Source organism: Silurus meridionalis, chromosome 5 (assembly GCF_014805685.1).
Source record: "Silurus meridionalis isolate SWU-2019-XX chromosome 5, ASM1480568v1, whole genome shotgun sequence".
NCBI classification, from domain to species: Eukaryota; Metazoa; Chordata; class Actinopteri; order Siluriformes; family Siluridae; genus Silurus; species Silurus meridionalis.
In genome coordinates, this window is record NC_060888.1 from 9,016,757 (window position 1) to 9,305,114 (window position 288,358).

Consider the following 288,358-nt stretch of genomic DNA (forward strand, 5'->3'; position numbering starts at 1 on the left):
GGTAAAGTGATTGTCTGACTGCTCTGAAGATCTGATTAAGAGCTAATAGGTGTTGAATTAAAGCTTGGACGCGTCTGCGTGTCGCTGTGGCTGAGCTCCCGTGGGTCTGCTCATGATGGGATAATCATGTTCATCCCCACTAAAATTACAGCTGATTGTTTTACCCATTATTTTGCCTAACTTTTAATTTCTTCCTCCCAAAGGATCATTGCACCCGATAATTGCAAAGAACTGACCTTGTATGTGTCACCCACTCGACCTAGAAATCTAATTTTGCTAAACTTTGCATGGGAATTTGACCATATTAAGCTGTAGTCTTTGTAGATTTGTGACTTAACAGTTAATGAGAAATTTGCAGGAAGACTTTTTTTTTATAATCAGTGGCGAGTTTAGTGACCATAGTCTTTAGTCTAATTCTGTGAATTATTTATTAGCTGCTGATTAGTTTGTAGGGATAAAAATTGCTTTATGTTAAAAGCGCTCAATGATGAAATGTAAAGTGTAAATATTTAATTGCAGTTTGCAGCAAATTTAAATTTTTGCCTACATTTTTGTTTATTATTCTTGATTCAAATTAATGTATTTGAGTGGAAAGCATTAGCCTTTAAAACTAGGCTTCTATTCTCAAAAAAAGAAATCGTGGAACAATCATTATCCTAACCCCAATCCCGACCGAGAGGAGAGGAGAGGAGAGGGAGGAAGGAAGGGGAAGGGAAAAATAAGCCTATTTAGTGACTTTCCAGTCCGATGGTCTTAACGTTGAAAGTGAGCTGACAGCTGCGTATATCAACGGCCCACATCATCGCTCACACGCCGCTCGCCGCCGCCGCTTCTCCCGGCCGCAGACGGAGATAATAGGCTATTAGAGGAGCGGGATTAATTTGTAGCCAATTACGGGCTCACGGAAGAATATGAATACATAAATAAGGCGTAGCGCCTGGGTTGTGCGTGGGTTTCGGCTGGGTGAGAGAAGGATAGGGGAGGGTTGAGAGAGCAAACGGGCGCACAGGCGGGACGTAAACGTGGGGGGTGGGTGCACTCAGGAGGGGTGGTGGTGGTGGTTAAAACACCCCCCTCAAAAAAGAAAAAGGAGCAAGAGAGATCAACATCCAGCGGGGCATCTGTCCACTCCGACCCCCAGTGTTGCTGAACAGGATACAGATAGCGCGCTGCATGCAGAACTGAGAGGGTGATGAATCTAACGCTCTGAGCATCTTTCTAACCGCTATGCTTTAAGCCGAACACGATTCTAGTGGGACAAAAACTATGAATAGGGATAAAGTGCAGGTGGGCGACATTTCCATCGAACCGCCTGCGACTGGCATCGCTGCTCAAACGCCAGTGATCGTGGTCGCGTCTCCGGAAAGCGAGGACATGGAGGCGCACGGGGAGAAGCGCATCGCTTCCGGGGAGATGCCTGTGTTTTCCTGCTCCGCGGCCAGAGACGTGCTGCAGGTGGAGAGCCGAGAAAACTCCGGGCGCCAGGATGCACCTGCGCTTCCGCCAGCCAGCGCTCCACGCACCACCTCCTTCTCCGTGCTGGACATTTTGGACCCGAATAAGTTCACAAGCAAAAAACAGCCACTCAACCGGACAGGCTGTGAGTCCGGCTGTGGGTTCGGGACAGAAAACAGAGGCGAAGATTCAAACCATGCAGCGGATCAGAAAGTATATCCTGAAGAGTACGAGTGCAAGAAATCATCTGGAATGCTCAGTAAGTGATAAATAAATAGTAATTTATTGGGATGCGAGTTATGCTACATGGCAAAACTTTAGTCGTAAAATTAACTATAACTTCTTAGTCTAAGTGCTTATAATATATGTGCGTAAAAGTGCACTAGTTATTTATTCTTACCTGAAAATAAATAAAAACTTTGTAGTGCTTCTCTGAAGTGATCACAACCTCTCCCATCTTAATCATTTAACCACTGATTGGGAAAAGGACATTATTTCTTTTTAATTTCAAATCAATTATTTTGTCGACATTTGCTGAGCCAATCATTTCAAAGAAACTTGTCAATTTAAACGCACAATAAGTTTGGCCTGTAAACCGAATGCGTGGTGTATTTAGAGTCAAGTCAAGTCAAGAAGCATTTATTGTCATTTCAACCATATATTACTGATGCAGTACACCGTGAAATGAAACAACGTTCCTCCTGAAACATGATGCTACATACAACAACAATCACAGAAAACAGAAAACACAGGGCTGAGGACTAGTAAGTGTCCTCGCCACATAAAGTGCATGTGTGCAACCTGGTGCAAACAGTGCAAATACAACACAAGACAGTGCAAAGACAACACAAGAGAGTGGAAAGACAACACAAGAGAGTGCAAAGACAGCACAAGAGAGTGCAGGACAACACAGGACAGTGCAAAGACAACACAAGAGAGTGCAGGACAACACAGGACAGTGCAAAGACAACACGAGACAGTTCAAGACAACACAAGACAGTGCAGGACAAAACACTAAATAGCTCCGCCAGTAAACCTGTTATAACAAGACAAAGTAAACAAAATTTAACAGTAGCCAAAATGTAAACAAAATGTTGTGCAAAAGAGCAATAAAGCAACAGTTCAGGAAAGATGTGCAAAAACAGCATGTAAACAGTTTGTAGTACTGAAGTCATGAGTGTGTGAAAGAGGTTAAGGTTGTTCCTCTATCTTGTGCATCTTTTTTTTTTTTGTTTTTAGAGCGTTGTGATCGATATCTGTTTTAATAAGTATAAAAGGTTTAAATCGCGTAATTATCCGAAATTTGACCCTATAATTTAGACGTCGAGGAGGAGTTTGCAAGCTGCCTGAAAGAGATATACTCGATTCGATAATAGGATATCGACCTGTCCGTTGCACATGCCACTCTGGGGCGATCTTCCCCATTATCCCCCGTCCTTAACGCGCCAATCAGCGCCGAATTAAGTGATCGAAGGAGTTTAATTGTTTTTTTTTTTATGTTTTGTTTCTTTTGCTGTTGCACAGCTTTGTCTCGAGCCTGAATAGTAAAAATATGCGACAATCAAACGCTGAATGGACACGTGCTGATCTTTTGAATAGGATTATATTTACGACAGTTTCTGCAAATAAACTTGGAGACATGTTCAAAACATCAGACCAGACTGTATAAAGGGTTTGTACTTGATTTCCAATAATAAAATAATAACCTAGCAGACTAAAAACACGATTTACACGCAGATATTTACCGCGTCGAGCATGCAAATAGAGGCTCTAATTTATTTTCTTAAAAAATTTAAAATAAACATTTGAGTTCATTTTATTTATAGACTAATAAGATTACTTTTAAAATGAAAATGGCATATCTAATAATGGCTGTGCAGTAATAAATAATACACATTTTAAAATGTATTAAAAAAAGTTTCAGGCGTAAATACATTTTATTTTTTAAGAATAAAATGGAACCTTGTGCTTAGTTTTACCAAATAAAATAAAAAAGTTCATAATCAGTTTAATTCATGTACAATATTTCTGTTTGTAATTATTGTATCAGTCAAGCAAACTCCGATGCGTCATATTACACGATTGAGTTATGACATAATTACTTAATTTTTATGACGTTATTTAACACAAATTAATATCGATTTATTTGTGCAAAAAAAAAAGATTAATGCATAACTGTACATTGTTTTTCAGCAGAAGATGGTTTCGTGTTTAGATCTTCTTCCGAGTGTGAGAATGATTTCACGCGTGGGAATCACACGGACAGCGAGATGCAGGATGACCTGTGCAGCGAGGAGAGCAGCGGCGCGCTCACCGGAAACGCCGACGGAGAGGATGAGGATCCGGTCATGAAAAGTCCGAGTGGCGGCGGCCAGCAAAGCCAGCAGTCCCCATCCAACGGACAGAACCAAGCAGGCAAGCCGAAAAGAAAACGTACCGGCTCGGATTCGAAGTCCGGGAAGCCGAGAAGAGCTCGGACTGCGTTCACGTACGAGCAGCTCGTGGCGCTGGAGAACAAGTTTAAGTCGACGCGTTACCTTTCCGTGTGCGAGCGCCTGAACCTGGCGCTGTCACTGAGCTTAACGGAGACGCAGGTGAAAATCTGGTTCCAGAACCGCCGGACAAAGTGGAAGAAGCAGAACCCGGGAGCGGACACTAGCGCTCCGACAGGGGGTGGCGGTGGAGGACCAAACGGACCGAACGGCGGCTTGGGGGGCCTCAGCCCCCTCAGTCCGTCTCCACCCATGAGCGGTCATCTATCAATGCACACCAGCTACCCGAGTCACACACCTGGAGGACTAGTGTGCACCACTCAATTACCCTTCCTTCCAAGTCATGCAGTTCTTTCTCCGTTCATGCTCAGCTCACAGACTTACGGAGCGCCCGCTTTTTACACACCGCACTTGTAGAAACACTATTCTGTAAATACACCGAATTACAAAGACGCACTTTTCATATTGCAATGCTCAAAACACGGAGGGAGGAATGCATATCATCCGAGGCACTTTCTCTAACTTCTCTAATGCATCCGATGTGTGAGAGAAGAAATGCAACAATGCTGAAATAATTGCTGATGGCGTGTTGGACACCCAAGAGACTTCTCCAATGATTCTTCTGTTCAAGTAGTTTATTCCAGATGTTGTTATTTCGTTACATTTACTCTGGTTTTGAAACGTGAGCATTTTTTTTTCTGGCTCAGACTGTAAATATGATCATGAATATATGTTAGGCACTCATTTTGAATGCAAATGCGAAAATATTAAGAAATCAGCAATTATTAATAATAATAATAAAAAAAAAAGGATATGTATCTAAACCACAAACGAATCTGTCTAATTGTGAATATTATTCGTGAAAGGTTTATCTAAAACTTTTTAAATGTTTAGGGTTATTTATTTCGAAATTTACATGCTATTTAATTGTTTGGTTTGAAGAATTTAAATAAAACACCGTGTTTTTTTAAGACCCGGCATTCAGAAGCACTTCCTCTGTGTTCATAAATACCACATTAATTAATACATTCATGTAAAATATAATTTGAGAACATTATATATTATTGTAACGCAATATAAATAATATAAATTAATATTTTATACATTATTATGCGCGTATAGCACTATGTATGAATGTTCACATTATTTAAACTTTGATTACGGATTATTTATAAAGGTTAAGTTTTCTTTTCTTTTCTTCTCACTTTCACAAACTTGAGTAATGAAACCCCGTGCAGATATTTGCAAGTTATTGTTGTTTTGTTGTGTATTTTAAATCGATTTTATAGCAGCTTTACCCACGTGATCCTGTCGATCCTGAAACGTCCTCATATGAAGCGGTTTAGCCGTTCACATGCAGCGTTGTTTATAATAAGAATTAAAAATAAAACATATTTGGGATTTCTTTAAAAAAAAAAAACAGAATGTCCCATCGGGTGTCAAAACTTTATTTGAACGTCTTTGCAACTGCGGATTTGCGGATTTATTCATTTGAATTTAATACACCATTTTAGTTACAGTTTGAGCAAAAATAAACTCTAATTACCGCATGGATTTTTGATTCCTTAGTTCGATTGCATCCATCATAATAATAATAATAATAATAATAATAATAATAATAATAATCATTATTTTATTTAGTTATTACTTATATTACTAACTTTAATGTATATAATACACACTAAAATGTAAGTTAAGGGATTTTTGATCATTCTGTGCTTTGTAACTTCGTTTTTCTTAAATTAAAAATACCAAAATATCTAAAAATATTTAATAATCTTTGTCGTGTATAGGCTAGAGGTCATCCCTGCTTTAACTCAATAAAACTACTATCAAAGTACACCAGCTCAAAAGTTTTCATATAAAAAAATTAAGTTTGGAAACATTTTAAATAATATTTACATATTTAAAGCATTGTAATTGTTCCATCCAAAAAATACTTTAACTTATAATAGTAATTATACAGATAAGCTATTGGTTGGAGCAGGATACAGTGTCTAAATGCAAAAGAATAAATATTGTCGGATCAGTTCAATACTTCCTGTTTTTTTTGTTTGGGTTTTTCGTTTGTTTTTTTCAGGATTTAATGGATACAAATCGCGGATGGAGCACAAATACAACCCAGATTGTATCTAATGCGCTACTGAAACTGTGACTGTTCTGAAGAATGCAGTTTATTTTCACAATAAACAGAATCGCGTTTCTTACAGCAACCGGAAGAAAACGCCAGTTTAGAGTTTATAAAAACTTACTACAAACGAAAAAAAGGAAATTATCTTTAAACTGTAGAAGATATAACTAATACATATAGATATTAAATTGGCAACTGTTTTTTTTTTGTTTGTTTGTTTGTTTTTACTTATTGAAAAAGTTACAAGTATACCTACATAAAAACAAGCATGCTAAAAAAATTAATAAATAAATAATAATAATATTAAAAAAAAAAAAAGGAGGGGGGGCATTTATCAACAGCACCGAATTACAGTAAAATATTTTTTCAAAAATATCTACAAACTCAAAACGTACATTATTACAGTACAATAAAAAGAAATGTAATAAATTATTTAATTAGACATCGTTATACAATAGAACCATTGAAATTAGCTCATTTTTTGCACTTCAGTTGAGCTGAGCTCACAGTTTTGCAGACAGCAGAACATCCTTAATCTTATTTTAATGCATAGTTAAACTGATTTGCAAATTTTTCATGCTTCCTTGTGTCCATCTTGTTCATGACCTCCGCTACTCGTCTCATGGAGCTCCTGCAAAGATACAAGTTTAGCATTTGAATATGGTTATCACTATTTAAATAAACCACAGCCAATATAATTTACATCAGGTTCATAAATTGATTTTACATGAAAGCCTTTATTGGACAAAAATATATATAAAAAAGGCTAAAGAATAAAAACTATAAGTATAAAGAATAAAGTAGATAAGAGAAGTTGGACAGTTGCTTACTTATTAAAGACTTTCTTTTCTAGTCTTGAGCGAGAAGTATTGGCAGTTTGCTTCAGGTCTGTGAGATTGGGATATTTCCTTTTTTTTCCCTTCCCTTTCCCACCCTTTTTACCCTTTCCATATGTTTTAGAAGAGCCCAGATCCTCGCCCGTAGCTGCTTCAATCTCCCTCATGAGCTCTGGATCTCGCCAGTCTAAGCAAGAGCGAGACATGTGTTAGTAATATAATATATTAATATCAACCAAAAACACAAGCACTTTTATTGAAGTTAATTAACTTCACATTGGAGCAATACACAATTTTCTGGTTACAGACATTTGCCTGTTTGTTTCCATTTTAGAGATGTAAAACCATCCTTTATAAATGTGATGAAGCTTGGGTCTGTTAAAACTCATATCGACAAAGCTCGATATAGACCTTCAATTCAATAAAAAAATTGTCTTTCATTAATTCTAATGTTGTTGCTGTAAGGGATTTCCAGGTCTACGTAGGTGGAAACTCTACTACCCCAATGTTGTAAAGATGAGAGGTCACTTATTAAGTTACGCTGAAGAATGAAGTGCAGGAGGGCCGACGGCTCTGTCAACAGTTCATGTCTTCTTCAGCTGTGTTAGGAAGCCGGGGGCCCCCCACACACACATGCATTTACACACATGAGCATTAAACAGGTGACAGCTGCAGTCATTTCATCCCAAGTGCTGGTTCAATCACACCACAATAACTGCACGGCATTGCACATCGTAATCTAATTGTCTTCAGTGAGTGAAAATGACATTTGTACAGCATGTAATTTTGTGAGAGGAAAAATGTCAGCATTTATACCAGATCAATAACCAAACAGTGTATTCATCAATTGCCAATAAATACACCATGGGCAGTATCCAGGAAAAGGCACAATAATATTTAAAAAATATTATTCATAATTATTAATATTTTCTAAGTGTGTGTATATTATATATATAAAAATGAACAATTAAAGGGTTTTAAGTGCAAGACATTTCTTCTGAAAAAAGAGATCATTCTTGTTCGTATTCGGCATGTACTCTGACCTGTAAGCCAAACATGAGAAACTTTGAACCAAACAAATGCTTAATCAACACACAATCCATCTCCTCTTCCTCATAAAATAATGGATATGTTACATCTTCCTCACACACAAGTACATGCAACTTTTATATTACCAAATATAGTGCTGAAATATTAAATATAAAATGTTGAAATATAAAATATAAAATGTTGAAAAAAGAAAATAGAAAAAAGGATGCAAGATTTCTACCTTTACATTTTAAACAAAAACAACTGAAAATGTTCAGTGACTAAATTGAATTGTTTCATAATTTTTCTTGGGAAAAAAAAAAACAAAAAAAACATTCACTATGAATAAAAATGTAGTATACACCCATCTTAAGGCTCCCATTTTAAAGTGCTGAAACAAAAATCAATGGCCCAGCAGGGAAGCTGTTGGTCAGTAGGAAACTAATGGAACTCCGCTGGTGCCACAAGCTCACTGGGATCACACGAGAACGGGTGGGGGTGCCTCTGTGGTTACCGTAACGTCTGGTGTGTAGCTGGGCATTGGGCATGATGGAGTTGGGGTAGGGGATCGATAGTGTACTTAGTTACAAAAGATGCTATTTCACAAGCCAGTGGTCAGCCAGCATCAGAAGTCAGCTGTCTCAAATACCTGTTTGTTAACAAGTCAGTGCGGTCAAAGAAAAGCACATCCGACGCTCCACTGACAGCACGACGCCGACGCTTAATTGGCTTTTAGCGCCCAAGTCGGCCGAAGAGAAATAGAGTGTGTGTCTGCCGGGGAGAAAGAGGGGCAGAGCGAGATGCGGCCTATCCTATTATCAGGGTATTGATGATTACTGGGATTTCATCAGTTCATCTTTTCCAGGAGTGGCCCTCCCCTTCAATGCCCTGTGATTTGTCTTTTATTTACTCAATGCGTGCCATGAGGAAAGGGTAGAGGTAATAGGTGTTTAGGATTTGGCCTGGTTATAGGAGGATTTGAAGACACCGGAACAGTGGCCTACTCCAAACTCAATTGCTTTTACAGAGTTGAAAATGACATCAGTTCTCTTAGACTAAGTCAATAAAGCATTCTTTTGAGCAAAAGTAAACATGGCAAAAATGTTTTTTTTTTTTAAAGGCTCCTCATGCTTATTTGCTTACAATGGTCAGTTTGTTCAGAGCAAGAACTATTAGAACTAGTGGTCATCTCAGGACTGACAGAAACATATGCTTCAAATTCTCGAAGTCGATTTAAAACATAAGTCTTACCTGGCTGCTCCTCTCTGCGCTTATACTCTTCCCTCTCCAGACGAGCTGCGTCTTCTGGATTAATAGGCCTCCCGATTTCATCCCGAGGAATTATCAAGCCATGGAATGGACACTTAAAATCAATACGCCACAACCTGCTTTAATTGCTGCATAGATCCCATTTGCTATGTAACTGTATTAGATGTAGAATGTAACCTGTCTCATCCTTACCTTGACTCTGTCCTGGCGTTCACACAATGAGCCGTTGGGATTCGGTGCTTTGCATTTGTGCTCTACAGGTTGAAAACATCCAGCAAAGTTTATACACCTGGACTTCATCTGTGCAGACAGCTCTTTGTTCTCAAACTCTTCCTCCACTTCATGAGGCACCCAAAACTGATGCTGAGATGTGTTCCTGGGAACCAGAAACAAAACAATGATTTAGCTCTCACACAGAGTATAAAGTATATCAAAGTTCTAAAGGAGCCATTCGCTGTCTAATTTTTCCACTTTTTTTAATACCGTGTTTACCATTTTTTACACCTAGCGCAATTAGTAAAAATGCACATGGTTTTGAATGAGCTTGAACAGACAACACTGCTCTCTAGTGGCCACTAGAACTGACATAAACCTGAATCACTGCAATTTTTCAAAAAAAAAATATTTCCAAACAGTTCAAGAAACATAATTTAATTGTTATTCAGTAAATGTAGGAATGAATAAGGAAAATATTTTTTCTCGTTTCTTCCTAAATCCCTGTATAATGATTAAATAAAATAGTAGCTCTGTTGTACAGTAGGTGAGTGTAAGAACTAGTTGCTGCTGTACTTGATGATCTTGCCAGCTGTAGGTTGCTCCTCTCCCCAGTAGTAGAGGTCCATACCAAACGGAACGACAGGAGCTTTCTCTTCCCCCCCCCCCTGTTCAGTGCAGCTGGTGGTGGGTTTAACAGAGCCTCCAAATATACTTAAAAAAAATTAAAAAGAGAGATAAAGTATGAAGGAGCTTCACAAAACACTATTGCATGCGTATTATTTAATGCTATATGTTCAATTTCATATGGAGTCTAATCTGCAAATAAAGGTATTTCTATTTACTGATATGAGTCTCATTTCCTTAATTACCTTGCAGATGTGGCCACTTTTTCTTTTAGGACACGTAGTGTAGCAGCTGCACATGTAGGGTCCTGCTCTTCTTCATTTAGCCTGTTCTTAATCCGACTGAAAGTTGAGGGCATGGGTGGAGCTGCAGGTTGCTCAGCTGGCTTTGATGGCTTTAGTTCAGACACCGAGGTAGATGGTGAAGATATCGAATCAAGACCTGTAAGAATATAATTAGAAATCCTCCAGTGAGCTCTAAATATGTGCATCGGATTTTACTGACAGTGTCATTTTTTTTAAAAACATCACATGAAAGATTTGTCAATGTACACCCTATTAAAACATAAGAAACTGAACTGTTATGGACATATTTTGAACGCTTTCATTCTGTCTCCAGACGAACAGCAGCAACCTTTAACCTGGTGTTCAAATCACTGCATGCACTTATCTCTCCTGGGTGGGCAGGAGGTCTAACAGGGCATGCAGGGGATTAAGTCGAGCTTAAGAGTGACATCGAGATCCAAGACTGACTCCAAACCTGCACACTTCCACAAGTCTTAGAAGTAAGGCCAAATTAGAACTTTAAAGGGAGGTGGAAATCTCTTAAGGGTCTGATTAGGGAACACCTGACCACTCTGTCTGTGGATCATAAACCACGCAAAATTTACGACAAAGCATGCAGTTCATGCCATCAGATGCACCATGGTGTATCCAGAACCTTCTGCGTATTACACACTACACTTCTAAAAGTGTCCAATGTGCTCACTGAAATGATGAGTGGAGCTACACATACGTATTTCTTATGTGTAGAGCACACACTGTGGTCAAGGGTCAAAACAAAATGTTTAGCAAAGGTTTTCACTTTTCCTGAGCCTGTTCCCTGGGGCATACAGTTAATCCGGGGCTTATTGACTCTCTACGACTTATGGCATCATAGAAAGCCTCTGGTCCACGCAATCATGAAATACGACTAAATCCGTTCTTTTTCTGTTCAAATTGACCAAAATGGTAGCTATTTGTCTGAAGCAATAAAGTTGCAGGTGTTAAAGAGATAAATCAATAAGAGGAAATAGAGAGGCCCAGCAGTAGACACAGAGTGGTGCTGCCAATGGTGGCATTATTGATTTTCCTGAGTTCAGCAGGCCTTGTAATTAAAATGTAAATTTGAGAAAGAGATAACGTCCTGACAGAAAAGCTGGGATAAAGGGGATAGATAAAAGATCAGCAGTGAAAGGAGCAGAGAGAGAATGGAGCAGATTTAGGGACAAAAAAATGCTCTCCCCTAAAAACAATATTACTCTGTCGGAGAAGCGCAGGCAGCTTTTGAGCAGAGTTAAAGAAATTGATTGCCAGGAAATGAACTCATCTTATTGTTTAATATTCCCCAACATAAAATCCAATTATTAATACATACTGTTCTATACCTGTAGCACACTGATTCCTGTAGGCTGAGAAAACAGAGCATTTCATTCACGTTCTTGGAGCAGAATAAACCTACCTCAGCCGTGTGAATGTGTGCGTGTGTTCGTGTGCAGGAATAGATGCTCCCAGAGGTTCAGCCCCCCCTCTGCAGTAAAGGCAGGTGGCTGTTGTAAATTACAACACTGAGCTAATGGGAGCTCATTAACACCACTGCATTGTTAATTTGGCATGGCCGACACACTGATCATTACATACTTTACTAATCAAAGCAGCTTGGCTCCATGGAAATTACAGCCTAATGAGTCTTTAGTTAATACTGCCGGAGAGACAGTGGCCCTGTTATGTAACGAATAATAGAATTATATCTCGCTATGCACGATTGCTGCAGGGCTCATCATATTTAATCACCATGAAGGCTTATGAACAAATATTATTGACAACAATCAGAACGTTAAATATACCACCTTTACAAGCTCTCTGCACATTACACAGTGTGTTCTTTAACATAGTTTCATGCCAAACAGAGTTTTCTATTAGCTCGGGAAGGCCATAAATTTCACCTTGTACAAGATTTAATGTCAAATATTGTCTTTGGTGTTTAGGTTATGTGCTTGACCCCTGGCTTTTTTGTGTGCAGCTTCATGTCAATATGGTTGTCCTTGCACAGATGGAGTCATTTGCTTGTACAAATAGTCAGCTGTCAAAACAGATTTATACAGCATGCCCCAGGTGATTTCTAGGATTTAATTGATTTAAACCAGATGGAAACAAATTCATTATATTCTCTACTGTCTATTCTATACTTATCCTTAAATACACTGAAGTTTATTATAGGTATTTGTGATCACAGTGGATGTCAGTTTAAATAGTCATTTGCAAAATGCAAAAACAAACCATTAATATTTATTTTAGTTTGCCTTCAAAACAACCACAGACACACATCAAACTTAAAGCATCTTATATTTGACCAAATATTAAATATTAATAAATGTGACCAGTTTGTTCAAAACCTACTAAGGATTTTTCGTTTGCATAATTATAATAAATATTCATGGAGCCTACAAGGATTTTTTTTAAGATCTCTCTGGATAAGGGGGTCTGCTAAATGCTGTAAATGCAAATCTAAAAATAAATTTAGGTTTAGGTAAAAATAGGAGAAAAGGGGTTTTATATCTCACCCTAAAATTCACCGTTCTCAATAATTAGTCTTGAGGCTGCTGTGACATCCTATTAGAGATTATTGGGCTTTGTGTGTGCGCTGTGGGATCTGCACCTGAACAAACTCACCATATTCAGCCCGCAGATGCTCGGGAATATGAGGCTCATAACCCTCCTTCTCAGGCACCTCTTCAAAATCATCGTCATCCTCGTCATCCTCAGCCTTTAGCTGGTGTGGAAGGACAATAAAACGCTGATTAATAAGTCTTATTATCGACCAACCGAAGAAAACAGAGTAAAGTTTAAAGGATATACAAATTTACCTTCGGTGCAACATAACACCATATAGACAAAGTTGTTTAAATACAATTAAGAAATAACTCAGAACCGGAACACCCCCCTCCCTGGTTAACGCTCAAGCAGGATTGACTATGGCTTCAGGGTATTCCAGAAATTTATAGCACCTTGAATGGTAAACTACGCAGTAACATCAGACCTCTTTACATTTAAATTCCAGCACATAATAGAATTTCCAGTTGACCACATCCAATCTTTTTTCCTAGTCGTAGACCATCTGACCTTGTTCCGTCTAATTATGGTTACATAATACAGTGCTCACGTTAAGCAAATTTCACTCCATTCCTCAGAATGTGGAGGAAATAAACAGCTCAAAAAGCCTACAAACCTTTAAGCACATTGCAAAATAATCTTCCAGATAAACCCGCTACTTCACACCCACTAGCTCCAGATGTACCTAAACATTTTTTGTAGAAATAATTGCACTTTACTTGGTATACTCATAATAAGTCACATGGTTTCAGCCCTCTGTATAGTAACTGATGATTTGCATGTAAAGTTTATTTCCATTTTTATTGTAAATTCTATTTTTATTTTATTGCAATTATAATTGATTATGCTATACATTCTATGTTTAAAGTCTTGTTTTATTGTTGTTCTTCCAAATGAAATTTTCAGCTTGTACAGTTCATGGTTGTGCATGTGACAAGAAAATTTTTTACAATTGAGAATCACGGGTCAGAAAATACCCACTTGGAACATGCAGCTGAAGACAAGAGCTACACAAATCTCTACTCAAAATCCAAACTGTGTGTTAAGGCAGCATGAGTACGAAGGGGGGGAAAAGAAATTGAACAAAGAGATTGACAGATATGCAGGTAATATTGGGTTATCTTAGCAAGCCCAGGTGGAGGTGCACCTGATAACAGCTCTGTGTAGGCTACTGAGAAAGAAAAGAGCTCACTGGGTGATATGAGAGTTCTCACCTCTCAGTCGGAGCTCTGTGTTAGAATCATGCAATCACTTTAAGGAGCTCAACCCCAACACCAGGCACCTGATAAGGCCATCTAAGAGCTGCTCTGAAGCAGATCCGGGTTGTTAGGCTCTGACTGCTGTAAGCCTTTGTCAGAAACGGGGTTAAGGCTTCTGGGAAGTTGGCAACTCCTCAAATGCCATTGTTCTTTATACCAAAGGGGTTTTGAGATATTTAAACAGATTAAATAACTGACAAACCCCAAGCTTATTTCAACATAAAAAAAAAAAATATAGGGACAAATGCTTTACTCCTGACCAGCTTGAGTGCGATGGAAGCCATTTGTAATAATTTGTCACATTTTCCTGACAAAGCAAATACAGTTCCAAAAGTAATGTATTATGCAGGACAGTTGAGATCATGTAAACTGCTTGAATTGGTGTGAAATTTAAATCTAAATACATCAATGTGCTCAATGAATCATGTCCAAAGGAAGGACAAAAAAAAAAGTGCAGCAAAATTGTGCCCAAAATGGTATGCACAACAATACAGGAAACTCTGAATAACATACAACAAAGTAACATTAAAAATTAAACTAATTCTCTATTTACATTTTTTCTATAATTTTTTTTTTGGTTATGAGGTTATACACAAGGAAATACCTCATCATCATGACTAAATGAAAACAGGTATGTTAATTTAAAATTGCCAAGAGGATATGTAAATAATCATTATATATATATATATATATATATATATATATATATATATATATATATATATATATATATATATATATTAGCACAGAGGTTTTAATGGGAACTTAAAAATCCATGTTTTTAAATATTATATTAGATTATTTGAAGAGGTCTAGAATTGAACCATGTGTGAAATATGAAAAATATTTCTTGCATTTATTGTGTAAATAATTCTAGGGATGACAAAATATGCAGTAAATTGCCCTGCATATAGAATCCTTATGTGTAGTTTACATTCAGCTGTACACCTTTGTGTTTCTGGTGGAAATATTAGCAGATTTTAGTACTTTTTGCCCTTTTTCATGATTTCCAATAATTCTGCAACTGACTGTATCTTCTAAACTGTAATTCATTTGCTTGGCTAAGACAAATGGTGTCTTGCTGCTGCTTTAAGGTGGCAGGTGAGCTTCTGTGTCTTTACCTCGCACGCCTGAAGCTTGCACGTGCTCATCCATCACGCCGCCTGTAAGTTTTGTTATCACTCGAACACTAATCAAAAGAGAAAACTGTCACCGCAGCTGACCTGTGGAACCTCCCAATTATGCTCTTCAGGAATGACAGGAGCGCTTAACTTCCCCAGCTGGATAAATGACCGCCATCAATCTACACAGAATAACAATGAGCTGCCAACCTGCAAATTATTATTTTTTTAGCTATAGAAAATCCCTAGGCTGGAATTTATGAAAGGTGAAAAGCAACCCAAGGCTCTCTTATCCCCCCTTCCTTTCTTCTCCTCCGCTCCGCTCAGCACAACAGACCAATGAGCTCGGGGAGGGCAGTGCGTCGGCGCTAAACAGAATTTATGCCTTTTAATTTACTCAAAAGGTACCTAACCGTTTCCTGCGCTACAATGCATAACAGAATGCCAGTTTTTAAATATGGGGGTCGTTTTCATAAAACAGTATACATAATGTGTGTGCCCTTCCCTTTTGAGGGCATTGCATGAGATGCGGTTCCCAAGCACGCTTTTTCCCTATTTATTCTGCTTAATTGCCTCCATGATTACCTCCATATCAGGCACTAAAGGGTGATCAGAGTGCGCTTTGCCTATTCCTTTTTTATTTCTCTGCTTTCTTTTTATTTTGTTTTTCATTACTGCAGGCGGCCGGTGTTGACAATTGCAGATTAAGGTATAAACTGTCTTTGAATGAGGTCTCAATTACTTGTGGTGGTGGTGCTGGGTGAGTGAGACAACGCAGTACACACTGATAGCTGGTCTTTTATTGGAGATGTGCAAAAAAAACGCTTCCGTGCCTGAGCACCCGGCTATACATATTCAGTTTGCCTGTTTAATGTTTCTTATTTATTAAGTTTTATTATGCTTCTGTACTGAAGGGCCAAAGAACAAGAGGCAGAGTTTTTTAATTCCTGACCTTGTGATTACCTAAAGAGTTTTGTCAGTTTAATTTGGTTGAGCAAATAAAAAAATATTATGATAATAGTGATCATTTTCTGAAAGTGCTTAGAACCTGTAGATTTTCTTTTTAATTAATTCACAAAAAAAATCAATAAAAATAATAACAAAAAATAAAATAAGCAAAAGTGGGAAAATTTTCAAACTTTATCTGTTTTTAGACAGATGTTTTTAGTAGTTGCATAAATAAACCTTAAACTATACTGAACACAAATATTAGTGCTCTCCAGAATTCAGGAACATTCTCTAGTGATGTACCAACAACACAATCACAATCTTGCACAATAAAACTACTACTAAAAATAAATAACAATTCTAAAAACTAAGAAGAAACCATTAATTCACACTGTAGTAGTGGTTCTGATTTCTGCTTCCTCTCAGCCAACAGAAAAGAAGATTACAGTTTTGTTTATAAGTGTGTTTTTCTTTAATCCACAGCACTTTTTTTTCCATCTTGATGGATTAAAAAGTTGTGGTACAAGATCACCAGCACAGTTGAAACTCTTAGCCAGCCGATAATATTTTATTTTTAATTCACTTTAATTTTGCCCTGATAACATCTGCAGTGCCAGCTCACGATGGCAGCACTGTAAGTCTTCCACAGCAGACCCGGGTGCTGCAGCGAATCGCTCTCCTTACGGTGGCTTTTTGCTGACAAAGACCTGGCTAACATATGGAGTCCACCTTTTAGTGTCCCCATTGCATTTAAAACACACAATCTGTTTGGGTGCCTCTATAACTTATATGGAATAAACACTTCTTTTCCGTTCTCTTCCACTAGTTTTTTGCACCACTATAACTAAACTATAAACTATATTGATGTGCAACTTAATGTATTTATGTGACGAATAAAATATATTAAATAAAAAAAAAAAAAAAAATAAGAAGCAACAAAAACAATCCAATAAAATACGATCCAATCTGCTTATAAATTTGTATGCAGAAGCAACTGTGTAAGCATTCAATTATTTAGTTAAGAAAAGGCTCAAATAATTTTTAAAAGAACATCGGGTGTTTTGTTATTGAATTTTCATTTAATTTCATTTTTGTGTTATTTTATTTTAGGTGCCTAAAAAACATTTTGAAATATTGTTATCTCTGGTAAATCTACTATAATCTCCTTTTATATAATTTTTCAGTGGGCAGTTGTACTGATTTAGCAATATATTGTTCAGCTCCCCCCCCACACACACACGTTTATAAGAAGCCCCTGAAAGTTTAAAAGCATTTTTAAGAAATCAATTTAAAAAATATTTAATCGAAAAAGTGAGATGTTATCTCAAAGCAATTCAGTAGCCTTTCAAGCAGTCACTGAATGGCCATATTATAATAAAAGTGAATATTAAACAGTACAGGTGCTGTAAATAGACCGTTTAAAGACATTTGCAGTGAACTCTATTGATTGTGCGGTGGCTGTGTCAACCTCCATCTCCTTGGCAGGAAGAAGTGCAGATAATGAGGTTCCGGTTAAATATCCGCCACTTATGAGGAAAAACACATTCCAGCAGGGCTAAAGCACTCTCTGTGCCCTCCAATATATTTTGTATGGTCTAATTAACCCTGTAAGCAATCTCAATTACTACAAGCCCAGGGAAGCAGCGGCTGTGCGCACTCCTTTAAGCAAGTCTGTTATCCTTTTAGAAAAAGATCCAAGGAGGCAGCCTCGAACAACTGAACTCTCGACTTCATTTGTCTTTGGCCAAGTTTGATGGCTGTGCATTTAAAAACCCATTCAATCTTATAAACCAAAAATTAAATGTACTCAGCTGTGATGGTCCTCCGTGCATCTGCTATTTATATGCTAATTTCCTCTCTTACCGGGAAGGTCTTGCAAATTATTACAGCAAACCAATAACTCAGGTGTATGGACTGGCAGACTCGCCCAGCTACTGAATGGAATGAAATGCTCTGAGGCTCACAAAAGCAAACCGGGCCGCCCCAAAACAGAAAAAGCTTGTGAAGCCATCTAGTATTGTCTCTAGAGATAATTCAACGTTCCTTTGCCACAAAGGGGCTCTTCAAGACAGCACTCACTTTAAGAGCACACAACTTTGCATACATTATACAAGTAAAAATGCAAAAGCCCATTTTGAGATGCATGTTTTCGTTGGTGAGGAGTGTCTGCCTTTAATCGAAATAACCTTAGTGCAGCACCTCAGGACTACAAAAAGTAAAGAAATAAAAAAATAAATAAATCAAAGATACACAAATGTATGAAAAGTATTCTTGCAGTTAAATGATATAAAATGCTAAACAGAAAGACTGCTTTTTACTGTCAAATGAAGGGTAAATAGTGATTAAAAGTAAGCAAAAGTGACGGTTGTGTGACGGTTGCTGAAAATGTGTGTGATGTAGATAAACAGTAGTTGATGGATGGAGGTCTCTTAATTTACCACAATTTAATGGGCCCTCTCAGAGCCTCCTGCCACCCGGGGATTGCAGTAAATGAGACCTCAAAGCCCCTCGAACCCTAACAGTTTTCCCCTGGGGTTATACTCAGGCAAGCTATGCGCAAGGAAATGTACCAAAACTGAGGCATTTACTGCCATCAAATTATTAAAGATACCTTTAACAAGACAATAAAATCAAAAGAAATTTTTGTTTGAGATTTTCAAAAAGCTTACAGCAGAGTTCTATAAAATAACCCAGTGTGGATTTAAAATGTAATCGTGTACTTTATAGCCAATCGCTTTACTTACATCCAACTTAATAAGGTATTACCTTTCTCCAAGTACCGCAGAACATATTGTAAAGAATCCCTGATAGGTCTGGAATGAAGAAAGAAACCCAGATAGACATGGTTTATCTTACGTTTGCCAATTGGAAGAGGGGGGAAAAAAACATACTGAGACCCATCAATTATTGCTCCTCCGCACCATCCTGATAAGATTCCTTATCGGTGTAAACAATGCAGTATTTCCCCTGGCCGAATGGTAAATGTGCATCTCTTTTGGGAAGTTGAAAAGGTGGCTGCTCTACAAATTCAGGGTGCTTAACACAAAACCCCCCATGACTAATAATGAAAAAGAGGGTGTGCGATCACAGCACAGCATTGCAGAACGTCCCTGCCTGAAATGTCAATTGCTACATTTATCTGATGCGCATTGTGGGAAAACTGAATGACAAATCAGCAACAATATATATAATATATATTATATATGAATGTGTGTGTGTGTGTGTGTGTGTGTGTGTGTGTGTGTGTGTGTGTGTGTGTGTGTGTGTAATAAATTACGATTATAGATTTATAATTTTATTACCCACAACATTTACAATGCTTCTGATTAAAAACATAAGTACATTAAACAAAGCAATTAATTTTGCAGAATAATACATTTCATTTAGCAGCATTACCACGTCACCACTCAGCAAGAGTTTACCAGGCTAAAAAAAAGTAAAATCCTATCCCATGTAGGGGCCACAATAAAGAGAATAAAGTAATCGAATGCTTTTAAGGGTAAAAAAGAAAAACTAATTATGATAAAGGACTTTTAAGTTGTTGCTTTATCACAAAGCTTTGGCTTTTTGCATTGGAAATGGCCGCTGACAGTGATAAACCGTTACAGGGTGTAGTAAGGCGCTTTGTCACTGTCACTCGCCTGCGTTCACTCTCACTAGCTTGCTCCTTTTGCTCAGTTAAAGGCTGATATCATGTGTCATAATGATGTGTCTCCTAGCGGCTAGGTGTGTCCCATTCGGCCCCGCAGCGCGCCGATCTCCATTAACACCCCAGCCTCCTGCCTCACTCGCTGAGCTAATCTCAGGTCTGATGCATTGTGCTTCAGCAATATACTCAGCACATTTGCAGATGTTCAATGTTCAATTTGTTCATCGCCATAGAACTATAGAGGTGTGCTTTGAATTATAGTGGTATTTAAATGTGTTCTAGTGAAATGTAATACATCTAGCATCTGAAACATTTGTCAAACAATGCATTTCCAGAACCAATTACCTAAAATGCTACATGATTAGAAAAATTCAGAATCCTCTTTTGTGAGAACTGTGAATGTATTTTAAAATCAAGATATAAAAATAGAAATACATTAGATAATTGTAAAATCTCTTGTTATCTTTTCGATGCATAACGCCACAAAACATCAGTCTCATGTGTTGTGAAATGGCGCCCTCTCTTGGCGAAGTCACTGAAAACCTGTCTTCCTGAGAAAAGAGCACTTATCAGCTTGCACACAGAAAAGAAAATTGTAAATAGACTCACCACTCGTCTCTGCCTTGTTTTGTAGTCTATATGAAGCTCATCGTGTTTCCTTAAAACTTTCTCAAGGGACTTTTTGAGGTCAGTGGCTTGTCTCATCAGCTGCTCCTCCACACCAACTTTTGTAAAAACCTGGAAATCATTCCCAATTAAAATTATATAAAGAATTAGTATGTGTGTAACATTTGAAACACTAGTTTATAAAGATGAAAACTATGACATATATGGTTGCAAATGTTTGGACACCCCTCAGCAAAACTCCTGCAGCAAGTTACTTTAAAAAATCTGTTTATGTTTTAGAATATCTGTGTTGCATGCATGGCATGTTTAATAACTCCAGATAACTACAGATTTTCAATGAAGTTTAAGTCAGAGAACAGTGATGTGGACTGGGTCATTCCAAAATCATAACAGTGATTGGAGTTTTGAAATTGGACCTCTTTGAGTGTTTAAAGGCTGTGGCTTGGAGAAGCTGGTGTTGGATCTGTGATGATAGCAAATGTTGAGATATTTTATAAGTTGCTCAGTAGCTCCTGGTTTTATAACCACAAATGACTGTAAAAGACTGTAGAAAGATCATTATTTATAATCTTACACTCCAGTGCTCATGTTAGTTCTCATTTTCCAGTGTTCCGTATTGTTTAAAGACTATAATCACACTCTTTATGTCACCCAAATGAGGATGGGTTCTCCTTTTAAGTCTAGTTCCTCTCAGGGTTTCTTCCTCATAACATCTAAGGGAGTTTTTTACTTGCCACAGTCGCCATGGCTGCTCATCAGAATTAATGCACACTATTCACCTTAACTCTTAAAATTCTGTAAAGCTGCTTTGAGACAGTGTCTGTTGTGAAAAGCGCTATAGAAATAAACTTGACATGACTTGACTTGATTTGGATAACTTGGAGTTTGCTGACATTTTATTAAAATACATTCTTTCCTTATCCTGTCTTCCCCTGACTGTCACAAAACCAGAAAACTTGAAAGAAACATCTACATGCTTAATATGCTTAGCAAGGCGTTCAGCAAATGTTTCTCCATTTTTACCTCCAAAATTACCTTGATTAATTGTAGTCAAAATGCCCCTCGGTATCTAGAAATGATGTCTCAGTTACCCACATTGTTAACATCTAGTCAGAAGTCCAGTTTTGTTTACTGTGAGCATTAGATTTAAAAAGATTGAGAATGAATTGTGTCCTGGAATTGTTATTTCTAGTGACTATTTTGGTCCTGAATACAACTCCCAAATTCTTAAGGTGTTTTGTCTAAATATTTAACTTGAAGGGTCTGCAAATGCGACATATATTATATTTATTAAACCATGTCATTTTTCCATGTTAATTTGTCACAGAATGCTTGGAAGGTCAGCCTAGGAGATATATAGCCAGAAGTATATTGGGCAAATAAGTCCAACACACATTAACATTAAGTGGTTGTTGAGGTAGATTAGCTAAAGTTGTGTCGTATCATGTAAGTAGTTTTTTTTTATTTTATTCTGATATTCTGAAACTAATAATTATGTTACATGAAGGATTGTAAGGATGTACTGAGGAATGACTGAAATTTGTAGATACATACTGGTCCTATGTATCTTAACCATTGTGTTTGTACATGAATACATCTTTTGCGTTTCAAAAGAACGGTGCAACAAATTACAGTGTTGTTTAGACCCTACATGAATGACTGCCTTACCATTGACACTTATGTGATAAAGGCTGTGCAGTCAATAGCGATTCAGCAAAACTAAGCTTGGCTGGTCTTGCTAAAAAATAGTTTGATGGAGAGGTTGCATTTCCTATTTTTCCCACTTCAATATAAATATGTGGTATGGCACCGACCTCGGCGTACAACTAAACACAAAATGTTCCTGTAAACCAAAAGTTTCATGCATTTTATAAATATTCAATTACTGGTTGTATCCTGTATCCTGTACCACTCATGCAAGATCATGCTTCTACCATTTTAGTGTCACTGATGTGCTGATAATGCTCCCTTCTTTAATTAATATCTGCTTAGCAGTGGTCTATCTTGTACAGTGTCTATAGATAGATAAAGTTAAGGGGTGGCGAACTACAGAACAGAATTCATACCTAAACAAAATGCTGCTATATGGTAACTCTGTTAAATAAAATTAATTAATAACGAGTTGAGTAACTGCTAACTTGGACATTCTATTGGAAAATGCATTTAAATCAGACAAATGTTACTCCTATGGACTTTATATGTATTAAGGTTGTATAGATTTACCTGTATCCAGGACTGGATGACAGGGAGGTATCTAGTAGTGATGAGTCGGTGCTGATCTCTCATAGTGTTCACTAATGCTTCATTCTCATCATTCTCTTTCACGTTCAGATCTGTAAATAAGAATGTGTTTTTATTAAGACCATTTCTGAGAGATGAGACAATGAAAACCATATATGAATAATATTCACTAGAATACAGACTTTTGACTAACCTGAGGACACACTCAGATTGAGCCGGTAAGTGTGGGACATCAGCCCAGAGCTGCGAATAAACACATCCTCATCCACACCCTCCTCCGTGTCGCTGTCTCCATTATTGTCCTCTTTTTCTTCTTCTCTTTGAGATGTCTCTGCCATTTTTCCATCCTCTTTGTTAAGGTCTTTGCTGCAGCACGGCTTTTCATCCCAGACATCTGTGCCCTTCTGGCGATCAGAGCTCCCTTCAGAAGTCTTCTCATTGAGTGATGTGCTAAAAAAATTAAAAGTGTCTGGCATGATCAAGGTCATGCAGTTGTTCATCTCAGTCAGAGATTCCTCAATCTCAGAAGCCATTTCTGAGAGGAAAAATGATATAGAAATAGTGTTAAAAAATTTTTAAATACAGCCAAACCGTCACAAAAACACTTGTTAATATCAGATGTGATTAAGAGGGTTCATTTAATAATTAAAAGTTACTTTTGATTTGAGAACAGCTTGGATACAAAACTGTAAAAAGTGTTTAACCTTCCATTTCCTGTTTGGCCTTTTCCAGCTTTTCCTTATAAATTCTCTCCAGTCTTTGTTGCTTCTCCTCATGTCTCCGTCGCTCAGACAGTGTTCTTGCTTCAACATCCTGAAAGTCGACCTAAAGAAAGTGAGGAGAAACACAGGAAATAACAATAACCTGTGAAAATTGAATATGTACAATAAATTTGCCACTGCATAACAAAGAAAAAATATATATCTGTAATGGGTTAAAAAAAAATTATTATTTTATATATATATATATATATATATATATATATATATATATATATATATATATATATATATATATATATATATATATATATATATATATATATACACACACACACATACACATACACATATATATACAGTACAGACCAAAAGTTTGGACACACCTTCTCATTCAAAGAGTTTTCTTTATTTTCATGACTACGAAAATTGTAGAGTCACACTGAAGGCATCAAGGGCTATTTGACCAAGAATGAGAGTGATAGGGTGCTGCGCCAGATGACCTGGCCTCCACAGTCACCGGACCTGAACCCAATCGAGATGGTTTAGGGGTGAGCTGGACCGCAGAGTGAAGACAAAAGGGCCAACAAGTGCCAAGCATCTCTCGGGGAACTCCTTCAAGACTGTTGGAAGACCATTTCAGGTGACTACCTCTTGAAGCTCATCAAGAGAATGCCAAGAGTGTGCAAAGCAGTAATCAAAGCAAAAGGTGGCTACTTTGAAGAACCTAGAATATGACATTTTTCAGTTGTTTCACACTTTTTTGTTATGTATATAATTCCATATATAATTCCACATGTGTTAATTCATAGTTTTGATGCCTTCATTGTGAATCTACAATTTTCATAGTCATGAAAATAAAGAAAACTCTTTGAATGAGAAGGTGTGTCCAAACTTTTGGTCTGTACTGTATATATACACTGTAATATATATATATATATATATATATATATATATATAATTTATTTATTTATTTATTTTTAAGCAAGATTAGACTTGATTGGACTTGCTCATGTTATGGATAGTCCTGCAAGTATACCCAAGTCTCACCCTTGCTTCAGGGTACAATCTCACCTGTATAGTTACTTAGAGACAATTCTGGGCTTGACTCTTATTCACAAAATACACTATATTTCCAAAGGGTTTGCGGACACCTAAACATGGGTACGGTACATGCTTATTGAGCAGCCTATTTCGGCTTTCCCAATTTGCTCTTATAATTCCCTCCAGTCTTCTGTGAAGATGATTCACTAAATTTTAGTGTGCTTGTGGACATTTGTGTTAATCAGCCCCAAGTGTGTTAGTAAAGTCAAGTACTGATGTTGGGTGAGGTGGCCTGGGGTGCACAGTGTTCACATTCATCCCGAAGTTGATCAATAAGGTTGAGATTAGAGCTCTTTAGCAGGCCATTCCAAATCTTACTTTCCAAACCATGTAAAGCATATCTTTAGGGAGCTCGCTTTGTGCACAGAGGCAATGCCATGCTGGAACAGGTTTGGGTTTCCAAGTTCAAATGAAAGCAAAATATTTTTATAGGGCATCCAAAGACATCATTTTACAATTGTGCGCCTCCAGCTTTGTGATAGTTTGGAGAAGAACCACATATGGCAGGAAAAATCAGATGTCCCAGTACTTTTGTTCATATAGTGTACTGAACATCCATCGCTTATACTAACACACTTAGCATCCTTATCCTTTGCTTTTTTTAATGATTTCTTATTCTTTTACTATTAATTGGTGCCATATAAAACTAACTTTCCGATTCTTCATTTCATACCTCAACAAAAAGTGGGAAAAATAAGAAACCTTTCAACACTAAAGAAGAAAGACTTCACAGAACCAACAAGACAGTATATCAGATCAAAATTAACACAATTGCATTTATGGTATAATATACTTTAAAATCTTGCTATTGCATTTACCTTTTTAACTTGCTTCAGGAAGTGATAACCCAAAGCCAGCTTCTTATAGGCCTCCCCATATGTGGTGTGCCAGGCCTGTACAGTCTGGATAGCTTGGGTCTTCAGCTTTCTGGCCACCTCTTTCGGCGGCGGCAACGGCTGCTCAGCATCCGTCTCTACAGTTAGCTCCAGGAACTCCTGCAGGTTAGCTACCAAGACAACTCTGAAATGATGAGAACGGCTGAAAAGCTCGGTTGCCATCTGAAAGGCAGAAAAGCGAACCTCGGCGTGGTCCTGATTGAGCTGGGTCATGATGAGGTGATAAAAGTGATCAATGTAGTCATTGGAAATCCTGAGTAGAGGAAGAATTTAATACAGTGTTTAGGAAATGGCATCACATTAGCAGCTGGCATTAGATAAACTTGTTATGAAAAGAGGCTCTGTTCCCTTTTTCAATAAACCCTTCAGAGCACTGTGTGCAAAAACCTTCATACTTGCAAATCTTCTTCACTTCCTTCATCTTGGCTTGGTTTAGTTGTGGTTCCCCAGACGTTGTCAACTCCTCCACCAATTCAGACAACTTATCCCGCGTTTCTTGATCCATCCTGTTCTACCAAGTCGAAAGAACTCCAGGCTCACTGGTAGAACAGCAAAGACTCTTTCATACAGCAACCTTAAAGCATAATATTTCAATAAAGGCAGGGATGGTTAAACATAATTTTCAGATCGATATTATACAATTTTCAGCTGCTCTACCTTTAAATCTGTGAAACATGTCGAAAAGTTTCGAACCTGTGACATCCTGGGACTTCCACAAATGCAGAAGGTACACAGAAATGCGACACCCCTTCATACAGAAAACTCCGCAAAGACCCCAGAAGCAGAACCTGCAACAGACAATATATTGAGTGGGCTGATTTTGGTGCTTGGTATTACAGCTGCCATGACTCTCAACTGCAATGACAAAAACCTTTCATATCACATGACAATTGATGCAGGCGTCTTCTGAACAATGCAAACGACTGAAATGGTCTGTACTAGAAAATCACGTACGCATGACAGAGTGCACTTCTTCTGAGCACACGAATCATGGGATTTGTTCGACATTTCATTTATTTATTGTCCTCACGTGTAAGCAAATGATAAACATGATTTCATTGGTAAACTAGGTACAGTAAAACAGTATTTATATGAACTGAACCATGTCACAGAGAGCCTGAGCCACCAGGCAAGAAGTCACATACCCTGTCTGTAGAAGTAAAAAAGCTGTTGAGGTTAACAAGAGTTTGGCAGCAAGCACGTTACCAGATTTAGTCCCATCCAACACTAATAGGTCAGGAGGAAAACATCTCAACTCTAAAACCTATCAATGTTTGGTCAGACATTAGTAACTCTATTAGAGGGTTAGACTGTTTCATATCATACAAATGTAAATCTACTCCTGATCAAAATAAATTCGCAAATTAAAAACTAATATAAGCATCAGGACCAACATATAATTGAATTGTCAGGATATTAAGAAATTGTCAGGACACTGATCAGCACTGATCTCTACAGTTTACAGTTCAACACTGACAGAAGGATCAGTGTTTCAGGATCTGCATCTGTTTATTAAAATAAAAAAAATAAAAAATTTGTAGTCATTTGACTTCTTGCTTACCGTGTAGAACAGACAGATCTCTCACATGCTCAGGAAATCAGACACCAAAACCCCAATAAAGGATCAGAGGAAATAATGCTTTCACAGTGGATATGGTATTGTTTCCGGAACCGTGAAGCCAGCGACTGTGAGAAAATATAAACAGTCTTTTAAAATAAGAGTAAAGTCCCGCAACTAAAAAAAAAAACACGGCAAATCAAAATAAAAGTCACTCCGCCAAAATAAATAAATAAATAAATAAACTGCTAGAAAATCCCTGTCTGTCTCTCTGTATGTCTCTTTACCGCTTTTTCTCTCTCTCTCTCTCTCTCTCTCTCTCTCTCTCTCTCAGCCCCCTGCCCTCCCTCAATCTGTCTCTCCTCTCTCCCCTCCCTCCCCTCCCTCCATCTCTCTCTCTCTCTCTCTCTCTCTCTCTCTCTCTCTCTCTGTCTGTCAAGCATTTTTCCCCTTATTGTTTCTTTTTGGGTAGAATGGCATATTCTTTATGGCACATTATGGGGTTTTTTGTATGGTTTTGAAATTTTTTTTAATTTGTCACATTTGTTTTGCCACATTTACACCATTTGTAAGACGCCTCCTCTGCTTTTAAGACTTTCAGTTTGTATAACTAAAATACAGTCTTTATTTTAAACTGTAACAAAGCTTTGACACTGGAGACTTCTTTCACAAAAAGATAAACATCTCCTTACCGAATGCTTTGTCATATTAGTCATTATACGTGTTTTTCAACCTGTTTATGTGGAGCTTTCACAATACAGTACAATACAGTTATACGCAAGGTTTAGGCATCCTGACCAAATGACATCATTTGTGTATTTTTCCTAAGTGAAATTAATTTAACACAATGTCTATAGTAAAATATCGTTCATTTATGTAATAGAAAAAAATGTGTTAAAACTAATGTACGATTGCTTTATAGTATATAGAGTTTAAAGTTTAAAGTGTATGATTTTTGTCCAAATAATGTGCTGCAGATAATGGCTTCTAAAATTAATAACATATGTATGTTGGTTCTATAATGATTATGGTACATATTCCCACAGAAGAGACATCCTGAAACCCTTTAATTTAGCTTCAGCGATTTGCATATACACAATAACTAACACAATGTTAGTTGTTAATATCCCATCTCAGAAGTTTAGTTATTCTACCAGGAGCAACTCACCTAACTAGTTTGTGTGACTTCTTCCTATTATCTTCGCCAACATATTAATCATGTTGCAACTGTTAAATATTTACGATAAAAGCTTACGCATGTACCAAGAACAGTACTAGAACAGTACGGCCTTCAACAATGTTTTTGTGGACATACTCACACGCATATGTAACACCATGGTTTCATAGTCTTCACGGAGGTCTATATATGCACTGTCTCTGTCAATACATGCACATCTTGGTGTCTGCGTAATTGATGTCCCCAGGCCTGCTGTGGAAAGACTGAACAAGAACGAGTAAGATTAAACTTCAAACTATTGCTAGTATTGAATCAGAAAAGAAACTAACAGGAAGTTATCCAAATGATCTAACACATGTAGAATTGGAAACAGTATCTTGATTAAAAAAAAATCAGTTTTAATATCCTTTAACAAAACCACACACTGAAAACATGTTTCATAAACTGTATATAGGCACAACTTTTGGATATTGCACTACAAATTCTATCCGTTTCAAGTGATCGCTGATATGATGAGGTATTATATAGGAAGGCGCTTCAAAGTTTTATAAAAGGAGTCGCCAGTTCCAGAACTCTGATACTGTTTAAAGTAAAGGCTGTATTTAAGTTATTAAGTCCTAAAACTGGGGGCTGTATGTTTTTTGTAACATAAATCAGCATTTTGTTTTTGAAAAACTTTAAAGAGAAAGTTGGAGGGAAAAAAAGTCAACTAAACTTGACAGTTTCTTTATGCTTGTACACATCTGACAAATTTAAATGGAATTTTATGAAAGTACATGAACCTCACATATTTTATGAAAATTTGATATTTTTGACAGATTGCTATAGTGTTATAGGTGTCATGTACTTTCTCTCATTGGCATTTGCACCCTGTCCTGCATTGTTAAATGTTCTTCCTGATTAACACCTTCACATCAGCTCAGGAGGAGTTTGTTAATCAGTTGATTAGTGGGATCAGGTGTGTTGGGATGAGGGCAAACGCTCAAATGTGTAGAACAGGGAATAGTTCAGAGGAGGTAGTCTGTTATATGAAAGTCCAAGGAACGTAAAGGTTTTTTTTTTTGCGTTATAGAAACAGAAAATCATCTCATCTGACATAAAACAAGTGGTGTGATAAGTGGGTGTGCTGGTGGATATGACTCTCACCTCAACCAACATGTTTGTGTGTATCATTCTTTTCTCTGTGATTGGTGAGTATATTAGTTATTTTATTTATCAAAGCTCTTTGTATGATTGGTGATTAAAAAAAAAAGCCATTATCATTTTATTTTGTTTATTTATATGGTAACAAATCTGTATTTTGGCTTACTGGTTATATTATTTAATCAATGATGCATAAATAACACTTGTTTAAATATGACTCCAGTAAAAGTTACTCATTTGTGTATTTAATGCTCAATCACCTTGTGCACCTTATGGAAAAATTGTTTACAAGTTTGCTTAGTGAGGTTTCTTTTACACTACCAAACTCTCGCGAGAAACCGCGAGGTTACGGCTGTGCTCTCGCAACAGGTTTTCATTGGACAATACATATCTCAGAAGTAGCTTTGAACGGTGTGATTTTACCTAAAATGTTATGGTGAAATTGCGCATTCAAAAGAAGGGGGGAAAAATCCGAAATTGAAAGTACTTTATTATTCAAATAAATATAATGCGGAGGAAAATAACGAGTGCTGACACTTCTGAGTTTTTAACATTGTACTTAAATAGTGCAACGAAGATGGGTATTACATAGATAATCTATTGAAATATCATTATGCGTCAAAAGAACACTGTATTGACGCTCGCCAACGCACCTGCAATACACGCATCATGCATGGTCGAATGAACGCGTTTTATCTGCTTGTTTTCCTCCAGCTTCAACCATCGCAGCTGCTGTTCCAACTAATGCACAGACAGTGGAGGTGGGTAAATTAGTGTATTTCCTATTCATGCTGTTTTGATGTGGTGCTTTGTTGCATTGTGAAATCACTTTGTCTGAACAGCCTGCATGTGAAGACTATGTCCTGCCAATGTGCACGCGCGAGTATCAGCCTGTGTGTGGGTCCGACGGAAAAACGCATTCAAACGAGTGCATGCTCTGCTTTGACAACATGTGAGTTCACACCATTGCAGCGTCAATTTTTTTTAGGTCTTTACGCAATAACTTGATCTGCTCTAACTCTAAAGACCTGAGATGATCAGCTGATTCAGTTGTAACTTCACAAGACGAGGGAGCTGATCAGCAGAAGCATGATCTGATTGGCAATCATTCAGAATTGTTTGATTTATTTAGTTTATTTTGATGGATGTATTCTTTTTAGTTTTAAGGGACATGCATGGACATTTTGCATGATTGCACTGAATCGGATTTAATTGCAGCACTTTCTTTTTTTTTTTTTTTTTTTACAGGCTAAGTCATCTCAACACTTACATAGTCAAAAAAGGGACCTGTTGAAACACCACCACTTCAGCTGTGTTAATGTACAAGTGTGAAAGATGGTGTCATTACGCATGATCTAATTATAATCTGTGAAAAGAGACTCCTTAATATGGAATGTGTCTTTCTCTAGATTTTTTTCCTGTGCATTTTATGGTTTTTAATCTTTTAATTTTTTTTTTATTAAAGGACTGAATCTGCCAGATCAGGCATGTATAATTGTCTCTATTGACTAATTGTTATCCAGGTTCATTGTGCAGCATCTTCATGGATGTCTAGTTCAAGATGAATTTTCTCACACTTTGCCTTAAACATGCTCCCAATCATTTCATATGCCCTGTTAAGACTGGTTAGGGAGGCTCCTATTTAATTTCACTGTATTTTGTTGCTCCTAAGTACACTGGGCAGGCGATCTTGTTTAAAAGACAAAACTGAACAAAGAATCAAAGTAATCTCCACAGAACACATTTTAATATGGACAAGAATGTATTTCTTTGTATTTTACTCCATGCACATCACTTGCTTGTTTTTCTTTAACAGTCAAGTTCAGGATTTTCAAAGAACACTTCAAGAAGTTTATCTTAATATTTAATAAATTAAGTAAAAATTAAATACAAATGTATTTTTAAAACATGCTACACTTTTACCTGTCCAGTTTGTGGAATCACCCCCCCCCCCCCCCCCCTTCCTTTTTCTAGTTGAGACAGGAAAAAAACTCTTCCTTCCATTTTAATACTTTCTCTTTGGTTAACTTGGCTCACCAATAAACTATTAAGGGCTGTGAAGACTTCTATAAATGGGGAACAAATGTCTCCTTGAAAAAAATATTCAGATCAATCACATAATTTTGGGCCTTGTCAAGTCATCTTTTCTTGTCCTGCCAACCATTGTACATGTAAAGTACACAATGAAACGAGACATTTCCCCCAAGATTCATAAGACAGCATAAAATAACAAAAAAAAAAAAACACAACACGGGGCTACACAAAAATAAATAGGACATGTGCGTGACATTTGTGCAAAAACAGCATAACATGGGAGACACGGTGACCCTACAACACCAGCCAGTACAGAAGATTGTGCAAAAATGAATCGTCTATACAATAAATACATGTAAACTGTTCCAGCTGTTCATAAGTCTGGTCTGTAAAATTAATTTTCAGTAAAACTTCAATGGTTTGTCATTAATTACAAGTGGATCCTGTAATGTTGTCTGGGGGGGATTAATATTTACTTTTATTCTAATGTAATCTTACACTCAATGCAACTGATCTCAACATTTATCTGGTAATTATGCACGTCTGTGTTTGCGTATATATGTATGTGTATTGTCTGACTCATTTGTGTTAGGCAGCATGGAACTCGTAACAGGTCTGACTGTTATTTGCAATACAGTGCTTTGGTTGGGTAAATGGCTATTAGGAATAACACAGTATTGCAGAAATATTAATCCTGGATTGCTTAATGTATTTCTCAACCAAAGTAGCAATTACTGTATTATATTACTTTTAATTTAACAACTTGACTGTGAAGACTTCTTTTGAATCATGTGTAAGCGGTCAAATCTCGAGCTCCACCTATTGGCAGAGTTGATAAATAGGCGCACACCAAACCTGCCTCTCATTCCAGGCTTCTGGTTCACTTCATGATGTGTGTCCGAGTCTTCCTCTTCATCCTCTTTGTGACTGGTAAGAACAGTGATGTTTTTGTGTCCTTTTCTTTTAATATTTTAATTCCAATAATAAATCTACCATTGTATGTTGTCATGTGATTTACAGGTAAAAGCAGTCTGTACCTGTAGCCTATGATTTATTTTGCATGCTTTTAAGGATAAACTGAGTTTAACTACATATACTTGAATTGAAAGTTTAGACATTTCTAGAAGGATTTCATAAGAATAAAAAAATGGGTTAAAAAAAACCTCATTGTGCATGAAATGATGGAATTAAAAATGTTCCTTCAGCTTTGACTGAAGCAGCTGCTGTTCCAGTCTACAGTAAATCAGCAGAGGTGGGTGGATCAGCAATAAGCCTTTTAGGTGCAGGGTTCAGTGTTGTGTAATGACTGTTTCTTGTGTTTTGACAGGCTTCTTGTTTAAGATATGTCCGGCGAACATGCACACGCGATTATAACCCTGTGTGCACGTCTGATGGGACAACATATGGAAACGAGTGCATGTTCTGCTTTGACAAAAAGTAAGTTTCTACTGCACAGGATCACAGCCCCGGTCTGTACACTTAAGCATATTGTTTTCCCTGCTGTAACACACACCTCAATTGAAGCTCTTCAGCAGCTGATTAGATTCTATCAGGTTTGCTGGGAACAAGGAAAACACTCATGTGCAGTACTGAGATTACTCCAGGACCAGGAATAAGAAGCTGTGCCGCACTGTTTACAATTTTATTCCCCAAAATCACTTCTTGGATTCTTTAACTTAGACCAGTTCTTTCTTAAACCGTTCTCAAATCCAGCTGGGTACCACCAGCTAGACCTGTTTTTTTTTTTTTTTTTTTTTTTTTTTTTGTTTCGTCCCAGTTCCTGATACATTTGAACTGAGTAATCAAGAGCTTTACATGTCTCAGTTACCAGGCCATAGTGTTTTGGGAGTGGAACAAAAACCTGGTCAGGCTAGAAGTCCCTGAAGGGGTTGTTTTTTCAACCCCTAACCCTAGTGTGAAGGAGTATCCTTTCTATAAACAAAGAACAGGGCAAAAAGGGCACGTAAAAGCATTTTTCATGATAAGCAAGTAAGCAGCAGTCCTAGCACTCACTGTTTTCTTTCTTTCTTCTTTTTTAACAGGCAAAAACAACTCAACACATACATAGTCCAAAAAGGAAAATGTTGAAACACTATTCCAACTGTGATGAGCTGTTCAATGTATGTGCATGTTTTATTTGTGATATACTTTTAAATTATACTTAATATACTTAAATATATATTTCCAAAAGGCACCTCATAAGTATGTTATGGGCTTTTTGAGAATCGCATTCCACATTTATTCTAATTTGCTCTTAGTCCCCTCCATTCTTCTGGGAAGATGATCTAATAGATTTTAACGTGTGCTTGTGGACGTTTGTGTTAATCAGCCACAAGGGTGTTAGCAAGGTCTGGTACTGATGTAGGGTAAGGAAGGCCTGGAGCGTTCCAATTCCCCCAAAGGTGTTGAGTAGGGATGAGATCAGAGTTCTAATTTAGCAGGCCACTCAAGATCTTCCTCTCCAAACCATGTAAACCATATCTTCATGAAACTCACTCTGTACACAGGGACATTGCCATGCTGGAACAGGTTTGGGTTTCCAAGTTCAAGTGAATGCAACATTGTTATACCACATCCAAAGACGTCCTATACAATTGTGTGCCTGCAGCTTTGTGATTTGGCGAACCACCACATATGGCAGGAAAGGTCAGGTATCCCAATACTTTTGTCCATATAGTGTGTGTAAGACATGCAATTTTTATTTTTATTTTTTTTAAAGATTTGTCTTTCACCATGTGTTCACATTCTACATTCCATATTGAAGATATGAAGCTTCCTGTCAGATCGTGTGCTTAGATTTCTGACTTGTCTGAAATAATGACATTGACCATCATACTCATTAAGCAGCTTTTTTTATGTATGTAATTTCATATTTTCAAATTTAGTATTTTCTGTGCAAGGGTATAAAGATCACAAGCAAAAAAAAAATATTTATTTGCTACTGATTTGCCAGGTACAGGGGGATTTAGAGTTATGTAAAAAAAATTACACTTTCTCCAAACACATAGTGTAAATGGTTACATTTAAGCAGTGCCCATGTCAACACTTTCCTGAGATCAAATTTGAGTGTTTATTTAATAGTGATAGTTGAATCCATTTCTAGTCTAGTTCAAACCCTAATTTAACAAAACCTGATACGCTGTATCAGAAGTAACAAATTAGGGGAAACTTTAGAGGCAGTTATCTCCAGGAGCAAGGTGAGACACTCCTGTATTTGATTGTCAAAATACAAAAAAAAAATAAAAATACATTTTGTAATCTGGTGACAATCACACTTACAATAAGCATATGTTCAGCAAATGCACAAATGTGGTATGTAATACTGTCCAAATGCAGGAGATAAGATTAAAACAAAGGTAACATATGTTCATGACAAGCCTGTATGCTTAAATATATAACCCCACAACTGAGTGAACCCTTAAAAAAAAAAAAAAACTAATTTATCCAGCAAACTCACAACCCTATTTTTCCCTTCAAAGAATGTAGTTGACCAAGTGTATTAGTCTCTAAAGGAGTTAATAATACTCATATTTTGACGACTACTGAAAATACTGAAATGAAAATAATTGGCCTATAGTAAACACTCTTCTAGTGTTGTGTGCGCTCTGGTTGAAATTTATTTAACTGAGAATTAACTCATTAAAAGAATGTGTTTACCAGCTATATACCATTTCACATAATCATACAGTTATAATAATGAAATTAAACTTTTACAAAAAATATTTTCATGTATATTCTTAAAACACTTTGTACATAAATGCCTTCAGAAATTCTGTCTATTTGCAGATTACTCAGTTAAGTGCAATAAATGTCCTCATCTTTCACTATACATATGAATAGATTTCTTTTATTCTTAATTTTACACAACACAAATATATTTACTTTTAAAATATCAAACCAAAATAACTGTCTGTTTACGAGCCTCTCTGTGCCCCTCTGATATATTCTGTATATCCAAATTTATCAAATATGATTGTCAGGTTGGGAGGTGATGCTTTTGAGACAAACATCAAAGGCACTAAAATGTCTGAGCAAGCATCAGACTAACCTCATGTTCTCAAATTTATATATATATAATATCCCACTGGGCAGGTCTGAGGTTTGGGATTGGGGATAAAGAGTGAGGTTACGCTACAGGAGTCTAAGCTACAGAACAGTCCTGAATTGCAAACCAAGCTCGGTATAGAAAGCTGCTTCTCAGATGCTTGGTGAGTTCTGAGTCGTCTGCTCATGGCCTGTAAGTTTTGATCACATCCTTGATGGGTCTCCGGCAGATTGGGCAGCAGGCGTTAATCTGTTTCTTTAGCTTGAGTCCACACTCATGACAGAGACACATGTGTCCGCACGTGTAAATGACAGTGTCCACCTCCTGATCAAAGCACACGGTGCATTCACCACCCTTACTGCTTAGTGGCATCTCTGGGAAAGAGAGGCTGGGCGAGACAGGGGGACTGAGAGGCGAGCTGGGAGCTGTCACTGCAGAAAATGAGAACATATCAAATAATTATAATTGTGCTGTAATGCTAATAAATTCAGGATTAAAAAAACAGTGACAGTTGAGTGGTGCATAATTAGAATTATTGCTCTATAATCTTTTTTTCTTTAATTATACTTTTTTCACTTTGTTACTTTTAGCCCCAATTGACCAGATTCTCTGCTATCTAAAATATTTTTGGATATTTAAATATTTTTTTAATCCGTCTGCCAGAACAATAAAAGGGTAAAGACTTAACTGCAAAGGTAAGATGTAACAGTTAAATCATACTGAATTAAACCCTAAGAGCTTTGCAAATTCACTGACCCAGTGAGGACTCTGAAGCAGATGAGGATCTGTTGACACTAAAAGTCAGGTCAGAGTCACTGTCATCGGATGCTGTGCCATGTGATACAGAGGGGGATGTGGAGGGACTTGCCTGCAGTGTTCCTGGAAAGTAAAGAGTGAGAAAAAGAGAAATTTACTTCACAGAAAAAAGGCTGATGATCAGTATATACTTATGCTCATATGGCAAGGGCGCTAATTGGGCACAAATTCTCAAAAGTTCAAATTATGGTTTAAGGTGGTTTCTGGGGATGGAGTGGCTCTATTTCTCGATTTTCTTTTGGATGCAATGGACCTCTTTCAAATAGGGCTGCAACAATTGATTATTTTAGTAATCGAGTATTCTACCAATTGTTCTATCGATTAATTGATTTTTATTAAGGAAATTAAGTAATTTGTTTTTCTTTTAGGGAAAATGTTTATTTTTATTGTGCCAAATCGAAGATGCGGATCATGAATACGGATGATCCGCTGTGGCAACCCCTAATGGGAGAAGCCGAAAGAAAGTTTATTGCTGAAATTTTATACAAGAATATCTAAAAACTAAACCAATTTAGTGCATTTAATTTCCATATTACCTTAAAATGCTAATAAAATATGTAATAAAAATAAATAAATAATATAAATTAAATAAATTACTCTTAAAAAAGGGAAACACTGTTTTCTTTGTTTTAGTTTGAAATTATCCCAAACTCTAGAACCTTTCTGTCTGATGTACATCACAATAGTTTGGATTTTAGAAGTGTGCACATAAAACCGAATGTGTGCATCTGCATATACCTACAACCTCTTCACTACCACAATACTGATATCAAATCCACTTTATTGCAGAAATATAAACTAACCTTGTGTCTGCCAGCTGCACATGATTTAAGTTATAAATAAATAATTGGAAATTACTACAGTAAATATGGTCCCTATAAAATTAGGTATACCTCTTTTGTATACTTTATATTACAATTAGGGTGAAACAATTCCTCGAGTAACAATCAATAAAATTGCATATCAAACTAAGCCTCTGATCCCTGAAGAGAACTCTGTCTGACAATCAGCTCTGGAGGAGACAGAACAAGACAGATGAAGCAGAGGAGCCTCATTTATACACCAACAGCTTCACACTTCAGGTCGACAGCATGTGATGCACCAGAAATTTTGAATGTTTTATGAGAAATAAAGTTGCAATTAAAAATGTTTATGTTGCAGAAATGAGCTTCCATAGATTCAGGCTAAATAAGTAGAGTGGGATAATTTCAACCTAAAACACAAACACTGTACAGTACGTTTACTTTTTTAAAGATGATTTTTTTATTTATGATTTTTGATTTATAAATTAGTATTTTGATGGTTTCGCAGATAATCTTGTATGCAATTTCAGCAATAATATAGTATTTTTTCTAAAAAGGAAACAAACTACCTGTTCATTTTAAGAGACCGGTCTTACTTTCTATTGTATGTTTAGTATTGCTTTTTAATAAAGAAAAAGTACTTCTTATCCGATTACTCGATTCATTGATGGATTAATCGGTAGAATACTCAATAACTAAAATAATCGATAGCCACAGCCCTAATTACAATATACTTTGCATTGCCAGAAAACCGATCATGTGGCATCAGTGTTTACGTTTTAAATGTGTGTTGTCTTTAGGGCTGCGACAACTAATCAATAAAATGTATAATAATTGAAAATGAAATTAGTTGGGATGCTCAAGTTCCTTGCTTGCTAAATGGAAGAGAGTACAGAGTCAACCGGCAGTATAATTTATGCATATATAATTAAATTATACCAAATTAAATTAATTATATATTCTAGATGCTTATATATTCACAACTGAACAAAATGTCTAAGCATGGCTTAAAAACTTTCCATCTGCAATGATCATTAAAACAATACAAATGTTTATTTGCACAAATTGCTTTACCTTGCATACTCAAATGCTGTTTTTTTGTTTTGTTTGTGTTTTATGTGTTTTTTGCATTTTTAAGTACACCTTTTTACATAAATACCCGGAATTAGGGTTTTATATAGTTCTTAATGTTTGTTTTTCTAATTTCATTAATCTGGAAAATAAATGATCCAATTAATTGTTTATCAAAATAATATTTAGTTGCAGCCCTAGTTGTCAGGTTCTGGATCTGAAAGCCAAGAACACATTATATTATGCAGGACTTGCCAATTGTATAATGATTTTTTTTTTTTTTAACAGTATACAGTACACTGTTGACTTTGTATGCTCAAAGCCAGAATACACAGCATACAAAACAAATAATTGTGTTCAGGGTCTTATTTTGGAGAAATAACACAGAACAAAATAGAATCCCATAATAGGCAAACTGAAGGATGTGCTAGGAGCTATTTCTGGGGGCATAAAAAACCTTGGAGAAAACCAGCTTAATGAGGCAGGCTATATTCTATTCTCCAGCGATAAGAGAGCTGGATGACAAGTACAAGCAAAGTCCACACATAGCAGATCTCTATTTTAGACCACTTAATAACCTGTCCAATAACCATCCCCTGTACTGATTATTTTACATTGTACAGTATATAAAAAAAGCCACAAAAAAAACAAAACAAACAAAACATTTTTATATATATATATATATATATATATATATATATATATATATATATATATATATATATACACACACACACATATATAAATATACATTGATGATTACTTCAGCTCACACTGACACTTGCCTAATATCCTGAGTCGATTGATGGCACCACGCAGAGCGAAGAAGGTCCAAAGAGCCTGAGAGGAGTCGACACACAGCAAGCGACCACGAGATACCCCGTTAATCCCATGATGCACTTCTCCGTCAGGCAGAAGCATGAAGCTGAGTACGTCACCAGGTGCAAGTGCGGGGAGACCACGGTGAACCACCCAATACTCCTTACGATCGAGGAGAGCATCAGGCTCAGCCGGCAACTCTGCAGTGTGTAATGTGCCTGGGTCACATGATGTCATGCCAAAAAGGAGCATGCCAAGGCAAGGGGGGCCCACGTGACTCACCTCCACAAACAGAGTCTCACCTAACCTCATAGGCCTGTCACTAAACACCAAAGTCCGAATGCCCTCCAGAGAGTGGACACAGGCCATAGCACGGTCGCTGGACAGGAGCACGTCTGCACCTCGCACCGGGTGAAAGCGCAGGTCGGCATCAAGTGTAGAGGGAAGGCCACGGGATAACCGCGAGACACCGAAAGGGGATGAGGAGGAGGAAGAGGAGGAGCAGCAGGGGCTCAGCTGCATGGAGTTGCTGAGATGCAAGGCAGCCATCTTGGCAGCCTGGTTGCTCTCTAACTGGTTGTTGCTATAGTTTGCCGAGTCGTGGTTGCTAGGAGGCAGATAGGCACTGAGACGAGTCATGCTCATGCAGCTTGTACTGTCTGCAAATGTGCTTTCTGGTAGAAGGGAGAGAATCATTAATTCAGATGCAACAGTTTACATAGAAGTTTACACATTACAGTAGACTATACATACATAAATAGATACAGTAGAGATAGTTACATAGAAATACATTACGAACCTTTAATAAAAACAACACAAATACGGTCTATAGTATATATCATATGTTACAATAGAGTAACTTTGCTATTCTGAATTAATCTGACCAGTTACCAGTAGAAAAAGAGAGATTCTTTCCCTAAAAGGCAACAATTTATAATGCATGCACACTGTATGGTACAGTGTGGCTGTACAAGGTGTATAAACTACTGTACTGTATTGTATTTTTTACAATTGTAATTCATCCTACTGTCAACTGAGGACTCTAAAAATGTTTAAATGTTTCTTTAATTTGCCAGAGAAATAAATCAGACAAGTAGATCAAGGTGCAGGCTTTGACTGACAAGCTAGACACAACATTTGCATGGGTCTGGTTTTGCTCAGTTGGCAGACTTGTGGCCTCCCAGAATATCAGTCCCAGGGAGGCTCTCTCTCCACGGATACACAGCGACTCTTACCAAATATGGCCACGCCAACCAACTGACAGAAGATAAATAATGTAGCATAGTGGAATGAGTTCTGTTTGGCCTCCTACATGGTGTTTGTGTTTTGCTTTGGCGCAGGATATGATCCAGCTCGCTACCACACACACACTAAAACCATCCGTCTGTCAAGGTGTGATAGTGACCATCGGCACCTCTGTCATTATGACGTCTGTTCCTCTGGCATTCTGCCCACTTCAGGGGCCACTTTAAAGCAGTTTAGCCTTAGTGAATAGTTTTATCAGTTCTTAAAAAGGCAGCTACTCAAACTGCTCAAAGGGCAGCTGCTTTTTTTCAACCAGAATTATCATAATATTACAATAATACAGGGGCTCTGACCTTTAATGAATAGCCACTAGGGATGTTTTATTGAATTCAACAGGTACAGAAGTCTGAAATTGGACAGATCATATTAGATTAAAGTCTGTCTTGTTAAACTTGATAAGTAACTGTCGGGATTTTTTTTCTAGATTGCAGAAACTCTCTTACTGATAAGGTAATATTATGCTGTCATAGGTATTAATAAAGATAACAAAATGCTGTAGACACCATGCTATTGACATATCACTTTTTAAATAGCAAATAAGTTACCAATCAGAAGAAAATATTCTACACTCTCCCTTTCCATTATAATTTAATGGTACTATTTTGTAACTGTGGTAAGCAAATGTGAGAATATGTATGATTATTATACTTCTTGTGTGATGAAAACTCACCAAGCAATGTGACTTCCTGTGTGAGCCCATAGATGTCTATGATGGCCCAGAGTGGACGGCCAGCACTCAAGCCACAGTGAAACAGTACAGGCTCACCATCGTTTACTGTGTAAAAGACACGGCCATGCCGGTCGGCCCAAAAAGCCAGCACATTGTCCCTGGCTGCCAGTCTCTCGGGAAGGGCCTTGGCCCAGTAGCCAGGCCTTGCCACCAGGTCTGGGCAGGCGTATTTGGGAATGTCAGATGAAGCAAGCTCGCCTGGGTCTAGACTGGTGAAGCCAAAGCGAAGTGCACCGCTCCAGCCTGAGTGCACCCCTGACAGACGCAAGCGTACCTGCTCATAGAGACGAATTGGCCGCTGGCTGAATGTCAGGCCATGGCAGAAGCTGTTCTTGCGTGTGGCACGTCGCAGCTGCGCATCCAAACGAATGTTCTTGCCCTTTGCCTGCGGGTGAAAGCGCGGAGACTCCAGGCTAGCAGCCAACGCAGATGACCTCCTATCCACTGTGCCATGTGGAAGAATGTAATACTGGCGGCTAGCCACAGGGCGGTGCTGTAGGTTTGCATCTACTGGAGCAAAAAATCAAATTGCACTTATCAATTCAAAAGTCTACAAAGCTTTTCAGTCTGTCATTTTAAAAGTATTACGGTGTTCGGTGATGCTTATAAACTGAGAAAATGTTATTCAAATACTCTCTGATGAATGGCAAAATATTTTAAGTAAGATTTAGATTTTAAGTTCAAGAACTATAATTAATACTACTGGACAATTCATTATCATAAATCATGAGTCTTAACGAGGTGCATTGCCAAATAGCGAAAGGAACTGGCGAAGGGAAATCTATGAGGAGCACCACAGTTCATATGTTAACTCCCTGCTATTAACAGATTAAATGCAACATTTTAATTCAATGCCAGAATCCGAAAGCAAAGCTGAAAGTTTTAATAATGTCATGACATCTGCCATAAAAAAACACAACGGCTGCTCCTCAGAGAAAACATTGTGTTTATGAGTCAGGCATCAATTATTGGAATCTTTTGAGACTCTGACCTCTTAGTTAAAATAGTCTTTACCGTATTTAAAAAGCATTATTTCTGTAGCCCTCTGATGGGGCAGAAGAATGAAAAAATTTTCCCACCATGTCCCATCCCTCCCTCTGACATCCCACACATTTGCTAGAGCTGGCCAGATAAATATACCCTCCCAATCGCACTTTAATGAACAACATAAGGAGAACATTTGGCTTTGGCCATGATCTTGCTTCTTTTACGCCTAGAACAATAGCATACCTTCAGCGACACCAAAGGCCACGAACATGACAGCATAGACAGATCTCCCAGCAGCCAAGGCAAATATAGCCATTTAAAAAAACAGAGCAAGTCGACAGCAGCTAGAATTGGTGACCAACTGGTCTTGAGGAAAACACAGTGCAAGCTATGAAATCCATGCTGGGTGTGTCTATATGAAGAAATGCTCCTCAAGAGAACCACTGAAGCAATACTTTCTAAATCAGCAGTACGAAATCACATCAGTATGCTGAAAGAAATATCCATGCAATAATACAGTTGAGAAAAAATAACCAGAAATATCTTTACAAACATAATCACATTTCTTTGATAGAGCATCCTGTACAAAATGTTCTATAGCAATTTTGTTGGCAATATTCCTTAAACAAGGGGACAATACATTTTACAGACCTCCTCAGTAAGATTCATTTAAAGAACTTTTCCAAATAATCAAATATTAGACTTGATATTTACATGTAAACAATACTGTGTACAATGATGGGTGACCCACAGCCTATGCTTGACTTGCTTCAGTGTTGAATCCTATTCGCACTGCCTCCTATGTTGGTGATGTGTTGATGTGATTCAACATTTTATTGCATTCTGATACGCAAGGCAAAAGTGTCAAAATCTGTACTGTACATAACATTTCACACTGCCCCCTCACTGCAAGTAGCCTAAGTGGTCATACTGATCCAACTGCCTATTTTAAACATGCATTTATAGATAAAGTTCTCATTTATTTAACTTCCAGATATGAAAATATAACTCTCTTTTTGTGGGAATGGAAAAGACAGTGCTCTCAATGCATTTCTCATTCAAAAACTCTGTCTTTTTCAGTCTGAGCTTAATATGAACAAAACACCAAGTAGCATAAGAAATAATTAGTAAGAAAAAGTCCAAGGCTGTGAAATGTTTAATAAGCCCTACTTTTTTTGAGAAAAAAATTCAAAGAAAAGAAACTAATTTGTAATATTATGACAGTCCTTCATGTGCACCCTCCCTTAAATACCCAAACGACTCATTATCTCTTACTCATTGTGTACCTGTGCAAGGTTCACAGTCATTCAGTCATGCTTCATTGGTGCTAACTAACTAAGAACAAAAAAGGACAGATTTCATCTGCATATTTTATATAAAAAAATAAATAAAAAATACAGTACCAGGACATGGGGAGTGATTTGGTTAAACAGGCTAGCTGAAAATTTTAGATGACTGTCTTGTTTAAAAACCTTCGCATACTTTATAAGACTGTATGACAGCTGTATATAACAGCTTTGAATCATATTACACCAGACACTTTCAGCTACAGACCTTTTTTTTCCATGCCGACCCTCTAGTGTGGACTGTGTAAATAAATGTACATAACAATTCATAAATAAGTGCATTGGGATTTATAATTTAGAATTCATTTACTTCGTCTGTTTTTTTTTATTAAATTTCTCCTTTTTTTTGTTTTCCTTAGTGAGCAAGAACACTTGAGAGATGTTGGAGACCAAAGGTTTATTTCATAAATAGATCTGAGGTGCAAGGAAAAAAAAAAAAAACACCAGTCGCCTCCTCACAAGCTGTGTGATTTAGGGCCCTTTTTCTGCCACTCTGTGTACAGGCAAACGCGAAATGAGAGCCTTGAACTCCACTTGTGAAACGCAGCACGGTTTTGCTTGCTTTCCAAATATAGATCTGCTTGATGTGATGGCAAATCGGCATTGTGGCAGACAGCGATGCTGCAGTCCAGTTCTCGAGCCTTGCTCAAATACATCCACTAAAGCCCTTCTGTGAATCTATCACAGACAGAGTTCTACCACAGCAGACACAGCAAGTTTTAACATGCCCTTTTTTAAAACCAGATTTCAAAAGATGAAGTGACAAGAAACCACAACAGACAATGTTATCACATGCTGTAAATCAAATGTGAAAAATAATACACTACTTTCTACATTTACAATGAGTACAGCTGACCGAAATATCTGCAAATACGAAGGTAATCTAATTTCTGCAATAGTCCTAAATATCCAGTACGCAATTTGTAATTTGTATGGAAGAATATGTATCGCATTCTGCGTCCAACTAAAGTAATATATTATAATTACATGACAAGTTCTTGCCAGCTTGACAACTCGTTTTATTGTTGCAGTAAATGTAACTGATTTCATAAATGAAGGAACTGAAAATGGTGATTGCTCCATAGTTCAGATCTGGGAGGAGGTCACAGAAAGATTGTGGATGTGGTGGTGAAGAAAGAGCTTCAGATGAAACTGAAATGACACCGGCTGAATGAAAGAGTCCGTAGAAAGTGCTCATTAAAAAAGATATGCCTTGCAACATATACAAATAGACAGTTTTCCATAGCCAAAATTACAGTTGGAACTAAATGAAGAAATACAGATTTACAGTGAAGATAATAAACGTAATTCTGTTCAAAGTTGACTTGTCATGTCAATCACCTCTGGCCTTTACTGGTTAATAAAATAAATATATTCCTTTACCTATTCAGGTACTTAAAAAATTTGATATGATGCCATAATTTTATACAAAATTTTATATTATATATAGAACATTATTGATAAAATACCTACATGATATGGACAAACATTTTGGGACACCTGAATTTTTAGCCATATGTGGTTCTTCCCCAAACTGTTACAATATTGGAGGCACACAATTGTATTAGATGCCTTTGGATGCAGTAACATTAAATTTTCACTGAACCTGTTTCAGCATGACAATGCCTCTTTGCACAAAGTAGCTCTATAAAGATATGGTTTATATGTGTTTGAGTGGCCTGCTATAGCGCTGTGACCTCAACCATACATAAACACCTTTGAAGATGAATTGGATCACTGACAGCACCCCAGGCCTCCTCATCCTACACTCGCCCTTTACTAACGTACCTGAATGAGCACAAGCCCTTTACAAGCACACTCCAACATCTACTGGAACATCTTCTCAAAAGAATGGTAGTTAATACAACAGCAAATACGGACTAAAGGTGAAATGGTATGTTCAAAAAGCCCATACTAGTTTTATGATCAGGTGTCCACAAACTTTTGCCCATAAGTGTAAAAAAGTGTATTTTATAGATCCCCACTAAGACACACATTTCTGTGTAGATCCTTTTAAAGTATATAATAAAAAACACAAAGCCAAGAAACTTTTAGGTTCTATATTAAAGTTTGAGTATATTACAATATTTTATGACACAGCTTGCTGGATTATTTAGAATGTTTCTTTTCAAAAAGTGGGTTCTCCTCAGTACCTCAGAAATACTGATCTTGAATTGGCCTTCTTGTAACGTCTGGGTTGTTAAAGAAAAATTTTTACCTGGTATTAGCAAAAAATGAATAAAATAATTACATATCCTTATCCTGACACTGTCACACCCACAGTCATATCTACATTATAAAAGATTCTACAGCTAGACTATGCACATGTGAACCATGACATGGTTGAAAGGTGTAGTCCGGCGTTTCCTGTATTTATGGCCTGCGTTGAGTGACTAGTACCTGGTAATTACAGAAAAGGGCACATCACAGAAGACACAGCAGAGAGGGTGAAATCTCATTGAGCACGCTTCAGGAGAATGCCACGTTCATTTCTGTAATAAACTCCCATCTGGCAATTAATGCCCATGATGTAACCTTGTTCATTTCAACATTGTATCACCGCCTAACCCAACAAAATGGGAATAATTATCATTCGATCATAATTTGTGAGTTCATCATAATCATTGCATGAGCCATCAATTTTAATTTAGAACCTATCAAAATGCCACTCAAAACACTATGGAATATCCATAACCAAAAATCAATTACCCATGAGTGATTCCTCCTGTTCGCTCCTTCAAAGCAATTTTTATTGTAATTCCCCAAATGCACATCTGCTTATCACTTCGAATGCAGCTTTGCCAGTTACATACATAGTAAGTGACTTATTAGTCCTTTGTGTGTTGTGGAGTCATCAATCAAAAATCATTGGGCACTATGAAATGCAATTTATGTGTGCACAATTCAGTACTGGAGGGTAGGAACAGAATACAATGAGCCCTAATGGATTCCCTTGAGAGTTCTGCTATATTCATGAACATGAAAACAAAAAATTAAATTAACATTACATTCAGTATAGATCATCCTGCTATGCTGCTGCATGCATAAGCACTGAACCTTGTGGTAGACACATATTTAAGGTTATGAATGCACCACTTGATTTTAAGGGTCACATGCATTAGATAGCCACACTAAACACATTTTCTTTCACCTTTCTGCTTTTTTTTTTATTATTTCATACCCAAATAATCATACCCATGTTTGAAATCAGCCTTCTGTACAGACCACTCAAGTCACTTGACTGTAGCTAAAATGATCCAGACCATTAGCATTAGATTTTCTTTCCTATTATACAGCGTCTACAATATGATCTACACAGTGTTACTAGAGACTATAGAAAACAGGCCTTATATGAGGCTATGTGCCACAAAAAACATGAATCACAGAAGACAGTGATGTATTAGGGTGACAATAGCTGATCTAAAAATACTTCTAAGGGTAATTTAAGTACTGTCAGCGGTACATACTTGTCAATAACATAAATAGATGAATGTACGAGGGCTGTCAGCTGCAAGAAAAAAAAAAGCCCATGAAATAAATTAAATAGTTGCATAATTGTCAATCATGTGTTTGGCTGTGCATGCAGACCCTCCTTTAAGGTTGCATGTAATGTAAATCCTGTCAGTTCTTATTTCTATAGGAATAGACAGTCTCCTGTATTCCCCTCTACAGAACAGTAAATTCCAGATGGCCCACACAAGCCAAATCATGGTACAAAATCATTTCCGAAAGGACGAGAGACGGGTGTGTTAGATGTCCGTCAGTCACCAAGCTGTAGCACAACAGAGCCTGGTTCCAAAATTTTATATTAATTCAGTCTTGTATATAAAAAACCCACCCTTCACTTGCTGTTAACTGTTTATTAACTTTATCTACCAGCGGTTCTGTGCAAATTCTAAGTTATGTGGATCCCTTACAGCAAACACAACTGTCATGTCATTCATGCAGGTGTTTACCTTAGCTGAACACACTGCTGTTGCCACAGCAAGTTCATCATTTAAAACGCTTTCAAACACAGGCTCATAGATCTACCATGAACATAAACATTTTATATGTGGCTAAAAAAAGGAACATCTTGAACATTGCGTGCTGTTCCCTTCAGTCCAAAAGCCAGAGCAAAGAATTGAACATATTCAGAGAATACTGTAGTGTGAAATGAGCTTCTCCAGTGCTGAATGAACACCTATATGATGAACACCTACAGCATTCGACTATTCTGGGGTCTCCAGCACATTCATAATCGGTAAGGCTGAACCTCCAGTGCTGAATGAACATCTATATGATCGCACTCACATCTACAGTGCTAAATGAACATCTATATGATCGCATTGACATCTACAATACCTACAGCTTTAGACTATTCTAGGGTCTATAGCTGGACACATGAACACTGCTGGAGACTGTGCACTGGTTGAACACTCAACACGTTCATAAATACATCAATGAGGCTGAACCGGAGCTCTTTATCTGTACTGAGCCGTGGTCATAAACCATCTCCGTCAGCTCTGATCTTTCTCTTCCCACGCAATTACCTCCTCACGCACACACACGCACATACATGCACATACAGTTCCCAAAGCAATTGAACAAGGAAATGAGGGCGCGCACCTCAAGGCTCGCGCTCGCCGTTTTCACAGTGGTACAGTAAATGCGTGCTTCGGTTTTGAGCTCGTGCCTGTGCGTGTCTTACCTGTAAGCGGTTTGGGTGCACTATTCCCCATTACTTTGTGCGATCGGTTTCCTCTTGTGCCAAGTGGATCCAGACGCTTCCTCGCGCTTCCATCTAGGAGTGAAGGTCACGAGCGGATCGGCGCACCGTTAACGCCGAGCGCGTACTCATGAAGCTGAGGAGCGCCTCCGCTTTCCTTCCCATCTTCATGTGCTAGTGTGGAGAGAGCAGCTCTTCTCTCAGTTCACCCTTATTGGCGCACTGCCTTCTTCTTCTCCTCCTCCTCCTCCCCCGCACCTTCCCTTCAAATCTTTTTAACAACTTTAAAGCAATACGCACTACACACCACCCTCACGCGCTGAGCACCGTGGAGCTGCACCGGTATTTATTTATAATGCATCGGTAATGCATTATAATAAAAAAATATATAATTGGTCTATACAGTATTGGTGACGAACACCCCCGAAATAAATAAATAAATAAATAAATAAATAAATAAATAAATAAATAAATAATACAACACAATGCAAATTGTAAGGCACATACTGTAGATATGTAGATAATGTGCAAGAACGTGAGGTAGTTCCAACGCGACTAATACTACTACTACACAAGATCAGCTACTGATGCTAGGAATACACATAATAATAATAATAATAATAATAATAATAATAATAATAATAATGATGATGATGATGATGATGATGATGATGATAATGATTCCAATGTGCTCTATACCTGATTCGGTCTTGACAATAGGACAAATGCGACAAAAAGGTGACTCATTATACAGTGTTTTATACTATAAATCATTTAAACTATCATTTCTACATATAGATACATATAGTGGCTTCACACTGCACTTATTAATGGCTATTTTAATAAACCAGTACACAGAAATAAATATGTTCAAAAATAATACAAGCTGTTTGAATTATTTTAATAGTTTTAATCACAACCTGGATGCTTTGTTGCACCACGATAATTATCAACCCACACGTGAGCTCGAAGCACAGCTGTAATAAGTAGATTACTCTTTTGCTCTGACAACTAGATTATTTATTCATATTCAGCATTATTTATATAATAGCCAGGTTAAATGTGGTTTTGGAGCCTATCCCAGGAACACTTGGTGCAAGGTGAGAGAATTCACCCTGTATGGAACACTAGACCGTTGCACAGCACAAAGCACAAAAGGAATATACGCTTTTATTAACAACTACAAGGAACTGAGATAAGTTGATGTGCCTGCATTGTGAGGAAAACCGGAGAACATGGAGGCACCCTAAATGAGGCACCCCACATTTATGCATACGTGAAACCATTGTAACGTATTTCATCCAAATCAGTACCAGTATATAAGTATATCAGTATGAGTATATTAGTATACTACTACAGTAAATTAATGCCATTATGTGACAATTTGTGTTACAGCAAGTTTCCAGGAACAAACAGCAAATGTCTAATACTTTGTCTCATACTTAGGTATTGCCATTCGCACTCAAAGCAACCATGTCTAATATATAGTTCTCTGATCAGCTTTTGCTTGATTACAATCAATGCCTGTGCTGCCCAGAAAATTTGGGATTTGGACTTTAATTTAGTTGTTGTGAATTGCCAGGCTGTTACGTATGCCCATGTCACAATTGTAAAAGTAACATCTGTCGTGTCACATTCACCATAACCAGCATGTGTTGGCTTTTTGCTTCTTGCCCTGAAATTGCTAACAGCAGTGACTTTTAATAGTTGGATTTTTGGAATGGAGACAAACCTCTACTAAGATATATAGACCAGCAGCCTTTCAAGGAGGGAGCTCTAAAAGACAATAGCTAACAATAACTTAAAGGGCAGATCATGACTAAGAAAAAATACGTTTGATGTTTTATGCTCTCCAAAAGCTTGTTAAGAATGGTGGACATTTTTGGGAATTACACAAGCCCTTTATAAGGAAATTCCCTGCTCCCCACCCCAGCCCCCATCCCATCCTTCCTTGACTGCTTTTGCAAGCTGTTTCCTGTCTTCTAAGCTGAAACCATCTCTGAGGAGCTCTGTCCAAACAGTCCAGGCCCATCATTGCAGGCCACAGGCCAACGTCTGTCCAAAGTGTCTGCAGGGAGTCTACACTCACCATAAATCCAGCATGTCACCAAGCATGCTTGCATAGATGGTTACGAGAGTAGTGTCTTTTTCATATTCACACAAATGGAATAACACCTAGTGCCTTTAAATTCGGTCCACACCAGTTGATTTAATAGGGAGATTTATGACCTGTCTCAAAACCAAAGCAAAAGAAATCGGTAAGACACAGATTTTATTTCCAAATATTCTTCCTAATTCAAGCCTAGGGAAGTGTTGGCAGTACTGCATACAAATAGGTGGAAGCCATTCTCTTTAGGCTTTCACTGTATATATTGGCAGACCACACTGTTATAAATTAGACAAACATTCCATTAGCAAACATTGTACTTTCTGTGGAGTCTTTCTGTAAATATGGCTTATCAACACTTTCAGCACATCAGCTGCTCCCAATTTCCAAGATGAAGCTGATGCAGTTGGTCTAATGAAAAGATGGCCTAGACAAATTTGCCGACAGTTTTGAGCTTTTCGCATTCAACAGAAAAACATAGTTCGTCCAGGGTTTGCCCAGGAAAACAAACTAGAGCAGTATAAACAAACAAATAAACAAACAAACAAACAAACAAACAAACAAATAAATAAATAAATAAATAAATAAATAAAAAGGGATTTATGGAATTTTTTAGGCATTCTCAAAGGTTCTTAGCTTCCAAAGAGGATTCCACTAGTAACCCTCCAGTGAAGTGAAATTCTTTGACATGTTTGTCATGGTTTGAAAAGAAAGGGCGGCTATATCCATAGGGATTACACAGGAAGCGCACGTCAGGCACCAATTGTGACCACTGTACTGGCCATAATGTAAACAATATAACACAAGCACTGCAGCTGTTCACTGTGGTTCAATGCTGTACCATCAGTGTAACAGGATGTATAATGCTGATAAGCTGCCTTTAAAAATCTACGTTAGAAGTAAGAGGTTTTGGCATCCTGACTCTAAACACAGCAGCGCATCCAAGCATACTCAATAGACACAGTAAAATTACTGGCAATAAATTACCTTCTGCAGAGTTGAGTGGTCTCCTACAGAGTTTTATTTGATGGTTTTCAACTCCACAGGCATTAGTTTAACACAGCGCAAACCCAATCACCACACAATAATGAGAAAATGGTTTCCATTATCTTTGAATGGTACCATATTCCATGCTTGATTGAGACCTGAATTTTAAGCATTTTTTATTCAAGTTCATTATTTATCTGCTCTTCTATCAGAACTGTTACCAGCACCACTAAGCCTTTGATAGACAGGTGTCAAAATCCTTACAATAATAAACAATTTACAATAACAACTTTTTTTGTAAAATAAATAAATAAATAAATAAATAAATTTAACAAAATGGTACCAAAACAATTCATTGCTAATGAAGCACTGTTTTTCTAAGTGATGGAGCTGTCAAAATGTGCTCAAAAGCTTGCTCTATCATATCGTCCTTGGACTTCAAAGTGTTAGATTTGCAGTCTTCTGATTTCTGCTTGGTTTCCAAGGCACTGATGAAATGCTAAGCAGATGGCCGATTGGGAGGATTGCATGTGGTTGTCTGAGTGGTGAGGGAACTTTTGTCCAAAACCCCAACTAGCAGATCTAATGGCAAAGTGAGTCATAAGCACGCTCTGAGAGGACCGTTTTCATTAGACACATGTGCAAAAACCTCTAGTAGAATTTATTTTCTAAATCTAATTAGCAAAAGAAATCCATGCAACATGACTTCATTCTGACTTGCTATCTGAGAAACGAAGTACATTTAGGACATGTTTACAGACTGAGCAAGACCGTGTTTTATAATTTCGTTCATGCTATATTGAGTAGTTATCTATTGTAATACTGTCTATGGAAAAATTCCAAACAGCATATTCGTCTAATTAGAGTTTTGTGCAAGTGAAATGAATGAGGTCCCGATCAGATTTTCTCTCCTTTTTTGATACCAGGTTTGAAATCAGAGCTCTGACTAGAATTGGATTCCCTATAATGAGTTGATTCTGTCATCCAAGAGTTACCAAGGCAAGTATTCTTGGCTTCTGCTGAAACTGGGGTGATGACATTTAAAAAAAAACATTGCAAAAATTCATTTTAAAAAGCTGTGTTTTTGTTTATGTGCTTGATATGTGCTGTATTCGACAATCAAAAATCCATCACTGATTCATATTTTTTTACCTTTTCTAAAATTTATTTAGAATGTGATTGCATAGAATGCGTTTTCTTAGAAGTTGTACTCAAATTATTTGAAAAATAATAACACTCAATGCAACAAGCAATAACTTGTCCAATGTGTGATCTGCTTAGATAAATCAACATGAGATGACATTCTTGGCTCATTGGAGGTAAGTCCTTGCTTGTAACAGTATTTGAATAACTGAAAACAGCCAATAACACTACATAAAGCTTGACATAGTAAAAACAGAAATATGGGAAACAGTTTGCTCTGTGTGGTTACTATTTTTCCCATTCCATGGCTGCTCCTGCCAACAGGTCTCAGAACAGGGGGGCTTTGTCTTTAACAGATGTAGACCACTGGCCTCATTTCCCCCAGCTGTGCTATTGTGCTTGCATTCTCTGGCAAGACAAACGGATGCGCAGCTACCTAAGCGTAAGGAAATGCATGTAACCATGTAAAAAGAGAACAACAAACGTGCTCTTCTTTGTCTGAGGGACCATGTTTTGAGAGGGACACAGAACATTTAGTATTCATATTTCATTAATGATCCTTATGTTTCTGAAAGACACAGAAACATTATGTGGTACAGTGTAGACAGATATTGCATCAAGAATAGGGTCAATATAGAAGCCGTATTAGTATCTACAGTGCATCCAGAAAGTATTCACAGTGCTTTTAAACCACATATTATGTTACAGTCTTAATGGATTGAAATGGATTAAATTAATTAATTACTTCAAATTTTTACAAACAATACACCATAATGACAATGTGAAAGAAGTTTGTTTAAAATCGTTTGCAAATTAAACAATAAAATAAAATAAAAAATCCAGTCACTGCCATGGCACTCAAAATTGAGCTCAGGTGCATCCTGTTTTCACTGATCATCCTTGAGATTTTTCTACAACTTGATTAGAGTCCACTTGTGGTAAATGCAGTTCATTGGACATGTTTTTTGAAAGGCACACACCTGTCTTTATAAGGTCCCACAGTAACACTGCATGCCAAGTGTACAAACCAAGCCATGAAGTCCAAGGAATTGTCTGTTTATATCGAAGCAAAGATACTGCAAAGATTCTGTACCCTTCTGGGGAAGGGTACAGAAATTTCTGCAGCATTAAAGGTCTTAATAAGCACAGTGGCCTCCATCATATGTAAATGGAAGAAGTTGGGAACAACCAGGATTTTTCCTGAAGCAAGCCACCCACCCAGAGTGATCGGGGGAGAAGGGCCTTAGTCAGAGAGGTGACCAAGAACCTGTTGGTCACTCTAAAAAAGCTCCAGTGTTTCTCTGTGGAGAGAGGAGAACCTTCCAGAAGAACAACCATCTCTGCAGCACTCCACCAATCAGGCCTGTATGGTAGAGTGGCCAGATGAAAGCCACTCCTCAGAAAAGCCACATGACAACCCGTCTGGAGTTTGCCTAAAAGCACCTGAAAGACTCTCAAACAATTAGAAACAAAGATTGACCTTTTTCGCCTGAATGCCAAGCGTTATGACTGGAGGAAACCAGGCACCGCTCATCACCTAGCCAATACCATCTATACAGTAAAGCATGGCGGTGGCAGCATCATGCTGTGGGGATGTTTTTCAGCAACAGGAACTGAGAGACTAGTCAGGATTGAGGGGAAGATAGATGCAGCAATGTACAATGACATCCTTGATAAAAGCCTGTTCCAAAGCACTCTAGAGCTCAGACTGGGGCAACAGTTCATCTTCCAACAGGACAACTACCCTAAGCACACAGCCAAGATAACAAAGGAGTGGCTACAATGGCAGTGCACCAACGCTCCACATCCACCCTGATGGAGCTTGAGAGGTCCTGCAAAGAAGAAAGGGAGAAACTGCCCAAAAATAGATGTGCCAAGCTTGTAGCATCGTACTCAAAAGACTTGAGGCTGTAATGGTGCTAAAGGTGCTTCAACAAACTATTGAGCAAAGGCTGTGAATACTTATGTACGTGAATTTCTTTGTAATAAATTTGCAAAGATTTCAAACACACTCACATTGTCATTATGGGGTATTGTTTGTAAACCTTTATTTATATAATCCATTTTGGAATAAGGTTGTAACATAACAAAATGTGGAAAAAATTAAGCGCCATAAATGCTGTGAATACACTGTAAAACCTGGCTAAATAGTTACTTTATAATATAGTTACAAAATGATAAACAGTTACATAATACTTATTGATAGTTAAAAGTCATTCACATGCTTTATTAAAACCCAGAGTATTAAGACTATGATTTATTTTAAGAATGAGGTTATATACTGAAATTTTAAGAAATGTCCAGCATAGGTGAACAATTCTAGCATTGTACAGTATATGTAGAAAATATTAACTAATACTAAATTATAAACTGTCCATAAACCCTCGATTTATTACATTCAAAGACTCTCTGGACCTTTTAATAGAAACTGCTTAATCCTGCAATTATCCAATGATGCAAAAGTGGAAACTGAATCTACAGTATGCAAAAATCATTTAAACTGCACAGTTTGGACAAAGTTGGACAAGCATGGTTTGGTCTTTTCCAATTTTTTAATATCCAAGGGAAGTGAGCCAGTGGCCATTGTAGCTTAAGATTCCTTTTCTCTGATATACAGGTATCCAGGATATAGAAATGTACTGTATGTAAAATGAAATCAAGATTTTTAAAAAGTGTAATACAATAAAAATCTAAATAACAAAAAAAATATAGCTTTAATTAGGTGAATTGTTAAAAACAAAAAAAAATCTTCCATTATGGAGCAATGTTTGCACCATGAATCAAAATCAGAACTGAAACAAGATTAAAAAGGAACTAAAGTAAAACAGGACTCTCCACCAGTAATCTCTAAAAACAACTTGTCACAAAAAGAAAATAATACGTGTGGCTAGGTGAAACCTAGTTTACATATATATATATATATATGTAGACGAAGATCGACCCATAAAAGAAGAAATAACCACTCTCAGAAACTGTCATTTTACATAAATGCATTTCGGAGTTCAAGTGGCAGATATATTTTAACATCCACTGTTCAAAGGAATCTGCATGAGTTGGACCAGAGAGTGAAGGAAAAGCAGCCAACAAGCACTAAACACCTCTGGGAACTCATCAAGATTGTTGGAAAACCATTCCAGGTGTTCAAAGCAAAAGGTAGCATATTCTTTCAAATTTTGTATGTCTTTAGTATTAATGTAGAATGTTGAAAAAAGAAAAGAAAGAAAACACACACACACACACACACACACACACACACACACACACACACACACACACACACACACATTATATAGTATATATTTTTTACACATTTACACATAGGCCTTCAATGGTGTCCTACATGAATCAATCCACCTCTAAAAATGTATATTATAAAGAAATGTAGTATAACAGAGTGCTGCGTCACAGGTATCTCATGCAGTAAGAATGAAAAGCATTACTTAAGCAAGAAACAATGATCACAATTAGAATAAGTCTTATTTCACTGCAGCCACAGCTGTGCCACCTGCATACATTATCTCTAGCAGAAGCATCAATATTAAGTACATCTGTGACCAAATCAATTTGTTCTCCTTTGTCAGCCATTGTGGAAGAAAAAAAAAACAAGTATTAAATCCACATGATTATATTTGAGCTTGTGCAGTACAGATGCAGTTTATGAGTCTCTGACCATCCAATCAAAGGAAGTGAAAATGTAGATGTTATTGTGTGCCTGCTAGATGGGAACTTAAAATCTGATAGATCAAAATAACAGCTTCAAGCAGCATGTACTTTAAGGCTGCAGGTGCCCACACTGCTGATTCTGTACACCTCATGGCAGATTCCTTTGATGTGGGCAACATGTGATGGTATGGCTGAAATTTGATTGGAGAGAAACTCCAACATAACAGACACTCTTATAAGCAGCGCACTCAATAGAAACAGTATAAAATTAGGAGAATAGATTATTCAGAATTAATTTTTATTTTCAGATTATTCAGAATTTGGGCAAAAATATATTAAAACATAAGTCAGTTATTTGGGGTGTGTGGGGGGTATTTAACCGTTTGTTTCTTTCTGTTTCTTTCTCTAGAGTATATGTTTTTTAGCAGTTTGTGTATGGTTATTTTTTATGGTCACCTTTAGTGTAACAGAACTTACCTGTTTGTATTTTTTTTTTAAGTCTTCTATAAACAAATGCAAATGTATTTGATCTCTCAAGAGGCATCTGTTGCCCACAATGGCTATGAAGGCTTAGTTATATATTTGAAAAATGCCATGGGATGCTAAAACCCAGTCAGCAATAAAACAGGAATTAGAAATAGAACAGGGCAGTCATTAAAGTTGGATTGTAAAATAAAAAACCTTGGTTGAAATATCTCAGATATGTACTCACATAAAAGCTGATATAAATATGTCGCTAGTACAAAGATGTGCAGTTACACCATAATAAATCTAAAGTACTGTTGTGATGGGGTGGTTCAGTGGTAAATATAAACTAATGAAACAGTTAAAAAGAAAGCCATAAGACATCATTACTTTTTACAGCACAGTTCAGGAACTGTGCTTTTAAACTATTTGGAGCAGTGTGATCCCACCATCAATGTTCAACTCTTAAAATGGGAATTCAAAATGGTGCCAAGGAGATGTGGTATGGGGTGACAATCCCAAAAGTGTTATTTCAGCGGTTAGGAGCAGGTCTGCAGGATTTCTTGTGGTTAACCATTTGGTGCTACTATTCTCCTTTCCCTCTTCATAAATCCCTTTAACTCTGTAAGTCTGTTTTTCAACAATAAGTGTATTACTGTTTAATCTACCATAGTATTAAGCTGCATTATCTATACTGCAACAGCAGGTTATGACCAGAACACTGTGTAAGGAAGGGGTAGAGCATAGAGGTAAGTTAACTATAACCTGAAAACTCTGAACAGGAAAAACAATACAAAAAAGAATTCTTTGCAATAATGTATTGTACCCTGACTCACACAGAAATAATATTACTTGGAATTTTATTCTCTGTGTATAAAAAATCTATCACATCATGTTTTATTTCTTTATTAATACACATATATGGCCTCCTTTATGTTATGATCATACATCACCACAGGAGTTGCTTAGTATAGCATACACTGGGAACAATAAGATTAGCCAATCATGTTGTTCAACATATTTATCAATTGAACATGGATCAATAAAAACAATATGGTATTTTGCAGCAAAATATTTTTAGCTTCAACCCAAACCCAGGCCAGCAGTGTCTCTCTAGAAGTGAATTAGTGTTCAGGTTAAAAAAAATTGGCTCTAGTAATACACTAGTAATATAGGAGCATCTTTTCTAGCCAAACAAAATTATCAAAAGTTCACTGACAGAATGGCACAGGCCTGTCAAGCCAAATAAACACGTACATGCTAAATCTTTTGCTGATATAAATCGTAGGTACAATAACTAGCTGGTTCTGCATAATCCTAAAATCCTAAGAAAACTGTAATAAACTTACTAAGCATCCCTTTAATATTTCTCATCACATTTCATCAGTAAAGCGATAATGAGTTACACATTTAGACTTTAAGGCTACTATTTAAAAACCTATTTTATCAGCTAAAATTAGGTTAAAACACTTCAAAGGCAATAGAGAATGCATGTAACATGCTGTGTGGAGTTTCTCATGTCATCTGTCTTGTTTTAAGTTCTACCGCCCATGAACAATCACAAAATAGCATTAATGTTTTAGCTGCCTCTCAAAGCCCTTAGGTCAAATGCCGGCAGATTGTAGGCAAAACGAGACTACTACTGCTATTATTAACTATGGCTGCAATTATTATCTAATGGCTCCAAACTATGCATATGATCAAAAACACTTAAACACTGTTAAGCGAAAAAAGAATATTGCAGTGCTGTTTGTTTTTGAAGAATACAAGCACTTTCCTTCTAGCAAGGTTGATGTGATTACATAATGGAATGACTGATGAAAGTTGTCAGTAGCTTAAAAGGACTGCCGGTGCATATATAAGCAGTGAACTGTAACTACAATATGAGGACACAAATGTCTCTCTGGCTTTGTGTTAAGTAAGGATGCACTCATCACACTTTTTTTTAAATATGATATCAATATTAGAGCTTGTGATACTGGCTGATGCAGTCTAGCCAATGCTGTTTAAAATCACACACCCACACATATTCAAAGCATACAATACATCGGCTCATCAGTACAGACCAATGATGCCAAATATGCTGCAATACCAGTCCAGCTTTTCAATCATCCCTCATACTAAGTACAAACTGAGACAAGCCCCAAGCGGTGGTTCATCACACAATGCAGATTTGTTTTTGCAATGCCATATATCTATAATCTGCTTGATAAAGTTATTGTCCATAAGACTGTCAGCTGTGCAACCTGGAGGCCAGTAAGACTTGACCCTTTAAGGTCAAGGGGCAACCAGTTGTATGACCCAACACAAACAACAAGTGGCAGCCAAAAACTTAATGACACAGATTCCAGCACTCCTATTAATGAATTATGTTCTGCTGACTATCATGAGGGGGTGAAAAGGTGGGGGGATTACTATAAAACTGCATGAGGTTCCAAATGTGTGAATGGTGACTGGGTATGTCTGAGGGAACTTTAACACAAAAGTATCAAGAAATGTTATACTGTTGTTTCAGGAACCTCCACTTCTACAAACCAGTGGAATGTAGCCATGTGTTATAAACAAGGCTTACGCATTATAAGATTTAATGAGAGCCATATGAATTTAAGATTAATGAGAGGTGAATTCAATCTTTCAGTAATCCAGTCAGAGGCCAGGCAAACCCTGCTTACCATGTCTGCAACATCTCATCATACTGTGGGCTGTTTTAAAAGTGAGTCAGCCTTTATTGCCTTAAACCTCCATGCCCTGTATGGAGGAAAAGAAGGCAACTTTGCACGGTCACACAAAAATTTGCAGTAGTTTCGGTTAAGATTCTATGAACCGTACACATTTGGTCATTTGGAAGATGACCTAATGTGACTAAACAAACATGGCAGATTTGAAACTATACCTGTAGCTGCTTTTTGCAATTGAGATTTAAATGTGCTATTTAATATTGTTTTGGGTTTTTTTGGAAGTTCTTGCATGTGAACAATATTCCTGTTAATCTATCTACTTCCTGTCTACTATATTAACCTAATTGCAATCAACTAAAGAAATGTCAACATCCTTTATGAAAACTAATGTATAATTTATAATTAATATACCTGATATAATTTCAATATAATAAAGCTTGAGCAAATGGGGATGCTGTACATTTTTATTTTCACATAATACTTTCTTCTAATAAAAAATGCGTCACTGAATTATTATTTTTTTTTTTTGTTACATCTGTGGCATCCCGAACAATTAATAGTTAGTAAAGCCTAAAGTGAACAGAATGGGACCTCAGCAAGTCTATCAAGGCTGAAGCATTTGTTGGACTTTATTTTGCAGACTGACATTTTCAAATCAAACCATAGGTTTTCAATAGGATTCAAATGGGACAATTAAAACATCAATTGCAATGTAATACCCCCCCGAAATGGTAATGATTTGGATATGCAGTAGGATTGGGGTTATTATTTGAAGTTTCTTGAAGCCGATTATTAATTGATCATTAATGTTTCTGCAGATTCTGAACAAAGTCTGTCACATATCGATTGGAGAGTAGTAAATCAAATCCTATTGTATCAGATACAGCACTAATGCCAAATCTGATGTTGTCCCCTCATCTGAAAGCCAGAGGTTAATACCCAGAGCCGTTGTCTTGAAACTTTGCAGAAATTGTTTTCCTAAACTTCTGCAACTTGTTTTTGAAACCAAATACTATTTGCTAAATAAAATAAAGAAATATTCATAATAATTGTCTAAGATGGAAGTGTCTTCAAATACCTGAAAACATGTTATCATTAGCTGTGATGCTTTTTTTTTTATTCATTCTCTTAAAGGGTGACAATAATTCTGGGGTTGACTGCATGAGTCACTGTTGGCCTTTTAGTGAAGGTCAGATTGAAAAAGCTTATGTTAAATACAAGTTTTAAGGGATCCACTAGACTGATGTTACTTGTCACTCACACACACACATACACACACACACACACAGCCATGCCCAGCTGCTCTGTCAAGTGCTATTTTAATACCCGCTTCAAACTAGCCCAGGGAGCCTTGTGGCATCTCCTCTACACAAGGTTAGCAACACCAAAAGAGCTGTTGCCAAAGCAAATGGGCCCCCTGGAGAGAGTGGCTATAGGGCTCTTAGAGGGGTCAAGACATTATAGGCTGCTTTTGGCCTACTGTTCTGGACACTGATTATTTACAGGCTCAGGGAAGGACACGATGAAAGACATTCATCGAGTTTACATGCTGATAAACCTACAAGTGACTTCAATAACCATAAGTGTGATCTAGGGCAGTGTACACATAAAACATGAACTAGAATTTGTATTACAACAGTGACCCCAAAACACCATATGCTGAAGTATGTCACATAAAAAATGTACGATTAGAGGGCCCCACATGACAGTTTATAAAGAACCATGCTTCATGAAGAAGTTCAGCTCCTGCCCTTTCCCCAGAAAAGCTTTATTCAAGTATCATCTGCTATAAACAGCATTTGAGTTAGATAACAATGGTATCTTATTGTAAATCACGTACAAATCACTTACTCGCTAAAAAATTCCAAATTTGCTTTTTTTTAATAAATCTATACATTTATGAATATTCTTCCTCCGTTTTTTTTGTCAAACAGGCCTTACTCTTTGAAAGTTAATGAGTAAAACACACACTTGCAGAAAAGCATGTAAACTTGCCTCTCATTTCACTTGTAAGAAGCGAAAAGACCTATTAGCATTTATATGATCACATCCTGTCCATTCCACTAGTCCATTTCTTCAGACATTATATTCTGTTTTTGTGAAAATGGGAACAGTCATTCGGATGTTCAAACATAGTGGAAAAGTGTACAGCTAATGAATAGAATTTCAGACAATTGCTATAATATTATAAGTTCTCATGCTCCTGACTGATGTCAACATTTTCTTTTTATTTTGCTAAAAGGAGGGAAATGGCAGTGGTAAATACAAATTTTAAGAAGAAGGAGGATCAAGGTGTTGGAAGGGGATGGTGTATATAGACAGCATCGAATAGTGGTCTATAGGATGACTTTGCAGGTAAAAAATAAGAGGAGGAGGGTGAGGCCTGAAAAAAGAATAAGATGGTGGAAACTGAAGGAGGAAGACTGTAGTGTGAGATTCAGGGAAGAGGCCAGACAGGGGTTCAGTGGTGGTGAAGAGGTGCTGGATGATTGGGCAACTACTGCAGAACTGATAAGATAGAAAGGTACTTGGTGTGACATCTGGAAAGAGAAAGGAAGCCAAAGATATGTGGTGATGTAATGAGGAAGTGCAGGAAAGCATAATGAGAAAAAGGTTGGCGAAACAGAATTGGGATCGGCAGAGAGATTAGAAAAGGAGTACAAGGAGATGCGGCAGCAGGTAAAGGGATGTAGCGAAAGCCAATTAAAAGGCTGTATGAGAAGTTGGACAGTAAGAAAGGAGAAAATGATTTGTACCGATTGGCCAGGCAGAGGGACCAAGATGAGAAGGATGTGATGCAAGTTAGAGCAACAAAAGATGCAGATGGAAATGTGTTGACTAGTAAAGAGAGTGTGTTGAAAAGATGGAGGGAGTATTTTGAGCAGCTGATGGATGAGGAAAATGAGAGAGAGAAAGTTGGATGATGTGGAAATGGTGAAGCAGGAAGTGGATAGGATTAGTGAGGAGGAAGTGAGAGCAGCGATTAAGAGGATGAAGAGTGGAAAGTCGGTTGGACCAGATGACATACCGGTAGAAGCATGAAGATTTTTAGAAGAGATGGCAGTGGAGTTTTTAAACAAATTGTTTAACAAAATTTTGGAAGGTGGGAGGATGCCTGAGGAATGGAGAAGGAGTGTGCTGGCACCGGTTTTTAAGAATAAGGGAGACCTGCAGACCTGCAGTAACTACTGGGGAATAAAGCTTTTCAGTCACACCATGAAGTTATGGGAAAGAGTAGTGGAAGCCAGGCTGAGAGAAGAGGTGACCATCTGTAAGAACAGTATGGTTTCATGCTGAGGAAGAGCACCACAGACACATTATTTGCTTTGAGAATGTTGATGGTGAAGGAAGAGGTCAGAAAGGTCAGAAAGAGTTGCATTGTGTGTTTGTGGATTTGGAGAAAGCGTACAACAGGGTGCCGAGAGAGGAGTTGTGGTATTGAATGAGGAAGTCAGGTGTGTCAGAGAAGTATGTGAGGGTGGTGCAGGACATGTATGAGTACAGTGTGACAGCAGTGAAATGTGCAGTAGGAACGACAGACTGGTTTAAGGTGGAGGTTGGACTGCATCAAGGATCGGCTATGAGCCCTTTTCTGTTTGCAGTGGTGATGGACAGGTGAACAAAGAAGGTCAGACAGGAGTCTCAATGGACTATTATGTTTGCGGATGATATTGTGATTTGTGGTGAGAGTAGGAAGCAGGTTGAGAAGAGCCTGGAGAGGTGAAGGTACGCGCTGGAGAAAAGGGGATTGAAAGTCGGTAGGAGAAAGACAGAGTACATGTGTGTGAATGAGATGGAGAGCAGTGGAGTGGTGCAGTTGCAGGGAGAAGAGGTGGTGAAGGTGGAGGAGTTTAAGTACCTGGGGTCAACAGTGCAAAGTAATGGAGAGTGTGTTAGAGAAGTAAAGAAAAGGGTGCAAGCAGGGTGGAGTGGGTGGAGAAGAGTGGCAGGAGTGATTTGTGATAGAAGAGTATCTGCAAGAGTGAAAGGGAAAGTTTATAGGACTGTGGTGAGACCTGCGATGTTGTATGGTTTAGAGACAGTGGCATTGACTAAAAAACAGGAGGTGGAGCTGGAGGTAGCAGAGCTGAAGATGCTGAGATTTTTATTGGGAGTAACAAGGAGAGACTGCGCATGTAGGATGATTTGGGGACAAAGTGAGAGAAGCCCGATTGAGATGGTTTGGACATGTGCAGAAGAGGGAAATGGGGTATATCGGTAGGAGAATGCTGAGGATGGAGCCACCAGGAAAAAGGATAGAGTAAGGCTCTGGTGAAGGAAGACATGCAGGTAGTTGGTTTGAAAGAGGCAGATGTAGAGGACAGAGTGGTATGGAGATGGATGATCAGCTGTGGTGACCACTAATGGGAGCAGCCAAAAGAATAAAAAGACTCTTTATGTCGATACACTTAAAGTCACATCCATCATGGACAATCACCCTGCATCATTAGAGGCCATCCTACCTCATAGTTTAAATGTCCTCCCTGATTTGTTCACTGGTTTCCTGTGCACACCTGTCTGTTTTTCCCAGGATGAAACTCTTTTTAGTTGCTTGACATTTGTATTGTACTGTGTTGTGGTGATAAAATAGTAATCTGCTGTTGTGGTCTATCAGTTAGATTCTTGGACTTCTTGTTCTTTTAACATTGCATTGGCTATTTCTTCAGTGTAAACGGTGTCAAAAATAACATTAATAAAGAGAACCTGCACATGCTTCCACCTACCTGGATCTGTTATAGAATTAAATTTTTTTGCAATATTTTTTTACATAGCCTTGTTTTTAAGGTGCTTCATTTTAAAATGCATAGGTATTAAGCATGCATAATAAACTATAAATTTACCGTTAATAATATGCACTCTGCACTCAGGGGGTGCAAATATTTTCCTATGGTCATACTTTTGAGAGGGTACAACTACAACATGATTTGCCTTTTATACATACTACAGGATATACATAAGATGTACGCATAATAGGATTCTAACAGCATTCTCATTTCGAAGTCTTTTTAGTTGCTATTAATGTGATGAAAGCCCTGTTTGACTGCTCTATATATCATTTGTTACTTTTTTCAGGTTATTGGCTTCTGAGCCAGTACGTGTAACTCCAATACAAAAGGTCAGTTCATACATAGGTCTTCCAAAAATAACGAATCCAAGAGTAGTGAGCACAATTTTCCTAGGACATTAGAAGAAACACAATGCCTATTGTGTAATTCACCAGTATTAGCGATAGTGTGCCATAAATTTTCTAGGGTAAATCCCGCACACCTTGCACACTGGCAGATGCGATCAGAAGCAAGGTCCAGTGCGCCAGTGGAAACCCCAAGGCAGCTCACTTATTTTCTTTTGATTAAATCTGATTATTTTGGCTCTCTCTCCTCCTAAACTCCAATCCAACACAAACAGCATTGTGAAGCCACCTTTTTCAGATTGGATCAAAAAAATGTCAGAGGAAGGCTCCGACATTTTTAGACAAAGCTAAAAGGGATTTTTTTTTTTTTTTGACTGAACTTTAGTTGATAGTCATGTTAATGGCATTAACATGTAGCTCAAGTGAGCTCCTCCTTCTACCATAGTGACAAGTAGAGATAGCAGTTCCACCCATTGTTAGTATATTGTTTATTTTCTCCCTGACAAATCTAACCGGAATGAACGATAGTGTGCCTCGGCTCTGGGTCACAGCGTATCACATAACCGTTTCCCAATGGAGACTGATTTAACGGGAAATGGTTGGCCATTTTGCTTTTCACCTCTAGCCCCTGAGTTTCTGCTGGCTTCCGTCCATCTGTGCCATTCTTTCCTTCTGCTTTCCACCCCTCGTAGTGTGTAGAGACACTTCCCGCGGCCCCTCACTTCTGAAGAGGGCACTGATACAGTACGAGTGCTAGCTGAGGACGCTATTTTGAGAGCTGTAAATATGGCAGCTTCCTCTCTGATAGTGGAACTAATAACCCAAAGGATCCTTTTACATTATTAACAACCAGCAGTGGGCTCAGTAAGCAGGCGCATGCTCCTCGGGCAGTGTCTACTTCAGCTGGACATGTGTCTGATGTAGTTTATACCGAGACTGATGAAAGCTGAACTCAGGCACTATTCACAATGTTTGCATGCTTTTTATGGCACTTAGTAGCTCTGGGTAAAGCATATGTTGTAAAACACACCATGTGTCCTCCCTGCTTAGATAAAAAGAAATAAAAAATAAGAACAGAAACTCTTTTAAACATTAAATCTCTTCGTATTCGATGTAAGTTAAGTTTAAGATAAGAGAAAAGTGTATGGTTTATATACTTTGACACTTCCTTTTGGAACTCACGTGCATTACCATTCTGTTATCCACAACATCCGCATGTGCAACTATGTGCTTCTGCATCACTTTCTACTGATCATAACACCATGTGAACTACTCAGCGCTTGCGTTTCGAGATGCAGATCCAACATAATTGATCATTAACAAAATAACTACTTGATCTGCTTGGCTAACACTCAAAGACTGTTGCAGATGTGAGTCATGTCTAGCTCGTCAAACAGGTCTGTAAGGAAAGCAGAGCCAAATCGTTGGCGCTCCCATATGAAGGCAAACAGAGCCATACTCATCAAACTCACAGGCCCCTTTAAATATTTAAGTGTTGTCAGCAAAGTGGATGTGTTGGCTAAATTTGAACGAGCAACAGCATTTGGGTGTGTAAATATCGTATAATAGCGGTGTGGGTTATTTTAAATATTTTATTACAACACAATGCTGTGAAAAATATGTTTACATCAGCACTCATTAGTTTTGTACACGTGTGGATAATATAAAGATAGATTTTAGACTTATATAATTTATACATGAGTACAAACAGAGCAAGAGTCTGTCTGTCTGTCTGTCTGTCTGTCTGTCTAACTCTTTGGACAATCCTGTTAATATTTGTTTTTTGATTGGAATGGGAATGATTAAGATTTAATAAGTTAATAAGTATAAGATATGCAATAGGACCAGGAGAATTTACCCATTGCATGTATTAGCAGTTGACAGGTAGCTCGATTCCACATGAATATTGAGAATCTGAAAGGAATAGCAAGTCACGCTATAAACATAAAATGACATGAACATAAAAATTAAATGTGCTGACTACATATTAAATCTAGCATTTAAGACATTTGGGACATAATTTCTAATCTTTTATAAGCAATTATATAGATGGTGCTTATTATCATAGTCACCACATTATACAGAATATCCAAGCTATCATAGTGTATCAAGCATCATTATATTTATTATTGCAATAAATAGCTTACATAATACTTTATATATTCCGTTTTATATATATATATATATATAATATGTGTGTGTGTGTGTGTGTGTGTGTGTGTGTGTGTGTGTGTGTGTGTGTGTAGCAAGTGATCAAATTGAGCGCCGTCACTAAATCACAGATGCCATCTAGTGGATATTAGTGACAACACAAGTTGAACAATTTCATGAATACTGCTCAGACCGAAGTGACAAATCTGCTTGGAACTACAAAAATAACTTATAATAACAAAATTGTGTGCACTTCTATAACTTGACACATGAGAAAATAAATAGACACTTATGAGTGATAAGGCTACTTTCCTACTGTCCATATTATTTTTAATTGAGTTAATAAAGTCAATAAAATAGAGTTGAGTGGCATTTAGGGGTCAGATGTCACCCTAGTATGTCATTAAAGTTTCTATTCTAGTGTTCCCACAAACTGAAAAGGTCCTGGGAATGGACATCTCCAGCAACACAGAAGCCAGTGGGTTCAGTATCCTGGGAGTAATACTTCCTGTCCCACTCCAAAAATATCTGGTACAACATGCAGTGTCTGCACAAACATTCCCATGAAAATGTGAACGACCTCATCTGGTTTTGTTCAGAAGAAAATACAGAAGACTTTGTTAAAGACTATAGGACTTATACAGACAGTATATGATGATATGAGGAACGTTTTAATGTTTTAATAATATTTTAAAGTCAATATTTTACATACTATTCAAGTATAGACAATAACAATATAGCAGTTAAGTGTATGAGGATATACTATAATTTCACTCATTAAAAAACTAAACTCTCATTTCCTGTAACAGTTATATAATACACTTAATTTTATTTTCTTTGAACTTGCTGCAGGAGTGAAGGATATTATTTATACAATGTATGGATACAATGTACAACCTGTCTCACACACACACACACACACACACATACATATGTTCTAGTAAATTGAAAATGAAAACACGTGTGTGTGTGTGTGTGTGTGTGTGTGTGTGCGTGCGTGCGTGCGTGTGTGTGTGTGTGTGTGTGTGTTTTAATTTCAACCAACCAGAACATGTTACTGTATATAGTAGTATGAGGTATACATGTCATTACAATGCAACAGACTACAGAAAGTGAAATCGTAGTACAAACCTGCAGTTTCAGTAGAATGTTATCATATAAATCATGTAAACAAAGCGGCTACAGTTTCATAACAAGCTTTCTGGATGATGAAGTGTAGGTTCTTGCATGTAATGCTGTGGGAATTTTGCAAAAGCAAAGCATGTGCTGCTGTTTAATGTATATGACAGCTGTTTAATGTTGACCAGGCTTGCCAATAACAATATACCACAATGAGCATAACCATATGGATTCATATCCTCATAGCACTAATGAAATGCACAAAATGAAACTATATGTTTTCTGTCCTTGGGACTGAAATTTGAAATGCATTAGTGCATGTCATCCTACACAAATAGAATATAGTGTATATGCTGAATACGAGCTACAGGTGTATTTCTTAGACTCATTTATTTGTCAGAGTGGTATTTGTGAGTTAAAAAAACAAAACAAAAACAAAGCAGAACTAACCTTGCCGGATGGAGGTCTGCCACTCAGATCTGTGCACTTCATTTGAGGGGATGAGCTGCTGAGGAAACAGAGATGACTCGTTGTTCCCCATAGTAAAGCCTTCTCTCGCATGCAAATGGTCAGACTACAGAATCGAGTCCTCAGGCTGCTGTTTCAGTGCTGTCACATTCCCGACTCGCACCCAGGGGGAAGCAAAGACTCACGTGACCGAGAGAGCAAACAGAAAAAAGCCCGCCCGCGTGCAGTTTGAAATGGTACAACAGATCCACGTGCGCGAAACGCGCTACATCGCCCAATGACGAGCCAGAGCGCGAGGGGAGCGGCTGGCGGGAAACACGCTTCCGGTTTTCCAGTAGCGCGCGCGCTCGCCACGCACACAAACACACACATACACCGTGGCAGTTACTATTGTTACACCTGATTAAAACGCTGATTAGCTAATGAGTGAACGGACCCTGTACTGTAAAATATATCTAAAATAACCAATTAATAAAAGGAAACTAATACAAGGAATGTATTATTTTTCTTCCGGCTTCTCCCATTAGGGGTCGCTACAGCGGATCACTCGTCTCCACACTACTCTGTGCTCCAAATCTGCCTCTTTTAAACCTGAGACTAATGGACTAAAGGAATTATTATAACCAATTAATTTAAACTAATACAAGGAATTAATATAACTAATTTATTCAAGGAATTAATAAAAGAAGGAAATATAACCAGTTAAACTAAGAAATTAATTTAACCCATTAATATAAGTAATCAATTAATACAAATAATTAATATAGGCTTGCAATCATAATGTTTACCTTCAGCCTAATACAAATGTAAATTACAAAATGTTTAGTGAGCTGCAACAAAATTCCACCAGGGGGCGCAGTTCACTAATATATCATAAGCACTTGCGCATTTCAGCTGTCCCTCTGTCCCTCACTCAGCTTTTCTGTTTCAGTCTTATCACTCTTAAAATTATTCTGCTTCTCTTACTATCTTTTGTGGGTTAGGGTTATTGTTGTTATCATGATAGATAGATAGATAGATAGATAGATAGATAGATAGATAGATAGATAGATAGATAGATAGATAGATAGATAGATAGATAGATAGATAGATAGATAGATAGATAGATAGATACAACTTCATTGTCATTGCAAAGTACAGGTACACAGCAAAGAAATGCAGTTTAACCCTAACCCTAGCAAATGTGCAATTGACAAGTGCAGATAAATATGTAGATCATATCTCATAGATCATGTCTTTGCACTGTTTTTGCCCTACTCCCCCCTCTCTCTCTCTCTCTCTCCAACTTTCTTTCTCTTTGCCTCTATTCTCCTCATAGAAGAAAAAAAATCTAAATTAATTAAATGTTTCTAATAATTAAACAGCATAATTTATTCAGAAATATCCTTGTAACGATGCTACCTATGCTCAAACACTTTGTACGCCACAACCTAGCTTATAATAGGTCTGTGTTCATGTCTTAAGCTTGTTTGAGGCACACACCATTAATGCCTAAAACACTTCTCATAGGATTTATCCAGTTATATTTTACATAAATCTGTCATTGTATGAATATGAATGATGCAATTAGTTATTGCTATGCTAAGTGAGTAAAAGTCAGTTGACAGCAACCATTTTAGGTTTGTAAGGGAAAGGAAAGAGACATGTGATGGAATGAGTCATGTTAACGTGCTATGGAAAGTAGTCACACTTTGAAAGATTCATTAGATATTTTCTTTCGATAAGTTTGCAGTATTATCACTGCCAATAGATTTGTGTTTTAATCCATGAGTCTTTTTTAGTAAACTGAGTTTGCTCGTGAAAGTCAAATGTTTTCCATCAATATTTCATACTAGTTGGTCAAACTTTTGGCAGGTGAAGATACTGAGGATCTTGGGTACAATTTTACAATATAATCAAAATATTTAAACATTAGTGAAATATACATCACTTACAGTTGAGGAATACAACAAGTGATATACGATGAAAATAAACATGAAAATTGCAAGGTTTTTCACTTTTTTTTTGAAGATTGTGATGCATTCGACTGTTTGGATGAAAGAGAACATCCTGTACTATAGTTACCATAGGGTAAGTCGTCACAATCACAATGTTTGGTAGCACGTGTCTAAATTTTGATGAAATTTGTTTTAAGACTTGAGTTGATCATAAGATGTATTATGTGTATACGCAACTAACGTCACCAATAATATCAAGGACCCATTGTTATGTTTGACCTGCTACCATAGACACCAACATTACAGTAATGTAAACCCCACACTGTTCATTTTATATGTGTCACATGTGTAACACGTGTAAAAGAACTACTATATTGTAAACCCGCACCTTGGATTTAATCAGGAAATATAATAATTGCACTGCCTCACTTACATTAGAAAGTCATACACTGCACAAACTGTATATTTAATGGCTTTATTTTTATTTATTACTAATTTCTTAATTTTATTTTTCTAGTTTCTATAGTTTTTCATATTTTTTAGCACCAGCAGACCATGACATAATTCCTTGTACATGTAACCCATGATACTTGGCAATAAAGATGATTCTGATTCTTATTATTAAGTTATTAAGCTTTAAATAATGAATAATTAATAAGTAGATGATGGTAAATTGTAATGTATTAAAATTGTAGTTGTGCCTATAATAAATAAATAAAATATATATTTTTTAATAAAATAAAAAATAAAATAAAATAAAATTTCTGTCCACTCAGCTCATTATATAGATTTATAAGTATTGTAACAAAACTATAAGAACATTGATAGCTTTTAATTATAACCATTTTGTTGAATTACATGTTAATGACGTTAAACTTAACAAAATATATAGATTTGTGCTTTTTTTCTTGATTGTCAGACAATGAGTCATAGTGATCATTGTTTTTATGTATCTGACCTGAAACTGACCTTTTGAATGACTTTTTTTAATGTTTTGCATATGATCACTTGAAAAAAAAAAACTTTTTAGGCCATAAACCGTATTACAAAACCATATTATAAAAGTGCTTTTTTTATGGCTTTTTTATATAAAAGTAATAAAAAGGAATTTAGTGTCGGCATTTACAACACAGTTGAATTCAAATAATGAAAAAATAATTATACATATGACATTATACAGTACATAAAGGAATTATAAACATGACAAAAATCTCTGAAATCTGAAACCTATCCGGTTGTCAACATAAAACCAAAACACCTTCATTATATAACTACATTGCCAAATTAAACGACTCTAAAGGTTGGAAATCTAGTTAGTTGAGTTTGAGGTTACTGACCTCTTCCTTCCTCTCTGTGGGTGTGAACACTGTTGCTTAATGCTGTTGAGTTGAGAAAATACACCACCTATAATTGGTTAACCTTTTACTTTAAGATTTTAAAAAGACCAAATAGTCTGTGTGTGAGTAAGGTTCTAGATGTGTGTAGGATAAGGTCCCCTATATTGAAAATCATACTGAAAAAAGGCGATCTTCCAAATGCCAAATAAGACCTTTGGCCATTTCATTTCGTTTACATTCATGATTGGTGTGTAAACACAAAAACACAAGAATGAGTAAGTCATGGTGTTGTCAATATCTTCACCTTGGGTAGTATTTTAGTAAACACCTTCTTCCTCTGTTGTCCAAGAGTAATGGAGAAGATTACATATATTTTCTTGAATATTTTACATTCGAACATGTACAGTATTTACAATAGTATTGTTATGATATATCTGGTTTTGCATGATTTGACATGTACATATGTAAGCAAAAAAAGTAAAAAAAAATTTAGCACTTACATCAAATCTAACAAGATTGAAAATCCTAATGCATACCTATGTACAACATAGATTTTCAAGACTGGAAAGCAGACAACAAAAATACTCTCAATCCTGCCTCTAAAAACTCTTCATTAAAACTCATAGAGCACAAGATTTATGATTTCACTTATTGTATTTGATAGCTTAAATTGTATATTAGCCGCTAGTGTACATTACAAGTCATCACACTCGAGGGACCTTGCACCTGAAGCTGTGTACTGATGATTTAAAGTAATATCGACCAATGTGAATAAAATGCAAAACAGTGTGTGCATTTAAAGGCAAACAATTTATAAACTAACACCCTGGGTACAAAGAGCAGCTGTGAAAATAGTTGTGGAGATTTTAATGCAATGGCCGAGTGTAGACATTTCCATGCACAGAAGGTTCACTAAGTATGATCAGCTGGCTGCTGTCACTGCCGGCGTTGGGCTAATTTGCAAAAAAAGAATAAATGAGCCTCTGAAGGTGCTCCTCTCTGTCACCCAAAGCAGGCTTTAGAAAAGATGTGTATGGCCAAACACTAAGTGCGCTATAGTTGTCACACTTTTCCCAAACGCCTTGCAGCTGCTCCCATTGTACTCAGAGAAGTGCCTGGCCAAGTGTTCACCCCAGACCCGCTGACAGGGATCAGTGAAGCTCACTGAGACCCTGTGCCTCTGACAATGGAGGACATTGATAATGACTCTACACAGCACAACATTACCACTGTGAAATTCCAATGCACAGTGTCACACAGGGTGGAGTGCCGCTACATATGGCCAGTTTGAATATGAAAGGGTCAGTCTGTTTCCCACATACATTTCACCACTGACAGCAACTTAATGTCTTCTGACCATATCATTGAATTTTCTGACCAGCTAAGACACAAGGTTATAATGGTTGTAGGTTAAAATAACAATTATTATTGTAAAAGATTAGATGCTCAAAACAAGATATTTGTGATATTGTAAATATGATCACTTCGAGATTTACTAGAAGCTTTGAAATTCAATTTAACAAAACATTCACCATGATAAACAATTTGTTTTATTATTATTATTATTATTATTATTATTATTATTTATACCTCTAGTATTCAGATTACCTCAATGTACAATTTCACCTCATAAAATTGTGTTAAAGGCATATGCACTGATTGTATCACACCTGTGCATTATTGGCTTATAACTATTAATTTAACTGCTTATTCACTAATAAAAATAATTTATTTATAAATTTTAATGCAAGTGAGTTCAAAAGAATGAGAATTTTGCCATTTCCTCTAGAAAGAAGGCAAATCAATGTATTAATTGAAGAAATAATGTGGGTAGTATTGTCACATCCTATAGGGTCCTGGGTTTGAACGGGATCTTGAGTTACTGTCTGTGCAGCATTTCCTATGTTCTCCCCGGGTTCTCCTGTTTTTATCCCACTGTATACATCTACAATTTACCATTTCCTCTAGAAAGAAGGCAAATCAATTCTTTATTGAAGATAAAAAATATCAGGAGCATTGCTGTGACACTGCTGCGTGGTCCTAAGTTTAAACCTGAGCTTGGTTTACTGCATGTCTGCATGGGTTTTCTTTGGGTTCTCTCATATCTTCCATTGTCCAGAAACATGCATTTTGGTTCATTGGCCACTCTAAATTGCTTTTAGGTGTGAATGAGGGTACAAATGTATGTGGGTGTGTGAGAACATCACATCTGGGGTGACTTACACCCTATCTGTTTATCAGAATCAGAATCAATATCATAAATAGCTTTATTACCAAGTATGCTTACACACAAGGAATTTGACTTGGCATCAGGAGCTTCCAGTGCAGGAGAAAGTACAGACATAGCATAACAGAATAGTAAACCAGACAATTAAATAATGCAATATATACAGAGTAAAAATATTGTTTAAATGAATGTACAGATGTTATTTACAAGTGTGCAGTTTACAAATGTAGCATTGGATTCTATGTATAAATGTGCCAGTTATGATGGACAATGTATAGTTATGAATATTTTAATTGTTCAAATATAGACTGCGAGAAAAAAAGATTTTGTGCCTGGCTGTTCTGGTGGACGGTGCTCTGTAGCGCTGACCAGAGGGCAACAGTGAAGAGAGAGTGGGCTGGGTGTGAGGGGTCGAACGAGATTTTCTTAGCCCTTTTCCCCCACTGTGGATGAGTGAAGATCTTGGAGATTGAGCAGTTGGACACATATAATCCTCTCAGCAGCCCTGACTGTCCGCTGTAGAATCTTGATGTCTTATTTGGTAGCTGAATCAAACCAGACAGTTATAGGTGTACACAGGACAGACTCTATGATGACCGAGTAGAATTTTTTTCAGCAGCTCCTGTGGCAGGTGGAATTTCCTAATTCCTCAACCTCTGCTGAGCCTTTTTAGCAATGGAGTCAATGTTATTGTTCCACTTCAGGTCCTAAGAGATGGTGGTACCCAGAAACTTGAATGGCTCCACTGTTGTTACAGTGCTGTTTATGATGGTGAGTGGGGGGAGTGCTGGGGGATTTTTCCTGAAGTCCACGATCATCTCCACTGTTTTGAGCGTGTTGAGCTCCAGGTTGTGATGGCTACACCAGACAGCCAGCTCTTCAGTACTTTTTGTGCTCTTTAGTGTTTAGTGCTTGTAATTATTATAACATATTAACATCAATTAGCATTGAGAAAAAAAAACACACACTAACCTTTAGTTGTTATAAAAGTATCCAAATTGTTGTAATTTACAGGCAGTTATTATATTTATTTTGTTTTTTATAAAAGAGTTTGTTTCAGTTTTTAATTTTTACCTTGTTGAGACATTTGTTTATCATTATTGCAGATCTTGTCGGTTCTGGGGTTGAGTCAGCGTGTACCAAGGACTAATCTGATCTCATCTTATACGCAAATCAAAATTACATCAGTGCATACATGCAACAGTTCTAACTAATTCTTTAAAACTCCTTTAACCAAAGCAACAGCAGACATGATTTGTTTATACTATTTAATGACTATTTTAATACTACATAAACTGTTAATTTCCTGTATGTGCTATGCGAAGTTATGGTTATGCTTATAAATCATTCATAATGCCAAACAAGTGTGATGTACAAAACATTTTATTTGTCAGTATCAAAACATATCACAAAGATTGTAAAAAATATACCATATGAAATATATTAATTTAGTAAATAAATATCACATATTGATACAGTCTCCTGGAAGTCACTCCAATTTTATAGGTTGTGGATCTTGCAGGACTGCCAAAATTACACACACATGAGGTATTTCGTGTTTGTTTACAAGACAAAACAAACATCTTGGTAGGCTGGTTAAACGTCTGAAAGGCACAGAGGCCCTTAAAAAGAGCCATGTTTCACTTTCATTGTCCGAAGGCAGAAGGTCTTGCCATAGAAAATAAATACATTCATTATTCACAAAAAAAGAGAAGAAAAGAAAAAAAAGAGGGGACATTCAGTCAGGTTAGCACCTTAAAGTCTGACAACTTGCAGCCACTTCAGATTGTGTGTATGATAAACAAAGATTAAGAGAGTCAAGAAATAAAGATTACTCTTCCTGAGAAAACAGAAGGCCCGATGATTATCAGTTGCAAGGCTCAAATTGTGGTGACTGCAGCAAACAGACAACAAACATTCACACTCTGATGAATGCCCATTCTCTTCAGTTCAATCAACATTGAGTGTTTTCAAAACAAAGGCAGCCCTGGTGAACAATCTGGACCAGCCACCTATTCCTAACCAGAACTGCATGAAGATATAGTTTAGGAGCAAGAGTCCTGCTATAAAAAATACTACAGTAATCAGTGAATCAACAAGACACGAGGCCAGCCCGTGGTTGTAACTCTGATGGTTGTGTTATAATCTTTTAGACAAGCAGAGTCAATGTGACCTCCAATTACAAGACATTTTAAAAATGACCAGGATGTCTCCATCAACAGTATCAGAATAATGAAGTCTATTTAGCAGGTTGGTGAAGGGGTGATGGGACTATGATGGGACAAAAAGGACAATGGACTGGCACCAGCATGGACAGGAATGGAGACAGGAAAGTTGAAAACAGTGCCACTCTTGCTTAGTGCTGGACTGCTCGCCTCCGACGAGCAGGTGGATGTGGCGAGCACCTGTGACTCGAACTGCAGCAGCTGGCCCATGAAGCTGAAGTTGGGTGAGATGATACTGCGGCGCTGTTTGACGAACTCGAAAGCCTCGTCCAACTTGACGCGATTGGTACGCATGAGGTAGGCCAGACAGATGGTGGCTGAGCGCGAGATGCCCGCCTGGCAGTGCACAAAGACACGGCCACCTTTGTTTTTCACAGAGTCTGCACAAAAGCAAGACAAGAGGTCAGTATAAATAAGAACAATTTCAACAAAGTTTGCATTTGCACATATCGTACATGGACATGACCTGGTTGGACATAATTCAACCCTGATCTGAAAATGGCAAACAAGAGCTCTTTCCTAGTCTCAGCTGCCACGTTCCAATTTCAATTGCAAATTTCAGCCTAATGGGGGTAGAGTCATCTTATTACTAAAACAGGAAGAGGAAAAAGGGGCTAAGAGTGGGTGATGGGGTAACACTCCTTCTGTGACGGGTCCGAATACACAATAGGGGTGAACCCCCCCCTGCTTGGGGAATTGATCTTGGAGGAAGGCAAGCTCAGCAGCAGAGAAACCCGCTTTTGTTTGTGCGAAACAAAAGCAGACAGGAATGCTAAGTTGCCCCCTAAAAGGCAGATTAGGCCACGGCCTGCTGCTTTCCATGAAAAGGCAGCACCTCTTTAAATAAGATGAGAGGGGATGATGTAAGCATTGTGACTGTCAAGCGTGGTCTATCCAGCTGGTCGTTTCGGAGGGAACTTTTGAAAATTCGAATTGAGGAAAGGGGGAGGGTTCGTGTTTGCCTGCCAACGTCTGTATACTCTAACATCTGCTCTCCTGACAAAGACTGAGAAATCACAAGGAATAAGGGAAATAGTTAAGGGAAAAGTTCTCACCAATAAATTCAATCGCCACATTAAACCAGGAGCTAATGTCCGCTTTGTGGTTGTCTTCGACTGGAATGCTCTTGTACTGATAATGGTCCTCAAAATGATTCGGGCAGTTGGAGGAGACGTTGATGAGTGCTGTGATGCCCAACATGTCCAGCATATCTTTACGGGAAGCATGGTAAGCGCTTCCAAGGTATAGAAAAGGTAGAATTTCAACTGGGCCACCCTGAAGGATGGAGAAAAACAACTCATTAGAAAAGGAATGAATGTTAGGAATGTTGTTGAAGTATCACGTATGAAGGGAAAACCTTACCTGATCGTAGAGAGGAGTGGTGCAGTTGTTGCAGCCTGATTCTGCACTTCCCGGGGGGCAGTTGGGGCTCAGGGACAGACTCAAGCCTTGTGGTGGTGGAGCTTTGGTACACATTTCAGGGAACTCGGATGAAAACGTCTCGAAGCCACCTAAGAGTGGAACAACACGGGGAATTAGATGTTTGATTACACCGTTTACAAGTACTAACAAGAACCAGCGGCTCTCCTGACACAACACGACAACAGCTGAAGTAAACACACTGGGTGTCAGGAGCGAGTTCCCCATACAAGGACACTGGACCATAAATAACCCCAGAAGCCACACGAACGTTCTGGTTACCTTTCAGGAAAAACACGTCCACTCCGCGGGGGTTGTTACGACTCAAAGCGGTCACGGCCAGCATCAGTGTCCCGTCGTTCTTCACCTGTTTGAAGTCTACACTCCGATCATCGAGCAGAACCACAGTCCGGTACTCTCCGGAGAGCAGTCTGCTCCGCGTGTCCTCATTGGGAACAATGTGTTCTAGCCCGAGTCCTCCGCGCGCTCTGCGCCGCATTATGGCGCTGAAGCGCACGTTTGTCGAGCCGGAAATGTGAGAAGAGCTGAAGGAGAAGAACGAGCGGCAGTCCAGAACAAGACAGCCGGCTCCAGTTCCCTCCAAAAGCGCCCGCAGAGAGCCGCAGTCGATGTTCGTGATCTCCATTATGACCATAGTAGGACGACGCGCAGGACGGGACAAATCTAAATACATAAAGTACGAGCAGGAAATAGATCCGTACACACAAAAAAAATAAGTGTAATTAGATTCTCTAATACGATTCCCGAATGAAGTAGTAAGATCTTCTAAAAAAAAATATCTCGTTGTTTTCCTTTTCTTTTCTTTTCTTTTCTTCAAAGTTCAATTCACGTTTCCGGTACGTTGTTTCTTTCTGCTCTCCAGGCGAAAAGACGCTCTTTTATAGGAGCCTCTACCAAGCCACGCCCACCCCGCCACGCCCCGCACTGTATGACAAATGGCCAGCACGCAACAGAACGTACGTCATGTTCAGAACAACGGGCAGCAACCAAACCCTCCTGACTAAGAGTCTGACAAAGAACAGGAAAGATCATGTCCATCATTATACTTATTTTTCTTCTTCTTCTTCTTCTTCTTCTTCCCTTCTTCTTCTTCTTCGTTTTTTCTTCTTCTTCTCTTGTTCTTCTTCTTCTTCTTTTCTTCTTCTCTTCTTCTTCTTCTTGTTATTACTGTTGTTGTTATTGTGAACAACTTCTTCTTCTCTTCTTCTTCTTCTTCTTATTATTATTATTATTATTGTATTATTATTGTTGTTATTGTGAACAACTTCTTCTTCTTCTTCTACTACTTCTTTTCTTCCTCTTCTTCTTCTTCTTCTTCTTCTTCCTCTTATTATTATTACTATTATTATTATTATTATTATTATTATTATTATTATTATTGTTATTATTGTATTATTATTGTTGTTTTTGTGAACAACTTCTCTTCTTCTTCTTCTTCTTCTACTACTTCTTCTTCTTCTTCTTCTTCTTCTTCTTCTTCCTCTTATTATTATTATTATTATTATTATTATTATTATTATTGTTGTTATTATTGTATTATTATTGTTGTTTTTGTGAACAACTTCTCTTATTCTTCTTCTTCTTCTACTACTTATTTTTCTTCTTCTTCTTCTTCTTTTATTATTGTATTATTGTTACTGTGAACGACAACAACAATAATAATACGTATTTCAAAAAGAAGACAGACAATCTAATCATTGTCTCTCAATACTGCCATAATCAAATCAATAAAGAGACTAGAAGATAATCACAATGATATATTTTGTTACATTTCCATAAACTTATACTTACAATAGTAGTAGTAGTAGTAGTAGTAGTAGTAGTAGTAGTAGTAGTAGTAGTAGTAGTATGAACATCATCAGCAATAATAATAAGTTTAAAATTTAAACCAGGAAACACCAAGCACCTAGTACCTGTACCTAGTACCTTTTTGCACAATTATTATTTACATTCATTTACAATTATTCACTAATACTTGCATTACTTGCACTAGTGGAACTTTAACACTGGTTCTAGCCACTCTAACTCTGGACTGGACTAGCACAGCGTCACTTTATACCATTTCAATTTTATATTTTTATATATGCCAGCACATGGACACTTTATTGACAATAACAATCATACTGTGTCACTTTAATCTGTACTTCAGTCTATATCTGTCATACACACCCATCCATCCTTCCTGTTTAGTTTGTGTATATATATATATATATATATATATATATATATATATATATATATATATATATATATTATATGATGATGATGATGATGATGATTATTATTATTATTATTATTATTATTATTATTATTATCATAAACAACACCAGCAATAATAATACGTATTCCAAAAGCAAACCACACATTTTGATTGTTGTCTCCTCATACTGCTTGATGCTGCTCTATTCATTTGAGGAATTTTCCAAATTTTCCATGATGTTATTGTTTATATTCTCCTCCTTGTTCTGAGGAATAACAAGGTAATTAGGCTAGTGAATACCTGTCACGGCACTCATAAAAGTTTATACTTTGTTTTTATTGTACAGGTCTATGCAGTGTGTAATGTGGCGAGAGCAAAGGCTAACCATAAAAGTTAATCACTGTATAGAAACTGGAGGTCTGGTAAATTTCCACCAGTAGAAAACACCTCGCAGGTTCAGCTGCATGGGATCACAGCACATATTTGCTTCGATACATTTTGGCCTTCAAGGGACTAAAAAAAAATGCTGAAGATAGAAGGCAATCATGTATGGGTACTTCAAGGTGTTGGTAGTTCAATTTGCACAGACAAGTGCAACAAGTGACTTGGCAACTTGACAACTTGACAGACAAGTATTGTCGGTTATGCAATGTTTCTAAAAACAATACTGGCAGATTTGCATTTTGTTTTTGTTGTGTAAAACTATCATGACCTTGTCATGTTGCCATGGCTGTGGTTACAATAGATTGTGTTGATTTTGTTCTCTTTGAGCTATATGTTATTTCTGGATTAGGCAATGATCAAACCTATGTAGTTTTGTTTCAAATTTACTAAATACCATCATCATCCTATTAGCACTCTAAATAATCTATGACTGAACAATATGGTATTTTCTGAACTTAGAAAAGTTCATATACAGGACAATTATAGTATTTTTGCTAAAATAAACATTTATAAAAGTTTCTTTTTTCCGTTCTAACCGGTACGCTGTTATGAAATGTTTATCTTATTTCCTGTTTCAGAGCCTCAGTGCGCATGCTGAAATGAAAGTAGGACATCACAGTACAGTGTCTGACGTCAGCACTGCATTTCTGGTGCCTGAGTCAGGAAGTTGGACCTGTAGGGTGCCGCTTGGAGCACTTTGAGCATTGTGTGACCTTAACAGAGAAAGAAACAAAAAGTAACACAGGGAAAGCTTGCCATGAGTGAGAAATGCACCAACATCTGTCCGCAGTACTGCATTTTACTGTCCATACCACACTGGGATGAGTCAAGAATGAAATGCAAACCATGAGAAGGGAACATTACTCATTGGAATGTGTGAGTGTATAGGGGCAGTGGTGGTATCGAAAACACAATGTACTGTACCTAGATTTACTGTAAGAAAAAAATTTCAGTGAGGAGGAGTGGATGATGAACCAATTTTGTAACATTTCAGGGAAGTTATTCCCTGAATATTTTGGAGAATTTTTACATTAATTTGCAATGTCATTTCAATGGTCAATTTTTTTATTTTATTTTAATTCCATCAATAAAAACCTTTAAAAAGCTTCCCTCACCCTTCATGACTGTGTCCCTGTACTAAATTACTATACTAGGTCCTGCTTGGTGAAGACTATGACAAAAATGATAACACTCTTCTGTGATGAAGAAACCTATGATCTGTAGGTGAAACACTTGGACATACTGTATCTTTAATTATGTGAGTCATCCATCTGGCAGTAATTGCACAAACTCACACTTGTTTTCTGTTTCCCATGGTTTTTGCTCTCAGTATTAAAGGGAACTGAAAGAGTGGTATATGCAATAGGTTTCCTAAATTTAGTATTAGTGCAGACACTTACTGACATGTTTGTCAGGGTTACTGTCATTAGTCTGGGGAAACTACATGGTATATCCTTTATTTCTTTACTAGTTTTTACTGTGTTGACTGTAATACTTTCTGTGAAGTTTTGGTCTAAAACCTGGGCCACTTTGAATGTCCAGTTTGTGCAATATGTTGACCACCTAAAATTATTCCATTAAAATTTAGAAATCTAGACATAGAAGGTCAACAAATTATTCATTATATTAAATAATTAATTGAAAAAACTATGTATGGCGCTCGGAACATAAAAAAGGGCAAATCTTTCATTGTCGTTAGGAATGTTCTGTACTTTTATCTGAAACTCTACCACAGGGATGAAAGAGATTCAAAGTGTCAGAGACCTGTAAATAATCTGGTCCAATGGGTTTCAGTGGATTTAGAAAAGTAGTTTCTCCACAACCTCTCCTAGTAATATTCATTCACCTTGAAATAAACATAAATGTAATTACCGGTATCTTAGACTATTGTACTTAATTATAATTTTCTTAACACAACATATATATTTCATCAATATATTGTAGCTATTTAGATTCAGAAATTGAGTTATTTTTCTTTGTTTCTGTTTGGTTCTTCTCATGTGAATTATAAGAAAATACAGCATAGCACATTAACAGCATCCCTTCTCTGAATAATCTGATCAATTGTGTGAAATTTGATTTAAAACTTCGTATGCTTACTTAACTACTTGGAAATGTCTACCAACTAAAACAGACAATAATTGTAAGTGCTAAATGGCCAGAATTAACAAACACTGTAAGCAAATGCGACTCGAGTAAAGGTAAACATGCCAAAGTGAAATTAACATTGATTCAGAAGCACTGTCATTCATAGATGAAAGTGATACATTGATATTTGATTTGTTTCTTAAACACAACTCATTACAACCATGAAAACAGCAAGCTCATGACAAAAGTATGAATTTGGTTACTGCTTCCCTAACAAGTTATAATTACGATTTATAGTATGCACTCCTCATTTCCCTCAGAATTTAACTAATTTACCTAATGGTTTGATTATAAATAATTAGAAAACAACCCCTTAAGTAAATATAACTTAAAAAAAAAAAAACTCAACAAGACAATTTTTAAATTAACTTCTCTTAGGCAGAACATTTTTAGCAACAGTTTATGGCCTAAAGTTAGTTAACGGCTCCCCAATTACACCCTTATGTGCTTGTTGAACTTCCTATTCCAGACTTATTTGCCCTTTTGTTGTTATGATGATATGATGATTTTAAAGTGTGACTATAAGATTTTTTGTTAATTTAGAAACAAGAGCATTAGTGAGGTCTGACATTGATATAGGCCTGAGGTGCAGTGGGCATTCTAGTTCATTCCAATGGTGTTCAGTGGGGTTGAAGTCACAACTCAGGATACTAATTTTTGGCACACCTACTTTGGCAAACTGTGTTTTTATGGAGATGGCTTTGTGCACAGAGGCCTTGCCATGCTGGAACAGGTCTAATGAAGGTAAACTGTTATGTTACAGCATACAAAGACATTCAATGCAGTTGCAGGTCTCCAACTTTGTGTCAACAGTTTGGGGAAGGTCCAAATTGTTGTGTGATTGTCAGGAGTCTGGAAACCTTTGGTCATTTAAGACTTGTTTACAAGAGTAAGGTAAAATTTTACCTTATTGTAATCTGAGTAATAATGATAAATTGTAATAAATTGTAGCATGTAGTATGAAATGTGTCGGATTCAAAAATACATTAATAACTTTATATAAGTATAGAATATACTAAGTGTTGCTCAGTGACCTGCAGTGAGGTCAAGAGGCAGTGAGGCACTGGACAGACAGAGCCAGATTTATTACACGTAATATTAGAATATTAGGCAAATATATCCTAAACAGATGAAATGATAAAATCCTCAATAACTTGGTTTGATTTTGTAGCGTTATTTGGGAGCTCAGTGACCCTCGCAGTCCATCATTTTTCGGCAGGGGTAATAGCTTCCTCGAATAGTACTTTTTAAATTGCAGTTTTCTGGAAAAAAACAAGCCTAAATATCTTTTTTACAGATATGTGAAATAAGTTGTAGACTATGGAAGGTGATGAGATGCAAATAGCAGGTCTGCAAAGGGTACATTGGTACAGCTGTGATTTTGCTCTTAAAACAATAAGAAGGGTAGAGAAATGACATTTATATGATAGGTTATGGAGAAAAATCTTTGTTTAAAAAAATGATTTCACATTTTTTAGTTTATTGCAATAGAACAGATGAGACACTGCGTCTAATGACTGCTGTCTCTCCTGACTGCATGTATCTGGTGTTGCCTCATGTTTCTTATAAAATGTGTTATTGTATTATATAAACTATTATATACTTTTATATAATGGCTTAGTACAGCAAAAACAGTAAGTCTCAGATTACTAGACATTAAAATTACAGCCCTGGTTTAAATGGTAAAGGAAAGACAGCTGCAGACAAACAGCGCTCTGAAAGGTCGCATTCCAAATGACTCATCATTATTGATGTTGTCACTTTCTAGACTATTGTTGCACGTTCACTGTAGTGCACTATTGTAGGGAGAAAGCAGCCGTTTGAGATACAGCCTCAATCGCGGGCCCCAATCCGCCATTGGGACAGCGGAAACAGAATCATCCCCCACGCTTTACACCTACCAATAGAATTGTGCAAAGCGTCCTTACGGCACGTCATTTCCGCTGAGTTCACCCGCTAAGGGTTGAAGCAAAGGGGGCTCGGAGTTGTAAATCTGTTACACGTTTGAATAATTTCTTTTTTCCCCCGTTTTTTTAATATTAAAACTTGCAGACACCATGACTTTCGATGTGCGGAGGTGAGTAGAATCCTGAGGGTCTCTAAAGCGTTCAGTGAGACGTGTTTGGTTTGTATGCTGTGCAGAAATGAAGCTCGGCCCCCGGGAGCTGTGGCTCGATGCCACTAGTGATTTAAAACAATGAAACGCTTTTAAAGGTCGAGTGGTTACTGTAGACGTGTAAAAAAAAAAAAACTCCTTCTACCTGGATAACACACTCTTATCAACCTTGATCACACACATCCAGTTTATCTTCTAATCCTAAATGAGCTCCCAAAGGGGCTACATATTCTCAAATAGTGGAAGATTTGCGCAATGTATACACACACACACACACACACACACACACACACACACACACACACACACAAAGAGCAGATATTGAAAGCAATAACACACATTCAAGACTGCACATCTTTATTTATTTTTGAATCTGTGATAAACAAAAATAAACATACCCCAGTGCAGACCTGTACAAATAATAACCCTGTAGTTAAATGTTAGACTTTAAAAAGCAGCTCAGGAAAAGGACACTTTATAAATGGATATATGTATAACATGTAGCAATGCGTAATATGCACAGTTGCAGTTTTGTTTCCTACATCGCAAAGTATGAAACACGTGTCAGAGTGCAGTGATGTATCCTGGATAAAGATTGCATTATTCAGGTGACTCTTATGTACTTTGGTTCAGTTACATGGGTCCACTGATTCATTGAAAAGATTACACACACTCATCTGGTAACTCTGGTCAGGGTTAGTTCAGTGTTTACGATGTTGAATTTCTGAGGTAAAGGTTTTTGAGTTTATTTCCCAGCACTACCATGGATTGCTCATGAGCAAGGCCCTTAACCCATAGTCTCTCAGTTTATATAAAAGAGATCATACAAATTCACTCTCTTTAAAAGTGTTTGCAAAATGGCGTATTTGTAAAAGTTGGGATGAATATAAGAATATCCCCATATAGTGTTTTGATGTGATCATAATGATTATATCAGTAGAGTTGTAATAATCTGATGGGTTTTTTTTAGATCAGTTCTGGTTAGTTTTTGGTTAATCTGGCTGATTTCTTATAAAATACACCATTTATTGAGAACCCATAATCACTCTGACAAAACTAACTGTCAACTAAAACGGTACACGGTTAATTAAAACGTGTTTATTGACTCTTAAGATTATCTGATTTCTTTAAAAACAACTGCACTTTCTAAGCATTGTGCAGAAGAAGCGTTGGAATTTGTGTGTAAATAGGAACAATTGTTTTTTGACACTGTTATTAGTGGAGTTTTGTATCTCTGGTACCAGTCTCTAACAAGTAAAAGAATATCAAAGGCATTATGTGTGAATATTTGAGAAATATATGTATTAGTAGATGATATTGCATCCTTACAGACAATTAAGTTTTTTGTTGTATTTTATAAAAAATTAGGTTTTGAGATCAAAGATAAATATGAAGAATTTTTTGGATTTCAGGTTTTATTTCTCTGAATATACATTGTTCATAAAGCATAAAACCTCAAACTTATTTTATCAGGCCATTTAAAATTTTAAAGTGAGCAAAAATATAAGTACAGACATCTTGAAATAAATGAAAGTAAATGTCTCTCACTATGTAGTTGAATATCCCTTGAAAATATTGGCTAATCTTTTAGCATCGGCAGACTTAATTCAGAAGTCTACAAAAAATTACACAGAAATCCATCCAATTCAATGCACTTCGTCATACAGCAAGACAGTGACCTAAAACACACTGGCAACATAACAAGGCACTTCATTAAAGGGAGTCAATTACCAGACTTTAACCCAATTGAGTAGCACTTCACTTCCTGAAGGGGAGACTGAAGTAAGAAACTTCCCAAAACAAGCTAAAAGAAGCTGTGGTACAAGTCTGAAAAAGTCAAGTTTATTTTTATAGCGCTTTTCACAATGGACATTGTCTCAAAGCAGCTTTAGAGAAAAAATCATCACAAAAGAATGCAACTGTTTGGTGATGTCGATGTATCGCTGGCCCTTGATGCTATGGGTGCATTTAATTATGAGTAAATAATTTGCAGCAAATTATTAACTAATTTAAATTAAGATTATTGATTATTTTTGTAACATATGTACTGATGAACATATACTGTAGAGAGCAAGTTAAAATATTGCACCCCAAGGAATGTAAACCTACAGAAGCCAATACACTGGAACTAGTTTATTATGCACAGGACACATAATATATGTTGCATCCTTTACAACTCCTTTACAAATGATACAAATTCAATGCAAGTAAATAATGCAGTGATCTTTTGAAATACTTTAAATCTAGGTAAATGTGAAACACAGAGCATTGAATAATGTACCTACATTATTGTGTATATATATATATATATATATATATATATATATATATATATATAATAATGTACCTGAATAATTTGACCTTGGTTAAAATCTTATAATTATTAGCATAATAAGTCTTAACCTGTGTGGGCGTTTATTAGAACCACAATTTTATATGGCAATGCAGTGCCAACTGCTTTTTTGACAAATTGACAAAAGTTCAATGACATTGTGCTGAGTAAAAGAAAAAAACAACAACAAAAGCATCATGCTTATCATCTTGTTGATATGAATGTCGTTTTGCAGCAAGATGCTTTTAAAGTTTTCATGCTACTAGAGAGATGCTTTGAAATTTTTCATTGAGTAATATTTAGTATTTATTCTTGGTTTTGCCTCATAGTCTCAATCTGATGATGTATCCTCACCATTGTTTTAACATCATTTAACATTAAAAAAATATTTTTTGTAGCTATAAGCTATATCTTTGGCTCCCTGGTGGTCTAGTGGTTAGGATGCGACGCTCTCACCGCTGCAGCCTGGGTTCAATCCACGGTCAGGGAACCAACCCCAGCCACTCTTAGTGCCGGTCCCAAGCCCGGATAAATGGGGTGGGTTGCGTAAGGAAGGGCATCCAGTGTAAAAACATATGCCAAATCAGACATGCGGAGGATCCACTGTGGCGACCCCTAACGGGAGAAGCCGAAAGAAAGTTTATAAGCTATATCTTTGGCAATTTTCTTTAAGACCAGTAGTGACAGTAACTGGAAATTGTTCTGGCTGCAAGCTTTATGGTAATGAACTAACACTATCATGTTACTATTTATAGTCATGATGTACACAAGGACTTGCATGGCACATGCTCTGCAGAGATGCAAAAAAAGGAAAGGATGATATTATGTTGTTGTTTGTAATGAGATGTTAATTCAGCAGTTTTAAAGGAGTCTCTGCAATTTGTTTATACTCTTTCATTAGAAAAAAATCCACTTCAGTAACTGCACTTTACTTTGTGTCAGTGTACAACACACACTCCCTATTATGGATTATTTTTGATTGCAGCAAGACCTGTCATGCTTTATTGTTTACCCATCACCCACAGCTTTAGTTTCACATCAGGTTTTCTACCAGCTGGAGATGTAAACAGAGCGTGGATGTGAAGCAGACCCATATGGAATGTTAGCTTTGTGGCCAAAACGCATAAAGACCCGTTTGCAGAGTCTGGTTGGAGCAGCATTTTTATGTTAATATTAAACGTAAACACTCCGACTTTTTTTGTGTGTGAACCCTAGCACAATGAAGTGTGGTGATCGATGTGGGAGTATTTGTTAGCTGACTGTGTACATACCGATGAATTATAAGTGAACCCGGGTTTAAAAACAAAAGGACATCTATTTTATGGTTTTTCCATGAAATTATGTTTTCATACTGAAATGTTATTTTGTGTAGTCACTGAAAAGTCTGCGCATTACATTTCTGTCATGTTTCTGGAGCCCCCACCCCCTCACCCCAACTTATACTGTGCTGTTGATACATGTTAAGATTTCGCAACTAAACCATTTTTAAGGACATTGTGTAGTCTTCCACTTTCGAGCTGTAACACAGGAAATGAAAAGCAGTCTTCACTTTAAGCAGTATAGGTTAATGTAAACATGCTGTTCGTTTAGAACAGAATGTGCTATTTTACAATGGTCATGGTTTTCTGTTACAGTGTCAACAAGCGAGCTACAGTATGACTCACTAACAATCCGGTTCTGAGGGGGGAAAAAAAAAGTCCTCAGCTGGAATGACTTTCAGGAGCAAACAGAAAGATAGGCTTTAGGAGAAAGAATATGCAGTGCCCAGGATTTAGCCACAAACAAATGTAAATTTCATGAAAAGGCATTTTCCATGATGGAACAAGCGCACAACTCCTTAATGACCTTTGAGCGAATGCAGTCATATATCCTACTGACTCAGGCAAGCTAATTCAAGGAAACTGCCAATTTGCAGCAGTATAAATGGAACAAAGTTAATGGAGGTTGATTAATCAGTGATGTGCTGATGTGTACACCATACACAAGCTGGGATTTGTGTGGAAAATGATTATTAACCTTATAAAATTAGGTGCACGTGTGTTTCGGGTGCTTTTTCTGGAAGAACAGCTCGATGCTAGACTTCGGGTGATGTTACCATAGAAAAACTCTGTTGTTGGTTGGGAAACCCCTTCCCACCCATTTATCTGTCAGTTATGTGTATTTTAGCGAAAGGTTAGAGGCAGTTTGTATGCATTCTTGGATAGAATAATAACATTTCAGTCAAATTTATGCAAACAGGTGTTCCTCAATCAAATAAGTAAATAAGTCATTTGAGCAAGTTGTAAAATCTGTACTTGATTTGGAAAATAATGGGTGTGACAAATTTCATAAAATATCATCAACCTTAAAGGAAGTGAGCTTTAGACATGAGTCTCTTGCTATGAACTGTTTTGTCAAGAATGCACTCTATTCTGTGAGCTCAGGAGGTGGAGTAAGACAAAGGCACGTCACATATTGGACATTTGATACAGCTGGTCACCTTCTCCACTCCCCCTTCGATTGCATCAGATATGATGTTCACATCCAAGCGCTTGGAAGAAATGCACCCAGATGGTTGTGTTTTCGCAGTGATGATGTGAGCAAGGGCCAGGCCAAAAGCTGCGACACAGGGAAACGATTTGAACACCGAAAAAGGCCTGAAATAGTTTGTCTGTGCAGAGGAACGGCTGGAGAGAGCTCCTATAAAAGGCAATGCTCAGGCTGTTTCTACAAGGAGAGGTAGTTTTAACCATATGCTGACAACTGGGATAGAATCTCATGCACATTCATATGAAAAAATGATCTTTTATTCAGTTGTTTAATTGAAATAAAAGCAGGGCAAATATTTTTGTTAGCCCTAAGATACCTCAGTATTTACTGAAAATTATAAAGGTTTAGTATTTCCTAATTGCCATGTGGTTATATATAATCATATAATCTGTTCATCCAGTTTTAAACGGTCACTTCTGAACATCTCGGGTGTTTTTGAATTGTTTTTTTCCTTAGCCTTCTCAAGACAGTGCAGTTTTGGCTTTGCTTGAACACCATACACATTCTTTTTGACAGAACTGTATCTAACAAATAGTGTTTTGTTGAAGCATTTAAACTACTCTGAAAATAAAGATTTTTCAAATACATTTCCTTCATTAAAAATATATATATATTAAATTAAATGTTTAGACTAGCATAAAGTTGAAAAGTAAGCAACTGCTGCTGTTGCAGACAATACAGTTTGCCTGAAAAGGAAATCTGAGGAAGTCTAAAGAACCACATACATACCGCTTATTGTAAAAGGTAATTTTCTTTTTTTTTTTTTTTTGACCGATTAAAAAAAAAATAAAAGTTTTAGAAAGTCGGATTTCAGCTTCATGCACAAACACATGATAATTCAGACAATTTCTGTTTTTAAATGTGTAGAAATGTCAACGTGTAAAACCCAATTTCTTATTGAGATTATAAAAATATTATTTTTTTCCCTCACTTTCATGTTTTCATCAGTTTTTGCAAAGTAGACAGTTACTAATTCATATCTGTTCCAGCAGAACAAATCAACCACCTATCATCTATTTACTGTTTAAGACTTGCCCATAAGTATGTCTGAAATAAGCTTCGTGAGGATTGGTGGGCAGATGTGATTGTTTACTTCCTTTTAGGTGTGACTCAGCCAGGCCTGACAGCATTCCCTTTGACCCTACTCACACTATTATGTGAACATAGCACAGGAAAAATGTACATTTCTGTAATAGGAAATCAAGCCAAAGTCTGGAGCATAGAGGAAGAGGTGTGATGTTAAGGCGCCAAAGGCGATCAGCGTCTGAGGTTTTCTTGGCCTCCTGCCATTGTTAACATTCTTGAGGCTTTTAACTATCTGGGAACAGAATGTGCCTTCCCGTGTGTACTGAGCTTTACACGTTTACCTTTTTTTTTTCTCTACTTTTCCACTTGCTTCCTCTGACTATTCTTCCTTCCTTCTAACTTCTTTCACTTCCTTCCAGGTTTGATATCTACAGGAAGGTGCCCAAAGACCTCACCCAGCCCACATACACTGGAGCCTTCAGTAAGTAGTGTTTACAACGTTCTTATCAGCTAATACACAGCTCTGTCCAGGATTTTGTTCCCCATGGCCCTATTTCACTAATCTCACCACCTTTAGAACTGATTGATCAATTGCGGCACTCTTTTGCCCTAATCTGTATGTTGTCAACATTCGAGTATTTTAACTGCTTCCTCACTGATTGCTCATTGTTTTAGTCCTTATGACACAGCAGCCCCATTGAGTTGCACAAGCATGGGCCTCACCCTTTGACTCAAGTTATATTACCTACTTCAATGGCATTCCCCTTTGCATTCCTTAGGCCTTTGTTATAAATTGTTAGCCTTAAGGTGGATTACCTCATCTTTAGTCATATTAATTATCAGAGTAATAGTACCCGTGTAATCCATTGCCCAGGAAGTATAAATATTTAATTTATCTACCAGTTTTTCAGCCTGAAGGTGTCATGTGCTCATGACGTGATACTACAAACTATTAAAAGTCTTTAAAGGCATTATTCTGCTGGGAGAGCTGACAGACATGTCAAATCCAGAGTGTATCATCTAGTGTCTCAGAGTAAATACTTTTAAGAATTAGATTAAAATCTAGTGATTTGTTAATTACATAAATAACATTTTTAATCCTTTCTAAATAAAGGTAACCATCATATTCTCAGTACTTCAATTCATGGTGTATTTGTCATTGTGACACTCCCTACTGTTTAGCTAAACATTAGCTTGTATAAACTGCAAGGGACCGCAACACCCAAAGAATGACGTGGCTGCCATGAAGTCATGTGACTCTCTGACTCCTTAGTGACTATCTCTATGTAAATAAGGCCCTCAACCTGCTTACTCAAGCTGTTTTTTTTTCTCTCTCTCAATGTTGTTTTTTTTTTATTTGATCACATAGATTCTGACGTTTACAGGAAGTGTGGCAGCCAAACCACATACAGCTTTGCTCGCTTCTAGGGTGATGCAATGACGTAATTTCACAGTTCTATCTCGACTGTGTTTTTACATCAGTTAAATATGGTTGAAAACGTGTTTCATATCGAAAACAAGTTAAGCGTTAAGGGGAAAAAACCCAAGATCTTCCAAAATTTAAATACAGAATGAAATGGGGAAAAGGCTAAAGGGAAACTTGGCTAAAATCATTATATCACCTGCCAAAGGTATCATACATATATATATTTTTTTATTTATTTTTATTTTTATTTTTTTTTGCACTTTATGACATATGGTGAATTATGTCACTATATCACTAATTATTATTTGTATTATTTTTATGGAATCCTATTTTTTTATGTTTTCTCCTTAAAATTTAATAATCTAATCTGGAAATTAAAAAGTACTATGCTTTGGATAAAAGTGTAAAAAAAAATTGGAAATGAAAACCCTTTGGGAACTGAGCTGAGCATCATACATTGGGTTGCTTTATGTTATATTTACAGTAAATCAGTTCCAATTGTTGATTGCAAAACCGAAACCGTGATGCGTAAGTACATGTTCCTAACATTAGTTTTCCTTCCCACAGTCTCGATCTGCTGCTGTGTCTTCATGCTCTTCCTCTTCCTCTCCGAGTTGACTGGTTTCATAGCCACAGAAATGTATGTATTGTCACTGTTTTCTCCAAGCTAACAAGTGACGGTTAAAGCGCTAAGGGACAAGATGTTACCGCTATGTATGAGTCACCCATTTCACCATAACACGAGCCTGATAAACAACCTCTCTAAATATTTACATATCAATTGAAGATGCTAATGCATATATAATGGAATATCAAATTCTCTCTTTCTCTCTCCCTCTCTCTCCCTCTCTCTCTCTCTCTCTCTCTCTCTCTCTCTCTCATATATATTATAATATATTTATATATATATATATATATATATATATATATATATATATGTGTGTGTGTGTGTGTGTGTGTGTGTGTGTGTGTGTGTGTGTGTGTGTGTGTGTGTGTGTGTGTATATATATATATATATATATATATATATATATATATATATAAATATTAATTATTGGGTGTATGCTTACTTTTATTATTAGATATAGATGCACGCGCACACACATACAGAACGAATTTGAGGTTATAGCTTCTCGTGAGTCAGAGTAAGATTTCACACAGGATATGTTGTCTGCCTTTTCTTAACGTTCTTTGCTACGCCTGGGTGTGGGGAAAGAAGGAAATGGGTGCACACTGTTGAGCAGTTGTGTATTGTTTGTGTGCGCGTGCGTGCGTTTATTCTTTTTAAGCTAAATATTTTTTTCATCCGATAACGATTTTACAAAAACAACACAAAAACATTTGTGAAAACAGAAAATTACAAGATAATAAGTGAGGAAAAAATTTTTTTGTAGCTTGTCATGTTACTGCAGGGATATCAAATTGACATTCTACCCCAGTCACATTAGCATTTTTGTCAGACTCTGAAGACAACACCAATAGCTTAGATAAATTACATGACATAAATTACATTAGTAAATTTCTGTGGAAAAGCAGGCCTAACATTAACATGCACTAGGTGAGAACACTTATTATACTGATTAAAGTTAGTTTGATGACAAGTAAAGCTGTGAAGAGAAACAGGATTAACCATTTGTGATCATTTACGTGACCAGATAAATGCACTGAAATACAAATGTGAGAGACTATGAAATGGCTGCCTAATACAGAAGAAAATTAGATCAGGATTTAAAGACTTTGTCATTTCCGCCAATTATTAACGACTTATTTGTAATCTATTTAAAGTGGAACTCATATTTAAGATATTTTATGGCCGCATTTTTAAGACAAGAAAACCTGGGCAGATTGTTTGCTTTTATAGCTGTCTTATATTCACCTCAAATACATGAGAATGTCATGCTCAGCTATTCTTTTTTTTCTTTGTAAATAGGCCATGCGTTTCTGAATCGTTCTAGATGTCAATGCGACTTGCACGAAAGCAGAAACTTTTACATTTTGTCCTGCTTTTCAGCATCATAAGATTTGAAAGATCTGCTCAAGTTCTGGATGCTGTAGAAATGTTAAGTAGATACTATGAGCTATTTAAATATGAATAATTTCTGGTTATGTATTGGTTGAAAAAAATAACAGACATATTTGCCCATGTTCCAGAGAAGTCCTCTGTCTTGAAAACTGGTGCTGTCAGCTTTAATTCTGACACTTAATGCTCTTTGCTTATTGCAAAATAATCTTTTCTTATTGCGAAAGAATTATCTTTAGAAAAGTTAAGTTTAAAGCTTAAAAGCTTCATTATATCAATATATTGATTAAATATGTGGTCTTAAAAGACAAGTGAGATTTGAATACAGTTGCTGCTGTTATCAGTGTGGCTGTCAAAAATTAATGAAGACCTTCTGACAAATCGGATTTGTGAATACAACAGCCTTTTGATGATAATATTAAGATACCGATCTTATTATTGTTAGCGATTATAATAATGTAGCTATGTGACCTGTTTCCTTTTCTACAGTGTAAATGAGCTGTATGTGGATGACCCTGATAAAGACAGTGGAGGGAAGATTGAAGTGAGTTTAAACATCAGTTTGCCAAACTTACACTGTGATTGTGAGTATATACAAAAAGATACAATCATATTCACACATTTTTCCACCTCACTTTTCCTAATCATGAGAGAACATATATATCAACGCAATATTATCTACTGTTTTACTAGTACCAGCGTTTTTAATCTGTATTATCTGTTACTGGTCAAAGAAAGAGTTGTACATATTTGACTAGACCAAGATTTCCTGCACAGCAAGTGATAATTAATTTACCATCATACTGCATGATTTTCCACAATAGTTATCTACTGAACAGCTGAACCCCTTTGTCAGAGGGAGGAAACCTTCCCCATCTCTATGCAAATGTAACGGAAATAGCACTTGCTTTTATGGTAAAGCTATAAAACAGCCATGTTGTCAGTTGCTGATCCTAATGTTATTTGATTATCTGAGGCTGTAGCTTTCTTGATAACAAAAAGATTAGGATTCACTGGTGATTTATGTGTAAAAAGGGACCCTGGATTTAAGAAAAATAGAATCTAAAGTCCTAAAGAATTGAAAAAGGAAAGAAAAAATGTAAAATACTAGCTACTTCATGAAATACCCCTCTTTCAGCGTTTAATTTTAAAATAACTTTTTACAGTTTTTGTATGACTTTTTTCAGTTTGATTTCTATTATTGATCAGTGTTTGGTTCAAATTTACTTTGAGTAACCCTAATATTACTGGTTTGATTTTTGGCATTTTGTATTTTTTATATTTTTAAAGACCCTGTACACCTGCTTTTAGCTCATATTTTTCTGTAAGATGAATATACAATGACTTGTTTGCACTTTACATGCACTTTAAAATACAAAGATTTATTCAGATGGTAAGCTGTAATTAAAAAAAATGTCACACTTTTAAAATGTGACCTGCACATTATGCCAGGATGTTTAATGAAACATCATGGAAATGAACTTTTCCAGTACACACTCACTCACTCATGTTCCTCCAAGTGGTTATAAAAATTAAAAAAAAAAGCTTGTTTGTGCTTAAAGAAGCGAACATGTGATGTCTTTTTGGCCTTTCGGATGAATCATAAGCGCAACAGTCATTTCACAATCCTGACTTTATACACTGTAATGACGTTCTTTCATGCAATGCATTATTCTGACTTAAAGTATTAAATAAAAGGTTGGTTATGTTATATTTTTTTTACAGGTATGAGCTCTAAATTAGGTTTATTTTTTCATGCCTACAGCCTTTTACAAATCACTGGTAGGCTGGATTCATTTTTCTGACATGGTGTCACTTACAGCCCTTGTCTAAGAATTCCAACATCTATTACTTGTAATCGCTTTCAGTAAAGTACATGGAAGATTTTTTAGCAAAGAGTTTATTCCTGTTTTACCTTTAGCTGATTTTTTATTTATTTTTTTCTTCCCTAGAAGTATTCTTTGTAATTCTCCAGATTATTATTATTAATAGATTATTAATACTGAATGTATTTGTTTTGATAAATATCAAAGCATTCATTTGGCTGTTAATCTGTTCGAATAAGCTTTTCCCTCTAGTGACCTTTGCTAATAAGACATCATCTCCAAAAAAAAAAAAGAAAAGGTTTATTTTTGAATGGAAGTGACGTACTGGGTTTTTTCCCCTGCTCATACTTTCTGTACACGATATTGAGCTAGATTTAGTGTTTCGGCACAGATTTGACTGTCCAGTGTTCTGTCAGTCCTGTGAAGAAAGGATAAAAAAAATTGCACCCATGTGGATGTATTATCGAGATGGGTTTAGATTAACATTGGGTGAGGTTTTTTTTTTCCTCTCTCTTCTTGCCTTTAATGAAGTTGATGCAATGGAACCTGCCCTGTTCCACAGAGAGCTTTCATCAAGAGATAGTCAGTCAGTCTTTTCTTAAGTAGCTGCGTGATATTGTATAGGAATCTACCAGTACCAGTGCCAAAGGTCAGCATTACTGTTCCACGTGACCTTCTGACACTTGGTGCAGAGTTAATTGCTAGAGTTGAATAGCAGTTTAACAGATGGGGTCAGTGGTAACTATTTGAAGACGTTGTCTGATGTACTGTTGAGCAGTTAGCTCTCAGTGGGGTCTGTAATTTGATTATTTATGTCATTTGTAAATCACAACCCATTATTACCAAAGTTCTATGTATTTGTGTTTTTGTAGTTATTGCAGATTGATGTAAAGGGTTTAATCTAAAACCCTAATAACAAAGAATAAAATAAAAAATGAATAAAATATAGCTGACCTCCTAAATAATTACTACTTAAACAACAGATGCATTTGTTGAGAAAAAGTTCACGAAGAAGAAATTCTATGTCTGCATCACATTTTCATTATATAATAATGTACACATTTGAATATAAAATAACTGTCCTGAGGAGACATTTTCTTTTTCTTTCAGCTAAACATGTTTGTCTGCCATTTTTTTTTAACCTAAAAAAAGCATTTGAGCTTTTTTAAATTGTCATTTTATGCATTTAATCATTCTAATCTATGTTCCTTTTTCCTCAGTGGTGGGTTTGGACATTCAAGATGAAATGGGAAGACATGAAGTTGGCCACATAGAAAACTCCATGAAGGTGCCACTCAACAATGGTTATGGCTGTCGCTTTGAGGGTGAATTCATTATTAATAAAGTAAGAAACTAACCTGGTTATACTGCATTGTACACCGTTCTACCTCTCAGACTTGCTTTTTTTGCTGTGACCTTAGCAATGTTATGCTTATATTTGTTTTTTAAATGATAATTTAAAAAAAATCCAATAAATTTTTTTTTTTAAAAGAACCCGTCTACTGCATGGCAAATATAAATTTATTAAAAAGGTTTAATTAAAAATTCATAATTCAAAGGGCAAAAACTGGTTACATTTTCTGAAGTGAAACAACTGATTCGAAGGCTGTATCTTACTTTCCTGATAACAAAAACATAATCAGGATTCACTGGTGATTGGTGTAATAGAATAAATCAGATTTTTTATTTTATTTATTTAATAGACTGAACAGCAAAACATGGTATTATCGATGCCAAAATGTGTTTTTGTCCCAGAGGCTTTAATTTACAAACCTATAAAAAGGAAGGAAATAATTGTTTGGATAGCACACTAAATCTTTTATCAGGTTAAGAAAAGCACACAGATCTATTCAGTTTGTAAGTTTGTAAAATATCAGTTTGTCTGCGGGGTTTCTTCACATTCTTTCTTCTCCAGGTCCCCGGAAACTTCCATGTCTCCACACACAGTGCTACGGCACAGCCACCAAACCCCGACATGACTCACATGATTCATAAACTCGCCTTTGGGGACAAGCTGCAGGTCTGTTTTATTTATTTATTTATTTATTTATTTATTTTAAATCTAGTATATAATACAAATTCTTCAGCAGAATCTGACAATTTTATGTGAAATTTGTGTTGCAGGTCCAAAACGTCCAAGGTGCTTTCAATGCACTCGGTGGTGCCAACAGACTGGAGTCTAATGGTATGTTACAAATTTAATGCGAGTGTGTATGGACAGATCTGATTTAATTGCTTACCAAATTAAAACTGCGAGTAGGTTAATGCTATGATTGCAGTTTAGTAATGCTGTAGTGATGTAATAATTCATGTCCCTCCTCATTATTTTTACAAACCACACGGAAATTAAAATGTTTAAAAGGTCAGCAGTGAGAATCATGGAGCATTACGTCAGAGTAATGACAGGGTATGATGAGAACAGACTGCTTAAAAGATTTTTCCATTAATTTTTCCAAAACATCAGGAAGACAGCATGTTAAGACAACTACATTATATGGAATTTAGCTGAATGGAAATAAAGAAACTCCAGAGCAATCGGCATTAACCTGCCTTTTTTTCCACTTTTGTGACATTTTAAGTAGAAACCTAGTGAATGCTTCTAAGTCACTTATGTCACACTAAAAATAGTCATTATTTCTTACATACGTCATTGAAAAATAGTTAAAAATAAGTTGATCTTTCTCTCATATAGTCATCCAAAGTTAATTTTACGGTTTATTATTATTTAAGGCTTTGTGCTAAGGATAAAGTCATTTTCTCTCCTCAGCTCTGGCCTCCCACGATTACATCCTCAAAATTGTTCCCACCGTGTATGAGGACTTGTCAGGAAAGCAGAAGTTCTCCTATCAGTACACCGTGGCCAACAAGGTAAAATAGATATTTTGTCACAGGGTTATATTAATGTCACTGGGTCATATTAATGCAGTGTTCTTGTGCGCTATTATTTCTGAATTACTCACAAAAAAATGAATAATAAACAGATTTAAAAAGTGTTATTTAACATTCTCCAGTTTCAATGCTTTGTAAAATGTATATATTTCCCTATTGTAGTCATCATGAGAGAGAAATGTACAGTACAATTTACATAATTTTTTTTGTCTTGTAAATTTCAGAAGAAAGCAAAAGGTTTATTTTACAGAAGTCTGTTTAATGGATTTAAATTAAATGCAACAATTAATGGATTGTCATTTTGTTTGTCATTACTTAAAAATAAAAATCGCAATCATTGGTGTATTGCTGTGGCATCAGAGAAATAAAACAGGTTGGGGCAGCTTGGAAAATAATCCGCTTTGAGATTGTCAACATTGCATCTACGGGGGGTTTATTATTTTCCTGTAACAGTAAACGCCAACATGTTCGATTTACCTCTTTAATAATGTAATATAAAAAAAGTGATGTAAATCACTTGTAGGCGCAATACTTAAAAAAAAAAAAAATAGGTGCTGGCAGTTTTATGAGTTCTTATAAATGTGGGGAAAGTGTTCGCTCTAGGCCAAATGTTTTGGAAATAAAACAGCTTGAATGTGAAGGTTTAATCACAGGTTTTATTTAGTGTAATCTGTGTGTAATGTCAGAATTTGAAGATCATATCCACTTGCGTACTAAAAAACCCACATCTGTCGGTGTGTGAATGTGTATATATAATTATATAAGAGCAAAAAAAAAACTGAAATCTTTTCTTCGTTCTTTTGTCAGGAATATGTGGCTTACAGTCACACAGGACGCATCATTCCTGCCATTTGGTTCCGTTACGATTTAAGTCCGATCACAGTGAAATACACCGAGAGGAGGCAGCCCCTCTACCGCTTCATCACAACTGTAAGAGATACACACATTTTTCAGTAGTGACACTCTATATATGAGCTCATTCATTCATACATACATACATACATAGAGCTTCTACATTTATTGATCAGTACAGCATTATTTTATTCAATCTCTTAAATGACCGTAATTTTATTTAATCTTGCTGTTTCCTTATCCTCAGATCTGTGCCATCATTGGTGGAACCTTTACAGTAGCTGGCATCATTGACTCCTGTATATTCACAGCTTCTGAGGCATGGAAGAAAATCCAAATCGGCAAGATGTCCTGAGAGCTAATCTCATTTGCTAGACATCTTATTTAATCCCCGCTGACTGAACACACCTGCCCTGGTATTCCACTATTGACTCAGAGTTCCCTTTAAAAAAAACAAATTACATTAAGGCATTTCAAAGCAACTGGTCGGCCAAAAGTTCTCAATATGGCTATTGCACAGGTCAGAGAGTTAAATGTTACCTAGGTTATGAGAATGAAGGTTTAGGTTTTATGATGATGTAATTCTGTATCTTTTTTATAATTATTCTTTATTTGTCTTTTTGCAAATTGTGCAGTTTGAAGTTCTGCGCAGTTTCCTGATGTTCCTATGTGTTTCAGAGTGACATCACAAGTACTGTTTCTTGGTATTCCCTGTATACTCGATGGATATTTGTCGTTATCCAAAACTGGTAACTTATCGTGACTTATCATACTTTTTTACATGGCAGTACGTCCGACAATGTAATAGTGAGATTATTATATTGTATTAAAGATAGGATCCTGCACATCCCCCACGATTTTTAGGTTTCTTTTTACTTGCACAAGTTAAAGTATATAGTGTTAAGCCTACATGAACTGTTGTGGGTTATTTTTTCTATTTTATTTTTTCCTTTTCTTTTGCATAAAATACTAATTGTACAATGTCAAAATCATGTTATTGTTTACTTAGTTACATAAATGGCCTGTTGTGCCTTAAAGTGTTTTAAATTGACAGACCACAGTCGGTGGAGGTGAACCTGGTCTAGATATTTGTTTTTAGATATTTCTAGATCGATTATATTTTGTATCTGTTTTGAAAAAAATTAACCCCCAAGGTTTTATGGATTTTTTTATTTTTTTTTTGTTACCTGTTCAGCCCATGCAGTTTACAGCATTGTATGGTGGATAGTAACTTTATGTAATTTGTTTACTGCCTGTCAACCTGGAACAAGGAAATAACTGATCCCAGCTCTGATTAATAGATAAGTGGGTCGGGCTTTTTTTTTATAATATATAGCAGTGTTTTATAAGTACACACAAAAGCGTAGGTGTATGTGGAAATGGGTTGGAAAATCACAACCACTGTTTTTAAAAAAGAATCAATGCAACCAAACCAATCAACCAAAAAGGTACAAAAAAAAGAAACCCTGCAAGTTGATATACAAAAAAATGGACTATGCTATATGGACTTCTGCCCCTGTGATCGGCCAGTTTTTGTTTATCTTGGTCAAATTGCAAACAACCTTCTAATTATCCCAGTTTTTTTTTTTTGGTTTGCTTGATCAGACCATTGTGTTACTGAAACACTTCACATTCCTTTTAAATTCAGACTATTGTAAAGATTGCAAGAACACGATCAAAAGAAAAAATAAAATTCATCATTTGTTAACACTATTGGCAAAGTCAACAGTCTCTGATTTGCTCTTTTGTTTTATTTGGGTTGTTTTTTTTGTCTGTAATTAAGATCATTAAGCCGATTTAAAAGAAGATAAATTGCTTTATTTTTTCCCATTCTGGGCTGTATTTTGTACAAATAAACAAAAGAAGCGTACACTTCATAACATGATAAATGCATCAGGAGTTAAAATATAATTTTTCTATTTGTGACTGGCGTAATGGTGCCACCCAGTGGCAGCAAAGAGAACATACTGAGAGGTGAAGGAAGTGCAGTAGAGTTCGGATTGTAAGGCAGGTTTGAGCCATGATTGATACGATGATGTCTTTCAGATAATGTTACAAGTTGGATGTTGCAGGGCAAGACGCCTCACTCATGGCCAGCTCCGGCATCGAAAAGAACTCGCTCATGCCTTCTTCGGCAAGCTGGCCATACTCATTGTTGTAGAAGGTCTGGCCACTGAGCTGGCTAAAGAAAATCGGCCGGTGTATGCTGATGCTTGTGCTGTTCTCACTTGAGCCATCAATCAGGTGCTCTGTGCTGTTGCCTGCTGCCTTACTAAAAGACAGGAAAAATCAAATAAAATTACAGTTTAGTGCATTGCTCTAGTGCAGACATGATTTATGATCAAAATGATTTAACTGACTGGCTCATACTGGCTCATTGACAACTTATTCTAGATATATTTTTTTAAAACCCTTGGTATAGGAAACTGCTAAATTCTCATCAATGATAGTCACTCATCCTCTATAATCAGAACAATTAACAATATGTTGAAAAAACATTTCATTTAAAGTTTCATTCTATTCATTTAAAGGGTCATTATTTTCTAAAAGGATGTCACCAATCTCAGTAAGTTCATAATTTATATTTGATGGATCAGTGAATGTATCCCTGTTATTAACATATTAGAAGAAGCATTTAAACAGAGCTTACGTCTTCAACACAGCTCCTCTGTGCTTGTGCTCAAGCCTCTCCAGCTCTTCAGACGCCAACACCATTCCGCTGTCTGTCTGGCTGTCCTGCAGAAACATGGCTCTTTGTTAGGCTTATTGTAAACAGTATATGCTCAGTGGCTTCTTAATCACATATGAATTTTTGGTTTTTACTGTGCATTAGCCAATCATGTGGCAGCAGTGTATTGTATAGAAGTTTGCAGATACAGGTTAATGGCTTCAGTTAGGGTTCACATCAAACACCAGGCTGAAGAAAATGTGATGGTTATAAAATTTTTACCATGGTATGAATGTTAGAATCAGATTGCTTGGTTTCAATATTTCAGAAACTGCTGATCCCCTACACAAGTCTTTAGAGTTTACACAGTATTGGACAAGGAATAAAACCCTTTACTGAGCAGTTCTATGGGTGGAAACACCTTTTTGATGGTATATTTTAGAGGAAATGGATTGACCATGCTGCCGGGAAAGACAATGTAACTCGAATTATGAAAGCTGTGCAGAAAAAAAGGCAGACAGGCAAAAATTTCCTGTCACTTAACTGTCCAGTTTGGGTGAGTCTTTGCCCATGATAATATCAAGTTCTTGATCTTTGCCTACATGGTTTAAAAGAATGATTATTTGAGTTCCTATAGCCTTCCTGTCAGCTCAGACCAGTCTGATCATTCTCCTAGGATAATTCTCATCAACAAGGTGTTGCAGCCTGTAGACCAGTTCTGTCTAATCTTTTCCAGAAGAGTCTGATGTGGGTGCAGGCTTTTATTCAAACTGGAGCCACATGATTCTACTTGTTTAAGTTGATTGGCTTTCACTAGACTTGGTTGGATTCTGCCGTGTTGGAATGAAACCCCTATCACCCCCTTCTGGAAAAGATTGGACACGTCTGCTGTAGACCATTCACACCCACCATGTTTTTAGTTTTTTTGCACCATAATGCATAAACTCTGTTAATATGTAAAATTCCCAGGAAATTAGTATCTGAAATATTCCAACCAGCCCATCTGGTACCAACAACGATGCCTTGGATAAAGCAACATGATCTTACTTGTAAAACCTTCAATTTTATATTATTTTAGTAACAATAGCAACGTTGAAAGAAGGTCCTTACATGATGTGACTTATGAGAGGTCATCACCATCGGCAGCTCTTCAAAAGTTTTTACCCGTGAATGACATGTTGTAGAGGGGTTCACCATCACACACCCAGAGAATGGCACGCAATTATAGTATCTGTTAAAAAAAAAGTGCCATTAGAGAACAACAAAAAGGGTTTCATGACTATTTCATAAGTTTTTTGAATACCCTACTTGTGCTTGCGAGTCTGTCAAAACCTACACGTAACATGGCTCATATAAACCTCAATTAATTGGCTTTAAATCATATAAATCATGATGACTGCATTTTAATTTAAGATTCCAATAGTAACCAATGTATTTCAATCATACACACACATTACATGAATTTGTGAACCCAGTCATTTCAAGGCAGGCAAACTTTGATTTTATCATTATTTTTAACAAAAAGGGTTAAATCTTATCTGTTTACCCTGTTACAGTGTGTGTGAGGACAGTACCTGGCTGGCATTGTGTTACAGGCCAATCTCAACTCTTCCTCTGATGGAGGTCTGGAGGAGGCCTGAGAAAACCCATCATCCTCTGAGCTCTGTGAGCCACTGAAGGGGATGTCCTGCACATGAAGAGGAAATCCACTTACATCTCAACATAAGTTTTTATTAACATCTAGGTATACCTCTTTTTTTTTTACTTTGTTCACTAAAATTGATATCAGTAGTGGCAGTAGTAGTTCAAAGGCTGAAGCTCTGGGTTATTGATCCCGGAACTGACAAGCTGCTAATGTTGGGTTTTTGAGCAAAGCCATTCCGTCCTCGTTGTTTCAGGCACACTATAAAATGGCCATCCCTGTGCTCTGAACCCAACTTCCTAACAAGCTGGGATAATGTGGAGAATTTCACTGTATGTGACAAAAATTATTTTTCTTATGCTTTGATTCAGCAGTTCATTTGAGGTTTATTGTCTATATACCCATGTAACATGCTAATGCACATTACATTTCCAAAATTCAAATGCCTGAATAAAAGTTACATCACTAAAAGTCTGCCAAATTTCTTACTGGTAAGCTGTTGTCCTGTAAAAGGTCTCCCAGTATCCCTACCAGGGCAGGAAATGTAGGCCTTTCTCTGGGCTCACCCTGCCAGCAGGCCAACATGATCCCATATCTACCAGCAGGGGGACACAAATACACACAAACTCTTCATTAGACACTTGCAGGTTAATTTCATAATTCACCCTCTGTAAAAAAAATAAAATCAAATAAAAAACTGATTTAGAGATTCAGTGCAGAAATGTGCTTACATTTCTGGCGAAGCCGTCTCAGGAGCCCTCATCCTGGTGCCATCCTTCAGCCTTTTACAGAAATCCTCATCAATCTGGATGCCGGGATAAGGCGAGGCACCTGTGGTGTACAGAAACATTTTCCAGAGTTTTTTTAATTGAGTTCAATTTAAATTATTATTATTATTTTTTTATTTTGTTTAGTAATCTGCTCAAGGTATAAAATAAAAATCAACATAAATCTAAATTATATATTGTTATATATATCATTTATATTATTATATTATATATTATTATATATTATATAGTATATATTAAAGCTGACAAATCTAGGCACAGAGCTTACCTAATGAGAATATCTCCCACAGCAGCACGCCAAAAGACCACACGTCACTCTGACTGGTGTAGACTTTATCAAAGATGCTCTCAGGAGCCATCCACTTAAGAGGCAGTCTGGCCTGCAAGAAGCAAATGCACATCAAACTGAGTTCACACCGAGTTCGCTTTTCCCAAACCATCAACCCTTTTCAAATGACTGAGAAAAGTGAAGCCATTCTACAGATGCAGGGTGTAATTATTGGTCTTGTGATGTACACTTTAATTGGAACCACTTGCACATGCATTCAGTTATCCAAGATGATCAGTATGTGATCAAAATGTTATCTTAATGTCTGTGACTAAAGCATGGAGGTCTGAAATCTTTTTTAAATATCCAACCAACTAGTCTGGTATGTACCACCACATCATCAATAAAGTCACAGTAATCACACTTCTACCCTTTTTTCATGATCTGTTTCTGCATGATTTTTTTTTAAGGTTTTATCGACTTGGAAATGTTTATAGTGTGGGGAAAATCAGAGATGTGGTCTGTTTCTTTCGTACATTGCCTTTCCGGACGTAATCTGGGTCCTTGTAGATGTCACGAGCCAGTCCAAAGTCACAAATCTTCACCACATTGTTCTCTGACAGCAGAATGTTCCGGGCTGCCAAGTCTCGATGGATGCACTGGCAGAACATGATCACGAGAAGAATTAGAATTGTAGGCAGGGGAGTGGAACCCTCGTGCACAGACATTTCCCTCAGCATAACAGTTTCCATGCCAAATTCTTATTTTTTTATATTTTAGTATTTACTACTGTTCTAATAGAAATATTGAAGTTGAGTTAAGTTAAGGATCTATAGTGTCACTAGTCAAAATGTGTTGTGTGTGTAAATATGTTAATATTATAAATATTATAACTATTCCGCTTTATTGATACGTGTCCTCCTCTGAGACAGTAGATCAAAATAAAATGGAATTAGTTTATACTGTAAAATCCATTGTAACTGGATCTTTGTTTCATTTAGGATGTTTTAACCTCTGGGTTTGACTGCAAGATTTGTTACATTACTTCTTTTGCAGCACTGACAGGAGCGCTACACAATAATTAATGCACCCTTTCTAATATATTATTATTTAGTGAAACTTTCTGTGAGTTGTTTTGCTTAAAAGGTGTTTCCCGTGTCAGTGCTTGGTAATAAACAGAGGTGAAGCTGTAACATTTTCTGACAATGGAATGTCAACACAAAACAATGCATTACAAAATGATGTGCAATTGTGCATTATATTGCTGCAGCGTTATGCAATGGGTTTACCTTGCGAGATGCTAAGAACTCCATCCCTCGTGCCACCTGGTAACTGTAGCATATTAGATCCTCTATTGTAAGAGGCTTCTTCCAGAGGTCCTCCACTTAGAAATAAGATATAAATTATATGAAAAAAAAAAAAATACAAAATCACTTACTAATTACTAACAATTATTGACATAATGAATGAGTACAAAATATATGGTTTGGAAGAATGAAGTTAAGTATGAGTCATAATTCACATCATTCGTATCACATCATCTTATAAATGGGCTAAAGTGCTTTAAAAAAATCATCATAATGAAAAGTAATAATACAATAATTATAATTATAATACAAATAATGAATCATTGGAAGATAATGTGTAGGCCACCATGATTGCCACTGATACTGATACTCTCTGATTGATTGGCCCTACCATCTAATATCACCTCCAGCTTCCACTTTCATGAATAGCGCATATACGCAATAGAGATGTAAATGAATTTTAACCTTAACATTATTTGAATTAAATAAATATGCAAAAACAGATTTCAATAGTATGTGGGTAGTATTTTTTGTTGAGCTGAAGAAAATTACAAATTGCTCTTTTTTGTTATAATGTATAAAGTCCAATAAGGCATGCCCACTTCAAATTTAAATCCAAGTACAGATATGGGTATTTTGAGCATTAGACAGATACACATACAAATAACAGCATTTATTTGCATATCACGTAGTAGAAACTTACTTTTCTCTGTGGAGGAGCTCTTTGAGCTGGATTTACCAAAAAGCTGATTCGGGGTGCTTCCAGAGGAAGAAGGTTGACGACTTCTCTGCTCTACCTGCCCAGCCTCCATCATCCTCCTCACCTGGCTCCGGGTTTTAGGGGAACGGTCCTGCAGAGGTAAATAAATGTACAGTGAAATATAAAAGCTACTGCATTTATTATCTCTGTGGTGATCAGGTGATCTGGAGTTTTCATCGATATACTTGTTTAATAGATATTGTTTTACTGTTGATGTGAAAATTATTTTTGTCTATATTACAGAGACAGAAAAACGTATCCTGATATACATATACACATTAACACATACTCTGCATTTTTGAAATAGGATTAAGACTGGTGGTGGTCTTGTTCTGATCCAGCCAACATGATTTGACTTATATCTGGAAAAATTCTAATTGACACATGCTCACCCAAGCTATGGAGCCAACCTGTGACTATAAAATTATGAGAGTCTACTGTAGTTTACTGTAGGTCACAGACACATACTTTAAAATATTTTCTTTTTTTTTTCAGAATGTAATTGCTTCCGCCTTTTGCAATTACATTCTGAAAAAAGAAAATATTTTATCACTAGGATTTCAAGAAGACCATTAAGCTATTGCTAATGTGCTCTGCGTTTACTTCTATACATTTGTAATTTTATACCAAAGATTAATTACTGAATCAATAGCAGTAGTGATGACATCCTGTATCCATGTATCCTGAAGCCAAACAAATAAGTCATGTGGACTTGGCTCTTTACACCAGCTATATTATTCCATTTCCATGGAAACAGACTACATGAATCCTACTAAATGCCACTGAACTTTGCGATAAAGTTATTGCAAATGCAAAAGAGTCTCATGGCGGTGGGGGGTTGGGGGTGTTTGGTAATGGTTGGGGGTTGAAGATATTGTTTTTTTTAAACAATTTTGTGAAGAAAAGCTGTCTTCAGAAATTGACAACCAACACACGAACACATTATTGCTTCTTCATATTTCCATATGCACTCTTCCTTGATGTCTCTTTCCTACAGACACAATGTAGTGCTATTTCATTTTATGAATCTGACTCAAATATGGTCATTATCTTAATTATCTCCAACAAGCAATCATAATCAATTGTAAGGCCAACAGCTCTTCCATAGTACTCTGAACATGTGTCTAGTGGGCCTAATTAAAAATAAAACAGCTGTTTTCCAGCTAAGGGGGACATGTTTGTGTAAAAATCACATCCATAAAGTGGCACTGCTGGAGTCAAAATACAATGGGAACTGGGAAAAAAGACTAAATGGGAAAATAAAATTAATAATCTCTTCCCATGGCATCATTTTAAACCCCACCACATTATATACAGTGGATGTAATTTACCCAAACACATACCCATGATTTACCCAAACACAAGCCCCTAAACGTTTACATTTAACAACAGTTTTTTTACTTGTCTTAGTTCACTGGGTTTACAATGACATGATTCTGGTGATGAAACTCTTCTGAATCATACCCTGTATGGCAGGAAAAATTCCCTTTTTGCCCGCAGGTAGTTGGATAAATTTCCATATTTGCAGTACTCCACCACAACCATGAGGGGACCTTAAAAAAATAACAACAGGTAATTAAATCAGTTATAAAATAAATATAGGATAGTTGACTATGGATTTTTATCCTCTATACATGAAGCATTTGGACTAACCATTCGGTTTGGTGCAAGCTCCCAACAGGTTAACCACATTCAGATGATTTCCTATGTGGATGAGGATTTTTAGCTCAGACATGAGGGCTTTATGCTCACTGGCTGTCGCTCCCTCTATGATATACACACAATGCAGTTTAAAACAGCTTGAAAGAATATGCTAAATAAGTTAATCACAGACTAACACACAACTTCTGTATTTAATAGACAGTGATTCATGTTTTTATTTAATGTGTTTAATTATTAATTAATAATGACATGCCAAATCTTTTATGGTAATCAAATTTGCTCTAAAATACCCAAATCCTATTTTCCTCTCAGTTATTATTAATGTAAAGTATATTTAAAAAAGTAGGTCAGTAATACAAAAACGATTTTCCCATTTCTTTCAAAAAAGAAAGTTAAAAACCTAAAACGGAAACCACTTTGTTTTGCCTTTATAATTAAACCAAGTTCAATGCTGTAAAACATTTAGGAATTATTCCTTTTTACCCAAGAAAACCAAATAGGCTATTTTACCCCAAATAAAACATAAAGAAACATCATTCTAACCTTTGAGCATCTTAACAGCCACAGTGCCAAAACTGCTCTTCTTATCACTGCTATAGATGGAGGCCTCAATCACCTTCCCAAATGCACCATGACCTAGCACCTTCCCTGTTAAAAGATGATCAGTAATGATATTATTACTTCATCATAGTGGATAAGAGTATAATTTGCTTTTTAGGGCCCTGGTTTATTGTCTTTGCAATAAAAATGGTACTTTGACAGATTGCAGAATGGCAATATAAATCCACAGGTTTGTAGTTAAAAGTAAAAAAAAATTCAAATTAAGGACATCTGGTTAGACGACAAGGATTGAGCAAGAATAAATAGGAATAAATAATATAAATGAATATAGTATACTGATTTAAATGCCACATCTAATCACAACCCTGTTATTATCCTCTACTTGAAGCATACCACTGAATATAACTGAATATAAATCAAATACAGATGTATTTTTACCACTGCGTACCAAGCCGCAAACGGTCCCTTGAAATTTCCCATTGGCTGGAATCGTATGGCAGATATTCACATTGTTCCTCCAGAGGCACCTCACCTGGATCCATAATAATAGATAGATAGCTTGTCTTGATATCAGCTGGGTTCACCTGCAGGACAACATCACAACAACATTACCGATGCTGGCTTTTTGTGGTGCACGACTGTTATCTGGAGGTCAGCCAGGAGCAGCAATTACGTCTTGTAGATTTCACAGACTGTGACTCCATTTCATATAGCAGCAGTCACCTGAACTCTGCTGAGTCAGATAGTAATGGGGTTTCTGATTTATTTCTTTTGCGGAATGGTATACACCTTAGACAGCATGCAACAGACAAGTACTCTAGGGGATTAGCAGTGAGTTAAGAACAAACTCAACATGGGATAGAAATTCAAAGCTGTACTGACCCGTTTGACTTTGCAGAAGATTAGGATGAGAAGAACCCAAAAGAAGATGGCAATTACTCCAGTGCCGATAAGGATCACGATTTCCACATTTGTGTTGTTGTTAGATCCTGATTAAGGAAAACATGTGGTACATGGTGTTAGGTCATTTCCTGATATCTGTGCCCATTCACATGATTAAACATCCTGCAAAACACACCACTCTTTCAAGTTCCCATCACCAGTTCCTCCATCAAACACGCAAGAGCCTGAACCAGTGAATCCGGCATCTCTGTGAGTAAGGGCACTTTACTGTGTCCTCTCTCGATTGGAATGAGTGAGCTTACTAACATGGATAAGATATAAAAAGAAACTTCCTACTACCTTCCAACTTGACTGCTGAATTTGCAAATTATATTAAACTGTATTAGACGTGTCAAGCGGTAATAAATATCTTAAAATTAAAAAAAGTTTTACATTTTATAGTATATAAAAAGGTGTGGAAGCACAGAAAGTGTGTAGCACAGGTGTGGGCAATAAAGAGAATCTCACCGATTACAGACACTGTTGCTGAGGATTGAATGCAGCCTCTTTGGTTGCAGGCAGTGCAAGTGTACAGACCTGCATCCTCCTCACGCACACGCTGGATGCTGAGTGACTGGTTAGAGTCCTGCAGAATGATCCCTGTGCAAATCCACAAAGCTGTCAATCAAAATGTGCACAGTGATTGTCAATCAAATCAAAGTTTCAGTGTTTTGATTGACTGGATCAGTTTCAGGATCAGTTTCTGAATCAGTGCTGTCCCACACTAGTGTCATGACTGTCTATCTATCTATCTATCTATCTATCTATCTATCTATCTATCTATCTATCTATCTATCTATCTATCATCTACCAATCTATCTATCTAGTTAGCTAGTTAGCTAGCTAGCTATCTGTAATACATCATGCTGCCACCAGGGGGCAAGCGTTTGTTAAATTTGCCCTATTTTCTCTTTGTTCATTTCAAATCATTACAATCGCTGTGTCCTGTACACTTATCAATATAACCACAATTTTTTTTAACAGAGCACCCATTTGTGGTACCCAATGGCAAATGTGGCACCCAATGGCTAATTCTGTGACAAAATCTTTCCATGTTCCTTTTTTCTGTTTTATAATCTACTGCTACCTGCAAAACTAAAACAAAAAAAAGAATTATGCAAAATATAGAAAGCATGCTGTTCAGAACAATTTTGTCCAAGTTTTAGTCACTCACAAAAAATGTCAACAGAAACTAGTTTGATTTATTGTATTGCAGGCTTGAGTGCTTTAGGTGCCCTTCAAATTATTTTTTACAGATTATTAGATGCCCACCTGGGACTAAATTCAAGAATACAAACTGTGTCTTTAAGATATAACTGCTTCTATAGAGTTATTACAGTGGTGTTGTCCAGGTCAAGGCCTAAATGAAGTGTCATATTAGATTATGTGAACAACACCCAGACTACTGCCATGTGTTGATGTTCAGGTTCTCCTGATGCAAACATCGCAAATGCCTTCCATTTGTGAGCTATGGTGCACTCTGTGTAATTGGTAGCAGGAGAGCATCAAGGTAGCCTTCGCTTTTGCCTAAAACACTAGAATGCATTGGCTTTAATGGCCCCCATGCCATAGTGTTTATGTGTTCAATTAGTTAACAAGAAACATAAGGTCAATGCTGATAGACTAGGTCACAAAATCCTTGTGATCCCTCTAGTATAATTAATCAGAGGCAAACCTGATTCAACACACATTACAACCAGGCACCCTGGCAGCATAGCAACCTCAGTCTATTATTGAACTCTGTCTGCCCTGTATACACACACACACACACACACATACACACACACACACACACACACACACACACACACACACTGCAAATACACACATAAGCACTGTAAATCCTGTTGGCCAAAAAGGCTTGGTGGACATACTCCATAAACACACACATTCATTTTCAAAGCTGTCAACACGCATAGCTCAGATTCATTGCTGTTACATTCCAGTGCCAAAGCTTCAATTCCTTGCTCCAGTGGTCCACCCAGCATCTGTCTATCACACCAAATGGAGCTCCACTATGCACATGAATAAATACATTTCATTGTGAATTTGTGTGTGCGAACAGAACGAGGCACAAGGCAGACACCGAAATGATCAGGAAACTATAACTTTAGTGAATACAAAATCTGAAGTGATTTGTTTTTAACGTGTGATATGTATGCTTTTTTGAATCTGCATCATTTCTTTTCTTACATTTTGTACAATGGAGGAAAACAGACCATAAGCTGACCTGATATTTGATGGAGAGGTTGGTTGTCTTTAAACCAAGACAGCTGGGGAGAGGGAGTGCCTTCAACATCACACTCAATATGTAGAGATGCGCTCACATTCACTATCTGATTGATGGGGTTGCGCCGATACCTCGGGGCCTCCAGAGCTAGAGACGAGTGAGGAAAACAGAGAATGAATGAAATAAACAAACAGAGTGACACAAAGATAGACAAGGAGAAAGTCTGAAAATGACAAAGAGAAAGCACAACGAATATTGAAGTTGTGCCACTCTGGTCATGTTTAGTGACATATCACCTGTGGATTCAAGAAGATTAATATATTAGCTTTGTTTATATGCTTGTGTTGCTTGTAAGAACTAATCATACTAAAATAAAAGCTAGGTTTTCATCAACAAAGTGAGATATAGAACTGCTGCAATTCAAGGAAACATTTTACTACATAAATTGTTAATGCAGTTCATAAAATGATTACTGTGTGCTATTCAAATAATGTGACCATTAGTTCCACCACTAGTCGCTATTATAGTATCAATTGTGTTTATACTGAGAAGGTGTTGATTCATTTTCTTTAACAGTATCTTTGACAATAACTCCAGGTGCTGCATGGTAGATGACCCATGCAATCAAAACAATTTTAAACATCACAAACTGCTATAATATATGTGCAATATTTAAATGTAATGCCTTAAGTCAAAACATTACATTAATATTTGCATGAGAAAGGACAGTGTACGCAGCTGCTTAAATAGATTTTTGGAGACCCATCAAGATGAATCACCTGTGAGTATTCTAAGACAAGAGTTTTCAATAGCAACTTCATCTGTGATGTCAACTCTAATATGTTGTAACTTCAAATCGAGAAGCAATTAAAAAATAAAATGTAAAGAAGACTAATACAATAATATATATATAAAAAAAAAAAAAATACGATTGCAAACATTGAAATAAACATTAAATAGGAGTCTTGAATACAGTATATTTTTACATGCTTAGTCCTAGTCATAGTTATGACATTAACCACTACAAATTTATTACAGTTACATCCAAACATGAAAACAATATGGCTTTAATTCATATTATACAGCAGCTATGGTAACTATTTCATTATTTTTAATAGCCTATATTAATAGCCTAATATTTTTTAATACCCCCCTCCAAAGGTTAAATATAATTATAATGTGTTTGGGATATAAGCTATTTAATGATTTTTAAATCTGCCTAATTTCTAAGCTATTTGCTTAGAAAAATAGAAAAAGATCTTTCAACTATAATAACAATGCATTCACCTACTATGTTGACAGCTGACTCAAAGTAAGAACTGTTAAGAATTTCAGAATTTAATTTATTTTTTTAATTAATTGTATTTACTACCTACCTTAAATAATATTACATGCATTTGTTGTGTGGTTGTGAAATTTTAAAGCCCCAACCTTACATGTGTTTACATCCAAATGACTTTATACTCATTTTAAGCTCTTGTATGTTTGCTCTGCAAGATACAATTGCACTTAAACTTCACACCTGCCTGCAGAAATCCATTATCTAGCTGTCTGTCTAGCCCAACATCCATCTAAACACCAACACATGCAGATTTATTATAAAATTTCCCTTAATATGTACACTGAACTCAACTCAATATTTAGAAAGCAAGGAAGACCCTAAAAGAGTTAAAATATAATTATATTATATAGTGTATATATTATATGTGGACACCTGAACATAAGATTTAATTGTGTGTTTTGTGAACATCCAATTTCACATTTAGAGCCATATGCTGTTACAATATCCTCCCATATCCTGAAAAGATCTTAGAGGGTGGTTGTGAAGATTTGTGCTCATTTAGTCACAAGGTTGTTAGAAAAGTCAGCTACTTATGCAGACTGATGAGGCCTGGGATTCAGTCAGCAGTCCAATTCATCATTATTATTATATTATATTTATTTATAATAATATTATATATTATTATCATTATTTGATTTACTTTTATTTTGTCCGTATAATGTACAAAGTTTGGATTTCAAAAGCTCATACACATAAGAGAACCGAGCTTACCCTTCACAGAAATGTATTTTCGGTGGCAGTGCTTATCACCACTCTGCCGGTTCTGCACCTCACAAACGTAATTGCCTTCATCCTGCAAATGCACTTTGGGAATGCTCAGCTCCAGCACCCAGTTGTTAGTGTAGGAGTCGAAAGAGAGGTTCCCAACCAGAGGCTCAGCATACTGGTGCAGGCTCTTACAGTCCTCTGGAGGCACGGCTTGTGGGTCTAGACGATACCAGCGCAGGTTCTCGTATGTGTAGTTGTCAGCGCTGCATTTCAAATTAACAGGCTTCAGCTCCAATAGCTCTTCCAAGGGCTCCATATCAATCCCAAAGCCTTCTGGAATGGCTAAAAAGAAAGAGCTTGTAAAATCAAGAGTGAAATGGAGTATACTCTGGTTTAAACATCTAAATGGAAGGTTCAAAATCCCGGCAGCACTAAGCTGCCACTGCTGTGCCCTTGAGCAAGGTCCTTAACCCATAACTGCTCAGGTTTATAAATTAGATAATTGAAGTCATTTGGATTAAATGTACAAAATTTTTTAACTACTATGTCAATTTGTGGTAGCAAATTCAATTTCAGCAAATGTAATTTGCAAAATCAGCTGAATTAAGTGCCTATTGCTGTATGGACTTTCATCTATTTATTTTGAAATCCATCATCTTTATATTTATTTTTTTGTCTTGATTGTTGGAGTGTCTCCTTTAAAAGTCCTCATTAAAATGCATAGCGGTGCTTACTGTGATAGATCATAGAATCTGTGTTTGGAGAATACATTTAGAGACATAACTGAACTTAATATTATTATAAAAGCCAGATATATTATTTTCGATGTAGGTCTGAAAAGATTGGCCAAGAAAATGAGGGCGTTGGCTTTGAGGACACTAGATTTTAGAGTGAATTATATTTTATGGGAATATTTTGCTTATTACACAAGGTTGTAACAATGTGAGCAGGGTAAAGTGATGAAAAAATGCTTGCCCTAATGACCTTACATAGTTTGTAAGAAAACTTAACAGGAACAGGACTGAAAAAATGCATTTTTATTAATTAGAAAAAAATGTATAGTTAAAGGCATAAATATATTTGATGAAGTGTTTCCTATGGAGTAAGCAAAACTTACTGGTCACATAAAAGTAGATAATCATCTCATCTTTTCCCACTTTGTTCTCAGCAGAACATTTGTACATGGTCGAAACGTTTGCGTTGGGTATGACCACACGGCCAACTGTCTGCAAAAAAAATAAAAAAGCAAGCACATCAAATCAACAGAAACGTGTCTTTTCCCCAGAAATTTTAATTAGAGATGTTGAGTTTGCTGGTTGACTTCTATTTTTCCTTCTGCCACTCCTTTTCTCAGCCTACACAAAGGATATGACTTCACAGGTGTGCCAGAAAACAGGAAGCGAGTGTTCTGAGCATACATGTTTATTCCCTTTCCCTCCAGGAAGTGTGGAAAGGAAGAAGAGTTTAAATATTTTGAGTGTGGAAAGGCTGAAGATCACCACCTTTCCCACTTCTTGTGATTGACAAATGTTTGTCACGGTTCAGATATTTGGGTCACATGTAAAAAAAAATTTGTTCATGTTTGTGAAACATTAAAACAATGGATCCAACTGATGCTTCGGAGGTTTTTAAACATTAAAATGTTCATGGTATATATATTAAGGCAGAGATTATTAAAACAAAAAACAAACCTTTTGCTTGCCATCCACTGTCTCATTCCATGTGTCCATGCTGTCAATTGTGTTCAGAGTGTGTTCAAAGTCCAAATCAAGCCAGTCCTGACAGAGAGGGACATTGTCTCGTTGGCTTCTATGAGCTCTAGGAACAGTTGGAAACCATATTAGTCTCTAATGTAACAAAAACAAACATATCCATATTTGGCATGTTTCCAGATTTGGTTGCTCTAAAAGCATTTAATAAAATAAAATCCTTTTTAAACTATAAATGTAAAAGTAAAAGAGATCATAACATGTTTCCTAAATGGAGTACATCATATAAACTCGAATTTAACACACAAATGACTTTCTCATTCATAATCCATGAAACCTTTGACAAATGACAGTTTGCTATGATACCTGAATTAAATTTTTATATTCAAACCCCAGAAGATAATCATTATTAAGCAAATTAAAGTACAGTGCATTTGCATTGTACATGCAATTTGAATAAACAATCTAGCATTACACAATCTAATCTCTGGCATCAGTAACATGTGATATCTATAGACAGTAATTTCATAACGTTTTCCTATTTAAAAAAAAAAAGTTTACAAAAAACACATTAAATGCATGTATGCAATTCAGTTGACTCTGCCAATAAATTTGACTATAGAACAATTCAAATCTACAACTGGAATAAACCCCATGTCTAAAAGCTTTAACATGCTACATAAACCCATCTCTTTTCTTTGTATTCCTGTATTCCTGACGAATTAGTTTAAGCCAGTGTCATTAGCAAGAATATTTGTAGATTTGTACAGCAAGGAAAGGAAAAGTGGGTGTCTGATAGTGAACCCTACATCCGCCATGACCATTGTCTTGTGTGTGCATGCTTGTGTTTATTTGTGAGTTAGAGAGGATGTACAGATAGACACAGGAAGTGCTTTTAGACTCATCTGCCTTCCTGTAAATGGTGAAGGCTAGCTAGAGAAGGACACACATGAAGGACACACACTGCATTTGGCACCGATATTATTTACAAGATAAAGGTGGAGTATACAAGTCATTTTCTCACTATAGAGAGTGTGGGATCGGAAGTGGACTGACCACTGATAAAATCGTGCTGCATATTTTGCTAAGTTGAATGCTGACGTAAATGTGCTTGTGAATGTCTAAATCAAGCAGCTGACTAAAGGACATAGGACATAGGACCATAAAACACAGGACATAGGACCACTTCAAAATATCACAAACTTTTTTTTCTTCAATGTTTCTGTATAAGTTTGTGTGTATGTGTCAGTGTGAGTGATGCACAGAAATCAATCATTTGAAAACACAAGAGATGTGCTTGCCCAAATGCTCACCCTAAAAGCTGCCCACATAAAGCTACAGCAATCTCCACTTGAACTAAACTGTCTGTAGCATGGCGTGACTATACAGCCATGGAGCAAGCCAAGAAAATGAACATAGGAAGCCGGTAGGTACTCTGAGGTCTCAACACTGTAGAATTAGCTTGTCTTTTCATGGCCAAAGGATACTATCATGGCCCCATGCTGCCTTAATGCTTCCTGTTGTTTGGATGACCCATCGCTCTTTGTATGGTTCTCAAATGCAGACTTGGCTGGATGGAGCACTAAAAAAATCTCTGAATGTTAAACATGGGAGAACTGATGCCATGCCGTAGGCCCCTCGTCTCTCAAAACTGAGAAAATAAATGTCACGGACTGAAAAACACAAAAGTGAAGACCTCTTCTACAGGCAGGCGATGGCTGGCAGAGTGCCAAGAGTGACAAAACGTATCCGTTCTGAACTTAAAGTGAACCACTGAGGTCTTGTGTTTAATGTTTTCGAGCGATTTCAACAGCTTTAGGAACAAACCTAATACTCCCATTGACATGGGTCTGAGGTTCAGGCGAAAATCCCTTTAGTGTGGCAATATCCTGAGACCTAAACTTGTTTTGAGTACATTAGAACCTCCAGGTCTTTGTCAGTTTTGAAAGATGTATGTGTTCACCAAAGAGCACCAGAACTAAATTATGATATTTAGCAGGCCAAGCATCCAAAAAAGGCCAACGGCATCAGAAAGATTTTAAGTGAAATATTTGGCTGTCTAAAAAAATAACCTCTGGTGAAAGCTTTAATTGAAATCAATACACATTACACACCTGTATTTCTGTAAAACTGCTTTGTGACTATATATATATATATATATATATATATATATATATATATATATATATATATATATATATATATATATTTAATTTATCTGAAAAAGGCTGACCTTAATTGACAAAAAAATTAACTACACACTACATACCAATGCACATTCTGCACATTCTAAAAACTATACATTAGTAAAGATTTCTATACAATATTGTTATTGTATAATAACACTTACAGAGTTTTTTTAATGGAATTAAGGCCACAAGGGCTCCACGGTCTCCACTGCCAGGTGATGGATGTTGGATAAGGATAACCAGTAGCTGTACAAGTCAGAATCTGTCGACTTCCTCTCCTGTAGGGGTTAGAAGGTGCTGCTGTCTCCTTCTCATGAATCTGAGGTGGCACTTCACAAAGAAACCAAGAAACATCAAGAAAATTAGAGTTCCATAGAATAAAGATAATTTACAATTACATTATTCAGTGATGGCTGGCTGTAAAGGGTGAAAACAGATGGGGTAGAGATGTTGATAGATAAATAGATAGATAGATAGATAGATAGATAGATAGATAGATAGATAGATAGATAGATAGATAGATAGATAGATAGATAGACAGACAGACAGACAGACAGACAGACAGACAGACAGACAGATAGATAGATAGATAGATCGATAGATAGATCGATAGATAGATCGATAGATAGATCGATAGATAGATAGAGAGAGACAGAGAGAGACAGAGAGAAAGAGAGAGAAGCATTACCATTGACGATCAGAATAAAGTGGAGTTTCTTCACTATGCCAGCATCACTGTTATTCAGAACCAAAGTGTAGTTCCCTGCATCCTCTCTGCGCACGTTCCTGATCTCCAGGTTATGATTGTGAATCTTAAACCGGCTGAACTCTGGCCGCTTTGTTATCCTTGTCATATTTTTATACCTGTACATATACAAAAAAAAAAAGACAATGTTGCAATATCTGTTAATTAACAATTTATTACAGGACCCTAGTAGGTGTTATGTAAATTTTTTGAACAATTAAATTCCTGAGCATACCAGTGGGTGGCTGGCATAGGAAATGCAGACACTTTAACTAATAGCTTGACAGACTTTTGTTCGACTGTAGCTTCCACCACATCGCTGTTCAAGTAGTCCAAAGTAATGAATGGCTTTTCTGAAATCATAAGAATATTAGGAATTAGGAATATTACTCAGCGTCATTGCAACGGTCTCTGGAGTCTCTAGATCTGTGGTGAACATAATTACACTCGTTTAATTCCTTTAACTTTACCATGCACAATGACCAGTGTGTTTTTTTCTAGCCGCTTCTTTACGCCATTGGCTGAGCAGGTGTAATAACCAGAGTCCTTAATGTTGGAATTTTGGAGAGTGAGAATGCTGGTTGCCTGTGTGCCTTTTGTTATGCTGTTGCGAATGGACTGAAAGGTCGCCACACTGTTTTCCTGTGAAAACAAAGAAAATGATACCTCGCATCAGACTGGCATAATTTTTTGTGTGAGATTTTTCAAGTAGGCAATGTAAAATCCTGGCCTTTTCATTTCCTCTTGAAAATTCATTGCACGTGATAGTTTTAGTAATAAAACAATACAATTCATAAACCTGAAGCTTTTGTGTACAGCTATGATAAATCTTAGTGCTGAACTAGTTGAATGAAGGAAGCATTCTAAATCATGTATAAATATTGCAACAATAGCTTATTAGCTCAATATGCAGAGTCAATGACAAACTTTTTCAATTCAATTTTTATAACTATATAATCATTTTACCCCTTCCCCTTTTAATGTTAAGCACGCATAGTTGATATTATTGATATATCACTACTATAGGTTCCACTCAACACTTGATTAGCTTTTGATTACATCACAGACAAGTCATTTGCTACCAAGTCCAAGTAAAGTTCCCTGAGAGCAGTTCTTTGTCTGTTTTTTAAGCCAGGTCTATTTCATAACAATGCCCAGTCCAAAGCCCTAAACCATTAATTAACTTCAAGTCAAGTCCATAGTAAGGTCTTGAGGTCAGGAATGGAATGGCAAAGTATGTTTTTTTACACCAGAAGGTCAGGATTATGTAAAGACTTACTGTGATAGTCGATATCTGTATATTGTATATATGTTCTGTTTTTTTTTGCTTTTCTGCCTTTGATGAGCAGGACAGAAAGCGGACTAAAATGCAATCTGTATATTTACAGATCAGTATCCACCCCTGTCTCCGTCTTTCAATAAAATGTATTCATTATGCATTAGACAGCAGGACTTTATCCCTTGTAAAACATTTTTACCTTTTGTCTTGGGTAGGCCCAATTGAATTCCACGCCTGTGTTGTGCTCTACCATTGCTGTGCAGTTGAGGATGAGGACATTGCCTTGCATTAGCTCGATGGGTGAGTCTTCAGGAAACAGCTTGAGATCATAAAACTCACTTCCTGCAGAGTGTCACAATCATCACTTAGACAGTCAGACTTTTTAACATTTTAAAATCAGTAAAGTTTAGAGCCTACACAGATCTAAAAACAACACTTGTTGTATTATGATTAATTTCAGAGATCTAACAATGACTGATGAGTATAATCTCCTGCAAATTTGTAATCACAATAACCTGAATAAAATCCTGTGAAGATAATATTTTGATAAATACTAATTTGCTTACTTGAGTCCAAGCCCATATTACATAATTGTATGTCATTATCTCATGTTAAATTCAATATTTGTACTTAAAGCGGGCCAATTTTTAGTCTTATGCTTCATTAACCTTCCAGAAAAGTTGAGGGTAATGTTAATGTTCTTTCACTTCAACTAAAAGGCTATTATAAGCTAATCCTTTGGAAATTCCCATACTTGACCAAAACAGCTTACAATAAATGATTACTTTCACTTCACTCAATTTATATGGAGATGTATATGTTTCTAAAAATATCTATACAAATAGAGTTTCACCTGTTTCCATCAAAATGTAGACATTGGACTTGTACTCTTTGTCATGTAATGTCAGGGAACAGAAAAAGCCAAAAATCATGGCCATACGATAGATGACATCCCTGGGAACAGACCAGCCTTTCTTGCTGTCCCACGTGATCTCTTTGCTTTCAAAAGGAACAGTGGTTTGATCTAACTACAAAACAAAGGCATGAGGGGGAAAATGTCAAAAGGTTAAAGCTAATGCTGTTTGAATGGTAACATGTTATAGTTCACAAAGCTACATAGCATCACCATAAGCAACCTACAAAATCGTAACAAACCACATAAACATTTATGCTTGTACGACTATGTATATCTATGTACAGTATGTGTGGTTTATCACAAATGCTTTTGCTAAATACCATTGTGTGGACATAAGGTTTTGCTGAACTAAAATAGAAAGTAATGGCAACTGGTTTCTGTAGCTCAACATTATTCTGGTCTGTATGCTATTTCCGCTTCTTGTGGACTTTAATAAATACTTATAGATTTTTTAAATATTTTCTCTGGCCATACAATGTAGTTTACGATTTTATAAAAATCTAATGAAAAACTATGAACTCTAATTTAACCTGTTTGATGTGAAACTCCATCCCAATGCATTGGGAGATTCATAATGGAAATGTTCACAGGTACAGATATCATGCCATTTAAATGGCATTCAGAATGGATAGTGTAACAGCCCATCTGTATATCAACAAAATCATCTGTCTCAGATGTTAACCAAAAAATGGCAAATAAAAAATGGAAAATGCAGTCTATTAGATACATTTGTATAAAAATGTATCAGTTTTCAGGAAATTTGGTAGGTTTTATACATTTCTCTGGACATCTGTTTCAGATGTAAATGTAGCAGTGAAATCTAAACAGATTTGTGACATTATGATTTTAACACATTTGTACCCAAAAACCAACAGCAATGCATTGTGAAGTTTCATCTAAACGGAAGCCTTGGGAAATAGTGTGTTCATAAAAGAGCATTTATATATATATATATATATATATATATATATATATATATATATATATATATATATATAAATATATATGACTGCATGTCTGTGGGGAAAGAACTGTGAGGAAAGTCTCCAGACTTCCTGAAAGATTGAACGCAGGAGACAGAAATAATCTCAAATTGGCATGCATTAACTTTTTCATAAAAACATTTAAGTGTAATGAGATGACGAATAAGTGCCCCTGAGTGAAATGCACTCTGAAAAACACTTTACAGTTAATTAATTCAGTCAGTAATTCTCATTATGGCTGGTCTCTCATGCAGTATAATAAAAATATGCTAGAATTGTGCCTGACCTTGAGACCAAATGTATAAAATGGGTTGTTTATTTATAAGAGTGCATTAATAAATAGCTGGTTAATAAATAACAATAATCAAATTTGTGAAATCTGCAGCAACTAGCAACCAGGTGAGGTTTATCGTTTAAAACGTCCTTGAATGAACCTTTTTGATATGCAATATTTTAATTGAAATTATTATCACTACTTCCCCCTTCTGTATACCCTTCATGCTCACTCATATGTGTGCAAATTACAGATTATTGTTTGTAATGTTACTATTTACACTTATACGCTTAACTGGCAACCATGTCAGCAGTCCAATGCACAAATGGTAGTAACGTCAGGAATCACACCACTACTGTGATGTGCAGCATGGTGGCATACCCACCGAGTAGAGTGAGACATTCAGTTCAGGATCTGAGACCAGGCATGGAATTTCTATATGTGTGTCAGATGTTGTTATATAGATGGTTTCCATACTGTCACTTGTCTTGACAAATGGTTGATCTGGGTCTATATAAAAAAATATATATAAAGATTTTGAAATTAGTCACAAAAAAACATGATCTGTTAGAAATCATAAAGAATGAAAAAAACACCTAATCTTTGCCTCATAATATATACATTTTACCTCAAATGGCATAATCATTGTACACCCAAATAATATTCATATAAAGATTGCTGCCACCAGACCACATCAGTACAAAACATATGGCATTAAGATTCCTATCTATGCCACCCTCTCCATATCTCTCTACATAATGAAGTGGCTCATATTGTCATTACATAACAAAGAAACAGGGCTTATATACCCTTTTCTATTTTTATTTAGCCATTTGCAAACCTGTTAATATAGTGATCAGTCAGAGGTCAAGTGTGAGTGCAGCAAACTGCCCCAAGCTTTGTTTTCCACTGCGGGATGCTTTTTGAATATAATAGAGTGTTATGTGCTTCAGGGAAAGACTCCATTAAAGTAGGCCAAACATTTTTGTATATAAAGTAAAATGTCTATCAGAGTGCAAACAAAAGCTCTAATCTGGAGTCTTATGTGTCAGTCTGTTGGTGGTCCACATATACAGGCATAACAGGAAAAACAGACAAACCCCTTGAATAATGTTTTCAACAATAAATTAGTGCAAGAAGAAGTGCCTTTTTGAGGGCTCTTCTGGTGGAATAATGCCAGTGATAATGAACGATGGAGGCAGTGAGTACAAGGCACGGAATGAGTACAAGGAACGGGATAAGACACCTAACCAAATCCACATGCTGCCTTACTTCATGCTTCTGCCTAATTTATAGCTGTAATTTCAGCTGCTTCTGATTAGCCCCCTGGTAAGATCTATGGAAACTGTTTCAACACCTTGTCAGAAGAAATAACTGGGCATTTCACAAAGGCAGACAAAGTAGTGGGGCACCTGTTTATGAATCTCTAACTTTGCTGTTTTTTTTTCTAATGAGTGCACACAGGCTTCCATACTATAGAAGGATTTTCCAGAAAATATTCAAAAGGAATTGCAAATTGTATTTGAAATTGGGTTTTCCACGTGTCGATGCATAAATTGTGATACAATCCAAATCCTCTCTGTCTTGCGTGTGTTGCCTGCCAAAACTCAAATGGAATTGCAATTCTTTATGCCTTTGATTTTCCAAAGCTTTGCAAGGTTTGCATTTCATGTGCTGTCAATCAAGTGTCAGGGTGGGACTATATTATTGTGTGTGTTTGTATTGGGAAGTGACATCACTCACAGTTGACGTCCAAGAGGAGAAATGCCAGTAATAGATGATTTTGCAGAATGTTCTAAACAATGGAGATTGTTCCAAGTGTTCTTGTCATGGCAGCATGGCTTTTGGGACATTGCAACAGTAACTAAGGAGGGCAGATTTTTGCAAAGGGTCAATTGCTTATACATTTATGAAAACTGTATTTACCTTAATCCATGTACAGTATGAACTGCCATCAACTTCAAATTCATAATGTCCTTCACAATTTCTTGACAATCTAAATTGTTTAAAACATTCCGCAAAATCGTCTATTATTGGCTTTTCCTTTGTTGGCCGTCGACTGTGAGTGACGTCACTTCCCAGTACAAACAATCCCAGTAATCTAGTCCTACCCCTAACACTTGATTGACAGCTTTCAATGCAAGGCATCAGAAAAGGAAATGAAAACCATGCAAGGCTTTGTAAATTTAAATGCAAAACAAATTGCAATTCTATTTGAGCTCAAAGCAACACTCAAACATACTGCACACAAATCAACTGCTTATAAACATTACCCCATTGTGTGTCTTTTGTTGTAGCAAATTACTAAATCTTTTCTTAGTTTGTATAAAATATACTGATCAGCTACAAAAATTACATGATAAATTATACTGTCTCCAAAACTTCCTAATGGCATTGTACTAACTGTCTCCAAACAAAGAACATTAAGAATCATTAAGACTTTATTAGACCCAACACTGAGTGCCCCAGGGCTTGTATTCAAATATACTGGGTCTTTCTCCAACAAAATGTATTTCTCTGTAACTTATTATATGCTTAGAGATTATATTGAGAAATTCAATTTGTATTTTGACTGGAAATATGGTGAAATGTTATATCTATATAAAACACTAAATACCATTTAAGTATGACTGAACCTTAAACAAAATCCCAAGTACTTGTCAATTGAATCTTTATTTTGCTTCATTTATGAAGCAAAACCCTTGCCAAAATAATTTTCATTTTGAAATCAAGAAACGTGTGTTCGTTTCACAACTATGCAAGGGAGAATTTAGATATAAAGAAAAATAGGACTTCTTTCCTCCTAGAAAAACATAAAAGCCAAAAACAAAGTAGAAAAATACCTGTGTGGCTGTCTTTTCAGGAGATTAACCCCGATATTTGCTTTTCTTACTTTTACCCCTTAAGAATTGAAAAGTTATATTCAAGCTCTAATGCTATTTAATATTCTTAAAATGTTTGAACAAGGGCCACCATTAATAATGTCCTTGTCTATTTCTCAAAGAAAAGAAAAACTGTACAACAGGATGTGCTAGCCAAGAACAGAACATTGACTAACTGGAGGTAAATAAAAAAATTCAATAAATTAGAGGATTCTGGAAAAGACGAATTTCAATTGGAAATGACATGACTAATGCCATCTAAACCATTTAATATAAAAAAACACATGTAGTGACATATATGGGTTCAAAATTCATTGGCAATGCACCATTGTTGAAGAAGAATTATGTTACACTGGTCATTACAAAATCTTAAAACAAACACTATTTCTAGTTACCTCGAACAAAGACATATAAACTGACAGATGTGATCCCATCAATAACAGCTTTAATGTCCTGGTAGAAGCATTTGTAGTAGCCTGTGTCATTGCTCTGGCTTTTGGTCAGCACCAGAATCTTGCAGTATGGTTTCCCAGGCTCCCCCTGGCACTCCTTTACCCACAATGCTCTCTTATCCTGGATGAGCAACTGCTGCTGATGTTGCTCACTGAACTCCTCCTTTATAAGAGACTGCTCTGGCCAAGTCCAGTCCAGAATGTGCTGCCCCCTGTGATAAGGTATCAAAAAGGTCAGTAACATTTTGAAAGCTTTCAAGAAAGATTTAGTTTTAAGTATTAGTGTAATGACCTGCTTATTTACAAGTTACTGTTGGGAAGCAGTCACTGATATTTTCTGCAATGTTCAGCTTTACACTTTTTACATAGGGTATCACTGAGTAAAGAAAATTAGACTTTTAAAATGATTTATGTCTTATTTTAAATTTTTTTACGTGCTAGATTTTCATACCAATTGTTATATTGTGTACAGTGCATCCTTGATACTCGCACGGGGTTACGTTCTTGGACCCCTCGTGAGTAACAAAAAATCTTGAGGTTTTGACTCTCTTCTTTTGATGGTTCCTTTTTCAAGGGGAATTGTACATGTACTGTACTGTAAACTTGAAAAGTGAATTACTTGTCATAAATGTTTTATTTACTACTTTAAATGAATAATACAATAATAAAATGGTTGTATAAACATTTTTATGTAATTTATTAGTACAAACTCTGTTTTGAAATGTTACTCCGGACTTTCGAGAACTACCAGAATTTTCGCAAATTACTATTAATCCGGTTTCAAATGAAAAGTCGCAAACTATCGAGTTTGCGAGTGTCAAGGTGGTGAGTATCGAGGTTCCACTGTATTTCAAAAGCAAGCATAAAAATATAATATGGTATTGTTTTTATACATATAAATAATATTTTGAGCAATGTTAAATAATGCTTTTCACACTGTTACATTGCCATGACGCATATTTTCTTTTCCAAACTGACATGTATACTACTGCTGAAAAATAATTTATTTAGTAGATTCCTGGTTATGGCAGCTGTAGATGAACAAGAGATTAATGAAGCTGCATACCCCCATCCCCCTCTACCCCTGCCCCATTTGTTCAAAGATACATTGCCGCTGGCGTTATCTGAAAATGGATTCAATCTTTTCTCTGCATTCCTTTCCAACTGCAACATTCCCCGTATGTCTAAAGAACCTCAAGGCTATATGGTCCAATCCGTCATGATTTCTTGTTGTTTACTTAAGAAAAAAACATGTCATGTGTATCCTGGATTCTTATCATACATACTAAGCACAAAGTTGCCTCAAGTCAATCTCAGAAATTACCTGCATGTAATAGTCAGTGTGTCACTGGCGTCAATCACGAGCTGGTCTTTGCTGCTGAGAGTAGGAGGGGTCATAGAAAACCCAGCTACCAGACCTGGGACAAATAAAAAGGAAACTTTAGTCATAAGATATCATTTGAACAGCAAGTCAAAAGGCAAGCACGCCATTTATGCTATAATTAGTTAAAATAGACGTTTGGCTGGGAGAATGTTAGTATGTGCTTTTTTTTTTTTGAAAATGCTGCCCATGATATAGCACAGGGCAGCTGAACACTCTCAGATGAAAATGTACTCTTTTACACTGACAGATGCTTATGATAGCTTTTGCATGACTGGTGTCTCTCTAACTGACAGCAGAGTAGATAATGCCACCCCTTCCACTCAAATAGCATGACCAATAATTATTTATTGGACTCTCTGGGAAACAAATTCACCCTATAAACAGTTCAGAGACTGTAAGGACGAAGACGTCCTAAACCTTAAGTATGACATTTAGTTTACATATTATATGTGAAATATAAATAGTATGTATGTATGTATGTATAGCATGTTAACCGCATTAGCCAGTGTAACTGATAACAAACCAAAGTGATTTGAAGTATTAGTAATTAAAAGAAAATGTAAACTGCGTAAAGTACATTAAAAGCATAGATATGATCAGACATATTATTAAAGATTATATTTAGAAAATATTGGACATTTCACATAGACCCCATAAAGCATTTTAGCTGTGTCCTATCTAGCACAAGGTTAGCAGTGGTCATACCAAAGTACAGTCCATCAGTGTTAATCTAAAGCCAATAAGTAAAGCAACAGTGCTATCAGTTTATAAGAGTTCATCCATAGTTTAATGTCATGAATTCCTGATATAAAAGTGGTCAAGAAGGTCAGAATGTGGTAGATTCTGAACATAAATCTGGCTATTTTATTATTTTTTTCATTAAAACAGAGTTAAGTTTTACCAGGTTGAGTGGGAGTGTCAGCTGTTTCAAAAGCTGGGAAGAAATGATATCATTAAGATGACATATAGTTGGTACTGAATCAAGTATGCAGAAAGATATATAGGATTTAGAGGTTATTAAAGATATACGTTAAATCTGACAGGTAATCCACATTAATCTATGGAATAACCAATAACTGATATGTAAGTCAAAGCGACTGAGCTTGATTTATTCCTTTTTTAAAGTGGTTGATCTTTGAAGAGCCTATTAAGACTTTCCCTGCTGGCAAGAGTCAGATGTGTAAAAGAAAGGCTAAAGGTCACGGCACACATGTCAAGTGATCTCCAACCATTATTAGTGCACTCACAGATGAACTTTTAAAGAACCATACCTGATGAACATGTCACCAGGACACATCAGGCACATCTGGATATAATCAGAGATGAAAGAGTAGATATATTCTTCTATATATGAAGATCTTGAGCTCTGATTTAACATTAAATCTTCAGATAAGTTATCAACAGTAAATAAATTCATTAAAATTAAATTTAGACGGAATTAACATGCTTGTTTTACATTCATTTGGAATTTGTAATCCACAAATATCTGTGGTACCAGGCATATAAAACCACAATGCATTTTATAGCTACAGCAAGCAAAGCATAAAGCAGTTTATTCTTTAAGTAAGATATCTGGATTAAAGAGGAAACATAAATGTACAAAATAATCTAGAACATAAAAAAATGTTGTCTATAGCATACAACACAAGATCCGTTCACTACCAGGTTCGGTAATAAAGTATATTGTTTACTTTTGTAACTACATTCACTGTGCACTTTTTTAGGAACACCTGTACACCTATTTATTCATGCAATTATCTAATCAGCCAATCATGTGGCAGCAGTGCCGTGCATAAATCATGCAGATACGAGCAGGAGCTTAGGATAATGTTCACAACAACCTTCAAAATTGGAAAAATCTTGATCTCTGTATTTTTTATTGTGGCCTGATTGTTGATGCCAGATGGGTTTGTGAACAACAGCCTGTAGTACAACAGTCTGTAGAGTTTACATAGAATGGTACAATAGCCAAAATGAATGGCTGTTCTGAGAATGGAAGTGAATTGTCGATGAGAGAGTACTACAGAGACTGCACAGATTAAGCACATAAAAGCATAAAAGTGCACCTGAAAATCTGCAAGAACTGCAGAAGGCACAACATGGATCAAAATTTCAGGGGAATGTTCGAGGTGTCCATGCCAAGAGTTCCCAAGTGATTATAGGGCAACTGATGATAATACTCATTGCATGCCAATCAGAAGCAACATTCCTGCACAACTGCATTTTATGTCATAATCATTCATAGTCTAAGCCCTTAAGATGCATCCTGCCTCTGTAGCCTACAATAGACTTTTGTAAATATTTGAATGTGAGTCTAGGAACTGTGTTTATACTGCTCTACGGAGCCTCTTGGCAGCAGCTGGCAACATTTCTTAAGCCCTGAGGATTTATTCTTGGACATCAACTGGATAAAAACAATACCAACCAAAATGCTATGTAACAAGAAGAGGCATTTACAGAGGAATTTTTTTCTATCTGTGTGGTTTTCGGCCACCACTGGATAAATACATTTTCTAGCAATGAAAACATACTGTACAGTAAATAACAAACATTCTCTTTGAGGTCTTGACTGTTTTTTTTCTACCATTCAAGGATGAATGCATTCAGCCTGGGTATCACTAGCAGGAAATGACAGAAGGGCATTATTCAATGTCAAAAACCACAAAATAATTACATGCAATTTGTCATTCACATTTGTTTATCTGCCAAATTTTTGAGTTTATCATATTTAAGATATTGTTCTAGAAGAAAAAATAATATGTAGCAGTATACGGTATAAGCATGTTGTATAGACTAATATTAGCTATAATTACACTATAATAGAACTACCAAAACATATTATTTCATATAGTTGTTTCTAAAAACACTAAATAATAAAAAAAACACTGTCTTTGCAACTGAGAAGTTTCTTACAGCATGTGAGGTCAGTGAAAACACATCATCTACCCTGCATGACAAAATGCAATCTTTTTCAAAAGCAGAAACCTGCTGAGTCCCAGCCTGCTGTCTGGCCTTTTCAAAGACATAATGACTTGCCTCACCATGGAGAGCTGAGCTATCCAATTCCTGCTGCTAAAGTATAGGACCCAAGGGTCTCCTTCTGTCTCTGCGGCTTTGGACTAGTTTGTGGTTATTTAAATAAACAGCAGCATGCTGTGGGTGACAAGTCAGAGGAAACCCACTCCACGTCTCCAATATGTTTGAGAACAATTTACAAAACCCTGACAAAGGTTATAAACAAAATTCTTCTGAAGAATAAAAGACAGGCCTTCAGACTAAAGTCATCACCTTGACCCTGAGTGCTTCACATCTTCCGTTCAATTGTCCATAGACCAAAGTACTCCCAGTCAAGGCTGTGGCCTTTAAACTGAGAGCTTTCTAATTGATTTTTATGAAGCATAGGCAGAAAGCTGATCTCTAGGGGGGACACATTCATTGGCACAATGCCAGTTTTGGAGGCATGTTTGCTTTCACAGTAAGGATCTCCCCAGACCCCCCCAAAATAAGATTTATGACATTATTCGGTCCAGGTGCTTTCTATACAAAATCCAGGCACCATGTGTGAAAATTCTTTGCTATAGCATGTGACATAAGTGCAATAGGTTAGTAATTACATTCTGATATATTCCTTTTAGCTATGGTGTTTGGAATCACCAATTATGATTAAACATTGTGCCAGGTTCATCTGCATTTATCATGTCCCTGTGTTCATCTACTGATATAGTGCACAATTTACATTCTTAAATTACAATATATTGCACCCTAAGTAGCAAGCATATACAATGGTATGCAAATATTTACATGTATTTGACAATTGTTTGAAAAAAAGAGTAAATATGTAAAAAAAATATCTGTTTATAAGACAAACTAAAAAAAAAAACCTTCAAAAGTTGTTCCTATGACAGTTGTGCTCTACAGACCTGATAGACAATGCTTGAATATAAGTCACCTGATAATGAAATAAAACGAATAACGATAATGTCTTCTTGTTATATGTTTGTGTTTTTCTCTTAATAGAAACATTTATGCAAAAGCATATACATGAGTTGGTCTAATAATATGCTTTAGAAATTAAAGCAGTTTAGGATTACTGAGCACTTCAGAGTAGAATTGTGTCTCCTTTCGATTTTACTTGCTTAATAAAGCCTCAAAATGTTTATCATTCAAACACATTGTGTAGGAGATCAAATTTAATTAACTAATTAGAATGAGAATGAGAAATTAAATAACTTCTCTACAAAGGTTTATTACAAATGATTTGTTTAAAAATGTGCTATTATTGGAAAAGAATTCGGTTCTAGTGAGGTTTTCTGTAAGCAGACATTGATGGAATCCAGTGGAAGTATGTTGTAATAGTCTTGTAAAATTCTGTTGCTTTTTCTTAACTTTAACAGAAAAAAAAAGAGAGGTTGGTTAAGTAACACCAACAATTTATTGCTGCACATTTTACAGAAACAGTAATAAAGTAATAAACACGAATAGATTTGACATTTTAACATTAGTAAAGATTTTTTGTGAATTTAAATGGAGGAGAAACTCATAAAGGACATGTAGTCAAAGGAATTAAATTCCATTTGAGTTGGGCCATACCCTATTACTGATACCTTTCCTATAACGGTATGCCTAGTAATTTTTTTCTTTATATATTGTTCAATTTAAATTATGTAGATTAATGCATCAATCCTGATTGATGACTAATAATTTTTAATTTGGGTAGTTTTTACAATAGAGATATTGCTGAAGTATTTAGATGTCTAAACATTTGTGAAATTTTAAAACACCGTAAAAGGCTATAACCCTTCAGGAATGTCTGACGTTGTAAGATCCACCATTACTAAGATAGCCAGATCATAAAGCAGGCATTAAACTGTGAGGAAATAAGTGGAAGATTAAAATGGAGAGGAAATAAAAGCAAAGCCAGCAGAGTTTTGTTGTAACTCTGCAGGATTGGGTGAGGGAGTGGCAGGGAATATTGGATCTGCTATGAACGAAGTGTTGACTGAATGTTGATACTGTTAAAGGCAACAGTCAAAGGGTGCTGATGGATTTTACAAATATTTCAGCTGCTTTCCTTACATACAGATACTTTTCTGTCTCCCGTAAAATAGTTCAGTGTTGTAAGGGTCGAAAAAGAACATCTCACATCGTTTGTTTCTATAGGAAAATCCTAAAGGTTTTTTTAATGCTATTAGAGGCTTTGTTAGCATTAACGTCTATGCATTAAAAATGAAATGCATGTGTGCATGCCTCACCCTTTACTCTATACGAGCTGCAGGCCATTACATACCTCATGTCTCTATTTGACACATGCAGCCAGGCATGTTAGAAGTAATTTGAACCTATGCTTTCACACGACCATCTGCCTAAACAGGACATTATTATGGCAGCTCAGAATAAAGAAAGAGCAGGCATATGCATATCTTACATTGCAGTGCTGTGCTTCCATGTGGTCAAAGATTATCTACGTTCCCATAGATCCCACACTGGGAGACCTCTTGCTGGGTCAGCATGATGGCTGGGCATGATTTATGTAAAGTAATATTAAGCACACAGTATGAGCTGCCACATCTTATATATACCAGATCTCATCTATAATATCTTTTTTTTGTATGAAGATGTATAAGTTTCCATCATGGGCTTATATCCTCCAAAAATAAGTGGATCAGGTGAATTGCTGACTGGAAAAGACTGGCAAGGGGGGCTGATTTAGGGGCATTTCAAAATTACAGTTTCTCAATTAGTGTCCACTACTTGAGAAAGCAACTCAAAAATCTCCAACTGTTGTGAATACTAAAGTGATCCTGAACAGATGGTCATTTCTGTTTTCATACTTATAATGCAATAATCTTGAAATTTGTTTCTAATATGAAATTACCCTGAAAAACTAAAAACTTACTTACATAAAAATTACTTGATGGAATGTGTACATTGATTCCAGATGAATAAATGTACACAGTTTGTTTTCAGCATCATTTGATTGAGTCCCGGAATAAAAATAAATCACTCGATCTGAAAATCAACCAAATTTCCTGAAGTCATGTGGTACCGATGCTGCCCTCTACACCATCAGGCCACACAAGTGAATGTTTAAGCTATTTTGACTACTAGTCATTTTTTGTCAGTGAAAACATCCTAGCACTTACAGTACTAATACTGTGATTGGATTGTTTTAAGATGATTATTTCTCATATTATTTCACATTCAAGCCAAATAATTCAAAATAGTAAATTAGATATTTGTTTAAAATAAACTAATTATAAGAATGAAATCACACTTTGGTAATATGTTTAGGTATACTATACATAATATTTTCTATTACATCTGACCAACCACACATTCCCCTTTTTCACTGTACAGATGTAGAAAAATATACAAGAAGGTAAACAGGGGGAAAAGTAGCATCTGTAGCAAAAACAAGCTGCATGTTTTACAAGGTGGCAGTTTTACTTTTTTACATGCTTAATCTGCATTATAGTATAATAATGTAGAAACATTGCCTTCTGTGAAAAATGTCTTTTTTCAATAATTAAATTTTAAGTTCTAGAAGATTCTATGTCTATTTAATACATTTTAACTTATCTGTGATGATGGGAATTTGTGCCTGTACTGCAGCCAACTTGATGAGTAAGTAAAATTATTATTCATGTTTATAAGATTAACTAAAGGTGCAAGAGTTTCTGTAACATGAATCTGAACAATCTCATATTTGTGCCTGTATTAGGATAAATTGACCGTAGAAGGTGAGAAGAGTAGAGTAGATTGTTCTCTATTTCCTACTCCTTTTACTGTTATGAATATCTTTAAAAATATATATTTTAATAACTAATCAGCAATGAAGAATATAGGCAGGTTACTGACATGCTTTTTGGCAGCAACATGCAATGTATACTGGCTCTTCTTTTCTTCAGTTCATTAATGTTTGAGAGCATTCATTTTTGTGCAGCTATTCTAAAATCCCACCATACATGTTCAGGATGAACATGACAGTATAGATATAGATGAATAGACAGATAGATTAACTTATTTACTTACTTATGAAACCACAAGACGTAAATTGGACAAATATGAGAAAATCCAATCAGTCACAAGACTGGTCCAATCTGTCATCAAATGTGAAAACAGGAGCACTACTACTGCCATTAACCATTGCATCTTGTAGTGCTTGCTGAGAAAAGGTTCAAAATAGAATCCTATTAATATATGGGAAAGATGTTATGTGTTTCAGAAACATACTGAACAATCCCAATCGTGATTCATCAGAACATTAACTATGCATTTCTCTGGGAGGTGAGAACTTCATTAAATATTCATTAAGAGATTGACACAACAAACACAGTGGGGATTTATTCCATTAGCATAAAAAAAGAATAAAATGCCGATTCACATGAGCTACGGTTATATTAAATTCTTACATTTCTTAAAAACAAACAAACAAACAAACAAACAAAAAAAAACTGTGCATGTTCAATTCTGTAGTAGTAAATGAGCTTTTTCTCTATTTACAATGCAATTCCAGAAGTTTCACCAACCTTGCACACACCCTGTCATGCAACAGATGTGCGATTCGCCAGTGGTTTCTAAGATGACTAAAATAAACAGCTTGCAGCATCAATTTGTCAGAGAAGTGAAGTCATGCTGTCATCTTGATTGACTTCTGGTCCAAATCATAGAAGACAGGGGGCATATACACTGCCTATCTTTACAAAATACAGCAGCATTGCAGTAGGTTTTTCTCTTTGTGCTACATGAATGGAAATATTGTGACTTTGGGATGCCTTTGATAAGTTATTGTTTGTCCTATACAGTAAATGTCCTGGTTTCCTTCCTCTTTTTCTCTATTCACAATAGTTGAAATACTAATCAATAAACGGAGGGTCTGACCATCATAAATGCATACATTTAATGGCCACATACAAAGACATGAATGAGGCCCCAACCTTAGTGTCAGGAAAACTACACAAATGGACGACAGCACTGTGCTTTTTTTAACTTGTAGGACATGCTTTGACAAGGCCAAACCCTAACATTTCAGTCAGACAGTGAGGCTTAAAGCCAGTATTGGCATGCACTGAAATAGCACTGTGTCCGGCCAGCAGTAGAGGGGCAGCCAGGCCAAAGAACAGACCTCCTCCACTTAACAAGAGTCAGCATCTCTTGCTCCCTAGGGAGGAGCTTAGTCAAAACTGCAGCACACACATCACAAAAAATAAAGGGAATAAACCTTTTGTCTACTGCATACAAGGCCAGTGCAAACTTTGATTCCTTTGTTGTCTGTGAAGGATGGGAGCCAAAGAAGGCTCAAAATCCCTTTTGTGCAGATTTATCTGCATACAAGTGCCCTTCCTATATCCTGGCTGAACCTGATGTGAAGTGAGGATGTTTCAGGGGAGGTGGGGGACACATCAGGGTTTGCTTCCTACGTGCCACACTCATCTCCTGACTACAATTTCCTGTACCTGTGCCGACGGCCACACAGGACGTGCTTGGCTGTCCACAGCGCATTTTCAATTGTCATCACGTGCATCCCATAACTGCTTCATTCTCCTCCCCGCAAGGTTAGAAGGAACAGCATTTCCCATTGACAACTGCGGAAGAACCACAGAATCCTCGGATTCTCATGAACTACAGGGTCACAGGTCAAAGCTAGATATATGCACCTAAACTGATTTTGAGTTCCTTCCCTTGACCTAGTTAAATTAGCATTTTATGATGTGGGTCAGTGGGATTGTTGTGTAAGTGTCACACACAAGTACCTATACTGCAGGGGGGCATATTTTTTTTAAAAAAGGTTCCCATAATAAGGTCCAAATAACCTACATTTTCAGAAATTCAAGAAATTCTCTACAGAACAAATACATTAAACAAGAAAAAAAAAATCCCCCCAAAAAATCTAAAGAGATGTTATCTCTGTACTTTATCTTAGGCAGCTTTGAAATCTAATGAAAATTAGTCATTTGACATCTATGTAATCATTAAGGCATCCCATGGTTTTTATCCTGAGACAAAAAAGTCCAGTAATCTTCATGCCTCTTAATTCTTAACATCTCACACTGTTCTCAAACCTGCTAAATTAACAATTATTTTAAATCTACTATCACATTTACAATAAACACACTAATTTGGAGAAATGTAGAGTTACATTTGATATACTGTAATGTCTAAATATATTTAAATATAAATATATTAGTATTTTAAAAATACACTAGTATATATATATATATATATATATATATATATATATATATATATATATATATATATATATAACCGTGTACTTTAATAGGCAAGCACTTGTAAATATACTAGAAAAGAAGTCCCAGGTATTCTATATTTTAGTTTTATTTTACATCAATAAATTATATATATATATATATATATATATATATATATATATATATATATATATATATATATATATATATATATATATATATATATATAAAATAGAGAGAGAGAGAGAGAGAGAGAGAGAGAGAGAGAGAGAGAGAGAAAATATATAGAGAGAAATTTCCCCACTGCGGGACAAATAAAGGTTTATCTTATCTTAAGGTTTATCTTATCTTATATATTATATATATATATATATATATATATATATATATATATATATATATATATATGAGAATGCTAAATACTCATGTCCACTTATTTGTTGTCCATGTTTAATTATTTGTCATCATGTTTTAATCCTGTAATGTTTATTATTAGGTTACAAATATATTCTATTAAGCAAATAGGGAAGGATTTTATTGACATTTTTCTCTGTTCTTGACTCAAAAGAATATCTTGTCTTTTTCCTTCTCTTTCAATTTCTATTTCACTATAGGGGTGGAATCAGGGTGACATAGCTGAGACATTACTGAAGTGAACATTGCCACTAAATCTTCAGAGATATCAGAGAAACCTTTAAGCAAAGAAATATCCCTCTGGACAGTGATGATGATGCAGCCATAAAAACAGACAGAAGGGTCAAAAGGAGGTATGTAGGACGGATAATAGAATGGGCGTGGGAGACCAGGAGGAAGTTGGCAGTATCCTCCAACCCCACCAAATATTCTCCTTCCCCTGAACGCTCATTGACCTCAATAAAATGGCATGCTGGGTACAAAATTAGGTACAAGGTAGTATTGAAGCTATAATGACAAATAAAAAAAAAAAACTACAAACAGTATTTTAAGATTATTCTGATATCAACAAGCTAATTTATATGGTCATTTACAACCAATCTGAGTACATGAAAATTAACCAAAGATTTTATAAAGATAAACAGTGAACTAAACAATATCAAGATCACCAGTTTACTTTGCAATGCTTTATACATATAACATTGGGGAACAACTTTTATTTAAAATCAATACTTACTCTCTGTTTAAATCATGTTAAATAATGTTTAAAATAAACATTTGCTTTAAGATTATGTGTTATTAAGCTTATATCTTCCTCAAATAATAACTAATGCTTATAATTCATTCATGTTTTTGTAGTAACTGCTTTATACTGGTCAGGATCTGAAGCCAGTCTTGGGAACAAGTGGGCATGCGATAGCAATACAACCCCTAAAAAAGCACCAGACCAGTACATAGCACGATACACACTCCTTCCAAAACCTGTTTATACTGGTGCCTTTTTTACGTGACTGAGAAGCGTTTTCTCACCTGACCTACAGCTACAATATTACAAAGGAAAAACCTAAACATAAATCAGTCCAAATACAAATAAAGTCTGGAAAGGAATACAGGCTCTGTGGGGCTTTATACCTGCTGGAGGCCGTGTGAATAGCACATGAATCTCGTCTTTTCTGGATCTCATTAGCGAAGACATGGATATTAGCTCACCACTCAGACCACAAGGCACTAGATTACACTTAAAACTCAAGAATTCCAACCTGATAATGATTCTAACTTCAAACACCCCATACCATGTGGAGCAAAGCATCAGTTACTAAGCTTTAAGTTGTTCTTAATCACCCAGATGATAGCGTTTAACACATAAAATAAATATGTTGCTTGACATAGAAGACAGGAGGCTTTTGAATCATAAGATAAATGTATGTTCAGATAGTTAGTGTGTTGAAGCCAGTGTTGAATGAAAGGCCCACTTCACGGTTGTATTCTCATTTTGACTAGTTTAAACATGTTTATTCTTAGAGCTGCGTTAAATAAAGTTAAATCAGCTAATCAGGACTTTATCTTTTGGCATTTAGCAATTGTTAGCATTGTTCTTGCTCTAGGCTTTTATTTGTTGAGCAAGGTTTGATATTCTTAGCTTTTAGTTCCTCATTTACTTTAAACTCACTTATACTAAAAGACCAAAGGGGTTTTTTCGGTAAATGAATCTGAAACTGTGTAATTCACTTTGAGTGAAGATTAGGCTATTTCTTCAGAGGAAAAAAACTTTGGTTTTACTTCACCAGCATAGACTTCACTGTTTCAGTTTCCACTTACTTATAACTCCTGAGTTAGAAAGTTAATCTACATATATGGTCAGACTTTCTCTTCTGTCAGTCTCATCATAAAATTTTTACTATCACTGCTTGCACATTTTATTCATTCTTTTCCCTGTTGAAATATTTGTGCACTGTAATTATATATAAAATATAAAACATGGTAGACTGAGATTAAGAAATGCATCAAAAACTTATGGAGCATGTCTAATACCCAGACCCAGTCTTTGGTACAAAAAATAGGCAGCCCAATTGCATGAGTCAACAGGTTTCCATGTGGTTTGCATTTGGGGGGGATTTCTTAGTGGGGAGATATTCAACTTTCTTGTGATTGTAGAATTCTGATGCTGAAGGATCTTTCAGCATCACAAAGTGCAGGGATTGGTGTGTATAACCTAGCAACAACACAAACCCTAACTGAGTCGAAATACCTTTATTTCGAATTTAGAAAGAAGATGCTTTTGTGTGTAATAATGGAGCGGTGCTTTGTGCAGCGCAATGAAAAAGAATGCACGAATATAATAATAGATGAAGAGCGCTGATTTTAATGCCAACGGCTGATTCAAAAAAAAGAACAATTATGACAACAAACAGGCAATAAGTCATAAAGGCTATATGTGAAGCAATCATCATCAAGTTCCTATTATTTCGACCTGCTCAGTCCATCTGATTTCTCTATTTCTCTAGCACAATCGGTGATGTGAAGGTTTGACGTAAAATTGGATTGTGTATTCATGGGTAAACAACCCCGAATGGCCTAGTTTGTTGTGATTAATTTTCTTCTTGTCAAAATCTGTTTACTCCAACACAATTTCAGTATCATTAATCATTTTAAGATGTTAGTGTCCAGTGATCATAGATAATTGGCAGTTAAATTAAAGACAAGGCTCCCTCTAGTGACACAGGAATAGTTAGGAGATGCTCTGAAGCTTGTCAACCAACATCCATACTTTACTCATCAGTATCACTGCAGTTGCCTAATCCTTCATGACTTCATGGCTGTTTGGAAATGTGCAAAATCTGTTTTTTTTTTTTTTTCTTTTCATTATCCATGGCAATTGCACTTGGAGCATTGTCCATTTCCATCAATTCCAACATTGCATACGCCATTTCTATCAATCAATGGAGCATGCTCAATTTCCATTACTGATGAAGCAAACTTTAAAGTGAAGTTAACCCACCAAATGGCATAACAGAAACTGTGATTTGAACATCTTAAAAAATGTGCATGTATTTTATGATATTAAAATACACACAGTGATGCATTTGCCAGGTAAAAAAAAATATATACCATGTAAATGAAAAACATCCCTACAGTATGTAAGGGTGTAATGCAAACTAAGTGCTTTGGAATCGGTGCTTAAAGACGATTAGGATGTAATCAGATGAACATTGAAACAATAAGTTGATGGATATGAATAACAGTAACTGCGCCAAGCCCGCTGCAAACTTTTACTCCAAACTTGCGCTCAACTTTCCATTGTCGCAAAGTCGCAAACTCACCTGAGATAGAGGCGATCCCGATCCAAATTCTGCCGAAAAGCATCCAGTCTCTCTTCATTTCCAGGTTTCCACAATTCAGGTGGGTTTTTTAAAAGTTGCAACAAAATTGCATGCGTTATTCTGAACTCATTTAATTCACCGGAAGGTAAATCCGAAGGAAAAGAGCGTTCAGGTAAACCGCCTCTCTCTCTCTCTCTCTCTCTCTCTCTCTCTATCCTTACCAGGGAAAGGATGTGTGGAAGACAGAGAGACAACATGCGGCCTTTTCTCCAAGTGTACAAATGAGATTCATGTGGACCTGAAAGGATTTACACTCGTTTCCTTTTCCTCCTCTCGTCCAGCCTGTTGCTTGATGAAGTGCTCTGGGGGCCGCGGGCTGAGGGTCGGACCTTCAGGACGCACACACCCACACCCACACACACACACACACACACACTTATTCGCGCGCAAGCACGCACTGAGAGTGTGTAAAAGCCATAAACGTTTCCTCCATAGTAACAAAATGCTATAATGACAGTACAGAGTTACAAACTACATACAATTCAAATGTGTATTTATAAAGAATTTGAAAGATTATTTACAGCATTTTAACTTATTAATCATCTGTTACAGAATATTCTGAATTCATTTAGGACAATATTGATACCATTGATGCCCAGTGTGTGCATTCTGCCCAGTGATGGACTGACAGGTACTGAGTGTATATACCCATTGTTCCCAGTATAAGCTCTTAGATCCATTATGATCCTAATAAGGGGAAATCTTGAGTCAAGTTTCAAAGCAAGAAAGAACTTTAACTCACAAATGATGAAGATTTCTTTTTTTTTTAAGTTTCGGAAGTCTGTTATCACAGACATTTAGTTGCTAATATACAATCAGTTGCTTAATTTATTAAGCTTTCCTTAGGTTTATTCAGTGCACAAAAAGATAACATGTAGACTTAAAAAATGTATGCATGAAGTGAATGGTTTTCACTTGAGCATAATAAAATATACAAGCTCCTATACTTTTCCCACTTTGTGTGAACTAATGGGCACAACATCGAGCACTTATAGCCACTTACTGAGCAAAATCACCTATTTTAGTCTGTTCAATATTCAAATATTCATTGAAATGCAATATAAAATGATCACCTGTAAAAGAAGACTTTGATATTCCTGTAATGACCGAGAAAGTTTGGTCTAAACTGTTCATCAGTCTGTTTCTGCTCCATAGTTATTTTGGCACTGCTGCTTAACAGTTGGAGTTGGAAACGTGCTTGGAGGAACACACCCAGTGTATGTGCTAGAGTTGGTGATCACAAGAATCTCCTTAACGCTTAGAAGCAGAAGAATAAGTGCTAAGGAGAATAGTCAATAGTCTATAAAAATATAAATGAACTTTGCCTGTTAACAAAGACACATGCATTTGTCTTTGTGTGTGTGTGTGTGTGTGTGTGTGTGTGTGTGTGTGTGTGTGTGTGTGTGTAAGAGAGAGAGAGAGAGTGTGTCACATAGCATTGTCAAAAGGCCGATTTTGAAACTATAAAAATTTTTCATTGTTAATGGTCTTAACGTGAACACCATTAAATAACTACTTCATTTTTGCAAATTCCAAAAAAATATCATATAATAAGTATAATGAAACAGGCCCTGAAGAGTAACTCCGTGCTATATCGTAAACACAGGACAATTTACCAAAGTTGTGTTATGTGATTTGACTTGTACACAACATACATTAAACAACAATGCATTAAGGCATTGCTGGCCCTTGTGGCTCTTCAAGATTCAATTTTCCGTAGTTCAAATAAAAGGTTTGGATGAAAGATCTGTCAAATAAATACATGTTAATATACTCACAATAAACTCTTTCTAGGTCAGTGGTTATGTCTTCCTTTTAGTGACTAGAAATGCATTAAAAGAATAAGGCTGCAGCCCCTTAATTGCTCAGCTGAATGCATTGATTGTGCTCCACATGCAGCACAAGAACTTGCTTGTTAAAGATTTTTTAATCAGTTACATAATATTGATGTAAATTCTTCGGTTGCTAATTATTAATATTAACACCATATAATGTAATCATTCTTAATAATGAGTTACGATTTAACATCAGTATTCAAATATTGCAACAGAAAATAGCACCATGAAAATGTAACCAGCTTAAATACATAAATGTGAAATTCTAACTACTATTTAATTAATAGATAAATAGATTGATACTCTAAGCATTTTAAATATGTATGTATTTATCCTTTAGAAAAACATTGAATCACATTATCTTTAATTAACAATATTCATAACCTGGCAAATTCAAAATTACTGTATTCATCTTGAACAAGTTCACTTCATTGATCATCTCTGTGTGCAGAAATAACAGGATATTCTAAAAGAGAAAACAACATGAAACAAAAACCTACTTAAAAAGCAGGCATGCACACTTCTTATCTTTCTTTCTTATCTTTCTCACTCTTTTATTGTGTAATTTGGCTCTGGCACCACTAATTAAGGATTTTACGGTGGATGCAATGGTGGTCAGGAGACTCTACGCCCCAGTGTTTCCAATTGCATGTGCACAAACCCAATTGAATGGATAATTAACTAATTTGGCTAATGTGGTTAAAACTAATTTGGCTTCTGCATCTTGGGAAAAGTAATCACTCTCATGGTGAAACAGAACTCATTAGATACGGTACACTTCACTAATAGCGAGGGAAGGAAAACAGTACATATACATCAATTCTGGCAACGAATTAACCAAATGTACTTACCCTTTGTATTGTGGTTGCTCCTTTGGTATATCTATATACACACATTACAACACAATGGCCTGTGGGTATCTTTTTATTTTTTCCAAACTCAGTCCCCTTTGTACTTATACCTCAGGCTTTTCTGTTGCAGAGACCAAGTCTTATTGCCTGAACCATTAGGTTAACTATTATTTGTTGATTACTGTATGCGCAGTATGACTGGCTGTAAATTATTATTATGTTCCATCCTGTGTACATGATCTGGCCTCAGAGGTTTGATTCTCATCATTCCAGTAAAATAAATATTGTTCAAAATTGTGATTAGGAAAGATTTCATGTGAAGAACAACAGTGATGAAAGTCTGGATATTATTGTAGTCTCAGCTTGTTTCTCTACACCTACCTGCAGGTTGAGAGAAACAGGCAGAGACTACAATAATATTCAGACTTTCATCATTGTTGTTCTTCAGTGCTTTTATAATGAAGAACATATTTCAAAGTTCTGGTGACAACTTAAACCACTTTCTGTTTTAAAAGGGTTTTTTCAGTAAACGATCCAGGTTGTATCCAGGGGTTTTCATCAGATGAACTGTATGATGTCAGGTCTTAGGAGGCAAAGGTTAAATATACTGTATGATGAAATTCCATGTAATGGCACTATTCCGACCATGAATTAGCATGTGCCACTAAATACACTACACTATGCCACTATACAATATAGATGATGATTTGCTGTAGCTGCTAGAGAACAATAGAATGTATTACCACACAATACACAACAAATTCTAAATCCTTTTTGGCTTGCTGACATATTAAAGGTCCCACAGTTTATTATACCTTATTATTATTATTATTATTATTATTATTATTATTACTATCATAATCATAATGATTATTATTATTATTATTATTATTATTGTGGTCATTGTTCTTATGTTTTACTGCTTGCCACATGAAAAGGACAGTGTTTCCCGGCTAATATTGCTCTCCAGGGTCCAGCTCAAGGACTAGGCCTTGAAGTGCCACTGCTCCATCTACCATATCCTGAGGTCAACAAACACACTCCACAGCATCCCGCACATCGGAAGGAAACAGGACCATGTTTCTCACCACTTTCAACCAAAAGCACTGCCAAGAACCTGATCTGTCTGGCTTATCCCCTGTCCTCTATTATTTGCAGAGTTGAATTTTTGTTAGTGTCATCATATCATGATGTCCTGTTGATTAAATATATCTAATAGTGAGGTGCTGAGAAAAATATTAAACCTGGAACTGAATGACTTCATGGATCATATTACACCTGGATGTAAATTACTTCATGGACTGACCTGGGAACCCAATACCCGTGTGCCCATGTTTCAGACAAATGAAAACCCAACCCCAAACCACACGCAAATACAATCACACCCCCAGCGCTCTACCAGTACACAGTTATTGCTCCTTTGCCATCCTCAGTCCAACATTAAACAATTCTCATCCCTAACTCTACTTTTTTCACGCTACAACGCTCACTCAGACAGCAATCTCTAAATTATGTGAAAGGGAACATCAATGAACTCACTTCAAGTCATCAGGCCCATAAGCTCCTTATCAAATAAATGTAAAAAAAAAAGGCAGTGTACTTGAATGAGTTGTTTAAATCCTGGCATTGGTATTTAAAAACACTGTGACACTCTGGAATTAACAGAGTTAGCAACACTCACTAAAAAGACAAAGGTTATGCCACATCCTGTCGCACAAGCCCCTCTGGAGAACAGTAAAGCAGGTTGGGGGCACAAGGACTGCTTTTCTGTTTGTGTGACCCTTCACAGGGAGCAAAAGGAAAGAGGATGTTGATGCACTTGTCTGCTCGTACAGATAACAGCACATGATCCATGCTTTTTTGAGCATCCAGGATGCTACAGTGGACACCTTCCAAAGTAAGTTTTATATAAAATGACAAAAAAAAGGTACATTTGAAAAGAGATGATCAATATTTTTATTGGATGTCAGTAGAATGTGGAACTCTTGGAGCAAGGAGAATTAAAATGGGGATAATAATATGAGGATTTTACTAATACTGCATGCATGTGACAGGGGAAATAACTGGATGTTGATACATCATTTAAGGAAGAAGGGAATTGGGATTAAATAACCCAAATCATCTTCCTGACATCTCCCAAAGGTTAGACTTTGATATACAGGATACTGTGATCTGCATCCAAATGACTTCAGCTGAAGAAAAACATTAAATCAATACTATATGTGACAATCATGCATGCTTGGCACATGCTACATTTACCCAGGGTGTTTTTTTTTTTCATTTTTCATTGGTAGGGGTCATTCCCTACAAGGAAATAACAACATTTGATGCAAAAAATAAAAATAACACTACAGCAGAAGGAAGTTGCCTCATATGTTTTTGATTTATTAATGCACATTAGTTACATACATAGTTTGATGTGTCTGAACAGGTCATCCGATTTCTTTTTTTTTTTTTACAAATTGAATGCATCAGAAAATATACCCATGAAATTAAACATTTACAGTTCATCCAGCATTCCTACATTTACATAAAATGTTCAACTGCAGCTACAAATAAATTCTTCAAAAAGACGCAATTTCAGGTTATAGTCATATTGCTTGTAAAAGGTAGCAATCTAAGAGTTGATGGTTTCTGTGATCAATGTCCAATATTTGTTCGCAAGATAGTGAGATTAAAGTAGCGTGAGGGATCTGTGTTCATACATTTAATGGAGTAAATTGTGCATATAAAAAATGGAATAAGCGAAAATAAATTGTGAACCGCGACAGCTGTGTCATCAATAAAACATGCGTGTTATGCTTTGTAAATGATATAATGTAGTCCTGTGATATATGTAGATAATTTGAACACTTAGTATAAAGCTTCCAGCAATTTGGTATCTCAGAGAGCCATGCTGGTGAAGTACAGGAGATGAATGGGCAGAGCTTGCTGCCCAGGTTCACTGAGGCATGTGCTGAAGAATGGAAAAGCCTTCCCTACGGGCCCGTTGAAGAATGAGTAGAGCAGACTCATGTCATCAGCGTTATAGAAGGAAACTGTGCGTGCCTCACAGTCCACAAAAACTCCAATTCTGAATGGTCGAGAAGTCACACGCAACCGGGTCCAGGGTTGGGTGCCTGCTGAGTACTCTGTGTTGTTGCGCAGACGCAGAGTCCAGTACCCGTTATTCGGGCACAACTTCACCCGTACCTGTCGATTCACTGTTTCCAGGGCAACGCCTATGTCCCACTTGGACTTGGTGCCAACACCAACTTCCCAGTAAAGTTTGCCTTTTTGGAATCCTTGGGATGCAAGAACATTAACACACTGAACAAAGCGCTTCGGATTAGGTTTGTAGGGAAGCATGGCTTCGGTCTCAACTACTTTGGTCTTGTCTCTAGAGAGCTGGAGGCTTGGATGAACTGTATCTTCATCAAAGGTTAGTGGAAGTGGGCCTGAGCATGACAATAATCAAAGACACATTAAAGACTAACATTTACTGTGGTTTTCATGCTAAATAAGCACAAATATTATCACATTTTTATATTTGTATCAGGAGGTTGTATATAAATATTACCTGGTTTTAATTTTTTTAACATCTTTCGCCACAATATGTACTGAAGTGGACCTATATATTTGCTCTTGAAACCTTCTATATTAGGTTCTTTGATCGCTGGAACATGTGGTCTGAAAATTGGAAAAATCAGTTTAGGCTTTAAGTGTCACATTTTTTCCATAACAGCATACTAAATTGTTTATTACTTAGCACTCAGGGTTTCATCTGAAAATAGCTTGAAAGAAAAAGACAGGCAATCTCAGTAGAGTTCATGTAATAGATGTCTTCAATTACCACTTACCTGTAATTTAATTCTGACAGCTAGAGGGGGACAAACAGAAAAGAGCATGTTAGCTTTAGAGCAGATGCTTTTATCTGGCAAAACTTATATAGACAGTCCTGCCACTTCACAGAAACGCAATAAAGACGAGATGAGGCTTCTACTTGTCACATATACATTACAGCACAGTGAAATCCTTCTTTTGCATATCCCAGTTGGTTAGGAAGTCATGAATCAGCCATAATGCATTATGCTGGAGGAGGTAAAGGGCCTTGATCAAGGGCCTAACAGTGGCTGGAACTGGAACGCACGACCATCAAACCAGTAATTCACTTCCCCATGTAAACTGGGTGCTATGACCCAGCGCCTATGACAATATTTGATCTAAATCGTTATTAAAAATATAATTTGAAAAAAGATAATTGATGTGTGCAGTCATATCTAGACCACTGGCAGGCATCGAGTCTTAATCTAAAATCATTAATGAATATAAGTCTTTCACCTCCACCGGTCCCACGTGGCCTCCTTTGAGCGAACTCATGGTCTGCTCTAGTTCTTGAACTGCTTTTTGCAGGGCATGAAGGTGGCATTTCAGGTTTTGCTCCAGCTCTATCTGATCCCTCCTCAACTGATCCAGCATGGCTGACTCCTCTACTTGTAGGAAGTGGTGCAGAGCCTTGAAGTCAGAACTTACCCTCTGCTTCAGATCAACAGCCACGTTCTAATCCAGACAAAAGTTAGTATAAACAGTAGCAAAGAGAGAAGGAGAGAGAACATAGAGAAGACTTATATCATTTAAATCCTATAAAACAGGGAATTATGGACCTTTTCAAAATAACACATTAAAAGGTTAACGTTTTTCAAGGATTTTTACCATGTCGATAAGCCTTACTTTTATTATGTTCATCCGTTCTTTGTCTTTCTTGATCATGATGGTTAGCTGTTCTTTCTTATTCTTAATGAAAAACAATTCAAATTTGCATAAATTGATATCATGTGGTGTCAGTTCTCAAGAAAGTGTTCATTAAAACTTACAAGGCCCTAAAGATTTTGTTGTTTGGTAACAAAAACAGTTTCCTTACCTGTAGACGCTTCATAGACTCAGAAGAAGAACTAGCTCTGACCTTCTCGACCAGGCCAGCCACCAGGTAGTTGGTCTGAAACTGTTTGTTGGGGAACTCCTTGCGGCACTGGGGGCACAACGCTGGACCTCTAATACCTTTCCAGTAGGTGGTGATGCATGACCTGCAGAAGTGATGCATGCAGCCAAGCATGACTGGATCTCTGAACAGATCACAGCAAATGGCACAGGTAAGATCCTCGCTGAGACCCAGAGCCTCGTCCTGGTTCATCCTGCTGGACGCCATGGATGGAGAAAAGTCTAGAGTCTGACTTCCACTTTCACTTCCACCTTCACTTTAGTCACACACTGGTCACGCAGCACGAACAGGAAATGAAGAAATGTCAGCATTTTCCACTTAAAATATTCCTGAAACTGTACGATTTCAAAAATCTAATGTTTTTTTTTAAACCTTTCAACCAGTATCTTTAAAACATTAGTTAGCACGCTAGCCTACTATCCTTACCCGAGTACAAACAAAAAAATTCAGGACGTCAATAAACATTAAAAAGTCCCTTAAACCATTTTTTTTACAGTTTTTAAAAAGAATAGCAATAATTAAACAAAAAATGCAGTCAACAGAGCAAAAAACAAAATGTCACCTCGTTCCTACAACTTCTTGCTTTGTTTACTCGGGGATTTCTGAGTTCAGAGTCCAAAAAACCAGAACGCCCCTTGTGGACAGAATTCTAATTAACGCTCTACTCCCTACATGTGTGCACTACCTAGTGTGCTTATTCAACCTCTTGCGCTCATCTTGGCACGAGACCATAATATTTGTACAGTGTTTCTGTAAGAAATGCATCAGTGTATGCAGCAATTAAGATAAAACATAAAATGGAATATTCATGATATTATAAATACAGGACGTGAGAGATATAATGCATTGTTTTATTGTTATATTGTAAATCACACACATGCTCAAGGTTTTCCGTAGCTAAGGGGCACTTTGACTGAAAAGTCTATTGTCCTTCTTCTGCACAGATTTATTTAATTTATTTCTACATGTTATTATAATCCATAAAGAGGTGTATTCGTAATGGTTTGCAGTTATGCTGCCTCTTTAATGAATTAATTAATTACATTTTTTTTGTTCGTTTACAATTTACCTTAATTAATTGCAGCCCATCACAGAGCAACACACACACACAGATACAAACACTCTGAAACAGGCTGATTACAATCAATACAGTCTGCCTAATACAGTGTATGCAGATTTCATGTTTGAAACAAAGCATCAAGAAATATTTGTTAATAAATTGCAAAAAAATAAAAGGAAATGCTTACAAGGTTGTTTGAAAGTTGTATACTATTGAGAGATTTGGATAATGAACTGGCTCTGAACCATTCAACCAGGCCAGATACCAGGTAGTTGGTCTGAAACTGTTTTTGTGGAATCCCTTGCTGCATTGTGGGCACAACCCTGGACCTCTGATAGCTTTCCTGTAGATGGTGATACATGGTCTGCAGAAGTGATGCATGCAGCCAAGCATGACAGAATCACTGTCCCCCTCTGACGCAGATGTATTTCCTGAACATTTCTACATGTTATTATAGTCTATAAAGAGCAATTGTATTGTTTTGCAGTTATGCCTTTCTTTCTTTTTTACCTTAATTAATGGCAGCCCATCACAGGACAACACACACTAAAACACTCATACACACCTTAGGGTAGCATTAGTCAGTCCACCTACTGGCATATTTTAGGGAGTGGGTGGAAACCCACAAGCAGAGTCAGAGCGTGTACACTGAACAGCTAAAGTCATTAGTCAAATGTATGCATGGGTTATCTCAGAAGCCCATGGCATCAACACAGTGTAAACACTTACCTAACCACCCACCCACATACAAGTAAACACACACACAAATACTTTATCAAAAAGTAGTCTTTAACCCAATTTATTTAATTCCTACTGAACTACATGCTCCAGGGTATGCTTCACTAAAATATTTTTTTGAACAGTCCATCATATAAATATCAATACTTCTGATCAATACAAAACTGGTCTTGTATCAACAGGATCAATTCTCACATGAAAATATTGATCCTACTTGGGATTTTAATATTTATTAGAATAGGTTCAGTCAAAGAGGAATCAGGCTCAAGGGTGGAAAATGGCAACAACATCTTCTTACTCTTTCTATATAAATGATTATTACTTTTTAAAAGTCCAGTCCACTGTAGTCTATTTAATATTAATTATTATAATGCTAGTTAGCATTGAAATTATTTATCTTTGTTTTAATGACCTCAGTCTGAAGACAAGCATTTGCTAGCAGACATTAAGTACTTTTCCTACTTTAGGCTGGTTCTTATCTCTGCTCACCATTTTGCATTAAACACAGACAAAAATTTCCATTCTCTCCTTCCACAGAAGACTCATAATACCTGTTAGTGGCTATACCTTTGTAAATACAGTGCTGTGAAAAAGTATTTGCCTTTCCTGTTTTTTTTTCCATATTTATCACACTTAAATAATTCTGACAATCAAGCAAATTTTAATAAAGATACCCCAGGTAAATACAAAATCCTTTTTGATGCAAAATGCTAAATGTTTTTAAAATGATGATTTCATTTTTTAAGGGAGAAAAGCTGTAGTACGCTTAAAGATCTCAAAAAGCACAACATAATCCTGCTATTTAAAGAAATTCGAGAACAGATGAGAAACAAAGTAATTAATGTACAAAGTAATTTCAAAGGCTTTGGGACTCCAGCAAACCATGGTGAAAGTCATTATCCACAAATGGAGAAAACTTGGAACAGTGGTGAACTGAAGAGTGAAGAGTGGCCGGCCTACCAAGGACAACTCATATAGGAGCTCACAAAAGAATCCAGAACAACATCTAGACAACAAGAACTGCAGGCCTCACTTTCTTTAGATAAGGTCAGTGTTAATGATTCAACAATGAGAAAGAGACCTAACTTGGGTTATCTTTGTGAAATATTCAAATTTGCTTGATTATCTGAATCATGTATGTGTGAACAATGTGCAAAAAATATAAACTACTTTTTCTCAGCACTATGTTCGTGATTTTTCAAGGTTTTGTTTTTATATTCAAATTGACTTTGACTGAAATGTTTAAATATTATTATGAATTACAAGACAGTAAGTGCCATTCAGCTGAAGCAAGAATTTAGTGTAATTTGAGGTTTTTGTGTCTTGGTGTCTTATCAGTGGCTCAATACCGCTAAGCAGTTATCTAGCTTGCTTTGGGCAGACATACTATACATACATTTCTTATAGATCCTCTGGCCATTTATATTTAAAGCCTTTAAATGCTTATAACTTATATATGTGGGTGCTTACATTTTGCTTTATGAGTACAGCATCAGGGGGATGTTGTTACACTGCTCAGCCAGGTGATATAAATATATTTGACCCAAATTAGATAAATGTGTCCATTATAATGAGATCATGGTTGTTTTAGAGCGAAATAGGTTTGATAGATCAATATGAATTAGACATATTAATTAACTAGTCAACCTAAATTTGAAATTGTTATATACACAGCATTTTTTCCAGTTACTTGCTTAGCACTGAAGAAATGTGCGCTGAAAAGATGGAGCAACTCAGCCCTCAACTGCTCAGTTGAATGAACGAGATAATTGTAAAACGCTTGTGTGCTGTATCTGTTTTTTTTTTTTATGTCAGAGTGACGTGGCCCACTCAGTGACCCAGACTGGTTGATCATTAGAGATCCCAGTGGTTGACTACATGTTGCATGGGTGGTACTGATAATGCATAAAAACTGTCAATTTTTGTTTGAGTCTGTGAGGGGCTACACTAAAAAATCTTCAGGAAGAGCCCGAAGAATGCAGGAGCCAAATCTGGGTGGGTAACAAAGTGAGATGATGTGGATTGCTCTACAACGATCATCCTGCACATGTTACTGAATGAATTCGCCATTTCCGGCGGTTGAGTTCAATGAAGGTCTTTCTGATCTCTTGTCATCTTCCAACGATGTTGTTCTGCTCTTGAATCGCGCGTGCCACTGAAAACACACCGAACCAGTCATTTCAGCATCGTCGTATGTCAAATGTATGTCATACCAAACATGGTCTCTGTGGCAGATTTGCCCAGTTTCATGAAAAATTTCACATTTGCTCTTTGTTCTAATTAGCTGTCCATGATGAAATCCCAGATGTGGTCACGCACATTGTCAGAATAGCTCCAGTTAGCACCATTTTTTTCTAAACTTTTTGATACATCTGGTATTCATGAATTTGCTGACAACATCCCGAAAGGGATATATATTGGCCATGTGTACTATAAAAATGACAGCAAGATGTCTGCTTTGCAACACTTTAAAAGGAATAAATCATTCAGCTTTAGTTCTCTTGGACACCAGGCTGACTGGACTGGTTTAAGGTGTGTGCTTGGCCTCAAAACAGGCACGGTTTTCTATTATATTCTGCATAAAATAGTCTGCAATTTAACTATATCTCAAGGTCATTGCTACCTGTACAACACTTTATATAATCAGTGTCAGTTATAATCGAAGTATACAGTAGGTTTACTGGTCGGCGCTATCTTGGGTTTTGTGTCTTGTGTTGTCTTGTGTTGTCTGTCTGTACTGTTTTTTGTCTGCACTGTTTGCACTGGGTTGAAATCAATGCACTCTACGTAGCTTGTGTTGTGTTGTAGCTCTATGTTGTTTAGTGTAGCACCAAGGTTCTGGAGAAACGTTGTCTTGTTTTTGCTGAGTACTGTGTACCACTGTGTATAGTAGAAATGACAATAAAAGCCACTTGACTTGACTTGACTTGAGCTGAGATCAGCAGACCCGCTTTTAACTGGAACCAGTGTTGCTACAGCGATGCCTGGAGGGCTCAGGTGGACAAAATGTGATCCTGTAAACTGCATCATAATCTTGAGAACACAAAAACATACATCAAGTTGTTTGTGTCTTTTCTTATTTTGAGAACAATTACTTACCAAATGTTGCACTAATTTTTATGCATTGAAGTGAAATCTGTTATAGAGGTCCAATGCTTTATTCTTAAAGCTGGCATGGATTTATAGAATTCACCTTTGACAAAACACAACACAGGAAATAGGAAACTTCATTGATCAATAGTCAATACTGCCAATAATGCCTGTGCTCTGTGAATAAGAAATATACAGTAAGCTAAATATGGATTGCCACCTGCTTTGCACACCACCTTAAAGCTAAGATTTAATGAATGAAATCACTGCCAGTGACTATTAAATGAACAGGCAAGACAGATGGCAGGAAGACAGAAGACAGATGGCAGTAAGACAGATTTCTGTTGAAAATACAAGGCGTACATTGACGTTGTTATATATAAAGAGGGGAACTATTATTTTATTAGAAAAAGCATTAGACCGTTAATTATCTTTTAGCCCAGGGGTCCACAACCAGCCACACAGCAATTATAAAGAGGTTTTCTTTTAGATTTTATTTCTATTATGTTGACTTTCGCAGATTGCAAGATGTTTCATGAAAATAACACTGCCAATTACCTGCATTTGTTTCAGTCGCAGTTATTTTTTTGTGCGTCGATAAATGTAGTAAAAGAAGCTCGCACTGACTTTGCATTATGGTCAGCGCGAGCTTCTTTTTCTTTTTTAATAATAATAATTAGAAGAAGAAGAAGAAGAAGAATTAAAACAATAATGATGATAATAATAATAATAATAATAATAATAATAATAATAAAGTGCAATATTATATGCACGTTATTGTGCGTGACCCAAACACTACAACTGATCTGGTCCTTGGACCAGTTGTCTTCCGTGAAACAGGTCCGTGGTGCAAAAGAAGGTTGGGGTCCGTGGATTTAGCCCACGGTCGTGTGCGCGCGCTCTCTCTCGCGCGCGCATTCGTGATGGATTTGCGCGCAGGTTTCAGTAGTACGGCGGCTCCGAGGGCTCAATCTCGACGCGATACTGTCGCGGTGCAGCAGAGCGCGCGCGCTGCACACGCTCTCACGTAGCGCGTGCTGCATTCTCTCCACTTCATTCCAGGGGCTGAAGAGCGACGGGCATTTAATAGTGAGTATCCTTTCCAGTCATTTTTCAGGCATTTTGATGCACGGAGTTGACAGTGATTAAATATGCAAGCATAACCTATAATGAAAAGATATATTTATTTAATAAAAAGTTAAATATGCATGCATATCAAAAATGTGATTTTTTTTAAATAAAGAAAATGCATGTATTCCTTTCTTAAACATGCTTGCAGCAATTCAACCACTTGCCTACATCCCTAGTTAGAATGAAGTGTGTGATTTCTGTGCATTATGAAAATCGTCCTTTCATTCTTTTTCCCTCGAGGAGGTAAAAGCTTGGCTTTATTAAACACTTTTGGGGATTGAGGCACAGCACTTTTATCCTTTTTTCTTGATTTGATGATACTTTTATACAAACGTAACTGTGCAGTGCAGTAGCAAAAGACAAATGATAGGAGAAAGGGCATAGTGGCATAGAGTCTCTTATTTGTAACAGTAATGGCATCACATGAAAAGAGGATCTGATGGATGCTATTCCCTTTGCATTGCTGAATATATTATACATGCCATACCATACCTTGCAACAATTTAAGAGAAATGTTTTTTACATGGTACTTGACTTGAAATTATTATGCCGGGCAATTTAGGCTAACCACTGTTATTCAGTTTTACTCTACAGAAACCACACCCATAAAGCAGATTTTAAAATCAATTAAACTTTTTGTGACTTTTGATTCTAGATAACATTGTGAAAGAGATGATGAGGTGTAGAATAAACATTATAATGCTATCCTATATATCTTTATTTATTTGGCAAAAATATGTTGGAATCCTATTGCTTCAACAAAAAGACAGAAATAAGTACTAAAAGCATATTAGATTTAAAATGTGGCAAAGAATCACCCAAAATATTAAGAAGAAAATACACAATGACACGATGGACCCAGAAAAGACCTGTAGTCCTTTTTTTTTCTTCAGTTATAATGTTATGATATTATCCTATTCAATAAATTCAGCAACATTATTCTCACGTAGGGTGGACTGTTTATTGCTTCATTATTATGACACGCCATCTCAACCCTAGACTGCGATGCAATTATTCAAGTTGATCATCTGTGTAGGACTGGAAAATAATGTTTTCATTATCATAATGCATTTTCAAACAAATAACAACATTTATTATAACAGTTAGAAGTAGATAATAAATTAATTTTAGATTGAGTGAAGCTGTGGACAATGTTAATTACTTGTCCAATCAATAAAACTGGACACCACTTTTTGTAATGCAAAGACTATATGTCAGTATAGAGATGACCTTTACATAAAGGTACCTTCCTTTTGTATGCTTTGTCTCAGGTGGTCACTTTGAAAAGGTCCACAGATAATAGAATGATTAGATGAACTGTGCAAAAGTTCAAAGACATTCAAATAAGTCATTCATCCCTATGATGTTCTCATCTCACATGGATTCAACCAGACGTCAACAAAGGGGCATTTAAGAGCACTCCGAATTGTCAGATACATATTCTCTGTACTTTAAACTGCTTTTACTTAAACTGGTTTCATCATGAGCATGACAATGAGTTCAATCTACTTCTGTGACCTTTCCATTCAATAGAGTTTAATAGAACACAATTTGGATGTGTTATAAAATATGGGAATAGGCAGAATTGCAGCATGAAAATCTGTAGACATTGCATATATATATATATATATATATATATATATATATATATATATATATATATATATATATATATACAGTGGAACCCGGTTATGTCCATGTCCTAGGGGGTCGCCAAAAAGCATCGAGGTAACCGATGATCGAGATAAACGAAAATCAAAATGGCGGCAATATATTAACGTGCTTGAAATTTCTTTATGTACATGATGTGCGTTAATAAATGAGAATGTGCATGCACTAACTAACAGCAGAGATTCACCTGTAGCATCTGTAAGCCTTGATTTTTCCGCCACTTCTGCGAGTCCTTCTGCGGCTGCACCGAGATAACCGACGTTAAATGGCAAATTTTTCCCACCTTGTGCTCGAGATATTAGGGTTCGGCGACATAAAAAAAGTCGACATAACCGATAAAAAATGCTAAGACAAAGCGAGAATTTGGCGGTTCCACTTCAAAAACGTCGACTTAATAGGGTTGTCGAGGTAACCGAGGGCGAGATAACCGGGTTCCACTGTATATATATATATATATATATATATATATATATATATATATATATATATATATATATATATATTTATTTATTTATTTATTTATTGTTTTTTTTGTTTTTTGTTTTTTGTTTTTTTTCTCAATGCTTTGTGTTTTTGCTTGTCTCATCTGGGTTATAAATATGCTTTGTCATCAACAAATTTTATGCTGCTTATTGTCAATATTATGGACCCCCTAGTTAGGCATCATTATGTTTAATGTTTGGTCATGAGCTTAAATGCATCAATATTGACGTTTGTCCAGGGCATGAGCTGAAGTATTCAGTTAGTCTTATTAGTTTGTAGTCTTAAATTTGTCCATTGTTAAAAGTGATATACAAATAAAGCTGAATTGAAATTTCCATAATCTGTCAATTGGATTTGAATTTGAGTTTTTGTAGTTATGGGAGAAGGTTGGGTGGTGTGGAGTTGGTGAAGCAGGAAGTGGATAGGATTAGTAAATAGGATGTGAGAGCAGCATTTAGGAGGATGAAGAGTGGAATGTCGGTTGGACCAAATGACTTACCGGTAGAAGCATAGATATGTTTAGGAGAGATGGCAGTGGAGTTTTTAACAAGATTGTTTAACAGGATTTTGGAAGGTGCGAAGATGCCTGAGGAATAGAGAAGGAGTCTGCTGGTACCGCTCTTTAAGAATAAGGAAAGTGTGCAGACCTGCAGTAACTACAGGGGAATAAAGTTGGTCAGTCACACCATTAAGTTATGGGAAAGAGTAGTGGAAGCCAGGCTGAGATAAGAGGTGACCATCTGTGAGCAGCAGTATGGTTTCATGCCGAGGAATAGCACGACAGACACATTATTTGCTTTGAGAATGTTGATGGAGAAGTATAGAGAAGGTCAGAAGGAGTTGCTTTGTGTGTTTGTGGATTTAGAGAAAGCGTACAACAGGGTGCAGAGATAGTAGTTGTGGTATTGTATGAGGAAGTCAGGTATGTCAGAGAAGTATGTGAGGGTGGTGCAGGACATGTATGAGGACAGTGTGACAGCAGTGAAATGTGCAGTAGGAAGGACAGACTGGTGCAAGGAGGAGGTTGGACTGCATCAAGGATCGGCTCTGAGCCCTTTCCTGTTTGCAGTGGTGATGGACAGGTTGACGGACGAGGTCAGACAGGAGTCTTCATGGACTATGATGTTTGCGGATGATGTTGTGATTTGTGGTAAGAGTAGAGAGCAGGTTGAGAAGAGCCTGGAGGGGTGGAGGTATGTGCTGGAGAGAAGGGGAATGAAAGTCAGTAGGAGTAAGACAGAGTACGTGTGTGTGAATGACAGGGTAGGCAGTGGAGTGGTGTGGTTGCAGGGAGAAGAGGTGGTGAAGGTGGAGGAGTTCAGGTACCTGGGGTCAACAGTGCAAATTAATAAAGAGTGTGTTGGAGAAGTGAATTAAAGAGTGCAGGCAGGGTGGAGTGGGTGGAGAAGAGTGGTAGGAGTGATTTGTGATAGAAGAGTATCTGCAAGAGTAAAAGGAAAAGTTTATAGGACTGTGGTGAGACCTGCGATGTTGTATGGATTAGAGACAGTGGCATTGAGTAAAAGCTGGAGCTGGAGGTAGCAGAGCTGAAGATGTTGAGGTTTTCGTTGGTAGTGACATGGATGGACAGGATTATGAGTTTATTAGAGGGACAGCGCATGTAGGTCATTTTGACATGTGCAGAGGAGGGACATCGGTAGGAGAATGCTGAGAATAGAGCCACCAGGAAGGAGGAAAAGAGGAAGGCCAAGGAAGAGGTTTATGGATGTGGTAAGGGAAGACATGTTTGAAAGAGGCAGATGTAGAGGACAGAGGGGTATGGAGACGGATGATCAGCTGTGGCGACCCCTAATTGGAGAAGCCGAAAAGAGAAGAAGAAGAAGAAGAAGAAGAAGAAGAAGAAGTAGTTATGGACTCATTTATATTCCCTGAAGTGTACATGCATTTCAATATAGTAGTTTTTAAATGGTATAAATGTAAAAGGTTATAACTTTAAAAGGTAATAACTAAACACAATTATTCATCTTCAGTGACCACCTTTTCATGGTCATGGGTATGCACAATCTAGAGAATATCCCAGCAACAGTATGCACAAGGCTAGAGAATTCACCCTGGATGATATCCAGTTTATTGCATACACTTATTCACACCTATTGAAAATCTACTAAAACCAATCACCCTGCTTATGTGTTTTAGGAGCTGAGAGGTAGCATGTAAAAAACCCACAGTAACATGGGAAAAATTAGGAATAGTCTAACAATAACTAGAGCTTAGAATTGAACTCAGAATCCTGGACAAAATTTCCTGACAAAATGAGGTCCATGCAGCCTTGATTGCATCATGCAATCTCTACAGATGTTTCAGATGCACCTTCATGCTGCAATTCTGTCTATTCCCATATTCGAACACATTCGAAATGTGTTTTATTGGACTCAATAGAGAGTCCAGAGTGTGAGTGAACTCATTGTTATGTGAACTCATTGTTATGCTCATGAATACAGTTTAAGACAACTTGTGCTTTATGACATGCGTTGTCATGCTGGAAGTAGCCATTAGATGGTGGGTAAATTGTGGCCATGAATGGATGCACATAGACAGTGACAATACTAAAATAATATATAGCATTGGTCCCCAACCTTTTTTGCACCATGGACCGGATAAATGTCGGACTATATTTTCACGGACCGGCTTAATGTCGGACAATATTTTCACGGACCGGCCTTAAAGGTGTGGCGGATAAATACAACAAAATAAAATGATATGACCGGCATGAAAAAATTGTATTTTCTAAATGTAATAATAAATGCGAATCCACCGTGTTGTTGTTTGTTCATTTTGCTCGCTTGGGGGTTTCAATTTAGCGCTAATCTATTATGTGCTACTGGCCGGGGCAGCCCTTTTAAGAAGGTAGCGGATGTAGACATGTGACCGAGGCAAGCATGTTGACATGCATCAAATGTGAGTCATAGACAGATGTGGCGGAGAGAATCCGGTAATTTTCCAAAATGAAACATCATTCAGATTTAGATAATTGATAAAACTAAAATAATGTAAGTTATATATTCTTTCTGTGCGGCCCGGTACCACTTGTGCCGGTCCGCGGCCCAGGGGTTGGGGACCACTGGTCTAAAGCATTCAAGTGATAACTTTTTGTTATTACGAGGCCCAAAATGTCCCAATAACTTTTCCCACAACATTACACCAACTCCATCAGCATGGACTATTAACAAAAGGCTGTTTGGGTCCATAGATTATTGCTGTTTGTGCCAAATTCTTACACTATCTTTGCTCTCCTTGCTGTTGTATATATTACATCCACCGCAGGGTTTAATTAGTTGTGCATGCTGAGATGATTTCTGACCCACAATTGTACAGAGTCATTATCTGAGTTACTGTAGCATTTCCCAAACCATTCTAATCATTCTCTGTTGATTTTTCTTATCGTCAACCTGCAGAACTGCTACTCACTGAATGTCTTTTTTATTTATTGCTCCATTCTGAGTAAACTATTAGACTGTTCTGAATTAAAATCCCAGAAGATAGTCAAAATTAAAAAAAAAATTATTTAATGAATAACATTACAAGAATAATCTATTCTGATAAAGCAGCAAAAGTATATACAAATTGTATTGTATGAATAACAGACATTTACAGTTTTAATCCTTTTTACTCATCCTGATCTGGATGTGCTGTATTTCTAGTGGAGACAATCTCTTGCTGTGACGCTCTGCTCTTTTTGACCTGTATTCTGCTTAATATAACGCCCCCCGCGTTGCATTTTGAGTCGCACAGGACTCTATCTATCTATCTATCTATCTATCTATCTATCTATCTATCTATCTATCTATCTATCTATCTGTCTGTCTGTCTGTCTGCCTGCCTGCCTGTCTGCCTGTCTGTCTGTCTGTCTGTCTGTCTGTCTGTCTGTCTCTCTCTCTTTCTCTCTCTCCTATTCTGTTTGTGGGTTTTTTTTGTTTTGTTTTTTTTTACTCAGTGATTTATTTAAATAGGTCTGCTGTTACTTTTGAATGTACTCTGCCAGTTGACCTGGTTATGCAACTGTAATTCTAGTGCAATTGTCAGATTTATAGGTCATCAGTAAAAACGCTACAGACACTAATAAAGTGCAACATAAAATAGTCAGAATTGTAGCAACATTTATGAAGAATTTATGGAGAATTAACTAACCAGGTACACACCAACCATATCCCGCAATGACATTTTCACACAGAAATTTGTCCATATAAAATTCATCTTTTTTTTTTTTTACATCTATGGTTATGACACCACAGACATGTAGTTAGGGGATGAGTTCCCTTAGGTATGGCAGATTTTGTCACACATGAAATCAATTAAATGAATGCACAATCTTTTTAACAATTCACAATGCAAATCATTGAAATCATGTATATCAAATGTATAATTTACGATAACCTTGAGATATGTAGCAAAGTTATTACTTATACTTACCACTTTAAATGGCTACTCTTAGTTTCAGTCCTGGGTTTTGTTAGTGAAGACCGCATTTGTTGTTAAAAAGACTGGACCAACATGACGTCCAGAGAGCCATTGCATAAGCACTGAGCATTGATAATACAAACATTTTGAATGTCCATAAAAAGAAAGAAACCACTGTTGTACTAAAGACCAAACATAAAACAGGTTGGCCAAGGAAAACAATAGCAGTCAGTGACATCAGCAACAACCCCCACAGGATAGGGGTAACTGTGTCACAAACTACTCCTTAAAAAAGACTTAAAGATATAGCAGAAATATAGAAGCCATACCACAAAATGCAAACCACTCAAAAGCAGTAAGAATCTAAGTATAGATTGAAATGCACAAAGAAATACAGATATAAGACCACAAAGTTTTAAAATGAAGATTATCGTCAACATGGCATCGTGAAGGCTGTGTCATGGTGTGAGCTTGCAGAGCTGCTTATATAATTCACTAATTTGCAGCTATCGATAATTTTATTAATTGAGTATTCTACCAATAAGTCCATCGATTAATCGAGTGATCGGATAAGAAGTACTTTTTGTTTATTAAAGAGCAGTACTAAATATAAGAGAAAATAACACAGGTCTCTTAAAATTAACAAGTAATCTGTTTCCACTTTGGAAAAATAAAAATGTATAAACGTGGTATACACACAAAACGATATACGGTTTTACACAACTTGGCGGGAGAAAATGCGCACCTGTAAATAAACTCAAACTTACGCACAACATGGAAACACATTAGGCAAGAAGGGGAATTGGCCATGCTCAACATTTTGTGCGTACTCCTTGTTTATAAACAAATAATTTGCCTCAATGCTTTTTTATATTGGAATTACAGTAATCCCCTGCTTTACCGCGGATCGAATTGCATTTGCCAAATAACTAATTTGTTTCGCTGATTTTTCGAGGCCTCTCGTGGATAGCACAATAGACGAAAAATCTTATAGGGAATTGTTTTAATGGAGTTTTATGTTGAAATTATTAAATTTATTAATAAAAGATCATTATTAATTATAAAATAAAAGTAAAATGTTAATAAAGTACAGTACTGTATACATAAAATAGCATTTTTGTTGTGGCGTCCGTTTATTGCGATTTTTCGTTTTTTGCAGGCGGTTTTGGAACGTAACCATTGCGACAAACGGGGGATTACTAAGCAATTAAATGTTGAGTATAATTTTCATTACAGTAGTTATATACTTTTGCTCACCTCAGAAAATGGGTGTTCTGACTAGAAAAGTGTCATGTTTTAAGTTGTTTGACACATCTTGATGTAAATATCAGGAAATGAAAACTTAAATTCCGATATATTGTCTCATATTTATCATTACTTTTTAACTCAAATTTTGGTATAATGTAAAAAAAAACACAACTAAAACAAACTGGTCACATATTTTCACACGGTAAAACATGGCAGTAAGGGGATTGACTAAGATAACAGGTATAAGTGTGTGTATGAACGGTGCTTCTCGGTGTTCCCAGGACTGGCTCTGGATGAACTTTGACCACAATCTAGTGGTTACTAAAAATATTCAAAACAAACTTGATTGTTAGTTCATCAACATTTTTGATGTTTAAAATGGGATCCATGGCTTGAGAATATAATTAAAGAATGTGTAAAATATTGTGGTAAAATATTTAAAAATGATAACACTCACAAAGCTCATTCTGATCATTTATGTGGTCAAATTTCTCTCTTTGGCAAATTATCAAATCTAAATTAAATAATGCTTTAAAACTGAATGAGGATTTACATCTGTAAATAGATCCTGTACTTTCCATGCTCAAACTTATACGAGTGTGACTTTTCCTAATCCAATGTGAATTTTCTTTTCTTTTCTTTAATAGGCACATGCATTAATGTTCATAAAGTCAGCAGAAGAGAACCTCAAGACAGCATGGGCCCTGCTGACCCAGCTAATATCACCAGTGATATTCCCAATGGGGATGGAGAATATACCTTCTGGCACCAGAACAGCCTGGGCAACTACAGCGTGGATTCTCATAAACCTGTCTTTGTGGATGACATTACAAAGCACCTAAGTGTTCAAATAGCACTTATAGCAGCTTATTCACTTATAATCATCCTGGGACTGGTTGGTAATACACTGGTTATTTACATGATCATTATATACAAAAACATGCGCACCGTTACCAACTATTTTATTGCTAACCTTGCATTAGCTGACCTCATGGTAGACACCATGTGTTTACCCTTCACACTGGCATACACTCTGCTGGATGAGTGGAAGTTTGGGGCAGTGATGTGTCACATGGTGCCTTATGCCCAAGCTCTCAGTGTTCATGTGTCTATTTTGACACTCACCGTGATCGCTCTGGAGCGTTATAGGTGCATTGTGTTTCATATGGGCCAGCGTCTTACCAGGTGTGCAAGTTTTATTATCATCAGCCTGACTTGGGCATTTGCAGCCATTCTTGCTGGACCTTTAGCTATTTTTAGGGAGTATCGTTATGAGGAGATTGCCTACATTAATTTAAGGATTGCAGTATGCTCTGAGAAATGGCCCCATGGCACTAATCGAGATGCCATCATCTACAGCTTCTCCATGCTTTTGCTGCAGTATGTGCTTCCACTAGGCATTATCAGCTATGCTTATGTATGCATCTGGATCAAACTGAAGAACCACGTCAGCCCGTCCAGCCGCAACGATGGTATCACTCGTCGGAAGAAAACTACCAAAATGCTGGCATTGGTGGTTGTAGTCTTTGCAGTATGTTGGCTTCCGTTCCATGCATTTCAGTTGGCAAGTGATCTTGACTTGGTTCTTAAGTTTAAAGAATACAAGCTTATTTATACTTTGTTTCACATCGTGGCTATGTGCTCAACTTTCACCAATCCTCTGCTATATGGATGGATGAACAAGAATTACAGGAATGGCTTCATCATGTTCTTCCGCTGTGAACACAAACCTGACACCATCCATCCTGAGGGTTCTTTCCGAACTCGAACCTTGAGAGGTTTGATCTTGTACAGTAATGGACAACCTGCCACTGCTGTCTGAACGTAGTCAGAACTGATAGCACTTTTAAAGACTGAGCTTAGTTTGAACAATATATATGGGATTTGATTTTAAAGGTATTCACAGCTTATCAGATGTAACTGTAAACAGTTTGCATGCTGTATACTGTATAAACACTCACTTTTCATGGTGGTATTTTGTATTCAGCATCTGTCAGGTCTACCTGTGGTTTGTAAAACTGGTACATGTTGTCAAGTGTTAATCCAAAAATGAAAGTAATTCAGAAATTATTTTCTCATGTCACTAATAAATTGATTGTTTATTTTAGCTTTACAGGTTGCCTACATTCCAACAACCTCTTTCTGCATATAAAAGTGACAGTTGTATTATTATTGCACTAAAACTAAGGAAAGCACATTGTCCTGCACAACCCATGCAGCTTTGATCTCTGCTTACTGAAGAGAAAGTAAACAATAATGAACAATAATCCAAATGATGGAAATAAAACAAATGCCTTATTGCAGTTTCGCAGTGTCCTAGGTTTTGACTCCTATAAAATGTGATGCAATTTATGGTTTTGGTGTATTCACAAAAACATTTATTTAACATTCAAGATTTAACATTGAAAGAGCATCATCATACAAACTAGTCACAACGTTTTGAAGTCACAACTTCAAAAAGTGGTGCATCAGGTATATGTGAGTAAAACTGATGTTTCTTAGTTGCTTGACATAAAACAAAACAGAGATTCATTACATTGGTAACAAGTCTTACATAAAATAATGGCACCCTTCATAAGAATAGATAAAAAGATTGTACAAGTAACACACATAAAATACTAAATAGTAGGTAGGTGATAGCTCAGTGGTTAAGGCATTGGACTTTTTAAGCAGAAGGTCACAGGTTTAAATCCCACCACCACTATGCTGCCACTGCTGGGCCCTTGAGCAAGGCCCTTAACCCTCCCCTGCTCAGTTTTAAGTCGCTCTGGAGAAGGGCGTCTGCCAAATGCCGTAAATAAATTTAAAAAACGGCTTCATTTTATTCTAGCTATAATTAACACGATTTGAAAAAAAAAAAAAAAAAATTTTGAAACTCAATTAATACCATGATCAAATATGAGGGTACACACATTTTTTACACACTTATTTTGTGCTGCATTAACATGGTGTAAATCATTAGGCGCACACATTGCTTGCACAATTTGAGCATGAGGTAGAAATACACCCTGGATGGGACCACAGTTCATCATAGGACATCATGTACCCATACATTAACACACAATCATTAACACCAATTGTATTTTAGTCAATCCCCCTACTACCTGATCCAAGCCAAAACTGACTGACTAAGATAATTTATTTTATTTGTACACTTATATGCATGTCCATGTTGACACAGAAAAAACATACAGAGAACCCTAGAACTAGGAGGTGGCATTACTTTGACAGTAAAGGAAGAAAAATAAGCAACACACTGTTTATTTAAATTCTGGTTTGTTCTTGATTCTCCAGATCTAAAATAAACTATTAAACAGTCATTAGCTACATGCCATCTGGGATGATTTAACCCAAACAGAACTTCACTAGATTTGTGAACTTCACTAGGAATTGGTCAGATGAGAACAAATTTGAGCTACTTATCTATGCACATAATTTTTTGCTGAAAAGATGAATGCATGCAAGAAAAATCTCTTTAAAAATGTTTCAAACATTAGTTGTCTCTCCAAGGAGGTTAAGACTAGGGGTGGTTGACATGCCTAAACATTTGACAAATCAACACAAAGCCAAAATGCATTTTGTGCTCCTGCTGTGAAAACATACCTAATACCATCCTTTCTAAAGATTCTTTTCTAACTGTAACCCTGCCAAGTTTGATCCTGCAACTATAAAAAAAAAAAAGTAAAAAAAAATCTTTCAATATACAAAAACAGACAAAAGATATACAGAGTATATATAAAATACATAAGAAAAACATGGCAACTATATAAGTGTGAATTAATAACAAAAATACATGTATATGGTCTGTAAAATATGTTTTAATTAACTAAGTGTCTGATACCCTGATAAAAGTAACTTTTTTTAAATGATTAGCAGGTACTCTGATAGATTGGATGAAAGAAGCTAAAAAAGAAAATAAGACCACATTGAACCAGATAGGAAATAGAAGATATTAATTTATCAATATAGTCAAGTAATAAAAAAAAAGAGTGAAGTTACTTACATGCTTAGTCTACCTGCTTGACAACTCAGCCTTTGTTTTGGCAGTTTGTATTTGGGCATTCGAGTCAGTTTTTTTTTTCTTTTTTAAAAAGATGAAACTTGTATTAGGCAATGCAATCTAATCTAATGATTGTACAGACTATACATGCAGATTCCAATTCAAATGGAGCACATGTGCACCTCTGTGTTTATGCAGCTATTTAATTAGACCAGGTATGTCCAAAGTTTGCCTGAGGAACCAATTGCGGCATCTAGTCGGATTTTATACGGCCCACAACCTTTGTCATAAAATGTATACGAGGTGGTATCAAAAAGTTTCGAGACTAGTTTTGTAATATGCCAACAGATGGCAGCACAAGGCTGCATGCACAGTCACAGGGAGCACTGACCTTTATAAGTCAGTGTGCCAAAAGACTCCATCCTGTGTACATCAGGAAATGTGCAACTGTGCTATTCATCCAAGTATGCGTTACCATGTCTGCTGTTGTGACCATGTGTGCACTCTATCACCGAATTTTCCTTACATGTGAGTTTCTCGCTGGAAACAACATAATCTCACTTCCGTACCCACCCTACTCGCCAGAACTGGCTCCTGCGAACTTCACCCACTTTCCGAAGATCTGTCTCATTAGGTACTTTCTTGTAAATAGAGCTAGTTTCGAAACTTTTTGATTTATGACCCGCCAACGCTGTTAAATAGAATATGCGTATGACTCAGGTACAAAATGTAAATTTCTGTATCCCTGAACGGTGGCAGCAGCACTCTGTTGCCACCCTCTGCAACTCCGCTGTGACCCTTTCCAGCCGAGTTCTGAAGTGGCAAATGCAGATTTAAAAAAGGAAGGTGCACAGCAGCAGTTTTTCACACGAGCAAGCCTTTTGCAGAGGGTGAGTTTGTCAGTGTTTTAAAGGTGCAATATAGTTCACAGAGTAAACGTTGATTTCTGAGTCTCATCTCAAAGTTGTCAGTATTTGACGATCTGGATCTGAGTTGCCAACCCATTTACATGTTGCCTGATCGTGGCCGTACAGTTATACCTGGTCAGTGTATGTGAATATGAGAGTTTTTTCTATATATAGCATATCCAGGTATGAAAGACAGAATGATTTTGTTAAGACCTGTTTATGCCTGGGTAGCTTACATTTATTTGCATTACCATGTGAAGAAATCAAACCTATGTAATTTGAAATACAATTTCTATAAAACAGTGCATTTGCATTTATCTTTAATTGTTCAAGGAATGTCAGACAGGATGATTGGCCCTCTGGCTTTTTTACATGATCAAATTGGGCCCTCTTTAAAAAAAGCAAAATGCATACAATCATGCGATTAGAAGGCAGTAGCCTCACTTAATGTAATCACAATATAATCGAAAAAAAATTGTGATCTAAGTGCCTTTACCATGGCGTGTTTGTTGGTCTTAAATTGGTTGGTTTAAGTATTTTAGAAACTGCAAATCTCTTTAGATTTTTACACACAATTTTTTGTTTCATGTGAACATTAACTAAAGCTCTTGACCTTAATCCGCAGGACGTCTGTTTTTTTTAACATTGTGCTGCTGCTGCTATATGATTGATGGATAACTACATAAATGTGTAGGTGTACTGATGCAGTGGAAGGTGAGTGTGTATAAAAATCGTCAGTCTATTTGCGGGTAAACGCTTCCCCCTACCGACATCACCGAGTAATTGCAATTCTGCAAAATGTTTATATTTATGTTTGTATATGATAACTTAAGTCATAACTTAAAATTTAAAATTCCCAAAGTTCTCATAGAAAGTTTCCAGAAATTTACAGGAAATTTTCTGTCCCATTGCAACCATATATATGATGCCCTAATTGAAAGACTTTTTCTCCTAATCATGTTTTTTTTAATGTGTAGCTTTGTTATGTCAAATTGCCTTAGCTGTATCTACTCTTATTTGCTATATACAGTTGGTTTGATGTTATAATCCTGAGAGTAATTTCTATGCTTGCATGACCCCTTTTGTCCATGAGGGCTATACAAAAAAAATATATCTAGATCAGGGGTGTCAAACTCAATTGCACAGAGGGCCAAAACTCAAAGCATACTTTAGGTCGCGATAAACATTTATTAAACACACTAAAACTAAATGTTTTTAACATAAATATGAATAAAACACACACACACACACACACACACACACACACACACATGAGCATATCGCTCACTCGCTATACTTCTGACACTATGTTCTGTCGTTTAATAGGTACAACATAAACTTTTCTTAAATGGACGACGCGACAGCCAGACATGACTTCTCACAGGAACTTTTATTTTTCCTCTTTCGCAGTGCTGTAACACAAACAATATAGGTTCCCACCCATACTATATGCCCCATAACATTACCGAATGGAACATAATACTACAGCCACCGCTGCCTAGCAACCATAGTAAACAAAAACAATGGCCGTTGAGGTGAAGATAGGAAGTTTAGATTCACTTATGTGCTCCCAGCTTGTTGAAAGGTAAGGTTCTCTCTCTCTCTCTCTCTCTCTCTCTCCCTCTAAACCTATATATATATATATATATATATATATATATATATATATATATATATATATATATATATATATATATATATATATATATATATATATTTTGCTTTGTAATATATAATAGAAATAATACTTTTGTTCTTTATAATATATAATAGAAAGGGCTGTGCTGAACATGATAAAAAGCCAAATGGACATTAAGGACAATCAGATATCCACAATGATCGATGAACTAGAACAGTGGGAACCTGCTTTTAGGAGTTGTAGGACTCCGGTTAAAAAAGGCAAGATCAACATGGACAGGAAATGGGTAGCCTCAAAGGAAGAACAGACGTATGGGCCCTGGCACAATGGAGGGGTTCAACTTTGGCTTACCCACATAAAATATCACCTGCAGTGTGAAACATTTTATACTGGTTGGGAAAAAAAAAAAATAGTATGGATTTCCAAGAAAGTTCCCATGCAAAAAATCGTTGAAGTCGTCATTATCAAGCTAGGAGACGATAGACTGTGGATTAACATACCCGAGAAAATGTGGAGGATTTTGCAAACTCTGCCCTGTGCAAGAGAGAAGAAAAGTGATGAAAAGGACAAGACAGTGTGCTAGTAACCTCTCCCCTGATCACGTCTGAACCCTTTTACATGGTATGAAATCACAAAGGGCAGAAGAAAGTATTCAACAAAAGCATCAGAAAGCGATTCATACAAAGGGCTGTGATGTTATGGATGTATGTTGTATGTTAATGAATGATACACCAACCAGAATTATCTTTATGACCACCAATCAGGTTATGAGTGAAAGTAAAAAGTTGTCAGAATAAAATAAAATAGTAAACAACTAATACCAGAAAAACTACTTATGTGCAATATTAAAGTATTTGTACTTCGTTACTTCCCACCTCTATACACGTGCACTGTATGTTAAAGATCAGTGAGTTTTGCACATAGAGCATACACTTCTCTCTGTAGAAGTAAGACAAAAAAGTTATTCTCACATTTTCTTCACAGAATAGGGTTTAAAAGAACAATATGGGGGACAGAGACTCCTTGCATTAAGACTCCATGGTATTTGTGTAGATTAGGTGGTTTTAGATGTAGTCAGAACAGGAGGTGTTTTAGTTTCATGAGAGTGAGAAGTCTGTGTTGATTCATTAATTCCCCTGTTCTTGAAAAAATACCTTCTAGATACTTAATATAATATAGTAGAGCTTCAACTAGAATATCCGGAATGGTAGTGCCAACTTGACTCAGAGACTGAATGGTCACAATGGGATGATCAGCTGGGAACATACAAGAAGACATGTAAGAGCAACACCAAATTCTACCTGATTAAATCTAATGATTTTCATTTTGAATTAATATCAGGTGTGGCCCGTGCTTATTTGTAATGAAAACTTGCACCCATACCTGCCCTTTGTGGAAAAGGTGGGCTGGGTAAAACAAATAGGTGGGCAATCAGTGGTAGTGACCCCAACACCTAATACAGTTCTCTAATACAATAACTAATATTTACAAAATAAAAATAAAAAATCTAATTCAAAATATAACTGAAAAGTGATGAAAACATCTTCAAAAACTTACAATTGTATTAACTTTAAACTCTATAAATCGTGTAAATCCTCAATTAAATTAAATTAAATCCTTAATAAACGTATCAAGCCTATTTTCAAACTTCAGTGCAAAATCAGAACATTCTATGAAGCTTCCCTTTTCCACTTTTAAAGAACTTTTTTAATTCATTACTTAACCAAAGATAGTACCAGAACTAGTTTTATAACCACTTCTCTTTTTGTCACTTTTTTATAAAAAACAAAAAAAAGTGGCAAAACATTTTTACATTATTGCTTTATAATCAACAGCAACCTGAAACTTGATTTGTTAATAAACACCTTTTCACACAGGACCATTTAGTCTTGGATTTTGTTTCCCCTCTATAATAAAAACCTTCATTTAAAAACTGCATGTTGTGTTCACTTGTGTTATCTATCACCAATATTTAAATTTGTTTGATGATCTGGAATATTAAAAGTGTGACAAACATGCAAAAAAAAAAAAAGGAAGGGGGCAAACACTTTTTCACACCACTGTAGATAGACATATCAGAAGATAATGTACGCAAATGACAATATAGTTATGTACAATTATGAATGTATGTATGATACAGTATAAATATAGGTGGAATGTACAGTAGTGCAAATATGTGTTAAGGATGGTGCGAAAAGGAATGTGTAGTGGATAAGCAGTGCAAAATACACAAAAAGTGACAATGCAGTAACAGCCACAGGATAAAAGCTATACTTCAGTCTATTTGTGCAACTCTAAGGCACCTGTAGCTTCAGCCCAATGGAAGAAGAGTAAATAGTCCATGGTTGGGGTGGGAGTTATCTTTGATGATGCCCCTCACACTTTGCAGACAGGGTTTATTGTAAATGTTCTTCAAGGTGGGAAGCTGAGTGCAGATGATTCGTTGGGCAGTTTTTAACCACCCTCTGAATGGCTTTACAGTCCGTAGCAGTGCAGCTGCTGTACCACACTGAGATGCAGTTAGTAAGGATGCTCTCAATAGTACAGCTGTAAAAGTTCTCTAGCATCCTGTAGCACAGACAGGACTTTTTAAGTCTTCTCAGAAAAAAACAGGTGCTGTTGTTCCTTCCTGTTTAGGATAAAGGAGTTCAAAGACCAGATCCTCAGAGATGTGGACTCCAAGAAACTTAAAGGTGGGTGCACGCTCATCAGCGGCTTCGTTGATGTGAATGAGAGCGTGAGTGTGATTGCTGGATGACTGTGTGGAGCAAGAGTTAATTAATTTTCTACACAATATGATTTGCAGGAATGAATATTCAGGAATATTATTCCTGAATAAATTAAACATACATTGTCTTTGTTTTTAAATGACCAGGTTTCCAAATAAATTTTCTATAAATTTCCTCAATGTATTAAAATTATGCTAAATTGATTAATAATAATTCATTTTCACAATTTATTTGGAGAAGCATTTCACACTTTTACACTTTAATCACTTTAATCTCTGAACTGTCACTTAAACTTTGGACTTGCACAGCAGAGTGCACTTTATACCACACCATACCGCACACGGTCACTTTAAGGACAATCACATCAACCACCTTAAATTTTTACTGTTGTAAATGTTTACTGTCAAAGCATCCCTGTATATACACTTTTTCATATATATATATCTTTATATATTTTATATAGTTTATACCCTTTATTTATTTGCCGTCTTTTTTTTTCTCTTGGTATATTTTTTTCTCCTCATCCTATTCCCTCATGCCGGACCGTCGTTTAAAGCATTTCACTGCATGTCGTACTCTGTATGTATGTGTATGTGACAAATAAAATTGTACGTTGACTGTGTTTTAATGTATTTGTTTGTAATGTATTCATTACAAACATAAGAGCTAGTAGCTAGCATTTCACTACTTTTCACTATTGGATTAAAACAGCATCCAAAGTCTAGTCTCAAGAAGGCCTGTAGCTATCGATTACATTAGTAATAGAGTATTCTAGCGATTATTCCATCTATTAATCAAGTAATCGGATAAGTAGTTCATTTTCTTTATTAAAGAGCAATACTAAATTTACAAGAGAAAATTAGACGGGCCTCTTAAAATAAGCAAGTACAGTGGTACCCCGCTTAACGACCTTAATCAGTTCCTTAAAACCGGTCGAAATGCGAAAAGGTCGAAGAGCTAATGTACACGCAATATACAATATACACGCACTAAATTGTTATATTGACCGCTAAATAACACTTTATTGTTCGCAAACCGAAGTTTAATTTACGATAGATGCTCTCTCCACGAAGGCTGAGGTGAAACTGGGAAGATCCTTTCCCTCGCTCCACGTTGGTCGGGGTAAAAAAAGGTCGATAAGCGGGCATTTGGTCGTTCAGCGGGCGCAAATTTCGGTCGAAAAACTGTTTTTAACTATTTTAAATCTAGGGCTGAAACGAGTAACTCGAGTAATTCAAATACAAAAATGATTTGTAAAATGATTTGTATTTATAAAGTCGAAATTGCAAGGAAAAAAAACTTTTTTTTATTTGGTGGAAACACGCTTCCATAGTGTTTACCTGTCCAGAGCGTTCCAGAGTTTAGCGGGTGATGCGTCAGCAAAAATGTTCCACATTGCTTCGTGTGTAGTTTTTGTCCCATGGACAAATGTTTACTGGATAACTAACTAAAAAATAAATCCACCATACAGCCAAAACATGCAAAAGATAAAGGTATACATGCATCTCATTATGAGTATAGTATAGTCTGATGCATGTAATGAAATAGGCTAATAACTGTATAGGTTATGCTATGTTGTCTGCTACACATAGGGCAACAATCTCTCTTTTTTTGTTGTTCAACTAGTTTACATAACATAACACTGGCTTGCAACAAAGCAATGACAACCTAACTAGATAGATTGTAGTTAAACTATCACTTATTGGTTTGATTTAATCACTTTAATTGAGGGGATGTCACTTTGATTGTACTGATTAGGTACCGCCACTGGGGCAACTTGTGGGAGGATCCTGATTGTGGACTTCAATACAACCATCCCAACACTCCTCCAAGACCAAACTAACCCAGCTCTCTGTTCTTAGTTCTATCGATCAGTGGATAAACAGCTTTCTGACAGATAGCACAGCTAGTGAGACTGGGGAAATTCAGGTCAAATAGTTGCACCCTCAGACTGCACCTTCATCGACCTCTAAATCAAGCTCCTTCAGTTTACAGATGACATTACAGTTATCGGCCTTATCGAAGACAGTGATGAGTCTCCATACAGAAGCAAGGTTGAGCAGATTGCTGCCTGGTGGGAGAAACCCCCCTCCCCTCACTCACAATTATAAAAAGCACTCTAGCAGCAGTGGAGTCATTTAGGTTCCTTTTATGTGTTCTATCATTATAGGTGTTGCACACAAACTTCTTGAACCAGGGCTCCCCAAGCACACTGTGGACTGTGGATCGTTTGGTACCGGGCCACACAGCAAGAACAAAAACTTATATTTTTCTTTTATTGACTTTCGTGGTCAACAGGCTGTTTTATTAAACAAAAAACGACCACTTCCGCCTATGCCAATCATGCAATTCAGCACCACGTACAAAAAATTTAAATGATCGTTAGACATTGTCAGGGTCTGGACATTTTGTGTTATTGCTTTGGCCACCAGATGCCGCCACTGGGTCCTTATTCCCTACTCCGTAACCCCTAACTGTTTGATGTGTCTCACCTGCTCCTCGTTTGTTTTGTGTATTTAACTTTTTACCTTGGTTCTTGTTGGTTCATTATATTTGTCTTGGAATTTGTCCGCATATTTGTATTGTATTTAAAACTGGACCTGTGTGGGGTTGTTTGATTTCTTTGAGTCTCCTGTTTTCCCGAGTCTCCTTTCTTCTCTAGTTTTTTTCAGTTTGCGTGCATTTCTTTGTTCTGTTTTGGAAATTACTTTAATCATAATTAGTATCGTTTTATTATTTCTGTATTAGCGATATAAAAAAGAGTTGTAGTATATTTTTCAACTACAACTTATCTTTAAGTCCATGTTCCTCTCCTCTTTCTCCATCAGCAGCACTTCTTTCTCTCTCCCGCCATCCCCCAAACAGACACTCCATTCTCAAACACACGGGAGAGGGCGGGGCTTAACGCTCATCAACCAATCACATCAAGACAAACCGATCTTGTAGGTTAACAGCGTTTTTAAAAACATCTCTACACTAATTTTATATCGGAATATATAAAGCAGTAGTCTTACAATTTAGGTATGGATGTAATCCAGAGCTACATTGTAAGACTACTGCTTTATACATTATGCTATAAAATGAGTGGAGACTGTCTACCCAGTGTCCAACTGCTCTATGGCTTTGTGTATCCTAGCAACTAGTCGCCTAGCAACTATAGTAAACAAAAACACTGTGATAAGGTAGGGAGTTTAGATTCACTCATTTGCTCCTCTCTCTCATATGTGTTTATATTTTGTTCTTTAGCATATATAATAGAAGGGCTGTGCTGAACATGATGGAATGCCATATCGACATTAAGGACAAATGGATATCCATAATAAATGATGAACTAGGAAAGTGGGAAATTACTTATTTGAATCCTCGGATTCCGACTAAAGCAGGCAAGATCAACATGGACAGGAAATGGGTAGACACAAAGAAAGAACAGACATATGGGCCCTGGCACACCGGAGGGATTCAACTCTGGATTACCTACATAAAATATCATCTGATGCGTGAAGTATCGTATAATGGTCGAGAAAAAGATAAAATATGGTTTTGCCTGAAAACTCCCATGCAAAAAATTGTGGAAGTCTTCACCATCACGCTAGGAGACTATAGACTGTGGACTAACATACCCGAGAAAATGTGGAGGATTTTGCAAACACTGCCTTGTTCAGGGAAGGAGAAAAGTGAAATCCCCTCTTCCCTGATCTCGTCTAAACCCAGCAGACAAGATCCGAAAGAGATTCATTCATAGGACTGTGATGTTATGAATGTATGTTGTATGTTAATAAATGATACGCTGACCAGGCACATCTTTATGACCATAATGTTATGACCACCTGTCTAATATTGTGTTGATCTCCCTTTTGCTGCCGAAACAGTCCTGACATATCAAGAATTACCATTATTAACTTCTTCAGCAATTTGAGCTACAGTAGCTCGTCTGTTGGATCGGACCACACGGGTCAGCCTTCACTCCCTTCGTGCATTAATGAGCCTCGGCCACCCATGACCCTGTCGCTGGTACACCACTGCTCCTTTCTTGGAACACTTTTGATAGATACTGACCACTGCAGTGCCAGTTTTGGAGATGCTCTGACCCAGTCGTCTCACCATCACAATTTAGCCCTTGTCATATCCTTATGCTTGCCCATTTCTCCTGCTTCTAACACATCAACATTGAGAAAAAAAAAATATTTGTTTTCTGCCCAATATTTTCCACCCACTAACAGGTGCCATGATGAAGAGATAATCAGTCTTATTCACTTCACATGTCAACATGTTATGCCTGATTGGTGTATATCAAGACTGATATATATATATATATATATATATATATATAAATACTGTATATCATGAACATTACTGTCTCAGTGTTGATTTACAAGAAACACATGCACACACACACGGTGATGGCAAAAGTACACTTCGTTCAGTCAAGTTGATGTACAGATACTTATGTTTTAAAAGATTCTTGTAAAAGTTAAAAAGAAATAAAAGAAATACTGACAATTTTTTTTTGCTCAAGTTAAAGTAAAAAAGTTTGGGCTCTGACGTAAACTTAAGTAAAAAGTAGCCATTACTACGGCCTGTTTTAGAGTAAAGCTGGTAACTGGACCTCACATCATATTAATAAATTAATACAAAAGAATTCAATGGTCAAAATGTGCTTACAAAATGTGACAAAATTGAACCTTTTTTGTTTAAATAAACAGCTAGTTTGAAAACAAATATGTATACAAATACAACTTAAAATCTAGAAATATATATTTACACAAACAATTTTTAGCATCTACAGGATTCAAGTAGTCTTCTGATTGATAAAGTTTTGCTAAGTTTGCTAACTCAAGGAAGGGTTTCCCATTTTCAGCCCCTATGGTACCATATTGAATTCATCTAGAATCTAGATGTGTAGACTGTAGGGTGTGTAGAGTCTCTGTATATAGTGTCTGTGTCATGTGTAGAGTCTCAATATAGACACTCTAGGGTGTGTAGGGTTTCGAAATAGAGATTGTGTGTAGAGCCTCTGTATAGAGACTGTGTGGTGTGTATTCTCTGTACAGATACTGTAGACTGTGGTGTGTGTTTGTGTGTGTGTGTAGAGTCTCTGTATAGAGACTGTGTGGTGTGTATTCTCTGTACAGATACTGTAGGCTGTGGTGTGTCTGTGTGTGTGTGTGTAGAGTCTTTGTATAGAGACTGTGTGGTGTGTATTCTCTGTACAGATACTGCAGACTGTGGTGTGTTTGTTTGTGTGTGTGTGTGTGTGTGTGTGTGTGTGTGTGTGTGTGTGTGTGTGTGTGTGTGTGTAGAGTCTCTGTATAGAGACTGTGGTGTGTATTCTCTGTGCAGATACTGTAAACTGTGGTGTGTGTGTGTGTGTGTGTGTGTGTGAGTAGAGTCCCTGTGTAGAGACGGTGGTGTGTATTCTCTGTGCAGATACTGTAAACTGTGGGGTGTGTGTGTGTGTGTGTGTGTGTGTGTAGAGTCCGTGTGTAGAGATTGTAGTGTGTGAAAATCCCAGGAGAGAAGCAGTTGCTGGAATCCTCGCGCTTTTTTGCACTGTGCTGCTTCCACGTGGCTGATTAGCAAATTGCATGTATTTACGCACTAGCTAGGCGTCCTACTTAGTGTACAAGTGCACGTAGTGGGCGTTTTTGCGGAAGTGTCTGTCCATGACCTTCCTGACGGAAAGCACGTATCGTGTTCTCGAGCTGTTCCTGCCTCCTAAAATGTCTTAGGATAGGAGATGACAAAAAAATTCAAGGTAGACGGCTTCTCTGATTTTGGTAAACATTTTACAGTTTCTCCTTTTTTCGGTGTAGGGAATTAATTAACGAAATGAAAGCAAAAAATTAAAGAAAATGTAGGTTGTAGTTAGCTCGTAGCAGCAGGCGCTAAGCATGTGAGATGGGACTGATAGGGAGTTGAACTAGATCGGATGAGTTATTAAAGCACGCCTCGATGCCATATAATCATGATTTATTTACCAGCTATCTTTTAGTTATATAAAAAGGTAATAAAAAGCTACAGAGCCTCAGATTTCCAGTTTTGAAAGAGAATCTAGAACCATTCATTAGTAATACTACAATCAATAAAACGTTCAGAAATATAATTTTTTTGTGCCTCTGCATTGACCTGAAGTTTCTAGGGCCACTTGGTTCATTTTATAATTTGGTGATATGCACTTTAGAGTTAACAGCTTCCTCCTGCACTCCATTCATTCATTCGTTCATTTACTCTTTCCTTTATTATTACAGCACTTTTAGAAAGCCACTTTTCCTGGGAACAATGGTGAAGTACTACAGTTGTTTGGGCTCTCTGAAAGGCACATGGGACCATGTTTCTCAAGCATTCTGGGAAAGATACCCAAATCCTTACAGGTACGACTAATGATTATCATTTCATAGAATGCTTTTATTTATCGATGACCAGAAAGATGTCCTTTCCTACAGAAATGTGTAGGTGATTATTTTTGGGAGCTCTTATTCAGTATCATAGTCACCAGCAGAAAACCAATTTGAGCTGCATGTGATTCAACCAATCAGCAGACTAACGAAAAAGTCCAACCCTGAAATATGTTAAATATACGTATTTGTGTAGTTTTTATGATTCTGGTTGTCGGGTGGTGCTGGAGTTTTGTGTGAAGTTACGGTCGCGTTAAACATTCAGGATGCAAAATGTCTTCGGAGAGCTGCTGTGAATTTGTTGAAGCAAACCGGATATGATAATGTGAACCGATGCAAATCGAATGCAGCAACACTGCCATCCAGGCAGCTTATTTTATGTTGATTTTATGTTATGTTCCTTGTTTTCAAGCTGCATTTTTATAAATGCTGCAACACATAAATCAATGCTTTCCGGACAAGGTTTTGTCGTGACGTATCGATCTCCTATAGGTCATACGTTGATGCAAGTAAGAGTTCGTCAGGCTTGAACTTTGCAGTGTAGCAATCAGGATTGAAGCCTGGTGCATCCAGTTTCCACTGTTCACGTGTTAAAAGGAAGTCGAAAGAAAATAAAATTGTAGTGTGATCGCAGCTTTTCTTTGAGTAGTTAGTTCTTGAGTGCTGCACTGCACTGATGTAATAGGATTAGTGTATTGTCAGACCTTAAGGGTAAAATTGGAGGAGCTGAGAGATCTGATCTACAGAATTAAAACGCCTTTTTTTTTTTTTTTTTTTTTAACGGAGTTAAAGTAAAGGTTAAATCCCTCCAGCACTTTTATCAGCAGGCTGTTAAACTGAATTCTGCATAACACACTTAATTAATGGGAAAGTAAACAGATATTATGATATCGGTGAAATGCACTTTGTAACAAAAAATAAAACTGGTTGTGATTGAAAAACATAATTCACATATAAAATATTCAGGTCATTAAGGATAGGATTTTTCTTGTTAAGTTGAATCGGGTAAAATTGAGTGGTAAATATTTTCCAGGAGAAATCAGTAAGTTCTTTTCCCCCCTTCTCTGTAGTAAGCATGTGTTGACTGAAGACATCATCTTTCGTGGGGTGACTCCCGATAATTGCCTCATTTCCCGAAAACTCTTGACCAAAACCAGCCGAGCACCGCACTGGGCAGAAAAGTTTTTGCCCAGCCAAATGGCACGCAAAGCCTACATCATTGAGGACTCTGTAGTGGATCCTCAGAACAGGACTCTGCACACTTTCACCTGGAATATCAGCCACGCATCAATCATGGTAAGATTACTTTTGGGTCGTCTGCAGTACGAACATGGTGTACGATTATCGTGACCCAGCGAGGCACTTGCTGTTTCTTGTAGATATGAAAAATGTTTAATCGCTAATCTTATCCGACTTTACTCGTACAGAGTCTAGCGATTATCTGTAGTACTGTTTAATGTTTCTCAACCTTCTTTATCCCTCTTTTTCTTTAATATTAGTCAAATGATCATTGGCAGTCATGTGCAGATGAATGGGTTCTAAAGCAGAGTGATATTTCAGTAAACAGCTGATGTCTTGGTACTGAATAGAAATGTAATTCTAAATAAAAAACACATTTCCTTTGTGCCTTCATTCATAATTTTCTAATATACAAACAGCATATGGTATATTGCCAAAGTATGTAGATACCTCACCATCACACCCATGCATGTGTTTATTTCCCAACCTGTTGCAAAGTCAGAAGCAAACACTTTTCCAGAATGTGCAATACTTTGACCTTGTTATGTTCAGCAAGCATATGATTGTAATAGTTACCTAGCCACATACTTTCAGCTGTTTGAGTAGACATGTTTTACTTCTTTCTTTCCTCATTTAATAAAATGTAATGTTTTTACCATATAAAACAACAAACCCAGAACTCTTTTCTGTATGTCAGAAATGTAGTGTGAGACTTTATTTATTTTTTGTTTGTTTTTTCTTCCCAGCAGCAAATCTGACTCTAAAATGTTTTTTCTTTAGTCTGTGGAGGAGCGCTGTGTGTACACAGTCAGCCCTGAAAACAGCAATCTAACAGATGTCAAGAGAGAAGCATGGATCTCCTCCAATCTCTACGGTTTTTCCAGAGCTGTTCAGGTCAGTGGGTTAGAGAGTATGTATGACTGCCAAACCAAGCCAAAGGTTACTGAGGTTTAAATAACACAGAACCAGCAGTGACTCAAATTCAGTGATGAATTACACTTAAGGCTTGATTACCCTGTGAAGGCCAGCCAGTTGTGGCCTCTTGACTGCTAAACAGCTGCTTTGTCTGTAGTTTAATCACTGTGATTAACCTCCAGCCTCCATGTATTTCATGTAAACATTTTTGCTTGCCTAAAAGCATTTTTCTTTATTTTTTCTTTATTTTTAATAGGAATTTGGCCTTGCCCGATTTAAGAGCAGCGTAGTAAAGACCATGAAAGGATTCGAATATGTCTTGGCCAAAATGCAAGGTAAGAACTCGTGTAAATAAAGCACTTGGTTTGGAACTTTTTGTAACCGTCTGTTGCTAAGTTTCACTTATGTGTGCAGGTGAAACTCCCACAAGGACACTGGCAGAGACGGCAACAGAGAAAGCTCGAGAGACTGCACTCGCCGCTAAAGAAAAGGCTAAAGGCCTGGCTTCACAAGCACAGAAAAAACAATATGTATGATGTCGAGACTTTGCAAGCTTGTGCCTCTTTTCCCCTATTGTACCCATTCTCTCACTTCTTCAAGTTTTATCACTAAAGCCCACATATTCAGTATTTTGGTACGATGCGACTATGTTCAGTCTCCTATATCCTATTTAGAATCCTAGTTTTAAGATATCCTGTATAGGCAGGAAACATACGAAATCAAAACTGACATAACTGTAGTGACTGCAGTGTGTATGCTGTAGTAATAACAGCGTATAGGATCCTTGTTGGTATCGTCTGTGCTAAGTATGTGACAGAACGATTCTATTACATAAAACATGATCCTTGAAGACTGAGATGAATTGATGTGTGGCTACTACTTGTATTGTGTAAAATTTGTCAAGGGCAGTAAATCATTCAGGAGTCGCATCAAATGTTCTAGTTTTGACCGAAAAAACAATACATTACATTCATTTTAATGTCTATGGCAGATGATCTTATCCAAAGCGCTTTATTTATCTAATTTGTACAAATGAGCAGTTGTAGTTTAAGGGCCCAGAAGTGGCAGCTTTTTGGGGCTCGTCTTTGTTCAGCTGTGTCCTAGGCTCTTTATCTTTCTGCTCTTTCTACATCTCTTTCTGTTTGCTGTATATGATTTCAATGCTTCAAATTGAAGTGATATGAGAGTTGATAGGGTCCACATTACAAAACAGTCATTGCCTGTGTGTGCTGTACAACAGCAAAAAAAAAACAAAAATAAACCACAAAGATAAGAATGCAGTGATGGGCAATGTCTGTGCAAATGACTTGAATTTTATTGTTTAAAATGCTATTTACTGGAAAACAAATCTTGAAATATTAAGTACAAACTGTTAATGTAAAAATTCAGTAGCATTTGCTTACTGTCAATAAATGTTTTCTATCTAATATGTTGAATTGATCATTACTTTTTAAAGGTCTTTACTTACAAAGGCATAATTTTTCAAATAAAATGTAAACACAAGGTATTGAGGGAAAAACGTTCTCTCCTGCTGATAGGAGTTAATTTAGTTATTACTACTACTTCTTCTTTCCCCTCCTCCCATTAGGGGTCACCACAGTGGATCATTCGTCTTTGTACCCCCCTGTCTTTTACATCTGCCTCTTTCAACCCAACTACCTGCATGTCTTCCCTCACCACATCCATAAACCTCCTCCTTGGCCTTCCTCCATTCCTCCTTCCTAGTGGGTCTATTCTCAGCATTCTCCTACCAATATACCCTATGTCCCTCCTCTGCACCTCACCTTTTCTCTTAAACGTCCTACATGCGCTGTCCCTCTAACAGCTACCTCCAACTCCACCTCCTGTCTTTTACTCAATGCCACTGTCGCTAAACCATAAAACATCGCAGGTCTCACAACAGTCCTATCAATTTTTCCTTTCACTTTTGCAGATACCCTTCACAAATCACTCCTGCCACTCTTCTCCACCCACTCCACCCTGCCTGCACTCTTCTTCACTTCTCTAACACACTCTCCATTACTTTGCACTGTTGACCCCAGGTACCTAAACTCGTTAACTTTCTCCACCTCTTCTCCCTGCAACCGCACCACTCCACTGCCCTCCCTCTCATTCACACACATGCACTCTGTTTCACTCCTGCTGATTTCATTCCCCTTCTCTCCAGCGCATACCTCAACCTCTCCAGGCTCTTCTCAACGTGCTCCCTACTCTTACCACAAATCACAATATCATCCTCAAACATCATAGGTTACGGAGACTCCTGTCTGACCTCGTCCGTCAATCTGTCCATCACCACTGCATACAGGAAAGGGCTCAGAGCTGATCCTTGATGCAGTCCAACCTCCACCTTGAACCATTCTGTCGTTCCTACTGCACACTTCACTGCTGTCACACTGTCCTCATACATGTCCTGCACCCCCCTTACATACTTCTCTAACACATGACTTTCTCATACAATACCACAATTCCTCTCTCTGCACCCTGTCATACATTTTCTCTTCTCTTGCTTTCAAACATACAATGCAACTCCTTCTGACCTTCTCTATACTTCACCATCAACATTCTCAAAGCAAATAATGTGTCTGTGGTGCTCTTCCTTGGCATGAAACCATACTGCTGCTCACAGATGGTCACCTCTCAGCCTGGCTTCCACTACTCTTTCCCATAACTACATAAATACATTTCATGGTGTGACTGATCAACTTTATTCCCCTGTGGTTACTGCAGGTCTGCACATCTCCCTTATTCTTAAAGATCAGTACCAGCACATTCCTTTTCCATTCTTCAGGCTTCTGCTCACCTTGTTAAATCCTGTTAAACAATCTTGTTGAAAACTCCACTGCCATCTCTCCTAAACATCTCCATGCTTCTACCCATATTCTACCGCTGCTCTCACTTCCTCCTAACTAATCCTATCCACTCCCTGCTTCACGATTTCCACATCATCCAACTTTCTGTCTATCACTTTCTTCATTCATCAGCTGTTTAAAATACTCCCGCCATCTTTTCAACACACTCTCCTCACTAGTCAACACATTTCCATCTCCATTCTTTATTGCTCTAACTTGCAGCACATCCTTTCCAGCTTGGTCCCTCTGTCTGGCCAATCGGTACAAATCCTTTTCTCCTTCCTTTGTGTCCAACTTCACATATAGCTCCTCATATGCCTTTTCCTTTGCTTTCGCTGCATCACCTTGTACTCCTGCCTACTTTTCTCATCACTCTGTTGATCCCAATTCTGTTTTGCCAACCTCCTTCTCCTTATGCTTTCCTGCACTTCCTCATTCCACCAACACGTTTCTTTGTTTACCTTTCTATTTTCAGATATCACACCAAGTACCTTTCTAGCAGTCTCCCTTTTAACTTCTGCAGTAGTTGCCCAATCATCCAACACCTCTTTACCACCATTGAGCCCCTCTCTAAACCTCTTCCCTGAATCTCACACTAGTGTTCCACCTTCAGTTTCCAGCAACATTTTTCTTTTTTCAGTCCTCACTCTTCTCTTTTTCTTCACCTCCAAAACCATCCTACAGACCACCATCCGATGCTGTCTAGCTACACTGTCCCCTGCCAACACCTTACAGTCTCCAATCTCCTTCAGGTTGCATCTCCTACATAGAACATAGTCCACCAATGGCACCTTCTTCCACTCTTATACGTCACCCTATGATCCTCTTTTTTCTTAAAATAAGTGTTCACCATGGCCATCTTCATCCTTTTAGCAAAATCTACCACCATCCGCCCTTCCACATTCCTCTCCTCAAAGCTATACCTACCCATCACCTCTGTTCTCTTCACCTACATGCCTATTTAAGTCTTCCCTTAATCAACAATCGTTCATTTCTAGGTACACTATCTACCACTTCATCTAATTCACTACAGCATCTTTCCTTCTCTCCATCTCACAACCCACTTGTGGAGCATAGGCACTGATGACATTTATTATCACCCCTTCAACTTCCAGCTTCACGTTAATCACCCTACCAGAAACTCTCTTCACCTCCACTACACTCTTACTGTACTCTTTCTTAAGAATCACCCCTACACCATTTCTTTTTCCATCCACACCATGATAGAACAGTTTAAACCCACCTCAAATGTTCCTGGACTTACTCCCTTTCCACTTGGTCTCCAAAACACACAACATATCTACCTTTCTCCTCTCCATCATATCATCTACCTATCTCCCTTTACCAGTCATAGTACCAACATTTAAAGTACCAACCCAAACCTCCACTCTCCTACACTATCCTTGCACAGCACTAGTTTCTACCTGTAAGACTTTTGCTTGATCCTGACCAAAAGGTCGGCCCCCCCCCCGAGAACACAGCATGGATGCCCGAGAGGGGTGTGGGCCAGGATATGGGCCCTAACACGTTTTCCTCCAGGACTCACGGCAGGGGACTAAAGACCCCGCAACCCCCCTTTCGAGAACCAGAACGTTTCCTGGAATACAGTAGGCTCCCCGGAGAGCTACCCTTGGTCTTGACCACCACATCTCCATACAAATGGTGGATCTGCAGACAAGTGTCTGACCCCTCTTCCCCTCCTTTTCATGTTACATCCTCAACACAGGACATTCTACAGCACACCAGATGATTATGTGTAAGAAAGGTCATATCACATGTAAATAACGACAGAAAATGTTCATGTTTCATTTCTTTACAAAGGTTTATCGCGACTGGTACACAGGTCCCATTCCCACAGCAATAGAACAAATAATAAAAAAAGGTTTTAATAAAGTTAAAGAAAACACAACTCTATACAAGGGGCGTGCCCCACTACAGATGTATACAGGCGAGGTGCCTCCCACAGGTCTGTAAGAACCAATCAATGCAAACTTCCATGGCTAAATAATGTTTACATAATGCTTACTCTATCTGGGTATTTAAGGAGAACTGACCAACAATTCAGGGAATCTGTAAACAGATATCCCGCACGATTACTGTGTGTCGTCTCGTACCAGGTATGAAAGGTTTTATATTTCCTGTTTAAATGTAAATACTATTGGTTTGTATTTATGTTATATTTTAATTGAACTATAAATTGGCTTTGAATTGTGATTTTCTTACCTGGTTAATAAATTGTTATGTTTGATTTTATTCTGTGTTGCTCGGTAAATGTTGACACTGCAAGTAATAACGTTGCATCCGCAGTTACCGTAAGGACTGAAAATCAGGCTAGGATCGGCCTAAATCCCAGTTAGATAGTGAATAATACATCAGCTGAGGATTTTAGAGATACGACTAGCACTTGGCGTTAGTTTAAGTGTACTTAGAAGCGTGGGGGCTAACAATATGTATTTCCGTTTAGAGTAACATTTCTGATCACTCTAAATAGGGTCAGCCTCAACCTCTGATTATTTCAATATTATTCTATTCATTATCTGTGGTTAGAAATAATTATTGTAATAATTAAGTGTCACCTCTAAGGGGACTAAATAAAGTATGTTTAAAGTTGAGCACGCAGAGAGCGGCCGCTTGAGCATATAGTCCAACCTCTGGCAGCGACCAATACTGATTCGCTTATGACCGTTGACCAGTATATTAATTAGAGGGCCCATACTAGGATCATGTGCGACTGTGAGAACCGAATGAACGAGTGTAATGCCAGAGCTTAATCAGAATAACTAGACAAACATCCATCAAAATTATACTATTAGTAAAATAACAACCTATACAAATATTTATTGTTTTATCTAAATGGAGTCAGATAAGAGGTCAATAACAAAAATGAAGTAATATATTAATCCAAATCTTATTATCTAATGTGAAAGGAAAGATTAGAACGCGCGAGAATCCTTCGCCACGCCTCTGGAAACCGCCGTTGGACCAGTGGGTGGTTCCCCGCCCTACATACCTTTTGGGGGAGTTATGTTTCAAATAGAAATAAGTATAGACTGTTTTAATTGAAATTACCATGTGGAGAACTGGGAGCGTACAGTACAGAAACTAGGTGTCCGGTGTAACAGGCTCATTAACAATAGTTTGTTAATTAAATAATTTCATAACTTGAACATCTATAACACTGAGAAAAAAAAAGAGTTGGTGTGTTGGTACTTTTCACACCGAAGATGAATGGCATGGGAAGGTGGTGTGATATGTTAATGTTCTATGATGCAACAGCTGAAATAATCTTTTCCTCCTCAAGTTAAGTTTAATGATGGAATGTTGCCTGGCCAAAAATAACCCTAGTATTTAGTTGTAATGCCTTATTGGTGTATATGCGTCATGGATTATTTTAACCACCTTATGCAACATCACATGTATTTCCGTTCAGGGTTGCATAAATGTTTAAAATCTATTTAAAAGTCAAACAACTCAAAGTCCAGAGACATTCATTGAGGTTAAGGTCAGGACTCCACAGTGGGCATTTGAAGTGTGTATATTATTCTTCATGCTCCCTCAATTGATTTTTCAGAATTAAAGCCCAATAAATGCATTTTTCATCCAGAAAATCCATTAGTTGGAAAACCTGGCCACACTCCGGTACTAATTTTATTGCTGCATAATGATTGCTGAGCTTAGACCTGAACAATTTCTGGTCTTAACAGTGCTCCCTGAGGCTTGTACACTAGGCACTATACATTACAGTTAAATCACTACTTCGAGCGCATGCCTTTTTATCCTGATGCACCCATTTCTTTGGAAAAGGGTGAATCCTGACTTATTAGATCACATGACCTTTTTTCTATTGCACGACAGTTCAGTCTTTAACTTTTTGGTACCTGTGCATTGCCACACAGTCAAAGCATCACATTCAATTCACTCTTGTGTAAATTATGTTTTTTGATTCCCACAAGCTAGAATGAAATTGAAAAAAACGCTTATTGAAGGAGTTTAACAAGTTTCATTCAGACATTTGTTATAAGGATCAGGAACCAATTTAGTGACAATCCCACTTAAGATACTGACATGCAGTGAATAACACTGAAGTATTCCTTTATGGTTTTATTTAGGAAATAAATAGAGGCACTGTCATCATTTGCATTATTATAATAGATCTAAGCAGACTCTCTTTTCAATATAAACTCCTCCGTTCATGTTTACAACTGTACATAAATGAGGGAATTAGTTGTTACAACTGCACACTTTCACACACTGAATGTGAACCTGGACTAGAAGTTGAGTTAAATACATAAAATATTTATTTGTACAAAAAAGGTTTACATTGGTAAGAAAATGCTACATACGAATACACAAAGGCCAGATAAATACAAAAGTGATGGTGTTCCAAAGGCATACAAAAAAAATAAGGCTTTTGGTGTTCACAATCACATATACAGTGTACTATTTAGCTGTGTATATTTACAATGAATAACTGAACATTAATTAAATTGCATAAATGCCTGGTTCAGCAGAAGTGCTAATATTTCGTTGCACATACACATTAAAAAGAGTCCTAATTATAAAGACACCTTCCAGGTGAAGCCTAGCAACTACATTTTAAAGCAGGGAAATGCTTACTATAAAATCTACATTTATCAACTAAAATACACTGCTTTTGTGTCATTTTTAGAAAAATCAATCTGAATGGCACCTAGAATTAACTTATCTAAGTACTACTAGTGCAGGAAACAAGTATTTTGTCGTTTTTTTTATAAGGCATAAACCAAGTTCCTTAAACACATCCAGATCAGTCAAGAAATACTTGACTTAAACATGCCACTGCTGAAGGAAGCTGCTGTTAAGGCAAATGAGATCATGCCAGCTGATCAATACTAAATGATATTTGTAGCAATGGCATTTTTTTTGGAAAGTTCTCCACTAACCTTTTATTAAGCTATTTGTGAAATTTAGCTATGTTCATTTTAAGTGTTAGAGTTCCATTTTTACTAGAAAACAATTTTTTACTCGAAAAAAACAAAAACAATTTAAGACAGTTTCATCACTTGCTGCACAGAATACATGTCCATAAGTGTATTCTTGCATCTTTCAAAAGAGAAAAGCTTATATATTAAAAAAAAAAAAAAAAAAAAAAAAAACACTGATATGAACATGATCTGCAATTAACATGGAAATCTCACCATAAGCGATTCAAGAACAACTCCTAAATAGGATCGATGTGAAGTTAAGTGCTGATGCAACTGCTTTGTGCAACATATCAAAATTAGAGCGCAACATTTGTTAAATAAGTGAAAGGTCTAAGTGCGAGCAAGTATATACACTGCAGGATCACCCTGACTTAAAGAAGCTTCAAGAAGCTCAAAGAAGAATGACAAGGACATTAAGAATAAAATACATGACCAAACTTGTCATACCTCCATTAATCACTGTGTATCTAAAGCACCACGTCATAAAAATATCATCTGTTACCAAAAATACAGTCATGCTTGCAAACAGCCTGAGTCTGATGGTTATAAAATGGCAGCAGTGTGTTCCTGTGGCAAACAGTCATATTTTTGGTATGAGGCCTCTTTGTTTTTGTTGTTTTTCTCTCGACCTACTGATACAGTTTTGGAATGTTTCAGCGATTCATAATAGCAGTTTTATGGTCGTCATAACCAGGCACAGTCAGAAGTGGAATAACTATGATCGGCGCCGGTGTGCGTTGCGCCCAGACCGTCAGAGTCCAAAGTCCAAACCATGCTCTCGACATCAATCTCCACATCCTCTGCAATAAGAGACCACATTATTTTAACAACACACATTTCTGGATTGTAATAACAAGCCTGAACTACTATGCCCTCAATCAGATAGATATACAGGCTTTATTCATGATGTATACAGTAGTGTATATGTACACAGATGCAAATGTTAACTGTGTAAATTTTACACAGGTTCCATCATTATAGAGAAGAATTTTACTTATTTTTCCATGCAAGTTTACAGGCAACTAAAGAATAAATAAAGAGGATAGTTATTCTTGATTAAAATAACTATGTATAATAACTTGTTTTTTTACTTAATAGTAAAGCCAAATTAGCTGTAACATATAGTTTGCTCACACCTGCTCCAGATGTTGTGATAACTAATCCATTGGCAAAAAGAATATATAGATATATATGGTATTTTTAAAAAAAAGCAAATAACAAAAACAAAAATATTACATCGCAGGTTTGTAACCCACTTAACACAATGCAACTGTTGCTATTTCCTTTAGACACAAACTCATAGACTGGACATTTACCTCTGTCCGAGTCGGATCTTTCGGAGGACATGGCCGAGCCCAGGCTGTCGTTGCGCATCCGCTCCATGCCACCCTGCAGCTGCTGCAAACGCACACGTAGCTCCTGCTGCTCCCAGCGCAGCCGGTCCTTCAGCACCTCGGCCCTCTCGTCCTGCTCCTGCAACTTCTGCAAAACAAACCACCAGAAGAAGAGACTTCAATCTAGGTGTGGTCTAACAACATTGTCACTACACACATCCTACGAGCTATACTTCCTGTTTATGTGCCGTTTAACGACATTTATGGACGTTCGCACAGAACTGTGATATGTACAAATATGGAAATTTTGGAATTTTATTTAATGGAAATACATTTTTACAACATATACTTGCAAAGTTAATGTAGAGAAGTCCTAATTCATACAATCATACACAAAGTACCGCATCCTATCAATTATATGAGTGAAATGTTAACTTTCGTACACCAATAGTTACACTTAATAATCCATATCCTTCTCTTCCCGTCACACTCTCTCACTCTCACTCTCACTCTCTCTCTCTCTCTCTCTCTCTCTCTCTCTCTCTCTCTCTCTCAACATGCTCCTGAGGCTCCAGTGACCAGTGTTCCTGCCCTCTCCTCCTTGGATCTGCACACTTCTGTGCAGCTCGGACGGTCTCTTAATTCCGGAGTAGAACGGGTGCTTTGAGGACGGATTGGACTGTAGTTGGTGTCGGCGGTCTGCTGCACTGACTCGGGAGTGCAGTTTGCTTCTGATCATCATCACTGTACCCCACAACATTGTATATCTGCTTCAAATGGACATTTGGTGCAACCCAGATGAGGATGGGTTCCCTCTTGAGTCTGGTTCCTCTCAAGGTTTCTTCCTTATGCCATCTCGGGGAGTTTTTCCTTGCCACAGTTGCTCATCAGGGACAAACATACTTACAAAGAACATATTTATGTTTAATCACCACATTATCTGTGTAAAGCTGCTTTGAGACAATGTTCATTGTTAAAAGCGCTATACAAATAAAAATGAATTGAATTGAAATTACTTAAAGCTATTTAAATACATGAAGCCTGCTGAACATGACGAGCTTTGACCATAATATTATAAGTAGATAAATATGCAATACTGAACATGAAATAGGATCTGTTCCTTTCCGACTATAACCAAGTGTTTACTGAAGAGGAATGAATTTGCACAATAATGAACTTTTTCATGTTTTTAAATGCCTTATAAGTTCAACTCTTCTTTTACTTTTTTACTAAAAAAAAGGAAAGAAAGAAAGACACTATTCTAGGAGCATGCATGAATATGCAAATTAAAGAACCCTTAGCCTGCATGAAAGAAAAGTGTTACACAACTGCTTATGAAGCAGAGAAATTCTATATGATCCATTCATTAAATCCACATCTTGAAAAATTCTGTAATGCCCCCAAATCTGTTTCATACAAAAGACATATACAGTCCTCTCCAAATAGGGTTTCTACCGGTTTAAAGATTTGTCAAATTTAAGACTTTTTAAGATCATTAAGAATGAAATTTAAGACCTATATCACACCATCAAAAAACACACAAATACGATGTTAGCAACTGGCCTTAACCAAGATCTAAATACATTTTATTTCTAGCCAGGTAACTTGCACTTCCCAATAGATGAAAAATAAAATCTGTTTTAGGTACATAAAATAAAGATGATTGGCTGTTGCATGTTGGTCTCATTTGTAGTTATAATACAGCAAATTATATTTGGACTAGTGAAGGTAAGAGCTAGAACACCAAGGAAACTTACAAACAAAAACAAGGGAGCATTTCAATAAGCATTAGAGGTAACATTACATGGTCACCTGCAAATTAAGACCGGTTTAAAATGACAAAAATACAACAGCAAATTTAAGACTTTTTAAGGCCTAAAATTTTATTTTTTTAATGTATTTTTAGACTTTTTAAGACCCTGCAGAAATCCTGCCAAAAGTACTGAAATAACTATAGCCAATTCATGTTTTTGCTATAGACTTAAGACATTAGATTTGAGAACAAAAGATTAATACGAGACGAGAGATCAGAATTTTAGCTTTCGATTACCTGATATTTACATTCAGATCTGTTAAATAACTTCGAAAAATGGTACCTTTGGTGGAACATCACTTCAGTTTTACGTAAGCAAAAGTATTGGAACAGATAGTCTTGAAGTAAGTAAGACTTGATGTATGGTTAAATTATGCAGGCAATCCACAGATATCACCAACTGCATTCTTCTTTTTCTGTGATGTTTCTTGTCATCCAGGTTTGTACGGAACTTCTTTCTGTTTGTTTTAGAGAGTTTCTCCCTTCAGTCTTTCTTCAGGAGGGGAAATGCGTGCTCAATTGAGTGAAGGTTGGCTGACCGACCTGGCCAGTCTAAAATCCTCCACTTTTGCCCCTGATAAAGACCGTTGTTGTGTTTTAGTTCAATGTCTTGCTGTGTAATGAAATTCTCCGAAATCAGACTGGGTACAATGTGTAAAGTGGCATACAGAAGATTTCTATTGATGTACGAATTCATTTTGCTGCTACTGATTTACAACACCAGTGATGATCGTGAACCTGTTACAGAAGCAGCCACAAAAACGCAAACTGTTACACTACCTCCACCATGTTTCACAGATGAGTTTGTACATTTTGGATAATGAGTAGATCTTAGTTTTTCTGCACTTTGGCACTCTTTGTTTCCAAATTTCTGTGGCCCGTCTCTGTATTTCATTGTGAATTCCAATCTGACTCTACTGTTGATGAATATTGAAGATCTGAACAAAGATTTTTATGCTGCTGCTCTGTTAAATATATTCAAACAGAGATGCTAGGAACCATGCACAAGCTGCACATGCTCAGAATATGAAGAGTTCCATAGATGCAGATATGCACCCTATGGGTTGTAGTGCTGGCATCCAGAGAACCAATCATTACATAGATCTTTTAAAAAAAATTGTTTTTTTCTTTTTTCTCACCCAGTTCCAATTCATAGACAACAGCATCTGTAAAGTGTGCTAACTTCAATCTTTAAGAATTTCAGTGTATTCTCACCTTTATGTGCATCTCTGCCCGCCTAAGCAAATTCAGAGTGGTATTCCTTGTAGTGTCCGAGGACAGTGGGACCTGTTTTTTCAACTGCTCCAAACAGTGCCGCAACTGAGCTCGTCTGCACAAAGAAATCATAAATATAAATTTCCCCCCTCACCTAATTTAAATCCACATGGATTTAATAAACTAAAAAAAAATATGACCTGAATAGAAATTTCAAATGCATGTCATCATACCTGTGCTTTTCCAGCTCATTGTGAACTGACCTGGAAAAGAAAAACATTGCAAATTTTTACATGACATGAATTATTATTATAGCTTCAAAATAGTTATTCTTTCATGTTCCTCATTATCTTGTTCCTCTTTAATGATCTACTAGAGCTTAATGCAATTAACACTAAATTACATTTATGACCCATTATGCATTAAAAGGATTATGAACACTCCATACTGAACTCATCCTACACTTTATGATATTTCTGGCTAGTATACAGTTCAGTGACAAAAGATAGTAAAATGGTTAAGTATTAACCATTTGGATATATTTGCATAATCAAGAAGTCCGTGCCACAAAAGCCTTCAGACTTTCGATTAGTAAAATCCACAACATCTGCCCAAATCAGATTATTTAACAAAAGGAGATGCATCAAAGCATGTTAGGTTGTTGTTATTTTACATGATGCTAAAACTGTAATCATTCCATTTCTATTTCTTTGATTAAAAATAAAGCTCACTACTGATTTCCGGTTACCAAACACAGCCTGAACTTTTACTCATAACTTTCTAGGGTGTTACTTTCATTCTGACTATAACAATACATTTTTTTTTAGTCAAGTTATTGTTGTGTTATTTTATGAAAAAATAAATTGTCTACAATGTTAACAGAAGTAACTCTGAAACTGTACCTAGTATTATTATTTATCAGCTGACAAATATGGTCTTCCATTTAGACCAGTCTGTGATATAGCATCTGGTAGACCTGCAGAATTTGTGCTACATTTTGGAAAAAAATTCATCAAATATTGCTTGGTTAACTGAATGCAATTGATATGTGGGAGATTTTGGTACATTGGTCTTAAATTTGACCCATTTCCTTAATAAAGTGCAATATACTTTGTTGCTATCTGCTGGGGCAGCAGCATCAGAAGCAGTGGCATTAGGAAAATTAACAAACCCGGACTTGGTAGCGGAGCAATTAAAGCTAAATGTTTTTAAGTTTGCATGTATTAAATAGAAATAAAGTTACAACACAATGAAATTCACATGACTTAGTTTTGTAGTTTCTTTGTGTGTAGGCAATAACCCGAGACACTATTGAGTGTGGAATTGCATTACATAAACTTGATGTTATCTATCGACCTGCTCTTATATAAATTGTAATTAAATAGAAATGTATTTATTAACTTATTTGTTTTAGTGTTTATTTTGGTTTTGCAACACCATCTTCCCCCGAACTATCAGATATGGCCATAAATGTGGCTGGATAAAGTCCACTCTGATCATGTCAGTTCCTCTGGTAGACCTGCAGAATTTGTGCTACATTTTGGGGAGTAAATAAAGAAAAAGTAGCACAAACAACTATCTAATCGAATATCTTTCTATCCATTTCACTTGGATATACAGTTGAATAATTAGCAACTGTATTAGACAATACATATGTAACATTTTGCGCAATGTTGACTGTATTGACACCAGTAATAGCAGTTGGCAGATTTTATGAATGATCTGTAGGTACTATGATGTACCAACTTCTGAATTCAAGGTCAATAAAATGTCAATTAAACGTGGATTTAATGCCTCCACACAGGAGATATGCGCATGCGCAGAACGACTCGGTCAGTCACTCACCTACTGTTCCCAGCTGAACCCTTCCTAATTTTCGATTTGCTTCTTTTTTCTGTCGTTTTACTGAACGGATGGACTGAAGCGTAGCCATGCTCGGCTTCTGTTAAAAGAAAAGAAGGAGGAAAAGCAGACAATCATTTGAAGTACGAGTATTAGGTGAGAGGCGCGAGCTGAATGTATCACTAGTTAGCATGCTAACCGACCAGATTAACGTCAAGTAAATGACAGAAGAAACTAGTTGATCTAATAATAGAGCAAAAAAATAAATAAATATGAACGTAAATATGTTTTTCATTCATTACCCGATTTAAAAAACGCATGCACAGTATATCAGCGCGAGCGCAATTTTTTTTGTTGTATTTTTTTGGCGCCACCGTTTTTAATGATACAATAATAATGTCCAATGCGTTTACTTTGCACGATTCTGAAAATAAATAACGAGGTGAAAAAACAATGTTCTGTCCACGCAGAGATGTTTACACACTTGTAGTCGTGCAAGTAAACGTAGTTCACGGTTGAGAATTTCAAATGAACCGCCGTTCGCGCCTTTGTGTACAATGGAGGAGAGGGGAAAAAAGAGCTCCCGGTCCAATGTAGTGTTTCAATGAATCAACACATCACACCCGAACAACAAGGGGAACCCCGTGGATTCAATGTTTCAGGTCAGTAAGTACATACATTTGTTTAAAATATATAAAGGGATTTTTTTTGCTCGGTTATTTTGAGGGGGTTGGGGGTTTGATTGTCACATATCACAATAGAAACAACATTAGAAGTGAACGGTGCAGTACCTCTTTCCCTTCTTTCCAAGAATTCGGCAGCTTGCAGAAGAACTTGAATTTTGCATGGATTTACTTCCATTTTGATTAGGAATTTGGACCTCTGTCTTTGCACCGAGAAGGGCCACCACCCGTCAAGCCGAGGCTGTGTTTTTGTGCACGGAGATTTGGCAGCTCAGCTCGGACTGCTCCAGGCTGCCACGTCATTCGCGTCAGCCTTCTTTCCCCACGCCCTTATCTAGCGCTTTCTCTTCCGTCTCAAATACATCCTTACTCACTATATAGGCACCCTAAGTAGTCTTAGTAGCAGCACTAAATTTCCCCACTCTACGAAGTGCGCTATTATTTAAATTTCAATTTGGGATTGAACCATAATGTTTTCCCGTTTATTTGTTTGTTTTCTGTTTGTGCTTACTAAACATCGGTCAGTAAATATTTGTAGACAGTTGCAGTACGATTTTTATTGTTTTGACCAATGAGTTTTTAATTTGAAATAAAAATATGGGTTTGAGGAAATAAAGTTTTGGTTGCTAAGGGCGGAAGCGGAAGTGACTCCATGACGTTATTTTTGTTATGTATACCAGCTGATCATCAGCAAGAGCATCACATAGAATAGCCGCAACGCTGGGAATCGTACACAATAGCTGGTCTAGTTTTATTTTTTATTTTTTTTTTCATTATTATTATTATTATATCACAATTTCTTGCCCTTTTGGGTTATTCAGGATTTATTTAGCAGCCTATTCAGATGAGCAATTTGATCGCCAGGGTGCTGTGCAGGCCATAACACTGGCCTACTACGCTAGCGTTAGATCCGGCAGCAGATATTAAACTACTACGTGGGTTGTGCAAACAATATGGACTTTTCACCCGCTGTAAGAGCATCCAGTGGTTTTCAGATTCTCAGTGACTAAGAAAAAACCCTCTCGAGATTGTTCGACAGAACAGCTGAAGAGGGAGACAGTTGAAGTTGCCAGCAGGAGACTACACCGTCATATATTAGTGTTGTTGTTGGTCTCCAATGTCAGACAGCGCGGTTATCACCCTCCCATTCATATCGCTACAATAGAATCGAAAGAAAATGTGGTTGAAACTCTTTTTCTTGCTTCTTTACTTTCTGGTTCTGTTTGTCCTGGCTCGTTTTTTTGAAGCCGTTGTGTGGTATGAGACGGGGATCTTTGCCACGCAGCTGGTGGATCCTGTGACACTGAGCTTTAAAAAGCTGAAGACCATCCTCGAGGGGAGAGGGCTGGGATACTCCGGCCTGGCCGAGAAGAGGGACGTCCGAGAGCTGGTTGAAAACTCTGGTAAACTTGTTTTGATCTTTGTGATTGGAAAGTATGGACTCATAAATTAAATTAGACCTATACCAGATGATACACACCGCTGATCTGCTCTAATCTGCTTAAATAATGCATTTTTGTTTTAAAGTTCTAGTTTAGTGAAACATCCAACAATCCAGTTTATTCTACAATAGAGTTCAGTGGCTGTTATGTATATTCAGTAACCTCTAATGATATTATGGTGTATATTGAAAATTAAATGGCCCACTGCTGGAGAAACAGGTGTACCAAAAAAAAAAAAAAAAATTTTGTATTGTACAGCAAACTTTTCCTCTAAGCCTGGCAACTGATGGTAAATACAGATTAACTGAGGTACACTCCAGGTCCTGTCACACTTTTTGTGTAGAAAAAAGGGTGCAGAACACTAATATCTATTCAATCTGTATGAGGCATTTTTTTCTTTCTTGCTTGTCAATTATGTTGTCTGTAGCAAAAAAAAAAAACTATCTTAGCCATTAGCATCGAGTTATAGTTTAGGCAGTGTTCAAATGTTTCAGGGGTATGGTTTTGGGAACATCGAACCCCGAATGGAAGACTTGTATTTGTTTCAATTTTGAGATTATAATCAGATAAGAAATATTGTTATTCAGTTAGAAAAAGATTCAAAGCACAATTTTTAAATAAACCTACAAAGAGAAAATACTTATTTTTGTAACTATTTTGTCTGATTTCAACAATGTCACTTTATTTCATTTGTGTTTTTTTTTTTTTTTTTTTTCTTCTTCTTCAGGAGAACTGATGCAAGGGGAGCTCTATTCGGCTTTAAAAAATGAAAAAGAAGAAGCAGCATCAGATTCCAGCACCAGTTTTAGTGGGGAGATGCACTTTTATGAGTTAGTGGAAGACACTAAGGATGGCATCTGGTTGGTCCAGGTAGATATCATCCTGCTTATGTATTAAATAGAAAAAAAAATCCCAAAAAAATGAAATGCACATGACTTCAAAACTAGTTTTATAGTTCCTATGTGTGTGTATTAATGATGTAATTTTGTGTGCAGGTAATAGCCCAAGACAGAAATCCATTATTGAGCACAGCCAACTGGGGGAAAATGGTACAGAAAGTTTCTCGCTTTGGCATTCGCACTGGTACTTTCAACTGCTCGAGTGATTTCAGGTCAGGAATTGCACTGCATACACTTGATGGGAGTCTAATTAGTTGTACTTGTCTGTAGAAATGTATTTATTAATTTATTTGTTAGTGTTTCACATTATTTTCTTTGTGACACCATCTCTCTCTCCGTTAACCATCAGATATTGCCATAAGCGTGGCTGGATGAAGTCCACTCTGATCATGTCAGTTCCTCAGACTTACTCCTCTAAAGGAAAGGTCGTACTTAAAGAGTATAATGGAAGACGCATTGAAACCGAACACATCTTCAAATGGATGACTGCACACGTGGCCTCGCGCATCAAGACAATTCGTTTCTCACAACAGTTAACGGATGACTGGTATCAGAGAGAAAAACAGCCTGTGAAGATGTTCTTGTTTGCCAAACTGCTCCAGCCTCCTGCCTTCTTCTCGGCTCTCAGCATCAAATTCACAGGGCGCATTGACTTCATCTTTGTTGATGTTCGCAACTGGGACAACACCACTTGCTTGGAGGAGATCGGGGTGCAACATCTGCCCTCATATATTCTCAAAACACCAGAGGGTATTTACAGATACGGCAACAGCACTGGGGAATACATTTCATTGCATGCCATGGACACATTCCTACGTTCCGTTCAACCAGAGGTCAATGATCTATTTGTTCTGAGCTTGGTCATGGTTAACCTGATGGCCTGGATGGACCTTTTCATAACACAAGGAGCCACGATTAAACGCTTTGTGGTTCTGATCAGCACACTAGGAACTTATAATTCTTTACTCATCATCTCTTGGCTCCCGATACTTGGATTCCTTCAGCTACCATATTTGGATAGCTTCTATGAGTATAGTCTTAAACTGCTGCGCTATGCAGACACAACCACTCTTGCCTCTTGGGTCAGGGCAGATTGGACCTTCTATTCTTCACATGCTGGACTTTTCCTGAGCACGTATCTGGCCCATGGGCTCCTCATAGACTACTTTGAGAAAAAGAGAAGATGCAGCAATGAAGACCAAAATGCAAACAACCTAGAGTGGTTGTCCAGCCTTTGGGATTGGTACACCAGCTATTTGGTACATCCTATTGCTTCCTTTCAGAACGAGTCAGATTGGGATGATGATCCTAATTTCCTTTTGGAAAGGTTGGCATTCCCTGACCTATGGCTTCGTCCTCTTGTTCCCATCGACTACATCAAAAATCTACCCACTTGGAGGTTCCGGTGTACAAGGTCCAAGGGGACCACCAGAATGGACCAAGATAACCCAACGAACAACACAGAGCACTTGTCATTCATGAAACCAGGGAGTGAGCAGCAAGAACACGACAACAGTTCAGAGAGTGCCAATGCAAGGAGTTCATCTGGGATGAGGTCCCAAGAGTCCTGGTCTTCTGAAGAGGAACAGGACACTGATTGGTCCCAGTGGCCCTGTGGCATGCTTCATTGCACAGAATGTGTCGTTTGTTTAGAGAACTTTGAAACGAAATGCCTCGTCATGGGACTGCCGTGTGGTCATGTGTTTCACCAGCAGTGCATTGTGGTCTGGCTGGCAGGTGGGCAGCACTGTTGTCCAGTGTGTCGGTGGCCATCTTATAAGAAGAGACCAGCGAGACAACCATATGCAGATTTTCCCCCTGAACCAGAATAGCAGATTCCATTTACTGACAACCCAAAATAACTTATGAATACTTGATGTGCCCATCGCTAGTTCTTTAGGCCTTATGTTATGAATACTGTTTTTATTTTGGGTGGTATTAACCTGCATACACATTAGTTCATTATGGCAGATTTTGGACATGTTAAGTCTAGGCATGGACTACATACTAATTAGAAATGTAGAACTAATCTTTTTAGTTCTTGCCTAATGCTTAATCTATACCAAAAACTGGATTATGGGGTACCTAAACCTTGCTAACATGATTAAAATGTATACTTAGAGAATATGTGTAAAAAAAAAATTACAGTTTTGTAATTGGCAAAGTCATGCACTTTTTTTTTTTCGTAACAGAGAAGGTAATGGCACAACTATTGAATAGACAAATTTCGTTCTTAGCTTTCATGAAGTCTAGTGATGAGATAAAAGTAAAAAATAATCCCCATAAGATTCCATGGATTTGTTTAATGTGTGTTCAGTTTATAACTGTAATGGAAATACAATGTAAAATTAAGTTTCACCAATCAACCACAGACATGCATCTCGACTGATTATCAGTAATTTGATGCTTTGACCTTTCTCAGGTGGACAGTTCTGACCATTATTTAACATTGTAGTGTTTTGGGGGGTTCTACTAGAGTAAGGGTGTTGGTGATTTGTTTAATTAGATGCTGATAGTCATTGAGTAGTTGTCTGCGAGAGGACATGGATTAAAGCAAGTTAAAATCATTTGTCAAACCAAACAAATCGGGTATGTTGTTGAAAATAGGTGGTCTCAACTGTAGCCATGTAACTAAAACTCTTCACTGATGACTGATTTAACGGCTATCCAGTTTTACACATGGAACAAGACATGAAAGTCCTCAAAGGTGACATATTAATATGGGGTATACCAGAGTACCCTGCCAAAGCACATTATATAGTGGCAAACTTAGTAGACAACTACCCAAGTTGTGTTATGTCTCAAAGGAGGAAAAAATGCCCCAGAAATGTGGGTAATAGTTCAGATTTATTAGTGATTACCTGTTTATTTTGAGGTGGTTAAATTTGGGCACATCAATGTCAGATTGACTTTTTATACACCTAAAATTGAAGTCTGCTTGAATTATCACAATATATGTGGTGAAACGTAGAACAGTGTATTGAGTTTTCCAACTCCAACCGAGTTTGTCCCAAAAATACGACCTTCTACATGGCCATGTTAAATGTTAGCTTGCTTAAATCAAGCTGATATAACATAATCAAGCATTTCAACGATAAAAGGATGTCTTGACCCTAGCCAGCATTTATTTCAACAATGCTTTTGAAACGTGTAAAATAACTGCATTGTCATCAAAGCTCGACAAAGTATTCATCCAGACTAAAAGATATAGGCAATAAAATCTGATCATTTGACCAAATCCCCAATGTTGCATTCGAGAAAGAGGATCTGAAGCAAATGTTGTCTTTCCTTATATTTAATACAAGCAAAAAAAAAAAAATTTGTCAAACTTGCTTGCATACAAAGTAAAATGGCTGACTGACCCGCCTGCTAGATTCCACTACTCAAATCAGGTTGGGGGGTTTTCCCAGTAAAGCATGGAGCTTGGTTGTTTTTCCAGGCCAGCATTGGCCTGCATTGTAAAATCTTTATTAATGACCTTAACCCACTGACTTCAGCTGTTTGTGTGAATCTGAAACCAAATTTGGCACATTTGTTTACTGTGATGTTCAAGCCATTAAAGTTGACTTTCACCTTTTTTTGCCTTTTTATGACCCATTTTAAATGTTTTTGCTGACATAATCATAACATTTGTTATACAGTTATAAGAAATTTTGGAAGGGGGGGTGTGTGACTAAATATTTTAAAATTTTAATCTAGTTAAAATGTGTTAGTGTGAAACATCAATCAAAGGTATTCAAGAAGCTAAAGCCCAGAAGTGAGGATATAGTGTTTGGATTCAGTTTGATTTCATATAAATAAATGTAATAATTTAATACACTTGTATAATTATTTTCTTCCAAGAAAGTGAGGTGCGGCTACCTCACAGCTCCAGGGTTAATTCTGAGATTAGGTTACTAACTGTTCGAAGTGTGTTTTAGCCTCATTTTGGGGATAAGCCCTACTGTGCCTCTGATCAGAAGATTTGCAACGATGTGATCATGTTAAAAATTCAACCAAAGGCAAGTGTAACATCCAGTAATATTCACAGCTCTGTAGTTTAATACAGACAATCAATGGATAATTGTTTATTTGAATTTAAATTACCCAACATTGTAATGGACAATAATGACCAAAAGTGTCACACAACAGCCTTTTTTTATTGCAGGAAATATTAAAATATTAACAGATTTTGTTTTATATATACAGTATATATGAAGCATGTATTATTGGTAAAGCTTTAATTAAGTTTAGATTTAAATAATCTCAGTACACTGGAGTAATAAAATCAGAATGAAAAGTGTCAGGTCAACCCTATGCCATTTCCCCTGTACAGATATCAAAGAATGTGTATCTATTAACAGGCTAGAAGACAAAACACACTGCATGCACACATGCACACAATATTAGCAACCTTCAGTAAAAAAACAATCAATATTAATTATGCACATATGGGAAAACTGTACGGTTTCATTTGAATAACATACACTATCTTGAAAAAATATTTGGACCATCATAGCTATATGTGAGCTTTCCTTAGACTATTGCCTCTAAATTTAGAAGCATAGTATTGTCTAGAATGAACAAATATTTTGTGTAATTTACCTTTACTGGAACTAAGCAGTTCAAACCTCTTCCTGAATGGAAAATACCCCTCTGTACATTAAATTCCTTAAATTAAATTGATCTATGGTTCCCCAAGGTTGCATGTTCTTACCCATCATCTCTCCCTGTATCACCATCAGTGTTGCACTTTTATTCAATAAAGAATTCATTTATTAAATGGTGTGATTATCAGATATCCACAACCTTTTGTCATAGTTAATTGCCTGAGATCACAAAATGTAAAGCATACACAAAAAACAACAGAGTTCAGTTACAGATGCCCTTCCCAGAGGTGGATCTCGAACACGAGATGATGAAAGAGAACAGTAGACCTTATGGTGGATGGAGTACAGCATCTGAAGACCAGATTGGGTTCCCCACAGGTGAGCCTAGAAGAAGAATCTGAAGCTTTCGTGGACATTAATCACTATGTCCTGTTCCAGTTTTACACCAGTAGATGCCCATTGTAGCTTCTTGTTTTTGTTTGACAGAAGTGTAATGCATGGTTTTTATTTTTCTTAGTATGCTGCTGTCTCATGATTGGTAGGTTTTAATACCTGCATGAAGTAGGTGCATTAGACATGTTAAATTAGCGTGAATAAGCTTCAAACAGAGATTAATCCAAGCTATAGTCCAAGAATGAACAACTTAAAAAATATATATTTTTCTTGTCTTTTGGCACGTCGGAGACATCCACGCTTTGTCACGCTTTCCTAAATGACGTGACTCCGGGAAACTTTTCGCCGCCGTTAGTGCGCATGCGCAGTGTCCGTCACTCGGCGGAACGGGCGGAATCTACAGTGCGTGTGCGGGGAAACTGCTATTGAGCTGTGAGCACTTTTTTAGGATGTTTTGCTAAGCAGGGTTGTCCTTCTATTTCTTGAAACCAAAACGCAAAAGGAGGAATAGCTACAATGCTGCGTGTCTGCTGGAAAGGTGCAAACACAACGGCCCGGGTAAGCTTTCCACATATCCCCTGGCTTTAGCTAGCGTGCTAGATTTGACGAGAACGGTCATTCAGTGACCCACAGAACCAGGCCTGCGCCTGTGCGCAGAATGTCCTTGAGCGTATTTCAGTTTTGTGCGTTCATTTTTACAGTTATTTTTTTCCGGGTTTAACAGCATACACACGGTACCTCTGAATCACCACAAGGTATTATTTAATTATTAGCCGAATATGTAACTGACAGCCGGTAATAATTTTGCAGTGAAACGCAAGTTTACGTAAAGAGCGTACGCTAAGTTACGGGGCGGTGCTTGTAAAGTTGACTGACAGATCGGCGAGCAAATGAAACGAGAGATCATGAGGCGGGGCCGCATAAACCCAGCTAATTGTAAACTCGTATTGTACATGGCGTAGGTGTGGGCGGGGATTGTGTGATTAATGGTTTCCACCATACATTCATGTGAATCATGTGTTCAAAAAGGCTGCAGAATGTAGAAAGAAAACATAAAGGAAGAGGATTTTTGTTACATGTAGAGGGTTAAGGGCCGTGCTCAAGAGCCCAAAGGGGGCAGCTTGGCAATACTGGGCATGGCCCTTTTCTTCATGCACAAATATAAAGTTTGTTTCAAAGTTTAAAATTTTCTACAAATTTTCAGCAGCAGCTAAAAGAAAGGAAGGGTAGTACTTGAACTTTGGTTCCGAGGTGTTTGTGTTTAAATACCAGCCACACCACACTGCACCACTTGGGAACCTGAGCAAGGCCCTTAACCCCACATCTTTTGTATGAATGGGATTAATTTAAGGTCCTTTTATATGTAAATATTAAAGAGTGTGAATGGACTAGTTAGGTACATACAACAGCTTTTATGTACAAATCATTTCAGTGTTTACTTAAATAATGTGGTTTGTTCACATTTTTTGATACCCGAAAAGTCCAGTCCTCAAATATTATCTAAATCGATAATTAAAAAAATGGAGGAAACCTGGATTAAAAAGGTTTAGTTTGAACGAAATAAGCTGTTCACTCACTCTCCTGTGGATTTCTTTCTTTTTGTCTTCAGAAATGTCTGTGTGAAAACATTGCCGTCCACCCTCGGCAACATTGCCGTCGCTACACCTCAGCTGGAAGCTCTGGGTAAACATTACAATTCATAAAAAACATTTTTAAGACCAAATATCATGTTCAGCAATATGTAAACTGCAATACGTGCGATGAATGCGAATGTTTTACACGCGGTCACGTGTTTTCTGTTACAAAACTGTTTTTGTTTCATATTTGTTTACCGCAGGTCTGCCACAGGTAAGATTGTGGCTGCCAGTCTTCTGACGGTCTCCGGAGGTCTGGGGGGTACAATCCTGTACGCTAAATGGGACCCCAAATTCAGAACAAATATCGAAAAGAGTGTACCCTATTCAGACAAGCTGTTTGAGCTGATAATCGGCCCCTCTCCACCTCCACCTTTGCCAAAGAAATCGGTAAGAACCAAACTTATACTTTCAGTCTTGTCCTGTTTTTATTTTTTACATAAGGTAGTGTTACAGAAGTCAAGGTTACATTTGTATGTTAGGCAAAGATTGAACCACTGCAGATATCGTCTGTGTCTGAAGCTTCAAAAGACTCAAAGCAGCCAAAAGCTAAAGAAAAGCAGCTCGAAACAGCGCCTGCTCCTGCTGTAGAGGAGACTCCGGCGCAGTCATTGCAGACTCTGGGGGGTGAGTGTTTGAGTGTCTATACAGCAGTATTTAAAAGATTCTGCTCGTGTTCTTTTTTTTTTTTGTGTTGAAGTTTATTTAAATGTAGATTTTTTTTTTTTGTTATTTAGTGCAGTTTTTTACAAATCAGTTTAGGTTTCATTTAAATTCTGTAATCCATATATTCTTATGATATTTGGTCTTTTTTTTTTTTGTGTTTATACAACCAAAATAAGATGATTGGAGGCTGAAAATACAACATATAGGAAAGAATATTCGATTATTGAATTTGTTCCACCTAAGAATTATGCAGTCTTGTTTTTGCTCATTTGTTTACTTTGTTTACTGGGCTATCAATGCTCCTTAAAGTAAACACAAAATATTTGGATTTATATGTAATACTCTATCAGTAAAAAAAAAATTACGGTTTAAATCCTGGAGCTTTCGATTCTTTTGTATTGCGAGACTGACTTACTTTCCAGACAAGTTATTATGATGAAGATTTGTTCTGTTATTAGGTTGTTTGGAAAAGAGGCTGTTCATAACCAAATTTCCAAAAAGAAGACAGCTTTTATTTATTTTTATTATAGTACACTTTGACATGCCCAGAGATTACATGCACAGTTAGGAGCTTGTGACTCAGCAGTTTCGGTCATCATTCGCATTATCACTTTTATGGCCATCCTGATGCGAGTTCTGCTGTTGTTGCAGAGGCCTCAGCTGAGGCAGCCCATATCATATCAGCTATCAGTGAGGTGCAGACTGTTCCTGCACCGGCCACCAGCAGTGAGCCAACCACTGTGCCCCAAGCATCAAATCCCTCTCCGACCGAGCCTAGGGCAGGTTAGAATGCGCCACTGATGCCTGCCATTTCCACACTGCTTACATTGCACTTTAACTGTTTATATATTGTTCACTACTAACCCACAGTAGCATTCTTTTTTGCTGTAAAACAATCTTAATCTTGACTCACATTGTTAATTCTAAGACCTGAAATCTTCTCGGGCTGGTTAAGTGCACTTCAGCTTATTGGGTGTCATGTGATTTAGTGAAGAGGTGAATGTACAGAAACGATATAAAATGTGTGTTGATATCCGTGTTTTACGTGTGTTTTAGCTGAAGAATGTCACGAGTGTGCTCACCATGAAGCGACACTGAAAGAGCGGCCTGTGGAGGAAGTGGCTGCACGCTTGGCTCAGCAGGACCAGGCTGAACAGGATACTCTGACTGGTAGGCAGACTTTTCTGACATGCTGGAGAAAGTCTCACTCCTGTTTTACACCTTTTAATTAATTAGTCTGATCATGAATACTATTTTATTCATACCAATATAATATACTTTTTGGTAGGGCTGGGACGATTCACTAATCTCGCGATTCAATACTATCCCGATACTTTTGTGCCGATTCAATACATATTGCGATTCTGTAGCTATTGCGATTCCTTGTTTAAATTGTGATTTTTGTTTGCTTAATAAAGATTAGACAATGACAAATACTTGATCATACCCTTAAAGAGACTGTATATGAGTTATATTAACAAAAACAATGCATCACATTTTTCTGAATTTTTATTTCAGGAGCACACACATACATAGAGCATAAAGAACCTTGAACCATAAAACTTTCAAGTACCAATAACTTGAATATAATATTTAACTGTGCAACAAAATAACTAAAAACAATACTCTCTAAAATAAAATAAAAGTGCTGTTTAAACTGTTCCAATGTCCAACTCAGTCAAGGTGCTAATATCCTTCTCTCTCTTCCTCAACTCAGGTGAGAGCAGTGCAGCTGTTACTGCAGCCTGTTGCTCCAGAAAACATTCAACCATGTCATAGGCACTATTCCATCTCGTTAAAACGTCTGTTATAAGTTTGTGCACAGGGAGCTCCATTAACGTTTGTTGGAAATCCAGTGATGCGTCGTACTCGTCCGAGTAACTTCGCGACAGCGCGCAGCTTCAGTGCACGCTGTGAGGCCAGATTATGAGTGTGCGCGTAGCACTTAATATGGAGAAAGCCAGTTAAATGGGCAGCGATAACTATATTAGACGCATTTTCTGTGACTAAAGCAGGGTCTTTATCCGTTAAACAATTCTCAAAGAGCTTTACTTCCCTGCCTCTGCCATGGTTTTGATTTCTCTCGCCAGCTTAAAACGGATATGACGTCATTTAATACAGACACCAACAAAATACGTTTGGCCCTCTGTTGGAATAAAAGTGGTAACGTTTTCCCACCACCTCTCTGGAAAAGTAAAATAATTAAATATATATCGATTTTGAGGTAAACAAATCGATCTCAAAATCGTTTTAAGAAGAATCACGATAGTTAGGTGAATCGATTTTTTTCTCCCGCCCCTACTTTTTGGGCTAGTGACCCTATTTAAATGACTCGAAAATTTGAATTCATTTAAAAATGCAAATTATTTAAAATATTTGAGTATAAAAAATAGCTGGGACATAACATTTGAAGAGGTGATGATGGCATCTTTAACCAGTGCTTTTCTGAAGCTTATTAAAGCAAATATTTATACAAATATTAATATCAATAATGAAAACTCACATTTATTGCATGTCAAATTATATTTTCATGAGCTATTTTACACCAAAACCACCTTGTATACAAGCATATAACATATAGGAAGGTATTTTTCTGAAAAAGCATCTATTTTTATTTATCTTTTTTGAAATTTCTTTTTTATTTGTGTTCTACTCATGCAACCACACTTTGCTCGGCATTTAAGGAATCACCTCAGGAAAATAGTGGTTAATTATAATGATGTTTTTTTATATATATATATATATATATATATATATATATATATATATATACACACAGCTTTATCACTTGGGCTGGAGGAGGCCCTGGGAGCCTCTGCCAAGCTGACCCTACATGCCATCGGAGCCCAGGAGGCAGCTCTCCTCGCAATCAACGCACACACACAGAAACTCAAAGAAGTCATGGACACAGACGTGAGCCTTCATTCTGTATATTCCACTGTCATGCTTGTATTCTGTATTATTTAGAACATATATTTCCTTTACTGTTAATATCCTAACCTCCAACATTTTTTATTTATATATATATATATATATATATATATATATATATCTCAAACCCTTTTTTTTTCCCCACTTTGTTAAAAACTATAGTGCCTTATTTATACGTGTGTTGCATTTTGTATGCATTTTTATCATGTCACATGCTTGTACATGGTTTCCACAGGGTCTTAAAAAGTCAAAAAAATATAAATTTTAGGCCTTAAAAGGTCTTAAATTCGCTGTTCTAGGTCTTCAAGAATTTTTAACAGGTCTTAGTTTGTCGATGATGTCCATGTAACGCTACCTTTAATGCTCATTGAACTGCTCCAGCAGCACTTTTTTATGTTTCTGTTAGTTTTGTGTGGTGTTGTAGTTCTTTCTTTCGCTAGTTCAAATATAATTCTCTGTACAGATGGTCCCAGAGTAACGATGATTCAACTTACAATTAAATTTTTCGATCTTACGATGACAATAGCGATAGGACAGAATTGTAAAAATATTTAAAATATTGCGCAACAGGCAGCAGCGTACGATGTACGCGGTTTCAAAAAGCAATTTTAGTGATAAAAGCATGTTTTCCAAGCGCCGAAAAATGTCTCCTGCTTGTAGTTAAAAAAGAAGAAGAAAGCCATCAGTTTAAAGCAGAATGAAAAAATTACAATCAGCATGAAGCAGGAAAGGCTGTCAAAGTCATAGTACTATTTTTGACTTACGATTGTCATCGTAACGTATCTCCATAGTAGGTAGAGGACTACCTGTATTAAGACTATAAATAAGACCAATATGCAACAACCAATCAGCTGTCTGTGATTGGTGCGAATCTCTCTTGGATTGTACCACAAACGTAAAAAACATTTTTTATTTTGATCTATGGGGAAGTGTTTAGAGTACTTGGCTTGAAGAAAAAAAAAAAATTTTGGCACCACTTATTTGTGTGTGTTTTTTGATGTTGTGATAAGTCTTACATTTCATCCTTAATGGTCTTAAAAAGACCCCCAAAACCCTGTTGCATGATTTAAGTGCAGATTCAAACGTAAGAAAAATGCAATCAAGTTGTGTACATGGACTGCACAAGTGTTTTAAACTCTCCTGTATTGACATTTACCGTGTAACTGTATTTGATTGTCAGGATTCTCCCGATAAAAAGTCGGCTCAGTGGAAAGATTTGGAGGATGCACTCAGTCAGCGCACACACGCTGTGGACCAGGCCGAAGAGGCCCTTCTCGGAGCCAAGTAAGGCCAACTACTAGATGGCTGACCTAAAGGAATACTTTATTTAATGATTTAATTTAGCAACAAATATGTTTGGTATAAAATGCATTAATAAATATATAGTGAAGCCATCATCTCTGTCATAATTACTGTAGATTTATGCCCATTTTGTGTGTTTGTAATTAGAGAACAGCTTGAGAAGCTCCGAGCCGTAATCAACAGCACTAAGGAAACAAAGATTGATGCTGCCAGACCCCAAATTCTGGCTGCAGAGCAAAATCTGCACAGTATGATTGTGGATCTGGACAAAGTTGTAACCAAAGTATGTATTGTCATCTAATTGACTAATGTACTTAAAGTGGGAGAAATTATTTTACCAGTTCACATAGAAATAAATTCAGTAATATATCAAGTTCATCTAAGAGTCGCACACATTTTCTTTGTGTTCTGCTATGTATTGTTTGGAATATTTGCTTAAATTGAAGATAGACAAGTTTATTATAATCTCCATGTCCAACTTTGTCCAGGTGCAGTCAGCTCAGTCTGAGGCAAAGATTGTGTCTCAGTACAGTGAGCTGGTGAAGGAGGCCAAGGCTCAATTCCAGAAAGAGCTCGGCAACATCACGCCCGAAGTCCAGTCGAACTGGAAAGGACTCAGTAAGCAACGATACTTGAAATTCTATACAGCTCACAAGTTTTAAATCCAGTTTACGATCCTGATCTTAACCCTAATCCTCAAATGTTCTTATTCAGAAATCCGTAAAGTGTAATAGCTGCAAAAAAAAGATCCTTGCTTTTATGTTTTATTCTTTTAATTATCAGAAATAAAAAATCTTTTTTTGTTCTTCGCACCCAAAGCAGGGAAGCTGAGTGCTGATGATCTGAACGCGTTGATTGCCCACGCTCACCGGCGCATCGACCAGCTAAACCGCGAACTGGCTGAGCAGCGGGTGCGTGAGCAGATCCGCATTGAAACGGCTCTGGAGCAGCAGAAGCAGGAGCACCAGAAATCTGTGTCGCAGGCTGTGGCCACTGCACTGGAACACCACAATGAGGAGATAAGACTCGAGCAGGAGAAGAAAGTAAGTGGTTAAGGGCAGTGGAAGCTATAAAAATATTTTTTTTGTATATATAAATAAATGTTAGAAAACTCTTGCAGCTGCTATTGCAGTAATTATGTAGCTTATAAATGAGCAGATTTCACTTTGTACATGTAGACTTTATTGTAGCTGAAGACTTATTTAGGCTTGATTGTAATGTAACAGTGTCTTTGTGTCTTTGTGTGTGTGTGTGTGTGTGTGTGTGTGTGTGTGTGTGTGTGTGTGTGTGTGTGTGTGTGTGTGTGTGTGTGTGTTCATTCATGCAGGTGCATGAAGTCCGGGAGGTGATGGAGGCAGAAATGAGAACTCAGCTGCGCAGACAGGCAGCTGCACACACGGACCACCTACGCGATGTACTGAAAGTACAAGAACATGAGCTGCGGGAGGAGGCCCAGGAGGTGAGACAGACACACACACACACATTCACATTCTAGGTTAAGAACAACATCTCTGCTAACTGTCAAAACATGAATATTTCTTGAGCTTTGGTGTAATTGAGATTTCAGTGTCATGAATATTGTATTTGAATTGTGACTACAAAATGTTTTTTAATGAATAAATAATTAATCCAAATAAGGCTGATATTCGGTTATATTAACTTGGGTGCACCGAGTCCTTAAATTTCATTAGGCCAAACAAACTATTGATCACTAGATAAACTGGGCTATAGTCAGTGTGATTACACATTGGGGTGGCATATTTATTTCATATGAATTCAATTCTTTACATTTTTTACATTTCAAACATATGCCTGGTTCACATGACAATCATTAATAGAAATAGTATTACACTAATGTTGTGCAGAAATATTTTTTTTACATATTTAGCAGATTATCATGCAGCCTTTCACTCTTGATCTGGAGCTTTCATATTTAAAGATCTACTGTTAAACAACAATATTAACAATTACAAATTAATGATAGTTACTAGAAGATGCAAAGCTGTGTTTCACTGCCTTCTATTAATTTCCCAGGCTGAAAAAAAGTATTATATACATAATTTTTGGGAGATTAGAAATATAATGCAAATAGTCTGTACTTGGATGGAAAAAAAAAAATTCATAAAAGTATTTAGACAGTGCATCAAGCTACTGTTGTTGGTCTAAAACTGCTTTCTTGTGTAGACTCTGAGCAGTAAGCTGATGGAGCAGGAGATGAGCTACCGCCGTTTGACCCAGGAGCAGCTGGACTCCTTCACTTTGGACATGAACTCTGCCTATGCCAGGCTCAAGGGCATAGAGGAAGCCATTGACAGTGAGTCCTGCTTTGCACTTCTTGTTCATGCTGGTTTTTAAATTAAGCCTTTTGTTGCAGCTATTGTGAGCTTGTTATTATTTGCCTTCCAGAATGGCTCATTTTAAATCGGGTTCATTCTAACTACAATCCCAATTTTTAAAAAAAGTTGGGAAACATATTAACTGTAAACAAAAACAGAATGATTTGAAAATCTTCCATATTTCAGATCTATATTATAAACAAAAATGTAATTTTAAAGAACAGCTGCTGGTGTTTTGGGAGAGAAATGTTGTCCATTTGTGTCTGAGAGAGGATTGTAGCCAGGGTCATCTTATTTATCATATTATTATTATTATTATTATTATTATTATTATTATAATTTTTTTTGTTTTGAAATAGATGCAGTATGTGGTTTAGCATTGTCGTAACATGTAAGGCATTTTCATGTGTTAAAGCTTTCCAAATGTGAAAAAATAGGCACTAATGTACCCCCATACCATCAAAGATGCAGACATTTTAAAAGGAGCCCTAATGATAAGTCGGATGGTCTCCCTCCTCTTTAGTACAAAGGTGTATATTTAGAAGAAGGAGGATCATAGGGTGACATATAAGAGTGGAGGAACATGCACACAGGTGGACAATGTTTTATGTAGGAGATGCAACCTGAAGCAGATTGGAGACTGTAAGGTGTTGGCAGGGGACAGCTTCGGATGGTGGTCTGTAGGATGGCTTTGGAGGTGAAAAAGAAGAAGAGGAGGAGAGTGAGGATTGAAAGAAAAATTAGATGGTGAAAACTGAAGGAGGAAGACTGTTGGTAAGGTTCAGGGAAGAGGTCAGACAGGGGAGTTGTGGTGTTGTATGAGGAAGTCAGGTGTGTCAGAGAAGTATGTGAGGGTGGTGCAGGACATGTATGAGGACAGTGTGACAGCAGTGAAGTGTGCAGTAGGAATGACAGACAGGTTCAAGGTTTAAACGGCATCAAGGGTCAGCAAAGAGATCTTTCCTGTTTGCAGTGGTGATGGACAAGTTGATGGACGAGGTCAGACAGGAGTCTCCCTGGACTATGATATTTGTGGATGATATTGTGATTTGTGGTGAAAGTAGGGAGCACTTTGAGAAGAGCCTGGAGGGTTGGAGGTACACGCTGGAGAGAAAGGGAATGAAAGTCAGTAGGAGTAAGAAAGAGTACGTGTGTGTGAATGAGATGAAGGGCAGTGGAGTGGTGTGGTTGCAGGGAGAAGAGGTGGAGAAGGTGGAGGAGTTCAGGTACCTGGGGTCAACAGTGCAAAGTAATGAAGAGTGTGTTAGAGAAGTGAAGAAGAGTGCAGGCAGGGTGGAGTGGGTGGAGAAGAGTGACAGGAGTGATTTGTGATAGTAGGGTATCTGCAAGAGTGAAAGTGAAAGTTTATAGGACTGTGGCGAGACCTGCAATGTTGTATGGTTTAGAGACAGTGGTATTGAGTAAAAGACAGGAGGTGGAGCTGGAGGTAGCAGAGCTGAAGATTTTCAGTGTGAGTGACGAGGATGAACAGGATTAGAAATGAGTTTATTAGAGGGACAGCGCATGTAGGACGTTTTGAAGACAAGGTGAGAGAGGCGAGATTGAGATGGTTTGGACATGTGGAGGGACATGGGGTATATCATAGGAGAATGCTAAGTATGGAGCCACCAGGAAGGAGGTAATGTGGAATGCCAAGGAGGAGGTTTAAGGATGTGGTGTGGGAAGACATGCAGGTAGTTTGTTTGAAAGCGGCAGATGTAGAGGACAGGGGGGGTATGGAAACGGATGATCCACTGTGGCGACCCCTAATGGGAGAAGCCGAAAGAAGAAGAAGAAAAAATAGTGTATATTATTTCCACTTCGTCTTAGTGCATTTTAAATGAGCTTTGGCCCAGAGAAGATATTAAATGAGCTTTAGCCGAGAACAGTTACTTTCGGAACATTGTCACATGTGTCGTCTTCTTTTCACGATGGAGCTTTAACCTACATTTGTAGATGGCACAGTGAACTTTGTACACAGACAGTGATTTCTGGACATGTCTTTAAGACCATGCAATGATTTCCATTACAGAATCATGCCTTTCTTCATGCAGTGCACCCTTGCACAGTCCCTGTAGACGAGGAGATCTTCAAAGTCTTCACAATTTTATGTTGAGGAACTTTAGTCTGAAATCATTCTACAACTTGTAGACAGTTTTTCACAGATTGGTGAACCCCTGCTCATTTTTGCTTCTGAGAGACTCTAACTGTCTAAGATACTCGTTTTTATACGCAATCTTGTAACTAGCCTGTTAACAAATTAATTATTTGCAAATTGTTCTTTTAAAAGTTTTTCAGTAACAGTTGATATTCAAGCCTTTTGTTGCCCCCATGCTAATTTATTGAAAATTGCTTTATTGTCTTATAAAAAATGGTTTTTATTAAGCAATGTGTTGCATTCTTTTTTTTTTATTTGCATTGGACATTTTTCACCAACTTTATTTAGAATTTGGGTTGTATTATATTTTATTACATTATAAGTACATATTGTACATAGTTATTTTTCTTTATACACATTCAAAGTGGCATTAAATGTACAGACTTCAGGGCCAATATGCAATGGCAAAAAGACAATAACTTCATTTTTCTACATAAATGACCATCTGTCCTTCTCCTGCAGGTCATGTAGTTGCTGAGGAGGAAGCTCGTAAGGCTCACCAGCTGTGGTTATCTGTAGAGGCTCTAAATTACGCATTGCAGCCTGCAGTGGTGGATGCACCCTCTGAGCCTTTAGAGGGCGCTGTGCTCACCATTAAAGAAAGTTGCGCACAGGACGAGTTCGCCCAGGCGTTGACATCAGCCCTGCCCGAGGAGTCCATAAAGCGTGGAGTCTACAGTGAGGCCTCACTGCGTGCTCGCTTCTATGAAGTCCGTCGGCTAGTTCGTCGCGTGGCACTTATTGACGAGACGCACAACAGTCTGTACCAGTACTTCCTGTCCTACTTGCAATCCATCCTGCTTTTTGAGAAGGAACAAGAGGTGCCTCCAAGCAAGCTGGCTCCAGAAAATCTCGACCCTTTCAAGCTGCTCGCTTATGCCACCTACAGCATGGAACGTGGTGACCTTGAGCTGGCCGCTAAGTTTGTCAACCAGCTGCGCGGGGAGGCACGACGTGTGGCTCAGGACTGGCTCACAGAAGCCCGGCTCACTCTGGAGACCAAACAGGTGGTCAGTTTGCTGTCAGCTTATGCCAATGCAGTAGGGTTAGGTACCACACAGGCTCCTTAAATCACACATTGGGGGGAAAAGTTGAATTAACTAATGAGGACTGGTGCCCATCTGCTGCTAACAGCAACCCATCCTCCTCAGATTAATTTATACACCAGGGTTTTTTTGTTTGTTTTTTGTTTTTTTTTAATTAAGCACTTTTGCAAGAAGGCTTTGTCCAGAAATAATGGCCTGTCACTCAACATCTGTAATCATAATCTCTCTAGGTAAAGATCTCTTGAGGATGCTGTCTTTCACTGTTTAAATTTTGAGTGTGTATAGCAGACAGATGGGCCTTCGGGTCAGTACCACAGTCAGAACCTTGTTTGTTCACCAGTTGGCGATTTGAAGCTTCAGGTTCAGTATCCTTATTGGTTATTATTCAGGCTTTTAAAAATGGTCAAATCCATTTTTGTCATGCTATGGCTATGATTCTGTCCAACAGTACTGACAGTTAATAAATCAAGGATGTTGATGTTCGTTTCATTTGCTCCTTCTTTCGTATTATGTTTGCTTAGGAGTGCGGCTGGTTGGACATTTAGTAATTTCAACATAGTAACCAAAAAAAAAAAAAAAGTGCACACACATTTTAGATAGATGGATGGATGGATGGATAGATAATTATTTTCTTGATTATGCCTTAATGGTTCAAATCATGTGTAATAAAGCACATCTATTTGAGCTGGATTACTTCTAACTGTAGAAACTGATGCATTTGATCTGTGATTTCAATTCGGTATAAACCCGTACTATGAAGTCCACAAGGTAGTAGAGGTATTCCTTTCCATGGGTAAAAAAAAAATATATATATTTGTTTAGAATGTCCTGAAGCAGTTTTACAAAAAAAAAAAATTTGAACATATACAATTCGGCATCAGAAATGAGCCCCTTTCATTTATTTAATGAGCAGAGGCAGATGTAGAGGACGTGAGTATGGAGACGGATGATCCTCTGTGGCGACCCCTAATGGGAGAAGCCGATGGACTCTAGAGGGCGCTGTGCTCACCATTACAGAAAGTTGTGCACAGGATGAGTTTGCCCAGACATTGACATCAGCCCTGCCTGAGGAGTCAATAAAGCGTTGTGTCTACAGTGAGGCCTCACTGCGTGCCCACTTTTATGAAGTCCGTCAGCTAGTTCGCCGTGTGGCGCTAATTGACGAGACGCACAACAGTCTATACCAGTACTTCCTGTCCTACTTGCAATCCATCCTACTTTTTTAAGAAGGAACAAGAGATGCCTCCAAGCAAGCTGGCTCCGGAAAACCTCGACCCTTTCAAGCTGCTCGCTTATGCCACCTACAGCGTGGAAAGTGGTGACCTTGAGCTGGCCGCTAAGTTTGTCAACCAGCTGCGGCGAAAGAAAAAGTTGTATTTTAATGAGCAAGCCAGTGCTGATAGTGGCAAGGAAAAATTCCAAGAGATGAACCATTGAGAGGAACTAGACTCCAAAAAGAACCCATCCTCAAATGTCCATTCATTATAGTCCCATTATTATTGACATACCCAATGTTCATTGATAGGCAAATGAATACAAAACTTTTGATGGCGATTGGCGCCACCAGTCATTGTAACAGTTTATTAGTTTATACTAGAGGTCGACCGATAGTGGATTTTACTGATACCGATAGCTAAGTTGGATCGTACTTGCCGATTAACCAATTTAATGTTTATTTAAAAATAAACATAACACTGATATAGTACTAAACTTTATAAAAATAAAGTACAGAATCATAAATGTTCTAAATTAAATATGAATATTAAATAAATATAATAAATCATAAATATAACGCTCTCTCCGTGTAGCACGTAGTCTCACGTGTAAAAACAAACAGCATGTGGTGTCAGTAATTCGCCTCTAGAGGCCACTCTTGTAATGACAGAGGACCTTCTCAGACACTCCAGTAAGAACAAAAACTGTATGGATTTTTGCTAATAGTTCCAGCAATCAACCCTCGACCTCTAGTTTATACTATTTATAATAATTATAGTCCACATTGACATTTATGGTTCTTGAGTTTAAGAATAAAAATATCTTGTAGTTTCTCACTTGGCTGAAGACCCGACCCCTAGCTATTGATTATGCCGTTTACTTACTGTACATTGCTAAGGTACATAAGTTCCATGATGTGTCAATCTGGACGTCTGGGGGAATTTGGGAAACTTACACATGTAGTTTAATTTTCAGAATTACATCATCCAACCCAGTCACCTTAGAATCTAAGGCTTAGATAAAGAGTGCTTGACTTTGGAAGTCCCTAATTAGAAGTCACTCATATTTAACTATGAATCTACAAACTACTAAAACTATTGTATAAACAATTCAATAGATGCTTTCATAGTTTTAATGATGCAGATCACAATCACCAAATTAAAGGCAAACTTTGCTTACATTTGCAGTTTTATTATTGTAAAGACACATTTGATAAATTACATCCATTATAATCACTCGTGTGTGGAAGACTCCAGATCTGATAACAGCATCCTGCAAGTGAAAAGACAAAGTAATGGAAACAGATTTCAATCATTTCATTTTATGCATTTAAATTGTATTCATATTAAAATAATTAAGACTCACCTTTGCTCATCGGTTAGCTCAAACTCCTGCTGCGCTCTCTCAATGAGATGTGGGGTGACGGGCAGGCAGAAACTAGCAGAGATTTGGACCAGCTCGACAGCCTGCTGACCGTCGTTGTGTGCCTTTATACAGGCAAAAAACTCATTCATCAGGTCATCGCTGTGAAGACAGACAAGGAAAAATAGGTGCAAGGTTTGGCCGACGGATAACAAAAAAATGAAAACAATCTAGGAACAGGAGACAAACTTACGATGGAATTCTGTTTGTGGTTTTGAAGACGTTCAGCATTTCTCTGGGGAGAAAAAAAAACAGGTGCATTTTTTCATCCTGTATCATCATTCGTATTTGAAGCTTTGACAAAAAGAGGAGGCGGAGCTGGACGTGGCAGAGTTTAAAATGCTGGACAGGAAATTAGCTTATTTAGAGGGACCGTGCAGGTAAGACAAGATGTGAGAGGCTAGATTGAGATGATTTGGTCATGTGCGTAGGAGGGGTATATCGCTAGAAGAATGCTGAGGGTGGAGCTGCAGGGCAGGAGGAAAAGAGGAAGGCCAAGGAGGAGGTTTATGGATGTGGTGAGTGAAGACATGCAGGTGGTTGGTTTAAAAGACGCAGATGTAGAGGACAGGTTGTTATGGAGACTAATGATCTACTGTGGTGACAGACAAATCCGAAAAAAGATGATCTTTCTATATCGGAGCACACACAACCTCGTTTAAATATTTAGCATTTACCAGGGCTTGCATAAGTATATGTCTTGAATTGCTTTTATTTGGGATTAAATATTAAAATCTACACCATTCTGTAATACACAACCATTAATACTGAAATAGGGAGAAAAATATACATTTGGAAAATTATTTACAGATGCACAAGGAGCATGTCCTTCCTCACTGCACCCATCATACCCATATACGTCCCTACATACCCAATCTCTTAAAAGACGTAATCCACATCATTGTACCCAACTAATCAATAAAGCTGTGTGGGTATGATCAGCTCGTCTTTCTGCGTCTTGGCACTCAACAGAGGACCAGGAAATGTACCGCATGAATGAAAATCACATGCTTCGGCACCGTAGTTTTTCAGAATGAGGAATAAAAACCTCAACTTGGGTTTTCAGTTTATGCACCACCGCTGTCTTCGAGTTTGCAGAGCTGAGTCTGAAAGTGTACACTGTCCGGTTACCAAAGATGTACAAAGACAAGCTGATGAGATTAATTATTCGTTAACGAATCAGTGGTAGCTTAATAGTCAAGATTCTGGAATTCTGATGGGAAGCTCGTGAGCACAAATCCCAACACTACCAAGCCGCCACTGCTGCAGTAATATAGATTCAACTGATCTGTGGTATAAATGAGATCGTTTCAATTAACTCTGGATAAGGGCATCTGTCAAATGCCATAAAGGTAATTGATAATAAATGTTTCATAATAATCACATTTTTAAATACATAATTATTCTATATTCTTTGAATACATGAAACACAAATTCAACAAATACACCGGTTTCTGTTCAGGCTTATTTGAGTAGTCATTATTTTCAAGTGTCGAATCTTGGATTATATAAACATCTCAAAGTTTAAAGCATCCCACAGAGGATCCTTAAATCTATTACGTCACGGTATATGAAGCATTATTACCCAAGCCACTGTGTAGAGGTTTTTTCGCAGTGCAGTTCTTACCCAGCCTCCTGTATCCTTTCAGCTGCCAGCAGAATGGAGGTGATGCTGCTAATGGAATTTGCTGACCAGCTGAGTGGCACTCTGCCACGGTCAGTCTGCATGTACAGTCTCTTTACATCCAGAGCACACTCTGCAAATGATTGTTGAATCTGCAAAATATGTATATTATATATATATATATATATATATATATATATATATATATATATATATATATATATATATATATATATATATATAGGATTATTTGAAGGTTATTTGAATTCTAGACCACAGTGCTGTTTGTACAGTTATTATTCCTAATTCACTTATTGAATGGAGAGCATCATCTTTCTAGTAAAGACTGAACTGCTCCTACAGTGCAATTTAAGCTAAAAAAAAAAACACAACAACAATCAGGGTTGTAAAACTGGATCCAAACCTAATCTGTTCAATCTGGAAAAATACTGATCAACAAAACTGTTTTGTGCAAGCAAAAGTTAACATTGCTGCCATGTAAACACTTCACGTTCATAACATACACTCCGGTTTGAACATTTTCATATCCAGCTAGAGCAAACCTGCCCATTGCTCTGTGGGTGGGAAAGACCACACTCTCGCTCCCCTGCACTTATAGTGATCCTAGCCAATACTTAACCTATAGCAGTAGCTGTAATTGTTAAAAGACGTGTTTTCATCGAGGTGTGTATTTAGGTATCTGTTATAAACGTATGCAATATAATTTTACAGACAAATGTGATTAAATGTATGAATGTGATGTTAGTAACCAATATCTATAATGTACCCTTTATTACATGTTTAAAGTTAAGGGTTCTTTAAGCGAAATTTGTAACATGTCACATGTTCAGTTAGAGTTGCCAATGGGACTATGGCATTGTGGGTAAACTAACATGGATGCAAATAAACCACATAACAGCCTGGAAAATAATTCCTTTATCTGCATAGTCTAGGAGGCACACATGGTAATTTACCATAATGTGTTTAATAATGTGTATAATGAATTTCTAGAGCACTTTACATAAACAATGTGATGTATCAATAGCGATGTCGAGATATTTGCAGCATACTATATCAGCACACATACTATTTCAGATCTTTAGAAATAGTCCAGGACAGGGATGACTGGATGACTCCCACCAGTTACTTACTGTATGTCCCAGGAAAGGTCATAGAAAATTATATAAATATAAAAAAAAGTTATCTTTTCCTCTTCCTGTCTTACCTCAGCACTTTGTTTCTCCCGGGCCATAAGAGAAAGGATCTGCTCCAACAGGTCAGTCTTATTGTCATGTCCCAGCTGTTTCATATCTTGCGAACAACAATACACAAAATGATTGGAAAGAAAAATGTCCTTTACTTATATACTCATCAACATATATGACACATCAGCTGTATATAAGCCTATTGAAAATATTTCAGTAGTATACACACCTTTCCATATTTGAGGAATCAGGTCTAATCTGTTGTCTGTGTCTAATGCCTGGAGCAAATCTTTTATTGCTTGAGCATTGGGGTAATAAAGCTGCATACAAGAGCATTGACAAAATCAGGACTGGTGAAAGATTAGCATTTTATTTGCCTTTGTGTGTCGTTACTCACAGAGGGAACGAACTCTCGGTACCACTTCAGCACCACGTCGATGTGCTCCATCATACACAGCAGGTTAAAGAAGCGTCCACTGGAAGAACGAGATTAAAGGATTGAAGGGACAAAATAAATTAATTACAAAACCTAATATACTGAGTCACTTCTGTGTAGTCAGACTCACTAGTAGATACTCTGCTGATAGGAATCCCCCAAAAGTTGCCAGTTGTCCCCCACTCCTAGCAAGTGGTGCACTCTGTAAGCTTGTTCAATATCCTTATTGTCCAGGCACTGCAGAGTGAGAGGAGACGGACTTCAGATCATTCGATTTTAGCCAAGTAACAATGTCAGGATGTAAGAAATAGGAAACAATTAAAAGTGCACTTACAACTCTCATCGCATTCAGGAAGAATTGCACTGCAAAAGAATAGTTGTTACATTTTACCCATTTCTTCACCTCAACGTTGCAGAGAAAAAAACAATATCGTATTGTCTGGTAAATTATTGAAGCAGGGAAAAAAAATAAAAAAATCACTAGCTTTGTTTATACCATCATCTGGGTCCTGGGGTGTAAAGCTCTTTCCTGACATCTCATTTAACACTTCCTGTAGGATCTCAGTGTGTCCTTGGGCTGATCTGGCTGCATGGCAGGAAAATAATCATTTCAGACATATAGTTCATGTGTATGTCAATGTATCAGTGACATACAGACATACAAATGACAAAATTCTAATAATACTAGTAATCGGAACAAAAATAATCTACTTACCCGATTTATAAAAGATCCCAAGGATATGGTCATAGGTGGCCAAACTGGGCCCTAATTGGAAGAGAGTAAAACACATTCTCTATGTGTAAGAGCAACACAATGAAACATTAATTACAAATAGCTCATGTATTATAAATAGGGACAGGTTAAATGCGAGCTGAATTAACACTATTTACGTCAATGGTAATCATAAAAGCATTCGATGAAGAACAGGACTCTGAATGTTGTGCATTCTGAGATGTTTTTCTACTCAGCACAAGTGTAAAGAATGGTCATTCCACCTACAGAACCACTGCTCAGGGAATCTTCTGCTCCAATCCGTGTTCCTCTAAACCATGTGACCCATAAATTGGGAAAGGAATGGTTCTCATCACATGGTTCTTATCTTTATAATGTCATTGCTTTGTACACTGAGGTGAATATGTGACTACTAATTTAGTGAGCATATCCATTCCCCTCTAAAAGGTACTAGAACACCCAATCCTTTTGTATTTGGCATACATAAAAATATTCTATATGAGAATTTGTAGTATTGTAGTATTTTTTGGCAGGATTTAACAGAACACAAATATACATTTGAACAGACAGGCACCGATAGTTGTTTGCAGGAATTATTAAAACAAATCCATATCGATAGTTTTTCCAGGTTGTGTTATATACGGTATGAGCACGGCCTCTAGAGATGAATCACTGACAACACGTGCTGTTTATTTGTAGTGTCTTTTTCTTGAAATTGTTTTTATTTATTTAGAGTGTTACTTTTGTTTCAGTATTTTATTTTTACTTCTTATATTCCTATTAATTTTATTTAGCACATTTTAATGATTCAGTACTGCCTTTTTTATTTAAATAAATTTCAGTACTTTTTTTTACATGGAGTGTTATTTATTAATTTTTTATCCAGTATCTATTTTTAAAAACTATCTGTAGATGAATAGGTTCTCGGTACGATCCAGCCTATCTATCTGTAAAATTAATCGTCCGACATCAAAATTTCAGCATAGACAGGCTGAAGGTTCACACTAAGTATGAAGTGTAAAAGAAGATTGGAGCTAAATAAATAAAAAAAATAAAACAAAGCATTTGTCTCTACTTAATAAAAATGTCCTGTTCCCAAGTTTAGGTGATATGACAGTGTAGAACTTTCCTGATGTTCATTTTATATTTGGCAAAATAAAATGAGTGTAATTCAGATTCAAATGCATACATTTTGTTTGAATGAAATAAATTTTAAATTCAATCCAAATTGTCAAACAAATCTTTGAAATGCTCTGTGTAGTCAAACTTCCTGACCAAATAAATCCCTTCGATTTCCTGTGTGGGTGTGAGAATACAAACCGATGCCGAGGGCCTTCATTTCATTGAGGACGGGGAAGGCCTGTGTTCTGGCCAATGAGCCGCACCGACGCAGTGCCTTCAGCACGGAGTTAAATGTCAGCAGGTTGGGCTTAACCTTCTGTTGAGCCATCTGCTTCAGAAGGTCCTACACACACACACACACACACACACACACACACACACACACACACACACACACACACACACACACACACACACACACACAGTAAACCACTGCACTTATGCAAGCTGCATTTCAAGAAATGAAACAAGCCTATTTAACTTACAACAATCATGTCCCATTTATCTGTGTATTTGTCCTTTACTTCAGCAGCAGCGATGATAAGCGCATTGAAGGTGTGCACCTCAGCTACAAGGAAAAAGGATAATTTGTTTACATTAAATAACTTGGTATAAATAATTATTTGACTATTTTATTTTTAAAAGCCAACGCTTTTTACTTGTAACGTCCTTCTATACATTTGCTTTTACACGGACATTGTTTTTAACTTGCGTTTGATTTGAAGAGGAAAAGCATTATTTTTACTTAGTAGTCTTTAATTCAGCATAACAGGATATAAACAATTTTTTATCTGAAATGCTATGGCTAAATAATAGAAACACCTCCGAGAGGAACTAAACACTAGTTCATAAACAAAAAAAAGCCAAAAATAAATAAAAAAAGATTCCTACCAGTCAGTCGGTTGTTCAGCAAGTCCGTGTACATGTCAAAAGCCTTGGAGTAAGCTCCATACTGTGAATGCATTACTAAATATGTATTTATACAGTATTTTATTGTAAAAATATTAAATGTAAAAAAACTAAAAGACTGTAACCCACACCTTCACCATGCCCCTAATAAGCGCGCTGTACGACTGACTGTTCCGTTCTGCCATTGTGTTAAAGATCCTCTGCGCGTTATTGTTCTCCCTGTTGGTGAAAAAAAGGATGAGCTCTATTGTGGACTTCTGCTCAATTATTTTGCAAGAGAAAACCTGCTAATGCACTTCTGAATATCAGTTTACCCACTGGTGTGAAGTCCAGGATGTCTAGTAACTCACCTCCATACAATGGTCAGTAGCTCAGAAGCCCTTCGTGGTCTTCCCTTTCTCCTCTTTGAATCATCTTGCTCCTCTCCCTATTACGAATCAGAAGACAAACTCTTACTAAACCTACATGTAATTTAATTGACCCTTCTACTACCAATCCTCAATTTCATGATAGGTAATTGATTGTTCATTACAATTTCGTCAGTTGTCTGTTCTGGGGAATCTTCTTGTGCTGGATCCCGATCTCCGTACAAACAAATCAGGTCCAGCAGGTCATTGGTCAGATCCAGTGATATGGGAGTGCCTGTGAAAAATTCATCAGATAAGTACAGGATGGTTGTTCAGGCAAATAATTGAGCTCAGACACTGAAGTGATGTATAAACTAAGGGCTCATACAACGCTTGACACATATCTTGAAACTATAAGAAAATTAACTGATGCTGTGGGAGATCCTGTTTTTGAGAGATCCTCCTACCTGCCTGTAGCAGTTGATCATACATGTCCACAGCAGCCTTGACTTTTCTCAGCCTAATGCGCTCCACAAGAGCATCCTCGCACAACTCTTCTATTTGTAGCTCCACCGTGTCTGGCATTAAACACTGTCAAAGATTAAATAAATAAATAAACAAACAAACAAACAAACAAATAAATAAATAAATAAATAAATAAATAAATAAATAAATACTTTTATGGTTTTTTTTTTTTTTTAGAAACACATGCTTGCACCATTTGTTTATATGCAACAAACTGGATAATTTAACAGTATTACTTTTCATTATATTGAATTACCGGTCACCTTAGGCAGTAACAGTAAGTTTTTGGATGAAGGGTTTGAAATTATTTTTTTTTTTAAGAAATTTACAGAAATTTCTAGAATTCTGTTTTCATTTTGTCATTATGGGTTACTGAGTGAAGATACAGTGCATCCAGAAAGTATTCAGGCCCTTCACTTTTTCCACATTTTGCTATGATACAGTTTTTTTCCAAAATGAATTTAAATGAATTATTTTCTTCAACAATGTGGAAAAAGTAAAGCACTATGAATACTTTCCTGATGCACTGTAAATAAGAAAAAAAAATCTGAATTGTAGCATCAGGCTGCTACAAAAGCACTAGAATTTCCCAAGCACTTTAGTGTAACCTGCATACCAAGCAAAAGCATTACTCAACTGAGGATTACAATTAGCATAAGATCTTCAAAAATAGCTTTGAAGAGCTACTAAAATTAATGAAATTCAATGCTGAACACTGTTTTAAGCTTATTTCAAGTGATCCGTGAGGTACACAGTACTCACTGGAATATGGGGTTCTGCGAAGTCCTTCTGGAAGTACTTGGGGTATGTGTTGATGAAATACTTAGCTGCATTTCGGCCGGATTCCTGAGACAAAGAATACAGTCTCTGTGGAAGAAACAAAAGAAACAGAAATTGGTGTTTACCTGTAAAATGGTAAAACATTTCTTGTACACAGTCAAGCTTTTTGTTGAATACAACTTAATGTGTTTCTTCAAAAGCACAAGTAAAAATGCAATATTATTCCTTACCCACTGATATCTGTATTTACTAGAATGCTGACGGAACACTTACAAACTCTCCAGATGTTCTTGGGGCGAGATAGGAATCATCCTGAAACATGTAATGAGAGGCAGTGGGGTCCTGCAAAACAAACATGCAGTTATTTATAGCATTCATTAAAAGTTGAGGTTTGCTATTTATACATTTTTAGCACAGGTAAAAGGAGAAACGCTTTGACATACCCTGTTCACAGTGGATGCTAGAGCCTGCAATACAGCTTCTTTACTCCTTTTGGGAAAAAGAAAAATATGCATGTAAAACACGACATGAGCAATGAATAAGTATTATATAAATGTGAAAGGATGTGAAGATTGTAGAAAAATAATCATGTCATGCAGTGATGCAGCCCCCTGTAAACTGGAGATTTGAACCCCAAGGTATAATAAATGCATGTCCAGAGTGGAAATATTATTCCTTTTTTATTCATTGTTGCGAGACAATTCCTGCTATTAATGATGTTAAAGCAGCTATAAAGCATTTACAAACAAGAACACTTAAAGACTTTCCGAAGGTAGAAATCTTACTGATCATATAGAAAATACCCACACTGGAGACCATAATGTTTCATAAATGTTAAATACAATAAATACAAAAGTTCTTCACAGTTTCGACATTTCTGTTTAATTAAATCTATTTGTTTATTAATAACTTTATATTGTGTAGCGCATCTACCGATAATTCCCCACATTTTAACTGTTATGAGAGAAAATATACTGTATACTTTTTATACTGATCATTCAACAGTGCTGACATATGATATTTATGTCAGTGTCCGAATTCAGTCGCCCAGTTTCTTTTCCTTCGTCCTTCAGTCTAATAATGAACTCAACCGCCATATACTATATGGTGATTAGTGAAAGAGCGAACGAGTGAGAACTGAAAACTGAGACATGCAACAATCCAGTCATATGGTTGAAGGTTAATGACCAGTTGCCTTACCATGTTTTCTTCCTTGGAATCACAATTTCCTCTTGCGAGCCTGAAAAATGGCAAAAACGAGGAGACACAAACACTTTTGAACGTTTTGTGCAAAAGAACCTCATTTAAAGATTTAAAAAACTAGTCCACATGTCTAAAAGTACCATACAAAGCAAAAGCATCACTCAACTGAGGATTACAATTAGCATAACATCTTAAAAAATGGCTTCAAAGAGCTACTAAAATTCATGAAATTAATGATTCATTTGAGTTTAAGGTTTCTGTTTAAACTACATTATCAACATGTTAGGCAATTTTCACTTCGATCAACTGTTTTCTACATCACCCCTAATGCTATTTGATAACTTGTTCATAATGCTTCCAGTTCTGAATCCAGTTTAAGTAATACTGCTGCCCTAAATTATATCATGCCTGTAATAAGTGTTGCAATCTAAGAATCTCAAGAAGCTGTTGCAATCTTATTTTTGTGAGCAAACAAAACATCAATTATGTTGATTTTAGAGATGTTAGAACAGCACACACACTGCTGCACATACTCATAAAACTAAAATGTAAAAAATTGCACAGATCAACAATTGATCAAGAGAACTATTATGTACATCACAAATATTTCAATACAAAACACTTCAGGGTGGACTTTGGGTTTCTTTAAATAGATTATGCTTTTTTTTTTTTTTTTTTTTTTAATATAAACTAATCCCACTTTATTATGAAAAGATTTTAATCTCTCAGACTAACCTGACAATGCAGCTCCAGGTTCCTGGCAAAAAGCAGAGCTGAGTCCAAAATATCTATTGCATTTAACAAATCAAAAACAAAACAAACCAGAATTAGTCACATAAGAAAGTATTGTGAACTTGGTAATTATCTATAGCAAATATTCGATACTATAGAGCTAAATTAAATAGCTGTAAGGATTCATTTTGCAAATATATTGCACTATATAAGGTTAAAACGCAACAATTGTATACACTTAATTGGAACGAGTTTGAGATTAGGTTTAAGACATGACCTCCATCCTTCCAATGAGCATCAGTGCACACATCGCAGCCATGACATGGAGCTTCAGCAGAAAACACGATTTGATAAGAGAATAAAAGAAACGCTACTGCCATGCCTTCAATTTACCTCCCATGCCACGGTTCCTTTAAGCTTTTATTAAACAGACGTCCAGTCTTGGAGATTTGACGCCCTAGGTGCGAACAGGAGGCCGCCATTTTTGCCAAAATCGAAGTGCATTCTGGACAGGAATATACCACTTTCACTTTAACGGTCGTCCAGTGGAAGACTTTTTTTCTCGTTCTGCATTTATTTCTCCTCTAATCGTATCCCATGATTTTTTAATTAAGAAGTTTTATTTTATTTTAAAGTTTATCGTCCGTGTAATAATACATAAAATATTATAAAAAGTTTTGACGCCACCCTCCTCTTCTTGTATTTGGTTCAGTCCATATCGACCCACGTGCTGGAGTTCCCTTAGGTGTACCCATGTGAAGTTAAAGCTAAGCTAAGGCGCTTAAGGATGCGCTTCGGAGAAAGTGTGTAATTGTGCATTGATTTTAAAAAGAGAAGAAGAAAAATGCATTTTTCCAAGGAGACGCCATGGAGGAGGTTGGAGGGCATGTCGTTTGGCTTGTACTCCTCCACGGAAATAAGGTAACACCGCATAAACACCAAAAACACACGCTACACTGGCCTAGCATGCAGTGCTGATTTGCTGTGTGTTATCCTGGACACGTGGATTTGATTGACAGCTGATTTCTCAAATGGTGAAAAAAAATTTATTACATTGATTGAGAGGAAATCCTTTATGCATTGCCGTTCTCTGAAAGACAGGACGTCTAACCAGCATTTCATTAGAAACACCTGGACATGAACTTTACATTCAAGCAGGTCATCTAATCAGTCGTGTAGTAGCATCAGATTGCAGATTGAAAACCAAATACAGGTCAAAAGTGACTTTGTTGCTGACTTTGATTTTTAACATCCCAAACATCTGGTGGTTCCACAGGGTGATTGTGTGAAAAGCAAAACATCCTGTTGCATGGAGGCTCTGTAGGCTCCTGTCTCCTTCATAGTGGGAGAGATCAGTGGAGCCGAGGCTCCTGTCTCTTTCATAGTGGGAGAGATCAGTGGAGCCGAGGCTCCTGTCTCTTTCATAGTGGAGAGATCAGTGAGCCGAGGCTCCTGTCTCCTTCATAGTGGGAGAGATCAGTGGAGCCGAGGCTCCTGTCTCCTTCATAGTGGGAGAGATCAGTGGAGCCGAGGCTCCTGTCTCCTTCATAGTGGGAGAGATCAGTGGAGTCAAAGAAATATAGGCCGGTTTGGGTGCCCATGATGATCTCAGGTTCTTATTCTGAAATGACAGGAGAGGAACCTTGTGTGATCCAATACTCTTGAAGCCTATGCACTTGAGTGTATTGTGGATGTTTGAGAATGATTATTACTTTAGTTTTAGAGAAAGGAAGAACAAATATTATGGCCTCTTAGAGCATTCAAAGGAAAGCAGAGTGTATTGTGTGTGGAAAACTCTCAAACCAGCCCTTCTTTTACCAACACCTATGCCAACGATCAAAATCACTTTTTCTTGATATTGGACGTGAACGCTTTCTGAGGCCTTTATCCTGTATTTGCATTATTTTCTGCGTTACGTACATCAGTGGTCCCCGACTTTTTTGTGGCGATGGACCAGTTTCATGCAAGACAATTTTTTCGTAGACCGCACAAGAAGGTGCATATTATATTACTGCTAAACCTTATTATCTAATTCAGTCATTACATTTATGATTAAGATGTAACTCATCCCACATTAATCCAGAATCAGTGGAATATTTATTAATCAAAACTTAGAGGAAAAAAAACTGTGATCAAAATATAAACAATTGTAATTATTCTTGTGCTGTCCATTACCGGTCCACAGCCTTGGTGGTTGAAGACCCCTGATGTACATAATTGGCTGATTAGACAACTGTTATCCCTGTATGTTCCTAATAAAGTGGAAAGTGTTTGTTTAGGAAACAATTTAAAATGCATGTTTTACACTCAGCATCACAGTTAGGATCTAGCCTGATTCTGCTGCTGCAGACGAAAGTCCTTTGGTATTAGGAATACTTGGTTTCTGTGGTATAGTCAGTTGTCTCAGAACACATACTGTGCTCACTGAAGGCCACAAACAGCTAATGGTAATGTTCTGGCTGTATCATGAGTTTTTCGTTTAAATCAGACAACTGCATAGATGAGGTGATCCTCCTCTAAATGCCACCAGTAATAGGATTCGATGACTCCTTAGATGTTTGGTTATGCAAAAACGAACACGTAGTGGTAATGGCGAAATGGACATAAAACGTGCTAATGGACAAAATAAAGCGTCTGCATTACTGTAGGATCACTTGTTATAAAAGCTTTTGCCAATTTACTTCATTAGAAGATAGTAATTTATTTTAATCACCGGTTTATTACATGCTTTGCTACATTATTGTAGCACGTATAATCGGATTGTTTTGTACTACTTTGAAGAAACATGTTTCTGATCTGACCATATGAAAGCAGAGGAAAATCTTTTGCACTGTCTACATTGTTTCAAAAAATTAAAAAAGCTCCTCAGTTGTAATTTTGTGTTGTGATGTTTTCTTTCCCCTTACATAGGAAGTTGAGTGTCAAAAGTGTCACCAATCCTCTGCTCCTGGACAATGTTGGTAACCCCGCACCTAACGGACTCTACGATCTGTCACTGGGTCCAGCTGACCTTAAAGAAATCTGCACCACCTGCATGCAGAACTTCAACAACTGCCCAGGACACTTTGGCCATGTTGACTTGCACCTGCCTGTCTACAACCCTTTTTTATTTGATGTAAGAGTTTATCAATTCTGCTTTGTGTAATTTTGGGACTGTAAAATACATTTCACAGACCCTATCAGTACAGATTTATTATATTATATCATTGTTCATTGTAGTATAATACATACTAGAGACTATTGGGCCTGAACCAAAAATAACAGAATAAAATGTTTTGCATAAATAATGCTATAAAGGGCAGTAAACTGCTTTAAATGAAACAAAAGTAAATTTTAATTTGGTTAAAAAAAGTGTTTTTGTTTTTTGTTTTTTTATTTATCTATTTTTTTTTTTTTTTGTACAAGAATCAAATAAATAAGGTGGTAAAAATGAAATCTGGCGGAATTTTTCACATTTCCTGTGAAAAATTGGACTATCTCACTTTTTTCTTCCAACTCAGCAGGATTCCTTTTGTTTTTTTTTTTTGTTTTTTTGGAAAAGTGGTTAGTCGAAATACATTTTTATGCTGCATTTAATACTATAAACCAGGGTGCGTAAAACATTTGTGCAGTATTGTTTATAATATTAGTGAGGAGAGCTGCATTGTGGGTGCTATTTTAAAAATAACCACCAAAATATAAGAAAATCTTCATCAAGATACACTTTTGGCATCAGAACAGCAGATGAATTTTGGGTATTGAATTGACCCGTTCATGAGCTACTCCCAGGACTCTCTTTCATACACTCATGCTCCAAACCCTTGCAACACACTTTGTTCTATTGATAGTGTACAGTTATTTAAACACCCTATTTGAATTCATCCAGAAAAGAATATAGTAGGTTCACTTTTCAGATTAATTCCTATCAAGCGTTTTCATTTCAGATCATATCCTAAGGAGAGTTTCCATACTACTTTTGCATCTGACTTGCTTTTTAAAAGTGAAATAGACATGTATGTATATAATGTATTATTAATATATATAATGGGATTTGTTTTTTTTCCTCTCATCAGAAATTGTACATGCTTGTAAGAGGTTCCTGCTTGTCCTGCCACATGCTGACGTGTCCTAGAGCTGCCATTCACCTGCTTCTCAACCAACTCAAATTATTAGATGTAGGCGCAATGAAAGAAGTCTACGAACTCCCAATCGTCCTTAATCAGGTGAGCGTGCAGGATCTAACGCTAGATAGAGACTATTGAAATTTGAGGGTGAGGTGCTTTAATGCTCATTTTGTTTGTTATAGTTGTTGGAAAGTAATCCACAAGCATCTGGGGCAGAAATCCAAGAAGCGTTGGAGGAATACAGTGGTCCTGTTATAAAAGCCAACCACAGCATTCATTGTGCACCTGTGAGAAACGTTTTTTTTTTCCCCTAATTCCTAGCTTTCAAAATGAGCACTTCAGTTTTTTAAAGATACTAACTCATAGCTGCTGTTTTGTTTTTGATTGGGCATCTATGGGCTTTGCCTAATCGCTGATCAGATCAAGCATATTTGTGAGATGAAAGGCAGCCTCATTACTGAATTTTGGAGAGCTCAAATGACATCTAGAAAATGCCCCAACTGCAGGTAAGCAAACATTGAGTCTTTTATATTAGAATGAATGCATCACTGCTTTTTTAAAAAATGTATTTATTCAGAATTTCATCATGATTATATGGCAATATTTATTTTGACAAAGTGCAAGCAAGTCACAGATACGTCGCGAGCACAACAGCAAACTGATCATCACTCATTCAGGTGTCAAAGACGACGGCAAAACGGACAAAGGTTTGTCTATTACCTTGTTTTATGATTTATAATATGTACATTTGGTCATTCTAAAATGTTTTCTCCATGCCTAGAACTGATCTTGTGTTTCTCTCTCAGATGATGCCCATGTGGCAAAACGTGGATATCTTACTCCAAGCTTAGCTCGAGATCATATCATCAAAGTGTGGGAAAAAGAGGGTAAGTTGTTTTTCTCTTTCCTATTATACTAAAATTACAATGTCTTGATATTTTTTTATTCTTTTGGGACATTTGATGAAGTCAGTCATATCTACCATAAGATACAATTGAGGAGAAATTGTGTGAATGAAATGAGCCCCTCTGCCCACAGTACATGCAGAGGTCTCAATTCCTGTGTCATTGTAGAATTTGCTGAATTTGTGAAGTAAATGTTTACACACAGTAACTAAGCTCAGGATCAAATCTGTGATTATATTTGTTACTTGGACTTTGGCTCTTTGGGCTTATATATAGGAGTGCTTTTAAAAACATGTATTTTCACTGGCCCTATTCTCATATTAGTAGGACTAACAAACATAAAAATCTATGTAAAATAGTACTGAACTTTATTACAAAAACAGTACCGAATCATAAAAATATAAAAATCATATGAACATATTAATTAATAAATATAATTACGTAATTAATAAATTTTAAATACTAAATATAATATAGCGCTCTCCGTGCAGCATGCAGTCCTGCATGTATTAAATAAAATAAAAACAGCACATGGCGTCAGTGATTCACCTCTAGAGGCCACTCTCGTCATGACGGCTGTCCGGAAACCGGAAAAATGATCGCTATTCATTTTTGCCAATAGTTCCAGCAATCAATTACCTACCTCTGATGTGTATATGATCAGCTGTAGTGTGAATTTTGTGCACTGATTCTAATAATCTGTCACAGGTTTCTTTCTGAAACACTTGTTCTCTGGCCTGGCTGAGAACGGTTTCAGCCCAGATATGTTCTTCCTGGAATTGCTAATGGTTCCTCCATCCAGGTAGCCTTCAATCTGTTGTTCTTGCACATATTTTAGTTTTCCTAAAACATTTCAGGCTGCCTGTTTTGTACTCGGTAGTGATGTGAATGCTGATTTTCTGCACGCACCAGGTACCGGCCTGTCAGTCGGCTTGGAGATCAGATGTTTACCAACGGCCAGACGGTGAACATGCAGGCGGTGATAAAGGACAACATAATCATTCAGAAACTGCTTGCCCTCATTGCAACTGAGAAAGAAAAGACAATAGAGTGCACTCAGACAGAGATAGAGGAGGTAGGGAAATATTAAATATCCGTGTTCACTACTGAAGAATAAGGAACAAAACATGACAAAAGGTGCTGTTTGCTGATTGGGGGTCAATGGCTTGTGACTCTTATCCCACTAAAATCTGCCTACCATTTTGTATTCATTAAAGGTCACATACTTTCTATACATTTATAGTTTATTATTATTTTTTGTTGTATTTCCTGTTATCACTTGTGTTCTAGCAGCTGCAAACAATTCTTTTTAGACTCTTGCTCTATTTCTCTTGTACATTGATCATCATACAGAGAAAATACAAAAACGAAATAATACAATTTTTCATTTTGTGGAGACTTTTTTACACTTGAGACCCCTTAAATACATATAAAAGAAACATCTTCTAACAGAAAACATCACTATATCATTCCTTATACATTTTTACTGTTAATTAATAGCATTTTAATTTGAGGCTGGGGATCCTTTCCATTCAAGTGTGTGTAAATTAACTCATATAATATTAGAATGTCAAAATTTGTATATAAACCTGTATATTGTATTATTGTCTGAACTATTGTCATAAGTTCTTATCCTGCGGTGTAACTATATAATCTTACAGTAACAACCGGACAGCTGTTGCTTGTTGTTTTTGCTGATTTGTGATTTGAATCTACTTCGTGTTTAATGGAAATGCGTCATTGTTCTGGATCTTTGCAGCCCAGTGAGACAAAAGAAGAAAGCAAGATCGACCAGACGTTTTTAACCGGGCTGCCTGGACTCACCCTTACAGACAAACTGTATAACATCTGGATACGCCTGCAGACTCACGTTAACATCGTGTTCGACAGCGATATGGACAAGCTGATGACCGAAAAGTTCCCCGGAATCCGCCAGGTTTCTATGTTTTCTATTCAGTTTACTTCCATTAATTTTATTAGCTTGAAAATAGATGTTTATATTTAGTGATTTTAAATAGTGACTTATCATTGTAGCCACTATTTATCTCAGCCACTCTAGCAACACCCAAGCATTCATTTGGTATATAACAGTCACTGCAGTACCCCCGAGCAACCTCCTGGAACGCTGTAGGAACCACCCAGCAACTTCCTGAGAGATTATAGCATTCAAGTTAAACACCAGTGAGTGCAGAACCCTACAAAGTGCCTGGGATATCATTTTCAAACAACTGCAGCACCCTAATTCCCTAATTTATTTACCACTGCAACCACCTGGAACACCACTGGTGCCACCTAGCAATTGCAAAGGTCAATTTCAACTGGCAAGCAACATCTTAACCACCTGAAGCATTGTAGAAACCATCCAGCAACACCTTAACCAGAATTCTTTTAACCCACACCTAAAATACCATTTAAACCCCTTTGGCAATCACCTTTAGCATAAAGGCAACTACTGGAGACTTGAGGCCTTTTTCCCATTGTATGTTGTAAATTCCATTCGCTTTTTTATAATTAATTATACGTTCAGAATGCTGTTGAATTCACATGAATCCGTTCTTGTATTTAAATTCTGCTGGAATGTAAATTGATTTAAACCTATTCATAGTGACTCCTCTAGTTTTGCTTTGTGTCAGATTTTGGAGAAGAAGGAGGGTCTGTTCAGGAAGCATATGATGGGAAAGCGAGTGGACTTCGCTGCCCGATCTGTCATCTGTCCAGACATGTACATAGGAACCAATGAGATTGGAATACCCATGGTAAGTAAAATATTACAGTAAGACGAATTTTATAAATGTATTTTATTTTTTTATCTATATTGTATTCAATATATGAGACTTGCAAATAAAACACATCTCGTGTATTTAATATTTGTTTTCTTCAGACACACATACACCGAGCAGCCATAACATTATGAGCGGTGAAGTGAATAACACTGATTAACTCTTCATCATGGTTCCTGTTAGTGGGTGGGGTATATTAGGCAGCAATTAACGTTTTTCCTGAAAAGTTGAGGTGTTCGAAGCAGGAAAAATAGGCAAGCGTAAGGATTTGAGCGAGTTTGACGACAGCAAAATTGAGATGGCTAGTTGACTGGGTCAGAGCATCTTCAAAACTGCAGCTCTTCTGGAGTGTTCCTAGTCTGCAGTGGTCAGTATCTATCAAACTGCTCCAAGAAAGGAGCAGTGGTGAACCGGTGACAGGGTCATGGGCGGCCGAGGCACATCGATGCACGTGAGGGGCGAAGGCTGACCAGTGTGGTCATAGCGCTACTGTAGCTCAGATTGCTGAAGAAGTTAATGCTGTTAATGCTCGACAGGTCTGGACTTTTTTATCAGCAAAAGGAGGGACCAACACAATATTAGGCAGGTGGTCATAATGTTATGCCTGGTCACTGTATTCTTGGCTATTCTTAGTTAAAACTCCATAATCCTGTAAAAATGTGTTCAGACCTTAAACTTAACAATTACTGGATTTACTCATAGACACCAGGAGTAGGGAAAACTCGTAGCACCATAAGAAAATTTGAAAAATGATAAGCAAAACTCACTGAATTCATTTAATATGAATAGATTGATCCCTTTTAAAGGAATATATTAAGTAATGATGTGTTAGTTCTTATTGAATTATTATTACTATTTTTTATTTTTTTATAATTTTTTTTTTTTTTTTTTTTAAATAACCGATGACTCCGTTTTAACTGCAGGTGTTTGCTACTAAGTTGACATACCCACAGCCAGTGACTCCTTGGAATGTGAAGCAGCTGCGGCAGGCTGTACTTAATGGGCCTGATGTGCATCCAGGAGCTTCTATGGTTATCAACGAGGATGGTTCACGGACCATTCTCAGCCATACCAACCCCACCCAGAGAGAGGCTATTGCTAAGCAGCTGCTTACACCCAGCACCGGCCAGCACCGCATACCCATGAAGATCGTAAGTGTCCTTGAAGGAAATGTAAATCAATATAACATGGTTGAATTTACAATAAAAATAATGCAGACTGAATTTTGAATGGCATGAGTATCCCGGATCAGTCTTCAAAAAAATACTGAAAATTAAACTTCGACTCAAAATTGTGAAGTTGAAATCAAAATTTTTATTTTATTTTTTTATCGCTCTCCAGGTTAATCGGCACATCAAAAATGGCGATGTGCTCCTGCTCAATCGCCAGCCGACCCTACACAGACCATCTATCCAGGCTCATTGTGCACGCATCCTTCCTGGAGAGAAGGTTCTACGGCTGCATTATGCCAACTGCAAGGCCTACAATGCCGATTTCGATGGTGATGAGATGAACGCCCATTTCCCACAGAGTGAGCTGGGTAGGGCCGAGGCGTACACACTAGTCAGCACAGATCAGCAGTACCTGGTACCTAAGGTAAGGCGCTTGGTATGCTTTATCTGCTTTGAAAGATATTTGATGTTTTATGCATTTCACAAAACCTGCATTTCCATGTCATTTCCACATCAACTCCAGGATGGAACGCCGCTGGCTGGTCTAATTCAGGACCACATGGTGTCAGGGACCAGCATGACCATCCGTGATTGCTTTTTTCAGCAAGATCAGTACATGGAGCTGGTCTATAGAGGTCTAACTGATAAAAGAGGCAGGGTCAAGCTGCTTCCTCCAGCTCTCATCAAACCCCAAAAACTTTGGACTGGCAAACAGGTACCTGCACTTTGTTTGTTTATCACAGGGCTTCAGAATAGTGTTGGGTAGTGATTGTAAAAACAAGAAATTATGTTGTTGTGATTTATACTTTATTTATCTGATAGATCGCAACGAAATGCAGTTTAGCATCTACCAGAAGTACAAATAATAGTGCATATAATATATAAATATATGTACAGCAAAATAGACTCTGGCAGTGAAAAATCTACAGAAGCTGTTGAAATACAACTTCTATTGAGCAATAATAGCAATAGTTTATTCCAGGTAAATAACGCTTGATATCTAAAGTCCTCTGCTTCTTTGCATGATTGTATTCCTTAAAGCTTGTGTCCACACTCCTGTTGAATGTCATCCCGGAGAACCACATCCCCCTGAACCTGACAGGAAAGGCCAAGATTCCCAGTAAGGCCTGGGTGAAGGAACCTCCTCGATCTGTGCCAGGCTATCATCCAGACTCCATGTGTGACTCTCAGGTGATCTGAAAAGCTGTAATATATTGCAGAATTGTGTCTTTGAATTGGCTTGAAATTACGATGAATGAATACTCAGATTTCTTTCTGCCAAACCGCTGTGTTTAGGTGGTCATTCGTAATGGTGAGCTGCTAGTGGGTGTGCTGGATAAAGCACACTATGGGAGCTCTGCATATGGCCTGGTCCATTGTTGCTATGAGCTGTATGGAGGAGAGACTAGTGGAAAGCTTCTAAGCTGCCTGGCTCGCCTTTTTACCGCCTACCTGCAGCTTTATCGTGGCTTTACCATGGGTATGAACTACTGTCTGTCTGTCTGTCTGTCTGTCTGTCTGTCTTCTATCATACTGCTAATGTTGAATATTCTGTGTGGTTTTAAAGCTTGTATGATAAATCTCTATTCATGTTCAGTAATACAAATGTCCAGGTCTAGTGTAGAGTCTGAAGTCCCTTGTCTTTATAACAGGTGTAGAAGACATTTTGGTAAAACCAGGAGCCAATAAGCGAAGAAAGAAGCTCATTAAAGAATCGGTTAATTGTGGGGTCAAGGTAAGTGAATATAATCCACAGGTTTATTTGTATTAGTATTCCATTTCCACACAAAATAGATATTAGCTCACAAGTTCTGCAGTCATAAATGTTATCTGGATATACACCGATCAGGCATAACCACTCACAAACAGGTGCCATAATGAAGAGATTATCAGTGTCGTTCATTTCACTGTCATAATGTTATGCCTGGTTGGGGTGTAGGATGTACTGTTGATAAAGCTTGAAGTGAACATGAAAAGTAGTCAGAACAGCTCTGATTAAATAGGAAACCAACAGAACAGGTATATTCAGGTTTCTTTTGTTGGGAATTTTTTTTTCTAGAATTTTTTACTTTTTTAAATCTTTTGAAAATATTACTACAGCAAATACATTTTAATAATGCATGACTTTAAGAACATTACTCCACATTTTTTGCCACTAGTGCAGAACAGACAGTCCTTTTCAAGTAGATGTTTTTTTTTAATTGTGCTTGATCTTGTCTGCTTGGGTCAAATGTTAGTCCAGATGTTTCATCAGGTAATTTGTGTTACACAGGCACTCGGAACAGCCTTTAATATACCTTCAGCTGCTGCCGAAAATGAAGGCCGAGACCTCTGGCAAAATGCCCATCTGAACACCGATCAGCGAGACTTCAACATGGTCGACCTCAAATTCAAAGAAGAGGTCAATCAAGTCAACAACAACATCAACAAGGTATTGATCAGAAAAGATTCCACTTTGAATCTTTACTGATGTTAACAAAATGTTAAATACTGGATCCATACCAGATACAGTATATGTCATATAATTTTTGTTTTTCTGATGTATTCTGTGGTTTCTAATGTGGATCTGGGTTCTTTGTTTATTAAGGTGTGCATGCCATTGGGTCTGCACCGTTCATTTCCTGAAAACAACCTTCAGCTGATGGTACAGTCTGGAGCCAAAGGTTCTACTGTCAATACAATGCAGGTGATCCACCTTATTTAATGGATTTCTAGCACTGTATATCTTATGTCGTATGGTAGCCTGGCCGTCTTATCATTTCATTATTATGATCTGTATTTGGAATGTGAATAATAAGCTGACTTTCCATTTTTTATGTGCATGTTTAGATCTCATGTCTGCTGGGTCAGATTGAGTTAGAGGGCCGCCGTCCTCCCCTGATGCCTTCTGGGAAATCGTTGCCTTGCTTCCAGCCTTATGAGCCACAGCCTCGCTCTGGTGGCTTTGTGACTGGGAGGTTTTTGACCGGAATAAAACCTCCTGTGAGTTCAAATTACATTACAGCATCTTAATTATAGTGTCAGTAATAAATGAAGATGTCTATGATTTCTGTAAATGGATTTAATATATGTTGATGGGTATGTCTTATTTACTACTATGTAATTTATTTACTACTGTTACTGCATTATATGGCAAACATCATTCCTGTTCGTCGTTATTTGTGGTCATTTAGGGAGTACTCTGTTTTGAATAAATAATATGCATGTAGTGGTTGATTTTGTACTTACTACTGATTTTCAGGAGTTTTTTTTCCACTGTATGGCCGGTCGTGAAGGTCTGGTGGACACGGCTGTGAAGACCAGTCGTTCCGGCTATCTGCAAAGGTAAGCGTTCTCAAGCTCTCCGGTTCAAGTATAAGTTGTCCAACCTTTTGGTTTGGACAGAGTATACATGGTTTATAGATTTGGGTAAATCTAATTTCTCTAACACACCTGAATGATTTTAGATCTACTTAAGTGATCATCCCCAGCATCTTAAAACCATACCCACCCCAGCTGCATTCTGTTCTTTCAAATAAAGCAGTTCTTAAATACATTTATATTTAATACATTTTAATACTAATACATACATCCGGCTTATTTTATTTCATAAAAAATTGCCTCATAATGGGCTACTACTCCCATTACTTTTTATAATAAAAAAACTAGGTAAAGTAGGCTTGTATGTAGGGCTGAAACGATTCCTCAAGTAATTTGAGTACAAAAAATCAGCGAGGCAAATAATTTAGCTACTGTATGTTTTGTCCGTTTAACTACACACTGAGCATTTATTACTGATGCACCACCCGCTAAACTTTTGAAGCGCTCTGGACAGGTAAGTACAGAAGATGCTGCAGAATTAAAAATGGAGGTATTTGGGAAAACAGCAAGGGGCGGGGAGGAAGCCCGTTTTTACCACATAAAATTTTTTTTGCCTAATTCCGACTTTTCTTTCTCGCATTTCCGAATTAAAATTTTTTTTTTTTTAGCCAATCGGGTAGCATCACTCCCTCTGTAGTGCCAGAAAGCTTTACACATTGAAAATGAAATGGCTACAATCAATTGAATCGCATGGTATCAAACTAAGCATCTGATCCGTGGAGAGAACTCTGTGTATCAATCAGCTCTGGAGGAGACGAAACAAGATAGATGAAGCAAAGAAGCCTCGTTCATATAGCAATAGCTTTACACTTCAGGTCGACAACAAATATATATATATATATATATATATATATATATATAATTTTTTTTTTTATGTAGAATTTGGGTGTGTTCTATTTATTAATTAGAAAATGGGGGGGGGGTACTTTTTTTTTTTTTTTTTCGCTTATGATATACTGTAAAGCATCTTGTTTCACCTTGTTACAATGGAAACATTTTTTATCATCTTTACTGTATACCTCTTTAATGTAAAGTTATGACCAGAAAAACAGTGGCTAGTAATGATTATGCAAATGACATAAATGGTCTGTTAGATTTAATTACTTATATGATCTGTTTCATCTATCTTTGTTAACCATCTGTTATTAGTATATGTGTATGGGGTCATGCTGTTTTTCCATGTTCTAGGTGTGTGATAAAGCACCTTGAGGGACTGGTGGTTCAGTATGATCTAACTGTGAGGGACAGTGATGGAAGTGTGGTGCAGTTCCTTTACGGAGAGGACGGCCTGGACATTCCCAAAACTCAGTTCTTGCAGTCTCGGCAATTCCCATTTATCAAAGACAACTTTGAGGTAGGACATATGTTCCCACAGGAAGGTAGAGCCTGGGGGTGGTTATAACAGTTTAATGTTCCAGGTTGTTCGGATAGAAGATGGTGCATATAGGACAGGAGGTTGGAGTATTGCTATAAATGTGTAAAAAACTGCTAAAAAAATTAACAAAACAAAAAAAGGCTATGCTCAGCTGTATTTTAAGTAGTTAACCGGCTGACTATGCAAAACCTAAAATACAAGGGATGGCACCTGCTTTTTAACTAAGCATGTCTAAGCTATACCAAAGTGAGTGAGCTAGCATAGGCAAAAGGCTACAAACAAGGCTAACAAACAAAGAACAGCAAGGGAGCCCAAAACGGATGATGCAGAAGGCTTTGCTTGTTTTGGTCGGGTTCTTGTCTGCTGATTGGTCAATTTTTCTGCCAACAATTAATTGTGATTGACTGATAGCTAAATCTATAGCAAGGCAGCATAACGAACTAAAGACAATTCTGTGATTCTGGCATGTAAGAGTCAGTTAGTGTTTGCACATAAAAATGCTTTCACAGTGCCATTTCATTTTGCTCCAACATCCGTTATGTCTAACCAACAATAATTAAGGTATAAAATTAGTGTCTTTTGTGTTCCTTTTCAAGGTTATCAGAAAATCTCAGTGCTTGGATGAAGTGCTGGCTAAACTGGACCCGCAGGCGGCACACAGTCACTTTAAGGCCATTAAGAAGTGGAAGGCTAAACACGCGCATTCGTCTCCTAGAGATGGCGCTTTCCTGTACTTCTCTCAGAAGAAACTGGGAAAGATTAAGTCTCGGGCTGAAGGCCAGTCGGGAGAGTTCGTCAACGGAAGAGACAATACTATAGCGCAAGTAATAACTCATTTTCAAACATCATAACCCTCATGTTAAAGAATAAGGTCAAGTTGGGCTGGGTAATGTGGTGATTAATTTGGTCATGGTGGAAAGTTTATATATTAGTTGCTATAAATATTTCTATCCACTCTTAATCTGGTGTAATACATTATACGTGTGTATATTATTGTGTAAAAATTATAAAAAATAAAAAAAACGTTTTAAATGTTTAGCGCTATTGGGGAAAAAAAATTAATTCATGCCCCAATAACCAGATATAATTTAGTCAATCAACCAAGATCATCTCACACTTTTTTGTTGTTGTTTGGTTGTTCGTCGCAGTTGATTGAGAATTGGAACTCTATGGATGAATCCAGCCGTTTCAGATATCTGAAGAAGACAACCCACTGCCCAGATCCGTGTCTCGCTGTGTACCGGCCTGACATCTGTTTCGGTTCCGTGTCGGAGACGTTTGAATCCATTATCGAGTCCTACCTCAGCCAGTTCAATATCAAGCAGGAATATCGCACTTCATCAGAATCAGTTGATGCTGAGAGGTTGGAAAGTCTTTGCAAATTTCAAGTAGCTGGCTGAGAAATTGGCGAAACTTGTAAAAGTCTTAACATGCCTATTGAGTTCCATTTCATTATGTGTATGTGTGCATTCCAGATTAAGACATTTGCTACATCTGAAGTGGCAGAGAGCGTTGTGTGACCCGGGAGAGGCTGTGGGACTGCTGGCGGCTCAGAGTATCGGTGAACCCTCCACTCAGATGACCCTCAACACCTTTCATTTTGCAGGCAGAGGAGAGATGAATGTTACTCTGGGTATTCCCAGGTCTGTGGGTGCATGAGTATTACTGTCATAATGAAGAATGCTTTATCTTCTTCTTTCGGCTGCTCCCATTAGGGGTTGCCACAGCGGATCATTCGTCTCCATAATATAGTCCTCTACATCTGCCTCTTTCAAACAAACTACCTGCATGTCTTCCTTCACCAAACATTGTAGACAGGTGTATTTTAACTGTTTGATGTAAAAAAATGTGTGACTGTTAAAGGTTTGCTAGGCTTTTAGTTTGTTTTATTTGTATAGCATTTTAAACAGCGGACATTGTCCCGAAGCAACATTCCAGATAAATAGGTTATAAAATGTATCCATGATAAGTGAGCGAAAAGAGAAACAACGTCAGCTTTAAGTTTTTTTTTGCATGTATTGGGCCCTGTTGTCTTCAGTAGGAAGAAAACCAGTGTTTATACAGTGTGTATGTTCAGTTGATATTTAAGGCTGTGCAGATCGTTCTGGAGTGAAAATATGTATATGATTTATTTTCATTCTAGGTTGCGTGAAATTCTTATGATTGCTAGCTCCAAAATCAAGACCCCCATGATGAGCATTCCTGTTTTAAACAAAAAGAAAGCTTTGAAACGAGTGAAGACCCTGCAGAAGAAGCTCACACGTGTCTGTTTATCAGAGGTACATATTATTGACTATCATTTTATATATTCTTTACGGTAATTCACTAAAGGTATATATTTTTTCTTCCACATTTCAGTAGCTTCAGTAAAATCTGCTCAAAGCCTGTAGCATCCTTGGTCCTGTCTAAAAGAGAGAAAGTTGTTGTTTTATGCATGCTTTGGGCTCTGGAGCGAACAGTTTTTGCATTAATTTACCTTTAACATTAACCTAATAATGCTCTATTGAAAGGAATGTGTATGAAAATCAATGCGGATATGTCCCAAGTGGCTATCATTTATTATGATCAATCTGTATAGGGGGAAAAAAATTATTGGGGGTGGTAAAATCCTTTTTTTGATGCAGGTGTTGCACAAAGTGGATGTGGTGGAGACACTTCGCATTGAAGGTAAAAAAGGCCACAAGAAGCGAATCTTCACGGTCACGTTCCACTTCCTTCCTCCAGAGCATTACCAGCAGGATAAATTGCTGTTGCCCCAGCAGATCCTCCACTTCATGGAAGACAGGTGAGTTTGGCTTTCTGCTGACTTGTATCGAATTTGCCACCCTTTCTATATTGAGTGTTTTTACTTCGATTTTGATTACATTCCTACATTTGGGAGCTTCCTGTGTCTTAGATATTAGACACGGGAAGCATACTGGTAGCATGTGTTGAGGACTATACGAGGTGGTGTCGAAAAGTTTCACGTTTAGTTTTGTAACGCGCCAATAGCTGGCAACACAAGGCTGTACGCACAGTCACAAGGAGCACCAACCTTTATAAGTCAGTGTGGCAACAGAAATCGTCCTGTGTACATCTGGAGCTGTGCGACTGGTGCTGGTCTTACCAAGTCTGCAATTCTGACCACGTGCGCACCCTGTCACCGAGCTCTCCTCACACGTGAGTTTCTCGCCGAAAAAAGAAACACAATCTTCCGTCCGCACCCACCCTACTCCCCAGATCAGGCTCCTGCAGACCCTCTTCCCGAAAATGAAAATCCATCTTAAGGATTAGCTGTTTTGACATCATTGCGGAGATCCGGCAGGAATCGCAGAAGGTGCTTAAGAAGACCTCCAGTACGCATTCCAGAATTTAAATAAAGTACTTTCTTGTAAACCGAGCTAGTCTCAACTTTTTGATTCCACCTCATATAAAGTAGAAAAGATATAACTTTATTGTGACCTATTGTGTATTTGGAAATGTACTTCCTCCCACTGAAACAAATAATAGTTTAAGAAAATCCATGCGTTTTTGATGCAGAAAACCTCTGTAGCATGGAATAGCTACAATCTGTTTTGCACATTAGTAAACCATTAAAATGCAACAGGTGCATTTAATAACTGTGTGCAGTTTTAGAATTTATACAAGGTCTTTTGAAATTTGTCCAGATTCTTCTTTTTAATGCTTGACGCCATCAAGAAACTGAGCGCTAAGCTGGCCTCTATAAATTCAGTGGACTCGCGCAAGGCCACATCAAATGACAAGGATAAAGATGCAGAGGACTTCACTAACGGCGCAGTAAGTTTCAGAACTCTTTGTTTAATCGAGAGCTAGTGAACTAAACTGTTTTGCTGACATACCGGGTGTTCGTAGGACGATGGAGATGAGGAAGGGGAGGGCGGCAGAATAATGGATGATGATGAAAACGAAGGGGATGCAGATGCCACTGATGCCAAGAGGAAGCAGAAGCAAGAGGAGGAGGTAAAGGACAGGACACGAACACCTTTGCGATTTCTGTTGCATGTCTAGAAATCGAGTTCAGGTTTCTAAAAAGTTTAAATATTGTAATGAAAGAAAGCTGTATCTGAGAAATTTAATGTTTTGAGTGTCGCATAAATGTTTTTAATTTGTTTGATCTTTTAAAAGCATTAGTTGTACATTCAGAAATGAGAGGTTTTAAAAGCAGCCATTTGGTCGTTTAGGTTGACTATGAGAGTGAGGAGGGGGAGAACAATGAGGATGAAGACCAAGATGAGGGGACGGAGCAACCAGAGGAGATGGCGTCAGGGGAACCATCTGAGGAGGAGCATGGCAACGGTCAACCCTCCATCCAAGAAAATGTGCTTGGAGTCACACTGGAGTCAATGCGAGTAAACAAAGTGTTGCAGCTAAGCTCCAGCATTGAGGACTACAAATATGATCAGGAAAACGGCCTGTGGTGTGAGGTATGGTACTGTAGTGTCCTTTGGTTATTGCACTATAGGAGGCATACAGAAATTTTACATTAATGTAAGGTACAAGTCTTATACTTGATACATAAATATAAAGGTGGATTGAGGTTAAAAAGTCGTCTTTTCTCTCTGTCCTGAAAATCAGCCTGTGTATATGAGCTCACTTCATCTGCTTACTCTCTTGTATACTCTTTAAAGCCCGTATTTTTTGTGTCTGATTGTCGGACAAGCAATAGAAAAAGTGGCAAAAGGTATTAATAAGTGCTTTATTTACCTAAAATGCTTGTAATCAGAGTTATATGAGGACCTTAACTCATATCATTCAAGTGTACATCTACAACTGTGCCACGAATAAAGTCACAGAGATAAAACATTTTTTCTTCATCTGGATGTTTGACATTCAAGAGCTTCAGTTACAATGATCCATATCTGCATCTTTGTATACATTGTGCTGCTGTAACAAGATTGGTCGATTTAGATAACTGCATCTAAATCGATCCTAATAAAGTGGATGGTGAAAAGAAAAGTAAGGATTAACATACAGAATATAATCAATGACATGATGGAGCTCAACATTTACATGAGGTTTCGGTATCATGCAATTCCAGGAATATCTTATAATGGATTATTTCTCCTATACCATAGTTACGATTACAGCTTTTACTTTTAATAAATGGCACATAGAATTTATTTATTTTTTTTATTTATTTATTTTATTTTTTTTTAAAATAGATTTTACATAATGTAGCGATTTCAATGGGGGAAAAACATTCATTAGATTTATTCTATTTTTATAAATGATTATGAAATAATATTTAACCAAGCAGGCATTTTGTTTTAATGTTGTTTTAAATATGTTAACTGTTCAGATATAGATCACAAGTAATTATAATAATATTAAACTTGGTAATAAAAAATTACTAAGAGAAGGATTAATATAATGCTTTTTACATTTGATGGGTACAATCAGTAATGTACAGTACAAGTCCTCCTTACACTGGCAGGTTGCCATGTAGTTGTATGCTGCTTTGTATTAACCACATCTTAGTGAATGTATTTTATTTATTGTTTCTCCCCAGGTCACACTGGTGCTCCCGGTTAGCAAAGTGCACTTTGACCTGACTTCTCTGGTGGTTGCCCAAGCTCAGAATGCGGTAATAATGGAAACGAAAGGTATTACACGTTGTTTATTGAACGAGGTGACTACTAAGCAGGGTGCTAAGGAACTGGTTCTGAACACTGAGGGCATCAACATGCAGGAGATGTTCAAACACGGCGATGTGAGTTCACTTTGATTTTACTCTGGATATGTAAAACTAAAGCAGTGTTCCCATTTGTTGAAGGGGAAACTTCATTTTTTTCCTCATAATATTGGTAATTTTCTCCTGAAAGCTTCACTAAACACATGGATATGGTGTGCGTTGTAGTGTCAGAGCGTGATGAGTTAAACTTGCCTCATGTAGATTCCCAGGGAAATTATACCCATGCTAAATTCAGGTAGTTGGGTTTCTGATTAGTTTCTGTTTTAAAAATGATCACAGTATGTCTCTATGCTGCTGCATCTCATATATATACAGGGAGTGCAGAATTATTAGGCAAGTTGTATTTTTGAGGATTAATTTTATTTGAGGATTTAATTTGAACAACAACCATGTTCTCAATGAACACAAAAAACTCATTAATATCAAAGCTGAATATTTTTGGAAGTAGTTTTTAGTTTTAGCTATTTTAGGGGGATATGTGTGTGCAGGTGACTATTACTGTGCATAATTATTAGGCAACTTAACAAAAAACAAATTCATACCCATTTCAATTATTTATTTTTACCAGTGAAACCAATATAACATCTCAACATTCACAAATATACATGTCTGACATTCAAAACCAAACAAAACAAATCAGTGACCAATATAGCCACCTTTCTTTGCAAGGACACTCAAAAGCCTGCCATCCATGGATTCTGTCAGTGTTTTGATCTGTTCACCATCAACATTGCGTGCAGCAGCAACCACAGCCTCCCAGACACTGTTCAGAGAGGTGTACTGTTTTCCTCCTTGTAAATCGACATTTGATGATGGACCACAGGTTCTCAATGGGGTTCAGATCAGGTGAACAAGGAGGCCATATCATTAGATTTTCTTCTTTTATACCCTTTCTTGCCAGCCACGCTGTGGAGTACTTGGACGGTGTGATGGAGCATTGTCCTGCATGAAAATCATGTTTTTCTTGAAGGATGCAGACTTCTTCCTGTACCACTGCTTGAAGAAGGTGTCTTCCAGAAACTGGCAGTAGGACTGGGAGTTCAGCTTGACTCCATCCTCAACCCGAAAAGGCCCCACAAGCTCATCTTTGATGATACCAGCCCAAACCAGTACTCCACCTCCACCTTGCTGGCGCCTGAGTCGGACTGGAGCTCTCTGCCCTTTACCAATCCAGCCACGGGCCCATCCATCTGGCCCATCAAGACTCACTCTCATTTCATCAGTCCATAAAACCTTAGAAAAATCAGTCTTGAGATATTTCTTGGCCCAGTCTTGACGTTTCAGCTTGTGTGTCTTGTTCAGTGGTGGTCGACTTTCTGCCTTTCTTACCTTGGCCATGTCTCTGAGTATTGCACACCTTGTGCTTTTGGGCACCCAGTGATGTTGCAGCTCTGAAATATGGCCAAACTGGTGGCAAGTGGCATCTTGGCAGCTGCACGCTTGACTTTTCTCAGTTCACGGGCAGTTATTTTGCGCCTTGGTTTTCCACACGCTTCTTGCGACCCTGTCGACTATTTTGAATGAAACGCTTGATTGTTCGATGATCACGCTCAGAAGCTTGGCTATTTTAAGACTGCTGCATCCTCTGCAATATATCTCACTATTTTTGACTTTTCTGAGCCTGTCAAGTCCTTCTTTTGACCCATTTTGCCAAAGGAAAGGAAGTTGCCTAATAATTATGCACACCTGATATAGGGTGTTGATGTCATTAGACCACACCCTTCTCATTACAGAGATGCACATCACCTAATATGCTTAATTGGTAGTAGGCTTTCCAGCCTATACAGCTTGGAGTAAGACAACATGCATAACGAGGATGATGTGGTCAAAATACTCATTTGCCTAATAATTCTGCACTCCCTGTATATGTATGTATATATATATATATATATATATATATATATATATATATATATATATATATATATATATATATATATATAAAAGTTTTATTGAAGCCTTGATCCAATTGGCTAAATGCCATATGGTGGACATCTGCTGAAAATCTTTTAGGGTGAACCTTTGCCTTAAGTTTTTAGGTGAAATAAACATTACATTTACAGCATTTGGCAGACACCCTCATCCAGCCAGCCTTGCTTAGCGAATATGTTTATTTATATAACTGAGCTGTAAGGGCCTTGAGGGTTAAGGGCCTTGCTCAAGGGCCCAACAGTGGCAACTTTTACAAGTTCACCTTAACTACTGAGCTATCCCTCCCCCAAACAATGAACAGCAAACACATTATCAGCTGTGTAAATATCAATTTGCTAGATCTATATGTATTGCTAGATATAAATTGAGGTACATTTAATTATAATTGGTGCTTTTGGTAGACTGAATAAATACCAATGATCCATTTCTGTTTTAAGGTTCTTGATCTTAATCGTTTGTATTCAAATGAGATCCATGCCATGGCCAACACGTACGGTATAGAAGTGGCTCTGAGAGTCATTGAGAAGGAGATTAAAGACGTGTTTGCTGTTTATGGTAAGTCCAAGTTCATAGATCTGTGTTCGGTTCGTGGCTGTTACGTGCGACCTGCACTTCATTGCGGCTCCTTTGTCTTCTTCGTCTGTGCAGGTATTGAAGTAGACCCACGGCATCTCTCTCTAGTGGCTGATTACATGTGCTTCGAAGGCGTGTACAAACCGCTCAACCGCTTCGGCATGCAATCGAACAGCTCTCCGTTGCAACAGATGACTTTTGAGACCAGCTATAAGTTTTTGAAACAAGCTGCTATGTTGGGTATGGATGATAGTCAGTAGCAGCTGACATTTCAATACAAGATAATATAGTACTGTTATGTTAAATAAGCAAACATTGCTCGGAACATATATATATATTTCCTTTTTTTTTTTTTTTGCTTTACAGGGCTGTACGATAAGTTAAATTCACCCTCAGCTTGCTTAGTTGTGGGAAAACTTGTGAAAGGAGGAACTGGACTATTTGACCTGAAGCAGCCTCTACAGTGACCCCTGAATGGTGACCAGAGCTACAAACTGTTCAGCTTTAGTCAGGAGAATAAAAATCAATGTTTAACTGTGGCCAATATTGTTCAGCATATTAAATATTTTTATTTAAACCTATTTTTTCCTATTGTGCGTCTTGTCTGTAATATACATTCTGTATCTTTTTAAATCTATCAATCATTTTCGTTATGGTCTGTTGTATTTTTAGCCTTTATTCAATAAATGTAGATACACAACCAGGTAGAGAAAGCATAGTTATGCACATTGTATAGTTGAAACTCTCATGTAGAGGAAAAAATTATTAACTAGAATTAAATAATTATAATAAGTCACAGGAGGATATTGATTTGAGTGTGGGGGTTGTATTGTGTTGTGCAGTGCTGTTCATCAATATTTTAGCCCTTTTGTGGTTTTTGTGTTTTTTTTTATTTTACAATGCTTTATATGCAAATCTCTTGCATAATCGTAAAGCACAATAAGCAATGTATATATTATGGAACCAATTAACATATTAGACTTCACAGAATAATTTGTCATAATAGTAGGGGGAAAGTGTGCTATATGATAAATGAGATTACTTTCAGTTCTTATTTTGATAACTTGTCTTTCTACCTGCTGCAAAGTATATCACTCTGCCAAGTTTTTGGAAGGCTAAAGACCAATGTGCTGTGCTCTCTGCTGATTTTCACTTTGGTAAATGTCAGTTTTCTACCCAAATATAGAGACAAGACATTCAGTTCAAAAGACCTGAAGTACATTATCTCGAAGCTTGTACATGTGAGATTTTTTCCCCCTGAATTGTAGCCACCAAATCGATGCGCACACCTACGGTGGTGTGGAAAAGTGTTTCCTGAATTATAAATTTTTTTAAGAAAAAAATAAAGGTCTGGGAAGACTTGCTGTGATTAATGGAACCATGAATTCTGCTGTTTACCAAAAACTTCTGAAGGAGAATGTCCAGCCATCTGTTCGTGACCTCAAGCTGAAGCGAACTTGGGTTCTGCAGCAGGACAATGATCCAAAACACACCAGCAAGTCCACCTCTGAATGGCTGAAGAAAAAACAAAATGAAGACTTTGGAGTGGCCTAGTTAAAGTCCTGACCTGAATCCTATTGAGATGCTGTGGCATGACCTTAAAAAGGTGGTTCATGCTTGAAAACCCTACAATTTGGTTGAATTACAACAATTCTGCATAGATGAGTGCAGCAAAATACCTCCACTGCGTTGTAACAGACTCATTGCAAGGCATTGCAAATGCTTGATTGCAGTTGTTGCTGCTAAGGGTGGCCCAACTAGTTATTAGGTTTGGGGGCAAACACTTTTTCACACAGGACCATGTAGTTTTGGATTTTTTTCCCCCCTCAATAATAATAAAAAAAATTAAAAACTGCATGTTGTGTTCACTTGTGTTATCGTTTACTATTTAAATGAGTTTGCTGATCTGAAACATTAAAGTGTGACAAACATGCAATAAAATACGAAATCAGGAAGGGGCAAACACCACTGTATATCCTTGTGTTAATGTAGGCAGTAGAATTTAGATTTCCATTTATTTGAACTGACAAGTCCAACTCCATTTCAGCAATACAATACTTGTACACAAAGTGAACTTTATGAACTTGAGTAAATTGCACAGAGCTTTTACCTGAACATTACTGTAAATGCTCTGGGATGAATTGGATCATCGAATACATGATGCTTACTCGAATGCTTACTCACCCAACTTCAGGACTGTGAGAACAGAAATGTGGATCAAGTCAAGTAGGATTTTTTGTCATTCCAACCATATACAATACAATACACAGTGAAACAAGTAGAGGACCAATGTGCTACTTAAGAAAACAAAAAGTAACACAAAACACAATACCACAACACTAACTGGAACACGACAAAGTGCACGTGTGACATTTAGTGCAAAAAAATCAACACAAAACAGTGAGACAGTAAACACACTGCAGAATTATACAGTACCGAGACTTGTTTTTAGTGCAAATGATTTGTCCATTTAACAAATACTGTACATGCAAACTCTGAAGTGTTTTAGCAGCAGTTTGTGCAAAACAATTCATACGTTTGTTAATTTGTGTGTGTGTGTATGTGAAAGATTGTAAGTACAGTCCATTTGTATTGATAAATGGCTTGTTGTTAGAAACTGGAGAGGGTGTGAATCCTTCAGTACCTATTCCCAGACAGAAGGAGAATGAAGTGAATGTGTGAGGGATGTGTGTGAGATCTGCTACAATGCTGTTGGCCTTGCGGCTACAACGTGTGGTCTAAATGTCACAGATATTGCATAGAGAGACCCAGATGATCTCAGGTGTCCTCACGATTCACTGCAACGGTGAAACTCCCAAACCAGGCAGTGAAGCAGCTGGTCAGCATGTTGTTGACTGTGTGTGTGGAGACCATTGTGAGGATGTGTTGGAGAAGCTGGGGTCTTCCTCAGCATTCTCAACAAGCAGAGACACTGCTAGGGCTTTTGTTTTTGTTTTTGTAATTGGGGATTATGATGTTTTAACAATGTAGTCAGCTAAATCTGATAATACTGATATTGATATTTAAAAAAAAAAGGGGGGGGTGTCCATACATGTAGAAGAAGTCTCTTAAAAAAAAGTGGATAAAAAAAAAAAATGTTAAACAAAATAATATAAACATTGTTTTAATGAAATAAAAAAAAAATCTTCAAATAAATACAATAAATAAATTATATTTATTTGTACTAGACACTCCAACTCTTAAATCAAGACCCTTTAAAGTAACTTGAACAGAAGCTTCTTTTTGTTGTTGTTTTCCTCTTCGTTTTTTTGGCGCGGATAATCTGACTGTGGAGGACTTTGCTGTCCCATCATGCACTGCGATCCATTTTGAGCGCTCGCTGCTACCAACGTGTTCCGGCTGTGGGCATGTATGTATGAAGCTCGAGCCGTGTTAAAGATTAGCGTATTTCGGTTCAGCTTTTTGGGGGATTGATATCGAAATTCGACATTATCTTTTGCAGGAGTTGTTTTTCTTTTGCATGAATTAAAAGGCCAGAGACTCGACCGCTCGCCCGACATGTCTTTGATTTGCGCAAGTAAGTTTAAAATGCTTTGTTTCTAGCGAAGCCGGAAGCTAAGCTAAGCTAGTCATGCTAGGTAGGACATTTTACCAAGCAGTAAATGTGCTGAAAGTGTGAAGTGTAATTGTGCTGCGGTTTTGTGTTCGTGTATATATAACAGTAACCGTACAGTAAACCTCTCACAGTGACTGAATCTCTCTGAAAACTGCTCCACGGTTCTTTTAATAAGGTCGTTTATTCATACTGTATGTATGTAGTGCAGTCGTATGAACGAGGAAACCCATGTGAGATCCAGCCGAGTGGCATGAATCACAATTTCTTAGTTGATTGGTGCATAAAACTAACCTGCTCATCTTATTTCCCTAATGAAAACAGTTTTTGGGCGTCAGATTGCACAAAAACGCATTGGAAGCAGTTTTATACATAACACAATTTATCACTGGTTATATCAGGAACACGTCGATTCCTGAATAAAATACATTTCAACAACTCAAACTCAAAATATATCCAATATAAACCCTCTTTAAGTAAAACGCATGCATTAATCCAAAGTGGATGAGTGAATTCACGTGTGTTGCATGACCACTACTTACATTTTTTCACATTCCACAATAACATCCATGTGCTGAAAAGTTTTTATTTTCAGGTTTTGGACACCCAAAATCAGTGTGACCCATTAAAGTATAACCCTTGATGAGCACAGATCAGATTGTGAGAGCCAAAAGATCAGCGTTGTTTTGGTTTTGGGGTAAACGTTCTAATGTGTCCTGTTTTGTTTGCAGTTTCAAACGAGGTCCCGGAGCACCCGTGCGTCTCTCCGGTCTCCAACCAGGTATTTGAACGGCGCCTCATCGAGAAATACATCGCGGAGAACGGAGCAGATCCTATTAACGGCCAGCCTTTGTCCGAGGAGCAGCTTGTTGACATCAAGGGTAAATACTACACACGATGCAATACACAGTGATTATTTTACATGAGTTAACTGCTCAGCATTGTCTTCCTCTCTCCAGTTTCCCACCCCATTCGACCGAAGGCGCCGTCTGCCACCAGTATCCCTGCCATTCTAAAATCACTTCAGGATGAGTGGGTACGTGAGACTTTTCCGAAGCGGCTCTTCGATCTGAAACGGAGCACATCATCTCACAATGCGTTATCGAGTCTGCTTAAAGGATCATGCGGTGTGAGCAGAATATCAGTGTAAAATTTCTTATTGTCTCTTTCATTCAGGATGCAGTGATGTTGCACAGTTTCACACTGCGGCAGCAGTTGCAGACAACACGCCAGGAGCTGTCACACGCACTCTACCAACACGATGCCGCATGCAGGGTCATCGCTCGTCTCACTAAAGAGGTCACTGCTGCCAGAGAGGGTGAGTTCTACATGGATTCCTAGGGGTTTCTCGGTGCAAATGCATCATGTTTGCACGCTGTACAAAATATTTATTACGTTTTAGATTTTGCCAAGTACTAGCTAATGGTACATAATGTAATTTTTATATCCCACGCTCTGTAAAAATGTTGTGCCTTACACACATCCTGCACTAATATAACCTCTAATTTGTACTGTACATGTTCACGAACAATTATTATTGCCATAGTCTTAAGATTTATTTGCATATTTATCTGCACTTATTTATGTGCACAATTGCAACTAGGTTCACACGTGGTAGATGCTAGACTGCATTTCGTTGCCGTGTACCTGTTCTATGCAATGACTGTGTGTGTGTGTGTGTGTGTGTGTGTGTGAATTGATATAGAAGATATATTTATAAAGTATGTTGTTAATTCATATATCAACACTTGTAATCCTTGCCTTTTGCAGCCTTGGCCACTCTAAAACCTCAAGCTGGATTGGTCGCTCCGCAGGTTGCTCCTGCTTCTCAGCCCTCAGCCGTGGTTTGTTTCTCCAGCTCATTTACATTCCCTCACTTTATGCATAATCTGTCTCAAATCTCAGGCATCTTATTTAGATATATTTTTCTCATTCTTTGAAACATGTTTGTTGATTTAGGGTGTTGGTGGTGAGCCTATGGAGGTCAGCGAACAGGTGGGAATGACTCCAGAGATCATCCAGAAGGTAACATCTCCTCAACGGTCAAACTCTAAATCACTGTACATCATGTTGGTTGCTTTGAATGCAATATTAATATTGTTTTCCCTATCGCCAGCTACAAGACAAGGCCACTGTCCTGACCACCGAAAGAAAGAAGGTAAAAATCGCACCGTTTCTGAAGAATTAAACTCGATGCACCGCAGATTGGTGATTACTGCATTATTAGCAATTGTTATTCGGCATCAATTTTTTGTTTCTTTGAAATTTAGAGAGGAAAGACGGTGCCAGAAGAACTGGTCAGAGCCGAGGATCTCAACAAGTATCGCCAAGTGGCCTCCCATGCTGTAAGTCAGTCATATGTTGGCTTTTGACAGTGAATTTGTAAGGTTGTGTGGCAGTCGTCAACTGTCGGACTGCAGTCGCGAGATTCGACTTTGTCAGTGTACATGCAAGAACACGTACAAAGCCAATGAATAGCAGTTAACATCTAACCAGAAGTGCAGAAGTGGCTTATTTACAACAATAATAATAATAATAATTTGTATAGGCTGAGAGTAATTAATGTACAGAAGATGCAGTAGGTATTAATATATGGTAGTAATACAAGTAGTAATAGAAGTATAGTAATATATATATATATATATATATATATATATATATATATATATATATATATATATATATAGAATACTAGTAGAAAGTAGTAATAAAGATGGGGCCAGAAAAGTATTTATCAGATCAAGAATTTCACAGAACATTCAATACTGGAGTCTAAATGTTTTGTTTTTCACTGTCTCGCATGCAATTATTAAGGCAAGACCAGTACCAGGTTTTCATCAGACACCAGTGATGTAAACTGCCAGTATAGAACAAAACTTTACATTGAAATGTCACATTTATCCCTATAATCTTTATATTACGATTCAGTAATGACTTCTTTTAATAAACGTTCAGCTTTGTTATTTAATTTAGTAAGCAAGATATTCTATGCACTTGGCCGTTATGAATTGTGAGTTGTGTAACTCTGTTTTATGTTAAATTTACTCTGTTTCTTTGTACAGGGTCTCCACAGTGCCAGCATCCCTGGAATCCTTGCTCTGGATTTGTGTCCCACAGACACCAACAAAGTGCTCACAGGTACAGAAACACAAACCACCACCTAGCTGACTCGTAGAGTCTAATCTGCAGGGTAACTTTCTCTCATTGTCTGTTTCTTTCACATTCTAGGTGGAGCGGATAAGAATGTGGTGGTGTTTGACCGCAGAGAGGAGCAGATTGTGGCCACTCTCAAAGGCCACAGCAAAAAAGTCACCTCTGTCATTTACCACCCATCCCAGGTACACAATCTTCCTTAAATGTTGTGACGCGTGTAAACAAGTCTCTGTACTTCTTTTAAGATCACATGTTTTCCCTTTCTACAGTCCCTGGTGTTTTCCGCATCCCCGGACAGCACCATCCGTGTGTGGTCTCTCGCAGCTGGAAACTGTGTGCAGGTGGTTAGAGCTCATGAGGGAGGAGTTACTGGCCTCTCCCTGCATGCTACTGGAGATTACCTGCTCAGTTCCTCTGAGGATCAGGTAACGTAAAAGCATGGATATAATGGCCATTACTTGTAGAAGCTAATGTAATATAGTAAAATAGATGTTGCACTAGATTTTGGAGTGTACTCATAAAGATTTGTGCCTATTCAGGCACAAGGGTGTTAAAGTTAGGTTCTGATGTAGGTGAGGTGAGGAGGCCTGGAGTGCACTCAGTGTTCTAATTCATCCCAAAGGTGTTCAGTAGGTTTGAAGTCAGAGCTCTAAATCAGGCTGCTCGAAACCTTCCACTCCAACCCATGCAAACCAGATCTTCATGGAGCTGGCTTTGTACACAGGTGCATTGTCATGCTGGGACTGGTTTGGGTCTCCTAGTTTAAATAAAGTGTAAAGTTAACTGTACTCCGGTCAAAGACGACATATAATTGTGTACTAACAATTTTGGTAAGAACAACATATGGCTGAAAAAGTCATATGTCCCAATACTTTTGTCCATATAGTGTAGAGAGATGTAGATTATATGTACAGCAAATAAATATAATGTTTGTGACTGTGAAAAAATGTGCAGCAGTTGGTGAATAAGTACACTAAAAATATATAAACATAAATATGAAAGTATATATGAAGTTATATTAGTGCTGGGTATGTGTAAGGCACTATGTGAAGAAAATGTGGGCTATAAAAGTTTATATTACGCATTGCATGTTTAAAATCATATTTGCTTCCTCTTGACTTGTTTAACGGAAACTGACTGCATGCAGATGTGAGGTATATAACTGCTTTCTTCCGTTTAGTTCCTGATTACAAAAAGAGACATTGTCATAAGATGTGCATGATTGATCAGCCAAACAAAATACCTCATTGCCAAAGTAGTTTGTATTTTTATAGTTTTTAAAATATAGTGACAATTGTCCTTGAGATGTCACAATTCTAACATCCTGGTCTATATTTTGTCGTGTAGTACTGGGCCTTCTCTGATATCCAAACTGGTCGTGTTCTCACCAAAGTCACCGATGAGACAGCAGGATGTGGTGTGTAATTCTATCTTTCTCCTAAAAGAGACAAATATAATTCTTTTATCTTTCTGTCTCTAATGTCGTGTGCATTTTGGCAGTTCTTGTAACCTCTTTTTTCTCCTTTTCTTCTGGTTACAGCACTGACTTGTGCTCAGTTCCACCCTGACGGCCTGATTTTCGGCACTGGTACAGCAGACTCTCAGATTAAGATTTGGGATCTTAAGGAGCGCACCAATGTGGCCAACTTCCCCGGTCACTCTGGCCCAGTCACTGCCATCGCCTTCTCTGAAAACGGATACTACCTTGCCACTGGTAAGTGACTCTTTCTTTCTTTCTTTTTTTCTTTCTTTCTTTATCCTTTATTTGTCTTTGAATTGTTGTTGTGCTGTTGTAGGGGCTCAGGATAGCTCCCTGAAGCTGTGGGATCTGAGAAAGCTGAAGAACTTCAAGACAATTACTTTGGATAATAATTATGAGGTTTGTCAGAAGTTTTTGCAAGTGCTCACTGATTCATAACATGTATTTTTTTTTTTTAATTCTAAATCATCAGTTGATGGGACTCCAAGTAACTTCCTAATCCATTTATTGATCTGCAGGTGAAGTCTCTAGTGTTTGATCAGAGTGGAACATATCTGGCTGTTGGAGGGTCTGATATTCGAGTCTACATTTGCAAGCAGTGGTCTGAGGTTCTAAACTTTGCCGGTAAGTCTGGCAGCAAATGAAATATCAATATAATTTTCTATTGATAATGTGTTGAGACTTTAGAATTTCTCTAAGCCACATTGTGCAGGTTCTATTTTCGATAGCTGAATTCTCAGAATGAAGTGATTCAACACATGCTGGAGCTTTGTTTTCCCTTCATTTATTCTCTTTTCTGTTTTTTCTTATTACTTTCTATAGATCACCAAGGTTTGGTGACAGGAGTGGCATTTGGGGAGCATGCTCAGTTCCTGTCCTCTACTGGCATTGACAGAAGCCTCAAGTTCTACAGTCTGTAGGACACAGAAGAAACTAATAAAATGAGAAATCGGAGAAATGACAGCTACGCTCTAGTCCATGATTCATTCTAGTGTTTAAGGAGAATACCATGAGCCGTAGAACCCATAAAAAAAATGCAAACGGGACAATAGTCTCTTGCTTGCGGATGAAGATGGATACGAAAATATTTACATATTCAATACCTTGTTGTGATAAGTGAACTTGGTTAACACATTCTCTGCTGTTTGGTAATCAGTCATATGACCGTTTCCTCATGAGAACTACTTCTGCTTAAAGATTTTTTAGTAGTTAAAAATTTTGTTCTCATTTCTATTTTTTTTTTTTTTTTCCTGCTCTGTATTTGTAGAGCTCTTTCTTCATTTCTGGGTTAGTGGTGTAGGTTTCTTGTGCCTATTTTTTTTTTTTTGTAACCTGCCAGGAGCTGAAAACATTAATGCAAATTAGATTTCAATAAAGAATCGTTTTTTTAATGTCTTGTGTTACTGGGACTGACTAAACCGTGTGACATGAGTTATAATATAATGAATCTGATATTAGTCTGTCATACTCTGCCTGAGTAATAAATAATGTGAACTAATCTAGGGCAGTGGTATTTAATTAAGGCTTTGGGTTACTGGGCATAAGGCTGAAGGTTCCAGCCCCAGCACCACCAAGCCACCCCTGACCCTGTGCTCAGACCCCAGCTTCCTGACTAGTTTGGATATGTTAAAACTTAGTTTTCTTTGGCATTAATAGGTTACTTAATCTAATCTACATGTGATTATAGATTTATCTGTGAGGAAAATATTCAGTACCAGTTAAAAGTTTCGACATGCCTTCTCCTTCGGTGCATTTGCTTCATTATTTACAACAGTGTACATTAATACTGAAAAAAATCCAAGCTATAAAAAGAAAACATTGAATTATGTAGTAAATTAAAAAAAAACATTTTATTTTATTATTAAATAGATATTTTTGATTCTTCAAAATAAGCACCCTTTGCTTTGATGAAAGCACTTGCCATTTTTTTCAGTCAACCTGAACTGGTTTTCCAACAGTCTTACGGTGTACCCAGAGGTGTTGAGTGCTTGTTGGCTGCTTTTCCTTCACTCTCTAGTCAAACTCATCCCAAAACTTCTCAACTGGATTTAGATCGGGATAATTTTGGAGGCCAGGTCATCCAAAGCAGCGCTCCATCACTCAACAAATAGCACTTACATAACCTAAAGGTGTGTTTGGGGTCCTTGTCCTGTTGGAAAACAAATGATGATCCCACTAAGTGCAATGATATATACACACACACATACAGTACAGACCAAAAGTTTGGACACACCTTCTCATTCAAAGAGTTTTCTTTATTTTCATGACTATGAAAATTGTAGAGTCACACTGAAGGCATCAAGGGCTATTTGACCAAGAAGGAGAGTGATGGGGTGCTGCGCCAGATGACCTGGCCTCCAGAGTCACCGGACCTGAACCCAATCGAGATGGTTTAGGGGTGAGCTGGACCGCAGAGTGAAGGCAAAAGGGCCAACAAGTGCCAAGCATCTCTCGGGGAACTCCTTCAAGACTGTTGGAAGACCATTTCAGGTGACTACCTCTTGAAGCTCATCAAGAGTATGCCAAGAGTGTGCAAAGCAGTAATCAAAGCAAAAGGTGGCTACTTTGAAGAACCTAGAATATGACATTTTTCAGTTGTTTCACACTTTTTTGTTATGTATATAATTCCATATATAATTCCACATGTGTTAATTCATAGTTTTAAAGCCTTCAGTGTGAATCTACAATTTTCATAGTCATGAAAATAAAGAAAACTCTTTGAATGAGAAGGTGTGTCCAAACTTTTGGTCTGTACTGTACATACATACAGAGATGGAAGGTAATGAAGTAAAAATACTTTAAGTACTTTCGGACAACTTTTTACTTTCTATCATTACATTTTGTACACAAATGTACTTTTTACTTCTTACATTTTCAAACCAGGCTCTTTAGTTTCAATCTATTTGGTGACATATCAATATTTCTCATTGTGTGGCTTTTACAATCTACCGCTGGAGTATAATCTCCTGGCTATCATGCTACAGATGCAGGCTAACTTACGATATTAAAAACAAGCAAGGCAGAAGAAAATAAAGTATGAGGCTAATGTGAATGAGACAGAGGGAGTCAGCAATATAAACAGGAGGGCAGAGACCTATCTGATCATCTGATCATCATCATCCTCATCTTTGCTCTGCTGGTGTTCTATATGGTGGTTGTTCAGCCTGGATACATTCATCAGTTAACAAAATTTGAAATTCTTTTGTATTAATATGAGGTCCAGTTACCAGCATGACACTAAAACAGGTAGTAGTAATGCTACTTAAGTACGTCAGACCCCAAACTTCTTTATTTTAACTTGAGTGAAAAAGTTTAGTCAGTACTTCAACTTTTACCAAAGTATTTTCAAACAGAATCATCTGTACTTCTACTTAAGTGAAGGATGTGTGTACTTTTGCCATCTCTGTATACAGTAGTGTGAAAAAGTGTTTGCCCCTTCCTGATTTTTTTTTTTTTTTGCATATTTGTCACACTTTAATGTTTCAGATAATCAAACTAATTTAAATATTAGTAAAAGATAACACAAGTGAACACAACATGCAGTTTTTAAATAAACAAACAAAATCCAAAACTACATGGCCCTGTGTGAATAAGTGGTTTCCCCCTACACCTAATAACTGGTTGGGCCATCCTTAGCAGCAACAACTGCAATTAAGTGTTTGCGATAACTTGCAATGAGTCTGTCACAGCACTGTGAAGGTATTTTGGTCCACTCGGAATTGTCTACGCAGAATTGTTGTAATTTGCTGATGTATTTTGGATCATTGTCCAGCTGCAGAACCCAAATTTACTTCATCTTGAGGTCACGAACAGATGGCTGGACATTCTCCTTCAGGATTTTTTGGTAAACAGCAGAATTCATGGTTTCATTTATCACAGCAAGTCTTCCAGGCCCTGAAGCAGCAAAACAGCCCCAGACCATCACACTCCCACCACCATATTTCACTGTTGGTATGATGTTCTTTTTTTGAAATGCGGTGTTACTTTTATTCCAGACATAATGGGACACACACCTTTCAAAAAAGTTCAACTTTTGTCTTGTCAGTGCACAGAGTATTTTCCCAAAAGTCTTGGGGATCATCAAGATGTTTTCTGGCAAAACTGAGATGAGCCTTTATGTCCTTTTTGCTCAGCAGCGGTTTTCGTCTTGGAACTCTGGCATGCAGAACATTTTTGCCCAGTCTCTTTCTTATGGTGGAGCCATGAACACTGACCTTAACTGACGCAAGTGAGGCCTGCAGTTCTTTGGATGTTGTTGTGGGGTCTTTTGTGACCTCTTGGATGAATAGTTGCTGTGCTCTTGGGGTAATTTTGGTCGGCCGCCCACTCCTGGGAAGGTTTTCCACTGTTTCATGTTTTTGCCATTTGTGAATAATGGCTCTCACTGTGGTTCGCTGGAGTCCCAAAGCTTCAGAAACGGCTTTATAACAGGGGGGGACACTTTTTCACACAGGGCCATGTAGATTTGGATTTTGTTTTCCCTCTATAATAAAAGACTTAATTTAAAAACTGCATGTTGTGTTCACCTGTGTTATCTTTTTACTGATATTTAAATTTGTTTAATGATTTTAAATATTAAAGTGTGAAAAACATGCAAAAGAATAAGAAATCAGGCAGGGGGCAAACACTTTTTCACACCACTGTATGTAATATATATATATATATATATATATATATATATATATATATATATATATATATATATATATATATATATATAAAATATAAAATTGTTAAGAACACATCTTTTTGAATATTTTAATAGTTAACTGCTTGTGTTTGTGTAATGACAGAATACAAACATTCCTTAGTGTAAACACTAAACAAACCAACAGTACCAGAAGGCTACAAATACACACAAATCTACACAAATTAACAAATCAAATCCAAAGCTAATAAAAAAGGCACGATTTCTACAGTGATTTTCTAGCGCGAGTTTCACGCTTCCATTTCGTCCACACGCAGATAAACGTGCTTTCCCTGCACGTGACAACCCATCATCATGTGACTCTGAGTAGAAACAGGAAGTTGGTGAATCAGCTTTTGTGGCTGCTTGACTTTCTACCTGCTTTCCTACAAATCTAGTGTCACGGCACTGGATTGGATAAATTTTCCTGTTTGTCATGAGTTAGCCAATCGGGTTAGTGTATATAGGCACGTTCGGCCAATCGTAATGAAGAAGGCGTGGTTTGGTGGAAACAGGTGGGAAACTGAAGAGGCTGTTGGACAGCTGTTGGAGCTGATTCATTAACGCTGTGAGCAGAGAGGAAAGAGTGGTTTTGGACACACTTTGAGAGCTTGTGGGTGCCAATAATTTTTCACTATCCCTGGGTAAGTTGCAGATCACCAGGTTTTCCTATATTGACAGTAAAGGAGAGAAATGCTCTCCTTTACTTTAAAGGACAGAGAGTGAATAGGTGTAGTGGATACAGATACTGCAGGAATGCAGAGGAATGGAGCAAATGGACAAACATTACACTGCATAATACGTGTGTGTGTGTGTGTGTGTGTGTGTGTGTGTGTGTTATAATAATAATATATTGTGTTTTATTTGCATATTCACTTGTATTTCGGGTATTTGATGCCAAAGTAAAAGCTACACAAAGTTGATTTGTAGTTGAAAGGGGCGATAATAAATATATATATATTAAAAAAACCAGACAAAAAAAAAACATGCAACCGTTTGGTGTAAGGAATCTTCAGATTTTAGCACTGTTATATTGACAGTATACACATATATGAATCTGATTAAAATGTGCATTTTCACTTTTTCTTTTACATTTCTTTGCCAGTTTTGCTTTGATATTTTTTGCCACATTGTTCACTTGAATTGTAAATTTGAGAAAATCCAACATCAGTATGAGCTTTACATGTACTCAAAATAACAATTATGATATTCACCTGCTCCTCAATACTGAAGCAGAGAATCACTCCAGCTGTTGGGAAGATTGTCTGCTAAAAGCCTATTGAAATATTGTTAAGGAGAACTAAAGTACTTCTGTCCTTCTTTTAGTACGTAACAAGCAGGAAATTTCCAATGTGAAACCGCACACTGACATCTGCCTTACAAAGCCTGAGATCACAAATGAAACTGCATTGAGGAAGTTGGAAAAACTCTTGCATTTCTTCACCTGCTTTTGTGAAGAGCTTTCAGGCAGGAATGTCACTTGGTTAAATCTTATTTAAAAAAGAGCTCTTTGACTTGGCAAAGTCCGTCAGAAAGCTCCTTCCAAATAGGAAAAAAGTGTCAACAAGGAAATAGTATCAGCTATAAAAAACATCCTGAATCAGAATCAGGTTCCAGCTGTTAGTGACTCTCAAAGTACAGACATAAATAAAACTATACATTATACAAGACTTTCCTTTTGGAGAAAACAGTTTTGACAGTTACAAAGTGCCTACTCTGGTGACCTCTTCCAAAAATGGCAATTAAAGATTTCAGGGAGAGAAACTTCACCATATCTACATTTATGCTCACTTCAAACATTGGGTTTCTGTGAAGGGTCTACCAAACTAGTGCTGTATGAAACCGCTGGTATGGTGTAACACGAGGCTGTGAAACATGACCAAATTGCAGAAGTTGTGGAAGCTGTGATTTATTAAGTCAGTTTTACGATCTGTAATGAACAATTGGACCTCCTTGAGTGTTTAAAGGCTGTGGCATGGAGAAGCTGGTGTTGGATCTATGATGATTGTAAATGTTGAGCTATTTTATGAGTTGCTCAGTAGCTCGTAGTTTTATAACCACAAATGACTGTAAAAGACTGTAGAAAGAACATTATTCATAATCTTACACTCCAGTACTCATGTTAGTTCTCACTCTGCTGTATTGTTCTGTATTGTTTGAAGATTTATAATCACACTCTTGATGTCACCTAAATAAGGATGGGTTCCCCTTTTGAGTCTGGTTCCTCTCAAGGTTTCTTCCTCATAACATCTAAGAGAGATTTTCCTTGCCACAGTCGACATGGCTGCTCATCAGGGATAAATACATACCATTCACCTTAACTTTCAATTTCTGTAAGGCTGCTTTGAGACAATGTCTGTTGTGAAAACGCTATAGAAATAAACTTGACTTGACAATTGTCACTTGGATAAATCTCATAGAAAGCACAGTATGTGAATACTCTCTCACTGCAGACCCATTTTGTCAAAAACATCCTTTCAGTTTATGACTGTACAACAGGTTTATACAGAATGGAATTAGGAAGCTGTGTTATTATTTAGCCACATTTGGATGTAATGAGGAAATAAATGTATTTCCCCGTACATCCCGTTGTTTCAAAATCGTACGCCAGCTGGGCTCGTTTGCGCCTCGTTTACGCGGGGATGTTGGATTATCCTGTTTTCGTTCACAAATTACGTACATAATATGTACAAGACATATGTACAGTATGTACAGACATCGTCTGTGCCTTACAAAATGTAAAATAAATGCGAAAAACACAGCTGACTAGCTTCACAGTAACAATTCAACAACTTCTTCATGAAGAGCATATACCATGCGAGTTTCTGTGTAAGTTGTTGTTATAGAAAAGTTGTGGTTTACATGCTATAGATGTGCTGTGGTTTGAAGTCTGTATGCCTCCCACAGTGCAAACCATATAGAACATGCACCTTTTGTCAACCGTGCATTTTTTCAGGGTTTTATTTGTATTTTTTTTTACTGGTGTTAGAATATAATTGATTTTATACATAAATATTAACAGTAAAATTTACGCTGATGAATGTTAAGCACCAACTGGTGTACTTTGCGTAGCAAGTACTTAGAATTTTGTTACCACATGACAAATGTTCATATTTTTGAAATGATTTATGAAATGTAACTAAAAAGCTCAAGAGTATAGTCATGTTCAGACTGGAAAATGTCGAAATGTGTGTCATTTTGCTTAACCAGGTTTAGGTACAGATTTGACTCACAGCCATGCAGTGGAAAAGTGTGTGAGGAGAGTGTGTGTGTGTGTGTGTGTGTGAGGAGTGTGAGGAGTGTGTGTGTGTGTGTGTGTGTGTGTGTGTGTGTGTGTGTGTGTGTGCTGCAGGAATTTCTACATCATACTCGCAATTTTAAATAAAACAGATCATGATGAACTGACATGTGATAACATTTTTACCTCTCTCTCTCTCTCTCTCTCTCTCTCTCTCTCTCTCTCTCTATTTGTCTTTTCCTCTCTCTTCCTGTGTCTGTTTCTCTCTTTGTCTTGCTATGTCTTTTATTCTTTCATTTTTCTCTCTCTCTGGTCCTGCCATTATTTTATTTTATTTTTTATACTGTATCTATCTCTTTTGTTTTTCTGTATATCACTGTTTTTGCCTGGCAATTTCTACCTTTTTGTCTATCTTTCTTTCTTTGTTTGTCGATTGTTTTTTTTAATTTGGACTCTTTCTCTCTATATCTCCCTCTCTTTCTATCTCAGGTCATGGGCTCCATGTTCCGCAGTGAGGAGGTGTGCCTGGTGCAGCTTTTTCTGCAGTCCGGTGCAGCCTACAACTGTGTCAGTGAGCTGGGAGAGCTGGGTATTGTCGAGTTTAGAGATGTAAGAAAGCCAACACGAAGGTTCACACATCTATAGATTCGGTGTTTTTGTTAAAAAAAAACATATATATTATTTTTGTGTAGAATGGTATGAGTGATTTTAACACCTGACATTCAAAACAGCTGCAGGGATCTTGTTAGAGTATTTTGGCAGCTTTGACAAGTCAGCAACATTTTCACATGATGAGCTTTTTACTATTATCTATAGCGTTAATGGTAGTTTTAATCCTTGGGTTTAATCCTTGTCAGTTTAGTTTGGTTAAAGCCACATTAGGTTGTAGGTGAGATCAGGTAACCACTTCCTGACTGATGTGTCAAGTAAGCATGTAGAAAAAAACAAAACAAATTCAGTCCTCATTTTCGATTTTCTGAAATGTGTTTATTTTGTCTGAAATATCAGTTCTAAAAATGTAAATATTACACAAAATACAGTTTTAAATAATCTGTTTTTTTATTGAAAGGGAAAAAAGGTTCCAAAACCATCAGGTGTTGAAAACTAGATGCTTCCTTAAATAGAATAGAATTAACTTCAGTTATACACCAAGGTCCTGTTAAATCTAAAGCCTCATTTAAATAGACACAAAAAGTTAGCCAAAAATCTTTCATCACACAGTACATTATGCTATGATCAAAAGTAATTCAGGGAGAGATGAGAAAGAACGTGATTAGGAATGTTTCAAACTAGAAAGAGTTTGTCTTATATAAATCTCAGCCAGCCACAGTGAGATTTATATCAAGATGATAAAAACAAACAAACATGGAACCCTGCTGACCTTTCCCATAAAGCGTCTGCCTCCCAGAATTTTTCCAAATGTATTTTAATGACTAATCTGGGATGTCGCAGAGCCCGGAGAAATGTCTAAGGAATTGTAAGCCTTAGATAAGGTCAGCATTCATGATTGCACAAATAGACAAGGACTTTATTAAAGTTGCTAATCAGAATTTGTTAAAAAACATATTCTGTGGATTAAATTTTAAAGTAAAACTTTTTGGAAGACATGGGTCCTGATACATCTGGCATAAACTAATCTAGCCAACCTGGTGGTGGTAGTGTAATGCTCTGGGGATGCTTTGCTGCTTCAGGCTAACTTGCTATAATTTGTAAAACCATGTAATTGGTAGAAAACGTCTTGTGACAAAGAAATTGCTCTGTGATCAGATGTTCAAGTGCAGCACGCCAACAATCTAAAACACAAGAACAATTCATCACTGAAATCTGGCTCCAAAGAAGTCAAATTACTTTAATAAAAGTACTCAATTAAAAGAGGAAGACTGGTTGAATTAGTGCAGGTCTGCAAATAAAAGTGGGTCAGAAGTCCTCCAGTGTGATCACATGGCTTACACACAAAAGTGATAAGTGATGGACCTTGACCAAACTGAGCATTCATTTCACCTCCTGAAGAGGAGACTGAAGGGAGAAGTTTTCTTAAAGGAATTAGATTAAAAAAACTTTACAAAAATGGAAAAACTTTTAAAGAAGAATGCAACAGTTTCACAATCACATCACAATCGCATCACAATGATTAGGGTGGTGAGCCCCAAAAGGTACTAAATGCTGGATGTAAATGTCAGGTAATAGACGCTAAAATTCTGATCTCTTGCCTCAAATTTTGATCTGGAACCCAGATGTTTTCACTGTTCCAGTGTTTGTAAAGATGACTGAAGGTGTTGCATAACAGTAGATGTGTTTCTTTCAGTTGATTGCTCATTTAAAAACTGTTCTTTGCGTTTCCTCATATTTTTCCTGTTCCGTTACATGTTGTAAGAGGATCTGAAACCATTTAATGCAAAACGTGCAAAAATAAAAAAATCTATTTAAAGAAATTACCTTTTCATAGCACTACATGTCTTGGCATATGCTTAATAATTGAATGTTTTGTTTTAATATTAACAGGATTTTTTTTAACTGAAAATACTAATGCTGAACTTTTATGCTGAAAGCTGTGCACACCGGACCTCTATACTCACCCTTTTTCTCATTTTATCTTAGCTAAATCCGAATGTGAACGCATTTCAGAGGAAGTTTGTCAGTGAGGTGAGGAGATGCGAGGAGCTTGAGAAAGCCTTTGGTGAGTAGTTTGGGAAATTCTTCTTTGAGCGAATTTTGACACCGTGTGATTGTAAGTTAAATGGTCTTCTCTTCTTTTTTTTTTTGTCGTTCTTCTTTCTTTCTTCAATATGTAATCAGCGTTTTTGGAGCAGGAAATCACACGCTCCCACTCTCCACCACTCAGCACACCCCTGAAAGGCCCCTTGCTCATTCCCCCTGCCCCTCAGCCCAGAGAACTGCTAATTATCGAGGAGGAGAGTGAACGCTTAACCCGGGAACTCAGAGAGGTGTGTGTGTGTGAGCGTATACACGTCTGAAAATCCCTACACTGAACTAGCTTTATTTTCATTTTTATTACTATTTGTTTGTTCTTTACTGTTTCAGGTTTCCAGAAACAGAGACAGCATCCGAGCTCAGCTGAATCAGCTGTGTCAGTACAGAGGAGTGCTAACTCAGATGCATTTCCTCACATCCTCTCAGGTCCCGGCTAATCTCAACACCAGATTTCTTGCATCTGAATGGTTGATTTTACAGAAAACGAGTTATTTGCATGGTTTATCAGTTTGAGTGCAAAGACCTAAGAAATTATACTGTGTCATAATTCTATGCACAAGGTGGCATCAAAAAGTTTCATCAGTGATCTCTGACATGAAGGATAGATCATCTAGAGCACGCTGACAGAGTTCTTGGTAGACTTTGACGCGGTGTTCCTTTTGCTCCTGGGTCTGCAAACTCGGCAACTACTTGGCACGTGTAAAGATCACACGTGAGGATTGCCTGCACTTGTATTGCAGACTTTGTAATTCACGTTGTCTGAATAGAGCAAGTTGCACCGCACCTGATAAACACTGGCCGATGTGTTTTAGCACACTGACTTATTAAAATCAGTGCTCCCTGTGACTGTGCGTGCAGCCTTGTGCTGCCATCTGTTGGCATGTGACAACACTTGTCTTGACACTAAAACGTTTTGATACCACCTATATAAAATCGTAAAAAATCATTTCGATAACAATTTAAAATCTTTATTTTTTATATTATTTATATATATATATATATATATATATATATATATATATATATATATATATATATATATATATATATTTTTTTTTATGTATTAATGTGTCACAGGCAGCACCGCCTCCCTCATTCGAACAAGTGGGTTTAGCAGAGAACAGGCAGGATGTGAGGCTCAGCTTTGTAGCTGGTGTTGTGCACCCATGGAAGGTACCGGCTTTCGAGAGGCTGCTCTGGCGCGCATGTCGTGGTTATATAATCGTGGATTTTCGAGAAATGGAGGAGAAGCTGGAGCATCCCGAAAGCGTAAGAGATTTATCAAACAGCGATCCTTAATGTACCTACTGTGTTTATGATCTGAGGATTTTTTCATATTTTATTCTGACTGGTGATTTTGTGATTCAGGGTGAAATGGTACAGTGGACCATCTTCCTTATCTCCTATTGGGGGGATCAGATTGGACAGAAGGTGAAGAAGATCTGTGACTGGTAGGTTTCATATCCTGTTTGGTCATTGCATAGACGAGCATGAAACCTTTTTAATGTTTATAGATTAAACTTTTTTTTGTACAGAGTTTTGGTCTATTATGATACGATTGCGCTTTAGTGCCACGCTAAAAAAAAATAAAAAAATTTACGATTACGAGATTAGATTACAAACCCCAACACGCTATTCCACTCCTTCAGGGTTGAATATTTTGATCGTCATACTCATAGTCTTTTGAGAAAGAATATATACTTTTTGAATAGCATGCAGATGTAACCATCGATAATCTTGAGACTGCACAAAAGAGGCAATTTCCTCAATGCATGTCTGATTTTTTTTTTTCTTCAGGAATAAATTACCGCTGCAGTGTCCATTTACAAACGCTCACTCCGTGGTGTAAAAAGACAAAGAATTTCCTTATTGCTAAATATTTACCTAAAGTAGAATTTACCCAAATGCTCCATATCCATTTTATGCAAAGCAGCTAAACGTTTCTCGCAATTCTGTGATTTATCTCAAAAGGTTACCATCTAGTGTTTGTATGTATTTATTCTTGTAATTTCAGATTATTATTTGTTTTCAAATGTGGCACTAAAATGCCATCATAGTTTTCATAATATATAGTATGGAGAAAATATTTGTATTGATTTTATACAATAGGAACCATAATTTCTTCCAATATAATATAATATAAATCAATATAATACAATATAATGGGAGATGTCTTAGATATTACTGATGTAAAAGTAAGTATCAAACTGAGTAACGATAATGAGTTGCCTGCAACACACCCAGCTTCCACACACAGACGTTCCCGTATTCGGAGAGCCAGTCCGAGAGAGAGCAGGTTTTAAATGAAGTCAAGACCAGAATCGAAGACATCAATAAAGTGAGTAAAGCCATTCAGCCACTAAACTGGTCTGAACACGAAGTTCTCATGCATTGAAAGCATTGTCTATGCTTCCTCATTTTTCTCATTTTTCCAGACATTTCTTGCATGAGATACATCTTATCTTTACTCAACTTCTCAAGCCTTATCTTTCCCTTCTCCTCTATAGGTAATGAAAAATACAGAAGACTACCTGCAGCAGTTGCTAAGGCGTGCCGTGACAAATTTGCCAGAGTGGCGTGTGCGGGTGCAAAAGTGCAAAGCCATTCAGATGGTGCTGAATCTATGCAGCCCCTCGGTCACTGAGAAGTGCCTGATCGCTGAGGCCTGGTGCCCTGTTAACCAGCTTCCTGCTCTACAAAGTGCCCTGCGTGAGGGAGGGGTGAGAATTTAATACTCGTGCAAATGTTTCACACTTAAATAAACTTGCAGAGTTATTAGTATTCGTTCACTAGTAAGGACCAGGGTTATTACAGTCAATGAAGACTTAAGTTGAAATAAGATTGAAAATATTTGCAAAAAAGAAGGGCCAGGGGGATAAAATCTGCTTAGAATGACAGTTAGCTATTAGCAGTTAGTTCATTCCATTGACGTTACACAATGAAGAGTGTTTTTGTTTGCATTCTCTTCTAAAGACCAGTTTGAAAAAACGGCTCAACTTTCACTCTCTCCTTAAAACTGGAGGTATTGCATATAAAAACTAGCTCCAAATATATATCTAAATAATTGAATTAATAGAAACTAGCTAAATGCACAAAACTGTATGAACTGAAATGCCATATTTCATACTGTTTTCAGTAATGAGGCTATAGAGATTTGAGGCTTTGTAAAAAAAAATAAAAATAAAAAAAATAAGAATTATTACAGTATAGTCACTACGACTTTTTTGGCTAGAAGGAATACTGCCTATACTTCATCTATTGCACAAACCCTCTATTATTAATGAATTTGTTGTTTGGTTGTGTCTTCTATGAAGTGGAGTCATGTGCTCGTTGTCTTTCTGTCTCTTTCTGTTTATCAGAGGAAAAGCGGTAGCAGTGTCGATTCATTCTACAATCGTTTGCCTCCTAGCGCCTCTCCTCCTACCCTCTTCCCAACTAACGCTTTCACAGCAGGCTTCCAGAATATCGTAGATGCTTATGGAGTAGCCAGCTATAGAGAGGTCAACCCAGGTAACACCCTCACCACTCCTGCAGACTCACACTGGTATATAACAGAGCTACACAAGCACCATGTCTTACTCCTTCTTCTCCGTATCTCGATAGCACTCTACACCATCATTACATTTCCATTCCTGTTCGCGGTGATGTTTGGAGACGTAGGGCACGGCCTTCTCATGACACTTGCTGCTATCTGGATGGTGATCGAAGAGAAGGACCCCAAAATGAAAAACCAATCAAATGAGGTAAAATGTTTGGCATCATTCTTTTTTTTTCCCTCCTAATCTCCTTCAGCTATAGGTTTGATGTTTGAATAATTACCCCAAAGAAATTTGACAAATTAAAGAATCCCACTTGTAAACGATGCCATAATCAAAAGAAACTGCAAGTGAGGACCAACAAAGGACATCATCACCTACTTTTGTGCTTTCATTTTCATGTGAAATGTGCTAGTAGGAAGACGTACTTTTGCTTTAACGAAACCATTTCCATGATTTCTGCCTACACTGCAAAATCCATTGGTTCATGCATTTTAAAGCACATTTGTATATAAAGATGTTTCCATTTTCGGAGCTATCTAAAGATAACAAATAACTCTAATAAACACTCTCAAAGGTCAAAATTAGCCTTTAATTAGCTAGACTGGTCATTTGAAATTCAATTTACCAGAATTCAATTATTTATTGTATTTATTTATTTATTTATTTTTTAACATATGCCACCAAAGAAGCATTATCTCCCGACCCAGTAAAATGCTCTGAACCTTTCACAGATTTGAGACCAAAATTGAATTCATACACAAAAAATAAATGGCAGTCAGAATAGGATCAGTGCTTAAAGGATCAGTGCTTAAACAACAAATTACATAAAATAAATATTTTTATGGGGGGGTTTTTAGAAAATGTTTATCTTATTTAGTTTCATCTTTGTATAACTAAACCTGGCTTTCGCCATGAACATAGCCATAGAAGCTGGCATGGCATTAAAAAAAGAAAATTCCAAATGTGAGTGAATGTCTAAGCGAATATGCACAGACTATGGGGATAAATAAACTGAGCAGAACTGAACAGTACTAATAGGTTATCCTTTAATTCAGATGAGATACTCTTGAAGATATCTCTCAATGGTGCGTTAACATTTTCAGGGTTTAGTATGTTTGATTCGAATGTATTCCCCTGAGTGGTTTTTAAATAGGTCAGAGCACAGTAGCTGTACACGAGTATGAGCTGAAACAACTGAATCAAAAAGATCTAAATCGGCACGACTACAGGATGTGAAGTAAATGTGCTTTGTTTTTTTTCATCAGCTTGTGAGCTGAGTTTCAAGGTAAAAACTGCAATGCCCAAACTCTTCTATGGCTAACGGAGATATTGAAAGCAGTAGTCTGTCTACCTCTGATTTGTAATTAGATACATTAGTTATATTTTTATATATTTTTTTTTTTTTTAGTCTGAAACTTTTCTCTCCAAGTTTCATACACATATACATTTAAATATAAGTGAATTTAGTTCTATAATTCTTACATTCTATAAAGCCGCTTTGAGACAATGTTTATTGTTTAAAATCAAATTGAATTAAATTAAAGAAAGATTAGTGTAACTCTGCTGGAGAGGTGGGTTGCCTTCATTGTAGCTTTTAAGACAGAAAATCAAGAAAAGCTGCCAAAAGCTACTTTGTGAATGTATGCAGCCACAGTAAAAGTGGTACATCACAGAATGTAGTGTGAAATATCCCAAAAAGAGAAGTGTCTGTTTTAAATCCTACTGCAATGTTGAAAAATTGGCAATGGAGCATTTTTATTTTACATTCCATAAAATATGAACATTTTCAGCATTAGTTGAAAGATGAAGTGAAAGTAGCCTCATTTACCTTTTCATGAAATAGTATTTATTAAAGAATTCGAAAAGAGTTCTGTTCTGTTCTGTTCTGTTCTGTTCTGTTCTGTTCTGTTCTGTTCTGTTCTGTTCTGTTCTGTTCTGTTCTGTTCTGTTCTGTTCTGTTCTGTTCTGTTCTGTGGTAATCACCGGTACAATATGTGGAAAAATCATTAGAGTTTAAGCCCCAAGATATTCATTAGCAAGAGTTTATTGAGGTTTTTTTTCTCGGTATTCAGATTTGGAGTATGATGTTTGGAGGACGCTATCTCATCCTGTTGATGGGACTTTTCTCCATCTACACTGGTGCCATCTATAACGAGTGCTTCAGCAGAGGCCTTACTGTCTTTCCCTCGTCCTGGCACGTTCGTCCCCATGCAAACTACTACAACTGGACGTACGTCTCACAAACGCAAATAAAATGAGTTTTTTTTTTTTTTTTTTTTTTTAATTTTATAACAAAATGTTTACCATGTTATCTTTATCTTTTAGAGAGGACACTTTCAAGTCTAACCAATATCTCACACTGGATCCCAATGTTACTGGAGTATTTACCGGACCCTATCCTTTTGGCATTGATCCGGTAAACTTGCAAGATTAAAATAATTCAAACGCTCCAATCTTTTTTTTTTTTTTTTTTAAAGACACGTTATACCAAATGACACAGTGTTTTTTCATGTATCAATGCTGTAAACATGTCTCTATTTTATCAGCATCCTTTTGTTCTTACATTGTTATTATTGGCTGGAGCACAACTTTCTATTTGTAGTTGATTCAGTTATAAGCAGGAATGCTCTTTTTTTGTTTTTTTGGAATTTTGTGTTGGCCAGTGGTGGTCAAAATACACAAACCATGTAGTTGCTTAAAGTAGAGTCGCAGTTCACTATTTAAAATATGAATTCACTTGAGTAAAAGTACAAAAGTATTTGCCTTCAAATGTACTTTAAGTATCCAGTATCTAGGATTTATTATAGCTATAATAATTATGGTTTATATTATTAATTTTATCACAACTCTTTGCTTAACTCTTTGCACACTATTCCATTAATAGAATAATTAATTAGTCAAACACTGATATCTTTTAAAATTATCATGAGCCTAAAACTTTCCTTCTATCTACTACTATTGCACAAATAAGGCTACGAGTGTTGTTGCAAATTTGAGTCAGGAGTTTATCATTAATCCCTTTTAAAACTTTCTGCTTGCTGTTCAACTGATGCTGAACCGTGCTAAGTAGATACCACCAACCAGCAATTAAAACAAGTACAAAACAGAACGTGCGCTCTACACTGATTGGTGGTTTGCTGCGTGCTTGACCAGTTAAGTTTTGATTCACTGACAAATAAAAATGTCGTTGATTAAAAAGTTATTTGACTTCGACATGTTGTAAAGTTATGTGAAAAAGCCACTTAAGTACAGTGATAGATTACATTTACTTTGTTACTGTCCACCATTGGCGTTTGCCCACAAAATAAATCACTAATTGGCTAAACTTTAACATAATTACACACATACTTTTAAATTGATGGATGAATCAATCAATTCGTTATACAAAGCAGTGTATGAAATAATCATTGAACGTCCATCTGAATCTATTAATTTATTTATTGCATATAGTGTCACAGTGTGTGTGTGGAATGGTGTTAAACTGGGCAAATAAATAAATGATATCTATAATCTTCAGATCTGGGGAATGGCTAGTAACCACCTGACGTTCCTTAACTCCTATAAGATGAAGATGTCTGTAATTATCGGAATCATCCACATGACGTTTGGAGTCTGTCTGTCTTTTTTCAACTTTTTGTGAGTATCGCAGACCGTTATTATCTCCATTATTACCTGTTGTAAGACTTCCCGTAAGTAGATCATGTATACGCGTGTTTCTCTGTCCCTCTGTAGACACTTTAGGGAGATAAGCAGCGTGTTCCTGGTGCTGATTCCCGAGTTGTTTTTTATGCTTTGTTTGTTTGGTTACTTGATCTTCATGGTGATTTTTAAGTGGGTTGCTTATGATTCTATGCACTCGGACAAGGCGCCCAGTATCCTCATCCACTTCATAGACATGTTCCTGTTCACAGAGAATAAGGACAATCAAGAGCTTTACAGTGGCCAGGTATTATCATCATTTTGTCTTATTTGGTTATGTATACATTCAGAACCAAATTGTTTAGAATTATTGTTGTCAGTTTTTGACACACCCACTAATGTCAAACAAATTTGTGGCCACGTGTCTCATAATTCACAACCTGGCCAGCCCTGTAGATTAGGTGTTGGGATCAGGCTTATATTTAGGTTTCTTTATAATGGGTAAAAATAATGATGTATGGTAATCATGAGTGATGATTGCTCTGTTTAAATGGTGTTTTTGTTAAAATATGAAGTATTTGCCTCTGGTCTCTCTGTAGATGACTGTGCAGAAGGTTCTGGTGGTTCTGGCAGTGTGTTCAGTTCCTGTACTGCTCCTGGGAAAGCCCATTCATGAGTACCTCACCTTCAAGAAAAAGAAACGCCAGGCTGCTGTAAGGATATTTGTACAAATATTGAGTATGGGTCATTGCTGTTTTAGGATAATTTTATTAAGGAATTAATTAAATAATGAGTACTTATTTAAGTAACTAATTATGTAACGAGTAACTACTTAAGTATTTTATAATGTAATTAATTAAGTAATTGATTGATTTAGTAATTATTGAATACTATATTCTACATAGTACATGCATGCATAATTAATGTTTTGCATTTGCATGCTCCCAAAATGCTAAACATTTATTATGAATGCACATGGCAACAAGACCTTAATCCATTTTATTGAAAAATTGTATTATAATAATAATAATAATTATTATTATTTTTTTAAGTAAAGGCTAAAGCTAAGTTTAATATTAATTAAATAAATATTTAATTATATCACAAGTTTCTGTATAGAATTACTATTAAATCAACTCGCCCTCTCTGCTTTATCCTGGGAACACAATAACATTTACATGTATGATATTTTGCAGACAGCCTTATCCAGAGTGATTTACAGTTATCTAAGTTATACAGTAATCCCCCGCTTTACCGCGTTTCGAATTGTGCACCCCCGGTTTATCGCGGAATTGCATTTGCCACATAACTTATTTGTTTCCCTGATTTTCCCACACGATAGACCAAAAAAAGATAGAGAATTTTTATGTTGAAATAATGAAATTTATTAATAAACATATCATTACCAATTATAAGATAAAGTAAAATGTTAATACAGTACAATACTGTATACATAAAATAGCATTTTTGGGGTGGCATCCATTAGCGCGGTTTTGGAAAATAACCACCGCGATAAACTGGGGATTACTGTACTACAGTTGAGAAGTTAAGGTTTAAGGGCCCAGCAGTAGCAGCTTGGTGGCTTCATGGTGTGAACCCATGAAGTCAACATTTTATCTACTGAGCTAAAACCTCTCCAATAAAAACGCTTGACACATGGTTATATGGATGCTCCCATTTTTGACACGCTCATTCGTTGCACAGGGTGACCGGCGTCCTCTCTTAGCAGAAAACGGCTCAGTAAATGCTCAACAGGATGAGGTCGACATAAAAGTCGGGGAAGAGGAGGAGGAGGAGGTGAGTTGTTGAAAATGTTAAATCTTTAAGTCTAGTGTGTCTTTTGAAATTTGAGTATCACCTAATAATTCCTATGCACCATCAGCTTAAGATAAGTTGATTCATTTGTTGAAATTGAAAGTTACTACACAGCTATCTTGGGAAATGCAGTGTTCATTTTTGGTTTAATTGTATTGGGCTCTATAAATGTAAAGCCAAAGATTGGAATGATTCAGTAAAGACCAGCTTGCTAATGTCAATTAATTCCAGAAAAAAACCTCATGTATTAAAACTTTGCATTTGGTGGAAACAAATGCTAGGTTTCGGATGTCACTTTTTACATATTCCTCAGGCACTTAATTTTCATATGACCATGAAAGACTGGCCACCTACTAATGTGTTAGAAGCATGACTTGTAAAAAAATAGCACACATATTGTTTAATTTTGAGCTGGTATTTGGTTGATTTAATCCCCATGTTTTTTTTTATTTTATTATTATTTTGTTAACAGGAGTTTGATGCGGCCAATGTTTTCATGCATCAGGCAATCCACACCATAGAGTACTGTCTGGGCTGCATCTCCAACACTGCCTCTTACTTGCGTCTGTGGGCTCTCAGTCTGGCTCATGCCCGTGAGTGTATCATGACACCGGTTTCCATTTTTAGCATGCACTTGAATGTTATATAGTATTTAAAGTTCCAGGAAAAAAACGTTAAATGTAAAAATGTAAAATAAGTGTGTAGATAGCTTGCTGGATCAGGAAGGAAAGAATGGGACCCACAAACACATGTAAACGACTCAGTTAGCTCTCACTCCCGAAGCGCTTATCTCTCCCTCTTTTTTCTCTTCACTTCTCACTGAAAAAGACATCACTCAATGAAAAATGCGCTCAGGTGTTTGATTCCTACCGCTCACATCCTCCAGCTCTGCTCTCCATTCACAAACCGGCACTCAAACATGCCCTGACTGCGAAAAAAAGGTTTATATGATCACAGCCCTGAGTGCTATGTTGAATATCCTGGCAAGTTTAAATGGAAAAAAACCCCGAAGTGTGATCAATACTGTTCAAGGACATTCTGAACTGAAGATACACAGCCTACTATAAAATCCGAATAAAAAAGCTAGCACAGTGGCTAAAGCCGGATAGAATTCACCACACACAACCCAAGTTCAAGGGGGTGAATAATTACATAAGGCACGCACGATAAATTAAGCTTTACTCAGTATAAGTCCTGGCCACTTTATAGTGAAGGGAGAACATTTCTGACAAGTCTTGTTTGTTATCAAAAAGGTATTCTTATTTTGTGCATGCGAATTTATATTGAGAGCAAAGATCATGTTTCTATTTCCTGTGTATATTAATTGTGCGTCTGTGTTTTATAGAGCTGTCGGAAGTGCTTTGGGTGATGGTGATGCACAACTCTTTTCCATATACTAGCTATGTGGGAGGTGTGATCATGGTACCCGTATTTGCTTTTTTCGCCGTCCTGACCATTTCTATTCTTCTCATCATGGAAGGTCTCTCTGCGTTTCTGCATGCTCTGCGACTTCATTGGTGAGAGCAACACACAAACACGTACAGTAATTTATGTCACAAACTGTTTAGTCTAAACACCTTGTATTTTAATATTCTTCTATGTATATAATCTCAAGTCTGAAAATAAATGTATATCTTTTTTTTTTTTCTTTTCTCCCAGGGTCGAATTTCAGAACAAGTTCTACAGTGGCACAGGCTACAAGCTCAGTCCATTTTCATTCACCTCTTTAATCAGCTTCTCTTCAACCAACTAATGGTTTATTAGCAAAGAATTATGTGCCTGTTTTTAACCAAAACATTTCAAAACTTTGTTTAATCAAACTATGTCCTTCTGGGGTTTGTGGTGAAGATCAGTCTTCATGCTAGTGGAATATTCCCTTTTTATCTTTATCTAAGAACAGTTTTACAGTTTCTTGTAACAGCTAAAGGATTCGGTTCATGGTAACAGCATGTCATAACTCTCAGACAAAATCATATTGGTATGGGGCCTGATATTATATGTGATACATTCCAGAGAGTATATTAAGATATGAGCACCAAAAATGTAACTCAGGGAGATTTTATCCATAAGTTTTTGTCTGTGTGTCTCAGTAAAGTAAAACATAAGACTTATTCTTTTTACTCCAATAATCTGTGAATGGAAATATTCAGATGAATCAAAGGGAATTGTTTGTTCCAGGGATTTGCTTCTTGTTGTGTTTTTATGTCTTCCTGTCCTGCATGTAAAGTCTTTTAATCACTTGCTTTGCCAATGAGATATGATTTAAAACTGAAATATAGAACACTGCAAAACAAGTTAACACAAAGTCAATAAAACTTGTCTAATATTTGGGTTTGTGTATATTTTTGTGTGTGGGTTTTCTCACCCCTTTTAACCCAAACAGGTCTTGGTTTCATTGTTTTATACAAAACGTGGATTTAAATAATTTTTTCATAAGGAAATAGGAAGACGATCCAGTATTTTTCTTTCACCCATTGAAGACACTGTGTAACGTAATCAAGTGTCTTTAACATATCAATGTTTGTATTTGTTTATATTTAAAAAAGAGGTTAGAGGTTTAGGTGATATTTACTCAACAACAGTGATGAATGGATGGGTACACTTGGCTAGCTAAATAGATGGATAGATACTTACCTGAACCGACAGACACACAGATAGATAGATGGATGGATTGATTGATGGATAGATATGGATGGATGGGATAGATTGATAGATAAATTGATGGATAGATAGATTGATGGATAAATAGATAGACATGGATAGACAGATATAAATGGATTGAGAAAGTTAAAGATGGATGGATGAATAGATTTAGTTTGATTCACGGATCTCAAACAAAGACAAAGGATCATTTTACTTAAATTAGTAGTGGGAAACTGAAATCAGCATCACAAAGAATTAAAAGTATATTCATTTATTATTTACATTATAAGTAAAAAATAACAAAAGAATAAATAGATAGATATACAGTATCCAAGAAGAAACAAATACAGTGTGAGGGTGTGGTGGAGGTGATGATAAATATACTACTACCTTTAGTAATAATAAGTGAGATTATTGAATGTAATCGTTTATGATGTGTTTAAGTTCAGGGTAGACTTAAGTTTTGTTTCAGTTCCTGCAACACACAAACCCTGCTTTGCATCATGTTCCCTTTAAGCCTTCAAGCGAAGGCAAGACTTACTATCCTTTAGAATGGTAACAAGTAAGACATGTGGCCAGACTTCTTGCAGTACTCACATCCAAGTGGTAGGATGAACCTCTCCTGGCTATCTTAAAATAAACACCTTCACTAAATGCAAAAGAAAAAATCTTGTCTTGTACTTTTCTAATTACAAAAATTACTGTCTGGATCCCTATGTAATAGATATACACCTGTCCGGCTCGCTCAGCGGGTAGAACATGAGACCCTTAATCTTAGGGTCAATTCAATTTTTAATTGCATAGCACTTTCAACAATCAACATTGTCTCAAAGCAGCTTTACACAGATAATGTGGTAAGAAAGAATAAATAAGATTGTTCTTTATAAGTGTAACTAATGAGCAAGCTGGTGGCAGCTGTGGCAAGGAAAAACTCCCTGAGATTGCATAAGTAAGAAACCTTGAAAGGAACCAGATTTAAAAGGGAGCCCATCCTCATCTGGGTGGCACAGAATGTCCATTTATTACAGCTAAACAATGTTGAAGTGTGCAGTAATGGTGATCAAATTTGGGGACTCCGGCAAGACTCGCTATGGCAGCATAACTAAAAGGGAGAGCCTGAAGGTAACACAGACATGAGGGATCTCTGGGATAAGAGACGGCCCACCATGCCACCTTCAACAAACCTGAGTGAATGCGTGGGAGTATGGGGACGAAAGCTTACAAATATCCCAGTTCACCTAAAACTCTATGTCCATGATCCCTTCTGATCTGCTCCTTTACCTAAGAAAAACCTACCAATAAAAGGCTTGACTAAATAAATATGTTTTCAGCCTTGACTTGCACACTGAGACTGTGTCTAAGTCCCGAACACTAATTGGAAGGCTGTTCCATAACTGTGGGGCCTTTGTAGACTTCAATATATGAGGTACCAACAAATAGCCTGCACCTTTTCATCTAAGTAGGCATTGGGAGCCATAATGGTACAGAAGTTCACTCAGATACTGCGGCGTGAAACTGTGAAGTGTTTTATGTGTTAGTAGTAGTATTTTATAATCAATACGATATTTAAATGGAAGCCAGAGTAGACTGATTAAAGCAGGGGTGATGTGGGGTCGTGGATTCTAGCCCCACATTGGGCATGTTGGTAGGAGAATTCTAAGCCACCAGGAAGAGGGAAAAGAGGAAGGCCAAGGAGGAGGTTTATGGATTTGGTGAGGAAAGACATGCAGGTAGTTGGTTTGAAAGAGGCAGATGTAAAGGACAGGGGTTATGGAGATGGATGATCCACTGTGGTGACCCCTATTTGGGGGTGGAAGAAGAAGGTTACAAGCCAATATCTCATGTAAGAAGCAACATGAAAAAGGTAATTAACGTGATCTTATTATAACTTATACAGTATTACACGTTTTTAGTGCTTTTTTGTTTGTTCCAAGAGATTTACATACACTTTGAAGTCTTTAATAAAATGGGAAAAGTTTTGTCTACATTGAGCCCATGTTTTCCTATGAATATAGAATTTTACTAATACAATAATCAAATGTATAATATGTTGTTGTTTACAATTCAAGTTTTTATGTTCTGTATAAAACAGCACATCTATTAATATAGTACTGTATAAGCGAAGTATACAGTAGGTTTACTGGTTGGCGCTATTTTGGGTAATGTGTTTTGTCTTGTGTTGTCTGTCTGCACTGTCTGTCTGTACTGTTTCCTGTCTGTTTGTACTGTTTTTCGTCTGTACTGTTTGCACTAGGTTGCACTCGATGCACTTTTTGTAGCTTGTGTTGTGTTGTAGCTCTATGTTATTTAGTGTAGCACCAGGGTTCTGGAGGAACGTTGTCTTGTTTTTGCTGTGTACAATGTACCACTGTGTATAGTAGAAATGACAATAAAAGCCACTTGACTTGACTTGATATGGAATTCCATATCTGTCTAAAAGAATCTTGAGTAAATGCAATTTGCAAAAGATGTTAAATTGATTCTTATACTTGACCACAGAATTCACAGATATATAAAATATTCATCTTTAATCTTTCCAAAACATGCTTAGCAGGATACATTTTATATCTTGTTATTTATACAAAACTTGTTTGGCAGTTTCCATACTTTAACCCAAGAAATATAACCAAATAAAAAAGAAAACAGGAAATTCCAAGGACCATCTCTATTTTTCATGAAATGAAAATTATCTCTTTTTTTTTATAATGTGGTTTGTTCCCCCAAATAAAGTTATAAAGAATTCGATCTAGATCTTTAATAATCATGGAAGGAACATCCAGTAATAAGGATGTATACACAGATCTAGATACACCTTCAGACCTAAAGCGTTTGGGTCAATGACGCCATGACGCAATGACGTCACGGCGCAACGCATCACGACTGGCGCCAGCTCTGAATGTCGGGAGGTGTTGTCGATACAAGAAGCAAGAAAGACTTCTGCGTTTCGCCTGATTTTGAGCTGTTCATAGCAGGATGGTGCAAGAGTTTCATGTTTTGAGGTGTTTTTCCTGTCAGACATTTCAAGTACAGCAGGTAAATGCGATTATTCTTTCCTACCCCGGTCAGTGAACTATTTGCGGTGTGTTCGGTGTTAGAAATGTTCCTGCCTCTATAACGCCTTATAAAGATCGAAACTCAGAAATAATAATGACTTAATAAAAAAAGCATCCTATTAAATTACTATAACTAAGATTGTAATATATTCAATTTTTACACTATTACATGCTGCCCGTTTAAACTGCATTACAGCGCCCTCTACTGTCAGTGGATCTGCTTTTCAGGGGAAAGTAGCGAAGGCGCGAACAAGAAGTCGCTTGATGAAGTCACACTATGTGGCGGGACGTGTATGTCACACCTTAGCCCACCTGAATCAACCCACCTCTTAATAGCATCATTATAACGCCACTGCTATAGAAACCATTAATATTAAACAGATACGCAGTATAACAGAGCGCTGCATCACAGACAGGACTCTCATGCAGCGAGAATGAATGGCATTACTAAATCATGAAACCCAATGAACATCATCTCTAACAGACTCATCAACAGTAACCTCATAAAATTACAAGTTTTCCAACTACAGAAACTGCAGGAATTTCCTGAAGGTATAAAATGAAGGGAAATTGGGTGTGCAAATTGTACAGGAAAGAAAATGTAAAAATGTATAAACAGTTCTTAAATAAGCTTAACAACTGTTCTGAACTGTTTGGTTTTTTCCCTGACCTTTCCTTAAGATGCTGAAGATGTTTTTTTAAAAGTTTATCTTGTAAATGGCCTTGTAAGTATATCCGTGACCAGATCAATTTCTTCTCTTCTGTCAGCCATCGTGGGAGTTAAAAAAAGGAGCTATTAAGGCAAATATATTTCAGATTGGAAAGTTTTCTACAGGTGCTGTTTGTTAGCTCTCACTAATACGTTCTCTGACCATCCAATCGAACGACGTGAAAATGCCGACATTATTGTACGCCTGCTAGGTGGCCTCTGTGTTTCCAACTCCAAATCTGATTGGTTAAAGCAACAGTTTTATTGGCTCGTATTTGAAGCTTCAGGCATTCGAACTGTTGAGTGTGAAGACATTAAGGCAGATTTCTTTGACCCTGGCAACACATGATGGCTAAAATATAATTGGATAGAAACTCTAACATAAACATAAACCACTGGAAGCTATGAAATGAAGACAATAGTCTATTGGACTAATTATTCATAATAATAATAATCGAATTATTCATGGGAAAAACATATTAAAACTTGTCAGTGATTTAGTGCATTTCTATGTATTTACACGGTTTTGCACTTTCTGGAACATCTTAACAAAATGCAGCAGTGACACTGAGGTCATTAAAGGTTTGTAGTCATGAAGAAACTGCTTACTTGTGTAAATATCTCCATAAAGAGAGTGTAAGGGTGGGACTAACCGTGGTGATCTGTGAGTGGTCGTGATGATTGTCAGTCAGGTTTTAGACACCAATGGTAAGTGGGAGTGGACCGGTTCTCTGAACTTGTATAACAGCAGCTATGAAGTAAGCTCAGAGTTCAAGAGTTCTGTTGTGTGCTCAAAATAAAGATTTGTTATTCATTTTTTATTGAATAAAAGTCAGTAAAGAGGTGTAAGAAAATCAGCTGATCTACTGACATGGTCGCTGTGATCCCTGTCTACTCTGTGCTTTCTGAAAGCAAATGCTTTGCAACTGCTTTCCATCCAGGCTTCTCTGTCTGCTCTGCCCTTTGAGAAGAAACAGTGTCGCATCTTAGGTTTGTGTCTACAGGTCTCTTAAAATGAACGTCATTTGTTCTTCTTATTAGAAAAATGTCAATTTTTGTTGCTAAAATTGAAAACTCACACGATATTGATATTACATCAAAATACAAATACGATTGTGTTAAAAAAGTTCCTCCACATTGAGAAGTAAGTTATAAGAAAATATTAGTTTAATGTATTTATTGTATTTGTTTTTTAAATCTCGCACAGTATCGCGAGGTGGTTTCCTTGTCTCAGGAAAAGCTACTTGATATTTTCCAGGAACTAAATCCGCGTATTCATCCAGAGCCTCAACAACGTGCTCCACTAGCTGCTATACGCCGCCACAGCGGAGGGACTTTTTGAACACACTGTATATAAATGAAAATATAAAAAAAAGACGGTAACTGCAAATGATTCCAAACTTTTGAAACTTTCTGCCGTGTTCTTTGGTCTGAATCTTCTCCTCGCCTCTCGCTGTTTTCTCCCCGTTCCTCAATTTTTCATTCTGTGTTCCCTGTCTGGAGCGCTCCAGAGTTTAGCGGGTGGTGCGTCAGTAATAATGGTCCGTGGGTCCCATGTATAGTTAAATGGAGTAATCGAAGCATTCAGTTTGTCTTAATTAATTTTTGTAATCAAGTTACTCGAGGAATCAGTACAGCCCTAGTCAGGTAACCATTTACATTTATGGCATTTGCCACACACTTTTATCCAGCGACTTATTTATTTAACTGAGCTATTAAGGGTTAAGGGCCTTGTTTAGGAGCACAGGAGCACAGGAGCTTGGTGGTGCTGGGATCTGAACTCTACAATATTTGATCAGAAGGACAACATCATCTTACTTTCACTGTTATAATAAAGTATAAAAAAAATTTATTGATAGACTGGTTTCTACTGACTCAGAAATGCAGAGGGCAAAATAAAAGGTAGAATATATTACGATATACAGTATGTATATGATGTATATAATAAAGAGTGTCTAAGACCTTTGTGCTGTTTGTCTAATCTGGTGACAAACCTGAGCCACAATAACAGTTATTTCATATGAGACAACTTGGTGTGAGTCTACAGCAATGAAATCATGGTGTTATTAAATATGGTAACATCTTATCTTCTTTAGCCCATAATAATGTGTATTACCTCCAGCATGGACAGGTAGAAGTGAGACTGTTTCTTGAAACTTGAAACTGCTTATGTCCAAGACTGAAAGCCTTGGTTCTGATGTGCAACTAACCTGTAATTTTATTGGACATCAGGTCAAAAAGAGCAAAAAATGGATCTGCAAGGTGTGTGGGGAAAAACAGTCACTTATAAAGGTGAGTTTCTTTTATTACATTTTGCATGTCGTTGTCGTTCCTCAGGCACAGTATTTCATTTTGTATTTTTTTGCCGTAGGAGTATGGCAGAGGAACAGCCGCGGACTGCCGACGCCACGTACAGAAGCTGAATTCATTGCGTGGAGAGCTGCTTGAGGTAGACAACGAAAAAGCCTGGACTCAGTGGTAAGTGTAAGCGCTAATGTGGTTCTGTTTTTTTTTTTAAACATCCTCTGAGTATAAAATAACTCGCGTAAATCTTTTATGCCGTATCCTGTTCCATAGGGAGAAGGAGGAGGAGTGTGAGGTTGAAGTCGGCCCTGTAGATGACACCCAAGGTTGTGAACAAAAGGTCAGGCATGTTCTGTGGCTGGACAATTTCACTGATGTACACAAATCCATATTTAATACCAGATTAACAACAAAAAAGCTTTAATGTTTATTTCACCTATGCATATGGATTTTTACCAACTCTGTGTCATTAGTAATTAGGGTTGGAACTTTGTATGGGAATTAATGGGAATATATAGGAATGAATAGAAATAAACTGGGAATTTACAAAATATCAGGTTAGTATATAACAGGGAACTTAAATGAAGTTTAGATTTAATGCAATTTCAGTTAAATTTCTATTCTGCATATTCATCTCTCACAAGCACACAGCACTCCTACTGCAGGGCTTTTAAGACCTAATACTAATTGGAATAATACTAAATGGATTATAACATAACATGTCCATATTCCTCCGTAACATGTCTAGAATCCTGCCCACTAAATAATGTACAAAATGTCCATCTTGGAGCTTATTCATGTAAATTACATAAATGTAACACAAATTTTTGTTAAACATTTCCTTGTGTTGTGCATAATATCTTGTCATTCTCTCCACTTTTTCCTTTACTAGTTTTTGTTGTGTGCTTGTGGACATTTGTGCTCAGCAGCCAAAAGTGTGTTAGTAAAGTCAGGAACTGATGTAGGGTGAGAAGGCCTGAGGTGCAGTCAGCGTTCCAATTCATCCCAAAGGTGTTCAGTAGGCTTGAGATCCGAGCTGTATATCTTCTTCTCCTAACCATGTAAACCATATCTTCATGGAGCCAGGCTGGAACAAGTTTGAGTTTTCAAGTTCAAGTGAAGGGGAAATTTTTTATTATACTTCATCCAAAGACGTCCTATACAATTGTGTGCCTCCAGCTGTGTCGTAACAGTTTGGAGAATAACCATATATGGCAGGAAAGGTCAGGTGTCCAAATACTTTTGTCTGTATAGTGTATTGTATACATACACCATACAGTAACAAAATATACTTACAATTAAATCAATGTACAATTTTTGTTAATCTGTAATAGTTTGCATGCATGTCAGCTTTTGACCAAACTTAATGTTTATAAGTCAAGTCAAGTTGGCTTTATTGTCATTTCAACCATATACAGTGCAGTACACAGTGAAACGAAACACTTCCCCAGGACCAAGGTGCTCCAGCAAACAACATTAATTAACAAAAGGAACACAACTCTGTGCAAAGGAACTCTAAACTAAAAACACAAAGTGCACATGTGCAACGTTTAGTGCAAAAACGGGAAGGGAAAAAAAAGAAAAGAAAACAAGAGACCACATGAGAGAAGGAAAAACAGTAACACAGTAGCGCTGAGCAGTACAGTAGGTTGTGTTAGAAGGATTGTCCATAAACAGTATGAAGGTTGTGCAAAAATACAGTACAAAATGTTGTGCGAAAGGGATTGTCCATATACAACTCAAAAAATAAATACTGTACATGTAAACTTTTTTTTTTCTTTACTCTGTTGATTTTGTGTGTGTAAGTCCAGTTCATTCATGTTGTGGAGTCTGATGGCTTGTGGGAAAAAAACTGTTACACAGTCTGGATGTGAGGCCCGAATGCTTCTGTACCTCTGTGTGTGGACAGCCACAGTGCTGGTGGTTGCAGCCTCCCTAAACATGTCCCAATCAGTACATTCAAAGCGCTCCTGAAGAGCAGAGATGGCTCCTGCAAGCCAGGTTCTCACCTGCTTTTGAACTGGTCTTGAACGCCTGTTGGGCATGGGATCAGCATAACAGAGGTCTGAGTAACCAAGATGTAAACAACATTCAGCGTGTTTTCCACATTCTGATGAAATTAAGGGAGCACAGTCCTGAGATTTGCACGATTGAAATCTCCAGCGACAATAAACAGTCCATCAGGGTGTGTGTTCTGCAGTTCACTAATGGACCCATAGAGTATACAGAGAGCCTCTTTAGGATTAGCTCTAGGTGGAATGTACACGAGCACAATAGCGGTGGTGAATTCCCAGGGTAAATCAAAAGGTTTACATCTCACAACCATAAACTTTACTAGCGATGAGCAATAGGTGGAGACGAGCACAGAGTTTTACACCATTCCTTGTAAACACTCAGACAGTGTGCGGGTTTTATGTTTGTGTATGTGAATGTTTGTGTATGATTCAGTTTATATGAATTCCCCCAAATTTCTATTTAATTCCCAGAAATTCCTGGTAAGTTTCCAACTTGGAATATTTCCCAAATAAAGTTCCCATTGAAAGTTTCCAGAGATTTTTCCACCTCTTTGCAACCTTATTATTAATTCATGTTCCAATGCAACTGTAGATCACTTTTCATTTGGTGACTAAAGAAGATCAGTCATTTCAACTGTTTCCTTTCCCAAATGACCAAACACATGAGGACTGCTGATGAGTTTAGATAATATTTTTGTCAATGCAAGAAAAACCAAAAATAACCCCCTGGCAGTGATAGTTTCAGATAACGATTGAGGACACTGACATTCTGGTGTCTGTTTCTCCACTGTTGGCTTTGATTCTATTTGAGACCACATTGGACTTTCAACATGCCAAAAGGTTTAGTTTAAGTATTAACTATTCGATCATTAAAGGCTTGTTTTTTAACGTGTATAGTAATATTTTGGCTATTAATTGGCCACAGAGAGTTTTTAAATGTTTGCATTCTTCACCCATAACAGTTCTTTTTGACTAAAATTATATTTAGATTTCTATGCTAGGTATTAGTTCATGCTAGGTTCAAATGGCAGAGCCGTCTGTCTTAGATGTAAATGTATAATTTGTTACAGTACATTTGTTATAGTATTGTATGGCTCCAGGTTTTGTTTCCCAAAAGAAAGGAATATACAGTATCACACAAAAGTAAGTACACCCCTCACATTTCTGCAACCGTTTTAGTATTCCTAAACCTTCTCAAGGGACAAGACAAAATAAATAAAACTTGGATATATTTTAGAGTCGACTATGTGCAGCTCGTCCTCTGAAAATAACTCAACATACAGCCATTCATGTCAAAATAGCTGGCAACAAAAGTGAGTACACCCTAAGTGATAGCAGCTGTACGTTGTGTAACAATGAAAAGCCACATGTTTCTAACAGTGGTGCTCACACAAAATATTGACACTTTGGACATTGTTTTGACATGTTTTTTCCCCACATCATTTTATAATTTTTTTGAGGTTTGACGTTTGATCCATTAGTTCATTATTATACCTGCTGATCTTGTATCTGCTATCTCCGTGCAGGGCCAGGTTGAAAGCCGCTGGAGTAAATACGTTGCCCAGAAAGAGAATGAGCCAGGATGCGATGAAGATGAGCCCGAAGAGGAAGAGAGCATTTACACCGACAGAGAGTGGTACTGCACTCAGCGTAATAACATCAGGTTCGAAATTGTAACTTTGCTGTTTTTTGTTTCCACTTTATAGCACAGTGATGGTATGCTTTATAGCATTTCCAATACACTGGGGCACACGGCTATCTGATTGGCTGGATGTTAAACATCCGTCCTGTCTGGATGATGAGAAAAGGGTGTTGAAGTCAGGCTTTGATGTTGTCATTCACTTCCTAGCAGGAAAAGGAAGAAAAGCTTTACATCAGGGGGTGCATGCAGACGCTACACTGTTGGTGGTGATGAGAACTTGGACACTGCTCATTGGGGAGCTACGGGACGGCCACCACAGGTACATTTTTTTTTTTGTTTTAGCTCTTCCTATCACATATTGTTCTCTTTTGTAAGTTGTCCCTTAATAATACAACAGCATCATTTTTTATTCTTTATTTTATTATAGTTAATGTACTGAGGTGGTATCAAAAAGTTTTAAGACTAATGGTGCTAACTGGTGCTACTCTTACCACGTCTGCGATTTCATCATGGATGCAAAGAGCAAACATGAAATGCCGCGTGAAACTCTGCCACAGAGACGTTTGACACGGCGTACGTTTGACATACGGCGGCGCTGCAACGAGTCGTTCGAGGTGTTTTTAATTAGGCACGCACGCTTCAAGATCTTCAACGAGCTCAACCCCAAAAATGTCGAAACCATTCAGCAACTTGTGCATGATGATCGTCAGAGAACGATCCACACGATCCACAATCTCACCCACCCTTCGAAATGTTTTTACACCATTGCGGAGATCCCGCTTAAATCCAGCTAGAAGCACTGTGTCTCGAAACATTTTGATACCACCTTGTACATAGCTGAAAATACAAGAGATAATAAGACTTAGAACTACTAAATATATAACATGCTCAGAGTATCAGGGTGATATAATGATTAGAGAATGAGGTCAATTAGATTTATATTTTTCTTTAAATTGGCATTTCCTCACTTT

The 288,358-nt window shown here is 37.1% G+C and overlaps 18 protein-coding genes across 34 annotated transcripts in view; 11 read left to right on the forward strand and 7 right to left on the reverse strand.

The window, feature by feature from the left end:
* Positions 1–517: 517 nt before the first annotated feature.
* nkx1.2lb (NK1 transcription factor related 2-like,b) lies at positions 518–4,744 on the forward strand. Of its 2 annotated transcripts, none has more exons than XM_046849983.1 (2): positions 518–1,714; positions 3,649–4,744. In XM_046849983.1, exons 1-2 carry the CDS (start codon positions 1,267–1,269, stop codon positions 4,362–4,364), a joined length of 1,164 nt encoding a protein of 387 aa, XP_046705939.1. In that variant the 5' UTR covers positions 518–1,266; the 3' UTR covers positions 4,365–4,744. The 2 variants fall into 2 exon arrangements, with proteins under 2 accessions (XP_046705939.1, XP_046705940.1); XM_046849984.1 differs by having other exon boundaries at positions 3,652–4,744.
* A 1,359-nt stretch (positions 4,745–6,103) lies between these two features.
* On the reverse strand, positions 6,104–27,244 carry uvssa (UV-stimulated scaffold protein A). Of its 3 annotated transcripts, none has more exons than XM_046850516.1 (15): positions 27,048–27,244; positions 26,180–26,274; positions 25,882–26,060; positions 25,409–25,739; positions 23,472–23,592; positions 22,961–23,302; positions 22,750–22,859; positions 20,509–20,637; positions 12,983–13,082; positions 10,298–10,493; positions 10,002–10,139; positions 9,405–9,588; positions 9,195–9,306; positions 6,909–7,101; positions 6,104–6,709 (listed from the first exon to the last, which is right to left on the reverse strand). In XM_046850516.1, the coding sequence occupies exons 3-15, from the start codon at positions 25,989–25,991 to the stop codon at positions 6,616–6,618; spliced, it is 2,160 nt and encodes a 719-aa protein (XP_046706472.1). In that variant the 5' UTR covers positions 25,992–26,060; positions 26,180–26,274; positions 27,048–27,244; the 3' UTR covers positions 6,104–6,615. The 3 variants fall into 3 exon arrangements, with proteins under 3 accessions (XP_046706472.1, XP_046706474.1, XP_046706475.1); XM_046850518.1 differs by having other exon boundaries at positions 25,882–26,025; positions 27,048–27,172; XM_046850519.1 differs by having other exon boundaries at positions 25,882–26,025; positions 26,144–26,274; positions 27,048–27,172.
* A 1,947-nt stretch (positions 27,245–29,191) lies between these two features.
* On the forward strand, positions 29,192–33,600 carry LOC124386018 (double-headed protease inhibitor, submandibular gland-like). The gene is made up of 7 exons (XM_046849605.1): positions 29,192–29,411; positions 30,079–30,125; positions 30,207–30,316; positions 32,270–32,328; positions 32,604–32,650; positions 32,726–32,835; positions 33,441–33,600. The coding sequence occupies exons 1-7, from the start codon at positions 29,357–29,359 to the stop codon at positions 33,484–33,486; spliced, it is 474 nt and encodes a 157-aa protein (XP_046705561.1). The 5' UTR covers positions 29,192–29,356; the 3' UTR covers positions 33,487–33,600.
* Positions 33,601–34,233: 633 nt separating this feature from the next.
* Positions 34,234–68,150, reverse strand: neurl1b (neuralized E3 ubiquitin protein ligase 1B). Of its 4 annotated transcripts, none has more exons than XM_046849602.1 (5): positions 67,923–68,150; positions 40,928–41,494; positions 38,919–39,626; positions 36,200–36,322; positions 34,234–35,874 (listed from the first exon to the last, which is right to left on the reverse strand). In XM_046849602.1, exons 1-5 carry the CDS (start codon positions 68,011–68,013, stop codon positions 35,627–35,629), a joined length of 1,737 nt encoding a protein of 578 aa, XP_046705558.1. In that variant the 5' UTR covers positions 68,014–68,150; the 3' UTR covers positions 34,234–35,626. The 4 variants fall into 4 exon arrangements, with proteins under 4 accessions (XP_046705558.1, XP_046705557.1, XP_046705560.1 ...); XM_046849601.1 differs by having other exon boundaries at positions 40,928–41,497; XM_046849604.1 differs by lacking the exon at positions 67,923–68,150 and adding an exon at positions 48,011–48,248.
* A 6,658-nt stretch (positions 68,151–74,808) lies between these two features.
* On the reverse strand, positions 74,809–77,963 carry dusp1 (dual specificity phosphatase 1). The gene is made up of 4 exons (XM_046850369.1): positions 77,368–77,963; positions 77,029–77,177; positions 76,722–76,941; positions 74,809–76,046 (listed from the first exon to the last, which is right to left on the reverse strand). The coding sequence occupies exons 1-4, from the start codon at positions 77,777–77,779 to the stop codon at positions 75,685–75,687; spliced, it is 1,143 nt and encodes a 380-aa protein (XP_046706325.1). The 5' UTR covers positions 77,780–77,963; the 3' UTR covers positions 74,809–75,684.
* Positions 77,964–83,819: 5,856 nt separating this feature from the next.
* ergic1 (endoplasmic reticulum-golgi intermediate compartment 1) lies at positions 83,820–100,627 on the forward strand. The gene is made up of 10 exons (XM_046849240.1): positions 83,820–83,975; positions 90,321–90,382; positions 91,895–91,967; positions 93,837–93,931; positions 96,394–96,518; positions 97,089–97,193; positions 97,298–97,358; positions 97,941–98,041; positions 98,870–98,992; positions 99,162–100,627. The coding sequence occupies exons 1-10, from the start codon at positions 83,956–83,958 to the stop codon at positions 99,267–99,269; spliced, it is 873 nt and encodes a 290-aa protein (XP_046705196.1). The 5' UTR covers positions 83,820–83,955; the 3' UTR covers positions 99,270–100,627.
* Positions 100,628–100,710: 83 nt separating this feature from the next.
* flt4 (fms related receptor tyrosine kinase 4) lies at positions 100,711–140,021 on the reverse strand. Of its 2 annotated transcripts, none has more exons than XM_046849238.1 (30): positions 139,552–140,021; positions 126,546–126,639; positions 125,165–125,433; positions 122,273–122,397; positions 120,568–120,742; positions 119,914–120,056; positions 118,906–119,077; positions 118,671–118,788; positions 118,379–118,554; positions 117,852–118,020; positions 115,484–115,610; positions 114,910–115,018; positions 113,796–114,134; positions 111,743–111,889; positions 109,981–110,130; positions 109,453–109,559; positions 109,019–109,154; positions 108,553–108,657; positions 108,001–108,114; positions 107,812–107,900; positions 106,291–106,438; positions 105,570–105,664; positions 104,817–104,939; positions 104,281–104,392; positions 103,956–104,055; positions 103,714–103,819; positions 103,157–103,269; positions 102,693–102,813; positions 101,565–101,650; positions 100,711–101,186 (listed from the first exon to the last, which is right to left on the reverse strand). In XM_046849238.1, exons 1-30 carry the CDS (start codon positions 139,607–139,609, stop codon positions 100,967–100,969), a joined length of 4,146 nt encoding a protein of 1,381 aa, XP_046705194.1. In that variant the 5' UTR covers positions 139,610–140,021; the 3' UTR covers positions 100,711–100,966. The 2 variants fall into 2 exon arrangements, with proteins under 2 accessions (XP_046705194.1, XP_046705195.1); XM_046849239.1 differs by having other exon boundaries at positions 109,981–110,112; positions 139,552–140,019.
* A 4,636-nt stretch (positions 140,022–144,657) lies between these two features.
* Positions 144,658–147,913, reverse strand: trim105 (tripartite motif containing 105). Of its 2 annotated transcripts, none has more exons than XM_046850589.1 (7): positions 147,838–147,913; positions 147,198–147,544; positions 147,008–147,070; positions 146,618–146,836; positions 146,137–146,156; positions 145,857–145,966; positions 144,658–145,734 (listed from the first exon to the last, which is right to left on the reverse strand). In XM_046850589.1, the coding sequence occupies exons 2-7, from the start codon at positions 147,480–147,482 to the stop codon at positions 145,181–145,183; spliced, it is 1,251 nt and encodes a 416-aa protein (XP_046706545.1). In that variant the 5' UTR covers positions 147,483–147,544; positions 147,838–147,913; the 3' UTR covers positions 144,658–145,180. The 2 variants fall into 2 exon arrangements, with proteins under 2 accessions (XP_046706545.1, XP_046706546.1); XM_046850590.1 differs by lacking the exon at positions 147,838–147,913 and adding an exon at positions 147,702–147,724.
* Positions 147,914–152,956: 5,043 nt separating this feature from the next.
* Positions 152,957–163,418, forward strand: npy7r (neuropeptide Y receptor Y7). Of its 2 annotated transcripts, XM_046849897.1 has the most exons (3): positions 152,957–153,252; positions 161,027–161,080; positions 161,763–163,418. In XM_046849897.1, the coding sequence occupies exon 3, from the start codon at positions 161,813–161,815 to the stop codon at positions 162,935–162,937; it is 1,125 nt and encodes a 374-aa protein (XP_046705853.1). In that variant the 5' UTR covers positions 152,957–153,252; positions 161,027–161,080; positions 161,763–161,812; the 3' UTR covers positions 162,938–163,418. The 2 variants fall into 2 exon arrangements, with proteins under 2 accessions (XP_046705853.1, XP_046705852.1); XM_046849896.1 differs by lacking the exon at positions 161,027–161,080.
* Positions 163,419–176,012: 12,594 nt separating this feature from the next.
* On the forward strand, positions 176,013–180,367 carry prelid1a (PRELI domain containing 1a). 2 transcript variants are annotated; one of them, XM_046848751.1, is made up of 6 exons: positions 176,013–176,146; positions 176,640–176,762; positions 177,857–178,082; positions 178,806–178,919; positions 179,197–179,275; positions 179,355–180,367. In XM_046848751.1, the coding sequence occupies exons 2-6, from the start codon at positions 176,671–176,673 to the stop codon at positions 179,474–179,476; spliced, it is 633 nt and encodes a 210-aa protein (XP_046704707.1). In that variant the 5' UTR covers positions 176,013–176,146; positions 176,640–176,670; the 3' UTR covers positions 179,477–180,367. The 2 variants fall into 2 exon arrangements, with proteins under 2 accessions (XP_046704707.1, XP_046704708.1); XM_046848752.1 differs by having other exon boundaries at positions 176,021–176,168.
* A 5,700-nt stretch (positions 180,368–186,067) lies between these two features.
* mxd3 (MAX dimerization protein 3) lies at positions 186,068–194,000 on the reverse strand. The gene is made up of 6 exons (XM_046849485.1): positions 193,752–194,000; positions 192,964–193,060; positions 191,352–191,381; positions 191,119–191,233; positions 188,073–188,238; positions 186,068–187,556 (listed from the first exon to the last, which is right to left on the reverse strand). Exons 1-6 carry the CDS (start codon positions 193,819–193,821, stop codon positions 187,441–187,443), a joined length of 594 nt encoding a protein of 197 aa, XP_046705441.1. The 5' UTR covers positions 193,822–194,000; the 3' UTR covers positions 186,068–187,440.
* rnf103 (ring finger protein 103) lies at positions 193,136–199,561 on the forward strand. 2 transcript variants are annotated; one of them, XM_046849484.1, is made up of 5 exons: positions 193,136–193,622; positions 194,891–195,046; positions 195,813–195,955; positions 196,081–196,196; positions 196,334–199,561. In XM_046849484.1, exons 1-5 carry the CDS (start codon positions 193,565–193,567, stop codon positions 197,814–197,816), a joined length of 1,956 nt encoding a protein of 651 aa, XP_046705440.1. In that variant the 5' UTR covers positions 193,136–193,564; the 3' UTR covers positions 197,817–199,561. The 2 variants fall into 2 exon arrangements, with proteins under 2 accessions (XP_046705440.1, XP_046705439.1); XM_046849483.1 differs by lacking the exon at positions 193,136–193,622 and having other exon boundaries at positions 194,137–195,046.
* Positions 199,562–201,315: 1,754 nt separating this feature from the next.
* Positions 201,316–213,517, forward strand: immt (inner membrane protein, mitochondrial (mitofilin)). Of its 2 annotated transcripts, XM_046849479.1 has the most exons (14): positions 201,317–201,524; positions 202,576–202,649; positions 202,804–202,990; positions 203,083–203,227; positions 203,918–204,049; positions 204,323–204,436; positions 206,046–206,179; positions 207,378–207,481; positions 207,647–207,782; positions 207,988–208,117; positions 208,319–208,542; positions 208,827–208,958; positions 209,684–209,813; positions 212,456–213,517. In XM_046849479.1, the coding sequence occupies exons 1-14, from the start codon at positions 201,483–201,485 to the stop codon at positions 213,061–213,063; spliced, it is 2,292 nt and encodes a 763-aa protein (XP_046705435.1). In that variant the 5' UTR covers positions 201,317–201,482; the 3' UTR covers positions 213,064–213,517. The 2 variants fall into 2 exon arrangements, with proteins under 2 accessions (XP_046705437.1, XP_046705435.1); XM_046849481.1 differs by lacking the exon at positions 203,918–204,049 and having other exon boundaries at positions 201,316–201,524.
* Positions 213,518–215,424: 1,907 nt separating this feature from the next.
* On the reverse strand, positions 215,425–225,837 carry ptcd3 (pentatricopeptide repeat domain 3). The gene is made up of 24 exons (XM_046849482.1): positions 225,686–225,837; positions 225,296–225,348; positions 224,558–224,597; positions 223,801–223,846; positions 223,631–223,699; positions 223,340–223,444; positions 222,520–222,643; positions 222,238–222,347; positions 222,056–222,132; positions 221,837–221,924; positions 221,688–221,748; positions 221,282–221,364; positions 220,995–221,139; positions 219,657–219,707; positions 219,438–219,527; positions 219,276–219,304; positions 219,072–219,178; positions 218,903–218,981; positions 218,735–218,825; positions 218,526–218,611; positions 217,304–217,452; positions 215,870–215,911; positions 215,620–215,778; positions 215,425–215,526 (listed from the first exon to the last, which is right to left on the reverse strand). Exons 1-24 carry the CDS (start codon positions 225,772–225,774, stop codon positions 215,487–215,489), a joined length of 2,013 nt encoding a protein of 670 aa, XP_046705438.1. The 5' UTR covers positions 225,775–225,837; the 3' UTR covers positions 215,425–215,486.
* A 177-nt stretch (positions 225,838–226,014) lies between these two features.
* On the forward strand, positions 226,015–247,765 carry polr1a (RNA polymerase I subunit A). Its single transcript, XM_046849478.1, has 34 exons — positions 226,015–226,213; positions 228,203–228,407; positions 229,345–229,494; positions 229,578–229,682; positions 229,816–229,901; positions 230,014–230,102; positions 230,202–230,282; positions 231,009–231,102; positions 231,213–231,375; positions 232,060–232,236; positions 232,934–233,056; positions 234,004–234,231; positions 234,422–234,676; positions 234,776–234,967; positions 235,294–235,443; positions 235,549–235,732; positions 235,905–235,987; positions 236,525–236,683; positions 236,840–236,938; positions 237,082–237,234; positions 237,494–237,576; positions 238,801–238,966; positions 239,584–239,811; positions 240,136–240,350; positions 240,463–240,630; positions 241,131–241,266; positions 241,612–241,772; positions 242,635–242,764; positions 242,840–242,947; positions 243,169–243,411; positions 244,497–244,697; positions 247,049–247,166; positions 247,260–247,424; positions 247,551–247,765. The coding sequence occupies exons 1-34, from the start codon at positions 226,137–226,139 to the stop codon at positions 247,649–247,651; spliced, it is 5,076 nt and encodes a 1,691-aa protein (XP_046705434.1). The 5' UTR covers positions 226,015–226,136; the 3' UTR covers positions 247,652–247,765.
* Positions 247,766–250,448: 2,683 nt separating this feature from the next.
* Positions 250,449–256,782, forward strand: prpf19 (pre-mRNA processing factor 19). 3 transcript variants are annotated; one of them, XM_046850529.1, is made up of 17 exons: positions 250,449–250,554; positions 250,648–250,722; positions 251,490–251,639; positions 251,718–251,794; positions 251,935–252,076; positions 252,529–252,602; positions 252,718–252,783; positions 252,875–252,916; positions 253,029–253,103; positions 253,821–253,896; positions 253,987–254,096; positions 254,181–254,336; positions 255,259–255,328; positions 255,452–255,625; positions 255,708–255,790; positions 255,910–256,015; positions 256,214–256,782. In XM_046850529.1, exons 2-17 carry the CDS (start codon positions 250,704–250,706, stop codon positions 256,309–256,311), a joined length of 1,518 nt encoding a protein of 505 aa, XP_046706485.1. In that variant the 5' UTR covers positions 250,449–250,554; positions 250,648–250,703; the 3' UTR covers positions 256,312–256,782. The 3 variants fall into 3 exon arrangements, with proteins under 3 accessions (XP_046706485.1, XP_046706486.1, XP_046706484.1); XM_046850530.1 differs by having other exon boundaries at positions 250,507–250,722; positions 252,529–252,599; XM_046850528.1 differs by having other exon boundaries at positions 250,508–250,722.
* Positions 256,783–260,567: 3,785 nt separating this feature from the next.
* Positions 260,568–277,349, forward strand: tcirg1b (T cell immune regulator 1, ATPase H+ transporting V0 subunit a3b). Its single transcript, XM_046849694.1, has 20 exons — positions 260,568–260,722; positions 263,806–263,925; positions 265,915–265,993; positions 266,113–266,261; positions 266,359–266,454; positions 267,106–267,297; positions 267,397–267,479; positions 268,273–268,366; positions 268,536–268,748; positions 269,388–269,538; positions 269,632–269,771; positions 271,640–271,797; positions 271,893–271,983; positions 273,085–273,203; positions 273,300–273,513; positions 273,806–273,919; positions 274,911–275,003; positions 275,494–275,614; positions 276,367–276,538; positions 276,681–277,349. The coding sequence occupies exons 2-20, from the start codon at positions 263,809–263,811 to the stop codon at positions 276,772–276,774; spliced, it is 2,490 nt and encodes an 829-aa protein (XP_046705650.1). The 5' UTR covers positions 260,568–260,722; positions 263,806–263,808; the 3' UTR covers positions 276,775–277,349.
* A 3,168-nt stretch (positions 277,350–280,517) lies between these two features.
* The window catches only part of LOC124386283 (MRN complex interacting protein), a 14,381-nt gene continuing 6,540 nt past the window's right edge, over positions 280,518–288,358 (forward strand). For 2 of the 3 annotated variants that reach the window (XM_046850026.1, XM_046850023.1), the window contains exons 1-6: positions 280,518–280,697; positions 283,659–283,718; positions 283,798–283,904; positions 284,004–284,070; positions 287,272–287,408; positions 287,595–287,706. In XM_046850026.1, the coding sequence (XP_046705982.1) occupies positions 280,638–280,697; positions 283,659–283,718; positions 283,798–283,904; positions 284,004–284,070; positions 287,272–287,408; positions 287,595–287,706 (543 nt within the window). In that variant the 5' untranslated portion in view covers positions 280,518–280,637. The remainder of the gene's footprint in view (positions 280,698–283,658; positions 283,719–283,797; positions 283,905–284,003; positions 284,071–287,271; positions 287,409–287,594; positions 287,707–288,358) is intronic. The other variant, XM_046850024.1, reaches the window with a different exon arrangement.

Coding starts and splice junctions, on each gene's coding strand:
- LOC124386018 (XM_046849605.1), top strand. CDS start 29,357: ATGACTCTCACCTCAACCAACATGTTTGTGTGTATCATTCTTTTCTCT. Junction 29,412..30,078: donor CATTCTTTTCTCTGTGATTG/GTGAGTATATTA, acceptor GTTTTCCTCCAG/CTTCAACCATCGCAGCTGCT. Junction 32,651..32,725: donor TCTACAGTAAATCAGCAGAG/GTGGGTGGATCA, acceptor GTGTTTTGACAG/GCTTCTTGTTTAAGATATGT.
- neurl1b (XM_046849601.1), bottom strand. CDS start 68,013: ATGGGGAACAACGAGTCATCTCTGTTTCCTCAGCAGCTCATCCCCTCA. Junction 41,498..67,922: donor GCAGACCTCCATCCGGCAAG/GTTAGTTCTGCT, acceptor TTTTTGCTCCAG/TAGATGCAAACCTACAGCAC. Junction 35,875..36,199: donor TGCTTCAGAGTCCTCACTGG/GTCAGTGAATTT, acceptor CATTTTCTGCAG/TGACAGCTCCCAGCTCGCCT.
- nkx1.2lb (XM_046849983.1), top strand. CDS start 1,267: ATGAATAGGGATAAAGTGCAGGTGGGCGACATTTCCATCGAACCGCCT. Junction 1,715..3,648: donor GAAATCATCTGGAATGCTCA/GTAAGTGATAAA, acceptor ATTGTTTTTCAG/CAGAAGATGGTTTCGTGTTT.
- prpf19 (XM_046850529.1), top strand. Junction 252,784..252,874: donor CTCCAGAGATCATCCAGAAG/GTAACATCTCCT, acceptor CCCTATCGCCAG/CTACAAGACAAGGCCACTGT. Junction 256,016..256,213: donor TGAGGTTCTAAACTTTGCCG/GTAAGTCTGGCA, acceptor TACTTTCTATAG/ATCACCAAGGTTTGGTGACA.
- polr1a (XM_046849478.1), top strand. CDS start 226,137: ATGCATTTTTCCAAGGAGACGCCATGGAGGAGGTTGGAGGGCATGTCG. Junction 229,683..229,815: donor ACAGCATTCATTGTGCACCT/GTGAGAAACGTT, acceptor ATCGCTGATCAG/ATCAAGCATATTTGTGAGAT. Junction 247,167..247,259: donor AGACGTGTTTGCTGTTTATG/GTAAGTCCAAGT, acceptor TCGTCTGTGCAG/GTATTGAAGTAGACCCACGG.
- ptcd3 (XM_046849482.1), bottom strand. CDS start 225,774: ATGGCGGCCTCCTGTTCGCACCTAGGGCGTCAAATCTCCAAGACTGGA. Junction 221,749..221,836: donor TTATTAGGGGCATGGTGAAG/GTGTGGGTTACA, acceptor ATGCATTCACAG/TATGGAGCTTACTCCAAGGC. Junction 219,528..219,656: donor TGGGATCTTTTATAAATCGG/GTAAGTAGATTA, acceptor CCTGCCATGCAG/CCAGATCAGCCCAAGGACAC.
- npy7r (XM_046849897.1), top strand. CDS start 161,813: ATGGGCCCTGCTGACCCAGCTAATATCACCAGTGATATTCCCAATGGG.
- dusp1 (XM_046850369.1), bottom strand. CDS start 77,779: ATGTATTTAGATTTGTCCCGTCCTGCGCGTCGTCCTACTATGGTCATA. Junction 76,942..77,028: donor CCACTCCTCTCTACGATCAG/GTAAGGTTTTCC, acceptor TCCATCCTTCAG/GGTGGCCCAGTTGAAATTCT. Junction 76,047..76,721: donor TGTGGCGATTGAATTTATTG/GTGAGAACTTTT, acceptor GCTTTTGTGCAG/ACTCTGTGAAAAACAAAGGT.
- uvssa (XM_046850516.1), bottom strand. CDS start 25,991: ATGGATCAAGAAACGCGGGATAAGTTGTCTGAATTGGTGGAGGAGTTG. Junction 22,860..22,960: donor CAATCTGAGTGTGTCCTCAG/GTTAGTCAAAAG, acceptor TCTTATTTACAG/ATCTGAACGTGAAAGAGAAT. Junction 13,083..20,508: donor AAACAAGGCAGAGACGAGTG/GTGAGTCTATTT, acceptor CTTCCACACCAG/CTAAAGGCTGAGGATGACGA.
- immt (XM_046849479.1), top strand. CDS start 201,483: ATGCTGCGTGTCTGCTGGAAAGGTGCAAACACAACGGCCCGG. Junction 201,525..202,575: donor GTGCAAACACAACGGCCCGG/GTAAGCTTTCCA, acceptor TTTTGTCTTCAG/AAATGTCTGTGTGAAAACAT. Junction 207,482..207,646: donor GAGGCCCTTCTCGGAGCCAA/GTAAGGCCAACT, acceptor GTTTGTAATTAG/AGAACAGCTTGAGAAGCTCC.
- prelid1a (XM_046848751.1), top strand. CDS start 176,671: ATGGTGAAGTACTACAGTTGTTTGGGCTCTCTGAAAGGCACATGGGAC. Junction 176,763..177,856: donor AGATACCCAAATCCTTACAG/GTACGACTAATG, acceptor CCTTCTCTGTAG/TAAGCATGTGTTGACTGAAG. Junction 178,083..178,805: donor TCAGCCACGCATCAATCATG/GTAAGATTACTT, acceptor TTTTTTCTTTAG/TCTGTGGAGGAGCGCTGTGT.
- ergic1 (XM_046849240.1), top strand. CDS start 83,956: ATGACTTTCGATGTGCGGAG. Junction 97,194..97,297: donor CCTTTGGGGACAAGCTGCAG/GTCTGTTTTATT, acceptor TTTGTGTTGCAG/GTCCAAAACGTCCAAGGTGC. Junction 98,042..98,869: donor AGTACACCGTGGCCAACAAG/GTAAAATAGATA, acceptor TTCTTTTGTCAG/GAATATGTGGCTTACAGTCA.
- flt4 (XM_046849238.1), bottom strand. CDS start 139,609: ATGAAGAGAGACTGGATGCTTTTCGGCAGAATTTGGATCGGGATCGCC. Junction 109,560..109,980: donor AGCAACAGTGTCTGTAATCG/GTGAGATTCTCT, acceptor TTCCTTAATCAG/GATCTAACAACAACACAAAT. Junction 103,820..103,955: donor GAGACGGCTTCGCCAGAAAT/GTAAGCACATTT, acceptor CCCTGCTGGTAG/ATATGGGATCATGTTGGCCT.
- rnf103 (XM_046849483.1), top strand. CDS start 194,821: ATGTGGTTGAAACTCTTTTTCTTGCTTCTTTACTTTCTGGTTCTGTTT. Junction 195,047..195,812: donor AGAGCTGGTTGAAAACTCTG/GTAAACTTGTTT, acceptor CTTCTTCTTCAG/GAGAACTGATGCAAGGGGAG. Junction 195,956..196,080: donor ATGGCATCTGGTTGGTCCAG/GTAGATATCATC, acceptor TTTTGTGTGCAG/GTAATAGCCCAAGACAGAAA.
- tcirg1b (XM_046849694.1), top strand. CDS start 263,809: ATGGGCTCCATGTTCCGCAGTGAGGAGGTGTGCCTGGTGCAGCTTTTT. Junction 266,262..266,358: donor TAACCCGGGAACTCAGAGAG/GTGTGTGTGTGT, acceptor TTACTGTTTCAG/GTTTCCAGAAACAGAGACAG. Junction 275,615..276,366: donor TCTCAGTCTGGCTCATGCCC/GTGAGTGTATCA, acceptor TGTGTTTTATAG/AGCTGTCGGAAGTGCTTTGG.
- trim105 (XM_046850589.1), bottom strand. CDS start 147,482: ATGGCGTCCAGCAGGATGAACCAGGACGAGGCTCTGGGTCTCAGCGAG. Junction 146,157..146,617: donor GCCACGTGGGACCGGTGGAG/GTGAAAGACTTA, acceptor GTCCCCCTCTAG/CTGTCAGAATTAAATTACAG. Junction 145,735..145,856: donor GTTAAAAAAATTAAAACCAG/GTAATATTTATA, acceptor TGTCATGCTCAG/GCCCACTTCCACTAACCTTT.
- mxd3 (XM_046849485.1), bottom strand. CDS start 193,821: ATGGAAGTAAATCCATGCAAAATTCAAGTTCTTCTGCAAGCTGCCGAA. Junction 191,234..191,351: donor AATGAGCTGGAAAAGCACAG/GTATGATGACAT, acceptor TTCTTTGTGCAG/ACGAGCTCAGTTGCGGCACT. Junction 188,239..191,118: donor GGGCAGAGATGCACATAAAG/GTGAGAATACAC, acceptor TTTGTTTTGCAG/AAGTTGCAGGAGCAGGACGA.